The sequence below is a fragment of the Amphiura filiformis genome, chromosome 8 (genome assembly GCF_039555335.1).
Source record: "Amphiura filiformis chromosome 8, Afil_fr2py, whole genome shotgun sequence".
In the NCBI taxonomy this organism is placed as follows: domain Eukaryota; kingdom Metazoa; phylum Echinodermata; class Ophiuroidea; order Amphilepidida; family Amphiuridae; genus Amphiura; species Amphiura filiformis.
In genome coordinates this window covers 10139958-10428315 of record NC_092635.1, presented here as the reverse complement: position 1 = coordinate 10428315, position 288358 = coordinate 10139958, and the positions used below count along the sequence as shown (strand labels likewise).

The following is a 288358-nucleotide window of genomic DNA, read 5'->3' as shown; positions in this document are numbered from 1 at the left end:
CACATCCAAACTACACGGCTTTCAAGCTTTTAGTCACATCTATGGTTTTTTTTTACTCCTAGTAAACTGGGTTATACCTATTTTATTTAGGTATATTTAATTCATTGTATTATAAACTCTTTTTGTTGTATAATTAAGGTAATTTTTTTTCATACTGATTTGTATTGTATATTTTCATGTCCGACCCTACTTCTTTTAACTCTGAACTAATTTCTGATCTTATTTTCCATCCCTTTTCCTTTAATAGCTCTCTACACCCTTCTGATGGTTCGTCTGATGATACTGATGTTACTAATGTTAATAATGAAGCCCGCTGTACCTACTATGACTCAAGTACCATCCAGAATCACCAACCTAGCCTAAATGACTGTAATTTCTCTCTTTTCATTTAAATTCCAGCAGCCTTGCTAAACATTCTAATGATGTCATTGACTATCTCTCTGTTTTAAATCAGCATTTTGACATTTACGGGTTCTCAGAAACCTGGTTTACTTCTGATGACAACTCCTTGCTTTGTGATTTTGGTGATTTTACCGTTGAAAATTGTGTTAGAAAAGGTCGTCATGCGGTGGCGGTTGTTCGTTATTCATCAAGTCATGCGTCAATTATTCTATCAGAACTGATCTAAACATCACTGCCGAACATTGCGACTCTATCTTTATTGAAACAACCCATAACTCCCAAAAGGTCATCATTGGCATTGTCTACAAACCAGAGTATGTCATCTTTGCGGATTTTATATCATCTCTAACAAATACGCTCGATCTTGTTTCTAGAGAGAAAAAGACTTGTTTTATTATGGGTGACTTCAATATTGATCTTCTTGTTCACGAGAGCAACTCCAAGGTTTCTGAATTCCTAAATTTATATTACTCGCATGATTACATCCCAACTATCACTCGACCCACCCGCATTAAAACCAACAAAAATGGACACACCTCTGCAACATTAATCGACAACATATTTACAAACGACATCACTAGTATCATCAACTCTGGCATTGTTGTCACGGATTTGTCCGATCACTTCCCTGTCTTCATCACTAAACTAACTGACAACAACAAGCCAATTAAAACTACACAAACCCACCAACAGCGTCAATTCCACCGAACAATATTAATGGTTTAAAAATGCGCTTTTCTAGTTGATTGGCATGTTGTTGAAAGTTCTTCTAACCCCAATGATGCGTATAATTTATTCATTCATAAATTCAATGACCTTCTAAATATTCATTGCCCACTAAAAAATAAAAAAATATCTAAACGTAAAAAAACAAAAAAAACCGTGGGTAACTAAAGCACTCATTAAATCTATTAAAACCAAGGATAAACTTTACAAAACTTATATTTCAAAACCAAATTCGGAAAATAAAAATAAATATACTAATTATAGGAACTATTTAAACCAACTTCTTAGAACTAGCAAAAGAAATTATATTACAACCAAAATAGAAGATAATAAAAATAATACAAAAAAAATGTGGCAAACACTAAATAATTTATTAGGCGAAATAAAAAATCTAAACTACCTGAGTTTTTCGTTGATAAAGATGGTTCTAAATTAACCGACAATAAACAAATTGCTGATCAATTTAATTCATTCTTTGCTAATATAGGTATAACACTGGCTAAGAAGATTCCTGATCCACCGCCTGAGTTTAATCATACATTTTCTTCAAACAATAGCCCTGATAGTTTGTTTTTATCTCCAACATGCTCAGAGGAGATCATTAAATTAACTTCTAAACTTAAAAACAGTCACAGTAGTAGTAATGACTGCATCAGCAACAACCTTCTAAAACAAATCATTCCTTCCATCAGCACCATACTTGCACATATCTTTAATCTATCCCTCTCCACAGGCATCATACCATCAACACTGAAGCAAGCCAACGTTACTCCCCATCTTCAAGTCTGGTAACAAACATGACTTTACCAACTACAGGCCCATTTCCATTCTTCCAACTATCTCCAAACTTCTTGAAAGAATTGTATATATTAGGATCGAAGATTTTATCACCCGCAACAATATACTAACTAAACATCAGTTTGGTTTTAGACCAGGAAGGTCCACCAACATGGCAGTGAATGATCTTTATTGTAGGATTGCTGATAATCTAGATCAGAGACTCCACACAATTGGTATCTTTTTGGATCTTAGCAAGGCCTTCGATACCATAAACCACACAATCCTTCTTGACAAACTGTATCATTATGGTATTCGAGGTCTTGCTAATGATTGGGTCAAAAACTACCTTTTTGGAAGAAGCCAAAAAGTCATGATTAATGGCTCTTGTTCTCATTCTTCTGATGTAACTCATGCGGTGTCCCCAAGGATCTATCTTGGGTCCTCTTCTTTTCTACTCTACATCAATGATCTTCCCTGCACAACATCTACTCCACATTTCATATTGTTTGCTGATGATACCAATATACTTTTTTTCACACCGTGACCCTAAATTACTTGAATTAACTGTAAATAGAGAACTTAAAATAATATCTAACTGGTTTAAATTAAATAAATTGTCACTAAATATAAAGAAAACGAACTATATTGTATTCAAAAATAAACATAACAATAAACCTGATATTTCTTATGATATTAAAATAGATAGCACACCTATTGAAAAAGTAAACACTACCAAATTCTTAGGCCTGCTTATAGATCACAACCTTTCCTGGAACTCCCACACACAGCACATTTCAAAAATAGTTTCCAAATACAACGGCATCATCCGTAAGGTCAGGCAATTCATCCCTTCATCTTCTATTCTTACTCTCTATAACTCCCTTGTCCTCCCATATCTTTCCTATGGTGCCCTGGTATGGGCTGACCCCAACAACTCTAACCTACATTCACTGTTCCTTCTTCAAAAGAGAGTTATTAGAACTTGTACCTACTCCCTATGGCTTGCTCACACTGATCCTCTATTTTCCTCCCTTCAAACTCTAAAACTCTATGATATCTATAAGCTTCAACTTGGTTCTTTTATGTTTCAGTTTTATAATGGTCTACTCCTCCTGATCTTCTTCATGACAATTTTTTCAACATTTATGTATTTGCTCACCCCTATAACACCAGACATGCTAATGAGCCATTCATCATTCCTACTAAATCTGTTCTTGCTGGTAACACCTCTAAAACCAGAGGACCACTTCTCTGGAACTCTCTCCCTCTTAACATCAAACACTCTGTATCACATGTTGCCTTTAAAAGCAGGCTGAAAAAATGTTTCATCGGTGAATATGATTTGGCATAACACTACATGTTTACCCTCGAAGCTTTTACGGTAGTTGTGCTTGATTTTTTAATTCTACTTAGCTGCTATCCAATCTTTGTATTGTGTTCCCCCTGTGTTCCCTTTGTGTGCTTTAATCATCTTCTACTGCTTGCATTCCTACAATAGTAGCCACGAACTTCACATTAATACTGCATCATCAGAATCATCATCAGAAACCGTGGCGTTTGTTTCCATTATGCTCTTGACGTAATTAGTAGCTATGACCTTCACTATTCTTCTCTTTCTCTTTTCTTTTTCTTCCCTTTCATATCCTTTTCTCTTCTTTTCTTTCTGTCGGATATGTGTATGTGTATGTTTGTGTGTCAATGAGGTCTCTGCACCTCACGCCCGCGTTTAGCAGAGTCCTCGTCAATCATCTCTTTTCCCTCTCAATTTCCTTTGCTCAACAACCTAGTTTAGAATTGTATTACTATACTTTGTATTTATTGCATCAATGACCATTTAAAATGTATTCTGATAAGCATGCATTATTATGTTGTTGTATTTATTTATATTATACTGATATAATTGTTACTAATTGATTGTATCGATATATAATTATACCATTAATTCTTGCCTCATATTTCGGATTAATTTTGACTATTCATTATATCAATGATCATTCATATATTTTGTATAATCTAATGCTTGCTTAATCTTGCTTAATAATTAATCATGCAGTACTATATTGTATTATCATTATTATTATTATTTGTGTTATTATTATTATTATCATCATTATTATTATTATTATTATCATTACTGTCATTTAAAATGTAGTCTGCTTAAGCATGCATTATTATATTACTGTATTGACTTACATTATATTGATTTAATCGTAAGCTTGATTATACTATTGATTCCTGATTGTATTTAATATTCTAGCTTTATATATTTTGTATTACTTTGTTGGCTTTTATGTATTACATGCATTTTGATGATTGATGAAAATAAAATATGAATGAATGAATGAATGAATGAAACATCAACATTCCTTCAAAAGCGTAACCAACAATATTTGTTTGTTCTTATTATACAAGTTGTATGGTGCTGATTCTGCCCACCCATGGCAGGGGACCCAACAGTTGCCTTTGTGTTTTCATGCTTTTGCTGGACTACCACTTCTTATTCTGTTTGCCTTTTTCATCACTCTTGGTAGTGCGCAGCATTTGCTCTTTTTTATTTTTTAACAGAGGTATTGGTTGGGTCCTGTTGTCGTGGTGGGGCAGTATTATTTAAATCTCATTGTCATAATCTGATTGTATCTTTGTTTCTATCTTGATTACCGTAATTAAGATGGGGTCTGGTGGACCATGTCTGTATGTTCTTTTTTCCCTTCCACCAGGCCCAAGTACAGGTGAATAAAAATGGAAAAACAAAAACAAAAACATACCTTCAAAAGCCAACTTTGCAACTGGCACTTCAAGTTCAAAATCTCTATCATCCTCAAATTCTGTGCACTTTGGGTGTGGTCCGTGTTGTTTATTCTCCTCACGTATCTTAAGGTACTGCTCTTGACTTGCAAATTCTGATGCAAAAACCTGGCATGCCCAATGTCGACTCCCTTCTAGTTGGCGTAAGAATTGGTTCTTAACAACACGGGAAGAATGTTTGCGATAATTAGACCTCAGTTTGGAGCTGAAGCTAAGAATTTGATATTTTAATCTTGGTGTAAGAATCAAATCCACAGACTTCTGTTCATGAATTACCTTCAGAATAAGTAATTCATATTGCCTTGGTGACAAGTTCCAACCATTTCTTTTAATGATTGCTAGCAAAGAGGACCAATCTATATATAGGTAGCAAGAGGAAGAGCTATCATCATCAAACACAGCATTGTCATCCTTATCATCCATTTCTGAAATGATATTAAAGAAAAAAATATGTACTGTACCATATACAATGTATTTGTTCACTAAAACTACTATTTCTTACTAGAGATGAGCCAAATAGTACCACTTACACAGTAATGCTTTACAGTGTGTCTAGATTTTCATGAGAAGTTTTAATTTTTTTCCTCTTCGCAGATAACACAGCTTCCTAGCACCAGCGGTGGAACATTTTTGATATTGATGAAGACTTTGACCAGAAACAACTACCTGCCCTTTGTATTAACATGGCCACATGTTTAACAAGTACACAATGTCATTTTCAAAACAATGTGCTAAATGGGCAGTACCTTCTTTCAACATTCTAGATGTTCAACCAACAATCCCAGTGGCCTTGTAGTAAAGGGTATTGTTGTGCCTGGACCAAAGATGTTTTACTTTAGTAAGGGAACAAACCAAAAGATGTGACGTGGTATAAACTTAACTAGTTTCGTTTCTCAGTCGACCTCCCCCCTCCCTGCCAGAAACGTAATAATAAAATGTTGAAAATATCGACATAATAATAATAACGACATTTCTTCATGTAATTTTATAGTTTATAGGACGTCATCAATCTTTTGGTTTGTTCCCTAAAACTAGATATGTTCATCCGTATACCGATGCGTGGCCACAAACGTAACCGTCCCGGCTGACACATGCATGTAAATTAACCAAAAAACATACGGCAAGAATTTTTCACAAGTTTTCAATATGCAAACTGTAGTTAGGATAACGGAAAGTGCACAATATGATGCCATTTCTATTAACAATTGAACAATACCTTTTACTCCCAACTCCATTGTAGCTTCATCTTCATTTTCATATCCACCTTTATAACACTGACATTGCCCTTTGATCTTTATGTTCCATGAGCTGCGATCTTGTTGTGTTGTCCGATACTTGTTCTCTTCACATATTTGATAAAACTGCTCCTGACTGACAAATTCTGAATCAAGTACTCGACATGGATGATACATCGCTATACCATTTTTGATAAAGTTTCCTTTTAGACTGTAAATATAAACCATGATTTGCGCCTCTATTCTTTTGGAGTATTTCAAATCTACTGATTTCTCTCGACATATTGCTTGAATTACTTGAACAGCAATGTTTGGACCTGTCAGATCTAGATTTTGCCTGACTGCATCAAGCACAGTTGTGAAGGGTATATTCAGGGTAGTTTTATCACATGCAGACAGGTCTCTCATATCTGAAATGAAATTAAGAGGATGAATAAACAAAGAAACAAGCATTATTATAAATAATGGGCTGCTTCACAGTTTTGACCTAGCCACAGCTCTGTTTTGTAGGAGTTGCTGAACTTTGACCTAGCCACAGCTCTGTTTAGTAGAGGAGTTGCTGAACTTTGACCTAGCCACAGCTGATTAGTAGGAGTTGATGAACTTTGACCTAGCCACAGCTCTGTTTAGTAGGAGTTGCTGAACTTTGACCTAGCCACAGCTCTGTTTAGTAGGAGTTGCTGAACTTTGACCTAGCCACAGCTCTGATTAGTAGGAGTTGCTGAACTTTGACCTAGCCACAGCTCTGTTTAGTAGAGGAGTTGCTGAACTTTGACCTAGCCACAGCTCTGTTTAGTAGGAGTTGCTGAACTTTGACCTAGCCACAGCTCTGTTTAGTAGGAGTTGCTGAACTTTGACCTAGCCACAGCTCTGTTTAGTAGGAGTTGCTGAACTTTGACCTAGCCACAGCTCTGTTTAGTAGGAGTTGCTGAACTTTGACCTAGCCACAGCTCTGTTTAGTAGGAGTTGCTGAACTTTGACCTAGCCACAGCTCTGTTTAGTAGGAGTTGCTGAACTTTGACCTAGCCACAGCTGTTTAGTAGAGGAGTTGCTGAACTTTGACCTAGCCACAGCTCTGTTTAGTAGAGGAGTTGCTGAACTTTGACCTAGCCACAGCTCTGTTTAGTAGGAGTTGCTGAACTTCTCTCAGACATGATGGAAATATTTAAAGCCATGATTTCTTTGTGTTACCAAATTTAAAATCCCTGTAACAAATGGTACGATTTCTGTGATTTTCCGTTTTCCACTATAAAGCACTGAAAAGCAAAAACAAACATGTTTTAAAAGTGTATTATTTGTACTTTTTACTGTAGTCTCCCCTCAATATCACCATTAAAATTGAGCATCATCATTGGTTAATTACTGCTAAATAATTACTCTCCTTGTTTTATTTTGCAACTCAACACAAAAGTTAGACATTTTACACAGTTTTTCACTATTTTGTGGCATTTTAAAATTTCTGTGAGCAAACCCTGAATTCCGTGAATTTTTTTGTGTTTGCGTATCACAGAGAAATCGTGGCTTTAGAAATATCTGTTTCCTTTATAAGCATTGGCTTAAAATCAGCATGACAGTTGGTCAGTTAATTTCAAAGTGCTGGGTATGAGCACATAATTTTGAAGTATGCCAGCCTTATCAGGGTATAACCTCTCTGATGTTGGGGGGGTGGATGCTATATTTCCAGACGAGTTTCAGTCCCAAATGGCGGTGAGGTCAGATGGCTTTAAAAATATTGATTGGGGATGCACACAGAGCAAAATGTATATGGTCATTTTCACAGTAAAGGGTGTAACTTTTGATTTTTAGGGTCAAAATTTCAAACCACTTAAATATGTTTCTGTTTACTGTAATCATGCATAGAAGCAACTTAAATTCCAGTAAAATAGTGTTTCAAGGCTTAAACCTTTTGATTTCTGATAAAAAATTTGACATTTCCATAACATTTTGGTTAAAATCTAAGAAAAAATGTATTTTACATAAGCTCAGAAAACTATGACATGAAAGCTGGAATACATGTGAAATCCCATTCCAAAGTAAGTCAACAGATATAAGTTAAATTTTATACCATGTTTTGCTATGTTTGTAATTGCAATTTTGAAAATTTTTAACATCAAGGGTCATTTGCAATGGAAATTTCCCAACCTTAAACATATTTTTTAAGTTTTAATTGGGTTCCTAAAATAATTTGAATGTCTAACTTCATGTACAAATACTACTTGATGAAAGGAACCTCCCAGCCAAGTTTCACAGAAATTGGAGTTATTTTCTAGAATTGGCAATTCAAGCGATCTGTGTTTCGGAGGCTTCAGTTAACAACACAGGTGATCATAAAAGTAAAATATTTGGCTAACTACTACAAGTTGACATGAAAAAATAGGTAAAAAATATCACAATTACCAATTTTCATGCATTGCTTCAAAGTATTGAATTTCAGTTGTGACAAAACTTAAATTATCACAGCAAGTCATTTTTTTGTTTCGGAGGCTTCATGTTTACAATGGTTAAACATTGCAGAAGTAGTTTTTTTGAAAACAACACTGTTGGGATCATCTAAGCTGTTATTTTCTTGTGTGTATTGAATCAATGATTCTATGCGGCAGATATTGTAAATTTATAACATGATAATTTTTTCACCCATTTGTTAAGTATGGTGTTATTTGCATGTGAAGCCTCCGAAACGGACTTTCTTGGGTATCAGTATATTTTTCAAACATTAACCATAATATCAATTTTTTTTTAAATTTATGACATTCTGCACATATCATGTAACAATTACAATGCAGATATCAATATGGAACACACCAATTTAGATATGCATAGATGATAATTAACCTAATTGTTGTTTCGGAGGCTTCATTTGTTTCGGAGGCTTCAATTGTTAACGGAAAGTTTGTATTGGGTCCCATTTTCAAACGGTGATATATATCTCCACGATTTAAAAACAAGTGACTTGAGGATCTACTTTACTACATTTTGATAAATAGATTGGATGAGCTCTTTTATTTATATTTGCCCAATCTTGCTGAACAGTTTGTTTCGGAGGCTTCAAAAAAGTTAACGGAAAAATGGCTCTTTGAAGTCAAGATTTTATAAAAATTTTAAATGCTTGCAAATCGACTAATTTTTGTTACCCATTTCAAGTTAAGATATCAACTGTTATGAATCAAGAAGAAGTGAAGAAATAACCAAGAATTATGAACCAAAGCTATACCCACAAAGTTTGTTAACAATTGTTAACGGAAAATGAAGCCTCAAACGACAAATCTCAAGTCCGGTTCTCAAAAATACAGGGCTGTTCACAATTAAATCTAATGTGGCAGTGTTTACTGAACATATAACCATACTTTCAGGATAAGAAAAATTATCCATGAACTAACTGAAGAAAACACAGGGTTTTACAAAAATGTTACTGTTTTTTATAGTTTTTCAAAATGGCAATATTAGGTACATTTAAGGGGGTACTACACCCCTCGATAAATTTGTGTCTATTTTAGCATTTTTCTCAAAAACTAATAACACACTGGTAACAAAAGTTATGTATATTATAGGGGCAAAGAATCCAATTACTACATTGGAATTTCAGTGACCCAAGACAAGCGGTTTGGTATTTATGATAAGAAATAAGGTAGGGGAGATTGGGGTTAGTTGAAACATTTTTCACAAAATCGTCTTTTTAACGCAAACCGATTACTTTCAAGAAACACTAACCATATCAGTATAAACATATACATACATGCTACAAATACAGCCTTAAACTTTATTGGACCTGCTTATGATTATTCATATAATCCAATTTGAAAACTTGAAAAAAGTGTTTCAACTAACCCCACCCCTATGGGTAAGTTACCCCATAGGGTGGGCGTTAGTTGAAACACGGCTTGTAAAAATTTCAAAATAATTATTATTGTGTTGTTAGGGTTATACTTCCCTTGAAGGCACCCTTTAACATACAATCAGTGTGAAAAAATGAATAAATAAATATGTGGGAGTGCGGGTCAATACTTTGGACACAAGGTGACGAGTGTCACCATGGACCAAAATATGAGAAGCCTAAAATATTATAAAATGTACTTTCTGTGTGCACTTTTTGCTTGTATTATTGCTTTTTAACCATATTAAAGCAATATTGAAGAAATGGTAAACATGTTACAAATTTTAAAAAAGTCAAATTTTTAACCATATTTTTCTATGCGATTTTCACGTGTCAACTAACCCCACCTCAAAAGTTTCAACTAACCCCGATGCCTATTTTTCCATTTCAAAGTTCATTACACAAAATAAGAAATACAATAAAACTTTTATTTAACATTATTCTGGGACTTACTACTATTGCTTATGATACTCAAAAAATAATCCCCTGAATCTTCAAACAACATGGAGATAACGCATCTTTTCCGAGGGGTATAAAAATTAGTCAGCAAGTCAAAAAACAGATATTCCTTTCCCAAGCCAACACTGGTGGGGCATCAGTGCTGTTGCTAATTTGGTGGATGACCCTTACTAATACCTATTACTAGGTGCCAGTATTTTACCAAATTAATTTTTGTGTCAGAAAAAAATACAATGTTTCAACTTACCCCACGTTCCAACTAACCCCAATCTCCCCTACCGCTAGGATGTACCTTATTTCCTATCATATTATACTGAACCGCTTGTCTTGAGTCACTGAAATTTCAGTGTAGTAATTGGATTCCTTGCCCCAATAATATACATAACTTTTGTTACCAGTGTGTTATTATTTTTTGAGAAAAATGCAAAAATAGTCACAAATATACCACAGGGGTGTAGTACATGTACCCCCTTAAGCCTGCTAAAACTGAACGCAGTAACTCCTGAAGATGATTATGCTTCCCATGGTAGCTGCTAACTAGATGACTTATGTGGCCAAAAATCATGGAATTCTGTGGCTTTATTAGAACACTACGGATCAAAATGTTAAAAATCCAAAGTTACACCCTTTACCGTGAAAATGACCATATATGAAGAATTTTTTTTAGTATGAAGTATGGAACATATAACATTGTGAAGTGATTTTAGGGCTTATTAAAGATGTACCAAACATATTGAACTTTTTCACAATTTTACAGTGACAAATCAGAGATAGGGGACATGTTTGAGACTCATGGGAATCTGTCCAAGGTAGAAGAGTAGCCCCTGAGAAAACCATCAACCTGACAACATTTATCTACAGAAACTTAAAATAATATTCATACACATACCTTTCTCATCCTCATCAGATTCATCCAAGCTTCTTTGTTCAAATTCTGCCTCTTCTCTACAAATTTGCTGAAACTGATCCTGACTGCCAAATTCTGATGCCAACACTTTGCATGGCCAACTACATTTATGAGTAAGTCTGAACTCTGACCTGAATGTACAAACACATCTGTTAAGTTGCTTCTCCAGTCTGTTGGTGTATTTCAATTCTATTGATTTCTCTTGGCATATTGCTTGGAAAACAAGTAGGCAGACCTCTTTGAGAGGTAAATCCAGATTCTCCCTCACAACATCTAGTATTGTGGTACGTTTCACAAACAAATTTGTTTCCGTCATCTTTCTGTATTCCAGCATCCTGCAAGAAAATCACATTCAGTTTTCTAATTAGGGGGTGATTTAGGGAGTGTTGCTTTTCAGGGGTTTCTGAAGCTCGCACTTAAAGTGTGTTCTCTTTGTATCAATTGATGTCGACTGCTCAGTACCAGAAGTTGGTTAAGTGCAATAGCTGCCCTGCAAACATTTGCCAATATACATGCAGTATATTGTACTCATTTACACATGGTAGCTACACATGCCAGCTATTGAACTTACCCCATTCTGGCACTGAGCAGTCGATGTTGCCATGATTGTTGCTTTTTAGTGGTTTCAGAAGCTCGTGCATTGGTAGCAAGTATCATCAGATGATGAAGCTGTGACTGTCGTTCTTCTGTGGTTTCACTATGTCTAGATAGAGCCATCCGATATATATGCACCTGTGGTTTTCCTTGAAAGAGTACTTTTTCTCTTCTTAATTTTAGGCATTATGTCACACCTAAGTGCGATAAGCAAACATAATAACTGCAATATAAACACATCAAAAACTAGATGGTTGGTGGACGGTGGTTCTCGGATGTTGTGGTTTTCGACGCACAGCATCGACCGTGCTGCCTCCACCAAAGGGAGTGATGTGGCACACAAAGTTTCAAACCTCAAGGACAGACTGAATTTGACCTCAGATGACCTCTTGATGACCCCTAAACAACCTTCCAATGACTCCTGGATGACTCCAGATGACCCACAAATGACCTTTAAAGAATTTGGCTCTAAATGGTGACGACAATACCCACCCAGTTTCAGGCCCATAGGACAAATTTGACCCCTGGATCATCATGACCCTGGATGACCCAAGAATGACCTTTAAAGTATTTGGCGCTATATGGTGACAATACCCACCAAGTTTCATGCCCACAGAACAAATATGAATTTGACTTCAGATGACCCCTGGATGGCCTCAAAATGACCTTCAAAAATTGTGGCTGTGAAGGGCGACAAAACCCACCAAGATTCATGCCCATAGGACAAATATTAGGATTTTGACCTCAGATGATCCCTGGATGACCTTTCAAAAAGCATAAAATTTCCTGGCCCCAATACACCTTTTCTTCACCAAGTCCCATCACTATACACCTTACCACTGCCAAGAAATGGCCAAATTATGCAAATTAACACATTAATCAAATTAACTACGGTATTTCATTTGCATTATATTATTCCACAAATGCACATATTCACCAAGGTACATCACAATACATGTATGCCATACCACTTCCGAAAAATAGCCTTGAGGGTTCCTATAGTGCAGAGCTTAGGATTTAAACTGTTCATATGAGACTGTTGGTGCCAATGATCATCGCTTTAGGCCTGTTCCCTTCTGGCAGTGTGTGTCTGGCGCCCTCAGGCAGTTTAAAGTTTCTAGTTCAGGACAGGACATGGCAGATCTGACCGACGAAGCCAAACAATGTACCGGTATTTAACATTTTCCGATGATGCTTATTAGAAGTTTTAAAGACAGATTTAATGGATCAACGTAAGATAGTAAAAGAAATGTTACTGTATCTACAGAGTCAACGGTTGTCTTGTGTTGGTAAGGAGTGTCGTCGAAATTAATGCGTAAAGATTATGTTCCGTCAGCAGGTCATTTCCGTAGAACCTTCAAGTTCAAATTGGGCCCGTTCCTGTCCTCAAGGATCCTCAAGTTTGGATCAAAATTACCCTACAGAGACCAAATTTTAACCAAAAGTCTCAAAATAATGGTATTTTACAAGTTGACCACCAATAGATGAGGGTTCACATAGTGTAGAGCTACGACCCAAGTTTGGTTGCAATTGTTCATATGAGACCAAATTTTACAAATTGATCTCATATGAACTTTGACCTCAGTATATGACCTTGAACCCCACCCAAAACAAAAGTAGCCAGAGTTTCTGACCATGACCATTAAGGTGCCCCCACCAAAAGGTGTGTAAACAACAAAGATTTGTAAATAATATGCAATTTATTTAAATAAGCTCATTAATATTCTGATATGCAAATAACACAACACAAAACTATATAGCAGTTCAGGCCACCATATCCATGTACCGGGTACTAGCACAACAATGAAGTTGATTGGTTATTGCGTTTAATAAATTCTGCTTCTAACGCATTTTATAGGTATCCCAGGCAAACCTTAGTTTTAAACACATTTGCTAGTCAGCGAAATTCGCCGAGACCGGGGCCCAAACACAATGCATATTACATAGAAATTTGAATTTTTTTGGAGAACAGGTCGGTGAATGAAACCTACAAAATATGTTTTCTATACTTCACTTGACCCAAATATATGATTTTTTATGGTGATGTCGAGCCAGTCGCACATGGAATTTTAGAGGGATTTTGATAGCAGTTCCATTAACAAAAGCTGCTATCGCCATGAGACCTAGATAGATCTAGAAACACCCCTAAATGCCGTTTTGGGGAATTTTGCTAGCAGAATCTTTTTGATGAAAGTCAATCTTTAACAAGATGCAACTTTGTTACGGAAAGTGCTATGACAAAAATGTTTTCAGTTTTGGCTTTCTTTACTCTTCGGCTTTAATTTGATATGTAAAATGATGCAGTTTGATGGCAAATTTGAATTCACCTAGCATACCTATATTTTACAGATTTGTAATACAATAGCCCCTTTTTTTAATTATGGCCATTTAAGGGGGGGGGGTTAATTTCTTTTTTTGAGATGTTTATTACGCTGTGACGCTGTCTTTCCTATTCGGCGAGGATGACAATTTTGACCTCCTCGTCTGTTTACAAACAGAGGTAGACAAAATACCGTTCCACTTGTCCAAACACTCAAGTATCAAAACAAAAGGATGGTCCACAAATCAATAGCGTGATTCACGTAACATGAATCATGTGCATAGGGATTAAAAACCCGACTCAAGTAGAACCATGTCACATCGTCATCGACACATGTGCTTCTTTTGTCCAATTTGCCATCAAGTCAAGATTTCATATGGAATTTGGAAACAGTTCAACTTCAGACCCAGAACACGATCATTCTCTTGGTCTGGCTGACGTCAGAAAGGGGAAATAGCCTTGTAAAACCAGTGTGCGCATGTGCAGCGCATGTGCAGTTCCCCTTTCTCAAGCTGGTTGCTATGGGCGTGCTTGTGCAAAGGGGACGAAGGGGACAATCTTCCCGGATGTCCGACCGAGTGAATGTCAGAAATTAATATTTTGTTCTGGGACTGATTATTCGGACTTGTGTTTCTCGAGCACAGTAAACATGGTAAAGGTTTATCAGATTTCCTTTTTACAAATTAAGCGTATTGCTAGCCGTCCAGCGCGTATTATTTGCACAAGGTGCAATGAGCACATTGATTTATTATTGACATGTTGAAGTTTAAGCTTACTTAAATTTTAGTGTCGCGTGTGATGTACCATAATTGGGTTTATTCAAAATTACATTGTGCGATTACGTAATTATAAGTTGAGATAACCTTACTGAAGAATCCAATGTTGAAACTTACCAGAAAGAAGGAAAGAAATTACACACTTTCTCTTGTCTAAAGTTTGTTTTCGAGTCCCGGGAAAGTGATCATCATGACTCCCATTACTTCCGGGTCAAGAGCAGCTGCTTTGTACGGTGTACCATATGGGCCATGAATACACAAGGGCAGTGTCACACAGTGTCATCGCCCTGATATCTTCACGGGGGAGGGCACTTCCATGACAGACATGCATCATGTGCCTCAGGATAGACCCCCTTTTTCAAACCGGCTTGTACCCAATGACCCCCTTTTTGTGTTATGGTCCTACCTCAATGACCTCCTTTAAAGGGGCATTTCGTGATCCACAGCCTCATCCCCCCACTTCTGGCTACATAATGTTTATGTACCAAATATTTCTTGCAGATTAATTCGTTTAGCAAAAATATCGTTAAATTTGAATTTCGTTCTGGTGCACCAGAACGAAATTACAACACATTGTCTATGGAGCAGTGTAATACACATAGGCCTAATCATGCATAGGCTCGCAAACGCAAAATCGGAATCAACTGAAATTTTGGAAATAAGCTTTTTTCGTGGATATCTACTGAAAAATGTCATAAAAGGAGGATGGGAGGATCACGAAATCCTCCTTTAAAAAAAATTCATGTAGTCAATGACCCCATTTTTCTATTTCCTGCTATACCCAATGACCCCCCTTTTAATACCCAAATTTAGGTGGTATTTGTGTTCTCCTCCAGAAATAATGCGATTTTTCACATTTCCAAGTTGGCCAAGTTGTTTTTACGCAGTTTGGCACTTAATTAGTACTTTAAAATGATACTTTTTTGGCAATCCTGTACTCAATGACTCCCATTTTACTTTTTGTTACCCCAATGACCATCCTTTTTTCAAAGTTTCATACCGAATGACCCCATTTTTATTCAGGTTATGTACTGAATGACCCCATATTTTTGTAATTGTACATTTGACCTGAGTGCCCCCTACTTTTAACATGGCCGAGGCACGGCATCCCTGCCATTTCAGATAGTGAGTGACTCCCCCGGGTATCTTCATGGCAGAAATCGCCATGGTAGGTTGAATCCACCGCCACGCATGGCCATTTTTGTATTGACCTGTTTAATAGTTTTTGAGTCGTATAATGGGCCCGATAATGGGCCGAAGGACATCTGACTAAGGCTACTGACAATAGCCACGATTAGCTCGGTGACTGACCTCGCTGCTATTTTTCTTGTTTTTGACACCTAAACATTGTGCGCGCGCGGCGTACATCCCTGGCCCATGAAAAACCTTTCACTTGTGTTTTTTTTAAATTATTGTTTTTTGTTGTTGTTTTTTGCAAGATCTGATATCCACTCAAAATACAAGCAGCCCCGCCCGGAGCAGAAGTGATATGATGGGAATGATTTAGAGCACCTTTTGAATACCTTTTCCATGATCCAGTACGATCTAGGATATGTTGCTCCACTAAGCTTCGGCCGCCCATACTTTTTTCATCCAAGTTATTTTTTCAATTATCATAACATTGTCCTACCTGTTTTTCATCAGGATGTGTCACCAGAAGTGGACCAATTTAACATTATGTGTTGTCACAATCTGAGCCCTACAGTAAGCCAAAAAATTAAGGTACCAGTTATGTTCACCTCCTGTATATCCTAAACAAAGACAGATATGTCATAATTGGAATCTGATGCCATTAGCTGCATCTTTTAGCTCGAATTTAAGACCTCATTCATTGAAATTGCTCAAGAAATAAAGACACGGCGATCCCAAAACCCAAGGAAGATATCAAGTTTAAGTTGTAGTTTCTTTCATTGCATGCCCTATCGATTTGTACACAGAGCGTTAGTGAACAAGAGAATTAACGCCGTGCTTCCATTGATTAGCATGTTAAAACTAGCGCCATGCTTTCACTGATTAGAACACAAAACTTTTAATTTCCTTTCTTCATTATGTTTTAGATCACCGTTTCTTTAATTCTCAACCAATTTCAGCAAATAAGGTCTTAAATCCGAGCTAAAGAGTACAGATATTGACTGCTTGTTTTAATTTTGACTTTATTTGTCTTTATTAGGGATATACAGGGGTGAACACAACTGGTACCTTAATTCTTTGGCTTACGTATAGATAATGGCCAAGGATTAGAACGTGAGTGGGTAAGAATGGCTGAGCCGCGGAGCGGCGAAGCCATTCTTACCCACTCACGTTCTAATCCGCGGCCATTAACCGACTTAATACACACTTATGACGTCGCGCTATTGTTTTACCGCTCCATTATTTTCCACGAATGGAGTGTTATTGAAATTTGATGCTCTTTACAAATTGATCAATTGCTCACACTGAATACACTATCAAATACACTAATAGAATGATCGTACTAGGTGCGGGTGAAAAATACACGGACTCAGCTTTATGTAAAATTTCTATAGAATTACCCATCATATCACGATCCAGGTGTTTAGTTTAAATCATCCGTAACCACGTTCTTGAATTATAAAGATCTAAAATGTTTGTTACCCAAATTGAATAAACGTAGATTCGTAAAATCATTAAAGTGATTAGAAGTACAATCAATAGTTCTTTATGCCCACTTCTAATGTGTTAACTATTGACATGATTGAAGTAGTTGCGTTTAGGTCTGTATTTTGCATAATAAAGAAAATTGGCAAACTGGTCATAGGTTAATATGAAATAGTTAAATGCAGATCATTGCAGTTTTGTACCTCAAGAAAGGTAGACCTGCCGCTATCATGAGCAATGATATTCTTCTCTATGAATCGAGTGTTCGATTTTGGACAACCTTGCAATTATGGACACTATTTATTTATCTTGGATACTAGTAATTATAATTATGTGATGGAATCATTCCGAGGATATATATCGTTGATTCGCAGCAAGGACCTAAATCAGGTATGATTCTACTTTAAGCCGAAGTAAGGTACGAAAATTTTAAAGGTGAAAACTTAGTTTTATTTGGTTGGCCTTATTGCAACCCATTTTACCTAGGCCTATTATGTCCCTGAACTTCGGCGGCAAAAAAAACAACAAACAAACTTCGCCGCTTCCTACGCGAAATAAAAGCTCAACTTCCAGTCCCCCTCCCGAAATCAACTGGAGCGTCCCTAAACATTATAATATTTAATTATCGGATAGGCCTACTGATCGATGTAAGTAAATATTCAAACATGCCAAAATACTATCAGATGAAACATCAGATGTACTAAAGTGAAATAAAAATTATACCGAAAATAGACCTACTGTGGCTTTTATCATTATTAAACATGCCCAAAGCAAACGATTTAAAAATAAACAGATACATAGGCCTAAATACATGATACATAATGTGTATTATGTAGCAATGTTGCCCAAAATGTAACAAATTAAACGTTGGTCCCAAGCCACTGAAAACGTATAAAAATATAAAAAGAACAAAAAAAATGATATAAAAAACACTAAGCGTAGAAAGAAAGGTCCAAATAATTTAAAGTTACGGGCTTACTAAGTTAAGCCTAAATAAGCATTTTCCACCAAAGTGAGGGTAAAAACACATCTTGCATAATAAGTATATACAACTTTTAACCTGCCCGTTTTGATCTTGCCTTACTTTTCACAGATTGCATTGTAAATTTATGTTTAAGGGCTCGGATAGCGACGTTTTCACGTGTAGGCCTATATAATATATTTGAGGGACCTGAGAGCAAATCAGACACATCGAATTGGATTTTGAACACGAGGAATGTCCTTCTGATATCAAATAATTCTGATTTTTATTAAATTCGCGATATATACATTACACATTTTATGGCAAATTATTAAAATTGTAAATTGTAAAAAAGTAAATTGTATAAATCTAACGATATGCACCTAAAGATTATGAAGTTGGGATGAACAGCTGTCCATCATATGAAAATTTTGACCTTCATTATTACAGATTTTTTTCCTCAAAACACTAAAATTGTAGGTCTTTTTGGAAAAAATGTTTATGTTCAATATGAAAGGTCAAAATTTTCAATTCGGCTTTTCATCCCAGCTAGGCCTACATAGGCCTACAGTTTCATTACATATCATTTATTAGATTTATAAAGTTTACTTCGAGGACTGTTAAATTAAAAATATGACATTTTAATAATTTGCCATAAAATTTGTATTATATCACGAATTTCACAAAATCAAAATTTTTTTTTTTTTTTATATCAGAAGGACAATCCTCGTATTCAGCATGTAATTCGATATGTCTGATGTGCTCTCATGTCCCATAACAATAATGTGCAAATGTTGCTATCCGCTTCCTTAATTTATTGTATTAATGAAAATCATAGTTTTGTTGTTTTTCGTATCATTGTTTTGCATGAATGAAGTGATGATAACAATACTGCACTTTACGCAAATACATGCTTTTCGAAAGTGCAATTGTTATTAACACTACATTCGTAAATGCCAGTACTTTTTCCCTGAAAAGTATTTGCTTTTCAGAAAAAAGAAAGGCATTTACGAATGGCGTGTTATTGTAATCATCGCTCCATTCGTGGAAAATAATGGAGCGGTAAAACAATAGCGCGACGTCATAGGTGTGTATTACTGTATAATAATAGTTTGAATTTCAGAACACAGTAAATAATAAGCACCTCTTCCAAAGCACCTGGGTCCTAATGATCAAATATGAGAGTCATTCAAAAAGTTCTACATGTACCTATCATCACATCTCTGTTATCTTACATGGCAGGATATTGAAATTACCCATGGTTATACTCTTAAATCTTGGCTACAAAATACATTGTATTTGATTAAAGTGTGATTGTTGGTTGTTAAGATGTGTTAGTTAAAGTGAAAACAGATTTGGTAGGTCTGAAACGGTCTGAAAAGAAAGGTGAATTTTGATTAAAAAGGTGGCCAAAATCTATGTGGAAATCATTACAGATTTATTTCTGAAAGTGATTAAATTGCTTTTTTTTTTGTTCAAATAATTTAATTGATATCTTATGCTTGCAGATAGTAACTGGGTATCATTTCTTTTGCACAACAAGACCGATACATGTTCAGAATAGCCTTTTCCATAGATTGTTGACTTCGATTGGGTGAGCACTTGAGCACTCAAGTTCATAAGTTGAAATTAAATAAGTCATATACAGTTTTTTTTAATCATTCAAATTTTATTTTCCATCTTTTTTCAACATTTGCACATACAATACATAATATTACTGAACATGTTCTTCAGGACTGTTATTGAAAATAAAGACGAATTTCATAGTTCTAGTCCAATAATACTGCACTTACTGTGGACGTTTCGGAATCTGTCAGATTCCTTTATCAACACTGATGTTGTTGTGACGACCTTCTGTGTACAACTCGTTGTTGCTTAGCAACTTGGTTGCCAGTTGGTTTCTTCAGGAGATCGTCAAATACGTGAGTTATGTTGTATTGCCCCTCGCCTCTGTTCATGGTGGTGCCCTGCTGTCTGATTTTCACTGCCTCTTTAATCCATCGTTTGTATCTGTCTGCCTCTTTGCCTAAAATCTTAGCCTCCTCCCAGTCAATGATGTGGTCTTTTTCTAGAACATGATCTGTGATGGCTGATTTATTGGTAGCTGATTGAGATGCTTTTCTGTTTGCTCTGGTACGAACGTTAACACACGCCTTATCTGCCTCTGCCCTATGTTCTTCCAGACGCTTACCAAATTGATGTACAAATACATAATACTTGTACATCAGAATGTCTTGACAACATACAGGGTGAGTAAAAGAAAGTGCAATAGAGCAAATAATTGATATTTATGTAAGAACCAAGTTGAACTTTCCCATTATTAAAAGTTTTTATAAATGCCACACTCAATAGTCACCTTCTGTGAAAAAATGAAGTGACTCGCTACTACCGTTTAATTTTATGAGTCCTTTTGCTGCGATACCCAATTTCATTATTTGTCCACGAGGTACCATGTATTTTGAATTTTGAACTTTTTGCGTTATTTTAATTTCTTTCTTTTTTTCTGTTCAAACTTTCTAACATTACTTTAAGTCCTTCATACCTCACTGGACTCCAACTCCAGTTTTTTAATCCCAATTTTGTCTAACTTTCTGGATATTTTGTAATTCACTCCACTTCAATTTGCCTCATTTCATTTCAATATTTGAAAAACCCACTTACATATTTTTATGTTTTTGATAGCGAATAAACATCTTTAAAGTAAAGGGAAAATGAAAATAACAACAAATAATGTTTCTTCTCCTTAAACAAGATCAAGGGCAATGACACTTTGGGTGCTTCATTTTATTTCAATGCCAATGAGGTTAAGAAAATGGCAGTGGTTACAAATCTACCTTACACAGAGTAGGCTGACATTCAAATTTTAGATGTCCCTTGGACAAACTTTAAAATTGGGTATTGCTATAAAATGTGTCATAAAAACAAAACTTTAAATGCTAATTCCATGATTTTTTCACACAAGATCACTAATGGATATGTTATTTATAAAATGTTTTAAATCCTAAAAGGTTCAACTCGGTTTTTAAAATAGCACTTATTTTGACTCACCCTGTACAATATCATAATAAATTGTGAATGGTCTTACAGATATTATGAAGCAAGATACAATCATGTACAATTAGTCAACCGATTCCAGTAAAATTGGCGTATAACATGCAGAATCAGATGGGCTACACGCTGATGTTTAGCATTTTGCATTCTGATGTCTATTTCTCGACTTACGTCCAAATTCATTCGCCCGTTAATTTTTTTGGGACACCCTGTACTTTCTTCAACCTCACTACAAAAAGTACATAGTGTGTGAGCTCGGGGGGTTGGACGGTACCACTTGGGGGGGACAAAGCTGCACTTTTACTATAGGTAGTTGACTTCATTTTTCATGGGCTACACAAAATGCCTGATAGTAATTAAACCAGAGTAGCTTTTGACGGGAAAAGGTCATCAGACTTTACACAAAGTAAAATTTCAAAGTTGCTCAAATTGTGTTTAAAACCATTCCAATGTATTCCTCTAGTGACAAGGATTCAGAAAATGTATAGTTTGACCTATCTAAAATTGCTTTATCAAAACAAACAATTTGACAACTCTTTTGGCAAAATCTGAGCAAATTGATGTTTCTGACCCCCACAGAGACAAAAATGTGACCTTTGACCTTTTTGGTCATGCATTTTTGTGTAGCCCATGATGTCAACTATCCCTGGTAGCAGTGCAGCTTTGTTTCCCCCAACTGGTACCAAACACCCCATCTGAGGGCATCAGACTCATATGCTATTATCACATCTACCAATTTTACCAGAAGAGTATTTGTACATAGTATTCTGTTCAGAAGATGGAATTGAAACCAACAAAGTTTAACTTCTTGAGTGCATTTCCAGCTAAATAGTAACTGATTTTAAACCAATTTTTAACTAACATGATAAATGAATATCAATGCACTTGAATTCCACCTGTAAAACACTCAGAAAAACATTGTACTGTAGAGTTTTTTACATCCCTTTTCCTCCTTAACACGGCTGTGTACTCTAGACATTGTTTCTTTCGCGAAATTGAGTTTTTTTATATGTTTGTACTTTGTTATGTTTTTTATAAATACAAGGAATGAAAATCCAGATTTATAAACTCCAACTGCAATATTTTAAGGATTTTATTTCACTATTCCATTCGTGTTTGAAATTGAAAAGGAAAGAAAATCTTTGTTGTACCAGCAGGGTACACGAGCGCAACAACGCATAACGATGCGTATTACTCAATTTGGTAACGCACAGATACACTACACACACGTGACGCTTATCTGCATGCGTGGCGCATCTTATGGAAACACCACGGAAGCACTGATTTCACAAAAACCTATTTTTTCAAGTTCTTTCCCCCGATTTAAACATCAAGATATGAATAGATCTCACCCAAACTTCTCAAGGGGCTGTGGATTTACCCAATGTTCACATAATGTAAGGTAGAAAAACGAGAACTGCCGCATTCTCCTGTAAGCTTCGATCAAAGTGCAAAATGTGACGACTTTAAACTTTCAACGGCCTTTATTTCAATGTTCATTTTCTCTGTAAAATGACGATTTAGGTACACGATAACTCAATAAATACAGCATCTATATGTAAGCAATTATGCTCATCATAAAAAGCATGATTGACTCAAGAAACGGCTTTCCAATTTATTTCCGATCAGATGAGCAATGTCGTCACTAGTGTGTGAATGCTGCACCGGCATCAGCTGAATTCAAGTATGTTTAGAAGGCACAGGCATGGAACATTCAAATCTATGTATTATTTTATGGATGTTTGATTCTGAACTACTGGTGAAGGAAGAAATTACCTGCTAACCCCAACCTTCCTTAATTCTAGTGGTATCATTAAGTTCAGTAGGTTGGTTTACATTCCCTATTAGTTCTTGTTCTCATAATTTGAGTTCTTTTCATATTCTCAGATAATCTCCTTCCTTAAAGGGGCATTTTGTGATTTTAGCTTCCTGGTTTTAGAGCATGGCTCAAAAGATATCCACAAAAAAAGCTTATTTCCAAAATTTTAGTTGATTTGCATATTGAATTTGCGAGTTACGCATAATTACATGTATTACAGCACCCCATGCTATTGTGTTGTAATTTTGGGCTGTTGACAGCCCGAAAATACAAATTTGACGTAATCTTTGAAAAACTACCAAATATGCAAGAATACTTATATGCACACAATCATGATGTGCTCCTAGGTTTCTGATGGCATAAAAATCTCAACATTTTTTGAGTAAGTTCGGGCGATGAGGCTGTGGATCACAAAATACCCCTTTAACTAATAACATATTTCATTGCATTAATAACCGCCCATGCATCTATAAGCGCCCACCCAAACTGCCCATGCAAATCTGGATCATGACCTGAAACACAAGACATACTGATGATGATGGATGAATAATTTGGGCCATTTTTTATGCATTCAATTATGTTTAACAATGTAAAAATAAGTGCCCATCCAAAATGACTTTGTTAAGCACCCTGGGTTGTTAATGGAACGAATACGGTACTTCAAGAAATAGAAATCAAACTCAGATTTAAAGAGCATTTCGTGATCCACAGCATAATCCCCCACTTTTCTTAAAACAAACCTCTGGCTACATAATGGTTTTATGTACAAAAAATTTCTTGCAGATTAATTCGCTTAGCAAAGATATCGCGAAATTTAAATTTCGTTCTGGTATACCAGAACTGGTTCTGGTATACCAGAACGAAATTACAACACATTGTCCATGGAGCAGTGTAATACACATAATCATGCATAACTTGCAAATGCAAAATTGGAATCAACTTAAATCTTGGGAATAAGTGGATATCTACTGAAATATGTCATTAAATGAGGATGCTAAGATCAGGAAATACTCACTTTTAAGTTCTAATTTAATTTTTCTATCAATGGGTAAAAGTTTTGCAGTTGAAACAGTTGAAACCTTATGGAATATGTGCCCATCCACCACAAACTGGTCGTAAAGTCGGCATTTTCCATTTTGAGATGCAATCAAAAACAGTAATTGGATCAATGTTGAATATACTAGGAATTTGACCTTTGATGAACTACAACTTCACTTCCAGATGTCAGATGAAGCTGGTTGAGGTGTCATTTTGAAGCTGAAAGTGAACTCTTTCAAAATCTGCAATAAATAGAAAATGATCTAGAGCCGACTTTACTACCACTTCGTGGTGGATGGTCATATGTGTATTCCCACCTGTAAATCCTCAATGTTTCCTGGGGTATTTTGATTTTTCCATACCCTGATTAGTGGTACATTTGCAATAACACATACCCCTTGAATGGGTGACTTGTGTGAATATCAAATCTTACTGGAATTACATTGTTATTGCTAACTAATCCTGCTGTCATCCAAAATCTCTTGTATTTCTTTTCATGTCTATGAACATGCCTCTTCATCCTCCTGAAGTCATTTATGTAACGTTGGCAGTATTTGCACTTGAAGCAGGAAATAAACTTTGGATGGGAGACTTTCTTGTGCCAAGTAAGCATGGAATGAGATGTAAATCCTTTGTAACACAAACAACAGTATATCCTGTTGATTGTTAAGTATGTTGCACATGTATAATGATGCTTGATGTCCTCCATTCCACCATAATGCTTATTGCACCAAGGACATATGTGTAGCTTCATTTTTGCAAGCTTCAATTTCATCCATTTACCCTGGTTTGCCTGGCACTTGCACTGTTTTGCAGCATTGTGATGTGTCTTCAGATGTAATTTCACACTAGTCTGACTTAGAAATGCAATACCACAGTAACAACAGAAATACTGGTGCCACTTGGAATGAAGCAGTAACTGGACTGGATTCTTGAAATTGCACTCGCAGACATCGCAATGTAACCATTCCATTCTCGTCTTTATCTCCTCCTCCTCATCATCACTGTCAGCATCTGACGATGTTTCGAGATTAGCAAGTGATGTTTCCGATACTTCTGAAGCTGTTTCTGTTTCTTCTGAGTCACTGGAGAGACCATCTACAGCTAGGGAATAAAGGAGAATGAAATTCAGATTTGAACACTACGCAATAAAAATTCCTTTAAAAAGGAATAGGGCGAGCCACTGAGGAAGTGCCAAGATAAAGGTGTAGTTATTTTATTCGAACTGAAATGGGATTGTTCATAATAAGCACGTTTGTACGTTTGTCAAATGACAAGTAGGGCATGTAGTAAAAACACACTGCATAATTCTTGATAGGCAATTGTTGTCAAAAGGGTGGTTCAAAAGAAACACAAATAATTACTACAGACACATGCAATGTAGTTTTGTAATTTTAATAATACTGGAAAAAGAATCTTATAAAGATCGAGATAACATAAAAGCACCATCATAACACAGTAGTTATTACGTTGACATTATTATGTAAATAAGTTTATGTGCATCAGTCATATCCATAACAAAATATGAATGTCATTAGATTAGTGGTGGTTGGCATATGAATTGTTTACATGTGTTTGTTAAGTCAATTATAATGAAGATGAAAGACTTAAAAGTGAAAGTTTGGCATTATTTTGAGTTTTGTTCGTGCAAAAATATATAGTAATTTTAATTAAAATACATAAAACAGCGTAATTATGTTATAACAGCATGATTTATTACTCGGAGTTTCACGCCTAAAACGGCGATCATCAGATAAATAGCTGAACACTGAACTGTAACTCCAAAACAAAACAAATAAATTCACAGCGTTGAAAGCGTACGCGTCTTCACTAGAAAAGTTGAGTTTGTGTCCACGCGGGAAGTGCTTGGCCAGAAGCTTGATGAACGTATTCCCTACATTTGATTTCACGGCTTTGTTGTGCGGAGGGTTAAACCAGATGACTTTTCTGGTGCGGCGTCGTTTCTTCTTTGCTGATGGTCTTGTATCATTCTCCTTGGTGGTGTATTGAATGGATTCAGCGTGATCACTTGATTTCAGAGCTTCATCGTATCCGGGCGGCTTTCTTGAAGACGCCGTGGTTGGACGAAAGTGTGGAGATTCTTTTCCCAATGGCGATAGGGATGTGGTTGATGACGTGAGGTGGATGGTTGGATTGGGTATTGATGTAGACTGGATGGTCGTTGGGTTTTCTGTAGGCTTGATGTATACCGGTGTTGAGGTTAAGGTTAACATCCCGCGTGGACACAAACTCAACAAAATATTTAACAGGAACACTGTGAAAATCAGCTACAGTTGTATGAAAAATATGAAATCAATCATCAAATCCCACAACTCACAAATCACCAAAAAGCCAACCAAGTGCCATCAACAAAAAGTTGCAACTGTAGAGTCAAAGAAACCTGTCCCCTCCGTGGAAAGTGCATGACAAGTGCCTTAGTATATAAAGCCAGTGTAACTTCGAATACAGAATCTAAATCTTATATAGGACTTTCAGGTGGAACCTTTAAACAGAGGTTCAACAACCACACCAAATCATTCAAACATGACAAATATGAGAAGGAAACAGAACTCTCAAAATATGTATGGCAACTTAAAAGAAAAGGAAGTAACTACTCTATCCACTGGGAAATCTTGAAAGAATCAAACACACACAGGCGTGACTCAGGACAATGCAACCTATGCATTGAAGAGAAATTAGAAATACTGCGTGCGAAAGGGCCTAACACCCTCAATAATAAAACCGAACTCATCTCAAAATGCCGACACGGTCGGAAACCACCAAGCCGCGCAAAGAAAAAATAAATTGCGCACCTCATTACTTGCGTAGTTGCTACGCCTACCGCGCCTTCCGCATTTTAAAGAAACTTTTAAACATGCGCGCTGTCATACTTTTCTAGTGAAGACGCCAGACGCTTTCAACGCTGTGAATTTATTTGTTTTGTTTTGGAGTTACAGTTCAGTGTTCAGCTATTTATCTGATGATCGCCGCTTTTAGGCGTGAAACTCCGAGTAATAAATCATGCTGTTATAACATAATTACGCTGTTTTATGTATTTTATTACAAGCTCTACTATCTAATAGTATCGAGCACTATCTTCAGCTGTTTTGATTAACTATATATTATAGTAATTTTAATTATGTACATATTTACATTTGTAACTGGCAGGCTTAAAGCCATATTATAACATTTGCTGAGGAAGACGCCCTCACTGAATTTTTAAAATTCCTTTTTTTACACGATTAAATTGTACTTTATTAAACCAATATACCCTGCAAAAATCAAGACTCTGAGTTCTGTAGTTTCGTCAAAATCCGTGATTTTGAATTAAAGGCTGATTCAGCGCTTTATTATTACGATGGAATTATTAGTCGAACGCATAGACGATGTTCATAACTCAAAGTACGTCACGGCGTGCGGGACGGTGATATACACAACAAAGGGTCGTACCACAACATGACCAAAAGAGTGGTACGTATTAGCGACATATGCGCTGGTAGTAAATTCCAATTTTCTTTGCTTTGCCGTAGTTGTTCGGCTCAAAAATAAAAGGGATATATCTGACAGTAAAAGGTAACATTTTATGGCAAAGAAATGCTAATCTATTTTGTTTGAAAATGTTATAGCGTGATCAAATCGTGTAATTTACCTGATATCATGATGACAATGATAATGACTTGCGTGTGTTGTGAGAAGTGCATAAATCTTCTAACAATTCAATGCTATTTTATTACAACAAGTAAATGGACATCCTTCAATGCATGACACATCATGACATGGCCAATAACATGCCGTATTTTCATGCATAGCTTGGTATGGGCTAAATGCATGTACCCCATTTTTGAGAATCTCCTGTTCCCAACAGAAACAAATTTTTGATAAAGTAACCGTTTCTTATGTAAATTCAATATTTCCTCTAACCATCAATACCAAACATGTAGGCCTATTCTTTTGTGAAAAAAATATGCATGTACCCATTGCTTCGAAACCTATAAGTTTTACAACTCGCCACCCTCTGTTCCGGTCAAGTTCCATTGAAAACACATGCTCTGGGAATTACCCACCGATGAAGCGAAACCTCAACGGCCGGAGTCGATTTATGTGTCACTCATCCACTCCATAGCAATAGTAACACGCCCAATAGTTTCTGTCGACCCTAAAGCACATTCGAGCCAAATATCAAGGCATTCGACATATCATGTCCAATATTCATATATAGGCATCTTTCGATCTCAAACATTACATCAAATTACTAGTACATGCTAATGATCCACCGGGCAGCGCGTGATCGACTCATTTTATGAATGGCATGACGTCATTATACACACATAGCGGTAATGACGATCTGGGAGCACGCACTTTCAATGTTTTTAATGGTACTATAATATTCATTGATAGTTTAAAGCAATTTGTTCCTGGTTTTTATTACCTTTTTCCGTGCATCGTGACTTAATAATGAATTATTATCAGTATTCAAAAATTAAGTTTTAGAATTTGGGAAACATTACGTTGAAATAAAATCTGTGAATATAAACTAAATAAAATATTCATTTACTCTGCAATGTTCATGGCCGGGCTTGATGGGTAGGCCTAGTTTTTGTATTTTGGAAATTCTGTTTATTGGTTTTTCTTTTCCGTAGGCCTTTACAATTTATGAACAGATATTAAAGAAGAAAAATATTCCATTTATTTGCGTTTTTGCAATAAAATACATGCCTCCGTCCGGGCCTGGACGAGGGCATCACGAATCACGTCACCCCTCCCCGAATAAAGATTGCAGTTTCTCCTCGGTCCGTAACTCATTTGTTTGTCCATGTTGATGATGTGCATGCGCTGTGCGATCCTCTCTATCTCATTTACAAACAAAATTGATTGCTTTCATGGGGTCACATCAGGTCAATGCGTGATATAGCTCAACGACCAACTGTTGTTTATTCATTACTTCTGAAACAGCAGCGCGTTATGATTGGACCCTTTGGCTGTATGTAAATTAAGCAAGGCTAATTGTAGTTTGTCATCATGCCTGTGTTACAATAAATTTCATCAGAATAACATTTTCACATGTCATTTTTGTCTTTAGCTTTAAATGTGTCATAATATAAATGACGTTCTTTATAAGTTAACTTCCACGTTTACCCAAATATTATTAGCAGTATCAGGTCTCTCAATCTAGTATATACACAGATTTACAGCTCATCTTACCCCCCTTCAGAAAGTCCAATTGGCACGGTACATGTATAATAATTTACTTCGAATGGTACCTTGCGCCTTTTAGCTCCACTTATTCATTTACACCGATTAAAGGATTCTCGTTAAACCAGCAAGCCTGAGTGAGGGCGTTACTGATGTTACATCAGCAGAGCCAAGTGAAGGCCAAGTATCAGTAACATATTCTATACGCTATAGTAAAACAACAAGCACATGCAAGCAAGTATTTTGCCAGTATCAATAAAACTATAATGAGGCTATTAATGTAGCCCAACTGTACGTACAATCTGGCAATACCGCTCAGTCTGAGAGAAATGAAAAATATCTGTTGCAATTTTCTGATTTGCATAAAAGTAATGCTAGTTCATGGAAGTTGTAAAACAATTATTTCTTTTAATACAAACATATTCCTTGGTAAGACAACTTTATAGCACTGTTTGAATATCAACATGAAGAAGTAATCACAAATTTAAATGGACACTATCGCCTCTGTAGTTTCCTGATTACATAGACAGCACGAATATTTCATTTTTATTCTGAAACGCCGTGAAGAAGTAAGTAGTACAAAACCCAGCGCAATATGGGTCGAAAAAAGTCTCAGTCTCAGAGCTCCCGCACGCAATTGGTACACTTCCGGTTTAGTATATGTGAGCCCAGCACTACTTTTGTTTACCCAGTCAATTTTGATAAATACTTTTAGTACCGGTACGAGACAGAAGTTGTGACAGCATTTTTTTCATCTCTGTTTCAAGTCAGTTTTGCCTTTCGAAACTCGGGATCGCAAAATTTAAGTAAATTAACTGCCGATTTCTAATGCATCAAATCATATAAACAGGGTTTTTCAGCAATCTGGCAATTTTTTAGTGTAAAGTTGAGTTCTATTTTTGGTGCCGAATTCAGCTAACACGCGACAGCACTGCCAAGATCATATTACACGATTGATCGATATGCATCGGTCAAATTCATAATTCAATGATATTATTTATTTTTGTGGTTATGGAGGTTCCATGGGGCAATAATTTGAGCCAGGTGCCATTGGGCCCCCAATATTTAAAATCTTCAGGAGCATCTGGTATATACTTAAAAATAAAGAGAAAATTAACAAAATGTTGCTTTCCCGTGCAGTATGTTTGATGTAAAATTATACGGTAAAAAAACACACTTGTATCCAAATGAATAATGTCTTTGCTTGAATTGTATAATATATATTTGTCATTTTCTCTTATTGTCGTTTTTCACTGGTTCATACTGTGCTTTGATCTTGATGTAACAGCGCTACATTAAATGTACTTTTGTATGTATGTATGTATGTATGTACGGTACATACTCATGGTAGGGTTAATCTACTCTATACTTAACAAGTAGGCATAAACAGGTAAGCAAATCACTAAATAACAGTAATATTATATAATAGGTACAGTGTAACAGTGTCAAAATACAACATGTAACTTCACTTGTAAACATGCGTAGCATAATGTTCTTTCTAAATCGACAATTTTAAAGTTGACCCCATAATTTTGGATTTGACCTCATAATTTTGTAAAATCACAAATTATGGGGTCATGTTGACCCCATAATTTTGGATTTGACCTCATAATTTTGTAAAATCACAAATTATGGGGTCATGTTGACCCCATAGTTTTACTTAAGCCCTAACCCTGGTTGTGGAGGAAATAGGGGGTGATTTCTCAAACCACTGGGCCTCCTGCCATGGTGTTAACAAGATTTATAGCAATTTAACCCCATTTGACCTTTGGTTTGGGGGCGCAAAATACAGATTTTTTGTCTTCTGAGTATGGAAATCTGGATTTCAAAGTTGGCACGTCTGCTACATGGTTAGAGGGCGGAAGCGTGTAAAGTTTTATGACTCGGTACTGGCTACGGGCCTATCACCCGAACCCTTAGGATGACGGGTGAAAGGCCCATAGCCAGTACCAACGGGAAAAGAGCTATTTCCTCGACATATACCATGTAGTATTTGTTTTATTACACTGAACTTTGACTATACGGATGATGTCATGTAGATAAGGTTGTGTTGTTTGTCAGTGACCACTAATATGGCATGATTTGCCCATGAAAATTTATGAGGTGTAATATGCTGGCAAAGTTACGTAATAAATCGGATTAACTACCATAGCAATAGGTGAAAACAATTTTGAATATATCGCACTGCACTACAAGCCGGTTGAACCCATCACCTGTGGATGTCTGCAATTGTAGATTGAATACAATACCGGTCTTTTCAAAGATACTAATCTTACATGTGCGAGTTTCAGTATGACATGGTTCAATGCAGAGGTAACACGTGAACGCACCAGTGCAGCGGTATTCAAAAATTGTTTTCACCTATTGCTATGGTAGTTAATCCGATTATTACATAACTTCGCCAGCGACTAATACATCCTTGCAAATTTTAAATATGCATGTCCAATACAAACAGTTTTTACCGTTTTTAGCTTCTTTCATGTTGAACTTGATAGGTTTTCGAAGGCGGTGGTAGAACAGTGCTGGATCGGGTGTTTTTTCTACCCTGGTCTTGTCTTGGGTCTTGTCCATGCTTCAAAGAAAACAATGAAATAGGCACATTTTACTAAAATGATATTGACTTGTTTATTTATTCATTATTTATTCAGGAAATTCCATAAATACAAATGTACTGGTCTCCCTGGAAGACCTGATTATAATTATATATACATGAACATGATAATAACAAAATAAGAAATATATATCATACAAAATGAAAGAACCAAACATGATACAAAACAAAATGCAGCAATGTTGAGCTCAAATTATTACAAAAAACTTACAGACCAAAAAACTTTGAATCCATACAAACTCATTGAATTAAAATTGATACGAAGATTGGGAGGAAGCTTGTTCCAAGCAACTGAAGATGATGATCTGTAAAGGAAAGTTTTCTTTCCAGAAGAGGTTTTCCATATTGGAACAACCAAGCTGTTTTGAGATTGACCCCTTGTACATTTAGAATGTGTAGAATGAGTGAAGGTAAAATTATAAGATATTCAGGAGCAATTTGTGTGAGAAGTTAAAATAAGTAATTGATGCTCCCATCTACAATTGATGCTCTCAGCTACTTATGATCAACATATTTTTTATATGTTTTATGATCAACATCATTTTTAAAAGCACTTTTTAGGCACAAATTTTGCAAATTGAATATCTGAAGTGTTGAATACATTTATGTACTTCATAAATATGCAAAAATGTAAAACATGGACAAGTTGGATGGAATTCAAGACTATGTATCCTTAAATCTGTGTGTAGCACATACTGGCTATGCATGTATGCATGTACAGCTATACACTATACAGCATGTAAGCTCAGCATGAGGATCACAGTCAAGTTTGACAATTTCAATAAGCTTAACCATGTTAATCATGCATATGCATGCTCACTCTGTAAAATTACTGGTATTTAAATCTGTGTGTAGCACGTACTGGCTATGCAAACTTTGTCTAAATCTATGTTGTTTTACATTTAAATCTCACACAATCGGCACACAGAACAGGGCTCGCCTGACTGGGCTCATTTACTCCGCATACATGTGTAGGCTTCACATCCTTCAGGTATCACAAATTATTTCCCTATACTTTGTGTACTTCCCTATACTTTGTGTACAAAATGGGCTCTATTCAAATGGTTCTACCTACCTTACGTAGCGACTCATATTTTCAAAGAAACATTTTTCTGAAAGACAAAACAAATAAGCAAGTAAACAAACAAAAGAAATATATTGGTGACCATTGAATTTTCGAACTACTGGACCGCGAAGACTATCAAGTTTGTTCAGTCAATTTTTAGAATAGCGCCACTTGTAATAATATCACCTAAAAACAGGCTGTCTTGAGAAATGCATTTCAAAAATCCGAATAAGAACACAGAGTCTTTTTAAATCTTGGCAGATGATAGGAATCAAGCCTACATTCATTACCTGGCACAAATTTTTGATAAAATCTGCCAATTTTTTTTGATATTTGATATTCGTTTATTTTTGGTTAACTTTTAACCAAATTTAAATGGAAGGCCTTTAGAGACATTATTTGGTGATGTGAAATCTTCAACTGATAACATCAATGTGTAACCAATTACAATATACATACCTCTAAGGGGCAACGTTTCAAATGCTGCTTCAAAATCCCTCTTAATCCTGACTTCTGTCAAATTTGGTAGTGGTCCATGTTGTTTGTTTTCCTGGAAAACATGATGAAACTGCTCTTGAGTGGAAAATTCAGAAGCCAAAACTTTGCATGCCCAGAGTGGACTCTCAACTTCATGTAGCAGCAGCGATAGAAGTTACTCTTGGTAGAACCAATAAGCATCTTGCTGAACTTTGATTGAAGTTCGGAAGTGAAGATACATATTTGATCCTTTAGCCTTGGCGTATGTATCAAAGCCACTGAGTTGTCTTTACAGATTGCCCTAAAAAAGTACTCTTCCAGGCGAGGTATAGACATTTTGCGATTTCCTTTCATGATACTCAGCAAGGCGGACCACTTGACATAGAGGTAGCAAGAACTTTCTGAATCATCAGTCTTCACTTTCTCACTAGCAGATTCTGAAATTATATTTTAAAAAATAACAAAGGGGTGGGGTATGAACGTTTGGACAGTATTTATTGTGGGACATTAGAGCACATCAGACATATCGAATTGCATTCTGAATACGAAGAATGTCCTTCTGATATCAAATAATTTTCATTTTTGAAATTCGCAATGTAATACACATTTTATGGCAAATATTGATATTTAAAAGTATTCGAAGTAAACTTTATAAATCTGATGATTTATACTTAAATTGTATGCAGGTGGGATGAAAAGCCGACGATCAATTGAAAATGTTGACCTTTCAGTATTGAAAATATGGATTTTTTCCCAAAACACCAAAAAAATTAGGTCTTTTGGGGAAAAAAATCCATATCTTCAATATGAAAGATCAAAATTTTCAATTGATCATCAGCTTTTCCTCCCAGCTACATACACTTTAAGAATATGTCATTAGATTAAAGCCAAGAATTTTCTGCTTTACAACTGCTAAATTCCGCTTTGTAATTTTAGCACATTTCTGACATAATAAAATTTCACAAGAATCATTGCGATGTTGCAAAGTTGGGATGGGTGATTGGGTATCATGGCTGCAATGGGAGGTCGGACAGGCGTTATACGGTAAATCTATGACGGATTTTACTTTATTTTGATGAATTTTGAAGACCCATTTCATTTAGTATTTTATTTATTTCTTTTCAATTACATTTTATTTTTTTCTAGGTCATTTTTGCTTATTTTAAAAAAAAATTTTCTCAGAAAGCGTTTTCCGCTTTACTTCCGAATTCCGCGATTTTCGCGGAATTTCCGCAACGCGGAAAATTCTTGGCTTTACATTAGATTGATAAAATTTACTTCGAGGACTGTTAAATATCAAAAATGTGAAAAATATCAAATTTTAATAATTTGTTATAAAATTTGTATTATATCGTGAATTTCATATTGAAAATTATTTGATAGCAGAAAGACATTCTTCGTATTCAGAATGCAATTCGATATGTCTGAGGTGCTCTCATGTCCCACAAATAATACTGTCGAAACGCTCAAAACGCGCATTCCAGATCCCTTAATGGTGCATATATTGTGTTTACATTGAACAGCCAGAAATATTCTGTGGAATTTTTAGCTGGCATACAAGTCGTGGATTTGAAATTTCTATTGAGATAAGCTCAGGGTTGTTGATTTGTTTGATTTTTTTTTTTAATATAAAAATTGGAATTATTTGTATTTAAATCGGACTTTAAAAAAAAAAATTTTATTCCAAGAACTGCTTTACCCCACATTAATGTCAAAAGAGTATCAGTGGAATGCTAGTTATATGCACAATCCTACCAGGTATTTACAACTTAAAAGTTGATTTAAATCAGTAATTAAAAAAAAATCAAGTGATTTAACAACGCAGGATAAGCTTGCTGAAATATACTAAATGATGTTCAATTGTTGACCTCAAGTCATGCCATAATGACTGGCTTCTCATGCTAAAGGTCACATGCACAGATGCATGCATGGGCCGTTAATAGCAATTTTCAATAACCATATCTGTGGAACCGTAAGTCCAATTGTGATGGAGTTTTCTTCAAAAAAAAAAGCTCTGCAAATGGCACATGAAACGAAAAATGAAAGTTTATGTTGCTTGACATTAGACTCATTTTGCTTGATCACATCACATATTTTATCAGAAGATTTGATGAAAAATAACTTTTTGTTTCTGCATGCTGACGTTGGACGCTGCAGAGAGTTTGGATTATCCTTACCCTGTGGCAAACACAAAGTGGCAACTTGATGAACTTGCAAATGAACAAGGTGGTTTGCGAACCACTACATCACGCCCACCGCGGTAATTAAGATGAAAAATGAACTTAACATTAAGATCACAGGGATGTTGTGATGCAAATGGACTGTATAGTTTTCTAGCCACTGAGGCTCCTGCCAGTATTCATGAAAAGGTTGTTAGTAATTTAACCCTATATGACCTTTGACCTCGACACATGAGCTACCTTGAATTCAACCATCACCTACTTGCTGCGAAGATGGTAACTCATACTCACTAGATCGAGGTTTATATAGTTTGATCAGCACCTAATAGGCGGGAAATGTTAGGCTTTTACCACTGCGCTGAAAAGTAGACCCACGTTAGGTATGCTAAAGTCAGACATTTTGACTTTTAAGCCTTCCGAATTCGGCACATTTGCAGTATGCAATCATAAGAAAATGGTCAACTTTGGGCTTGTCATTTTATATGAAGTCAACCTATAAAATTACTGGGATTGAGCAAAGTTGTAATTTAAGACTAGTAGTCATATAAAAGTGATGTTTTGAAGGTTGACCACATCGACTTTGGGCCCCCTAAAAATGTTGAATTTGCAATCAATTTCATCTTTGCGAGGGAGCTGTTTGAAATGTAAATAAATTATCACCTCAATGTCTTAGATATGCATTGTATTTGTCCTATATATAGCATCAGTGACAACAAAAACAATTAATCTGACGAAAAATGTAAATTTAGGGGGGCTTAACTTGCCAGTATACAAAACATTACATTTTTTTTGCATCTCTAATGACCCTGTGACACAACGCGCAATATTACAAATATTTTTTTATTTTTAGAAAGGCCTGCAACTGTGCGAATTTGGAAGGCTTATAAGTCAAATTGGCCCCAATATTGAAAATATAATGAAATAAAAGTAAATAGGGTCAATAACTACACATCTAGTCATTTATTTTCAATATTGTAGCCATTTTGACTTTTAAGCCTTCCAAATTCAGCACATTTGCAATCATAAGAAAATGGTCAACTTTGGGCTTGTCGTTTTATATGAAGTCAACCTAGACAATTACTGGGATTGAGCAAAGTTGTAATTTATGAGTAGTAGTCGTATAAAAGCGATGTTTTATAAATTTTGAAGGTGGACCACATCAAATTTGGGCCCCCTGAAAATGTTGAATTTGCAATAAATTTCATCTTCGTGAGGGCGCTGTTCGAAATGTAAATGAATTGTGAGCTCAATTTTTTGGATATGCATTGTATTTATCCTATTTATAGCATCAGTGACAACAAAAAACAATTAATCTGACAAAAAATGTGCATTTAGGTGGGCTAAACTTTCCAGTATACAAAACATTACTTTTTTTTTTTGCATATTTAATGACCCCGTGAAACAACACGCAATTACAGACATTAATTTATTTTTACTTTTTGACAAATTGAGCATGCAATTAGTGTGTATACAAGGTTTCAGACCTCTCTTTTTATCAGGAAGGTACAGGGTTCCAAAGATGAAATTCATTCAAAAGGGCAACTTTTGGGTCCAAATTTAGATCCTCCTACTCCAACTTTAAATGGCTGCCATAGAAAATCTGTATATTAAAAATAAAATGGAAATAAAGGTAAATAGGGCCAATAACTACGTATCTAGTCATTTATTTTCAATATTGTGGCCAGTTTGACTTTTAAGCCTTCTGAATTCGGCACATTTGCAGTACATGCAATCATAAGAAAATGGTCAACTTAGGGCTTGTCGTTTTATATGAAGTCAACCTATACAATTACTGGGACTTAGCAAAGTTGTAATTTAAGACCATTAGTCATATAAAAATGATATTTTATAAATTTTTAAGGTGGACCACATCGACTTTGGCCCTTCTGAAAATGTTGAATTTGCAATAAATTTCATCTTCGTGAGGGCGCTGTTCGAAATGCAAATGAGTTGTGACCTCAATTTTTTGGATATGCGTTGCATTTATCCTATATATAGAACCAGTGACAACAAAAAAATAATTAAACTGACAAAAAATGTGAATTTAGGGGGGCTAAACTTGCCAGTTTACAAAACATTACATTTTTTCTTGCATATTTAATGACCCCGTGACACAACGCGCAATTACAGATTTTTTTATTTTACTTTTTGACAAATTGGGCATACAGTTAGTGTGTATACAATGTTTCAGACCTTTCTCTCCTTTTATAAAGAAGGCACAGAGCCCCAAAGATGAAATTTATTTTAAGGGCAACTTTGGGGTCTAAATTTAGGCCCCCCTACACAAATTTGCAGGTTTTTAATATTTTTACAGGTACAACATATGACTAAAATATAAAGCAAATCTGAGGGGGTCAGGTGGGGGACCTCCTTGATTTCATATAGAGTGACCCTAATTCAAGAGATATCACATTGACAAGGTAAGGATGCACCCTCCCCCACGCCAAGCATTTCTATAGCCCCTACCCTGACCGGCCCAGATTTTGCACTTTGGGTGAATTGGGTTTTTTTAAATTTTTTTACTCAAATCACGTAAAATCAGCAGTTTGGGGTCAAAATGTATTGATTTTGACTGAATTTTTTTTAAAATTCAAAACATTTTCAAAATATGTTTGCAAAAAATCATCAAATTTTTGCCAAATTTTCAAGCTTTCAGTGATATTTTTAGCCTCCAGGAAAAAAACCCTGAACGACCAACCCTACTTGAAAAGTCCAACCGCCGATAAAACAGGATTTTTTTGTGGCCTACAGGACTAAAACCCCAGAATATACATTTAGGCCTACCTTTAGGTCTCTCTGGTTGCGGCTGTTGGTCCTTATTTTCTCCATTTAGCTCAAACCATTCCTGATTAACAAACTCAGAGCCCAGCACTTTGCATGAATAACACACCATTGTACCATCTTCATTGATGAGGTTTCGCTTCAAGGTAGAAGTACACTTCATAATTTGTCTCTCTAGCCTTTCAGTATATTTCAATTCTATAGATTTCTCTTGGCATATTGCATGGAATACAAGGGATGCCACATCTTCTGATGGTAGGTGAAGATTTTGCCTCACTACATCAAGCACAGTTATGGAGCTCACATTCAAGTCCACTTCATTCTTGTCTTCCCCACTCCCGCTGGCTTCGTTCTGATAATTAGAACCTAAGATAAATTGAAAGTAAAATAAATGAATACACAATTCCAACCACACTGTAATATAGAAAGTTTTGGTATTGTGACTTGGATAACAATAGGCCATTCTTCAGAAATTGAAACTATTTTGATTTTATAAAACAATAATAACATTTCTTCTGTTACATCGTCAACATGATTTCTGTTCACTGAAATGATCCAAGAAGTAAAGAAATAATTTCCCACACTAACTAAATGATTTGGTCTTTACATGCATAAATTAGCATTTAACATAATACTCAGTTTCACACATGTTTTCGTATATTAAAGAAAACTTGGGCAGGAGGTCCAATACACCTTTTTCATAATTGACCACTTTGTTGCCGTTGGCGGCGTTTGGCTCTGCAAACTCCAATTAGGCCGAGCAGAAAACTGAAAGCGAGGCCAAAGACGTAAATTACAAACTCCTAATTATGTAAAGTCAATTTGCCATAACTATAAGGACTATCTAGCTGAGACTTGGTACTTGTAATACAAGGAAAATATGACATTCTTAAAATTATGTTTAGCATTTTGCTAATTGTAATTAATTAGAGGCTATTCGAGTTCATTTTATTTTTTCAAGAAATTAACCCTAATTAATTATGCAGCAAGTGGCAACAAAGTGGTCAATTACGAAAAAGGTCTAGAGTTAATTTGGGTGGGCAAGTTTTTGTTGTTGAGAAAAGAGCAATTTTATGGCATGATAACATGTTTTGTCTGATGTCACACACTTTGATGACCCCTCCTAAAATATGGATACAATTTTTGAAACTGGAGATGGTACTTTGTAATATAGGCTATTAAAAAATACAATTCACTAGTTGTAGCTAAGGATGAGTAAAGCCTCACAAATTAGTCTGGCTCAGATGACAAAAACAAATTAAAAGGCATGGGTAGATTCAATATAAATAACATACATGACAGAACCAAAAGTATTACTGTGAATGAACAGATTCATTGAGTAGGATTGTTGGAAATTTAAAGTTATATTTTTGTTAGCTAAATCCAAGCAATCATTATTAACAAATCTGAGCTTTCGCCACCTTGGCTGACGGCTTGATCACAAATGACCTGGTCCACTGCTTGTCCCACTTGCTAATGATGTATCCTCAAGCAGTGGACCAGATCATCTAAGCCATCAGCCAATGTGGTGAACGCTCAGATTCCTAAGTAAAAATATATTGGATTTAGCTAACAAAAACCTAAATTTTGATTATTACTGAGCATGGAAAAAAGAACATATACAGGGTGTCCCAGAAAAAATTACCGGGTGAATAAAATTGAACGTAAGTCGAGAAGTAGACACCAGAATCACAAAATTGAAAATTTAACGCATAGCCTATTTTATTGTGTATCACATACGAAAATTTTATTTGAATCGGTTGACTGGTTGCGAAGAATTTAATGATTACATAATGCGCGCATCAAAGCAAATCATTCCAAGTTTGATCACAGGCGCTTTTTTCATACTCGCTCACCCTTTCCAAATTCAGTCCACATTACCTATTTTATAATCTGATGGTGTTATGTTATTCATGCTTTCACTGAAGATGAATAACAGTTTGTCCAAGAAAACTTTGATTTCTGTAATTGGAAGCTTTCCATCTTTAATTCTTTAGGTTGTACAAATATGTTATATTTTAACTTTCCAAAGAACCTTTGAGCCAAGAATAACAATTTGCGTGTGATTTTTGATACCATGCAACATTAATGAAGTTTTAAATTTTAAAAGATTTAAACTTTGCATCACAATTTCTACGAAATATTCCAAAAACTTTAATGTGTGTAAGAAATCTTTTAAGCCACCTGGAATTCTTTTATGCAATAATTCTTTATGCAACATTTATATCAACATTAACAAAAAAGATATTTACTAGTACTTATCAAGCACCATCTTATATGCAAGGTTTCATTTTCAATATCGTGCAGGTTTTCAAATTTGAACAAAACCTAATTAAATGTTTTGCAAGAAACAGATTGTTTGGAAAGACCGAAAAGGATTTCACAAAACAAAACATGAAGCCCATTGACAGTTAACAACTATAGTGTGCATTGTGTTGAATAATTTTTCTTTCAAACTTGGAATGAACTGAATTGATGCATGCGTTATGTAATCGCTCATTTCTTCGCAATCAGTCAACCAATTCCAGTAAAATTGACGTATAGGATGCAGAATAAGATGGCCTACACGCTGATGTTTAGATTTTTGGATTATGGTGTCTATTTCTCGACTTACACCCAAATTCATTCGCCCGGTAAATTTTTTCTGGGACACCCTGTATGTGGTGTGATGAAGCAAAATCAGCCTGAAGTCTGGCATATTCAATTTTAATTTTTCTACTTTGATGTATAACAATTTTAATTTTTCTACTTTGATGTATAAAGCATTTGATTTGCCAAGCTACATTTTGCAGAAAACCCCATTGAAATTAGACAAAGTGTTCCAAAGATATGAGCAGTTGAATGGTTTCCAAAACAATAGGAAAGACAAGAAATAATTTCCTTTGTTTGACAATACATTTATATCAAAATCAATATTTCTGACTTCCAACTGATTTTGCTTGATCACATGCATTATGTGCTATACGGCGCCAGTTTTGAACTCTTCAAACTTCTAAAAAGAGTAAAGTGTTATACCAGTGTTATATGCTTTACATTTTTCTCTTTGCTGAATCAAATTCTCCCTGATCTAGTACAAATACCCCTTGGTGGCACCAGAATTATGTATGTTTGAGGGGAAGGGGAATGAACTCATCTTGTTGAAACCAATACACCCTCTATTGAAGATATGACCTCAATCTCCCACTCAGGGGATTTCATATGGTATCAACCATTCAGGTAACCCCATTTGAAATTCAAACACCCTGCGGGGAAGAGCAAGGTTATGTCCTCAATAGGCAGTGTATGGATTTTAACTGAAATAGCCCAATGGGAGATAATGGCACGAAAAAACAACCCTGTTTTACGGACCCAAAAGTTGCGTTTTCCAAATTTAAATAAATAAATAAATAAATAAATAAATAAATAAATAAATAAATAAATAAATAAATAAATAAATAAATAAATAAATAAATAAATAAATAAATAAATAAATAAATAAATAAATAAATAAATAAATAAATAAATAAATAAATAAATAAATAAATAAATAAATAAATAAATAAATAAAATAAATAAATAAATAAATAAATAAATAAATAAATAAATAAATAAATAAATAAATAAATAAATAAATAAATAAAGGCCAATGCATGTATATATAAGTTATTTAGTGGTTTTTATGGTTATCTTGTTATGCAAAGATTTGCTTGAAAGATTTGTTTGAAAATTATACAGAATGTGTGGATGGGTGAAAAAAACTCTGTCAATTTTTAATTTTTTTTCCAAAAGAACGTTTTTGACTTACATAATTTTATTGTAATTGAAAAATGCAATAGACTTTGTACACAGAGTGCTTTTGGCATGCTGCCAAGTTCATCAAATCAGCTTAATTTATGAAAACAGATAATTTGTTAAATGTGCCTGTCCACCACAAACTGGTCGTAAAGTCAGCATTTTCCATTTTGAGATACAATCAAAAACAGTTTATATATGGATTTCTATGTAAAATATATTAGGAATTTGACCTTTGATGAACCATAACTTCACTTCCAGATGTCCGCTGAAGCTGGTTGAGGTGTCATTTTGAAGCTGAAAGCGCATTCTTTCAAAATCTGCACTAAACAGAAAATGGTCTAGGCCGACTTTACTACCACTTTGTGGTGGATGGTCACAAATGTGATTTTCTCTCCTTTATACATGTTAGGGTGCATCAAAAGCCCCTCATGTCAACCATATTTTTTCTACCTAGTGTCAAACTGTGCCATTTAACTAGAAAATCATCCCCTCCAAATTTAAATTCAATCGGAGGTCGGGAAGGGGTCCACCGTGAGCTTAAAGTTCGGACAGGGGCAATCAATAAAAGTCGGCCGGCAGCTATTGTATTATATATACTGTTATACACACACATTAATGGCTGCCTTTAGTGAAAGTTTTTAAAGTACTTCATATCTCAGCCAATACTCAATCAAATGCAAATCCATTTGAACTAAGCAAAAAGGCAGCTATTTTCAGACATATTTGAGGTCATAATAATAGCTGCCATGTGCATGTTTCTCTATTTACAGCTGTTTCTGCATGGAAAATGGATCTGTCACACGCTACAAGCTTAAAGTTTGTGTATGATAGGTGTCTTTAACTAAATGACAAACCAATCAGGCAGCTATTTAGTTTTCATTACTTTATATACTACACATCACTGTGGCTGCCATATGAATAACAATGTAATAAATTGCTTAATATTTATCAGTCCATATGATATGCTTTCTCAGATTAGGTGTCTGTTTTCTATCTTGCTCCACCACTTGCAAGACATTGATTATGTTCCTCACTCTGGGCAGTAGCTAGGAAATCTGTATGACGGTTTCACAACACTTTCTGCTGCATCATTTACCACATTGACGGCTCTAACATTGCTAAGCGATAGCAGTAAAGCTAAGGACTCGGGCCAATCAATTACATTCAAGCAGTCGTGTATGTCCAAACTGCTGAATAGTATCAAAATCTCTCTAATGCAGAATCACATTGAACAGCTTCCGCAAGGCACTGTGACAACAAAGCACTACCAAAGATATGTGAATTTGTTGTATTTGCAACAATAATCTAAAGTTCCTGCTGGATAACATGCAGTGTTGCTTCTGACCCGCCATGGAACGATCTTCAGTTGTACAAGCGCCTCCTGCAGTATGCCAATATCAATTTCGGTGTTGCAACAAGTGCATGCAAACCCACAAAGCCCTGAGCAGACATCTGTGGTACGGTACATGTATCTCACCGAAGAGATGGCACTGCTTGCTCTCTTCAGTGGAAAGGTACCAGTACAATAGAGACAAGCTTTAGCGAGAAGGCTACTTGAACTTAAACCTGATGCAGCAGCACTAAAGCCATATATTCGCTTGGCGCAGGCTTTGGAAGCCAAAGTTCCCTGACCCTGAGTGAGAATATCACTTAGTCAACAGTCGTCCTACCTGATTTTGCAGGCAAGGTTCACTATGAACATCCTGAAGATCAATGACAAATTCCAAACAGACAATGTTGACACTTGGCCCGAATCCTCAGTTTATCTGCAATCGCTTAGCAATGTTACAGCCATCAATGTAGCTCAATGTGGTAAATGATGCAGCAGAACGTGGCGTGAAACTCAGTGCAGATTTCCTAGCTGCTGCCCAGAGTTAGGAACATTATCAAAATGTCTTGCAAGTGGTGGAGCAAGATAGAAAATGGACACCTAATCTGAGAGAGCGTAAACTGAATGATGTTACCTAATTTACCAATATCATATGGACTGATAAGCAACATAGATACGTACATTTATTACATTGTTATTCATTAATGTTCAGTATAAAGTAATGAAAACTAAATAGCTGCCTGATTGATTTGTCATTAAGTAAAAGGCACCTATCATGCAAACTTTAAGCTCGCAGCATGCGATGGACCCATTTTCCATGCAGAAATGGCTGTAAATAGAGAAAGCGCGTGCACATGGCAGCTATTATTATGACTTCAAATATGTCTGAAAATAGCTGCCTTTTTGCTTAGTTCAAATGGATTTGCATTTTATTGAGTATTGTCTGAGATATGAGGTACTTTAAAAACATTCACTAAAGGCAACTATTAATATGTATGTATAACTGTATATATAATTCAATAGCTGCCAGCCGGACTTTTACTGGTTGCCTCTGTCCGAACTTTAAGCTCACGGTGGACCCCCTTCCCGACCTCCGATTGAATTTAAATTTGGAGGGGATGATTTCTAGTTAAATGGAACAGTTTGACACTAGGTACAAAAAATATGGATGACATGAGGGGCTTTTGATGCACCCTAATACATGTACACACTGCATAAGTCTGGTTTTTGATTTATTTCATTGCAAAAATGCTACTTAATAAGGACAGTGATTTTTTTCCAAGATATTGGTGATTGGTCTTAACAAATGAGATATTTAATGGTAAACTTTTTTTTTAATTTTCTTGACTTTTTGTAGAAACACTAAATTATCTAAATTCTATAATTTTTTTGGAGCTAACAAATGTATAGGTCCAATTTCAACAAACAAGGTGTCATATGAAAGGTAATCAAAATTAGACAATTTTCTTGCCAGCAAGAGTTTTGGGACATTATTAAATACCTGTACCATGCCCCTTTCTGCTGCTGCCACACTACTAACCTTTAATTTCCATCTTATTCATGAAGGTTGCATCCAAGCTCCTACTTAGTGTTCCACTTTTTTTTTTTTCTTTTTTCTGCCCTACGAAGATGCTCATACTGTTCTTGACTTTCAAATTCTGATGCCAACACTTTCCATAACCAACTTTTACGATGTGTAAGTTTGAAATTTGACCTTAGCTTTTTAACATATCGATTAAGCTGCGATTCAAATCGGCTGCTGTATATTAAATCCACAGAGTTCTCTTGGCATATTGCATCGAAAACAAGCCAACTGATATCTTTCTTTTGTAAATTCAGATTCTCTCTCACAACATCTAGTATTGTGGTATGCTTCACAAGTAAATATACTTCAGCCATCTTTTGGGACTTTCCCGCTTTCTGAGTCACATCTGAAATCAAATGTTTATGCAGATAACTTTAGTACCAAATATTAACTGAGAAGAAAGAGTAAAGTATGCCAACTTGATGTGGGAAACAAGTAAACCGGGGGAAGCAGCAAGCAGGGAGAACATGAACCACATCATGCTAAGAAATAGGTGAAGTTTGATGGCTAAAAATGACCAATTCCAAAGCCCACAGAAGTGTAAAACATGCAAAAGCAAACGGACAGATTGTTTTGGTTTAGGAACATGTTTGGATAAGGGAGGGCATAACAGACATACAAAAGTCCATGCAGCATACAGGGTGTCCCTGAAAGAACTGTACCATCAAACTTTCATTTTAGGTATCTTAATGCCTGAAACAAACAGAACTAAAATAAGTTCATGTTGTTGAGGCATAAAACAGCTACTTTTTGACATTAATTTTGGCAACTTACAGCTCCATTTTTGAATTATATGACAATTTGAAAATCACACCTCATTTTGAATCCATTTCACATAGTCAAACATAATCTATTAGGCCAAAAAAAAAGTTGTTTGTTTGTCCTCCACCGCCCGCTCCTCAGTTTAAGGCCTGATCAATTTTTTTTTTTTCCATTTTTTTTTAAATAAATAAAAAATTCAATTTTCTTTTTCAGATTTGGAGTATCTCTGGACCTAGCTAGAGCTAAATGGTAGGATCATTCATGGTTGAAAATAAAAGTCCCCCCTATGCAAAGTTTTAATTTGTGTTCATGTCATAATCTATAATTATTAATGACTTCAAAATACATTGGATTTATATCCATTTTTAAATCATTAAAAGACTATGACATGAACACAAATTATAACTTTGCATATTAAAGAAACAAAATGTTGTTTTTTAAGTCACCATGAATGAGTGTAGCTTTTAGCTCTAGCAAGGTCCAGGAATACGCTAAATCAACAAAAAAAAACAATTTTTAAAAATTAAAAAAAAAAAAATCCGCCCACCCGCACCTCCTCTTTCAAAGCTGTGGAGGACAAACAAACAATTATTTTTTTGGCCTTATGAATAATCATGACAAAAAATGCCTTGTGCTCAGTGCTTGGTATACCCCAGATGCAGATCATTGATTGATATCTGAATATGCTGAATGGATTGAAAATTAGGTATTTTTGTAAAATTCTTATATTCCTGAACGAAACTGTCGATTTTCATAATTCAGCATCTTCCTTGGGATTTTGGATCACCATGGCTTTATTTCTTGAAAGATTTCAATGAACGAGGTCTTAAATATGAGCTAAAAGATGCATCTATTGGCTGCTGGTTCTAATTATAACAGTCTTTGTTTAGGATATACAGAGTGACAATAACTAGTACCTTAATTAGTTTGCAGTCTCTATGGCAACCTTTTGAACAGAAAACATGTGTAAATTTATCATTTTGTACCATTACATTAGGGAGTCCAGATTTGCCTTAAAAGTTGCCTATTTCTGTGGTTAACACAAAGTACACAACTCTAATGAATTAGCAAACAAATTACAAGCAATAAAAACAGAAATACCTTTACCTTTCAATTCAATATTTGCTTTCCTTTCCTTTCGTAACTCACCTTGTGCTCTTTTCTGTTGATTTTCTCTTGTCTCTGATTGTTTTCCAAGCATGTTGTCATCCTTTCCATTTCCAAATTCACCACAAGCTCTCTTCCGTTTATGTGCTCTTGTCTCGGCACGTTGAGCTACATGTACATTTTGTACACTTGTTGGGCCAAAAGGATTGTGCCATGATAAGAGGTTTGTTGGTTTCTGTTGGTGCTTATTTTCTTCACATATTTGATGAAATTGCTCCTCACTAACAAATTCAGACCCCAGTACTTTAATCCACAAATACACCACTGTACCATCTTCATTAATGAGGTTTTGCTTCAAGGCAGAAGTACACTTCATAATTTGTCTCTCTAGCCTTTCAGTATATTTCAGCTCTAAAGATTTCTCTTGGCATATTGCATGGAATGCAAGGGATGCCACATCTTCTGATGGTAGGTGAAGATTTTGCCTTACTACATCAAGCACAGTTATGGAGCTCACATTTAAGTCCACTTCATTCTTGTCTTCCCCACTGCTGCTGGCTTTGTTCTGATATTTAGAATCTGATAATTAAAGAGAAATACATATACTTACACCAACCAAAGTGCAACAATCTTTTTGGTATTGAAATTAACAAATTGAAATGCTTCTGAAATTCAGGACTTCAAGGAAAACCTTTTTTAATGAGCAGTAAGAAACGAATACTGGAATACAAAACCCACCAAAGCCCATGGAAAGTGATTTTGAGAAAAGTAAAAAACAAATGTGCATCATAATCATATGTGTACATGCTGGATTTCATATGCTCAATAAGGGTGGATTTGGGTTCAACATTTATAAATATGATAGGCCTTTGTATAAGCAACAATTTCCCATGCTTAACTTAATTTGGCTAAAGTATGGACTTGGGTAGGCTTTGTATTCATGTATTCAAATACTTGAAAACCCCTGAATTGGAGACGGAAACATGAAATGGTAACAAATTGTAACTGAATGACCTCGAATGACCTTGTCAATTTTGTTCACATAATAATGTTGATCTTTTCCACCAAGTTTCAAGAAATTGTTGCTGGTCAGGAAAAACCTCTTATGTGGCAGTAACTGAAGTTGAAACAGTCATTCAACACAAACAAATAAATTGAGATTCACCTGTGTTGCCTGGGGTTTATCATACCAAGCAACAAATTCCAATAATCTCAGCTTAAGTTTTTTAACCTCATATAACCATATGACCCATACAGTAATCCCAGGGCAAGTGTAAAAAAATCAAAATTGTTTATAAATTCCTTCCAAAATTGAAGGATAGGATAAGTCATTCAAATTGTCATTTGGTTTTTTAGAAATGACAAATTTGGCAAAAAACAAAGAAAACAGCAGTATTGACGAAGTTGAAGCCCCATTCAAGTACATGTAGCTAATTTATAATACTGTCAGTAGTATATAAATTACACATTCATGTAAAATGTCTGGTTTCGTCAAAATACATGGCTTTCGGCTGAACCAGCATAGTTAGCACATCTATGACAATGACAAAGGTACTAAAATATGAATTTTGATGATTTTTACGATCGTCCAGATGAGCAAATCACTGAATGGGCCTTTAAATAATCTTATAAAATTGTGGCTTATAATTTTCATGAAAATCCACCAATCTTTAGTTTTTGACCACTTGACCCCTAAATTTTGGGAACATACCGGTACATAATATTGATTATTTTTTATGAAATCCAACATGACAATCTTCATTTATTTATTTATTTATTTGAACTCATATGACCTTTGGTGATTTTGAAATGACCATGTAAAACTTTGGCACCCAATGCTCATTAATTTGGCCAAGTCTTTCAAAATATCCTGGGGTGCTATAGTCCGGTGGCAGACCAAGGTAGGTTGGTTTTGCAGTTAAGTGTTTTTGTTTGTTGATTATTGTTTTATAGGTGGTACAAAATCAGATTCCGAGGGATGTAAAATTGTCACCCCTGGGCAATTTGAGATATCCAAGGTCAAAGTTTATACACAGGGGTCAAAATTTAAAACTTGTCCGATTTTGTCCCATCCTATGTCAAATTATTCCTCTTGTTATAGGGATTCAGAAAATATATAGTTTCAATCTACGGCTTATCGTTGTGGAGTTCTGAGCAAAAAGGTTGAAGGTTAAATAGAAAACACCAGGGGTTAAAATAGAAAAATGTCCCAATTTTGATGAAAATGGTCACAAATGGTTCTTTCTGTGACAACAACTCTAATAAAAATTAGTTTGAACCACCTAAAATGACTTGTTGCCTAGGTAACACAGCAAAATAGGTCATTGCCAATAAGTTCTATTGATGTTGACCTATGGTACTTCCCTGAATGGTTACCTAGGGAACGAGTCTTTACAGTTGGTTATAACTATTCTTTATTAGATTGAGATTGCCAACAATTTGAGACCATTTTCATCAAAATTGGAGCATCTTATCTCTTTTAGTCCCTGTGGCTCAAAATTACTATTTGACCTTTTAGCGTATAACGATAAGTCAGAGGTAGGTCAAACTATACATTTTCTGAATCCTTATGATCACAGGCACATTATGGTATGGGTTTTAAAAATAATTGCACATTTTGAATTTGACCCCTGTTTAAACTTTGACCATGGAAATCATGAATTGCCCAGGGGTGACAATTCTAAATCCCCCACAATCTCATTTTGTACCACCTATAGAATAATAATCACTTAGACTGCTCACTCACCGATTGATTGCGGGTTTAACGAGTGCAGTTCATTTTGGTCTTCGACACCCTGGCAGTTTCTTTTTGGTGTCCACTAAGTCTTGCTCCAAATTTGTGGCCCATTTCACCGACATAGGAATGTTTGCGCATGGTATCTCGTATACATAATCAGTGGTGCTGAGAGATTTTATCGTTCGGTTTCATAGCTGTGGCTATTCCGTCTTTCTAATTTTTACTGTCTTTCTTGGTGTTAGTCTTGCTCTGTTTTTTCACCATGTTTTCTTTAACTTGTGTTTTTGTCGCATACTAATTATATTTTTTAATAATCCAGGGGCATCCATCCATACAAAACAATCAAATACACATACCTTCAAAACACATTTTAATGTCCTTATTCATTAAAGCTGCATCCAGGCTTGTTTCTATACCACTTCCATCAGTTGCTCTACAAAAATTCTCATACTGTTCTCCACTTTCAAATTCCGATGCCAGCACTTTGCATATCCAACTATAGGGTGGTTTCCCGGGTGGTTTAAGGCCAAAAATTGACATAAACCTATTTATCTTGCTTCGCAAATGGACATCCAATCTTTTGGTGTAGTTTAAGTCTACAGATTTCTCTTGGCAAATTGCTTGGAAAACAAGTGGACCAAGATCTTCAACAGATAAATCCTTATTTTGCCTCAGAAGATCTAGTATTGAAGTACGCTTCACAGATATATATGCTTCAGACATCTTTTGGGACTCCTTGCTGAGTGACATCTGAAATCAAATTTTAATGAAGATAAATTTATAACCTTGTTACTTTAAATTCAAACAACAATTACTGTGATGCTGTGGGAATTTTTCAGGAAAGCAAGACTTTTAGGTCCCACAGTCTCGATTCCATCTCTGGGGGATTTGTCACCAAATGGATTATGTCGGATATTGAACACAATCTTGACCCAAATCAATTTGGTAACCGCAAGGGTGTTTCAACTTCACATTATCTAGTCAAACTGGTTAACAATTTGTGTTTTCTTACAGACCAATTGAAATCAAAGTGTTCGGTTGTTATAACCGACTTCAGTAAGGCTTTTGACCTTATCAATCATAATATCATCATCAAGGACCTTCTTAACTTGGGAACTCGTCCATCAGTGATCTCTTGGGTGTGTAGTTTCTTAGAAGAACGAATGCAGTGTGTTCGTTATCAAAATCACATACTTGATATTATATTTTTGTATTGTTGTATTGAAAGTACGGGGGTGGGAGGGAGGATAGGCTAGCATATGTGAGTTTTGTTGCTGTGAGGACTCTGATTGTGGTATAATTCGGGATGTGTCTAGTGTCATGCGGAGTGGTGTGGGTGTGCAACTGTTGTGAGTGGTTATGTGCCCTTTCAGTGTGCTGTTGTGGTTTGTGCTGTGCAAATGTTGTGTGCTTGTGAGTAGTCTGGGTTTGATTTCTTGGGTGGATTATTAACTTGTTTTACTTTCATATAGTTTGTGCTATAGGGTTTGCTGCAATATTTTGTTTATTTATTTTGTTGTTCACTTGCATTTTATCATATTCTTTATTGTGTATATATGTCTTTTAATGTAAACTTGGCTGTAATTTAGCCTGCGGGCTACAATGCTCAATAAACCACTAATGAATGAAACCACAAATGAATGAAATCTGGAGATGCGTATGGGGTAGTAGCGGGGCCAGAAGTTTTCGACCTGATTAGATTTTTGGCGCAAAATATGGTAATAAGTATCTAATTTGTATAATTTATGTGTATCAAGCGAAATTACCTTGTGAACAGATTATCTGGAGATCCTAATGGGGTACATGCATTGACGTAACTTGGTTAGGAGTATTGGGGCCAGAAGTTCTCGACCTGATTAGGTTTTCAGTGTCATTTTGGGGTCATCCAGGTCAAATCGCCAGGTCATTTCAGAGTCACCACAGGTCATCTGAGGTCAAATTGTCAAATGGGCATGAAACTTGGTAGGTACAGTCAAAATTTAGAGCCAAATTTTTGGAAGGTCATTTCAGGGTCACCAGGGGTCATCTGAGGTCAAATTAATAAAAACTGTTGGATGGGCATGAAACTTGGTGGATAGTTACCAGGATTACCTTCAGAAGTTCGTCAAAGGGCTTCTGCCTACCTTCAACTTCCCTTCTTTGTCTATGGGTATGAGTCTGTAAAGAAATAAAAGTTGTAAAAAATCTGTAAAAAATTCCATCAACGTTCCTTCTTCTGGAGACTTTGTAACAAATCACATTTGTCGTTGGGCATGAAAAACCTCACATGTACTTGTGGCCCTTGAACATGTTTAAAACAAAACTGCCAAGAGGAAGTTTTGCTTTAAACATGCTCAGGGGCCAATGACACATTACATCTGGGAGTTTTTCCTGCCCAGCAACGATGTTAAAAACAACTGACAAATCATCTTTGGAAAACATTGCAACAACAAATAATGACTGGTTTGATGAAATGGCAGATGGTATATAGTCCGACATCTTGCTGATGTTTTCTGCTGCGATAGACGCAGTGCCATATTTTCTGCGACACTCTCCGCTATGGAATTGTTGCAACATCTTCACTCCAGGACAATACAGACAAGGAAAAAACAAAATCATTTGGATTGAAAACTACAGCCGAGAAACTTGGTTGCAGCCGTGAACTAAAATAACGCATTTTCGTTTTGGATGATTCTGTTACATTAAATTAACACCTCGAGTCGTGTGCATGTGTCAACTTTGCAATTCCGTCATCCCCAAATTAAAGGACATTACTTGAGACAAATCTGCATTGTTGTTGTGAAAACACCAACTTTTCAAAGATGGTTGTGCCAATGTGGTAATTTCACCATCGCAGAACCCACTGTCCTAAAAAACCAAACTTACTGATCACTGAAAAATTCTAGGAAAGACGTCAGACAATAAAATGACCTTTATAGAGTGACTTACTCTGCAAGTGAGTGACTTCATGCATTGTCTCTTGGTATCTTCTATCCACACACCACAATGTTTATTGGCATCAAATTCACGATCTGAAATGAAAATCAAAACACAGCAAATGACATTCACATCACTACTTTCTGGGAAACTTTCTAATCCACATATTTTGATGAGTTCACATAACAGTGGTCTGATTGGGCCATTTTAGGTGAAATCCATACACCCGCTATGGAAGACATGGCTTTAATCTCTACACAGGGAGTATGAATTTCAAATGGGGTTATCTGAATGGGTGACTCCATTTAAAATAAACACCCCTTGTGTGAGAGATTATAAGGCCATGTCTTACATATGGGGGAACCCAGTAAAGCTTAACACTAGAGATACATGTACATGTATGTTTCGTTTCGCTGGTGTGAATAAAACCGAGGTGAATTGTTGAAACCACAACCGGAAGTTTGTACTATCCTATGGGGCATTGTTATACACATTTTAATACTCATATCAAACCGCTGGAGCAATACTCAACTCAAAATTGGGAAACATATTGATTTAATGGTATAGCTTCAATGTAAGATGAAAAACAGAACATGCACAAAATGGACCACGCCCACTTGAATGAAATAGCAGTTCACACAATTTTAAAAAGGATAAATCAATGTAACAGCAAAGATTTTTTACAGGAACTCATTTACATTTAGTCTTCCAGCCTTATGTTTCAAAATTTGTTAAAATACGTAATGAGTCCCCCAGGAGGGAAATGGCAAATCAATCAGATGCTGTGCAAGGACTTTCCTTCATTACTGGTCTACTTCGCTTACCATTAAGCCATACGATTAAACATATGAAAATCAGCCTACTGCAGGTACATTGAAGCTACTTATACTCTCAGGTGGGCTCCCTCGCCCCAGGGTTGATGGTTTTTGGGTATGCCCCTGTTAATTTTACACACTAATTCTGCCTAAACTGACTTTTACTAGCACACACCTCCCAAAACCTGATCACCCACAGTACAGGAGTGTACCCAGAAACCTTGCGACACTGCAGTGTGCAGCTGCAAAAATAGCCCCAAAATATGCTGATTTTGTTAGTCGTAGAACCAGGGGTGCGCATACACACACTGCACCCCTTGAATAGGATCTTGGTTATTGATTTGGAAAAGACCCAAGAAAGGTGATTTTAACTATGTTAACATCCAAAATTGACTTTATTATTCGGATCTTAAAACATTTCTTGCATAGGCTCTATTTCTATTTACCTAGATTTAATTTTTGGAAATTTTAAAAAATCTGATTGTTCTGATTTTTGGGAGTTTCAAAACTCTAAAATCTGAACAAATTGGATTAAAATTCAACAGTTGGCCGGTATACTAGTGGTAATATCAAAATAATGACAACTATCACCTCATAAACTCACCTTTACAAGGTATATCATCTACCAATCTTATTTTGATGGGTGACGGTAGGCTCTTTTTGGCAGGCGCCTTACGCTCTGCCACCAGGATTTCTTTGGCGGCTCTGTGTTCCTTCAAAAGGTCGTCTAAGGGCTTCCGTCTACCTTCAACTTTCCTTCTTAGTCCAAGCCAATGAATCTGTAAACAAATACAAGTTGTAAAAAATCTGTACAAAATTCCCTCCACGTTCCTTCTTCTGGAGATTTTGTAACAAATCACATTGGTCGTTGGGAATGAAAAACCTCACATGTACTTGTGGTCCATGAACATGTTTAAAACAAAACTGCCAAGAGGTTACATAGGAAGTTTTGCTTTAAACATGCTCAGGGGCCAATGACACATCTGGAAGTTTTTCCTGCCCAACAACAATGTTAAAAACAACTGACAAATCATCTTTGGAAAACATGGCAACAACAAATAACGACTGGTTTGATGAAGAAATGGCAGATGGTATATAGTCCAAAGTCTTGCTGATATTTTCTGCTGCGATAGACGCAGCGCCATATTTTCTGCAGTACTATCCGATATGGAGTTGTTGCAACATCTTTCACTCCATGACAACACAGCCAAGAAAAAAAACCAAAATCATCCAGGTCAAATCGCCAGGTCATTTCAGAGTCACCAGGGGTCATCTGAGGTCAAATTGTCAAATGGGCATGAAACTTGGTAGGTACAGTCAAAATTTAGAACCAATTTTTTGGAAGGTCATTTCAGGGTCACCAGGGGTCATCTGAGGTCAAATTAATAAAAACTGTTGGATGGGCATGAAACTTGGTGGATAGTTACCAGGATTTCTTTGGCGGCTTTGTCTTCCTTCAGAAGTTCGTCAAAGGGCTTCTGCCTACCTTCAACTTTTCAAGAAAAAAAACCAAAATCATTTGGATTGAAAACTACAGCCGAGAAACGTGGTTGCAGCGGTGAACTAAAGTAACACATTTTCATTTTGGAAGACGGATGATTCCGCTATGATAAATTAACACCTCGAGTCGTGTGCATGTGTCAACTTTGCAATTCCATCATCCCCAAATTAAAGGATACTACTTGAGACAAATCTGCATTGTTGTGAAAACGCCAACTTTTCAACGACGGTTGTGGTAATTAATTTTACCGTCGCAGAACCCACCATCCTCGAAAACAAAAACTTACTGATCACTGAAAGATTTCAGGAAAGAAGTCAAACAATAAAATTACCTCTTTTTTTACGACATGGCATAACTGGGCATTAACAGCAGAGACAAAAATAATTTAGAAGCTGCTGACAAGGAAGCACCCAGAAAGCGATTAACCTCCCTGCTGAAGCTGACCTTCGATCTAATGACTGGAATTTGGGCTGGAAGAGAATTCCATAATTGGGCTGTAGATGGTAGAAATGATCTTTCATGCCTGACAAGGTTTGATGTTGGGACTTCCACTGCTAGGTCATGGGATCTCACAGACCATCGCAACCTGGGGTCATGGACATGGATGTCTGGCATCAGCTGGCATAATAACTCAGGGGCCTTCTTGTAGAACATACAAGATGGAAGAGGGTGGCTGCTCCAACTGCCCTGCGGTGGCTCAATGGCTGAATACGATGATCTTCATACTCATTCGTTGGCAGACCAATGACAAGCTTAGCTCTATTTTGGATGGAGTCAAGCTGAGTTAGTGAGGTGGGAGTTGCACCAGTCCAAGCACTGCTAGCATATTCCATTTTTGATAGTATCACAACCTTGTAGATGATGGCTCTCTGTGCAGGTAGAATATAGGGCAAAGCTCTTTTAAGGAGTTCCAGTCGCTGACCGGCTGTCTTAGACATTTTGTAGACTACTTGGTTCCAGGGACAAGTTGTTATTCAAAATAAGACCTAAAAGGTCCACGCTGTCAGCTTCTTCAAGAGTTACATCGAAAAAGTGAAATGGTGGATGGTTGCCATCAGCATCTCTCCGGTTTGAGATGGTAGTGGTTTTACATTTGGCAGCACCAAACAGGACATTCCATGTCTTAGCCCATGTCTCTATCTTGCCCAAATCCTGGTTGACTTATATAGAGTGACTTACTTTGCAAGTGATTGACCTCGTGCATTGTCTCTTGGTATCTTCTATCCACACACCACAATGTTTATTGGCATCAAATTCACGATCTGAAATGAAAATCAAAACACCGCAAATGACTTCACATCACTACTTTCTGGGAAACTTTCTAATCTACATATTTTGATGAGTTCACATAACAGTGGTCTGATTGGGCCTTTTGAAGTGAAATCCATACACCCCTATGGCAGACATGGCTTTAATCTCTACACAGGGAGTATGAATTTCAAATGGGGTTATCTGAATGGGTGACTCCATTTAAAATATACAGCCCTTGTGTGGGAGATTATAAGGTCATGTCTTTCATAGGGGGAACCCAGTAAAGCTTAACACTAGATATACATGTATGTTTCGTTTCGATTTTGTGTAAACAACAAGGTGGTTCTCGAACCACGAGTCTTGCCTGCTTTCGCGACCCCCTGCTTTCACGATTACTTTTGGTAGAAGTAAATGAACCTGCAACAACCCATGGTGATTTGCCTGTTCAATTTGAGCTTGATTGGACCAATATTGAAATTTGACCTTTGACCCCTAAATTTTGGTGGTTCTCGGCTGGGCACAATTGCCTGGCTGATGGTGACTGTACCCACCAAGTCTCATGCCCATCCGACAGGTTTTTTTTTCTAATTTGACCTCAGATGATCTTGGATGCAGTGTTCGAAATACCACATGCATATATATGCAGATGCATGTAACTTTGACTCTGTCTGTGCATGTAGAATTTTGCCTTTGCAGGAAAAAATCAGAGTTGTGCATGTAAGTTTCATTTTGTATTTCAACCCCTGCTCAGATGACCCCTGAGAGACCTCAGATGACCTTGCAATGACCATCCAAAAATTTGGCTCTAAATGATGACTGTACCCACCAAGTTTCATGCCCATGTGAGTTTTTAGTAATTTGACCTCAGATGACCCATGGGTGACCTCAAATGACCCTGAAATGACCGTCCAAAAATTTGACTCTAAATGTTGACTGTACCCACCAAGTTTCATGCCCATACAATTTTTAATAATTTAACCTCGGATGACCCCTGGGATGACCCTGAAATGACCTTCTAAAAATTTGGCTCCAAATGTTGACTGTGCCCACCAAGTTTCATGCCCATTCAACAGTTTTTAGTAATTTGACCTTAGATGACCCCTGGGTGACCTTGGATGACCCAAAAATGACCTTCCAAAAATTTGGCTCTAAATGTTGACTGTACCACCAAGTTTCATGCCCATACGACAGTTTTTATTAATTTGACCTCAGATGACCCATGGTTGACCTCGAATGACCCCAAATGACCTTCCAAAGATTTTACTCTAAATGTTGACTGTACCCACCAAGTTTCATGCCCATACAACAGTTTTTAGTAATTTGACCTCAGATGACCCCTTGGTGACCTTATATGACCCTGAAATGACCTTCTGAAATTTGACGCTCATCATCGTAAACATCACTCAAATTTTCGCGTTTTCTGTTCAAATTACAGTCCAACCTCTTTTACCAAGCATTGTCCAGATAAGTGAAAAATCCGGATAAGTGAATTACATGTAAGTCTGTATTTAAAGTTCCAAGGACTGAAATTGTGACAACAAAAGATTGTGCTAATATGTGATAATAGCACTAAAAGATGGCTTTAGAGTGCTTTGTGCAATATAGATGTCATTCTAAGCATTCAGAGCATGGAATTAAGGTGTTAAATCATCAAAAACATGTTTTCCTCTGAAAATTTCACAGCCGGATAACAGAGAGATCCATATAAAAGAGGTCCAGATAAGAGAGGTTGGACTGTAGTAGAGATCACATTCACAAGTTGTAGCAAAACACGATTTTCAACACTAAAATTGTTAATATTGTACCGATTTTGCACAATTTTTATTGGTTAATAACGCCAGCGTCCGAGTACGGTATTTTGACTACTTCCCCGCGCCTGTGCAATTACGTGCACGCGGGGAAGTAGTAAAAACTTCCGCACCCTACTACCACATGGTGTCTCGACCCAGCAGCGTCGCCGTTCCTTCAGGCGTAGCATTATGCTGCTAGCGGCAATTCTGCAGGCGCGTTTATCGTGAAAATGGCGTCTGCTGCAGTTATTTTGCTGATATTACCGATGGATAATTACACGTGAATTTGACATTTTATGAAACAAAATGCTATTTATGGAATGTTAAAAAGAAAATTAGAATAATATAAGTCAAAATGTAAATTGATTGAACAGAAATCCTCCAATAAAATCAGGTAAGCAAAATATTAAGCTTATTTACCATGCTGGCCGGCACGTTGACTGGTGTATGTTGACTTTTGTTTACGATTTTACCGTGATAGTGAAAATATTTATGAGGTATAGTAAAACAAACACAACATGTTTTATTTGGAAAGTAGTCAAACTACTGGTCCTCGGTGTTGGATGATTTGACTACTTCCCTCCGCTGGCGCGTCGGGAAGTAGTCAAATCATCCGACACCTCGGGACCAGTAGTTTTGACTACTTCCCCTCAAAACATGTTGTATTTGTATACTATCCTATGGGGCATTGTTATACACATTTTACTTCTCATATCAAACCGCTGGAGGTAGAAGGTAGGCTTCAATGTAAGATGGAAAACAGAACATGCACAATATTGGACCACGCCCATTTCAGATGGATATTTGAAAGACTTAAAATGAAATAGCAGTTCACACAATTTTAAAAAGGATTAATTACAGTAATCAATGTAACAGCAAATTTTTTTTAAGGAACTCATTTACAGTTAATCTACCAGCCGTATGTTTCCAAATTTGTGAAAATACGTAGTGGGTCCCCTAGGAGGGAAAGGGCAAATCAATCAGGCCCTGTGCAAGGATTTTCCTTCATTACAGGTCTAATTCGCACACCATCAAGCCATAGGGTTAATAAACACATGAAAATCAGCCTACTGCAGGCACATTAAAGCTCCCCCACCCCAAGGTTGATGGTTTTTGGGTATGCCCTGTTAATTTTACACACTAATTCTGCCTAAACTGACTTTTACTAACTAGTACATACCTCCCAAAACCTGATCACCCACAGTACAGGAGTGTACCCAGAAACCTTACGACCCTGCGGTGAGCAACGGCAAAATTAGCCCCAAAATATGCCGATTTTTAATGTTTTAGCCGAAGAACCAGGGGTGCGCATACACTCACTGCACCCACTTGGAAAGGATCTTGGATATTGATTTGGAAAAGACCCAAGAAAGGTGATTTTAACTATGTTAAACATTAAAAATTGACTTTACTATTTGGATATTAAAACATTTCTTGCATAGGCTATATTTCTATTTACCTGGATTTAATCTTTGGAAATTTTGAAAAATCTGATTGTTCTGATTTTTGGGAGTTTCAAAACTCTAAAATCTGAACAAGTCGGATTAAATTTGAACAGTTGGCCGGTATGCTAGTAGTAATATCAAAATAGTGACAACTACCACCTCATAAACTCACCTTTACAAGGTATATTGGCAGGCTTCTTGTTGGTCTCTTCCTTGCCGCCATTCTTCACTTCAAGACACGCCAATGCTGGCGCCTTTTTCTGTTCCTTTGATCCTGACGTTGTCATTTTAGGATTACTTGGCACATTGAGTTGATTGCATGTCTGTAAAATAATTAAAGAGACGTTAATCGCAAATTGTTGGAGTGGTTGACTAAATTTATCTCAAGAGAACCATGATTTGACTTAACACAAGTTAACGGTTTTAAAACAAAATATCATAAAGTAGGCACCGGAGTTTCGCGCGGCCGGTTTTTTATAAAGCGCGAAAATGCGCGAATATTCAAGTCAAAAAGCGCGAAAATGCGTTTTCCAGTATTTAAATTCACGATTATGACGATACACACGTACCCCGGGTCTACACCTCATCAAATGTTGATTGTTAAAAAAAATAAAAGTGCATTTCGTGATATTCCATCTCCGTTAAGCTACATGATAATTTTTCTCATTTCTGTGTCAGTTTTGGTCCGAAACGTGGTCAAAAACAGGTGCAAAAACATGAGCAAAGTCTGTCAATCTTGAGCAATTTTCATTCGTACTTTCACTTCCGTGTTTCTTTTTTTAAATTAATGTGTAGTTGATGCTACAAAAACTAAAACACACGCTACCACAAATAATATGAAAAAGGAGTTATCATTTGGATTTTGTCTTTAAAATTGCTTTTATTCATCGTAACAATAATACTAATAAAGGAAACCTAGATTATTTATGAGAAAATAAACTTAAAATATTAAAAATTGAATATTGTCAGGTTGTGATAAATAATTAAATAAACATTAACCGTACGTGCTTGGTTGTAAACAAATCAATCGGGACTTCCCCACCATCAGGCCAGCGATCGTTCGCAAAGCATGCAAAAAGTGCACGATTTCCTGACGTTGCATTTACAAATATTGCAGAATTTACTTCAATTCTCAGCAGGTGGGTCAAAATTTTGGGGCTTTTATTATCTGGACGCAATGACGCACACTAACGGGAAGCCTGTTATGTTGTAAAAAGGTTATTATTGGTGAATTTACATTGAATTTGGCAAAATTCTCAACATTCACGATGGACCACCAAAATCGCGATGGACCCCCAAAATCGTGATTTTTTGCGCTTTTTTCGCGAAACTCCGGTGCCTATCATAAAGCATTACAGAACAAAACCTGCAAATACTACGACTGTGTCACATATAATGTAAAGACATTTTATATACAGGCGGTTAAGGATACATGCTTAAACTGCTTATAAATTTGGGGAAGGTAAAACGTACTCATGAAACCCTTTCACTTCTTTATTCTACAGAAACGGGCATGATAATGGAAAACAAACTATCACTATTTGGTAGCAAAAACAACATTTCAAGTTTGTAGGTACGGTACACAGTCTACAAAATTTGGAAAAGTAATGGAAATATACTGAAATCTGCCAGTTTTTTTGAGAATGGCAGGCTCTTAATAACACTTAGAGAATAAACTATAGGAATTTTTGTTTTTACTATCCTCTACCGTGTAAGGATATCCACTACGATAAATATTATTTTCATAACTAAACACTGTTTTATTTAGCAAAAATTAAGTTACCGTCATGAAAACTCCCCTTCTGAAATGAACGAAACTTGTTTACTGTTTTAGTTGCGCTTACTGCCAACTCTTTCCTGTATTACGCTCTAGAGCACGCTACATACGAGTTAGCGCTTTGACAAGCATCTTCCGCAATGACCATGTACAACAATGTAATAGACGGCATGCAGAAACCAATGAAATTCAGCGTTTACAAGCTAAATCACAGCCACTGACTAAGAATGTTTTATGATCCACATGGGTGGAAAATGCCTTTAAAGTTGTTAGAAATGTTGAATTTTGTCCAAAAAAAATTTCATTAAAGTACTTACTTTTGGTACATATTTTACATTTATAAATAGAGTTCAATAATGTAATTTGTACACAATATCCAAAGCCTGAAGCTAATGAAAGAAGCACAATTTTCCAAGAAAGCTGTAATCCTCTGCATCCAAGATTTTTTTCTTTTCTAAACATGTGCATGTGATAAGCCATGTGGAATGAAATATTCCCTATTACGTGCACTGTACACCAGGTGCTCATATTAAATGAATTGCATCTGCTTCTTCCAAATGCAACATTGGATCCTCTTGAAATGATCTGAATTTTTAGTTTTATGATCTTGTGAACATGAGGCAGTCTTGTGCATAATGACTGGGAAACTGTGTGTGTCACAATCATTCTGATACAGCCTGTATGATTATGAGCAACTTACTTTGACTGCAGGTGGTGATATTGTGCTAGGCTTCACCAGTAATTGAGATGGTATTGCAATTGTAGGGTCCATTAGTGACTTCATCGGTGAGGGCACCCTGTGTTGCACCGACGTCGTCGTCACCATATTGGTCGGTGACACTGGAGCCAGTACTGGTCTCACACAATCATCGTTATGATGTGGCATGGGAAGCTCGTTTTGTAATGTTGGGGGCACATTGTGTTGTTCCTGTGGCAGCAAACTTCGCTGAACCTCCGTCCCCTGCACATTTTGTAGTGTCAGCGCCTGAGCCTCCTCTAGAGGCGACCCCGGCCGCATAATTATCACTTGAGCCTGTTCAATTTGCGAAGGACCTTGAGCCGCCTCTTTAATGGATTCCATCGCATTTAAAAGTTCTTGCTCTTCTTGCAGACTTGGTAATTTTTTGATTGCGACGACAATGCATTTAATGCTTCAGAGTGCATTTCAACATCAGTTTCTATTATTTTGAGTTCCTTTAAAAAGGATGTTTTTAGCCATTTCAAAATTTTAAAAAGGAGATATCTCAGGCTGAGACTGCATTTTAAACCGTTTCAGCACTGGCGGATCTGGTGATTTCCCCAGCAGTCTGCCATGTCTTTCTTCTATTACATACAAAGAAAAGAAGAAAAAAATTATCAAAATCAGTTTAATGAGTACTAATTATCATGAACATTTATGTAATAATATCTGGTGTAAGACAGCAGCAAACTACCAAAGTCACTGCAATAAAGATGCAAGGAGAAAAACATTCAACTGTTAGTATTTTGCGCTGAAATACATGTAGGCAAGATGAAAAACATCGCTAAATTTTGAGAGATTTCAGAAAGAATAAAATTGCTCTGAAATAGTCTGCTTGACCTTGTACAGTGAATTTGCCAGTGATAAATCCATTTAGGCTATTCCTGTTGAAATCCATACACCCCCATGGAAGACATGATCAGGAGGTGTAGATTTCAAATGGAGTCACCCATTCAGGAAAACCCATTTGAAAGACACACTCCATATATAATGCGTAAGATTTAAGGTCATTGCATATGGGGGTATAGGACTTTCAACTGGATTAGCCCACTGCTGATTAACAAGAGTATGCAACAGGCTTGTTGAGCCTAGAGGCCAGTTTATACCTGGACATCTTGAGAGAACTTGTTCATTGTGACTAATTAGACAGCAGCTAATTTTCCATCTGTTGTAGCAACAAAACATTGCCGTGCAGCATAACAGCAGGAAGAAGCACAAAAACTTCAAACTATGCTAAAACATCCCTGCTCACCAAAGCCGGTAGCGAACCAAAAATTGCTAAAACAATTGAATACCTGAGTGGAAGAAGGGCCCATTTGGCCAACTCCATTTGGCAAAAATGAGTTTATCATATTTTAAAAGACTTGTACCGTTGCCATTGCAACATATATCATTTCACATGTATGTTATGTATGTTCAGTACCAGTACTAAAGGTCCCCTGAAGATGAAAACATATATCTGGTTCCATTCTCTTGGTCGGGCTGATGTCACAAAGGGGAAATAGCCTTGTAAAACTAGTGTGCATGTGCAATTCCCTTTCTCGAGCTGGTTGCTGCGCGCGCACTTGTGCAAAGGGGACGAAGGGACAATGTTCCCGGATGTCCGACCGAGTGAATACAGCAATACGCAGTATTGCTGTCTGGTTAGCAGGTACGAATAATTCCGGGTGAATTGAGACGTCGGAGCAGGACAAACGCAGAGGACTAGCCTACATCCCGTATCCTACTATCCCTCAAACAAGCAAATCTCTTCACAAATTCACTCACCTCATCAGTTGAAACAAACATCTAAGTTCGGAACCCGGGGCACGGAAGTTTACCCGCGTGACACTTTTTCTTTCATCAGCTTTTATAACACAACTGATGAAACACACAATTTTATTGGTTGATATATGATTTCCCGAGACTAAATCTCAAAATAGTCCAATCACATCGTGGGAGAGAGCACTCCTTGTCCTTGACAAGCGAAATTCCATTCATAAATGGTCGGGTTCATGAATATTTAATGAGCAGCGATATAATGAGGTCATCGTGCTCGTAAAAGATGACAGGGATCATCAAAATTCGGATGCAGTGATAAGTGATGCTTGGTGGTGCCTGTCGGCTATCAAGACTCCTTTATTTCTAAATTTCTACAGCGTGTTCGTTTGTGATATCGCCGGCGGGTGAATACGTTTTTAAACACATTATTCGAAGTGGATATCGCAGCCGGCATGTAAACACGTCACACATGGAGCAGATCTTGTACATACAATGTACTGCTGTTGTCCCGGGATGCAGAGGCCACCGGAGGATTCACTGTGACTTTTGATGACTGCAAAAATGCGTTTGTAGGCCATTTCTTGCTGCAATCAAATTAATTTTTTATATTTTTATGTTTTTACACAAATAATGAAATTTTACTGAAATAATGAGTTTTTCATGCGGGAGGTTTTGGAGCATGCGGGCGGTGGACGCAAATCTACTACTTAAATTCCCATGGCCTAATAGAAACACAGCTTGTTTAAAAAGGAGTATTTCGTGATCCTAGCATCCTCTATTTATGTCATTTTTCATTTGGTCGCATGTCACAAGTTGGTACCCCAAAAAAGGTGGAGGTGTTACAATTTTTCGAATGTAGGCGAATGAAAAATGTCATATTGAACCAACCCCTTGTCCTATTGAGCTACTTTGGGTTTCATTTTAAAGCTAAAGCACAGGGCTAAAACTGTGTAAAGTAGTGCTGAAAAGTGAGTCAAACTAAATAAATGGCATCAGCTAGAATTGAAAATTGATGGGGTGGAGGAGCACGTGGATCAGGAGCACGTGGATCAGGAGTAGGTAAAAGCATAGGAAAATGTAAGATTTCCATAGTGTTGGTTTGAATAAATTATTGTATCTTCATAACCCCTTGTCTTATTGAGCTTTTCAATGTCTCATTCTAGAGCCAATTACTCAAAGAAACAAGATTGACTTCAAATTGATCAATTTCATATTCCATATTAGTTTCTCATTACATTTTGTACCACGGGTTGCCTCTAAATGCACAGAAGTCAATGCAATCACGTGCAAAAACTGCAAAGGTCCATATCTCCTTTAATATTCACTGTATCATGATAAATGTATGTAATTTCTGAAAGGAAATTGCACAAGGAAACTAATTTTTGCATTATGAAAATGGTAGGAAGTAGTGTTGGGAAAATATGAATGATTAATTAAATTTTAATTAAAAATATCAACTTTTTTTGGTGCACCCTGTATATCGTGAATGCGATTACATAAAATTTTTTGAAGGGTGAGACTGATGCATCACTATGTTGTGCACATATCCTAGCACATTGGACAAAATCCAACTTCAGGCATTTGTTGTGGGGTATTTTATGTGAATAAGGTCCAATTTGAGAAAAACGCATTTGAAAATTTTGATTTACATTGCTGCCTATGGGCTAATTCGTTATTAATAAACATTTTTGAGGTAAAAATGGTATGAGATGTTGTAGTTTTACAATATCTATAACATATTAAAAAATAATTTTTTTGACCATTTTGACCATGTAACACAAAATGGACCACCTCATGACACGCGACCATTTATAGATATCCACGAAAAAAACCTATTCCCAAAATTTCAGTTGATTCTGATTTTGCGTTCGCGAGTTATGCATGATTATGTGTATTAATACATATTTTATTACATTTAACAGTGGATAGGAAGTACAAAAACGAGGTCACCGACATCGCTGTTTTCCAGTCACGCCATGATCGCTCCGTAGCGTGTGGTCTTGCGTAATATCTAGGTAACCCAGGCAAACCTTAGTTAACACATTTGCTGGTCAGCCAAATTCGCCGACAATGTCAATGCATTTTTACATAGAAATTTAAAACTTGTGCCCGAAGAAAGAAACCTACATAAATATGTTTTCTATACTTCACTTGACCCAAATATATAATTTTTTATGGTGATAAGTCACCCGCACATGGAATTTCAGAGGGATTTTGATAGCAGTTCCATTAAAAAAAGCTGCTATCGCCATGAGACTAAGATCTAGAAACACCCCCGAAATGCCGTTTTGGGGAATTTTGCTAGATGAATCTTTTTGATGAAAGTCAGGCTTTGACAAGATGTAACTTTGCTAGGGAAAGTGCTATGAAAAAAAGGTTTGCAGGTTTGGCTTTGTTTACTCAAGGGCTTTAATTTGGTATATAAAATGATGCAGTTTGTTAGCAAATTTGAATTCACCTAGGATAGTCAGGCTCACATCACACACTATAGGTGGCGCTATTTGTCCATAGGGAAGTGGAATGTGCCTGTACGGTCCAAAAATGGCTTTACTGTGGGGCTCAATGGAATAAATTACTAAAAATTAATTTTGACAACCAAAACCTAAGTGATGTTGACTTATGTTGGTACTGGCATAATAATGGATTTATAAGCTATCACATAGTGCAATCTATGTTCCACCAAGTGGACGCTCGTTAAAGCGCAAAAGCAATTTGTGTGCAAATCAATACCATCCAAAACAGCTTTCTTACAGTAAAGAATAGGAGGTCATCTGGGGTCACATACAGTAGTGTACATTGTACATGTGCCTGCTGTCACAATTTCACACACAAAATTTTGGACAATTTGGTGACACTATTTTTGTCTGTAACTTTAAAAGTATATGCACTAGAAACATGATTGACCCCTTATTGTTTAGGTAATTTGATTCTCTTTCAAATGAAAGAACTTTCAGCTAAAAATATTGAACTTCAAAATTTTATGAACATACCTACCTAGGATACCTAAAATATCAGTGCGTGCCCAGTTGGCTCTCATGATCGAGAATTGATTATTTTAGCTATAATAGCTTGCTGTACATTTTCACATGTGAATCTTTGTACTTCACAAGGATATTTCTAATGAGCTTTACTCAGTGTAAACTTCGGCATACATGCATAAGTATTTTAAGTAAGCTTAAAATTTCACGTGATGTCCTATACTACTGTTACAAACTTACATGCATAGGAATTATTGCATGGGTTGGGTTTATTCAAAATTACCTTGTACGACTACGTAATAATCAATTGATAAGAATCCTTTGAAACTTACCCATGCGCCAGAAAAAAGAAATAAAATTACCGAATGAACCTTTCACGCACTTCAACTTTCGAAAGTTTGCTTTCGGAAAATGACCGTGATTCTCATTACTTCCGGGTCAAGAGCAGGCTGCTTTAAATTGTACGGTGTACCATAAGGGTCATGAACACTATGGGCTTATTTTATGACTGCAGTATTTTTATGTGGACATTGAGCACATCATATCAGACCCCGGGCATCAGACCCGGACATCAGACCCCGGGCATCAGACATATCGAATTGCATTCTAAATACGAATTCTAAATTCTTAAATGACATCAAATAATTTTGATATTTTTGGTCTTGTGGTCTTAAGGGCTGGGGTATGAACGTTTGGACAGTATTTATTGTGGGACATTAGAGCACATCAGACATATCGAATTGCATTCTGAATACGAAGAATGTCATTCTGATATCAAATAATTTTGATTTTTGAAATTCGTAAATTTAATACACATTTTATGGCAAATCATTAAAAATTGATATTTTTGATATTTAACAGTACTTGAAGTAAACTTTATAAATCTGATGATTTATACTTAAGAGGCAGTCTCCCTTATTATATGCGGATTTTGCGATACAAAAAAAAATAGAATTGTCTCTAAAAATAATTTTGGTACATATTAGCACCAACAACTCACATGTAAAATATGAGCGTGCACAGCGCCCTCGTTCAGCTTGAAAAAATTCTTGAAATTTCAGCCTCTCTGAGCCTTACTTGTAAATGGTAAACTTTGGAGGTGCATAACATCGTGCGCCATCATCATCCCAACCTGCATTTTGCATTTTTTTAAAGTACCAAATGGTTACATTACAAAAACCAAGAAAAAAAATTGGGATCTTGATGGCGCACGAAATCAGCAAATCCAATGATTTGATGAAAAGCGCCCTCGTGCAAACTTCAAAGCATCATAACGGGCTGCGCCATTAAGATCCCAAGTCCGAACAAGTTTGAAATTAAAGACCTCCATGGCAAGTTTCATTTTTCAGCAAAAATTTTTTGGGATTTCATTGGCGCACCGAGTTAACAGAGGTCAAAGGTCAAAATTTCCTATTTTCGCACATATTTGCACGCCTGTATTATTGCGCGCCAACGTCACCTGACTCTCCGAATAGCATTTCATCAAAGGAGAGTTAATTCTCTGCAAGAACTGAAAAAAATTAGCTTGGGATCTCTTGATCTTCATATTTTTCTGATTTTTTGAAAATGGACTTAGCCTCATTTTGGAGGTCAATTTGACCTCTTTTTCCCACTCGCTGCACAATGTGGGCTTTTTACTGCATAACAAAAAGATGCGCCAACAAGATCCCAATTTTATTTGTCATCGTCTAGCTTCTTTGGCGACCAGTAGATAAAACACAAGCAACAGCTAATTGGGATCACGTAGGCGCACTAATATAAAAGAGGTCAAAGGTCAAGCTTTGTGCCAAAGTGATGCATATTTGCCTATGTGCAGCACGAAAGTGGAACTTTGACCCGCAATAAAAATGTGCGCCAACAAGATCCCATCTTACTTTTTGGATGATTGGATAAAGGGGCTTAGGGAGCGATCGTTATTTATGGCGGGGGAATGGGTAAATTTAGGGGGGAACACGAAATATTTTTGTGGTCTTGAGGGGGGACCTGAAATTTTTAGCTGAACCAGGAGGGGATTGTTAAATTTTAAATGGAGAAAATTGGGAAAACAAGGGGAACGCGAAAATTTTGAGCGGACGCAAGGGGGGAACGTGAAATTTTTTGTCGATATTTTTGCCAAAACACCCATTCCCCCCCCTGCCGTAAATAACGATCGGTCCCTTATGTATAACTGATAACAAGTAAAAAAAAAAAGTGGGATCATGTGGGCGCACTAATTCAATAGAGGTCAAAGTTCATACTTTGTGCCGAATTGGCATTACTTTGCCTATTATGTGCAGCACAAAAGTAGAACTTTGACCCGCAATAAAAATGTGCGCCAACAAGATCCCATCTTATTTTTTGGATGATTGGATAAAGGGGCTTATGTATAACTGATAACAAGTAAAAAAAAAGTGGGATCATGTGGGCGCACTAATTCAATAGAGGTCAAAGTTCATACTTCATACAAAATTAACCGATTTTTAGCCTAAAGTTGCCGAATTCAGCAACCTTTCACTCAAGTATTTTGACAAAAATTTTTTTTTACTTTTACCAACTACCATGATGGAATCAGCACCATTTGAAATGCACTCACACAAGTTTCTATGAGACATGTCTGGTGATCCCCATTGAAAAAAAAATTCGGCACAAAGTATGAACTTTGACCTCTATTGAATTAGTGCGCCCACATGATCCCACTTTTTTTTACTTGTTATTAGTTATACATAAGCCCCTTTATCCAATCATCCAAAAAGTAAGATGGGATCTTGTTGGCGCAAATTTTATTGCGGGTCAAAGTTCCACTTTTGTGCTGCACATAGGCAAAATAATGCCAATTCGGCACAAAGTATGAACTTTGACCTCTATTGAATTAGTGCGCCCACATGATCCCACTTTTTTTTTACTTGTTATCAATATACATAAGCCCCTTTATCCGATCATCCAAAAAGTAAGATGGGATCTTGTTGGCGCACATTTTTATTGCGGGTCAAAGTTCCACTTTCGTGCTGCACATAGGCAAATATGCATCACTTTGGCACAAAGCTTGACCTTTGACCTCTTTTATATTAGTGCGCCCACGTGATCCCAATTAGCTGTTGCTTGTGTTTTATCTACTGGTCGCCAAAGAAGCTAGACGATGACAAATAAAATTGGGATCTTGTTGGCGCATCTTTTTGTGATGCAGTAAAAAGCTCACATTGTGCTGCGCGTCATTGTTCGAGTGGGAAAGAGGTCAAATTGACCTCCAAAATGAGGCTAAGTCCATTTTCAAAAAATCAGAAAAATATGAAGATCAAGAGATCCCAAGCTAATTTTTTCAGTTCTTGCAGAGAATTACCTCTTCTTTGATGAATTGCTATTCGGAGAGTCAGGTGACGTTGGCGCGCGATAATACAGGCATGCAAATATGTGCGAAAATAGGACATTTTGACCTTTGACCTCTGTTAACTCGGTGCGCCAACGAAATCCCAAAAAATTTTTGCTGAAAAATGAAACTTGCCATGGAGGTCTTTAATTTCAAACTTGTTCGGACTTGGGATCTTGATGGCGCAGCCCGTTATGATGCTTTAAAGTTTGCACGAGGGCGCTTTTCATCAAATCATTGATTTGCTGATTTTGTGCGCCATCAAGATCCCAATTTTTTTCTTGGTTTTGTAATGTAACCATTTGGTACTTTAAAAAATGCAAAATGCAGGTTGGGATGATGATGGCGCACGATGTTATGCACCTCCAAAGTTTACCATTTGCAAGTAAGGCTCTGAGAGGCTGAAATTTCAAGAATTTTTTCAAGCTGAACGAGGGCGCTGTGCACGCTTATATTTTACATGTGAGTTGTTGGTGCTAGTAGGCCCTAATATGTACCAAAATTATTTTTTAGAGACAATTCTATTTTTTTTTGTATCACAACCCCCCTTATTCATGTACATAATAAGGGAGATTGGCTCCTAAAGTGTATGTAGGTGGGATGAAAAGCCGACGATCAATTGAAAATTTTGAAGAATTGAAGATATGGATTTTTTTCCCAAAACACCAAAAAAATTAGGTCTTTTGGGAAAAAAATCCATATCTTCAATATGAAAGGTCAAAATTTTCAATTGACCGTCGGCTTTTTCCTCCCTGCTACATACACTTTAAGAATATGTCATTAGATTTATATAATTTACTTCGAGGACTGTTATATATCAAAAATTTGAAAAATATCAAATTTTTATAATTTGTCATAAAATTTGTATTATATTGTGATTTTCAAAAAATGAAAATTATTTGATATCAGAAAGACATGCTTCGTATTCAGAATGCAATTCGATAGGTCTGAGGTGCTCTCATGTCCCACAAAAAATACTGTCGAAACGCAATAAACGCTCATTTTAGATCCCTTAAGGCCGTGTAAAATTAATATTTTGGTTCTCGTCCCTCCTCCTCAATTTCTGGGATTTGTCAGATTTTTTTTTTTTTTTTAGATTTTTCCATTTTTTTGACTTTGGAATGATTTATGAAATCTTCATACATATAAATAAGTTTATTAGAGAACAAGCATCACTTCCAAGTCTTTTTGTGGAACTCTAGAGGGTTTATCCCTCAGAATCTCACATTTGAAAAAAAAAAAAGGGCCTCATCGTTTCCTCGAGCACTGTTGGAGAAGACCGAAAACTACTGACAATGCTAATTTTACATTGAAAAAAAAAAAAATACCTCCCTCCCTCATCAATTCATGAAAATCCTCTGGACGAGAACCAAAACATTAATTTTATACGGCCTAACCCAGGATGGAAACTTTCGGGCCCGATAACTGCTAAATTGTCTAAGGCAACTTGATGAATTCATTTGTGAGGCCAAAATGCTCATTTTTTGCCCAAAATTCCAAAAAACGGCTTTTTGGCCCACTTCTTTTTCATTAAACGTAACCCAGAAAACTTCACCCAAAATATTTGAAATTTGGGCGAAAATCAGGCTTTTGTTTCAAATTAAGCATATTTTGACCATTTTTGGTTCAAATTTCTCAAAGTTGGTCAAAATTCCAAAAAAAAACCAAACGGCTCCTAGATAGGCCTATTTTTATCTAGTCTTTTCAAATTATCATTTTTTTTAAATTGGCCAAAGAATTTTTGGATTACGTTTAACGAAAATGCCAAGTGGGCCAAAAAGCCGTTTTTTGAATTTTGGAATTAGGCCCGAAAGTTTCCATAGTTCCTTAGTCTGAAGCCTGGAATTATATGGAAACTTTCGGGCCTCATAACTGCTAAATTGTTGGTATAAAGTATGGGATAAAAGTATACATATTTAGAATGTCAAAGATTTGATCAATTCATCTGTGAGGTCAAATTTAAATCCCAAAAATACCGGTTTTTGGCCCACTTCTTTTTCGTGAAACGTACCGGTAACCAAAAAAATTCTTGGGCTAAAATTATTTTTAATTAATTTTTAAAAACTAGATAAAAATATCTAGGAGCCGTTTTTTAAATTTTTTAAAATTTTGAACAACTTCACCAAAAATAGGCCTATTTCTGAATTAGAAAGCAGAACATTTAGGGTCTAAAAAACATTGATTTTCAAGAATAAGGGTAGTTTTCTGGAACTGAACAACTTGTTTAGGGTACCTTTTCAAATTTTGGTAAATTATGAGTCCAAAAGGGTACATTTTTACTCGTTTGGGGGTGAATATTGTTTTAATGATAAGCCTCAATCTAAATTAGAAAGCAGAACATGCAAAATAGGACCGTGTCGACAAATTGCTCAAATCTCAGAATGTTTAGCATGCAAATGAAAAGCATTAATTTGTTGTTTCTATATTTTTTCCTTCTATTTAACGAATAACAAGCCTATTTGGTAATGAGCTATTAAAAACAGAGAATCAGATCTAGATAGCTGAGCCTACTCCAGGGTACCAGCGTAGGCCTATACATGGTATTTAATTGAAGTACCATTGTCAAGTAGTATCGATTTACATACAACACAATATCAATTGTCAAACTAACATATTTTCGCGCAGTTTTTCAAAGACATGTAATTAGACACTGGTCGTCATGATATGCTGAATTCGATGATAACTACCAAGCAGGTTATCTCGTTGAGCCGCAGTAGCCTATATGACATCCCATCTAGCTACAAAATAATGACGGTGAGTCAAATTAGGCCCTATGTTATTGTTGACAAAAAGAATATATAAATGAAGGGATTTGTAGGCTTGTTTGTTTTCATAAAAATTGCATGGGCAACAACTAGCCCGAGATAGGCCTACTCTGTCTAAAATTACAGGTTTACGTTTTGACAAAATGACATTTTCATCATATTGGAGGACTGCACGTCTTTGACCCCTTCACATAATTATATGACCCGGGGCTGCAAAAATTCAGGAGGGCAAAATTGCAGCAAAAATTGGGTATTTTCGTAATTTTGGGTTTTTAGTGAGGAGGGACGGGGGAAAAATATTTGGTGGACCCCTTGCCCCCCTCCTACCTCTTAATGCCGCCACTGCACTGCACTTTTATGTTTGATGGAAATAATTCTTTCTTTCTTTCTTTATTCCTTCCTTTCTTTATCCCTTCCTTCCTTTCTTTCTTTCTTTCTTTCTTTCTTTCTTTCTTTCTTTCTTTTTCTTTCTTTCTTTCTTTCTTTCTTTCTTTCTTTCTTTCTTTCTTTCTTTCTTTCTTTCTTTCTTTCTTTCTTTCTTTCTTTCTTTCTTTCTTTCTTTCTTTCTTTCTTATTTGCTTGCTTACTTGCTTTCTTGTTTGTTTACTTACTTGCTTGCTTGCTTGCTTACTTTAATTTAACCTCTTTTATGATATGCTTAATATTTTTCCCAATATTTCATTTCCGCGTTTTTACACAGCTGCACAGGTTGCGATATGGCCTGGAAGAAGATGATAATAAGGACTCGAGATAGGAAGGACTGTGACTTGCTAAGTACAAAAGGTTTTCAACATTATTCGCAAACAGTTAGAAAAGGTTGCATGAAAACGTTTGAATGTAGAGTTTTATCAAGGGCGGGTCTATATAAAGGGTATAAATCATTTTTTTAAACTTACTGCAAAAGAATTCAATTATAATGTTGTCGAAATATTTGATAAAAAATATTTGAAAACTTACTGCAAAAGAATTTAATTATAGGCCTAATGTTGTCGAAATATTTGGTAAAAATTTTTTTTTATTTTTTATTATTATTATTATTATTATTATTATTATTATTGTTATTGTTATTGTTATTATTATTATTATTATTATTATTATTGTTGTTATTTTTGTTGTTGTTATTTTTGTTGTTGTTGTTGTTGTTAATAATAGTAATAATTACTACTTTGGTTGCTGTATGTATCATGTTAAAAAATACCATACATTCTGTAAACTATGTCATAGTCACTTTTTGATAAATAAAAAAAATAAATGTTATTAATTATGATGAACGCATTCAAATTGAACTAGAATTTATACAGATGTTTATCACAAAATAACAGAGTATTCAATAAATGGTATTTAAAAGAGTTTATAGTAAAGTATACGTTATCGAATGCAACATATTTTTATCTTGTCATAAATTCTGATTTTGGGATCTATCGGTTTATTGGTCACAAAACGCACACTCAATCATACTTGGTATCTGTAGACCTATTTGTTATTAATCCAATCATTACTTCCATGATCCAATCAAAGTACGACCAAGCGAGATATTAACTTTCGTGCCAAACACAAAGCAAACACAAATCGCCGCAAACTATACAGATAGTTGTGTTGTGTATACTTATACTTCTCTGGTATACGGCAGTTAATGGTAATATTTCCTTTTTGACATGAAAGAGCACTGACTCGTGTTGTATTCGAATTCTCCTTCGCTATATTAATAGCACAGGCATGGCTATGCAAATTGACTGGCTTGCTGGTACATTTCTTTGAAGGCGTTAATAGACTACCCACATTAGAACACTACAACAACTTGCTTGATAAAATCTACCATCTCTTGCTCTTTTGTACCAAACTAGTCCAACTTTCTCTTTCAATTAAAAGATCATTTTGTCACCACGGTCATATTCACCTTGTTTTAGCATCAGTCTTGTAAAGCTTCTATGGTATTGTCCCGGGGTATTGTGTAATATGTACCTGCTGCCTTGTTTTTACTAAAAACTTTTTAGGACTGGATTTGATGACTCTTCATTTTCCAGAATGCGTGTAGCACTTGCCTAGACAGTAGACACCTTAATGCCTCTTCCTTTTGCAACTGCTGACTCTGGTTAGGAGATAGCAGGTCCTCAAAATACTCTCTTCACCGGTGAGTGATTTCAACATCTCCATCGGGGCATTACCAGCTTTGTCATTAATGATGTTTGGTCAAATGGCTCGTCCCCCTGCATGAAGATCTTCACTGCTTTGAACTTAATTATTCCCTAAAAGAGCCAGCGGATTTTGTGGTCATGTCTTCCTCGTATTCTTTTACGGGTTGTTCTGCTTAATATTATTTTTGTAGTTATGTCTGGCTTTCTTGTACTAGATCATGTAATCATATGGTATAATCCTGGTCCAATTACTTTCGTAGCCGTACATAACAATCTTATGCACAATATTTGGATCTTTCAAAAGAACCCTATATCTTGCCCGGGATAGCTTGGGAGCGCGTCATCAATGGGAACATCAATGAAATGTAAAACAACACAAGCTGGAACAAATTCCTGGTGCCGCCAAAATTGAGAGGTTTTTCCAGCCGCCCGTTCAAAAATTGACCTGGCACGCTCAAAATCACAGACTCCTTTAAAAAGAGTAGGGGATCTTCCCGTGACTACTCATATGTTTACAAGGGACTTCCAGCATAGCCTCAGAATAGGCTGCAATAGGAAGTATACCAAGACTATCTGCTGGATGTTTAGCAAGATTTTAACATGGTAAATTGAGGAACTCACATAAGCCCTTAGTGACGTATTTTATCTGTTCACGTAGACGGGTGTTTGTGTAAAACAAAATGCCTGCTCTTTGAGCATATCTTTATCTACGTGGTCTACCAATCATTTATTCACTGGGCTTAATTGAAGGACAGGAGAAAGTATTATCCACTAAAGAGAAAAAGACGAAATAAAACAAACAAACAAGATGAGTTATATAGTTTCATTTTTAATTTGAACAATGAATGATTTGGATAAAACATCTTTCTCTTCACAAGAAATGTTGCACTTTTTATTCACATACTATTGGAGACTGACGGTAGTAAAAGTTTGCAAGTTACCAGCAACGGCCGGTGCCATTATTTGGATCGTAGATCGTTGTTGGTGTGACATAAGTGTAACATCCCATGCTCTGCGCCGGTCAATAGCGTCTGTTGAGGATGTATTGGCGACTGATTGCAGAAGCGATTCTGGTGACCAAGAGGGGTCGATAGTGACCACTGGTACCAATGAGCTACTCATTTCTTAGCCGATCCATTTCATGGATCGGTGACTGCAGGCATGGAAGTAAGAGACATGGAAGCTGGTCGATCCAACACCTATTGAATTATTTACGTAACATTCTATAGAGGGTACGTATCAAGCTATTGTGATAACAATGTAGTCATCGTGTCTTTGATGTGGATCAGACTTGCCGCCTTTATTGCCAGTTCGTTTATTTACAGGTTTATTATTTTGAGCAAAAATCGTGTTTTTCTTGATTATGTTTCAAGTATGTTGTTTTTATTCGGAAAAAAGTGACAGGGATGTTAGATTTGTAATCCATAATTACAGAAATCCATTCAAAATATCGATTTCTACCCTGTACTTACAGATTTTCTTAAACTTCAAAATATTGGAAATCATGCATTTACGTCTAAACCGCTAATTAGCGGTAATAATTGATAAACGCACTAGGCACATGATTTACATTATAAAATGAATCCCGCATCTATTTGTGTGCCCGGGGCTGCCCGATATTGCTGTTGACCAGAATGTTCCAGAGTCGGGTATTATCTTTACATTTTGGGTAAAATAAATTGTATTTCATTTCATTTTCTGTTTTAAAACTGCTATCTGAAAGTCTAGCATATATATACATTTAATCGGTAGGTTTTCACATAATTAGGCCTACATACTTTTAATAAAATTGTATAAATTAAACTGATAGCATTCTGACCATTACGTAGGGATTTTATAAAATCTGTTTGTGTTCATAAAACTAGTCATGCACTGCGGTAATATAACACAGCCCATTGTCAGGACTTAGTACACGACCTCGTACTGCTATTGATTTTTAAGCGGGAACTTTGATTTTAGACATGGTACACGTTGACCATGTGATGACTCAATTGTTCCACTTTCAACTGTACTGCTTTTGTTCAGTATCGCGGCAAGTATGATACTCACTTTGATGTAGTATTTGACCAGCTTCCATGTGTATTACTTCCATGCTGCAGGTAAGTATCTGTTATCTCACACCACCAGAGTAGCTAAATATTGATCAAGAACAAACTAAACTATTGTTGTGACTTACAGAAGTTACAGTGCTTACAGAAGCAAACCACCTAAGTCGAACATTTCTTGTGGAGAGATAGAAGATTTATCCAAGGTTATTTTACATTCAGCATGAACTGAAAAAATGAAGTGAAACATTTTTGAAAGTCATTGGAAGAATTAGTGAAATGAGCAGCCAGATATTGTTATGGACATTTACCGATCTATATTTACCGATCAGCTCATCAAGCCACATATTACACATGACAATGAGTATTAAACACAAAATATTGCGAGTTCCTTCGCTTTTCTGAGTTAACAATCTAATAACGAACATCTGACAGATACATGTCTTGTTTCCGTTCTCAGGGAAGCGGTTGATGGTTGTCTTCTAAAAAATCCTTCACGTTTGATTTGGTCATTCGGGTTTATCAACTCTGGATAACCAAAGAAAGCCTCGTGTGAAGCTTATTTCCTTTATTTCAACACTGGGAAGGGTTGGAGCAGTCAGGGGTTAACGCCTTACTCTTCTCTTACTGTGAGCTCCATATACAGATATGAATCTTCAGTACAAGGGGCAGTCGTTCTAACGTCACTTCTGAAGGACTGAACTCTCATTGTTTATATTCCCAACTCTAAATGCATCATGGGAAAAGCGGAAATCTGATAAAAATCTACAGACGTTGCCAATGAAAATAGGTCAATACCCCAGCAAATTTTCCACCGCCCAGAACCTCATGCACCAGAATCGTGAATTCTAACCACTAGGCCACGTGCATGAAGAATTCTGAGCAATTTATTGAACAGGTTGAACCTGTTCAAGCAGGTAATTTCTTGTAATCTTTGCTGTTGTTTTACTCTTTAAGATGGTTTCATTAATGACGTATGCAAATCCCAGCTCACGACCAATGAAGATCTTTTGAAAGACCGAAGTCTTGACCAAGATTGTCATGGCAATAAGTTTAATTACTTGCTTGCTTCTTGAAATATCTAGACCTTTTCATAATCATGGATCTGGTTTTCAGCCATTACAGTGTCTTTTCATTCGCATTTTCATATTATCGCATTGCCAAAGAAACTTGTTTGGGGAGTCGTGTCAGCTGTTTCACAATTTTTGTAAATGGTCACTAAACATTTTCTTGAGAAGTTGATGTTAATATTAATTTTACTTTACTTTTTCTTTCCGTTTGTACGATGAAGTGTCGTGGGGAGATGTATCTTCCTTTCAAGGGCTAGGTGGGAGGCCTCAGACATGTGATTCCCAGTTGTTTTACAGCTCTTCTGAACACCATTCTCTCATCTTCTTCTGGTTCTCCCTCTTAGTTTCGTGGCTGATACCCGGCTGTGATATGCTGTGCGACTGGCTAAATTTGATCCATTCTCACGATGTGTCCAACCTTTGGTCTTTAATAAACTCCAGAGTGGGCCCTGTGCCTACAATGTCTCTTATTACTTCATTCCTGATCTTATCTCTTCTTGTATTAGCTGCTGGCTTCCCTTAATTGCACGGTGGGAAAGCAGGGTGGACAGAAGTTGGCCTTTTGGCATCTGGTATCTAGCTCCCTGTCGGACCAATTTGCCATCTGCGAATATACTCCCAAGGTATTTGAATTCCTTGCATCTGCATACCCTCCGTTATCCCTAAAACAGAACTGTCTGGCTCAATTGGAAATCTACTTTTAGTCTTAATCTTCTCTCTAGAATCTTGTCAAACATCTTTCCTGCATGGCTCAAGAGGGATATTCCCCCTGTACTTTCCACAGCCTCGTTTGCTTCATTTCCTTTTCTATACTAAGACTACACTAGCTTTTTGCAAATCTTCAGTTCAGATTCTCTTCTTTCGTCCCAGGCTTTGAAATACTTGTGTGAGGAGACACCTGTCTCTCCATATGCTCTTATTGTATCTGCTGTGATTCCATCTGTCCTAGCTGCCTACGCCTTTGCCAATGTGGTTAGTTTTAACTGCATTTGCCACCTTTGATGGAAGGATATTTTGCTTCCGCCTGGTCTGGGAACCTTGGTTAGAAAATTTCTTGATGGGTCTAATCGCTGGTTAGATTCAGCAATCCATCTTGCATTAATCTCGTCATCTCCATCACCGCCTTGAAGAATTTCTTGGCTGGATGTTCACACTTTTCTGCTAGATCTTCTCCAAAAATAGTCTTCGTCTGATATAAATCTCATCCATTCTTTGTAACATATTATCTTAATCTTTGCAGCTTCCTTCACCTCCTCGTTCCACCATGCTGTCCCCTTTACTTGTCCTGGTTCTCTGCGTTTACATCCACATTAAGGGCATAGTTAAAGCTGATTTGACCACTCCCATTCTTCCTCGATGTTTCCCTCTTTATTTTGTATTTTTTGATACTTGTCTTTCATACCCTGATCAATGACAAGTGTGATGTGCCCTGAGTAATTTAATTTAATTTAATTATTTAACTTTGTTTACAAGCTGAAAGTATTTCATGAGATGGGAAACCCCTTTGTATTTTGGAATTCCCCAAATTATTGTAAACAAAGTCAGATCTATGTTTAGAACTTGGAAATCCCCAGTTCATTATTGCACCATCAGAAACCCCCAGGAAGTGATGTAATGTGAATGTGTATAATTAATCTTGGGAAATCCCAAGATTGCAGCAATGTTGTGAAAATGTGATTGAAGTGATGGTTTATTAATAGATGATGGGTTTTTTGCATGAGTACTAATATAAAAAGCTGGAGGCTTTATTTGGGACTTGACAGAATGCCGTGGGAGATTGAGAAACTCCACATGTGTGTGATGGTCTTCGTGCTTCAAAAAAGAAGTACATTTTAACCAGTTTATATAGCCAATAATTGAGCTAAATTTAATACAGCAACGAAGAAGACAGCGAGCACACAAAAGTGCTCTTCCTCATCAAAGGATTAAAAGTTCTTCTGTCAAATTGCTGGAGTTTGCTGGGTTTGTGAAGGCCACGCATCTGTCAAGAAACAGCGGAGCTGTGTTAAAGAAACCTGTTCCCTGGAAAAAGAGTGATTGGTGAAAGAAACACCATTTTTGGAGAAAGCAGCGCAAGGAGATATATTTGTGGAGAAAGCAGCGCAAGGAGATATATTTGTGGAGATAGCGGCGCAAAGGAGATTGGAGGAAGCATCATCATTTTCGTATGAGGATTTTATACCCAAGGATTTATACATGCAAGTGTACTATGGACGCTGATTTTCGCAGGACAAGTGAATAAGGATATATTACATCAGTCGTCCAGAACATTGCAAGAACTCTAGAATCACCAACAAGAAGACCGCTGGTTAAGTACCGATAGAGTAAAACTGATTGTGTGATTTTAGTGTATATTGTTGTTATATGTACCAAGCATACTTTGTTTTCAATTAAAGACTTAGATTATGTTAGTTTAATCAAACAGTGTATTTGTGACCGTACAGCACGAATGAGCCGTAAATGTCCTCAATTGTATTCTGAGTTACAGTGTAAAATGGGCATGAAGGTCGTATTCATAGGTACCTCAATTTGGTGCTACGTGTACCTCATTTAATGAGATACACGTAGCACCAAATTGAAATACCTATGAATATGACCTTCATGCCCATTTTACACTGTAACTCAGAATACAATTGAGGACATTTACGGCTCATTCGTGCTGTACGGTCACATTTGTGTTGTGCATTCGTGTGAGTTCGGGAAAAAGGTGATTTTGGCCTTGAGTCAAGTACGACTCGTAACACAAGTTGGACTTTGCTGTCCGTCAGCTTTTACAGGTTGATGTCCTGCATGTTATGCCTTTTTTCTTCACGGCCCTTCATCTTGTTGATGAGTTGTGGTCTTTGTCCATTGGGAAATTTGGCATAGCTTTTGAGTCAACCATGTTATGTCTGTTTGATATTCTAGTATATCTGTGAGGCTGTATTGGTTGTTCTATCTGTACCATGTATAAACTTGGCTTTGACCATTGCTGATACACATGATATACAGAAAGTATACACATGATACAGAAAGTATTGGTTACAAACAGTCCATGTTGGGCACACAGCTCTAAAACTAGCTGGCCATTGTAGCTCCTCGCAGAGTGGTGATCATTCTATCTATCTAGGCTATGTCAACCCACTGTTGGATGTAGCCCTCCTCGTGATCACTCCAGACCTTTCTATCTACTGCTACTCTCGTCCATGTTGTGCCAATATACAGGGTGTATCAAAATTAAGTATACAGTTTGAAAAATGCCGCTAGATTAAAAAGTATGAGGTCTGTGGTCAAAATTCTCTAGTTGATAACTTAATCAACATCTTGTCCTCCTATAGCTGAAAAATCACTGGCGTGTGACCAATAATAAGAATTTGGTGGCTACTTCTGTGAACCGAGTACAAAAAGCAGTTGCGCGAAGTCAATCAAAATCAAAACAACATACAAATCACAAAAAAGTCTCACCACTTTCTTTACTGTTTACAGTTATTGACAGTTTTAGTCTTAGCCTTCCACATGCCCACAATTCTTCTGTATGCAGATTTCGGCTCTTCTCAGCATGGCGTTCACAACACGTCTAATGAGATGCCTGCCCTGCCTGAGAATGTCAACTTATGCAATTATGCGTCTCTGAAGTGCAAGGTCTACAGGAGGACTTGTGAAAACATTTAATGCAAACTCTGCTTCATCACCAATGATGAAATCTTCCAGGAAACGTAGAGGACGGGCAAGAAGCCACTGACAGAACACAGTGCGACGTTGGTGATCTGCTTGCTGAAGTTGATGTCTCCTTATCGTCTGATAGGGATGAGATCGCAAGTCATAAACGAGTTATTCTGTCAAAGGTTGCAGATGGTATTCCAAGTCCATTTCGATGGCATCTAATTTGACCTTCTGCTTGCACCGCCTGCAGAGCGTTATGGACTGATAGGATATTAGTAGCAGATCTTCCAGTTGGGGGGTGACCATAATTTTCTCTGTTCAGATTACGACTCGTTCCAGTTATCTGATACTTCGCAACATTTTTGTAAATAGCGCCATGTGAAGGGGGACGTGCATTTGGGTACTGCTGACGGAATCTCCGAAGCACTTCTGCTAGACTCTGGGTGCGATGGTACATTGCAACAAGGAAGGCCCTTTGCTCTGGCGTGTACTGTGGAGTATCCATTTTAATGTTGGTATTCTCCTTGTCAAGTTAAACCTAGCATATGTAAGGAGATAGTTGCCCAGATTTACCAAAAGTCACATGTTATGTAACTCACACATGCACAGGATTGGAACCCTAACAATGAGGACAAATTATTTGTACACCTGCATGTTTCTCTTAACTGCACAACAATAACAAGCACCGGGTATTTAAACCCAAATGACTTCGCGCAACTGCTTTTTGTACTCGGCTCACAAAAGTAGCCACCAAATCCTTATTAATGGTCACACGCCAGTGATTTTTCAGTTGTAGGAGGACAAGATGTTGATTTAGTTATCAACTAGAGAATTTTGACCAAAGACTTCACACTTTTTAATCTAGTGGCATTTTTCAAACTGTATACTTAATTTTGATACACCCTGTATGATGTTATATCATCTCTCCGCCTCCTCTTCTGTCTCCCATTCTTGGTTGCCATTTTAACAATCTCTTTGTCCATCTGTTATCATTTCTTCTGGCAACATGTCCAGCCCATCTCCATTTTGATTGTTTGGTTTTTCTCAAAATGTTTGCAACACCGGTCAGCTGTCTGATGGTTGAGCACCTTACCTCGCAGTGAGATGTTTACCATTTGCCGATCCAGTGCTCTTTGGGCGGATTGTAGCTTATTTTCTAAATATGTAGTTAATGACCATGTTTCAGAGCCATACATCATTGCTGGAAGGACACATTGATTATATACTTTCCTTCTGAGTGAAATGGGTATATTTTTGTTGCATAAGATTTCTTTATGCATGTTATGTCTTCCATCACAGCTCCATCCTGCTTTTATTCTTCTCATTATGAGTGGGCAAAAACGTTCAATTCAATTCAATTCAATTCAAGAAACATTTATTTCACAACTTCAAAAATACATAGTATAAATGACAAATGCCATAATTTTCAAACCAATTACATACAAAGCAAAGTAGTGAATCCGATCACAAGCCCACTGATGACAGTCAAATGCGATCACGTAGTTCCAGTGAGTTCTCTGGCCACCTATGTCCATTGATGTCACCCATGATCATCACACGGTTGTCCTTATCTTGACTGATCTGATACTATAGTCCTCAAAAAAGATGTCTTTATCTTTATCTGTCATGTCTGTGCAGGAGTCATTACAAGGAGCATATTATTTGAAAATAATTATTTAGTATGCTGCTGATCCTGTCTTATTTGCACGTTGACTATTCTTGGCAATGTCTGAATGGATCATAAATCCTACTCAATGAGTAGCTCTCTATCCACTCCTGACGAAACAAATACATAGTTGTTATGAGTTTCAACCATCACATTTCCTTTCCGCCTTGTGTCTACCAGTCCCATTATTAAAAAAGAATTGTGATACCGCTCCATTTTCTCAACAATTGTTGGTATCTTATTGTCAAGTCCCCAGACATTCCAGGTTATCACCCTATTTGTACTTGGTGTCCGTTTCCGTGATCTATATCCGTTTCCATGTCATTTTCCGTTAAGGTCAGTCCTGTTACATTTCCTTTTATTTCTTTGAGCAATTGTTTTCCACTGCACTTACTAGGCCATATGCAATTTCACCAGAGCTTGGTAGCGCTCGCTGGCATGACGTTTTGGCTGGTTTTATTTTTGTTTCAACCGACTGCCTAGATATTGTTATGGGAATTACTGCTCTATCTCATGGATCAATCATGAGACACTTGTCAGAACATAACTATAATAAATAAATAAATTTCGGAATTTATATAGCGCTTTTTCCAGAGGATTCAAAGCGCTGTAATTTCGCTGCGTGGTGAATCATCACAATCAGATCGCATCAACTAGGCTAGTTGCAGCCGAACCCGGCGCAAACCTATCCGCACTTAGATTGTAACATCCACCCATTTTCTGCAGCTCCCCAAATTCTATTGGGTGAAGGAAGTTTTTGATAACGAAACAACTAATCACCGATTTTGAAAGCAGGAGGAAACCGGAGATCCCGGAGAAAACCTGCGAGAGCGAGCATGGATCGGGATAAACCAAATGCACATGAGTCCTTGGGCCGCGCCGGGGCTTGAACCGGGACCTCAGTGGTGCAAAGCGAGGGAATTACCGCTGCGCTAACTCGCCCTAGCCGCGTAGCTGCCTCGTTGTCCGAGAAAATGAGCCAGTTCTAGGTAAAGCCACACTGCGAGTGTTAAATACGAAATATTGCGAATTATTTCACTTTTTAATAGTTAACAATTTAATACTGAACATCTAACAGATACACGTCTTGTCTCCGTTCACAGGGAAGCGGTTGTCTTCTAGAAACCTTGATGTTTGATTTGGTTATTCGGGTTTGTCAACTCTGAATAACCCAAGAAAGCCTCTTGTGAAGCTCATTTCCCTTGGGGTTCATTTCAACACTGGGAAGGGTTGGAGACGTCAGGGGTTAACGCCTTAAGCTGAATTTATACTCGATCGCCGAGCGATGCGATTAATCGCTTTTGAAAAAGCGATTTGCAATCGCCGAATTTTGCGATGCATCGCCCGTCGCTTGCACGGCGATAGCGATTGCAGACGACAATTAAAATATTCTAAATGCCACAAAATACATTTTTAAAACATCAGTTGCTGTCAATAATTATTGTTTTTGAATTAATTCATCACCAAAAGTTAAAAATCGAGAAAGGTAAATTAATTAGCAAAATAATAGATCCAGTTGGTTGTATATGATTGGTTGACGCATTCACGTGTCAAGCGTTATCGCTGGGAAGTTGAGGTTTTTGCCTCCGCGATTTGAATCGATTGATCGGCTTGACGCTCTGGAAATGTAAGTAAACATTGAGCATGCGTGAAAATCCCTTTTCTGCAAAAGCGATTGAGTATAAATTCAGCTTTAAGCTGATTTTATACTCGATCGCCGAGCGATTGCGATAAAACGCTTTTGAAAAGCGATTTGCAATCGCCGAATTTTGCGATGCATCGCTCGTCGCTGTTGCATTTATACTTATCACGGCGATAGCGATTGCAGACGACAATTAAAATATTCTAAATGCCACAAAATACATTTTAAAACATCAGTTGCTGTCAATAATTATTGCTTTGAATTAATTCATCACCAAAATTAATAATCGAGAAAGGTAAATTTATTAGCAAAATAATAGATCCAGATGGTTGTTTATGATTGGTTAACGCATTCACGTGTCAAGCGATATCGCTGGGAAGTTGAGATTTCTTCAACTTGCAAAAGCGACGTCGTTTTTGCCTCAGCGATTTGAATCGATTGATCGGCTTGACGCTCTGGAAATGTAAGTAAACATTGAGCATGCGTGAAAATCCCTTTTCTGCAAAAGCGATTGAGTATAAATTCAGCTTTAAGTTGATTTTATACTCGATCGCCGAGCGATTGCGATAAAACGCTTTTGAAAAGCGATTTGCAATCGCCGAATTTTGCGATGCATCGCTCGTCCGACGCTGTTGCATTATTGCAGACGACAATTAAAATATTCTAAATGCCACAAAATACATTTTTAAAACATCAGTTGCTGTCAATAATTATTGCTTTGAATTAATTCATCACCAAAAATTAATAATCGAGAAAGGTAAATTTATTAGCAAAATAATAGATCCAGATGGTTGTTTATGATTGGTTAACGCATTCACGTGTCAAGCGATATCGCTGGGAAGTTGAGATTTCTTCAACTTGCAAAAGCGACGTCGTTTTTGCCTCGGCGATTTGAATCGATTGATTGGCTTGACGCTCTGGAAATGTAAGTAAACATTGAGCATGCGTGAAAATCGCTTTTCTGCAAAAGCGATCGAGTATAAATTCAGCTTTACTCTTCTCGCCGAAACTGACCGTGAGCTCCATATACACTAATGACTCTTCAGTACACGGGACAGACATCCTAACGTCCCCTCTGAAGGACGGAACTCTCATGGTTTATATATCCAACTCTAAATGCATGCACCATGGGGAGGACGAAAGTCTGAATTTTTAAAATCTATGGATGTTGCCAATTTAACATGATTAATATCCCAACCAATTTTCCACCGCCCAGAACCTCCCCAGGAGAACCTCTTGCACCAGAATCGAGAATTCTAACCACTGAGCCACATTCATGAAGAATGCTCAACAATTTGTTGAACTGGTTAAACCCACCTGAACCTGTTCAAAAAGGTAATTTCTTGTAATCTTTGCTGTTGTTTTACTCTTTAAGATGGTTTCATTAACGATGTAGCAATTTCACATCCAATGAGAATCAGTGGCGTAGCCAGTGGGGGGGGGGCAGTGACCCCCCCCCCCCCCGCTCGTCATGGGCGTCGGTTCATGTAAGGCCGTCGGTAGGCGGAAGGCGTTGTTGAAAAAAAAATTGGGTTAACAATATACTATTATCCATCCAGGGGGACAGAAAAATTAGGAGAATTGTAACGAAAATGATGAAAAATTGACAATTGCACATAAAAAGTATGTGTTTTTATGTTAGTAGCGCCTATTATCTTTTTTTTTTTTTTTTTTTTTTTGCTCTTCACTTTTTCAAACCATGCTAAAAAATTTTGGGTCAACAAATCACAACTTCCGTCGGTAAAAAATATTTCCGTCGGTACATTTACAAGTTGTGCCCCCTCGGTTCCACTGATGAGAATCTCTTGAAAGACCAAAGTCTTGACCAAAGAACAAGATCAGTGGCGTAGATTTCTTTTTAGAACTTATGCGGTAGGGTAAGATGGGGTGAGCGGGACACTTAAGGATATTATTGGATATAAAACTCATGTAAGTGAATAAAGATTTGACTTATGTTTTATAGACTTCTCCGTAGTCCACGTGTCCATTTTGTATACTTTGGCTGTTACATCTAAGCATAAAACTCTGATTTGTATTAATTGTGTGCAATTGATAGAATTTCACATCTGATCTTTTCAGTCACCGTACTCCCTCTGTTTACTAGCTTCCCAAGTGGACTACTTACTTTGTGTTGCGGTTAAGATTCTTAACACGGGTACTCTATGCAGAGTTTAGGTCAATTTCTGGCCTAACTAAAATTGGCCATGATGTAATGCATCTTTTAATGGATCTGGCTTGTGATTGGTCGCCCAGATCTCGTTATGATTTAAATCCTCCTCCGAGCACGTGCCATTACCATTGATAACTACATCGTACACAACTATGCGTCGCTTTGTGTACTAGGTGCATGAGCGAGTCTTGTACGTCCTGGCTAGGGTCTATGCTTTGTGCCTGTGGTTAAATTGGATTGATAAACAAGTATGATTGACAGTGTGTGTTAGGGTCAAAGTCCTCGGTCAAAGTCCTGTTAAAAGGCAATGTACATACGGTAGTCGATTTTTAACTCGGGCTTTCGCGATTAATAACCTGGTAGATTCATCTAACTTGAACCAGAATTGTTCAGTATTGAAGTGCCATTATGCCATTATAATATGTTGCATTCAATAATATAAGCCTACGTATAGTTTACTCTTACTGTCTCTATATATATAATTATAATAAACTTTTTCATAACCATTTATTAGTATTTTGATGTCATAGATATATATTTAAGTGAATACAACTGAATGCGTTCATCATGATTAATAAAATATGTTTATTTATCAAAAATCGAAAGGCAGGGCATTTATGTAATGATTCAACTATCCCACTTACCCCAACACATCGTGGTAAGTGGGACACATAAGGGGTAGGGGTAAATTTGACACATACATTTATGATATTATTACATTAAAAGAACATATTTTACAGCAATACATCATATTAATATTGGAGCATTTTGGCACTATTAACATAATTATACCAAAAAATAGTAATACTATCATTATGTTTATTAATTTCATCTGAATACATGAGGCAGATTTTTTTTCTTGGTTTTGCATGGTGGTGACAACCCCCACAAAAACCCATGATTTGCGATTTTCAGCCACAAAATCAATAATCAAGTCATTCAATCGGCGTTTTCAGTATTAATTTAATTTTTGAGCTTGTTGACGGCATTATATGTAAATTTGTTATTTTTGTATCAAAATTAATTTCAAGAACCACTGTCCCACCTATCCCAAGTGGATGCGGTAAGTGGGACACCATACTAAATTACATGATTTCACCATGATTTTCTGCTATCAAGCATGTAAAATGCGTTCTTTTTTTTATGGTAAATGAAATATATTATCTCTCAATTTCTCCTAATTCTCAGTATTTGGTAATAAATAAGTATAATTCCTCAAAGTTGGCCTCCACATCAAGGTAGTGTTGGTCTCAAGCATCTCCCGCAGCTCAAATACCACCAATATTGAGCAGTGAAATTATAACATACATATTTGCAATGGGGTAAGTCACCATTCGGTAATCGGTATCGTATTGGTGGATTTATACGGCTTCAATGAAGATCTAGTATAGTAAGTGTCCCACTTACCCCACTGTCACACTTACCCCATCTTACCCAAATTTCTTTTGGAAATCAATCCGTTAGGCGACGAAAAAAAGAAACCCTGTTCTACGGGCGGACGGACCATTCAAGTAGGGTCGGTCAGTCGGCTTTTTACAAGCCGACGACGGATGTCGGCTTGTTCTGTCTCTTCTCAATTCTTACAAGCCGACGACGGATGTCGGCTTGTTCTGTCTCTTCTCAATTCTTACCTAGCCGGGACACCGGCTAGGTCTTGTGATGCTATTTACCTAGCCGGGACACCGGCTAGGTCTTGTGATGCTATCGGATCTTTCTTTCTTCTGGCAACACGTGACATTTTGCGTGACTTGCCACGTTTCGTCCTAGCTCTGTTATGCTTTGACTGATTTTGACCATACTTGGTCACAAACACCACTGACCAAGTCCCCACATGTGACATGAAATTGAACTCCATTTGACCTTTGACCTGCTCACAATGGCAAAAATGCGATTTTACTCTAAAATGCTTCTTCTTCCACAAATAACATGTGATGGTGACATGCTTAGGTCATGTGACTTGACTTTGGTCGGTGCCTATAGGGTGTTCACAGATAAGGGGTCAAAGGTCATTAAGGGGTCATTTCCGGTCTGAAAGCTAAAAATATTCAAAAAATCACTGTTTTTACAAATTACATAGCAGAGTGTTGTCATTAGCACACATGTATTGCTACTAACCAGGGTCTTTGGGGTGTCTATAGTTTTGGGGTCAAAGGTCATTAAGGGGTCGCTTCCGGTCAAAAACCAAAAATCATCAAATATGTTCATTTTTTTTTATCTCAAAACGTAACCAGACCAGAGTGACATAAACTTCATATATGCATTAGTGTTACCCGATGTATGCACGGTATTTTTATTTTTTTGTTCAAAGGTCATTTCGACGTCATTTCCGGTTTTAAGCTAAATAACTTAAGAATTTTTATCTCCATAACTAAGCATAGTAGAATTTTTTAATTTAAACTGTAACAATGCATTTTCCCGGTGTATATGAGGGTTTTTTTTGTATTGGGGTCAAAGGTCATTAAGGAGGTCAAAACGTCACAGTTGCAAAAAATGTTTAAAATTACGGAAAAGTAGCTGTATCTCAGCCTATGGAAGACGGATAAAGCCCCTACATGCTACAGTGATACACCATTAATGGTGTGAGATACCCATAATAGCCGGTCAAAGGTCAAACTTTAAGACTGGCATTTCCGGCCCCGGCTAGGTCCAGATCTGTAGCCAGATCTAGTTCTTCTTTCTTCTTTCTTCTTTCTTCTTCTGGCAACCGCAATCAACTGCATGTAGCTCCGCAAGGGATTGACAGATTTCAACCAAAGTTGACCCAAATGACCATTGAGCTAGGCTAAACCTTCCATTTGACTTTGACCTCGCTGTGACCTTTGACCTAGCTATAATGGTCAAAATGTGATTTCACAAAAATGCTACTCCTTCCACAAATTTCATGCAATGATCATGTGACTCATGCATATGAATCAACATGTGGCAGTGCTTAAAACTTCCTAAAAAGAATTGAGGTCAAAGGGCATTAAGGGGGTCATTTCCGGTCTGAAAGCTAAAAATATTCAAAAAATCACTGTCTTTACAAATTATATAGCAGAGAGTCGCCATTAGCACACATGCATTGCTACTAGCCAGGGTCTTTAGGATGCCTACAGTTTTGGGGTCAAAGGTCATTAAGGGGTTACTTCCGGTCAAAAACCAAAAAAGTTCAAAAATTTTTTTATCTCAAAATGTAAACAGACCAGAGTAATATAACCATCATACATGAATCAGTGTTACCTGATGTATGCATATTATTTTTATTTTGGGGGTCAAAGGTCATTAAGGGGTCACTTCCTGTTTTTAACTAAATAACTTCAAGAATTTTTATCTCGACAACTAAACATAGTAGAATTTTTTAATTAAAACTGGAACAATGCATTTTGTCGGTGTACATAGGGTTTTTTTTTCCATTGAGGTCAAAGGTCATTAAGGGGTCAACAAATCAAAATCCATGTATAAGTTCCGATTAAGCTGAAATTCACCAGAAATATTTCTTATGACATCCTAAGCACAATGCTAGACTAAATCCTCCAGTCTCGAATATACGCACGGCCGTTGCACTGTGCTGTATACGAGGACTGAACACCAAACGTGTTCTGAGCGTGGAGGACTTTTGAGCTCATTAATAAAACGCGTGCGACTTCGCGCGCTTCGCGTCGCATGGCGCATTGCCATTTAAGGAAATTTCCGCGGGTAAATTATCTTCCGACTCGCCCGTGAATAAAACAACTGTTAAAGGAATTTTAATGAATTTTAAACTTGTTCTTTTTGTATGATAATTGCTTTCTTTCCTGCGATTTATATTCCCTATCAGTATTATATAATAGTATAAATACTGTTTAGTTTTAAATAAGCCTATTGCTTCAGTTATTGTTATATTTTCCTTTCACCATTCTGATTCTGTTTAATACTCTGACTTCTTCAATTTTCACTCGGCCATTATGTCGGTCCGGTTTTAATTGGGCATATTTTTGCTTTGTTTTCTTTAAACTTAGGCCCACGTTCAATTTTGTGGTTCATCATCGTGTGTAACAAATTTCATGCTAAATAAACAGCCCAAACTAGGCTTGCCGAAGCCGTCGAACATGAAAACAAATAAAGTGCTTGTGTGTCGCCCGAAGGCTCCATTGATTTTTGTGTTTTTGTTGTTGTTGTGAACTTGTTGTGTTTTAATTACTTCAAAATGGAAGGTAGGCTTGTTTCTTATATTTGCAGTTACAGTGAACAATATTTATAACACAGTCCACGCTTATGCCGCGCCGTAGAGAATGTACAGCCGAGTTTTACGGTGCACCCACAGTAAAATAGAAAGTCAAATGAAATGTTTTAAATTCCGGTCGCATAATTTTTGTTGCGTGATGATGCGACTTGATCTAATATTTTATTGTATTTCATTCATACATACAAATTTAATACCGGTACCTGTCAAGACCATGTCAAAATCAGAAAAATGCTTAGCCTTCTTTAACAGTAGATTTTAGAGTTTAAAAAAAAATCATTTGAGTTTGTTTTGATTAAAATGAAAAGAAATTAGAAATATTTGTATTCCCAGGTACATGTAGGCCTACATCATTTGTACATGGTCGTAATTCGGGTTATTTAGGGGGCTGTCATTTTCTTTGAAAGGGGTGGGTCATGAATATACTGGAGGGTGTCATAGCATTTTTTGACCAAAATTAGGGGGTTATAATTTTTACACCAAAATTAGGGGGGTAATCGGGTTATAGAATTATTAAGGGCTGGTGACCCAAAATTTTCGCGCGTCGCGCGGGCAATCTTTTAACTTACGATCAAAATGTATGCACAATCTATAGTTATATGATTCAAAATTTTGGCGCGCTCCCCGCACCTTTTACACTTACAGTCAAAATTTTAACACGCTCCACACACTTTCTTCGCATTTAAGTTTTTGCGCGCTTTGTGCCTTGTGGGGGGATGTCATTTTCTTCGGCAGGGGGTGGGGTCATGAATATGTCGGTGACCGGAGTCAATTTTTTTACGACCCCCCCTATCGCGAGCTAAATTTTTTACAACCCCCTATCGCGGGTCAAAAATTTTTATGACCCCCTTCCGCCTATACAGACTGAAGACAAATTATTCATGGCCGGAAGTAAGGCGCGGAGCGTACCCAAATTTTAGAGCGGAGTGCGCGAAACGCGTTAAAAATTTTGATCGTAAGTGTAAAGAAGGAACGCGGAGCGCGCAAAAATCTTGCATTGTATAGACCTTTTTCTCAGACGTCACCAATCAATCGATATTGGGGTCCAGCATTCGAGTCATCAGCACCCAAACGCAAATACCGCGCCGGCGCGCGCGATCACCTTTGCGCCACGCTAGGCGTCCTGCGCGGAATTGCCAGCTCGCAGTACGCGTTTAGTTCTTCACGGTGTAAAAAGTAAACAAAATTGTGAAACAAAACAAAGATTGAATTTTAAATAGCATCGCTGTTTTTCCGTATCTTTTGTATTTTATGGCATCAAAACAAACTGGAACAAAGGTAGCTAGTATACAGTTCCCATTTAAACAATTATTTTATGGAAGCTAAAGTGAAATATGACAATACAGAGGAGAAAATACGCAGTATTTGGTGTTTTCACCGTCGACACGTGAGAAACGCACGTGTTGTTTGTTTACATCTCAGACCCCAATATCGATTAGGTGACGTCATCAGAAAAAGGTCTATAACAAAAGATTGCGCACACATTTTGGTTTTGAAGCTAAGGAATGTGCGCGCAGCGCGCATAAATGTTGAGTCACCAGCCCTTAATAATTCTATAACCCCCCTATTTTGGTTGTTAAAAAATGTTTGGTCTCAAAATTCTATGACCCCCCAGTATATTCATGACCCCTTTTGAAGAAAATGACAGCCCCCTTTAGTTCCAGTGATGAATAATTTGTAGAAGGGGGGGGACATAAAATTTTGTGAACTCAGATAGGGGGTCATGAAAAAATTTACTCCGGTCACCGACATAATTCATGAGTCATGACCCACCCCCCCCCTTCCGTAGAAAATGACAGCCCCTAAGGGGGTCATGAATATACTGGAAGGGGGTCATACAATTTTAGACCAAATATAGGGGTTATAATTTGTTAACACCCAAAATAGGGCTTTATAGAATTATTGAAGGTTGGTGACTAAAAATGTTCGCGCGCTCCGCATGCATTCTTTTAGGGGGTCATAAAAAAATTTGCCCGCAATAGGGGGGTCATAAAAATTTTTACATATTCATGAATCATGACCCCCTCTGCCGAAGAAAATGACATCCCCCTTATTACGTTTAGCTATCAGGGCGTGTCTGGCATTTTGATAGGTTAAATTTAAATTTTGATATTAAATTTCCATAAATAGTTGACTTTCTTTCCATGAAAATAATGGAAAAAATGTCATGGATGCAGCTCATGCCAGCATACTAACGCTCGGGGGGTGAATATGCTAGGACTTTTAGTATACTACAGTCATGACTTGCTAGTAGTATATTTTAAGCCAACAGGGCTAGGGCCTAATTATAGTCCAAACCTCATACGGGAGAGGAGAGGACATCATGTTCAACTATAGGCTACAATTGAATTGTTGTCATGTTTTTGCTTACCGTTTTTCTTTCGTAGGCCTGCAGCTACTAACATGATGACACATTGTATACGCATGCGGTACATGCCATTGGCGGCATTGGTGTTTGTTCAGTCAGATCTCGGCAAATAGTACTCATGTCCATGTCCATGTCACAGTCAGTACACAGTCAATAATAATGATGACATCACATGGCCATGGTAACACTGTCAACATCAGCGTAAAACTCCAGTCAGTGCCAGTACCATGTCCACCATGAGTATACCTCATGACCCTAGACATGTTGGAAGTTGTAGGCATGCAACAATCCTGGGCAATAATCATGACATCAGGCACAGTAAATAGCAAATCAACTGATTTATCCAGGGTACAACATTCATGACATAATGACATTGACATGCATGCATGGCATAATGATGGAGAATCTTGCATGGAAGTCTCAGGGTTTTGATCATTGCATGATTTGCAGTGACACTGTCGGTTGGTGCGACGATATTGTCAAGTAGCAGTATTCTCTTGCCAAGTCAGATGCTAGGCCTGTCTACAAGTACAATCAATGTGATGCCGTGTATGCCACTGAGGCCTAGCATGCTAGTCAGAAGTAACAGGCTACATTTACGCACGGTCATGACTCATGACGGTTTGCATGCATGATGCATTGAATTGGAGATGTCCATTTTTGCACGGCAACTTGAGATGCAGACAGACCATAAGAAAGCACACTGCCGTAAGAATGAACTTGTTTTATACTAGAATAGAGCTGATTAAATATGTCGTCACTCAACTGGGCTCAGACCATGCAGACAGTACGTAAAAACAACCATCATCACCATCATGACATGTAAAAGTCCGGGGTAAAAGTATAGCATGCATGTGTACACATAATACTGCACACACTGTCACAGCGGCACTCCCGGTAACTATCCACATACATTCTTCCAAATCGGATTATGTTCAACTCTTTCTTCACTTCCAGTTTGGTCCAAGCGATGTTTGAACACTTGCCGTTCATTATACCTTGTTTATTATTCCACAAATCGGTATATCCTGTTTAATTCCTGTACAAAATTTGTCTTCCACACGGCGCCGTGATTGAATTTCGACATCGGTGTTCAAAATTCCGACGAAATGGCGCTACGTTGTTTGATCTCCATATATAGACTATAGAAGTCCATATATGGACTATGTATTCCATATATGGACTATATAAGTCCATATATGGATATTTATCGCGCCGTCAAAAAAACGTCGGCGCGCATGAAAAAGTCCTCCATGAAAAATGCACGGATCGTTCTCAGGCCTCGAACGAGCCGCCGCCATGTTTGTCCGCCATTTTGCGAGTGAGAGGCCAGGGACTCAGGCTAGCACAATGCAAGAGCAGTTGACCCCATCCGTGACCCAGGGGTCAAGTTATAGGGGTCAAATCGCGGCTTGTATTCAGCGTCTGTTGACTCTAGTTACAAGCCGACGACAAACGTCGGCTTGTTCTGTCTTCTTCCAATTCTTTCTTTACCTAGCCGGGACACCGGCTAGGTCTTGTGATGCTATCGGATCTTTCTTACCTAGCCGGGACACCGGCTAGGTCTTGTGATGCTATCGGATCTTTACCTAGCCGGGACACCGGCTAGGTCTTGTGATGCTATCGGATCTTTACCTAGCCGGGACACCGGCTAGGTCTTGTGATGCTATCGGATCTTTCTTCTTTCTTCTTTCTTCTGGCAACAAATTTCAAAATGCTTCTTCTCCTACATGTTACATCCTACAATGACGTCACTTGCACATATGCATCGGCTATATCCAGTGTCTATAGGATATTCACAAATTTGGGGTCAAAGGTCATTAAGGGGTCATTTCCGGTATAAAACCAAATATCTTCAAAATGCTTCTTCTGCCACAAATTACATAGTACGTTGATGTCACTTACACATATGCATCGGCTATATCTAGTGCCTATAAATTATTCACAGAATTTGGGTCAAAGGTCATTAAGGGGGTCATTTCTGGTCTAAAAGCTAAAAATATTCAAAAAATCACTGTTTTTACAAATTACATAGCAGAGTGTTGTCATTAGCACACATGCATTGCTACCAACCAGGGTCTTTGGGGTGTGTACAGTTTCGGGGTCAAAGGTCATTAAGGGGTCGCTTCCGGTCAAAAACCAAAAATCATCAAATATGTTCATTTTTTTTTTTTTTTATCTCAAAACATAACCAGACCAGAGTGATATAAACTTCATATATGCATTAGTGTTACCCGATGTATGCACGGTATTTTTATTTTTTTGGTCCAAGGTCATTTAGACGTCATTACCGGTTTTAAGCTAAATAACTTCAAGAATTTTTATCTCCATAACTAAGCATAGTAGATTTTTTAATTTAAACTGTAACAATGCATTTTCGTGGTGTATATGAGGTTTTTTTTATATTTGGGTCAAAGGTCATTAAGGAGGTCAAAACGTCAAATTTGCAAAAAAATGTTTAAAATTACGGAAAAGTAGCTGTATCTCAGCCTATGGAAGACGGATAAAGCCCCTACATGCTACAGCGATGCACCATTAATGGTGTGAGATGTCCATAAACTTTAAGACTGGCATTTCCGGCCCCGGCTAGGTCCAGATCTGTAACCAGATCTAGTTCTTCTTCTTCTTCTTCTTTCTTCTGGCAACACATTTCAAAATGCTTCTTCTCCTCTTACATCCTACAATGACGTCACTTGCACATATGCATCGGCTATATCCAGTGTCTATAGGATATTCACAAATTTGGGGTCAAAGGTCATTAAGGGGTCATTTCCGGTATAAAACCAAATATCTTCAAAATGCTTCTTCTCCTACATGTTACATCCTACAATGACGTCACTTACACATATGCATCGGCTATATCCAGTGCCAATAAACTATTCACAGAATTTGGGTCAAAGGTCATTAAGGGGTCATTTCCGGTCTGAAAGCTAAAAATATTCAAAAATCACTGTTTTTACAAATTACATAGCAGAGTGCTGTCATTAGCACACATGCATTGTTACCAACCAGGGTCTTTGGGGTGTCTACAGTTTTGGGGTCAAAGGTCATTAAGGGGTCGCTTCCGGTCAAAACCAAAAATCATCAAATATGTTCTTTTTTTTAAATCTCAAAACGTAACCAGACCAGAGTTGCATAAACTTCATATATGCATTAGTGTTACCCGATGTGTGCATGGTATTTTTATTTTTTTGGTCAAAGGTCATTTAGACGTCATTTCCGGTTTTAAGCTAAATAACTTCAAGAATTTTTATCTCCATAATTAAGCATAGCAGATTTTTTAATTTTAAACTGTAACAATGCATTTTCGTGGTGTATGTGAGGTTTTTTTTTTGTATTGGGGTCAAACGTCAAATTTGCAAAAAAATGTTTAAAATTACGAAAAAGTAGCTATATCTCAGCCTATGGAAGACGGATAAAGCCCCTACATGCTACAGTGATGCACCATTATTGGTATGAGATGTCCATCAACTTTACGACTGGCATTTCCGGCTCCGGCTAGGTCCAGATCTGTAACCAGATCTAGTTCTTTCTGCTTCTTTCTTCTGGCAACAAATTTCAAAATGCTTCTTCTCCTACATGTTACATCCTACAATGACGTCACTTGCACATATGCATCGGCTATATCCAGTGTCTATAGGATATTAACAAATTTGGGGTCAAGGGTCATTAAGGGTCATTTCCGGTATAAAACCAAATATCTTCAAAATGCTTCTTCTCCTACATGTTACATCCTACAATGACGTCACTTGCACATATGCATCGGCTATATCTAGTGCCTATTAATTATTCACAGAATTTGGGTCAAAGGTCATTAAGGGGGTCATTTCCGGTCTGAAAGCTAAAAATATTCAAAAAATCACTGTTTTTACAAATTACATAGCAGAGTGTTGTCATTAGCACACATGCATTGCTACTAACCAGGGTCTTTGGGGTGTCTACAGTTTTGGGGTCAAAGCTCATTAAGGGGTCGCTTCCGGTCAAAAACCAAAAATCATCAAATATTTTCATTTTTTTATATCTCAAAACGAAACTAGACCAGAGTGACATAAACTTCATATATGCATTAGGGTTACCCGATGTACGTACGGTATTTTTATTTTTTTGGTCAAAGGTCATTTAGACGTCATTTCCGGTTTTAAGCTAAATAACTTCAAGAATTTTTATCTCCATAACTAAGCACAGTAGATTTTTTAAATTTAAACTGTAACAATGCATTTTTGCGGTGTGTATGAGGGTTTTTTTATATTGGGGCTAAAGGTCATTAAGGAGGTCAAAACGTCAAATTTGCAAAAAAAGTTTAAAATTACGGAAAAGTAGCTGTATCTCAGCCTTTGGAAGACGGATAAAGCCCCTACATGCTACAGTGATGCACCATTAATGGTGTGAGATGTCCATAATAGCCGGTCAAAGGTCAAACTTTAAGTTAAGACTGGCATTTCCGGCCCTGGTTAGGTCCAGATCTGTAACCAGATCTAGTTCGTCTTCTTTCTTCTGGCAACAAATTTCAAAATGCTTCTTCTCCTACATGTTACATCCTACAATGACGTCACTTGCACATATGCATCCGCTATGTCCAGTGTCTATAGGATATTCACAAATTTGGGGTCAAAGGTTATTAAGGGTTCATTTCCGGTATAAAACCAAATATCTTCAAAATGCTTCTTCTGCCACAAATTACATAGTACGATGATGTCACTTACACATATGCATCGGCTATTACAGGTACACAAAAGTTATTCTCCGATTTTGGGTCAAAGGTCATTAAGGGGGGTCATTTCCGGTCTGAAAGCTAAAAATATTCAAAAAATCACTGTTGTTACAAATTACACAGCAGAGTGTTGTCATTAGCACACATGCATTGTTACTAACCAGGGTCTTTGGGGTGTCTACAGTTTTGGGGTCAAAGGTCATTAAAGGGTCGCTTCCGGTCAAAAACCAAAAATCATCAAATATTTTTATTTTTTTAAATCTCAAAACGTAACCAGACCAGAGTGACATAAACTTCATATTTGCATTAGTGTTACCCGATGTATGTACGGTATTTTTATTTTTTTGGTCAAAGGTCATTTAGACGTCATTTCCGGTTTTAAGCTAAATAACTTTAAGAATTTTTATCTCCATAACTAAGCATAGTAGATTTTTTAATTTAAACTGTAACAATGCATTTTCTTGGTGTATATGAGGGTTTTTTTATATTGGGGTCAAAGGTCATTAAGGAGGTCAAAACGTCAAATTTGCATTTATTTCTTTTTTAATTACGGAAAAGTAGCTGTATCTCAGCCTATATGGAACACAGATAAAGCCCTACATGCTACAGTGATGCACCATTGGTGTGAGATGTCCATAATAGCCGGTCAAAGGTCAAACTTTAAGTTAAGACTGGCATTTCCGGCCCGGCTAGGTCCAGATCTGTAACCAGATCTAGTTCTTCTTCTTCTTCTGGCAACCAATTTCAAATTTTGCGTGACTTGCCACGTTTCGACCTAGCTCTCTTATGCTTCGACAGATTTCAACCATACTTGAGCCAAATGACCACTGGACTAGGCCAAACCTTACATTTGACTTTGACCTGACTGTGACCTTTGACCTTGACCTTATGGCCAAAAATGTTGATTTCACAAAAATGCTACTCCTTCCACAAATTACATGCAATGATCATGTGACTCATGCATATGAATCAACATGTGGCAGTGCTTAAAACTTGCTAAAAAGAATTGAGGTCAAAGGTCATTAAGGGGGTCATTTCCGGTCTGAAAGCTAAAAATATTCAAAAAATCACTGTCTTTACAAATTATATAGCAGAGAGTCGCCTTTAGCACACATGCATCGCTACTAGCCAGGGTCTTTAGGATGCCTACAGTTTTGGGGTCAAAGGTCATTAAGGGGTTACTTCCGGTCAAAAACCGAAATATTCAAAAAATTTTATCTCAAAATGTAAACAGACCAGAGTCATATAACCATCATACATGAATCAGTGTTACCTGATGTATGCATGGTATTTTTATTTTGGGGGTCAAAGGTCATTAAGGGGTCACTTCCTGTTTTTAGCTGAATAACTTTAAGAATTTTTAACTCAAGAACTAAACATGTTAGAATTTTTTAATTAAAATTGTAACAATGCATTTTGTCGGTGTACATAAGGTTTTTTTTTCATTGAGGTCAAAGGTCATTAAGGGGGTCAAAAGGTCAATCAAAAATTTAAAAAATCAAAATCCATGTATAAAGTTCCGATTAAGCTGAAATTCACCAGGAATCTTTCTTATGACATCCTAAGCACAATGTCTGCACAATGCAAGAGCAGTTGACCCCATCCGTGACCCAAGGGTCAAGTTATAGGGGTCAAAGGTCAAATTTCGAAATTGGTCCAATCGAGCTCAAATTCAACAGGAACTAGAGTCAACAGACGCTGAATACAAGCCGCAATTTGACCCTATAACTTGACCCCTGGGTTACGGATGGGGTCAACTGCTCTTGCATTGTGCTTAGGATGTCATAAGAAATATTCCTGGTGAATTTCAGCTTAATCGGAACTTAAACATGGATTTTGATTTTTTTAAATTTTTGATTGACCTTTTGACCCCTTAATGACTTTTGAAAAAAATGAAAAAAAAAACTTATGTACACCGACAAAATGCATTGTTCCAATTTTAATTAAAAAATTCTAACATGTTCAGTTCTTGAGATAAAAATTTTGAAGTTATTCAGCTAAAAACAGGAAGTGACCCTTAATGACCTTTTGACCCCCAAAATAAAAAAAATACCATGCATACATCAGGGAACACTAATTCATGTATGTTGGTTATATTATTCTGGTCTGTTTACATTTTGAAATAAAAATGTTTTGAACATTTTTGATAATTTTGGTTTTTGACCGGAAGTAACCCCTTAATGACATTTGACCCCGAAACTGTAGGCATCCTAAAGACCCTGGCTAATAGCAATGCATGTGTTTAAGGGTACATGCCACAAAATAGCTTTCCATAGACTTTACGTGCAAAATAGGGGTCACGTTTTAGGCTATAAGTCGAGTTACGTCTTACTTTGAAATATATATTTGATATCATCTTAATCAGAACAAAATTCTGCATAACATATCTGAAAATGACACCATATTTTAGGTCTACTTTTTGAGAAAAATAGCGCTATATAAAAAGACCTGATTTTCCCGTGTTTACGTCCGACTGCTAACCGCGTTTTGACCTCGTGTGTTCATGCGCTCATCATCGTAAACATCACTCAAATTTTCGCGTTTTCTGTTCAAATTAGTAGAGATCACATTCACAAGTTCTAGCAAAACACGATTTGCAACACTAAAATTGTTAATATTGTACCGATTTTGCACATTTTTATGCAAAGTTGGGACTATAGTCGTGATAAACTTTTACCGGAAACCGCTTCACACGCGGATTTAGTGGCATGCACCCTTGAGGCTAAAACATCGTTTTTAGGCCTTGAAAATGATTTTGTTATCTTTTTCACTACATTTTGAATTAATTGTAAGAAATTTTGGGTTATTTTCTTTCATACTTTAGACAGGATGTCGATTTCAAGCACAAGCATGATAGCCGACAATTGCCATTTTTCGTCATTTTGATGCACATGAATGCACAATGGTTGCTGATTTGCTATTTTCATGAAGATATTAATTGATGTTAAGAGTAAACGTTCTTTAAACATCTTTTACAAGTGCATAACTTCAAAATTAAAACATTCTCAGTACCTGCAGAATATTTAAAAAGACAAGAAATGTCAATCAAGTAGGCCTACCCCCCCTTCAGCGTCACTTTTAACCCGTTTTGTCCAAAAAGCAAATGTAATGAATGGCTATTTGAAATTAAATATTAATATAAATTAAACTTTGAATGTTATAACAATTTAAAATACTGGACAGTGGTATAAATAAAGCAAACTAGAAACTTAAATATCTTAAATCTAATATTTTATGTAATTTTATTAAAATTGAAGGCCAAAACTTGAGTTTAAATGACAAAAAATTGGTTAAAAATAACAATGAAATTGAAAAACTTCTTTGTAATTTAAACACCAATAAAAAATGTTTTCAATATTTTGAAACTCTTCTTTATTCATATCAAAAGGTTTCAAACTTCTACCAAAATCGGAACTTTTATTAAATTGGAAATAAAAGCAGGCCTATTCGCGGCAAACGCACATACAGCGAAAAACCTGGCGGCGTCCATGAACGCGCTTGTTGATGTCCCTCCTCTTTTCTTCGCGTGCATTTTAAATAGATAAAGACGCGCGGAAAACGCATGGAATTGCTCCTTAAAGAGGCTAAAACATCGTTTTTAGGCCTTGAAAATGATTTTGTTATCTTTTTCACTACATTTTGAATTAATTGTAAGAAATTTTGGGTTATTTTCTTTCATACTTTAGACAGGATGTCGATTTCAAGCACAAGCATGATAGCCGACAATTGCCATTTTTCGTCATTTTGATGCACATGAATGCACAATGGTTGCTGATTTGCTATTTTCATGAAGATATTAATTGATGTTAAGAGTAAACGTTCTTTAAACATCTTTTACAAGTGCATAACTTCAAAATTAAAACATTCTCAGTACCTGCAGAATATTTAAAAAGACAAGAAATGTCAATCAAGTAGGCCTACCCCCCCCTTCAGCGTCACTTTTAACCCGTTTTGTCCAAAAAGCAAATGTAATGAATGGCTATTTGAAATTAAATATTAATATAAATTAAACTTTGAATGTTATAACAATTTAAAATACTGGACAGTGGTATAAATAAAGCAAACTAGAAACTTAAATATCTTAAATCTAATATTTTATGTAATTTTATTAAAATTGAAGGCCAAAACTTGAGTTTAAATGACAAAAAAAATTGGTTAAAAAATAACAATGAAATTGAAAAACTTCTTTGTAATTTAAACACCAATAAAAAATGTTTTCAATATTTTGAAACTCTTCTTTATTCATATCAAAAGGTTTCAAACTTCTACCAAAATCGGAACTTTTATTAAATTGGAAATAAAAGCAGGCCTATTCGCGGCAAACGCACATACAGCGAAAAACCTGGCGGCGTCCATGAACGCGCTTGTTGATGTCCCTCCTCTTTTCTTCGCGTGCATTTTAAATAGATAAAGACGCGCGGAAAACGCATGGAATTGCTCCTTAAAGAGGCTAAAACATCGTTTTTAGGCCTTGAAAATGATTTTGTTATCTTTTTCACTACATTTTGAATTAATTGTAAGAAATTTTGGGTTATTTTCTTTCATACTTTAGACAGGATGTCGATTTCAAGCACAAGCATGATAGCCGACAATTGCCATTTTTCGTCATTTTGATGCACATGAATGCACAATGGTTGCTGATTTGCTATTTTCATGAAGATATTAATTGATGTTAAGAGTAAACGTTCTTTAAACATCTTTTACAAGTGCATAACTTCAAAATTAAAACATTCTCAGTACCTGCAGAATATTTAAAAAGACAAGAAATGTCAATCAAGTAGGCCTACCCCCCTTCAGCGTCACTTTTAACCCGTTTTGTCCAAAAAGCAAATGTAATGAATGGCTATTTGAAATTAAATATTAATATAAATTAAACTTTGAATGTTATAACAATTTAAAATACTGGACAGTGGTATAAATAAAGCAAACTAGAAACTTAAATATCTGAAATATAATTTTTGATGTAATTTTATTAAAATTGAAGGCCAAAACTTGAGTTTAAATGACAAAAAATTGGTTAAAAATAACAATGAAATTGAAAAACTTCTTTGTAATTTAAACACCAATAAAAATGTTTTCAATATTTTGAAACTCTTCTTTATTCATATCAAAAGGTTTCAAACTTCTACCAAAATCGGAACTTTTATTAAATTGGAAATAAAAGCAGGCCTATTCGCGGCAAACGCACATACAGCGAAAAACCTGGCGGCGTCCATGAACGCGCTTGTTGATGTCCCTCCTCTTTTCTTCGCGTGCATTTTAAATAGATAAAGACGCGCGGAAAACGCATGGAATTGCTCCTTAAAGGGTACATGCCACAAAATAGCTTTCCATAGACTTTACGTGCAAAATAGGGGTCACGTTTTAGGCTATAAGTCGAGTTACGTCTTACTTTGAAATATATATTTGATATCATCTTAATCAGAACAAAATTCTGCATAACATATCTGAAAATGACACCATATTTTAGGTCTACTTTTTTGAGAAAAATAGCGCTATATAAAAAGACCCGATTTTCCCGTGTTTACGTCCGACTGCTAACCGCGTTTTGACCTCGTGTGTTCATGCGCTCATCATCGTAAACATCACTCAAATTTTCGCGTTTTCTGTTCAAATTAGTAGAGATCACATTCACAAGTTCTAGCAAAACACGATTTGCAACACTAAAATTGTTAATATTGTACCGATTTTGCACATTTTTTATGCAAAGTTGGGACTATAGTCGTGATAAACTTTTACCGGAAACCGCTTCACACGCGGATTTAGTGGCATGCACCCTTAATGGCGACTCTCTGCTATGTAATTTGTACAGACAGTGATTTTTTGAATATTTTTTACAAATTTTTCAGATTTTGACCGTAAATGACCCCTTAATGACCTTTGACCTCAATTCTTTTAGGAAGTTTTAAGCACTTCTACATTTTGATTCATATGCATGAGTCACATGATCATTGCATGTAATTTGTGGAAGGAGTAGCATTTTTTTTGAAATCAACATTTTTGACCATAAGGTCAAGGTCAAAGGTCACAGTCAGGTCAAAGTCAAATGTAAGGTTTGGCCTACTCCAGTGGTCATTTGGCTCAAGTATGGTTGAAATCTGTCGAAGCATAAGAGAGCTAGGGCGAAACGTGGCAAGTCACGCAAAATGTCACGAGTTGCCAGAAGAAGAAGAAACTAGAGTCGACAGACTCTGAGTACAAGCCGCCGCTGTTGACCTTTGACCCCTAAAGGTTGACCTTTGGGGTCATAAATATTATTATATTTTTAACATGTTTAGAATGTCGTAAGAATAATTCCTGTTGAATTTGAGCTCGATTGGACCAATTTCGAAATATGACCTTTGACCCCTATAACTTGACCCTTGGGTCACGGATGGGAATCAACTGCTCTTGCATTGTGCTTAGGATGTCATAAGAAAGATTCCTGGTGAATTTCAGCTTAATCGGAACTTATACATGGATTTTTTTTAAAAAAAAATTTTGATTGACCTTTTGACCCCCTTAATGACCTTTGACTTCAATGAAAAAAAAACCTTACGTACACTGTAAAAATGCATTGTTCCAATTTTAATTAAAAAATTCTAACATGTTTAGTTCTTGAGATAAAAATTCTTAAAGTTATTTAGCTAAAAACAGGAAGTGACCCCTTAATGACCTTTGACCCCCAAAATAAAATACCATGCATACATCAGGTAGCACTGATTCATGTATGATGGTTATATTACTCTGGTCTGTTTACATTAAGAGATAATTTTTTTTTGAACATTTTTGATAATTTTAGTTTTTGACCGGAAGTAACCCCTTAATGACCTTTGACCCCAAAACTGTAGGTATCCTAAAGACCCTGGCTAGTAGCGATGCATGTGTGTTAATGGCGACTCTCTGCTATATAATTTGCAAAGACAGTGATTTTTGAATATTTTTTACAAATTTTTCAGACTTTTACCGGAAATGACCCCTTAATGACCTTTGACCTCAATTCTTTTTGATAGGTTTTAAGCACTGCTACATGTTGATTCATATGCATGAGTCACATGATCATTGCATGTAATTTGTGGAAGGAGCAACATGTTTTGTGAAATTAACATTTTTGGTCATAAGGTCAAGGTCAAAGGTCACAGTCAGGTCAAAGTCAAACGGAAGGTTTTGCCTAACCCAGTGGACATTTGGGTCAAATATGGTTGAAATCTGTCAATGCCTGGCGGAGCTAGAGCATTTTGATTGGTTGCCAGAAGAAAGAAGAAAGAATTAGAAGAAGACAGAACAAGCCGACATCCGTCGTCGGCTTGTAATTATTCTTACGACATTCTAAACATGTTAAAAATATAATAATATTTATGACCCCAAAGGTCAAAGTTTAGGGGTCAAAGGTCAACTGCGGCGGCTTGTACTCAGAGTCTGTTGACTCTAGTTTCTTCTTCTTCTTTCTTCTGGCAACTCGTGACATTTTTGCGTGACTTGCCACGTTTCGCCCTAGCTCTCTTATGCTTCGACAGATTTCAACCATACTTGAACCAAATGACCACTGGACTAGGCCAAACCTTCCATTTGACTTTGACCTTGCTGTGACCTTTGACCTAGCTATAATGGTCAAAATGTGATTTCACAAAAATACTACTCCTTCCACAAATTTCATGCAATGATCATGTGACTCATGCATATGAATCAACATGTGGCAGTGCTTAAAACTTCCTAAAAAGAATTGAGGTCAAAGGTCATTAAGGGGGTCATTTCCGGTCTGAAAGCTAAAAATATTCAAAAAATCACTGTCTTTACCAAATATATAGCAGAGAGTCGCCATTAGCACACATGCATTGCTACTAGCCAGGGTCTTTAGGATGCCTACAGGTTTGGGGTCAAAGGTCATTAAGGGGTTACTTCCGGTCAAAAACCAAAAAAAAAAAAAAAAATTTTATCTCAAAATGTAAACAGACCAGAATAATATAACCAACATACATGAATTAGTGTTCCCTGATGTATGCATGGTATTTTTATTTTGGGGGTCAAAGGTCATTAAGGGGTCACTTTCTGTTTTTAGCTGAATAAGTTCAAGAATTTTTATCTCAAGAACTGAACATGTTAGAATTTTTAAATTAAAATTGGAACAATGCATTTTGTCGGTGTACATAAGGTTTTTTTACATTGAGGTCAAAGGTCATTAAAGGGGTCAAAAGGTCAATCAAAATTTTCAAAAATCAAAATCCATGTATAAGTTCGATTAAGCTGAAATTCACCAGGAATATTTCTTATGACATCCTAAGCACAGTGCAAGAGCAGTTGACCCCATCCGTAACCCAGGGGTCAAGTTATAGGGTCAAATTGCGGCTTGTATTCAGCGTCTGTTGACTCTAGTTTTGTTTGTTTTTGAAAAAAACCCAAAAAATCACCAAAATCTGTAAATAATTTGCAATTTGAGAAAATACAAAAAACAATTTGTTCCTGAAATTTCCTAAATTTGGGTCGGCATTCATTTGTACAGGAATTTCCCTATTTGTTCAAAATCTGGGTTGGTCGGGCCCGTAGAACAGGGTTTTCTTTTTTCGTCGCCTTTAATACCGGGGTATATACTACTAGCCTACATCATCCAACCGCTTCAATGTTAACAATAATGATCTGTTTTTGGATACAGAATATTTAACTTTTATTTTGCAAGCAAAAACTGCTTGACCAAAATCACCAAATCATAAAACACCTCGGAGTTTTGTTGTTGTTGTTCATTTGTGCTACATGTACTCAATTCATTATTTTTGTGGGCATATCCTTTTTTAAAGGAATTCTTGTGATTACTCTTTTTGTCAGTTATAGTAATGTCAACCTTGTACAAAAGAAGTGATATACTTTCTCACAGTCTTTGCTGTAGCTTGGTTGTTTTGCCAGTCAACTGCAAGCAGAATACGAGACTAGTCAAGGTCATCGGAATCATCCGACGAGATTTTCCTACGAAAAGTGCGTCAAAATCTTATGAAAACAACATGAAAGGAAGCCCAAACATCGACAGAATTTATTCTCCAGTTTAAATAATTATCAGGTTTGTATCAGACCGTAATGTTTGTATTTTATCAGTGTGTAAACTTTGTAACACACGTAAACCCCGGGCGTAAACCACTTCACTCAGTGAGCATACACACTGATTGGTGAACTTGAGTTTTATATTACTGGCTCCACCGGTATCTCAATATTCCATGGACATGATTGACTAAAGAGATACAGACAAAGTCTAAGCAGTCAAAGTCTAAGCATGATTTCCCGATAATAAGGGCCGATTGTTCCATGGAATGCGACAGGCGAAACTGCTATCATGATTCATGCATTCATGGCTATGCGCGTACCATATTATTTTTGGTCTTCTTTCGCGTAATTAACTCGAAGACGAAGACACGCAATGCTCATCATCAATCATGTCATGCGCTGGCGTAATTGTTAGACATGGCATAATCGAACGATCGTCCCTCGTTAATATATGCGAGAATCGGGCCTTCATGTTTAGAATTTGGTGTAGCTCCATCAATTACACATGATGTAGTACTGGTTTTGTAGAAGTCGATTGAGCTCCTCAAAGTCAAAATCATTCATAATGATAATGAGCGTAATTTGTTTTTTATGCCCAGTAAATCAATTATCTTTTCAAACAAATTCCAAATTATAAGGAGTGCTGTTAGTGTTATTAACGCTCCCGACTATACATGTATATGCTTTGAGGTGCACGGTAGGAGCGTCTGCGCGATCGCGCTCCTCAAAAATGTTAAGTTTAAGGACTCATGGACTGGAGAATTCACAGCATACAATGACAATAATTAGTACAAGGAACTTGTACAAAATGTATGTTGTCCTCATTCACAAACTGATACTATCTGTCCAACGTATATAGGCTAAGACCGTACTGCAGAGTGCTGAAGGAATATTACACAGTCAAGAATAGGCTCCATCACCCGTTGTTTAACTAGGTATCCCAGGCAAACCTTATACTAAAATGCAGCAAACCTTTTACGAGCGCGACTACCGTGATGTTGCAAATTCGGCGCTAACAACGCGTACGGCGCTCAGTTCATTCATAAATTTCCACTCAGCAACAACAGATCGCCTCAGCAGCCAATCAGAGACAAGTGCGTGCAACGCAGTAAATATGCGATGTATCCTTACACTACGCGCTCGTCTAAGGTTTACTGCATTTCAGTATAGTTAACACATTTGCTAGTCAGCGAAATTCGCCGAGACCGGGCCCAAACACAATGCATATTTACATGGAAATTTTTTCGAGAACAGGTCGGTGAAGGAAACCTACATAAATATGTTTTCTATACTTCACTTGACCCAAATATATGATTTTTTATGGTGATAATCAAGTCGCACATGGAATTGTAGAGGGATTTTGATAGCAGTTCCATTAAAAAAAGCTGCTATCGCCATGAGAATAAGATCTAGAAACACCCCTAAATGCCGTTTTGGGGAATTTTGCTAGCAGAATCTTTTTGAATCTTTGACAAGATGTAAGCTACAGAATTCCATGATTTTTGGCCACATAAGTCGTCTAGTTAGCAGCTACCTTTGGTAGCATAATCATCTTTGGAAGTTACTGCGTTCAGTTTTGGCAGGCTATAATGTCCATAAATTATGGCCTTTTTGATGTACTAAAAAACAGTACCGGTAACATTTTTTGTAAAGCCTTGTTTTCTTCAGTTAGTTCACACACACAAAAATAATATATCAAGTTCTCACTTCCAAGTTCCTACCTTTGCATTGTGGGTGCTGACCAGTGCACTGACAGGTGACGATAAGACTGGAATCATTGCAGTGGCACAGTGCTAATCTTGAGCACATTTGAAGACTGTGCAAAATGACCAGAATTGTGATTGAAACTATTGCCATCTTGTTTATCACTGCATCATATTCATGCAATCATTAAACTGTAGTCGTGTTCCCAGACTGCCTTGACTGCACATGCTGCATGTGGCTTAATCACGAACATCAAGTACTGTTATTCGGGAAGGGCGGGCCCCTGGTGGGAAAGAGACTGTTTTGCGTACCAGTAAGTACTATATTGTAAAAATGATGCGCCGGTGCCCTGTTTTTTTTTACTACCCCGTTCGTGGCCTGTGTGAGGATCTAAGAGAAGGCCATGAAGTTTCAGGCTATCTCATCAGCACTAAGTCTACTTGTACACAGCTCATTTCATATGAGCTCTGTACTGTGGCGAAACTTTGTTATTACTGCGAATATGGTCACTTTTCACTCAATATTCAAAATGTGAAAATCTGATGCCGGGAAACTTTGCATTTTTTTCCAGCCCTGGTAGACATCCACAAAACATTACAATATTATTGGTCTTACAATTTAATACATGTTTGTCAGCTGTATCAGTAATATAGTTGCTCAAATTCCAAATAATGTTTTGTGGAGGTTGTTTGCCTTTCGTCTCCTTTGTCAAAAAAAAATCAACTCATTCAGAGTCAATATGCTTGTAGATGGAAACCTATGATATGTTGCCAGTTAAAGACTCAATCCACAAACTTGATGATGCTAGATGCAGAAACCAATTCTTTGGATGAAAAAATATAATATCATTTGTATAGTACTGTGAAGTTTATTTACTTTATATTTATATCTAGATGCAGATTTCTCAGCATGAGTATTGCCGATTATACCCAGAGGGCTGAGGACCATCAGACCCTGCTTGTCCTCCTCAAACCCCTCATCCAACTCAAGACCAAATCCTACAGCAGGATATTGGACCGTGTTACCAGTGTGAGTTATGTACAGATTCCAGATTCCAAACGAAGCATCTGGCTTCGCTACAAGAGACTGGTACATCTAGAGAACAATGACTGGGGTGATTTCCAAGCACATCGTAAAGTGGCGGGCTGATATGTATGGGGAAAGCTACCACCGAAATAGAACTCTCTACTGTGTACTCTAACTTTGACACGATGAAACAGATGTACAGATACACCCTGTTTGACTCTCGATGCTTTGTGTTTGGAATGAGCCAGAAAGTCGTGGAAGAGACTGCAGCTGGAGTACGACCAGATGTGATATACTATCCTAGTTTTGATGATTGTGATCAACTGGAAGATCATGTCAAAGATTTTGCTTCCTCATTATTTTGGGTGTTAGAATCCAAGAGGCTGGATCGAATGAGTGATAAGAATGACAGATTACCTCTGCTCATGGCACCATTTGAAAGGAAGGACATGGTGGGCATTGACACTGAAACAAGGTAAAGGAAAAAACAAGGAGTAAATTCTTGATAAAAATGTCTGTAAATTGAAGATAGCCACCAACTGAAGGTTTCATCCAAGAACCCAACAGAAATACACCCAAATGCATTAGAAATACACCCAAATGTCTCGGAAATATGCCAAAATGTATCAGAAATACACCCAAATGTCTCATCAGAAATACACTGGATGTACATGTATTAGGAATACACCCACATGACTCAGAAATGCACCCATTATTCATTAAATTCAACAAAGCTTTTTTCCCGATAGGCCTACAGCTTTCATTTTACTATACCGCATCATTGATAAGAACTTAACATACATGTATAAGGCATAAAAGGTGAAAATATCAAAACCTCAAGACTTCTAACTAGTCGGGATTATGATAATTTGACAGAACAAATCTTTTCACATGTATTCCAGTAATGGTTTTGTGAAGAAATTTGAGCTAACTGCTGATTCTCTGCTTTTTGTGATGAAATGTTAATTGTCAATTTTGTGTTGCAATTTGAATTTTTATTTGAAGTAAAGTATCAGTGTTATGTTTTAAAGACAACAAACGTTCAACTTGAGAAAAGTAGACCTAATCCTATACTTTGTTTGGCTTATAATTGGTTGAAAAATATTTTGTGTGCATCAGTGAAGTCCCAACTAACGCTTGCGTAAATTCACATAAGCGCATGCCACTCACACAACACGTAACTAGTGTAGGTGCACCACCTAACTATGTGCGCACCATTCTACATCAATACATGATGTTTTTGAGTCTCATTATTTGCCAATTATAAACAGAACAAAGTACAAAATATAACCTGAGTTGTCTTGCAGAGCTATTGTAATTCTTCAACACTATTAATGAAAGTTTTCTTTCCCCAGAACTTTCAAGCGTAAAGTCCAAGGCCGTATGAGGAAGCATGTAGCTGATCTGAATCTGATTGCTGGTATGACAAATGAGTCATATGCACAATATCAGTCAGCCTTGGAAATCCTCAAGGGGGCGAATGATTGGCTCTGGATTGGTGGTAAGAATGCTAAATTATATTATACAAATGGTAGAACAGAGGCATAATGGTTAAGGTACAGTCTGACCTTTGATACACAAGGTCACAGGTTCAGTTCTCAGCAGTCGTAACTTGCTGGGGAATTGATTTGGAAAAAAATGTGAATTTAATCAGCAATATCTATACAGGGAGATTTAAATTCTGACTTCCAATCTCCTTATATTGTGCATGTAGAATTGATGAACTTTGAGAATACATTTTGTACTCCATTTTTCAGAGGGATGCTAAGCCAATGGTCCCTGTTGGTCCCATGTGCATGGGGGTATAATGTCGCAATCAGTTTCTAAAAGAGTATTGGGTTTACCTGTGGCTGTCCCAATGCATATCCTGGTTTGTTTATGGGGAGCCCTAAAGCTCTGTTTAGGATAGAATCAAGCTGACTTACATAGGGAGGTGTTTTGCTAAATTATGCAGTGCTGGCAATACTTAAGATCATCAGAGCAGAGTTAATTGATGTAAGGGGCAGCTTCCTGAAGAAGTCCGAGTGTAACACATGATCATTGTATTATGAGCATGCAGGTGGTATGAGGGACTTGGGCTATGCTACAATCTCTTAATTTTACTGTATTGTGACAATGAATAATGTTTTGTGATAGAGCCTAAAGGTAATGAGGTTGGTTTAATCATTTCATAAATATCAAAACTTGGAAACCAATTCTAGTTTATTAGCACCTTTTTAAAGTTATACAGGAGTTTATTATTAAGCATTTCAGGAAAAAGTATGTCAGTGTGTCAGAAAAAGTGGGTCACCTTACGAAAACACCCAAAACTACCATGCAGAGCCTTCATTTAAAAACTAATTAATTTCAAGCCAATATTGTAAATGTTATTGGTAGAGTTTAAACCGTTACACATAACTAAATTTGTTCACTTACGTGAGCTTTGGACACAACGACTCTGTGTCTTTATCAAACTGATGGTGACTGGTTTATTGATCTGGGATGTCACATGACGAGCTGGCGATGTCATGTGACAGAACAGGTTCATAGACCGGTGGTAGCTGTAAATGTTGTTTTAAAGCAAATTGTAAGCCACATACATGTAGAGCAGCTGTGGTAACAATGAATTTGGTCAAATATTTAAAAGCATACATGTAAGCCCTGGTCTGTTCCCAGAACAGCTTAGTTAAATACTGCTTAGGAATATGGATACTGTTTTTGTGTATGAGTGTATTACTTATAAACAGCCACAAATCCCTTGTTAATGATGGTTTCCCTTGATTTTCAGCATGTCTTGAAGGAATGTGTGCAGCCTCTGTGATTCAAATCTACCCACCCAAGCCAACCAAGTCAAGTATCCCTAGAAACGCTTCCTTTAACACCAACCCTGTTATTGAGACAGAGAAGAGAAATAAAACAGGTAAGATACAGCAAGTTTGTGTAGTAATAAAGAGCTGTGAAATGTAATACTTTAAAAATTAATGAGATACATGTAGTTAATTATCTGAATTAGTGTTGCTGTTATTGTTAATTATCTGAATTAGTGTTGTCGACATGCATTACATGTATCTCAACATAATAATTATTCTGACATGTCGACATTTGGAGATGTCAGAAAAAGAAACTGGTTATATAACTTATGCTTAGTATTTGTAATTCATAAAGGTAGGCCTGCATTTAGCAGTTAATAACTTTGGAACCAAGGAATATCCTGATATTCCGGGTCCAAAGCAAAATGTTTAGATTTTTCACAATGCCCAACATATTACCAATGCAAAGTTATTAACCTCATTCATAACTGTCACTTTGATCTCTTCGCTTTACAAAATAACACAAACTTTTTGCTCAAAAGTTTCAGGCTAAAACAGGACGACCAATAACAAAAGTGCGTATCACAATCTGTGCAAATATGGTAGCGTGCAATCCAAATACGGCAGCCAGCACGCTCGCAGTTTGTTCGACGCACAATACGGCACTCGCAGAGGTTACTATAAGGTTAAAATAAAATAATTTGACCTTCGTTGACCTCTGATGACCTTGAAATGACCTCCAATTTGTTTTAAATCATATCAATATTACATATTCTAGATTTAAATTGGTCGAATTTTGGAATTTAACCCCTTTTGACCTTTGGTGACCTTAAAATGACCTCCATCGTAATCACATCTATACTAATTTTCATTCGAATTGGACAAATTTTAGAATTTGACACCTTTTGATCCAAAAATGGACCTCTCCCCATGTTCAAGCCAAATCTGATTTTAGTGCACTCAAAGATATAGTCATGTTGGCATCATTCTGATGATCACAGCACTTAATATGCAGCAAATAGTGAATTTTAAGGTGATTTTCAGTAATCAACCCTATTTGACCCCTGCATGACCTTGAACTCAAAATATGTGTTTACCCTATAGGCTATAGACATCAGCTAATGTCAGTGCATGTGTCAATCTCATCAGTACTATGTAATCTGTAGGAAAAGAAGCATTTTGAAGGTATTTGGTTATGTGCCAAAAAATCCCTTTAATGACCTTTGACCCCAAATCTGTGTTTACCCCATAGACCCAAACTACAGTTGATGCTGATGACCAAGCCTCGTTATGCTACCATGTAATATGTAGAAGCATTGTGGGTAAAAATCACATCACAAGTGTTCTTCCTAATTACATTTTCTATTTTAAACCCAAATCTTTTTGATTATTTGAAACGGGTCTATTGTGACCTTTTTTTTATCAATCGGAGTAACTGATTTTCTAATCATGTTTGAGGCTGCTAATTTGCACTAGATTAGTCATGAAAGTTATTTTGTTTATCAGAGCCAAACATATGTTACAATAATTCAGTGTACAAAGTCACATACTGCCATGAAAATACCCCAGGTGCTGTGCATGCCATTATATGTGAGTATGTCTAGTTGACGAATGATCAGGTTTAATATCCATCCATATATCCATATCCATACATGTATACATGTTGCACACATTGGCTAATCGCATACTCATCATCCAAATATCTGATACTAGTGATAGAAATTGTGTCACCCAGGTGGGTAATTGTAAGGGGACAAAAGCCTGGTTGTTTCAATAAAGTCTAGTTGGAGGTGAAATGGGTCCAAACAAGGCAGATTTATTTTTCCTTTTTTCTATCTGCCTTATTATGCATCCCTCTGGTTTACCTTCTCTGATGTCACATGGTTGATGAATTGGGTGTAAAATAACCGATTTCAACAAGCCTAATTTATTTGTTTACTATTGATTTTCTTCAGTATTGGATTTTTCTATTTAATCATGTGTGTAAATTGGCATATTTCTCAATTTCAGATCAATTTTCTAGCATGTGCCTGTACTTAAAATGGCAAATTCAGACTGTTCATAAGCAAAAGCTAACTCAGTTAATATATGCAGGATGTTAAAATGTTATTGCCAAAACTGGTTGGAGAATTTACTTCCAATTTTGATTTTATAGTTTGTGTTGATCACACAATGTGTAAGTAATATCCTCATTGTTTCTGTTTAAGGGGTACTACACCCCTGCCCAATTTTGTGCCAATTTTTGCATTTTTCTCAAAAATGATAGCGCATTAGGGACAAGTTAGATATGTATATTATAGGGGCAAGGACTACAACTACTGCACTGGAAATTCTATTTCAGCACAGACAGCACTTGTGGAGTTACAGTCAAAAATGAGGGAAAACCAATATTTGATCAATAACTACTTGCTTTGAGTTGCTGAATTTTCAGTGCAGTAGTTGTAGTCCTTGCCCCTATAATATCTTACCTGTCACCAATGTGCTATAACTTTTGAGAAAAATGCAAAAAATGGCACAAAATTGGCCAGGGGTGTAGTACCCCCTTAACAATATACCAGTACAGTTAATTACAATGCTTGAAACTGAAGTAATATTGCAGTGAGTCCAATTTGTAATCCAATGATGAGTCACACCAAAGGAAACTGCATCCCACCCTTGATTTATCATATTTCATAATTGATAAACAATCTGCAGACATTAAATAAAATATGATTCCTGAACCAGTAATTTGTGGCAAGCAAACTCATCCAACTAAGTCAATGAACATTTCTGTGTAGATAGATTTTGCTTAGAATTGAAATATGTATGTTTATTTTGTTCATATAAACAAAAATTAAACTCCAGCTTATCAAATAAACCAGAAAAGGTTAATATTTTTTAGATTGGAAGAAGCTGAGTAAAATGAACAGTGAAGTTTAACTGAGCAAGTAAGATCTGGCTAAATAATAAAGATCAGTATTTGATTAACATTTGATGTTACCATTTCATGATAAATTGTTAATCAACTATTGTATATGAACCACAGTAGGATATTTAGAGTTTTGTGTTTTCATAAATTAGGGCTGGATCTGGATCATGGCCAAGCTGCCACCTTGTTTTTGGATTAAAAAATATTATCCTGTTTTGCAGAATGAAACATAGCTGAAGTTTAATCCTTTACTTAGTTGTAACTGGCAAATGGCAATAAGAATCAAATTTTGCAATTTTAAGGACAATGGTTTTGATGATTTCTTAGTACAATATTGGAGTCACAAAATTCAAAGACTTGGCACAAAAGTCTAAGTCAAAAGTCAAAATTAAGGGTGTGTGCTATGCGTTTTGCTCATAAATTTAGTATTTTATATTAATTTTGATAATTTGTTATATAAAAGGTATTAGAAAATGTAGAAAAATTAGAAAGGCGTAAATTATTTTACAGTACAAGTTTTTGGGCTTGATTGTCACAGTATACGAAAAAAAACCACATGTTTTTGGCCCTTATTTCCAAAATTGGTCAAATTAAAATTTATCTTTTGTTGCCAGTTAGAACTAGGATGAGAATTTACATTTAGCTCTAGGCCTGCTTTGCCTCTCTTGCCTCTCTACTCAGGGTTTCATTTGGCCAACGGGATAATATTTTGTATCCAAAAAAAAATTAGCCCTGTATTTTTCTGGAATTGGGAGTAATTTGATAAAAATAAATTTCACAAGCTTACAGGTCCATCTTACATGTATTTCAAGTACTGTTTAAAATATTCACAGGCCTTCTCACAAGTGGCTAGGCTTTGCACATGGCGTTTATAGGCACTGACCTACTGAATTACAGACTATTTAATTTTTTCTTGTCTGTTTTTCTCATCTCATTTTCTCCCATTTTCATCTTTTTTTTTGAGGGGGTGGGAGGAATGCCTGAATGAACTCTTCATTTGTTGTTGAATTGTGAAAAAAAATTGTATGGACTATATACCCTTACAGTTTACAACTGCATTTGTGCATGCAGTAAATGGCGGTTTATTTTATTGTTTGTCAATGTCAGTTACATGTTGCACTGTAAAAGAGTAACATACTATATATGGTAATTAATATTTTGCTTTCTCTATTCAGGAAATTACGAGACCGCAAACGGCATCCCAGATAAATCGCCTGAGGAGCGGCCACGGACAAATTGCATGGCACCAGAGGATATCGTAGAAAAGTACAAGGAGGCAATTGTACAATACGGGAAGGTGAGGGTAGAGTTTAGGATGGGTGATAGGGGTAGCTTAAGGGGTATAATCCACGCGTCTAGTACGCACTCGTTTCTAACTGAAATTTCTGTGAAATCTTGTCCGCGCAGTTCTTGCCGCCATGCGCGCGTCAAACTAAAAACTGCGTGGAGTGTGCGCCAAACGCTGGTAAGAAGTTCAGCTACGCGAGAGTTCCGTGTTTTCATCGCCATTTACCAATGATTTTTGTAAAAGAAAGAAAGATAAACAAAGAATAAAAGAAGGAAAGAAATAAATAAAGAAAAAAAAAGTTCAGGAGTGAAAGAAAGAAAGAAAGAAAGAAAGAAAGAAAGAAGGAAAGAAAGAAAGAAAGAAAGAAAGAAAACTTATAAAAGAAAGAAAGAAAGAAAGAAAGAAAAAAAGAAAGAAAAGAGAAGGAATAAAAGGAAGATAAACAAAGAAAGACAGAGTGAAATAAAAGAAAATTTAAGAATAAAGGAAACTGAAAAAATTCATGTAATCAATCAAATAAATAACAAAAGAAGTGAGAAAGAATAAAAAGAAGTGACGAAACGAAAACAAAACAAAGACAGAAGAAGGAAAGGTAAGAAAGATGAGAAGGAAGACAGAATTAAATAATGAGGGGAAAATATATAGACTAGACCTAGGCCTAAGTAGACTAAGGCGAGCCCATTTCAGAAATCCAAAAAATGTATTATTTCATGGAAAAGAAAATTATGATGTAATTAAATGGTATTAGCGTTACACATCTTATAAAGTGTATTACTTCGTAATGTAATGTAACACAATTAAACTCAATTTTGGTAAAAGGTTGGGCAAGAGGAAATCAATAATACGTAAAAATAATATAGGCTATAGGTTTATATATTATATAAATAAAACTAGGTCTATATTTTCTTTCTTAGGGATACTGTCCATTTAAACAGGCACAGTAGGCCTCTGAAAAAAATATATAAAAGGGGTGGTATCAAACGGCCTTTTTTATTTGTCTTATTAATTATATAACTTATTTATTTTAAAGTAGTTTCTTATTTTACTGATTATTAATATAATGAAATTATTTCAATAGCATTTTAAGGTAAAATTCTGTAATTTGAAATATATATCACATGAAGTCAATTTTATTTTTTTAATAAAATGTCTATTTTCACATCTGACTAACTTCTCGTGCAACTGACTTTATAACGTAATGATAAAACGAGAATGATAAGTAGATCGAACCAAGTTGTCCCAGCAAACACAAAAAGCGTTAAAAGCGTTTTAAACATTTTGGGTTTGATTTAAGTAAATTAAATGTCGTGTTATATAAAGGTTATGAAAAGCGTTTTAATCGTTTTGTATGAAAACACATTACAAAAATATTTCTAAAGTGTTTTCAAAGTGTTATTGTAAATTGTTATTATGTTTTGCAAATAGTTTTTGCCAAATATTTTGTCAACACTGAAATAACATTATGTTCGAATGTTTGCAGTATAACGTTTTTGAGTGTTTTGAAAACGTTTTATATCCTTTATAACCCTTTAAATAACCCGACATTTAAACGTTTGCAACTTTTTCTAATCTTTGCGAATGATGTTGAAAATGTTTTGTGTTTGCTGGGTACATGCCTAAAATGAGATGATATTTGAGTAATATCAGAGAAGATGTAATAATTCTAAACATGGTAAATAACGGGCCTATTCAGTGATAGCCTGCAAAAAATTAACATTGTTTATAAATTGCATAGCTAGGAGTGAAGGATAAGTCATTAAAGTTGTCATAGGTAGGCCTACAAGTATTTTTGCTATATGCAGAACAACGAGAAAAAACGGCAGTATTGACAAAGTTCAAATTCAATTCAATTTGAAATGACAGATTCATGAAAAATATCTCATTTTGTTTGTTGGCTTAACCACTTTTGGTTTTCGATTTTTGAAGAACTTCATATTGAGTGAAACTATATAACTTACCGTGATGGATACTTTGGAATCAAGAGGGTTAATAAAACCAAAAAAAAGCACCCCACTGTCATGTTGCAGGTGTTTGCGATATCACCTGCATACATGCGGACAATTTAAGCTGCGTATGAGCTGCGACAAGTTTTTAGTGGCGCTATGATATCGCACTGGTATTTTGAACCAAAAATATGCCATTTCTGCTCAAATTGTGAAAAAAGTAACTCGGTGACCCCCATTTTTTATTAGCTTTAATGAAACATCCTATCAGTGCGCATATTATATCAAAAAATCAGCAAAATTGTTGGAGTAGTTTTTTGGTTATAATCGAAAATATGTCTAAATTTTTAATTTTTCCATAGACGCCTGTACTAATTTTCCCCAAAAACAGCCTTTTTAAAATGGTTATTTCTAAAAAACGAGCTCGGTGACCCCTCTTTTTTATTTTAGATATTCAAGTATATCGATGAAAGTTAATTAGTACGAAGTTTAAGAAAAATTGTTGGACGGGATCTTGTATGGACTATACCCCTTAAGGTGGTATTTGAATATTTAATTAGCATTTATGTAAATTAGCTCATTAATTATGCAATTGTGCAAATTAGATGGCGACTAGACAATATATGTAATGTAATGTCAGACACACTTTGACCAAGTTTCAATCAAAGCAAAAATTTGCAAAATAAAAGTACCCTGAACATTTACATTAAGCATGGGTTTTTAGCAAAGTATTGGCAACAATTACATATTAATGAGCCTTTTCAGTAATTTTAGCTGATAAAAACAATAAGATACAAAGAAAATATAAACTGACGTATTATGAAAACCATATGTCCGATTTGCTCAAACAAAAGGCATATTGATCAGCATACTTCGCCCTACTCTCTTTATCTTCTGAAAGCAAGCTCAGAGCATTTCCTGATTTCCAGAAATATCCTCATACCACCTTAATTATGATAGTCACTGGCACACAGGACCTGGGTGAATTTTAGGAATGGGCGACAGGGGTAACTTCGATAGTCATTGGCACAGAGGACCTGGGGTAGAGTTCTCTGTATATTTTGTTGCATCATAAGTCTAAATTTGTCATTGCATCTAATGGATTCCTTGGAAATCTGTGAAGATTTTGAAGTTTAAATTTAAATTTTCCCCTGCAAATTTGTTGAGAGTATTTTCATTGTAAGCAATATCTACACATTCTAACCATCATGTACATGTAAGATCTGTGCTCCTTTAGAAATGTGTATCACAATTTACAACTACTATTTGAAATTGTCAAAATAGCCCTTACATAAGTGGTAGTCTGCTGCGTAAGGATTAGTGTTTACAAAATCAGTCAACAGAAGTCAATTGAGAGTCATAAAAATACATCTGATATTCCTTGGGACTTGTTTAGAATTAGGCTATTCCAGTTGAAATCCATACCCCCCTCCCATATGGAAGACATGACCTTAATCTCATACAGGGGTGTAGATTTCAAATAGAATCTCCCATTCAGGTAACTCCATTTGTAATTCTCACTCTGTGTGGGAGTTTGGGGCCATGTCTTCCATAGGGGATATGGATTTCAACTGGAATAGCCAATTACTAAAAGGTATACAACAAAATAGTATGACCAGGTATGTGTGGAAAATTCTCTGATGTTTTCTAATAATATTGAAAACTGAATACCGTATGTAATTTTGCTTGTGCAATGTTTCAGGCAAGGCATTGCATGTATTTAGACATTACTGTGAATTTGACTGCCTTCATCCCCAAATCCTGCCCCACATGGGAACATGCAATTTATCTTTTCTAGACTGGTGATGACAAAGATTTCATGTAAGGGATGTCCATCATATTTGTTTGTATGGCAAAATAATATGAGGGTAGAAAATGTGGGTCATATGTAGGACTTACCTCATTTGCAATTGGTATGATTTTGCATCTCGTTTATGGGAAGATAAAACAAGGAAGACTGATTGATCACAAATGACAACCAGTGCGGGATATATATGCAAGCTTTAAATCATTATGACTAGTAACCTGCTTTGCTTGTGCCTATTCCTAGAGGCATCTAATTAAAACGGGCAGTATCTGGTGGCTATAAATTGGCATGTTGATGCCTTCAATATTTTGATGATGTATAAATTTAAAAAAAAATAAAAATAAATATAGGATGGAGTATGTTTTGCAAACAGGTTATAATCTAAATCAGTTTGTTTTCTCCTTGTCAATTCAAATACTTATTTTGTCAAATAAGATGGTAAAATTTTCACTTGATAAAGACTGGTTACTTTCAAGGTTACAACTGTTTCCAGAGCTGGCAATTTTGCAGATATGGGATGCACAGTCCATGTAATATGCCTTATCATGGATGTAATAATAATAATCTTATTTGGTACAGATGGCCTAATCAAGTCTTTAATAAAGGATGAGATGATAGACTTTGATCACTTTTGATGATGTACACTATAGTTTGTGTCAGGTTATTTGCATATTTATAAATATTTAATGAACTTATTTGCATATTTACAAATATTTGTTTTGAAGCGACCTTAATTATGAACGGGTGGCACATAATTCTAGTTTAAATTTGAAAAGTGTACAATTCAGCATTTCAGAACAGAGAGGGCAGTATTGTGCTTTCTTCAGTTCACTGCACTTCAATTGAAAATGAAAGTTTCCCACATAATACTATAGAATAAATTTCACAATTTTCCATTTATTTTTCATGTAGATTCAATTCATAATTATTTGGTGAAATAAGTACAATACAAATGAATTAAAAACATAATTTGTAGGTGATAAAACTTCCTTCTTTAACTTAAATTGTTTTGTACCTTAATGTATTTGTGAATAAAAGTATTGCCTCAAAAATAAAAGATATGCAACAGTAGTAAACAGTTCCACCCCCATTCTAGTTCCAGGTCATATCCCAATTCATAAAGGTTATATTCTATAGTACACAATGGTTTACCAGGTACACATTTGTTACTGCCAACTTGACTAGTAGTAACCCTGGTTGACTCTACAGTAGTTCCTTTTTTGGTTGTTTGGTTGTATATCTGATAGAGCTGCCAGGACAATTAACACCAAAATTCCATGTAGGTATACAAACAGACTATTCTTACACTAACTAATCTTGAACTAACTCTTAAAAAATTAAATAGGGCCTGTATAACTAATGTTGAAAAGAATACTCCTGCAACCAAACAAGGCATCTGTACAGCCTAGTAATTTTATGTGAACAACATGAGAATGGTACAAGTTGTGAATAGTGACATTTGTATTTTGATGCCATTTTTATGTTGAATCTGTGCAACCATATTTACACTGTCATGTTGTTTACCTTTTATTTGTCATATTTCAGTATACAAGTGCAGCAATAGTTGAGATGGAAGCCAGTATTAAAGCCACTGAGGTACTCATTCAGCAGAAAGTAAGTTGTAGCATCTTCATTTAAGTCTCAAATTATTAGGTGTTTGTGTGTGTGTTTTTCCTCAAAAGAAACAAATGAAAATTATTTTGACAGTAAAGCCTGCAGTTTGATCAACCAATGCTTCAACTGTTAGGTTAAATTGTGTACTCTTATACAATACAGAAACATATTGCAAATATATTTCAAAAATAACTCTTGAAATAACAAGTGGAAAGTGTCCTCTTAACACCGTCAGTGTTGGCTTCATGATGCTGTACAAAGCACGGCTTAGCCATCTGCAATTTATTTTGAACAGGGTAGATAGTTAAATAAATAAGTTCTGGTACAGATCCAATAGTACTCACTAGATATATTTCAGTTCCTATCAGGAACCTTGTTCACTCTGCAATGACTGTGGTGTTTCTAGATGTCGGTAGTCCTTGGTGGCTGTGATGGTGTTGCCACATTTGTAGGTTGCCGTTTTTGAGATCCTGATGAATCTCATCAATAATAGGGTAGATAGTTCCAGTATGTGTCTTAACAAACCCTCCATAAATCAATTCTAATATATTGTGTATGAAAGGATTATGATATTTGATGCTACCAATTATGTACAGTCTTTTGAAGAATGAAAGTGAAACATGATGTTGCTAACTTTCCTCAATATATTCCTGTCCTGAATATACCAGGCACTGGCCGTAATTAATTTCGGCACATTAACTCACAGAAATGCACTGTGGTCAATTCGTTTAAAAAAATTAAAGAATCAATTATGCAAGCAAGCACTATGTTGAACATTGTTGTGTTCTGTGTGTCTTCATTCTCATCTCCACAGGTCTGTTTTCAGAATCACAAGGTATATGAAATCAATCCATTTTAACAGTCATTTGTGTACATGCATGCCATCAATGTCCTTCTACATGTAATTTTTTTGTGTAACATATAATTACAAATTACAACAATATTGTTTTCTTTCTTCATTGTGTCCTAAGGAAAATACATTGTGGTCCTCCAAAAATGGTGTAGCCAAAAATGGCTGATTTATACTCAAAGTCATAGTTTGGCACAATTATTTAATACCAAGCTATCAGGGCTTGAATTTCAGGGAGGCCACCAAGGCCATTGCCTGCCCTTTTTAGGTGCCCAGATCTTTGTCTACTGATCAAGGCATCACTTGTTGGCCTTTGTGCCTTCTTTGTCTTTGCCCAGTGGCCTTGAAAATGGGTGCCTAACAATTTAAAACTCGAGGCCTGCAAGCTATAGCTAAAATATTCAGCCATCCAGTTTTGGAATTGTCCTTGGTGAGATATATGCGATTTATATTTAATCATTCGAATTCCATGCACCATTTTTGGAGGACAGTCTGTAAGTGTCGTCTTGCAACTAAGTGTAATATCTATAGGAGACAAATGTGGTGTTTAATTGTAATTTGTTACATGTTTCTGATACATGCAGAATATTTTAACAAAATATTGATCAAATTACTGTTAACCATATTAACTTTGGCTTATAGACAAAATGTAGGGCTGTATTTTGGTCTAATGTTACAATGTATGTTCAAAAGTTCTTCAACATTTTTACTGGTACTAACTTACATGACTTATCACTTTTATACTTTTATACTTTTATACTTATACGAAAGACTTCATTTGTAATTAACCATTAATGTTTAATCTAGTACTCACACTTATACCAACTCACTTTTTGTGACAAATAAAGAAACATTTGGGAGACCACCCAGAATAAATAAAGAATAAATAAATACATTAGCAGCTTTTTAAACTGTTAATGCCAATTGTATTGTGTCTGATTAGAAACCTCTGCAACTCAACTGTTTAAAAAAAAAAGCCAATCACATCAGAGTATTACTGACATTTTCATTGTTGGTTATAAGGAAACATACAGATGCCATCAAACAATATCATTTATTTAAATATATATGTCTGTTTATCATTACTGTGGTGAAGAAAGTGACTGGTTTGGAAATAATCATTAAACACCACATAATTTGTGGACCACATAGAAGGCATCCGATTATCAAAGTCCATAAACTTCAAATTCAGACATTTGGAAAAAAGAGGGAATTTAAAGCCTTAATGTACGATCTTTTTAAATTTTTAGATTTTTCTTTTTTTCTTCCAAGATGATAAAATAGTTAATATGCAATCATTATGAAAGTTCCCAATACATTTAGGGCGAATTTGACAGTTTGCTCATAGATTTAAGTTGGAACATGTGTAAGTATTACAAATATGCCAAAAAATCGGTTTGGAAAAAAATAAAGGTATATTCTGAAAAAAGATTGTACCATAAGGCTTTAAGACATAATTGTAAAATTTAACATAAACTTTGAAATATTGTGCATTGTGTTATGTTCCATAGTTTTCTCCTTAAGGTAGTAGGCTTTATTATGTACGTATGTGTCAGTGTTAGGCTGGTCAGTGTTTTTCCAACACTGCATGTCATCCTACAATGTATGTAACTTGAAACAAATTCTCTTCACCTATTATAGCTTGTTACCATAGTCTGATGTGTTAGAGTATGTATGTCATCTTGGAACTATGTTTGCTTCATCAAGATGATTAGCACATGTTTATGTCAGTGAATTTTGTCTGTAGGTCCTAGCACACTCCTTTCATACTTCCCGATACATATACCTTGATTATTGAAAAATAAAAAAAATAAAAATTGGTCACGACCCACCTTTGCATGTTCAGGCATTGAGATGCTGATATATACTTCCATGTTTGCACACTCACACACTGCCAAGTGCAAATTTTTGTACAAGACCTGTTGTATAAAGACATTTAGAAATCAATTATACCATTTCATATTTTTTTAATTCATACTTATCTTTGTTTTTATTAATGAGAGCATGCATATTTAACAATTGTTTACTTAAATGAAGAAAGAAGAAAAAAATGTATAGCTGAAGATAATGTAAACTTTGAGCAGCGAAAATTGATTATAGGTTTAAACCGTGTATTGTTAAGAGAGAAATTCGGCAAAGCAATATATGTGAGCTGAGATGATAATACATCTATAGTTGTTGGCAGAGGTAAACACTAAATGTTACATCTGACCTTGAGGGATGTGGCAAGTTTCAACAATCAAAGGATTCTGTGCATACAGTGACCTAGATCCAACAATATATTAGGTCAATCAGCAAGACAGCTAAGAAATCGCAGAAATCGAAAATTTTAGAAATATTGAACATAATGCATGCTCCTTTTATTACAAAATATCAACTGCTAGGTGTACCAAATCAGCATAACACCCAAGTAATTCATATAGTGTAGTAAGTAATGGTATCGTTGAACATTGTTGCCATTTTCATTTTTGGACAAAACTTATATATTAAATTTTAATCCCCTCTGAAAATGGTGACAATGGTGAATGATCCCTTTACTTACTAGACTATAGCAACTTACTCAGGAGTTACGCTGATTTGGTTCACATAGCAGATAGAGTATAAACTGCCCTTCGGTCTAACCTCCGTAAGTACAGAAGTAAAGTAGCATTCTATTCGTACTTTTCACATTGATAAACCATGTACATGCTTTCACATTGTTGGTATGATTCCATTCCATAGAAAACTCTAGAGGCAGCAGATTTTCTGCAGAACATCATCTACATCAATGTGAATCTTTCAGACAGTGAGAAGGTGCAGAGATACAGCGCACTCTCTAGGCTATTTGGTGAAATTGGGTTTCATCGTAAGGCAGCATTCTTCAAACGGGTAGCAGCTATGCAGTGTGTCACACCTCATAATCCTAATCCAGCATGGAATGTGGTAAGTAGTCAGTAGGATCTCTCTCAAGCATTACATCTGCAGGCTCAAAAATCGGATGCAAATCTGCAAATCGATTTGTACAAAGTTTCTCACAAAACATCAACATGGCAAATTCATGTGGATTCATGTAAATATCAACAGTTTACAGAAAGAAAAAAGATGTACTCATGAATCACAGAGTTTGACTCTCTGTTTGACTACTTTGAAGCATCTGAATCCCCCAAAACTTCAATCATTAACATATTGATTTAATAATATGATTTATTGGGGCATTTTAACCGCAAATATGGTGGCTCGGTTGTGTGGAAAAGATATGAATCTTCTGATCCCCATATTGATTGGGTGACTGATAGTTATAGAGGGCAGCATTTTTTTAATCATTTTATTTATTTTTTATTTATATTTATCCATGGGGCCAAAGGTGGCAAACTTGAAGCTGAGATAAAGGAAAAAAATTGGAGTAAAAAACAATAAAATACATAGGAAAATAGACATCAAAAAACTTCATAACTTTAGTACCAAGCATGCTAGACCTTTGGTGTTTTCAGTAAATGATAGCCTGTTGTATGTATAATGTAATGATTACAGTAATTTAATTTTCAAAAATGCCTCCTTTGGCCCCCATGGACCAGATCGTGTCACATTTGCTCATCGTGTTAACTTTGCTAATTTTTGTCCTACAGACTTGACCTCTCATTCTTTTAGTTAAAATCAATTTTAATAAAAATATCCTACTCAAAATTTGCATGATCGTGCATAGCATAGCAATAGTTAATCAAATTTACTAAGTTCACATGTTCATTTTTCATTTGCAGTGTCATCAGTTATTACTAGAAACAATGCCGGGTTACAAACTCAGCTTAGATCCACATGAGTTTCCAGCAGGTAAGTGAGCTACAATATCAGTCTGTCAAATTTCCTTCAATGCATGGGTTTGGACATCCAGAAGCAGGTTGTATTTCACTAACCCTTCGTAACTCAAGTAACCATTCATAAGTTATGAATACCCTTTTACTAGGTGTAGCTTTATGAAGGGTCCCTGTAATAAATCCCTATTACTTACTGATCATAAGTCATGTTAGTGAAATGGAACTTCGATATGTTGTAAGTTTGATTGATTTTGAAACTTACGAAGCTTTGTGAAGCTTAGTGAAATATTTCCACTATTTTTTTTAAGTGGATAAAGTGCTGTGTAAGCAAGAGTTGCTATCAAAATTAATTGCATTTCTTCCATATATTTACTTCCAAGTCTGCCGAAAGCCGAATGGCGGCCTACATCATTTCAATGCGGCAACAGCCAATATCATAATCAAAACAGACATGAGACAGCAACATGGCCTGAACGTTAAATGTGATATTTTTTCCCCGAGATGCAATTTTGGCTCTTATTTGCGCCAATGCAGTACTGTTCCAAAATATATTTCCTAGTGCAATAATGTACACATTCAAATGAGAATAAACAATTTGTGTTCAAAAATGGATGACAAAAAAAATGAACACTACCACCGGGGTTCAACCCCTGGGATGCTAGATTATGAATGAAGTTGCCCGACCACTACACCAGCAGGGAAGTTGTTACATATCATTAAAATTTTTGAATATTTATACCAAAATATCGTAGCTATGTGTAAAAAAAATTATGAAAAGTAGACTTCACAATGTGATGCACTGTCACACTGCAATGGATTTAGATGAATGAAATATTGATAAAATAAATATACTTTTGGAATCATTAGTTGCAGTTTTGTGTTTACGTGCTAAATCAATGGCGACTCAATCTTGGCCGGCCCACCTGGTTGAATGATATACTTAAAAAAATACATGAGGTAATGAAATGTTTTGTTTTTCACTAGGTCGTCCCAATGGCTGGCCAATATTACAGGTACGACTAGTCAATGAGTTAATCTTCACAGCAAGAAGAATGGGGGATCAAAGATTTGCTGTAAGGTAAGAAGATATTTATAATAGCAATGAGTGTTTTAGAGATTAAAAAAGCAATCCGCTTTTTCACTCCATATTTTTGGTAGGTCCTTTTTTCAGTAAATGTGTGTAACGGTTTCAAGTTAATCATCAATGTACATTTAAATTTAGCTATTCAGTACAAAATAAAAGGAGTATAACCAAAGGTCGGGAAAGAACTCGTAGACAAGTCAATTTACATTTAAAGTATAGAGAAATCTTAACAAGTAGACGAGTTAACTTATGTTTGCGGTAGACAAAATTGGAACATTGATGTTTTTTGTTCTAAGTACATTGTATCTCTATAAAAAGACAGACATTAGTGGCCACTTTTGTTTTATGCCAATTAACATTATTCCCCTACTTCCTTTTTTGATTTGTTGTTCAGGATGGTGCGTAGAGATACTAGCAAGCAAAAACATTATTTTGCCTAAATTGACTAGTCTATGAGAAATCATATTTTTTCTATCAGATGTACGGTACTTACGAATGCTATATTTTATCTCATATTTACCGATAAATCATGACAACACAATATGATATAGGTTCATTTTAAGAAATTGAACTGGAAGTAGATCAAACCTTGTAAATTAACTGGAAGTATTAGATGAAGATCACAAATTTGGGGCTATTTGTAAGCTAAGCTTATCGCGTGTTTGTGCTATCATAAATCGTGTACAAATCAGATCCTTGCCTATAATCCTAGTAATCCTAGTAACTCAATACATTAAGGTAGGAGAATTCCCAGCTGATCAGCATTTTCGTGCACTTTGTAACCCAATATATGACCTCTTTGATATTTATACACTAATATGTTGAATTTCAACACAAAAAAATTCTTGCAAGCAGATTGAATTACTTTACTCTTGGAAAGTACAGAATTGTTATTTTACATAAATTTTATAATTGAATATGGAGTGATTTACTCATAATTTGTACTTTTGTAATTAAATATTGTATTCATTGATAATAATATGTTTGCATCATTTTTTCATCGTGACAGATATTTGTCATTCCTTTTACATACTATGCATGAACAACTCCCTCTGAGTGAGATGAAGGACATAGCTAGCACGTTAGAAATGCTAACAAGGCAATCTCCAGGCACACCACATGCACTGGTGCTAGATAACGGTGCAATTCTACCAGCAGTTCCTTTCATTAAATTCCCTGCTATCAGGTAGGTAGTATATATAATGAATTTGCATTACTATATTCAAGTCCAACTTGATTAATACTTGGGCACTTATTTTTGTCAAAGAAGAACGGCATTTGTTTACATTTTGAGAGCGTGCAGAGCGTAAACACGGAGGTGGGGTTCTGATTGGCTGAATCAATCATCTGACTATCATAGCAACAGACTGGTAATCTGATTGGTTGATTGTGCGTCAAATCATTGGTTGGTGCAGATCGGCGCCCTTGAAGTGAACACAAAGCTCCGTGTAGGTCGCTCATTAACAGGGCGCTTGCGTCAATCTGAGCAAAGGACTGTCATTCTTCTCTGAAACCCAGTGTAAGTAAGTTACTTTTCTTTGGAAGGATGCTTAATAAAACAATGAAATAAAAGTCAAACTTGGTAATCAACACACATAAACAGTAAAAATACATTGTATCTTGGTTGAGGTGTGACACAGAATGTAGTTGCACAGGAGACATTTGCCACTTGAAATATTTTGTTAGATGCACTCATTAGGGGGAGGGAAGAGCTAGGGGCACTAGTTAGGTCAAATACGGTATTTTATTTTGAGACAAAGTAGAACCAAGTTATGTCTATATTATATCCAACCACACACCAAACTTATTTGCTGGAATGGATGATGCCATTCTGTTATGGAAACTATTTGTTCATGTCTGGTCTCAATGGTCAACCAAGCACCGTCCATTTTCTAAGCCTTGTCTGAGATGTTAGAATTGTTAAATAATATCATCGGATCCTTCTCTTTGGCCTGAATAAATGTGTACATAATATGAATCAGGCCTTGCCGTCGAGATTTTAATGACAAGTGGTTAATCACTCGCTAGCATGATGCTAGGCGAGTGGTCGCATCTCTCTCCAGTATGAATGAAGCTAGGCGAGCATTGCCATCTTTCCGCTCGGTATTGTATCCAGTGGCTGCGGAAGCTGTAATAGGGAGGGGCGAGCAAATTTGTTAGAAGCGCATAAAAGTTTGCATTTTTTCCTATTTTGGCCCAAAACACTGTTTTTCTGACTAAAAAGGAAAATGTAGAGGTCAATTAATATTGTTTTATTTTTTCTTCTTAGAATTTTTGTCCAAGGTCCAAAACACTGTGTTTTTCCTGCTAAAAAGGAAAATGCAGAGGTCAATTATTGCCTTATTTTTTCTTCTTAGAATTTTTTTCAAAGCGCGCAAAAGTTTACAATTTTTTCAAGTTCTATTTTGGCCCAGAACACTGTGTTTTTTTCCCGACTAAAAAGGAAGATGCAGAGGTCAATTAATGCTTTATTTTTTCTTCTTAGTTTTTTTTTTAATATTTTTTTTTATTTGAGACATCGCCTATGATTGTATCCAATCCAGGTTTCTACTTTCCAGCGTTTGAAATATTTTGATTAGTACTCGCCATATGATCAAAATAGCATTTGATCAACTTTAAATATATATTTTCGTTTTATCAAACAGGGCCGGGGTGTGAGAGTTCCTCATTTCAGGTGATTTCCTCGATTTTTGTTGCCAAAATTGACGTCTTTTCTTTTATTATCAGCCCATATTTGGCATTTTCTCCGCAATTTTACGCTGTTTTTAAGCGTTTTGGTTAATTTTCCTAGTTTTTGGTTTGTAGCCTCTCACACCCTGATCAAAGTCTTTAACAGCCGATTGAAAAAAACCAACCGCAAAACGACAAAAACAACCAACTAACACATTCATACATTATTCGTTTACTAGTGTACTAATGTTTTTAACATAGAATGGTTTTGAATTGCATTGTTCTCATATTTGATCAGATTAAGTCTAGAACTGTTCAAATATACAATCAAGGTTTTTGAAAATGGCATCTAAACTGATTTTAATTGACACACAGTTCGTAAATTTAGCCTCTTACCAATTATACCAGCAGTTGGCTAACCAACACAGGCATTGCATTATGACACTAACTGCCAATGTGAAACATAATATGTACTGTTGACATCCTCTCTTTCGTTTTCATGGATTAAGGCTATTTTTTTCACGATAAACCGAATAAATTGAAAAGTGCTAAAACTAAAAATGATTCACAGCGAGCAATGTTTAGTGTCTATGGTGAGTGGAAAATTGCTCACTAGAAATCGAGTTTGAGCGAGCGATGGCCGATCACTCGCCTTAAATGGCCTGATGAATATTGTAGTATTGGACAGTAATTTATCCTGAAGAAGCAAAAGGGCATATCACAAAGGATGAAAAATATAAGGCTACCAAACAAGTATCTCCTGTAACTGTTGAACCGCATTTGAAGCATATCAAGTCACTTTATACCAACATGAAGGTAAAACACTTGCATTTTTTCTTTTTGACAGGTCTTTCAAACTTATTCCATTATCACCACAACTCACACCGCTGAAGAGGAAATGCCACTTACCCAAGAGTCCATCGTCAGACTCTATAGGTCCCTTTATTTATTCCCCAATCCAGTCAAGAGAGCCCAAAGATTCAAAACCCAAACCTAGAGTGGGTAAGTATGCGGTATGCTCAAGGTCATCAAAGTAGAGAGTATGTAGAGAAATTTAACTCATGTTTTATTGTATAGGTAGTGGTGGAATTAAGCCATTGGCAGTTTTGTTTGTGTGAAATTACAAGATTTTTATAAGAAATTGTTTTTTGAGCATTTGAAGAAATTTTCACCACAAATGGTCAGTATTCACAATCGAGGACTAACCACATGTATCTTTGTTGGCGATACTTAACAGAAAAATTGAGTTAAATATTTCCTGTACATCAAGGATTTGTACTTAATGTGGGATCAATGGAAAGAAGTAAAGTTCCATAAAGATGCGGAACACTTGCTATACATAACCCATAAATAGGAATATTCCATTTACTTGGCATCAAAGCGTTGTGAGCGACCATCTTGGATGTGCAATAAATTCCAAAACTGCTTATGAGAAATGAGAAATAATCATTTGAAATGTTCATGAAGTAATATACATGTATCATGAGCGAAGGAAGTAAGTGTTAATCAGTAATATAATTGTTCAGACTGTAGACCGGTACACAGGGGTGATCATGACTGACTGTGTGTCCCAGTGTGATATATAACCAACATGGCTGTGACACGCTGTGGTACACCACCATACATGGCACACTGGAAAACCTGCTGACATACATACAACAGGTCAGCCGATTGAATATGACGATGAACGCACAAGCCATGCTGGAACAACTGTATGAATGTAAATATACATGCCATGCTGGAAGAATTGTGAAAACATCTTTAGAATGGAAAATTCACAAGGAGATTGCTCTTCATGTTATATAAAAAATACCTCAGTAATACTAGGATTACCAGCTATATACTGGACATGCTTTAATTGATTTTGTTTATTTTTCAGATTTCAATTGGGTGGCTGGAGATGTGTGTGAAGTATGTCTCAAGTTTTACAACCCACTGCCATTTGAGCTAAGAGTAGCTAACTTGGTAAGTGGCATTATATTCAACATGATTATTTCTAGTCTCTTGTGACCTTTGAATGCCTTGACCTGATCAATGAAAGTAACCAGATTCATTAATATGGAGTCAGTTGGTACTTATTTTGGCATCAAAGGATAAAAGGACCCCATTGTCATTATGTTGGTACCAATTACATCAACATGGGATGCTTGATATGGAAATCCAATGGGTTATACCATACACCCCCTATGGAAGACATGACCTTAACCTCCCACACAATTGCAAGACATACATGAAATTACTAGAGTAGCGGTTTCACTGGTTTAAATAAAGGGTAATACGGAATCCATTACACCCAAATAAGGTATCTGAGCAGTGAAAATGTAAATAATGGGCGAGGTACAGCCAAACCCATTATCAAATCATTTTTTTTTACTGCCAAGGACATATTATTTGGCTGTAAAGGATAAGGCAGCAACCTATCCTTTTATCACAAAAATAGTGCAATTTAAAAAGAATATATCACCTTCCCCCAAAATATTTGTTTACATCAAGTGGATATAGCGGAAATATTGTACGCGTAACCAAGTTTAATGCTATGCGTAGAATGTGTTATGGCGCTTGACCCATTATTGCAGAATAAAAGTCTCTCACATGATGTTTTTCAACAAATCAGAGAACACAATTCTGAATAATGGGCAGCCGAGGTAATATAATTTTGGATGTCGGGGTTCCTTTTGCCTACCAACAATCCAACATATTGCAAACTATGTAAAAATGCATATAAGGCACTGTCTTGTTTAAAAAGTAAAACTTCAAATCCTAGGTCCCTGTATGCATATCTTTACAAGTATGTGTGTATTTGAACTTGATGAGCAAGTGCCTAAAGTTTATTAGTTTATATAAGGCTTACGCTAGTTGTGCGTTGCGTAATGCGTGACTGGCGCACATTTACGTGAGTTGGGACCTTATTGACGTGCGCAGTAACAAAAGTCGAATAGGTTCCGCCTTATATAAGCTGAACAAACTTTAGAATAGCATTTTGTTAGGATCAAAAGCTAAGGACACTATTGCTAAGAACTTTGAACTGAAAATATTTTTTTGGCTGTTACGTTATACTGGAGAAATGTCACTGATGCATATTTTATATAGTTATTTTTATATGTTTATATGTATTTCTATTTTACAGGGCTTCCTAACAGAAGGGCTGAACTTTGACCCTATCCCAGCAACTATTACTCTTCCGGCTGAGTCAGGGCCACATGCTGTATCAATACTTGGGACACCCAAGACGGCTGGAACATTACAAATTGCAGGTACAGTTTAACCCTCCTTACTTGCTTAACCCTAATGCCCCAGGGGCTTTTTGGCGACGGGAAAGGAAAGAAGGAAGGAAGAAAGAGAGAAAACAAAGAAAGTTGTTTGCACTGGATGGGATTCTAATCCGAGACCCCTCGGATTAAAAGCACTAGGTCGGTGACACTTTGCCACAGGTATTGGGCTTCGCTGGCCAATGGAACTGCCTATATAGCACTTAGGGTGATTGTGTCATCACACCATGTGGGATGCATGCACTAACAGCGCATATATCAAGTAGTATTTTGTAGTACCTGGGCGTGTTAGGGTTAACCTAACATAACATGCTTCATAAAACGGTACACATGTTTCTGTAAGTCATGAAATACTCCCAACTAGTTGACTAACATATAACAATTTTCTTTTGTGTGTAGGTTATACAACCACTGTACTAGGAGTAGAAAGCCACTGTAGATTACGCAATATTAGCAGCATTCCCGAGCCACATTACGAAGTGGTGGTAGTGCCGGCATTACCGCTATTACGGGTTACTACATCCCTACCCAAGGCTGTCAATACACTTGGTGTGGATCCATCGGAGGCCAAGATGAGTACTAGTGCTGCAGTCACATTGCTAGCAGGAGAAAGGTAACAATGATACCTTCAAATCAGGCTATCTCAGTTGAAATCCATATACCCCCTATGGAAGATGTGAGCTTAATCATCCACACAGGGAGTGTGAATGAGTCTCCATTTGAAATCTACTCCCCCCCCCCCCTCCCCCCCATGTTTTGGGATGTATGGATTTTAACTCGAATAGCCCATTTCAAGCGCAATTGTATGTTTTAGTGTACGTTTTTTGGAATGAGCATGACTGTTTTAATACCGCATTCACCCTGTGCCCCTCTACAATAAGCCATCACAAAGTTATCTCATTACATAAAATAAAATGGCGAAATACAAAGACAGCCTTTGGATATTATCTTGTTTTGGATCTGACATCTTCAATACTGGGTACCTTATAATTTTAGAATTCTAGGGAAATTGAAGACTGATTCAATTAGTCATATAAATGGTTTGATTCATTTTATTTAGGATTTCCAACCACATGCAAATTAATTGTTCTAAAAGATACAGTTTATAAAATACAACATGATTAGATATTTATGCAATTCATAAAAATTCAAGACAAATTATATAGACACTAAGTAGAATAAATAAATCTTGTTATATGGTTACCCAAAAAAGAAAGGAAGAAAAGCAAACACTAAATGCAGTCAAAGAAATTTTGTTTATTTAGACCCTTGAAAAAGCTTTGGGCTAATTGAGAATTTGTTCAGATTAATTTGTGTGTGAAGGTAATTCTGTCTTTAACATTATCAGCAGACATGTTTTGAACAATATGAGTATGATAATCAGGAATATCAACAAAACTATTATAGCCAAAATAACAATTTCTCGATCATGAAAGGATGTACCTTCTGCGTCAGCATACTTTTCATAAAATAACATGATCGCGCGACCTGCATGACCGAACCTTGACCTTGCCTAGCAACGACCGTGTGATTGGTCAATTCTCAAAAGCTCTGTTTTGCGCCGGTATTTGCGTAGTACGCTCGGCGCAAATAACTGTGCGTACCCAAGTTGGCTCTCATGATCGAGAATTTAATATTTTGGCTATAATCACCGACTTTTTGTACACATATCTATAAATTATTGAATACATTGATATTTTCTTACCCCAATGACAGTTTTATGCTAAAATTGAGCACTTTCTCAAATTGAAATATATATGTGAATATATGAATAGCATAAGAGTACATTTTATTGTTGTCTGGAGTAACAGGTGCTACATTTATTCATTAATTTTTCACACAGTAAAAGCAATTGTGATGCAACAAGTTGTTCATTGCTCATTCCATTCCATTTGTTGTTTCCTTTAGCTGCGAGTGTGAAGTTAAATTACTAAATGGTGGCAAAGTTGCAGTAGAATCACTTGATCTTCATGTTAGTCCTACATCAGGTGAGTGCATGAATAGCAATAACGTTTCCACATACGGATGAACCCAGATAACTAGAAACTGATCCTTTAATGTATTATACTGACTATAGACGAATCCAACAAGCCAAGTGATGGTCAGAATTCAGTCGGCCATTACTGGGTCCCGTCTGTACCAAACTGGTGTTGTTACTGCCCAATTGGGTGGATTAAATCCGCTTAAAAATCGGTGTTGAATTGTATTGTGTTGAAAACTTTCATCATTCCTTTGTCTACGTGTAACACGGGTGATGGAATGCAGTTTAATATCCCTGCCAAGGCCACATCATTTCACATTTTAGGTGGGATAGAGCTAACGGGGGACCCAGCTATGGCTGCCAGTGAGGTGTAGGACTGTGTGAAATTGGATTCGTCTATAGAAAGCAACATTATCAACATATTTGAAGTACTAAGCCAAGTTTACCATGTTTGCTCCCTTGAAGAAATCCATCAATCTCAATCGTAACCAAAATCAGGCTTTTCATCACCAACTGTGTAACAGTGCTTTTATATGGCTGTGAATCCTGGGGAATATTTGGTGACATGGAAAATAAGATATTTGCATTTGACACATCTTGCTCAAGTGTCTTGACTGTGTGAGCAATGCTATGATACACAAACACCCAGCCTCTCATCAACCTAGTACACCAGTACGACAAAGGACAAGCTATCTGACTTATAATCTGTTACAAGGTTCCTTTTATGCTGTAAACCATCGCGTATATGTCCACAACATCAAGTATGTGCATAGGACCTTATGGAAAATAGTACGGACTGGATGGTTAGCAGTACGCTTAATTTGTAAAAAGGAGTTCTGCAAAAAATTATATATGCATAAGCTGTTGTGGGATACCAGCAAGGATTACCTCCAGATGCTATTGTGTCACTAGTTATGGATCATGGTGCTTGCAAAAACTGTAATCACTTTCCTCCCAAATTACGTCATGCGTGGCTCGTTACCACCAGCTCTTGCACAAGATACTCTTACTCTGTCCTCAGTTTTGCCTCTCATAATTAGGTACTTTTTTTTTTATCTTTTCTTTACCCTGAGTATATATTCCAAGGCAAATTTAAGTATCCCTCTGTCCTTTCATATGGCTCAGCAACAATGCCAACATAGGGACAGTTTGTAGAAATCTCTTCTTTTTCTGTATGCGGAAATTATAATGATAAGTACCAGGTAATCAAAAACATCTGTTGTTTTGTTAAGAAATTGTATAATTTATTAACTTGATCATGGTTGAATTCGGGAAAATTATAGGTCTTCCAGCTATGCAAGAATGTAATTCATTGGACATTTGCTTCAGCATAGAGCTGCATCAGTGAAAGAGTATCATTAGGCCTAGGCAAAAAACACAATTTTTTGAAGCATAAAACAAGATCCAAAATATCAAAAATCAAGAAAAGCATGATTTCCCTGAAAAATGGCACAAATAGCTTTAAACCGCTCGAAAATATTTTTCTAGTAAGTACACTGCTTGGGAACTTTCTTAAAAAGTAAGATAGTTGGTTAATAGCAAGAATCGTGGCATGAAAAGCGAGATCTCGTTTTTTGCTGGGCTTTAAGTATCATTGAGTGCCTGTTTTCTGAAGGTTTATGATCAGTTATATGTTTGATTAAAGTGGGAAAATAAATTTCTTGGTTGGATATTCCAACTAAGAGGGTGTTTGAGTTATTTTTTATTAATAACTGTTTGTTATTTCCAACTTTTTCTTTCCAGATTCCAAACTACAAGAAATTTTTAGTTGGAGCATAGAGAATATAGAAACTCAGTTACCTCTGCAACCAGGCAACCAGATCTTATTCACCTTGTATATCAAGTCTATAGGTGACTTTATAGCTAGAAATGCACATAGTGTTGATGGTAAGTCCAATGTGTTAACCGACAAAGTTGGATTCAAGTGAGGTAAAAGATTGATGATCAGAGTGAAGTATCTACACTCTTTGTCAGAGAGCTTTGGCACTTTTTTACTGGTGTAGAGCATGTACTGCATATGGAAGTGGGGGTCCAGATTGGATAGTTGAATCATGTCATGACATACTGGCATTCATTTACTGAACAAGGCCTGTTGCATACTGTGATCCAGATGTGATCTGGTTCTTTTCCTGTGATAAGCAAATTGGGTGATGTTCAGGTCTGTTTTGAAGTATGTGTGGCCTGCCAAGCAGTATTGGGCCATTCTTATTGAAATCCATACAAACCCTAGACTAACTCCATCAGCCGTCTACACTGTGCATGTACTGTGTTATGCTTCGTAATGAATAACTTACAGTTTATATCATGTCAGACTTCTGAAAATATTCGATGTGACTTCAGTTGTGCACTGCACTGAAGTTCTATAAACAACAAACTCTGCCATAATGTCAATTTGGACATTACTGCGCATGCCCTTTGCCACAATAATCCTGTTGTAAAGTCAATCACATTTTTTCCACATTGTTTTCTCAGTCGTCAACCTAGAGAGTTGACACATGAGGGCAGCAGTCTAATACAAACCCTATAGAAGACATGACCTTAATCTTCCACACTGGGTGTGTGAATTTCAGATGGGATTACCTGAATGGGTGACTCCATTTGAAATCTACACCTCCTGTGTAGGAGATTAAGGACTTGTCTACCATAGGGGGTGAATTGATTTCAAGTGGAATAGTCTGTTGAAAGACTTTTTTTTCAAAACTTTACTTTGTTGATTGAGAGACGGGCAAAATTAGCAGGCAAAAACAATAAAATTGATAAGAAATTGGGCTATAAATAAAGTTGACAACTTTTTGCAACGAAGAATGCTATGGTTAAAAGGATGTTAGCAAGTACTTGGTTACTTGGCATGTTGATGACAATTGAACCCAATCATCGAACTTCCTCCTTTGAATAACATTTAAGATAATTTCTCATGTGAAGTGACTTATTAACATTATATACCATATTCGGTCCATTAACCATAGGTATCCCTGGATTTTTGTTTATTTGTTGTCTTGTTTAATTGTAACACTTTAGGTTGGTAAACTGTTCTTTTCTTATTAATTACATTCAAATTCCTCTTGTAACGAGCAATCGTTCCCCATTATGTTTATTTGTTCTTGTGCAGGATGCGTAGCCCCATTTTCTACTTTACTTGGAATACAATTTATATTAAATGAGATTGATGACTACTAGTGTTCAGAATATCTTATAATAGTGCCTTTAGTCTTGATCAAAATTAATAGTTTTCAGAGAGGTCAATATGAATTAGGTGGCCATGGGTTTCCTCTGGCAGCGAACAAACATTCCCCCATGATGTTGATTTGTTCTTGTGTAGGATGCGTAGCCCCATTACTTGGAATACATACAGGGTATCCCTGAAAGAACTGTATTGTCGGAAACGTAATTGTTTGGCCATTTTAACGCAACAACTAAAAATAAATAAATACTAGGTGTGGTTGAGGAATTAATCAGCTATCAGATACTTTTTTAATTTTAACAATTGACATTAACATTCTTGAAATATAAGAATTTTATGAAACTCCCTCATTTTCAAGCCTTTCCACAGATTCAAATATCAATCAAAGATATAGTCAGAGTGCTAAGGCCATCTTGATTCAATAATTCGTCTCAAAGCCCCCGCGTGCATTAGTGAAATAGCCTGTGTTTTCGCATTATTCCCGCTGGATTGAGTAAATTTCCCTTCTTTTTCTGCTGCTTTATGTTTTTCCCGGTCCACCACACAAAAATCTTACGTCTGACATCATCAGACGTCAATGCGTAGGCCTAAACCTCAATAACATTTTTCTTCATCTCGACCACAGTGCAACCATACTGAGAGATGAAAAGGTGGTCTATTTTTGCCGCATACACAAAGTAAAAATTTTTTTTAAAAAAACTGCACTTCGTATTAGGTTTTTAACTTGGGACGAACTATTAAGATTAAAAATTAAGATGGCCAAATCACATGATGCACCTGTTGTCATTGATAGATATTGACTCTGTGGAAAGGCTTGAAAATGAAGGAGTTTCATAAAATTCTTATATTTCAAGAACAGAGCGGTCAATTGTCGAAATTCAAAAAGTATGTGATAGCTGATATATTCCTCAACATTGCCAGTTATTTATTTACATTGGATTCATGCGTTAAAATGCCCCAAAAAAAATCAATTTCTGACGATACAGTTCTTTCAGGGACACCCTGTATTATATTAAATGAGATTGATGACTACTAGTATTCAAAATATTATAAATATAGTACCTTGTGACTTAATCAAAATTAATAGTTTGCAGTGAGTGTAATATGAACTAAGTGACTATGGTCACACAAACAGGTTTTTTTATTTGTTCTTGTGCAGGAAGTTTAGCTCAACTTTACTTGGAATACATATTATTAAATGAGATTGATCACTACTAGTGTTCAAAATATTATAAATATAGTACATTTTGACTTAATCAAAATTACAAGTTTGCAGTGAGTGTAATATGAACTAAGTGACTATGGTCACACATACAGGTTTTTTATTTGTTCTTGTGCAGGAAGTTTAGCTCAACTTTACTTGGAATACATATTATTAAATGAGATTGATCACTACTAGTGTTCAAAATATTATAAATATAGTACATTTTGACTTAATCAAAATTAATAGTTTGCAGTGAGTGTAACATGAACTAAGTGACTATGGTCACACAAACAGGTTTTTTTATTTGTTCTTGTGCAGGAAGTTTAGCCCAACTTTACTTGGAATACATATTATTAAATGAGATTGAGCGCTACTAGTATTCAGAATATCTTAATATAGTACCTTTTGTCTCAAGCAAAATGAATAGTTTCCAGTGAGTGTAACATGAACTAAGTGACTATGGTCACACAAACAGTTTAAAAATATCTAAAAAAGAGAAAGTAGGTTATAAATTATAAAAGGTTTCCTTTAAACAATGCTGTTTTACTTGTAATACATACTATACTAAACAAGATTAATCACTACTTGTATTCAGAATATCTTAATATAGTACCATTTGTTTTGACAAAAATTAATAGTTCGCAAAAACAGACGAAGGTCTCAAAAACAGGATGCATGGTTACAAAATCAAAATGTGTCCTTTATATGAAATATAATACATATAGTACTTTGATTCATCAAGTTAACATAATTATACAAGAGGGTTTAAGTGCATTTTACATTTAAGTTATTGGTTACATAAAACATAGATCACACCAAAAAAGTTTTTTGAGATGTGCAAAAATAATATAACATTTGGCAATGACCTGAATGATACCTGATATATACTTTTTTTAAATACTTATACTCAAATGGCTCCTTTGAATAATAGGCTACATGAATATGTATGACCTGCTGGCTCTGCAAAAATAAAAAGTTCTTTTGGTCCGAAAGAAGTACCTGGCAATAATGAATGTGAAATTATTATTGAGTTATTTGGGAGGTTTGTGGTTCGCTATGCATTTACATAGCTGTTAAATATGTCAACAATCACAAAATATTATAACTAATGAAAGATTAGAACCAAAAATGACTTTGTGAAGCACCCATGTAATGAATATGGTACTTAAAATTTGCTTTAATTTTCTTAATTTCTAAGTCTAATTTTGGGGAAAGCAAGCTTCATATTTCGTTGAAGCATTTTATGTGAGATCCTTGGTATAAAAATTTAACAGTTAATTTATAGGGATTTAGATATTGTGCATTGCCATGCTATTACTATTGTCAGGCTTATGTGTGATGAGTTATTTTTTTCTTTGTAACCTCAGACATTCCAGCAACTCCTACTCCATCTAGTTCAAATACTAAGCCTCATCTGGGTACTCCAAAGAGATCAGCATCTACATCCCATCTAGAGATGAGTAAACAAGAAGGCAACCCAGATATTATAGATCCAGATAGTCTACAGAGGGTAGGTACACTAATTATACTGTAGCTACAAGACCAAGATAAGGTCATTTTAATTTAATAGTAAGTCTCAAAGCCCCTGTGTGTATTAGGAAAATCGCCCGCTTTTTGCGTGTTAAACTTGCCAGATTGAGTGAATTTAATTTTTTTTGCCGCGGTTTTATTTTTTTCAAAATCCGCCACAACAAATCTCACGTCTGACATTGTGATACATCAAAATAGCCTAAATCGTAAATCTCAATAACATTCTTCATTTTGACCACAGTGAAACCTCCTTGAGAGATGAAAAGGTGGTCTATTCTTGTCAAAAAGCTCGTTCCACAGATAAAAAAAATGTATGTAAAAAAAAAACGTTAAAAAAAAGCCGCATTAAGCATTGGGTTGGGAAGGGCTTTGAAACAAACTATTAAATTAAGATGGCCTAAGAAGCAGAAAAAAGATCTCATCAAGAATCAGCTTTTGCTTAAAATTCAAAATATCACCTGTTTCTCAAGTCAATAAATATCTGATTAAAGAGTTCAATGCTACACTAGCTTTCGCTCACATTTAATGTTTTCACTAGATTGACAAGCGTCTTCAGTAGATAGTGATGCTGTGATGATATCTCGTCTACAATCGGGATAGTCCTTTTTGATGATGTCATGTGATTGACAGTATGGCATCATAGGATGTTACGATGTAGTGTCACTCCCTGGGCATCAGCAGGTTATCACATATAGGATCTTTTTAGAACTTGATCAGGCAACTGAGTAGTACTACCAAGAAGGACAATCCCAATTGTAGACAAGATATTAAACATCACAGCATCACCATCTGCTGAAGATGCTAGTACATCTGGTGAAAACATTCCAGGTGAGCGAAAAATAGTTTAGTGTTGAAGTTAAACTCTTAAAATCATTTTATCTACCACTACGTATGAATATCCACTTGTATAATAAATATCTGATTTATCAGTAATATCAGTCTCTGGTGTTGTTTTACACAGGTAATTGAAGGCACGTTAAGAATACAGTATTCAGGTGGACCAGGGAAGGAGGATGGTTATCACAGAGAAGCCAGTGTATTATTAAGAGTTCATATCAAACCATCATTAGTTTTCACACAATGGACTGCTATACCTGCAACTGAGTAAGTACCACCAACAAGCAATATTTGGCTATTCAAGGTGAAATCAATACACCTCCTATGGAAGGCATGACCTTAATCTGCCACACGGGGGTGTAGATTTTGAATGGAGTCACCTATTTGGGTAACCCCATTTGAGATTCACACTTCCTGTGTGGCAGATTAAGGTCATGTCTTCCACAGGGGGTGTATGGATTTCAACTGGAATAGTCCATTGCAAGTTGTAACATTGAAGTATGTTTACAGGCCACACTGCTAAGTGTATGATAACCGTTGGATGCTTACAGTATAAACCCTTTACCAATTATAATCACACATGCTCAGGACTTCAACATTCGGTATATAGTCTCCTGAGACACCAATGGCTCTTCACACAAACCATCTGCCAATTGTAACATAATGCTGTAGTCATCAAAACCAATTACCTCTGATCTCAGCCAAAACACCTATCAAAGTATACAGTAAGCCAAAAAATTAAGGTACCAGTTATGTTCATCCCCTGTATATCCTAAACAAAGACAAATGTGTAAGATTAAAACAAGCAGCCAGTACTGTACTCTTTAGCTCTGATTTAAGACCTTATTTGTTGAAATTGGTTGAGAATAAAAGGAATAGTGATCTAAAAACTAATGAAGAAACGAAATCAAAAGTTGCACTTTTGGGTTCTAATCAATGAAAGCACAATGCTAGTTTTAACGTGCTAATCAATGGAAGCATGGCGCTAATTCTCTTGTTCACGAACGCTTTGTGTACAAATCAATAGGGCATGCAGTGGGGCAAACTGCAACTTTTAAATTGGCATCTTCCTTGGGTTTTTGGATCGTCATGTCTTTATTTCTTGAAAATTCGAGCTAAAAGATGCAGCTATTGGCTGCTGGTTCCAATTATGACATATCTGTCTTTGTTTAGGATATACAGGGGATGACCATAACTGGTACCTTAATTCTTTGGCTTACTATATAATGCTGTAGTTATCAAAACCAATTACCTCTGATCTCAGCCAAAACACATATCAAAGTATATTCTCATAGAGAAACCATAATTGAAAACATTTGAAATACAACAGTTACCATCGGATTGCACTTCACAACAGTATACGACCATAGTAAAGTGTTTCCATTTGAACTGTTGAATGCGATGTCAACAATTGGGTCCACTGATACAGCCACGCTGACTGTAGGAGTTAACTTTTTCAAAACTTTTTCCAGGGTAGACATACCCCCTAGAACTTGGAATTCCAGAGTGTAAGACTCTGAAACCATTGATTAACATATAATATCATGACTGAGACCCACAAAAGGTATATAAACTACTGGCGCATACAAATTTTCCAGATGCTAACTTGTTTGATCGACAATCAACAATGACAAATCAAAACACAATCGTGCCCCAAAGTCCTCATGAGTTGGCAACTCCCATTGGTTCACAGGCCATGCCAACAACAACAACTGCCCAGCATTTACCTAACCCGGAACAAAATGGAACAAAGGAATCATCCATTTTCTCAGCATGGGTAAAGTTTACAGGGTCTTTAATATTGATCAATGAAATTGAATCTGTATAGGCCGCAGTAGAAAGTAGGCTGGCTTTTGCTTAAAAAATATAGTAATAATAATGTACAAGTTTTTTTTGCGTCAGATGGACCAGTAAGTTTATATATGATGCAGAATATATTATATTTTTGTTTCATACAGTCCCCATCAACTCTCCCTGATAAATAGGGCTGAAACTGAGGCTACTACATTATATAGGACAAATAATGTCCTAGTTGACAGCATCTTACTAATGGTATCGATTTCCTTAACTTTTCAGCCCTAGACAGTTTCATCTAGTATTGGACACATTAAATGCCAGTGGCAATGATATGGAGGTGCAATATGGTGACCAGTGCACATTAGCACTACAAAGTCACCAAAGTAAAAGGTATGTGAATCAGACTTACTACAGTATTTTGCAAAGATCTTTCGCTCTGCCCGATTTGGCGCTGTTTATAGTAATTATAAACAGGAAGTGAGGTTCTGATTGGCTAATTGAATCACATCGGCACCTCATTCGCTGAACAAGCTGTGGACGCAGGCATGACCTAGTGGTGATCAGGACAAGCAATTGGCTAGTGCAAAAGGTCTTTGCAAGATACTGTAGTACACTTAAGGTCCTGGCTAATTCATTATGGTAGGACTTAATGCGGCTGTGTACTCTAGACATTGTTTCTTTCGCGAAATTGAGTTTTTTTGATATGTTTGTACTTTGTTATGTTTTTTATAAATACAAGGAATGAAAATCCAGATTTGTAAACTCCAACTGCAATATTTTAAGGATTTTATTTCACTATTCCACTCGTGTTTGAAATTGAAAAGGAAAGAAAATCTTTGTTGTACCAGCAGGGTACATTTTGCATAACAACGCATCGCGTTGCGCATTGCGCAATGTGTTAACGCACAAATACGCTACGCATACGCGACGCTTATCTGCATGCGCGGCGCATCTTATGGAAAAGCACTGATTTCACAAAAATCTAGTGGTCAAATGGCTCCGTTTTAGCTGATAAAAATGTGGGTTTTTTCAAGTTTCTTTCCCCCGATTTAAATATCAAGTTTTGAATGGATTTCGCTCAAACTTCTCAAGGGGCCGTGGATTTACCCGATGTTCATGTAATGTAAGGTAGAAAAACGAAAACTGCCGCATTCTCCTGTGAGATTCGATGAAAGTGCAAAATGTGACCACTTTAAACTTCAACGGCCATTATTTCAATGTTCATTTTCTCGGTAAAATGACGATTTAGGTACGATAACTCAATAAATACAGCATCTATATGTAAGCAAATATGATCATCGAAGAAGCATGATCGATTTCGAGAAACGGTTGTCCCATTTTTTATATTTTGGTCTATTTCGATTTTAGGCATCATTTTGTGCAAATAGGCGTTTGTGAATTTTAAAAAGTTCATTTTGATGCCTTATATGGTCAATATCTCAAAAAATAAGGCCAATATCAAAAAACTAAAAAAAAAACGTTTTTGGAATGGAGTCTCAAGATTAAGATAAAAACAAAATAAAATATTTTGGAAAGAGTGTTTTTTTGTTATGATGTACCAAACAAATATTGCCAAAAACTCACTTTTTTGTGATTTTCTTCATAACTGTTGTTTTTACACCAAATCTATATTTATATTAAGATTCATTGATGTCTTGCCTTTATAAAAATGTATGCTTTTATATGTCTTGCGCGAATAATTACAAAGTTATTGCACTTTTACTACATGCATGTCTGAGAGTACACAGCTGCCTTAATTGTTGCATATTGAATGGGACACAACGAATATAATGTGTAACAAAAGAAAACATTCATTCTACAGTAAATATAACATGAGACGTAAGCAATATATGATTAGATACGTGAATAACAGATATAATATTGTTTTAGTACCTACTTTTGTGTCATAGATAGCAGGTCCAATATTTTGAGTAGTGGATACTGAGTGAAGCATACTTATCTTATCATTCCTCCAATTGTAGGTCCTTTCTGTCATTTTGTTATATTCAACAATGCCAAAAAAATTCTAGCTGCAGAAAGAAATGATAAGATTTTGATATTTTCAGTGAAATGAAATACTTATAAAGTGTATAATTTAAAATGAATTGAATTTAAAAAATTGTTTTCTTTTTCTTTTTCACAATTGTTATTACCGTAACCACTCGGGTATAAGCCCACCTTCGGCTATAAGCCCACCCCCTATTTTTCAAAACATTCTGGGAACAAGGGTGCACTCGGGTATAGGCCCAGTTGTAAAGTTCACAACACTTTTAAAAGCATGTATAAAAAATATCAGTTGATCATTAACATTCCATACTTATAATTTTTTTTAAATTGACACAGATGATAGAAAATATTGGTACATTAACACCAGGCATATGCAAATGGGGATGATTGTTCTTATTTTTAAATTCAAGTACTAGCCCCTCCCCGGTTATAAGCCCACCCCCATTTTTGAAGTGAAATCAGCTATCTAGGGGGGTGGGCTTATACCCGAGTGGTTACGGTACTTGGGTAACATAATGATAAGAATACTTTCAGGCTGAACAATAAACTTCTCATTTGTTACTAAAATTAAAATTTCTTGAATCTGGAATTTGCACCAAACCAGAAAATTGATAATTAAATTTGTCAAAATAAGGAAAAGAGCAGATATTTAGTTTTTTACCCGTGTGACTTTAATTTGAGACTCAAGTGACCCTAATAGGTATTAATAACGGGCCACCTGAGGATTAATTATATATGTCTGTGACCCACTTATCACAGAAATCTGTTATTTGTCTTCAACAGATATCTGGAGGCTCATTGAGCAAATATTTCAATGAAGAAAACCCTAATTTCCCACAAGACTATTAACAGTTTTGATTGCTTAAGTATCAGTGAATCATGAAAAATACCAATCTATACATTTCAATTCAGACTTATGAAAATGAATATTTTGAGATTTAATGTGGTAGGCATCGAGTTTCCCAAATTTCCAAGAGGTTTCAATTTGGGAAATTTAATTATGACTAATATTTGTACACATCTTTCATGAAAAAGAAAAAACGATACCATAAGATAATTGCCACAAAAAAGTGAGCCTTTGCTTATCTTTGAAACAAACAATTAACAAAAAGCAAAATACACAAACCAAATCTTTTAGTTAAAGGAAGGTGACCTGATATATTTGGAAAATCAAATTCTTTAAAACTTACCTATAACATAAAATGTCGTCCCTTTCAAACATTCATGCATAAAGAACATGTAAATGTTCCTTGTAAATATGACTAATTCCTTATTGACTAATTCCTTATGGAATTACTGACATTTTATTCAGCATGATTTTGGTAGTCTACAGTGTTTTTATTAATGATAATCATCATGATCATGTAATAAATTGATATCAAATGAGAGATCCTATTTTTCTCATTAACATATTGAAATTAGGAGTTCCAAATCGGTATATTTCCAAAGATATGATCAAAAAACTGTTGAATTAGTCTAAAATATGGTATACTACATTTGAGACTAATTGGACAGTTTTTTGATGATTTCTCCGGAAATATACCAATTTGGAATGCCTAATTTCAGCATGTTGATGAGAAAAATATGAGCTTTCACCTGATACCAAAATCAGCATTTTGATGAGGTAAAGGGAGGGGATGAGGTTGTCAATCAGGTTACCCACCTTTAAAAAACTGTATTAAATACCTGAAATTTATAACGAAACATGCCTTGAAAAGAAATCTTTACCAATCTGTGCTACATAGGGTCATTCCAGTTGAAATCCATACACCCCCTAATGCCCTATGCAAGACATGACCTTTATCTTCAAATCTTCAAATAGGGTTACCTGAATGTGTGACTCCATTTGAAATACACACTCCATGTGTAGAAGAGTAAGGTCATGTCTTCCATAAGGGGTGTATGGATTTCAACTGGAATAGCCCACAAGGCAACAGGTGTGTCCTGATTTATATCAATCCATAGATAGTGTAACAAATAAGTACTATATATATCTGTGCTCACAACTATACAGCAGCATAATATTGATAAAGCTAATGGAATTCATGGGCAACAATACGATGTGTAGCACTTGATTAGAGCTTGAAATAATATTTGACACTGTGCAAATGAACAACTGGTTTATTTTCACAGAAAGGTAAAGATTGCCCTACATTAGCAAGTGTAAGAGATAGATGGGATAAAAATAGATGAGAGTTTTACTCAAGGATATGTGCAATATGAAGAGATGAGATGAGAAATACAATATATGAAAAGGCTGCCCTGTTTATACTTTGTATGGCAGGCATTTGTGCAATGCCACTAGGGTGCAGTGACAAAACCTTGTATCTCACTTTTCATTGAAAATTAGATTTTTACTGTTTTTTTAATTGATTTTGTAGCTGGCAAAACCTTGTATGACTATCTGTAAAAATAAACCTACAGTGACCTTATTTTCACAATTGTACTGACAAAAACATCTGTCTTGTAGTTATACATAGTTGCAAGGTTTGATCAGTACACGTGTCAGCCAATAGTGTAAGGAATGTGCAAAAACCTTGTATCTCCTTGTTCTTACAATGACTAGCAAAGCGAATACCAAACACGTTTCTTGACAAAGGAAGGCAGTTATTTGTACTAAAATTTCAAGACAGTGGATTTTGCCATCCTGAAATTTTCATTTTTTGGATGTCACCCCAAAACTATTTATATGAGATACCATTGTTAATTACTAATGGGCTTTAATTAAAATGAGTATAGTATTAAAAATAACTACTATTAATTCAAGAAAAAAAACCCAGGTACTTCAGATTTAAAATACCATTATCAATAACAACATTGACAAAAACAGCATAGGACAGCACATGATGAATATCATGTGCTATATACCCGGGCTCTTGATGAGATGAAAAAACTGTCATTGTAAGATGACCAGTGTAAATATTATGTTGTCAAGATAGAGACAGAAGATGACATAGACAGCAAATAGTCAACAGTGTCTTGAGGGAAATGTTGTCTACAATCTATACCTGTGTCAGAATTGAGATCAAAAGATTATTTTTTTTACACATGTATAGTAGGAAACCGATATATAGATCAGGAGGTTGTATCTAAGAGGATTTTATTTCTTTGTTTTGGCAAAATTTTAGTAATGTTTAATACACTGTTCTCCCAGCTGTTTCATGAGGTCAGTTGGTAAAGCATTGTGCCAGTAACTGAAGGTCCTGGGGTCAAATCCTTAAAGGATGTCTCTGGCAGTCACAACATTATACCTTATATGTTATAAAAATAATAACACAAATCACAAAGTTTTATTTAAAACAAACTCATGTCATATTGATCATCAAAACGAATAAAAACAGCCGGCTCTGAACACGCGATATTCAAAATTCCCACCGCCGAAATTGTCTAGTGCAATGACGTCATGGTTATTTCTGCTCAATTGTTGTCACCCTTCATTGTATTTACTGGTATGTCATTGCACTGAACAATTTCGGCGCCCGGGGTGCTTGATAATTAGAGAATAAAGGTATTGGTTTTAGCCACTGGAGTGCATCTATCGTCTCATATAATACGGGCAACATCATTATTGACGTCGCCAGTGTTATGACGTCGCCCGTGTTATATAAGATGATAGATGCACGACATCGGCTAAAAACAATACCTTTATTCTCATTCTTAAACACTTCAATTCAAATAGAAATATCATAAGTATTACAAATTTTAATCAAATTAAATCCCACATTTTACAAGGAACTACCTAGGGCTTAAATGGATCAGTCCTGTTGTTGCTATGCGCCTCCGATTGGTTCAAATAGCGAGCACGCGTATCACGTTGATGCACACGCGCTGACCTGTGTGATATCGTGTTTTATCATTCAGTAGACATGAATAACGACATTTCATTGGTTAATAGCCAAATAATATAATTAGTACAATATATAGCCCTATTCAGCTCTTAATCAGTACCGGCAATTAACGGGCCTGCATACTCGCGTTGTATTGTACACTGTGCTGATCGCGTGATGCGGTAGAGATGGCAATTCTGGCGCTACCTCGCGTCGCGTGCTAAGTGCGTCACGTGTTGGCAATGGCGCGCTGTATTACATGGCTTGGCGGTAGTTGCAGAAAACTGTAAAGCATACTTGGAAGAGTTTGGAGTGGGCCTATAACTTGATCATTTTATGATTGTGGTATTATTTAATTATTATTTATTTATTTATTTATTTATTTGTTTATTTGTTTGTTTGTTTGTTTGTTTGTGTTAAATTCATGTCTACTGAATGCGGCCTCGTGTGATACGACCTCAAAACAAGTGATATTTTTCGTATTGCATGAACAAACAGGGGATAACTAATAATATCACCTATGAGATTACAGGAACGTTCTCAAGTGTTTAAAAATTAATTTTCTAATATTAATATTAACATATGAAGGCATAATGTAGTGATTGCTGGAGACATCCTAAAACATGTTTTGTGTGAAGTATTGTTATTTAATTGTGTGTGGTAAGAAGTTAAAATCCATTCATTTAATCTTTACTTCCACCATAATCATATTGAAAAAGATAAGTTTCATGGTGAAGGTGAACAAATATTGGACTCACAGACATACACCACCCCATACATTCATGTCACTGCCTTTTATAGGATGCAAAAGTTGAAACTTATACAACATGACAATGTGTTGTCCCAAATGGAAAAGTCCTCAGAAGGCAGGTACAGGTCCTCAGATAGCAGGTACAGGTCCTTGTAAAACTGATGTGCTTTCAATAAAAGGCTAGGTCATTTGACATAGTAAAACCACACTCAAGTATGAAATAAGAATGTATGAATATGAAAGTTTTGTTAACTATGTCAACTTATCTACTATTATATGTTACAGGATGGCAGTAAGAGTTGACAGATTCCAACCATCAAGAACCAAGCTAGAGGATATAGATCTTGATATTGACGATGTATACAAGGACCAACAGTTACGGCAACGAGTACCTGCAAAGAATACGGAGGGGGGAAATAGTATAACTATGGGTCAACTTTACTCACAACAACTGGCTACCATGGTGGACATCAGATGGAAATGCATATCCTTTGCTATTGCTTTTTTGAAAGGAAAAAAGTTTTTCATTTTGTTTCTGTGGTTGCTGCTATCAGATTGTTTTGTTTTGTTTACGTCAGTGATGCAACTTGTCCTTTGTTTTCCAAAGTATTCCAGATTTATTTTTTAGTAATATGTCAGTAGAAATATTCAAGAACATAAAATCTGTAAAATACATCTTTCACTACCTGGGTCAGTTATTGTCAACAGCCCCCTCTGTATTATCAATCCTAAACCATGAACTTCCAAGCTTGTGCATATATAATCTGAGTATCTGTCATGTCACAAACATGGTAAATGAAAGTTTTAACCTTTGTTTTTGAGTAATAAGATTGAACTGAAGTGTATCAAACTGCAAATAAGCCACAGTTTGTTGTTTTCAAAGCAGTGTATAGCATCAGCAGTAGCTTTTTTTTTGTACTACTGATATGGTGAACTTTTGTTGTATTGTAAGCCTACCAAATTTTGCACTTTCAGACGTTCCTTTTTTTGGCCTCTGGGTCCACTTTAATAATCCATGTTATTTGTTTTCTTAGATTAATTACCATATTGGAACTAATAATTAGAATCCTGTGTCCATATGGACTTTATTAACTTTCATTATGTGTTTATAAAGACCTTGTTAATGCAGCTGTAGTATTATACCGGTTTAATGATCAAATAAACTAGCAGGAAAATGGTGTAGATTTCGAGTTTCAAAGAGTTTGGCTTCCATTTAACTAGGTTAATTATCCTGTATGGCATCTTACTTTTCATCCTATGTACAATCTCCACTCCTCTCAATATTCATTACACAATTTCATATTTACCATTTCATTTAGGGTACTAATTAGGTTGAATATCTGCTTGATTTCTTTGGATTGTTTTGCTTGTGGTATAGTATTTGAAGCTAGTCAAAAGTGCTTTGACACAATTAACAGTGCAACATTGCCCCATGTTGTTTCCATCTGCTATTATTATGATACCAACAACAGGTGTGATGAGTTTATATGACAGCAGCTGACTAAGATAATAAGAAGTTAAACAACACAGAATCACCTTGAAATATATTGGATCATACTCCACAACTTGAGTTCAACTTCTCAGCCATGATTTTCAATGTAGAAAAACAAAAATTTTTTTACTTGAGGCCAAATTGTAAAATTCAACTAGATTTTATAAATTCCAATATTTCAACTGGAATTTATAATAAAACTGGCAAAAATGTCCAGCCGCCGACATCAAATCCTTAGTGTTTCAGCTGCTTCTGTTGTGTTTTGTTGATTTTTATTTCAGTGTTGTTCAGGTATATTTGCACAGAAATCTCAGAAAAATGTTTTCAAATTGATTTTTATGTATTTTCAGTATTATTTGCTATGATAATTTTTTTCATATCTGTAAGTGGATTGAACAACTGAGATGGCAGTGTAATATTGCAGAGAGTGTGTGTGGATTTGTAACGGAGAGATCTATCTCGGTATCTCATCTCCCTGGGCTAGGCTGTGAGGCCATTGCACAGGCCTGCCATTCCATAGACACACTTATTTGAAAGTAGGTCCTTAATTGGGTCAAGCGGTCACACCTTTGGCACCCCTCTGAATCAGTTTTCTTGAACTTTGATATTGCATTATATTACAAAATCAGAAGCATTGATTTTTATATTGGTTGTGACATTTTAGCTGCAACAGGTTTTAGCTTTCAACATTGGAAGGAGGTCTGTTCATATCAAAGTTGAGGCATAATGGTAATCCGACAGTGTGTGTGCCCTAGATCCAGTACCAATCTTTCTTTGGTCCTAGGTATACCAAGGTTTCAGATGGACATTTTATTTTTGAAAAGACCATACATGCCAGTGACGTACAAGACATAAAAAATAATTTGCATAGCCCCTTTTCGAAAACTAGTGCATTGCACATATGTACTTGCTCAATTCGCATTTTGTGCAAATTTTATTACAAATTTGAATGGGGTTCTTTTTTGTGGACCTCTTCAATTTACATGTAAAGTCTATGGAGATGAAGATTAGATAAGGCTGGAAAGGGCGATATAGCCTCATTTAGAACAAAAGAACCATATACAATTGTGTCACAAAATTTACATCAAGTGCTACTTGAACAAGTACATAATGTAATTAAATACTTCTGGAGAAGAGACTATAGCTAAAACAAAAAAAAATGTCCTATACCTTTGTGGTTATGAAACAAAGGTGGTATCTCACAGTGCAAGACACATATTTTGTGTGTTACCTACCAGATTGCCCCCCCCCCACCCTCCATGACCAAACACAGCTAGTAGTGGTTAATGCGAGTGGGAAGATTATTGGGAAACAGAGATTGGTGTCATTGCATGAAATTTGAATTTGCTATGTTGCAAGTAGCATGGCCCCATATAGCGCAATTAGAAAGCTAGCTTCAGACCTGCTAACTGCCCCTCATTTTGAGGGACTATCCCTCATTTGGGGTTTTCCAAAGTGAAAAAGAGGGACAGTCCTGTTTTCTGAAAATTTCAGTGATGGGAAATTTAAATGTAATAAGAACAGCAGAAAATGATGCAAATTTCACTTTAAAATTTTGCTCTAGCATTCTCTTTTGTCTATTGTGATAAATTTAGACCTGCAAAACCTTCCATGAATTCTGAAAGTATTACACACCTCAAGTCTTTGAATTTGTCAGTACCTGGATTGTGTACATGTACAAGGTTTTGGCCTCAATGTCCCTCTTTCTAAGTACAAGTACATGTAGCATATATGCAAAGGAGTCTAATAGCCAACTTCAGCCAATACTAGAGTCTGTCATGTGCAGCCAAATAGGTTGTTTTTATGAGTATACACCAGGTTGCTGGTCAAATTTTATGGTGTAGATTAAGGGTTAAATTTGACTTACGTTATAGGGTTTGATCTGTGATCGTGGTCAGCGTGATAGCTAAAGCTAAGGGTAAGACTTTACAATAACTGACGTTACCTCATAAGATCAGGATAATGGGAAGATTTAGGGTCAGGATTTTAGGTTAGTTTTAGTGTTAGGATAGTATTAGTTTTAGTGTTAGGATAGTATTAGTTTTAGTGTTAGGATAGTATTAGTTTTAGTGTTAGGATTATATGTTAAAGTGAGAATTAGGGTCAGGGTTCAGTGGTGGGACCACTGGAACTTTTTTCTGTAACAATAATTTCTAAAGATACTAGTTTTTTGCAAACCTTTTTTCTTCAAGATGCTAAATGACCCTAAAAATTCACTGGAAGCTCGAACAAATATGCCAATATATGTCAAACTCGTCCACTTCGGCAAAAAAACAATTGCATATGAGTGAAAGATGACCCCAGGTCAGGGAATCCCCATCTATATTATAGCCAATATCAGTGAATCTCAGAAATCATCTTGGCTAGCAGCTATTACTCCAGGGAACAGTGCATAGTGATCCCCAATGAAGCAAAGAGACAGGAAATTTGCATAGTATTACCATATGTTCAATTATATAATAGCCTCTATTTATTAAAATTTTTTAAATAAGTAAAGAATAGAATAGTGCAAAAAAGACACAAATCTGGCTCCACATCTATGATAAGCACCCTTGTAGTGTGCAATAATAACCAATTCTTTTTGTCACACTTTCATATTGTCTAAGTGTGTATATTGACTCGCCATAATGTGCTCTCAAGCAGCTGTTCTCATACTAAGGCTAGTATTTTTTTCTAGTTTTGGCATTTGTTTTTGGTACCAGTAAAATAACAATTTTATAATGAAAAATATGATGGATTCTGCAAACTGTCAATCCCCTTTAGCACCAATTTAATTAAAAAAATTAGCACAAATTTAATTAAATTTTTTTGAATAATATTACTGTATGCATATGAGTAATTGCAATTTGTAAAATGTGTACATCATTTTGTGTACGTAATCCGTCCCGCATGCCTGCCTGACTGACTAATAACAATATATCAATTTGTGATTTATATTTGAAGGTAATTTTATCTCTTGTTTGTTTATCTATCAAAGATAAAATATCTTTCCCCAAATTGTTACATCATTTAACCACTACATTTTCAAAGTAATTTGTATTAGCATTTTAATTACTCAAAAGTAGATCCAAGTGATTTGAGCCTGAAATATAAACCATATTTACTTTGCTGATATTTATATGCTTGTTCACAAGGAAACTAAGACTGATCATATTTGCTAGTCATTTTGCCTGATGATAACCATGTTGGTATATGAAGTAATTGAAAGACATTCTTTGTTTCTGGTTGAGTTGTTCAGTTTGCTATAATAAGAGCAAACACACTCTAGGTATGAAAGTGACGCATGCCGCCTTTCGGTGGTAAGAAATCAAATTCAGCATAGATTTTAAAGGTAGTTGTATTTTAAAAGTACAAACTTAAATTTCTACTGAAGGAGTTTGAATGTTTTGCTATACATTTGAGCATTGTTCATCACTTTAATAAATAAAGATTTTCATTTGCAGCACAGATTATGTTCAATGCAATATGTATTTCGTCAATCGTTGTCAATGAAAAAGTTTGTTGAACTTGTTATCTGTGATTTTGCATCCCCATACTGGATGAATAATTAAGACATCAATCAAGGTTGTACTGAGAAATTGTTTTCAATGTAGGCATGTAGGATCCAATTAAAGTTAACCTTTCATGGCGTTTTAGTTTTCTCATTAAATTATTGCAATGTCAATCACATTGTGGCATTGATTTTTGTCTTTTTTATTCCTGTTTTTCAATTAAGATTTTAAGTGTTGGCATTCACTAATAAATGGACCACTTTTCAAGTTCAATCGATTTGACAAGTGCTGAAATTAAATTGAGAACACCCACAGGTAGTAAATGGTTAAAATTTACTTGAGATGCATCAGATGCGATGTCGAAAAAATAAGCGGAATTCTTAAGGGTGTGCCTCTAAATTTGTTTCTTGTACTACATGTATTTTAAATATTAATATTGAGTTTTTTTCTAAAGATCAATAATTGACAAAAATAAATTGATGACAAGATGCAGATGTATTAATTTACAAGTGTGATATAATGAGTTTCTTGCCAAGTCAATGGAAATTGAATTTGGAAATAAGATACATGTGTGGTTGGGAAGTTCATCTTTTTAGGTATTTGAATAGGCTGAAAGTTGGGTTGTAGGTATTGTTCAAAGGAAAAAGGGTCTCATTATTGGTAAATGGAGATTTCATATAAAAGCACAGATTTTTACATGTAATGGAAAGTTGAGACCTTTCTATTTGCACCTAACTAATGTATTTCAGGTAAAATTATTTTTCTCATTAAAATTTAAATTTTTGTAATCATACACCAACTGGAATTTTAGAAGTTAGTCGTTATGATCCACTCAATGTCTTTCGAAGTCCTATGTTATGTTAGAGTGTCTATTATTATAAATGGTGTATGCATGATTTAGCATGCAACCGCTTAATTTGATTGATTCTTGGAACTTGCCTGTTTCTAATATAGCGTATATATAATAGATACATGCGCCCATAGTGGATAGTTAGTCTCATTGTCACGCAACATGGCAATTGGCAACACTCTTGTTTAGAAAGTTGGGGCACATGACTTTTTGAATATGTTTCAATGCTATTGTGATGGCAAAATTTTTCAGCATTGTTATTTTTTCTGTAGGCATCAAATTTGATATAAAATTATATAAATTTTTATATTGAAGAGTATCTTTATTTTTTGGCATGCAACATATTATGCTCATTTGAAGTGATAGCACAGGTTTGGGATACCCTTGACTTGATAGGGTGTTTGGGTTTTTATGTTATTTACCCAAAATAAACATGAACAAATTACCAAAACAAAATAATTTTTGTAGTCATGAATATTCAATAAAATATTAATATCATTTTATTGATATGAGCAGTTGTTTGGCAGCTGCATGAACAAGTAATGGCTACATGCCAGGTATTATGTCTAATTGTAATGAAACAAGAAAATGTATGACCATCCTGTCAATCAAACTCCTCGTGGCCTGTGATTGGTAGGTATCACGTAACTAGGGAAGGCACCCCCTTAGTTACAATGATACTAACCAATAACCGGGTGTGCTGGAGTTTGATTGACAGGATGGTCAGACACAGAATTGTTTTTCATTTCCACCTTTTATTATAACACCTTTTCGGAATAGAATTTTCAACTTAGCAACACCAAGGTGTCCCTTTTCAATGCACATATATAACTAAATACTGTCAAACTAATTTAAAATTATCATCAAAACCTTCTGGCTAAGATTATGATGATTATGACTAAATATATAATATATTTTACATGTTTACTGTCAGTAAATATTTAATTTTTTTGGCTTTTATTTGATCGTTTTAAATAAGCACCCCCAGAAAATGAGTGACTTGAATGCCTGAGGTGCTGACTACATGTAGATCAAATACATTAGGCATCTAGACAGGCAGATGTTGCATGTAAATTTGAGTAGTCCAGTAGTCTGGCACACAAAATCAGTGCTAAAGATTTCACACCACCAAATAGAATTATATGGTTGTGCACCCTTAATTTCAATTCTCAGAAAAACCCATGGACAGCTAAATTAAGCATTAAAATGAGCAGAAATTTGCATAATTTTTGCACAATTGGATTGTTCATGATTAGTAATGTTAAATACTGCAAGTGTACCACAGATGGGAGAGCTTGAATCATTTTTAATGATTTTTAGCAGCCTTTTCATTACAGAAACACTGGCATGATTTTGCATGTAAATTAGGTGATTCCCAGACATTGTAGACTTGGAGGGCCAGTCGCAAAAAATAATGACGGTCAACCTATATTTTTCCCAGCCAGAGGGATCAGGCAATGGCTGATTTCAACCATCATAGCTGTCACTTAAAATTGAGTCGCTCTTGTGAAGAAAAAAATAAATTTTCTTAAGGCAAATTTAGCACATATCTCTATGAGACTCTGATTTGGTGGTGTGATCCTGAAGGACAGTCTCTATATCTGTATTGAGGATGAGTTTATGAGACTGCTAAGAGATTGTTTTGCCAAAAATATCTTTATTGCTATTTTTGTTATTTTTTATTTATAACAAGCAATAGGTCACCGATTTTCAAGGAACAAGTTGTCAATGTGACTGTTAGTGTTATCTCCTTAATTTGCACATAGACCAGAATGATAGAATGATTATTTTAATTAAAACCTATAGCAGGATGAATAGTAGCTTTGGCAGTTTGTTGCTAGATTCTAAAGAAATAATTAACCAGGAAAACTGATAAAACAACTCATTGCATTCAAGTTAAACATTATTATATTTTGGTCAAAAATATCAGCTCATGCAGTGATGAAGCAGGCTCTAAAATATATATTTTCTGTAGCAAGCTCTTAAATATGATCTAAAATTCTAACACAAGATGTGAAAGAAAAGTGTCCCTTTTCATGGGATGCAACTTGATGTACACCAGGCACAAAAAGAAACTCGTCAGTTATATTCATCCTTGCTGTTCAATAACTTGATTATTTTGGATTATTCTGAAATATACATTTTGTTAATTGGACTTTTCTTTCTCATTTGACACCCTGTTCGTGTACATTGGGCAAGAATTGACCAAGATATGCGCCTCCAAACTCTCAAACCCCAAAATGAAAAGTTGCAATTTTAACGATTCAATTGTGCCTGTTACACTGTGTACTTTATTGATTGGCCCGTGGTGCTTGTGTGCAATACAACGATGCGTTCCCATTGAAAATCGTTGAAAATGCAACTTTTGATTTTGGGGTTTGAGACTTTGAGGCGCATATCTTGGTCAATTCTTGTTCGCTTTTTCACGAACAGGGTGTCAAATAAGAAAGCAAAGTCTAATTAACAAAATGTGTATTTCAGAATAATCCAAACTTATCAAGTTTTTGAACAGCAAGGATGAATATAACTGACAAGTTTCTTTTTGTGCCTGGTGTATATTAATATTAAGCTAGTTACCACTTGACATTTCTTAATGTTGCCTGATTTGTGTATTTAGAAGTTTAAAACTCAACATTGATTATGTACTTTGTTGTCATTCTAGACTGCTAGACTAATACTTCTTTTGAATACACATAATGCCAGTAAATATTGGTATTCATAAAGTGCATCAAAATAAGTGTGCTAATGTACGAAATGCAGTGTTTTTATGAGCATGATTTCTGTCGTTATGTACATACTTGAAATATGCATATAGGTTATGATTTATGCTTTTCTCTTACATAAAGGATATTGAATACCGTCACACTCACAAACTGACGTCATTTAAATTCCCAGGGTGAAAGCAAGCAAATACTTCCAAGGAGAGAGAACAGGAAAATGGCATTTGAACAAAATCAATGAATTATAAATTGATATAATTTTGTCAAATTACTTGTTCCATAACAAGCACACATGCAACGTTTCCCACACCATTGTTACGTATGTGGCTGGCTCATCTTGTACACACAATGCCAAATTTGTAGTGATGTAAACCAGTGGAACTCTTCTATAATTGATATATATAACAAGATGCAGTGTTCAAATGAGATATTCCAATTAATAGTCATACGCCCTTGTGGAAGACATGATCTTAATCTCTTATACCAGGAGTGTAGATTTCAAGTGGAGGCAGCCACTTGGGTGCCTCCATTTGAAATCTGCCCCCCCCGGTATGAGAGATTAAGGTCATATCTTCCATAGGGGGTGTATGGATTTCAACTGGAATAGCCCAGATTTCACCTACTTTTCTGTTGTTCATTGCCATCATAATTGTGCAGTTTATTGATTTATCATTCTGTTGTTGAGTTATAGATTCCTGTACTTGCTTGTATGCCCTTTGTTTATTAATTTTGCATTCAAGGTTATATGTCTTTAATACAGGTCACCTGTTTTTGATTAGAATTTACTTGAATTGGAGAAGAACAGGGGCTGCCTTTTGAGGGGAGCTAGAGCAATTGCTCTCTACTGCTCTCCTTAAATCTGATATAGGAGAGTGATTTAGCTCTAGTTGATAATTCTCTCCTTACATTCTATTGTAAATGCTCTAAACAGCTCTCCTTGAAGGCTCCAGAAGAGCTATTTAATGCTCTCCTGCAAATTCCAAAAGATGTTTAGGTATTAGAAGCAAACTGGTCATGTCTATATACTACATACTATATACTATATGAAGTAATTCCATCGTACTTCTGTAGTAAATTATTTATAAAACACCTTTTCTGATTAATTTTCAAAGATACTACTACTTATTCTAGTCATAACTTGATTTTTACAACTTTAATCTGTACAATTTTTTTCTCTCTTTTAAAATCCAGGTGCATTTTGTGTAAACAATAAAATTTGCAGCAGCAAGTATATAGCTCAGTGTGATCCAAATAGTCTTACGTCAGACATTTGAAATTTTTATGATCATAAAGTTGCTGTAACATAAAGATGTTGATTAGTGTTGTGGTGTAAACTAGTATGTGGCGTTGCAAAGTTAGGCAAAACATGCATTGTTTGCTTGTCCTAAATTTATTCTTTTACAAATTTGCCATTGTGAATTATAACAAAGACTATTTTTAAATAATTTCTTCACACCTTTATGCTGGTATAAAATACATGTATGATAAATTTAAGTGATCCTAATTCCCACATTAGTTTTTTTAGTTAATTTATATAGCTTTTTATCAACTGACCCTATACCCAAAAAAGGTGGAGGATGAATAATCAATTTGTTTTTCATGTCATTATATATGGCTTTTTTAAAAATCAAATCTTATGTTTTCAGGTGTTTTAGTAAAATAATATGAGAAACATTAGGTAATTGCATGATTGGCAATTACCAGTGAATGAATACTGTCCAGTTCAAATGTCACAGCATTAATCATTGGGCCATATCTTCACATAAATTATTGCGACCTTAATTTATGGAGGCAAATTATTTTATGATCACAATGCCCTTTGTATATCTGACCTATATATAATTTTATTTTCAATTAACTTTGTTTATAATCTGAGAAGTTCATAAATTTTGCCAGTGTTGAAAATTGTTTGGATAGATCCGATGTGCTGTAAAGATGGTGATGACGTAAGAGGTTTGAGGCTGTGATAGGGATAGGCAGGATATATATGGTTGCTATTTTTGCAGCAGTTTTACAGACCTATCCTCAAAATGTTACTACATTGTATATATTTCAACCAATTTCATTATTTTATGTTGTGCGCTTAGTATATCAGAACTTTGTGTCATGCGTGTTTTATCAATTTCACCTTTATTTTATCCATGATGGATATTCGTGATTGGCATACCGAGGTGATGACTGCCACTTAGGTTGTAAAAATTGTTGTATGTGTTTGTACTTTCAAAGGTGATCAATATGCCAGTGAGATTGTAAAAATCATTATATGTGTGTGTACTTTTATAAAAGGGTGATTGACCATGTAAAACAGGTGTGTACAAGTTTTATTCTCAATTACTGCATAGATATTAGATGAGAAGCTGTCATAAAATGAAAAAAAAAAACGCTTTTAACAATTTCAGAATCTGGAAAATGGCAAGGCCGGCTACACTAAATTACACAACAAAATGAAAGAAATTTTTTTAAATAGCAATAACATTGTAAATTAGATGAGTGTCAAGTTATATTTCAAGTTGCTAGAACTTACATTAATCACACCTAAACAGAAACATTGCAATTTGCAGGCAGCAGCTTAATCAGCGCCAATATTGCAATATTGAAACAAACAACTATACAAACATCCAATCCAACCACACCCTACGAAGGCAATGAGGATAAAGTACCTTGCCCAAGGACACAAAAGTGGGGTTCGAACTCGCAACCTATGGATTATGAGTCGGGCGCCTTATCCACTAGGCCACACATGCTCCCTGTAATTTATTCAGAATGGTGAGGCAACAGGACACTAACACTACCAAGTACTGAAGGAAAGAATGCAAATTTGGATTGCCAGTGACTGATCCTTTAATTTGGTTGTTGTGTATTTTGTCGTTTTCTTACAAAGTTGTGCAATCTAGTGGTCCCTAGGTTGTGATTTACAGCGGTGGATATTCTTGATAGATTGACACACATAAATCAAGCCTGTGGGAGTGACAGTTTTATTGGCTAATCCTCTGATTGAGCTAGTACTAAAATTATATGCGTTAATTCAAGGTTCAAAAAATTCAGTTTGTGGGGTCAAGAAAGTTGAAATGATATGCCTTATACTTTAATTAAACATTCTGAAAAGTTCAAAATATTCATGTTTCAAAATATTCTCATATTTCAAATTAGTTTTGATGAATTGCCACAAATTAAAGCAGGCTGTGCCAAAACAAAATTGCGGACCAAAAAGGTAATAAAACAAATATCGTGTGTAGAGCACAGGGTTTTTCTAAAAAATCCAACACATGCAACAGCAAATGAAGAAATCACAGATTTCTGATTGATCGTTTCTAAGAGAAACTTGTCGATATATATATATATATGCAGGAATATGTTTCATAATCTATTCATTTGTAAAACCTAATTACTGTGTGGGTATTATGAGAAAGGCAAGAAGTACAGTATTGGAATCCTTATAGAAATACTTCAAAGTGTAGAGTGTTAAAATAGAGTAATGATGAATTGCCATAGTTGTCTTTCTAGAGATCTGGGCGTGGGCCAAGTTTTGTCATGTAATCAGGTCTTTGTACTATGCCATGATAGGTGATTGACATTAGATGTTTAAATAGACATGATACTTAAAGGTTAGTGACTAGATTAACAGCCTCATCCTCACTTATTTGAAATTTTGGCATCAGAAAATTAACATTTTCCCCATAACTCCAGTACATTTCTTTCAAAAAGTAGTAGCCTCAACCCCATAGTATACCATCCCATACTGTTTCATGAACCTTTGTGATGTACTTTTTCCCCAAAACTGTGGGTCACGACCCTTTTGGGGGTTGTGGCCTCTTCCAAAAGTGGTAGCGGGACATGGCGTAAAAAAAATACATTTCTGTGCATTAAGATGCAGGGTACCAATCTATTGGTCAAGTAACCCCATTTTGACCAATTTTAGCATTAAAAGACCCAATTTAGCATTTTCTGGATTTTCTTGGGATGATGTTAATTTGTCCACTCCCAGTAAAAGTCATTCTTGGAACTGATCAGCGGGATGACTTGGAAATTTTGCCTGGTATGCTGCTGATAAGTTTTGCTAAGTAACATCATTAATTTTGTATTATGCTGTGGGTTACAATATTTTTCTTACGAAATTTGGGTCACGGAAACGAAAATTTGGGAAGCCTTGCTTTAATATCATGATTGTGTTATCGTGTGCTACATCCTAGTTCCACCTGCTGACACACACTGTCAGCTATAATGGCCTCATTCGTGAGTGGCATTTATATCTGCCATTCAACAATTATATCTTAAAATGTTTCTTTAGTTTGTAGAGTATGAGGATTTGTATTAACACATTCAAATGTCATTCAATGAATAGACAAACACAAGAGGATTAAAGAACGGAGTCATTAGAGATGAGCATATTGGGCTGTTCCAGTTGAATTCCATACACCCTCTATTTGAGACATGACCTTAATCTTTTACATAGGGAGTGTGATTTTCAAATGAGGTTACCTGAATGGTGACTCCATTTGGAATCTACACCCCCTTTGTGGGAGATTAAGGTCATGTGTTCCATAGGCAGGTGTAAGGGTTTTAATCGGAATAGCCTATTTGAGCTGCATATTTACAATGAGTTGAAATGTATCCCGTTGTCACACACAGTTGTGTTGTGGCTGGATGGATTCAATTCAAAGGTGTGTATCATTCAATAGAAGTATAATAGCTCTAGGACAACCAATCTTACCTGGTATGGTGTACAATACACCCATGGTGTACACCAACACAGGTCAGGTTACCAATTGCATTGGGTATTATTTAATTACATGATGCACTCCCACGAAATGGTGCCAAATCACAGTTGGAAGACTCGCCATCTAATTGTTGATAAAATTGTCAGCTCATAGTATTCAATCAGTGGGATAATGTAAAGTAAATGATTTATAGCGATGAAATAGGAGTAAGGTAAAGGCATATCATTGGGGAAATGAGAGAAAATGATTGATAAAGGCAAATTATATTATCAGAGCTAGGGATGGTTAGGATTGGAGTGGATTCTGTTAGATGAAGTGATATTTTTAATGTCTCTATTTCAAATTGAGTTATTCAATGCAATATTATCTTGAATCGGGTAGTGGGTGATGGTAGTTGGTATTTTTTTTATTGCTTTTATTTTGTGTAAGATAGTAAAGGTTAACGTTACAGAACAAGTTGCTTGGATTATTTACATCTGTACTGCATGCTTTATAAACTGTTATGGTTTTCTGTTAGTGTGGGTGACGTTATTGTAGTTGAGTTGTGCCTTCAATTGTGTAAGATTGACTTTACAAGTATGGTAGTGAGTTAACCCACAGATGCTGTGTGGTATGACAGATGTGAACTGCAAAGAATTTTTTAAAGTTAGACTGAATCATGCACTCCCACAGTTGGTGTATTTACTATTTAGATTTGATATCAAAAGTTTTGATTCATTTTATAAGAGCAAATCTGTTTGCTTTCTTAAGGCAAAAGTATGAAGTGGGCAATTTAGCAAGTAGAAGCCTGGACTAATACATAGTTCTGAAGACATTTACACACATTTATTTACATAATGAAAGGGAAAATTTCAGTAGCAAGTAGAACAGGAGATTTCATTTACTTTATGTTGCCAGTATAATAACTGTAGTTACAAAGCAATGTTTTCATGATCTTATTTAAACTTGTAAAATCGAGGATTAAGAACCAGAAAGCCGTAACTCACAAAGGAAGGCTTTCTGGCCCTCAACCTTCAAAATCATTTCTTTTGTGATTAAAGAGTTTAACTTCAACATTACACTATTTTTCGCTCACCTGGAACGTTTTCACTAGTTCGACTAGTGTCTTCAACAGATGGTATTGCTGTGATGATATCTTGTCTACCACTTGTGAATATCCACTCCTACATTTCTTTTGTGTTTCAAACTTTTGTGAAACTCTGTAACTTTGTAACCGTAAAAGATTATTCTTTAAAAAAAAAGTAATTTTCCTTAACTACCATGCACTTGGTAACAGGTACATCAGGAACAGCCTCCGTGGAAGCACTCTCCCTTACACCTTGTATGCTGGATCATATTCAAATTTGTCCTATCCAATGGGAGGTCAGCTTGAATGGCAGTCTGACCAATCAGGATGAAGCTATGTCTCTTGCCTTAAACCAACCACTGCAGCTGTCGGTATCCATCATTAATAAAATGGGTAAGAATGAATGAAATAAATATAATGTGACATGATCTAACTTGGAGTCCAAAGAAGCCATTAAATTATTATCAGCGATGTTTTGTGAAAAATTCATGCTTGATTTGTACCTGGAACAAGTGACTGCAATGTTCTGCAGTTTTATGCTTTTGAAGGTCATTTAATGGCTTTTGTGAAATTATGTGTATTCTTATTTCATAAATGTCATCTTTGAGCTTCTAGATTAGATTTTGTCACATATGTGACCCATCACATCGAAACACGGCAGTTGTCGTCAAAAATGAACTTGTAGGTTATTTTACCAAGCTAGAGGATTGCTTATAAGCTTTAAAAAAACACCTCTTCCATCAATGTCGCATGTAGATGGGTCACATATGGTATGCACAATAAATAACGTAACAGTTTTTTTTAATATAAACTTACTGCCAAAGTGAGGTAGAGGTAATTGCACAAGCGATATGTAATGAAAGTAACTTCAGAAAGTAGGTTAAAATTGCTGTCAAAAGTGGGTTTTCTTTCTTTAAACCACCCTGTATGTGTATGTAAGTGTTTTCAGAGAGTGTGCAGTTATTATTGTAGTTGTGATAGTGTATTCTTTTGGATGTATGTTTGGATGTATGTATGTGGATATTATGTCTGTACAATTTTGGTTAGGTTTTCCAGCTCTTAAGGTGGTACTACACCCCTGATAAATTTTATGACTAATTTTGCATTTTTCTCAAAAAATAACTCCACACTGGTAACAAAAGTTATTTATATTAAAGGGGCAAGGAATCATATTATTTCACTGAAATTTCAGTGGTTCAAGAGGAAGTGGTTCATTATATATTTTAATAAATAAGTAACATTCTAGTGGTACTTTTTTTTTTATCATAAATAATATACCGCTTGTCTGGATTCACTGCAATTCCAGTGTAGTAACTAGATTCCTTGCTCCTATAATATACATAACTTTTGGTACCAGTGTGTTATTATTTTTTGAGAAAAATGCAAAAATAGTCACAAATTTATCAAGGGGTGTAGTAGCACCTTAATCTCGCCAATGTTGACTTTCTCTTAATAACATGTCTGGTGACTGCTAGAAATACACTTAAGTCACTGCCTGGAGGAAACAAAACATAACAGGTGTATTATTCTATTCTTAAGAATAACCTTGAATAATGCAAAATGTTGTAATCAAGCAAGATGGATTGCATGTCAAACTTTTAATTTCAAATAACAGTCAAACAACTGTACAGTTTATTTTGTTCTCTATTGTTTACAGAGGACTATAGGTATTTCATACCTCAGAAACAAACTAATTAAATTGTGAGAGTGTAGAGATTTATATGAGTTGGTAGTAGACATCAAAGAAACATTTAAAACTAGTCAACAACACTCACGTTATTGTCCGAATAATATCAGAGTAACCCTACTCCGTCATCAGCGGTGTGATACTGGTGAATGACTGATGTGTGCCCTTTACTTCATATGGACAATGTCCTTTTTTGTCCTTTGGGAAGTGTTTCTATAAGTAAAGTGCCATAGATTAAATGTTGATGTTGTTTTCAGCAAAATGATATGTTATTACAATGTAGAAAAAGCCAAAATTTGATATAACTCCTCCAATTCATTTGTGTGATTGTATCCCACTTGTTGCCCCAAAGTTATTAAGAAAAGGGAAATTTAATCTTGTACCAAGGTTACTGAGATTGAACGTTTTCATTACTGAAAGGAAAAGGTGTTTTTTTCTCTTTTGTGATGAAAAAAGTTCAATGCAGATGTATCTAAAATGTCTTGTGTATGTAACAAATGAGGAACAAATGAAATATCTCACGAGTTGGCAAATTGAGATATTGATAACAACAATCTCTTCTATTCATCCACACTATATCAATGCCAAAGACACAGTTCTCTAATTGCAATGTGTTTGTACAGTCATAGAATGACATTTGCATGTAGTGGGTACTCTGCAACTTGATGTCATATTTTGAGCTATTGGAGGTTATTGAATAATGCTGAACACCTTTTCTATATTTGGTAAATCCCGAAAGCCTTTGGAAATTGAACCGTACATATATACGTCATGTTGATGCCCACATGTTTACTGCACAGTAACAATGCTCTCTAATGATGTCCACATTGGCATGATGTATTTAAAGAATAAAGGTATTGTTGTTGTTTTTTGCGCAGAATCAATCGGTCCCATTATTGCTGCAATAGCACGTATGTGTATAGTGCTGATGCACACACACAGAACTGTGTTATATCATTTTATATAACATAGCTAAGAAGGATAAATTACAAAGGCTTTTGGGATTACGGTTTCCAAAAAGATGACTTGTATATGAGACCATTTTGGCTCATTATGAATATTGCATGATGTGTGTAGTATGTTATTCATCAGCTGCCTTCCTTGAAACAGTGACAGTTTGTAGAACCAGTCTTGTATTGATTATTCATTGAATGTGAAGTTCTGTTGGGTGGTTACAGAAATTCTTTGCACCTATCCTAAAGACGACATGGGAATCATTATAGAAATGGGAATCCCATGTCCTCTGTAATTTCCTCAATAGCCCATTAATATTCAACAACCTGCAGATCTCTGTTAGATAGCAATGACAAAAGGAGAAAAAGACAGATTCATATCTGATTGCATTTTGAAATATACACTTGGGTGTGTGTCAAAAGAATGAAACAAATGTAAACTTTCTGTATGATTAAATTGAGATGGAACAAAATATTATTAGAGTAAATGATTGAACATTCCCAGTTGTGAAATAGTTGAAAACCATGGATTTCATCTGATTCTATCAGTTTGAGTATTATCAGTTCCAGTATTCGATTTGAAAATGATGTGTGAAATGACAGTGCAGTAAGCATATTTTGTGTATCACATTGTTGCATAATATAAACCAGGAGTATCTCACAAAATGTACTTGGAAAAGTAGACCTTCCCACGCATAAAGTTACAAGTGTGGAATAATTTTACTTGAGCTTATGCAGCCTGTAAAAAATGGGATTCAGACAAAATCCAATTTCATGAACAGCAAACCTGTTTCCAGCCTGTCAGCTTTCTTCTTCGTTAGACTTCATAACCAAGTATGCATGGGTTTTAAGGATTTTAGAGAGTGTAGATGGTTACTAAATAAGTTAATATAATCATAATAACTCAATTTTTCAAAATTGTCTCTGTTTTTAGCTTGATTGGATCATATCATGTCACATATGAAAAGTTAAGTACAAGGACTTGTAACACTTGACATACATAAAATGTATCAGATTAATCATACATATTAAACTGTGTGAATCTTTAGCAAAGATCCAAATGAGACAGTATCCAATGTTGAGCTCCTTTCCGGCACCCTGGTGTGTTAATCGCATTTGATCCTGCTCAAGGGCCCTCTCAACTCTTCTTCTTTTATCCATTGAATTATTGATTGAGCGGAACTGAGATGGGGTTTAGGAAGTTACCCTGCCTGAACCCAATTGGGATTTCACCATGCAAGAGTTTTATATCTTTTTGACAGTGAGGATTATTTTGACAATGCTGAATTGTCTTCATGGAAAGTAGCACATTTCTACCATGGCAATTATGAAATACAAATGTCTCATCAAAAGGTATTTTTGAAGTGGAAACTGCTATTGTATGCTAACGATGTTCTCCGCCAACTACATATTAATGTTTTTAATGTAATGAGTAGGGTCCTAGAAATTTTATGCAGATTTTTTTTGTCTCAAAAACTTTGAATTTTGAAACATCTAGTAAATGAAAGGATGTTCTTTAAAGAACATTCAGCGATTGTCTAGTTCTATTTCTGAGCAGAGTGTGCCTTTGGCATCTTTTAACATTTTACTCTTTTTCTATATTGACAAAATCCTTGAAAATATCAAGGGTCTTTTAACTGACATGCATCATTGTTACATGGTTCAATATCTTCTCAGCATACTATAAACTTGCATATCTAATGTGTGTTTCTATGGGAGATAGCAAATTTCCAGTACCCAGTAATTCATCTTTGATGACAATGAACAGTAGAGAGCTATTGAAGAGAGTAGTATATCATTGGATACATAATGTGTTAAACTGATGTTAATGCTGTCTACTGAAGATAGCAAAACATCATTGGATACAGAATAATATGATTAGTTGATGTAATGCTATCTACTGAAGATAGCAATATATCATTGAATACAGAATGTTGTCAACTGATGTAATGCTATCTACTGAAGATAACAATATATCTTTGGATACATACTGTATTAAATTGATATAATGCTACCTATTGAAGACAGCAATTTATCATTGAATACAGATTGTTGTCAACAGATGTAATGCTATCTACTGAAGATAGCAATATATCATTGAATACATACTGTGGTCAACTGATGTAATGCTATCTACTGAAGATAGCAATATATCACTGGATACATACTGTGGTCAACTAATGTAATGCTATCTAATGAAGATAGCAATATATTATTGGATACATACTGTGGTCAACTGATGTAATGCTATCTACTGAAGATAGCAATATATCATTGGATACATACTGTGCTCAACTGATGTAATGCTATCTACTGAAGATAGCAATATATCACTGGGTACATAATGTGGTCAACTAATGTAATGCTATCTAATGAAGATAGCAATATATTATTGGATACATACAGTGGTCAACTGATGTAATGCTATCTATTGAAGATATCAATGTATCATTGGATACATACTGTGCTCAACTGATGTAATGCTATCTAATGAAGATAGCAATGTATCATTGGATGCATACTGTGGTCAACTGATGTAATGCTATCCACTGAAGATAGCAATATATCATTGGATACATACTGTGCTCAACTGATGTAATGCTATCTATTGAAGATAGCAATATATCACTGGATACATAATGTGGTCAACTAATGTAATGCTATCTAATGAAGATAGCAATATATTATTGGATACATACAGTGGTCAACTGATGTAATGCTATCTATTGAAGATAGCAATGTATCATTGGATACATACTGTGCTCAACTGATGTAATGCTATCTACTGAAGATAGCAATGTATCATTGGATACATGCTGTGCTCAACTGATGTAATGCTATCTAATGAAGATAGCAATGTATCATTGGATGCATACTGTGGTCATCTGATGTAATGCTATCTACTGAAGATAGCAATATATCATTGGATACATACTGTGCCCAGCGTCCGCGTAAATTGTTCGAACACGTAACACGTCACATAACACGGTCATTGTAGAGCGTACTTTTAGCTATGTCATGAGACGCGGTCATTATACTTTTTCAATGACCTGCATTTGCGTTCGCGTATTTAAAAGTTATTATCTGTGATTGGATCGCACTTGCTGCGTATATTAATGAGGTTATGAATAGCAAGATATCTCATTTAGTATATACTGTATGTATTCCAAGTAAAACAGCATCATTTAAAGGAAACCTTGATTTTCCTAGAAATATTGTACTCATTAATTTTGATCAAAACAAAAAGCAATTAATCTAATTTAGTATATACCGTATGAATTCCAAGTAAAACAGCATCATCTAAAGGAAACCTTATGATTCTCCTAGAAATATTGTACTCATTAAATTTGATCAAGACAAAAGGTACTAATAGTAAAATATTCTGAATACTAGTGATTGTCAATCTCATTTAATATATATGTATTCAAGTAAAACAGCATTGTCTGAAGGAAACCTTTGTTTTATGATTAAGCGCTTTTCCAAAGGTATGAACAATGACATCAATTAGAAAATTTACTGAGAAATTCGCAACCTTGGATGTGACAGCATTTCAAGGTTATGGCCAAATTGATCAAAATAGGGATTTTTTTTCAATTGCACAATAAGGGAATCAAATCAACTCTAAGAGCAACTGATGTTATTTCACTCCAGAAAATTGATTTCAATTCTATTCAAATTCAATTCCTTCTACACCTGGGGCCTTCCTATCCAATTCCAATTCAATCCACCTCAATTCAGTTTGATTCCAATTCAATTTTAACAATTTCGAAACCATTTCATTAAGAAATGAAAATAGCAATACATCATTGGATACATAATCTTGTCAACTGATGTAATGCTATCTAATGAAGATAGCAATATATCATTGGATACATACTGTGCTCAACTAATGTAATGCTATCTAATGAAGATAGCAATATATCATTGGATACATACTGTGGTCAACTGATGTAATGCTATCTACTGAAGATAGCAATATATCATTGAATACATACTGTGGTCAACTGATGTAATGCTATCTACTGAAGATAGCAATGTATCATTGATGCATACTGTGGTCAACTGATGTAATGCTATCTATTGAAGATAGCAATATATCATTGAATACATACTGTGGTCAAATGATGTAATGCTATCTACTGAAGATGGCAATATATCCTTGGATGCATACTGTGGTCAACTGATGTAATGCTATCTACTGAAGATGGCAATATATCCTTGGATGCATACTGTGGTCAACTGATGTAATGCTATCTACTGAAGATGGCAATATATCCTTGGATGCATACTGTGGTCAACTGATGTAATGCTATCTACTGAAGATAGCAATGTATCATTGGATACATACTATGGTCAACTGATAATATATCATTGGATACATACTGTGGTCAACTGAAGATAGCAATCTATCATTGGATGCATACTGTGCTCAACTGATGTAATGCTATCTACTGAAGATAGCAATATATTATTGGATACATACTATGGTCAACTGATGTAATGCTATCTACTGAAGATAGCAATATATCATTGGATACATACTGTGGTCAACTGATGTAATGCTATCTACTGAAGATAGCAACATACTGTGCTCAACTGAAGATAGCAATATATCATTGGATGCATACTGTGCTCAACTGATGTAATGCTATCTACTGAAGATATCATTAAACAATATATATCATTGAATGCACTATATTGAAGATGATTCTAAGGTGTCCCCTATTTATGCATGTATTACCGGGAAAAAAATCACTGATTTCAAGTCTTATCACATGAGGTGGAGTGTGATATGACCTCAAACCAGAAACCAGTGATATTGCATTAACAAATTAGAGGGTAATAAATTTATTATTCAGTAGACATGAAGTAAAAATAAGCAAATAAATAAAAAAGTCCAATGACATGCACAAAAACACATTAGTCTCTGTGTTAATACACAACTTAAATTGATATGAATCAGCTGATGATGAAATAACCTTTAGATGGATGTAAAAATGTTATCACATACATGGATTGCTGAGTTAAATTGTTTGGAACAGAGGTGAACCAGTAGTTATCTTTGCATTATAGTTGTCAAAGATAATTCATTTTCAAATGAAATAAATCTGACACAAGTTGGTCATCATCATAGCCTGTGTAAATTGTAAGCGACCACAGCTGTGTGTAATGGCTCGGCTTTTGTGACTATGTGTTGCTGTCGGTTCTTTTTATCGTCTCGGACTGTGGAGTAACAGCTGGAGTACTCAGAACAATTACACACATGTATATATTGTTGCTGCTATCCTTCAGATTGTCATAGGGATGGACATTAATTAATCAATACCAATGTGGAATTGATGCACTATGATTGTAGAGTTACTTTACCGTATGTGCCCTCACAATAGTGCACTTTGATACTACAAGTATTAATAGGCTGCTGGGATATGCTTGTAGCATAATTATTGTGTAAATGTCGCATACAGTAATCAAATAATTGTGTGTACAAATTGTTGTGTGAGTTAAAAGCATGGCCTCTTTGCTCTAGTCTATGTCTGATGTGGTTTTTCAAAGAATTTTCCATAATGCGGTGTTAATCATTAAGTTGGTATTGTTGTTTTTCCTCATTTGCATTAGACTGGTTCCATTTTTGTTTTTTGGATAATGTCCACCTTTTTTCTTGAATTGAACATGTGAAACTTTTGGTTTCAAAAGCTCTAAGGTTTTGGTCTCATTAAGGATTTCAAAATTTAAGTCCAATTTCCTGGTAAAATGACTGCATACATCCCTTTAAAAGTCTACAGCTTTTATGACCATGTCACTATGACAATAAAATCTGTGACACAACCAGCTTGCATTGAACCTGTACAGATCACAAGCTGATTAGCGTGTGACAATAGAAAAGGACTTGTTGAATTGTCACCCCTAAATTGTGGGATAGGCTTTACGATGGGAATTCATAACAATTAGTGGGTTTTAGCGGGTTCGCTGTAAACTTGTCACCCCTACTTGTATACATTTCAGACATTTAGATAAAATGTGCCTTCATCTTTCATTTCACAAAGCACATGTAAGAAAAATACTACTGCCAGCTCACAAAATGCATCCTCAACAACAATCTAATCATAATATGGACCCTAGAAATTATGTTGTCATTGATAACACAGTAGGGAATGTCATGGTATAACTTATGGAAAGGACTATGTATTAGATAAAGGCTAGGTAACATTGCCTGTGGCTCAATGTGAATCCTGTAACCTGTTGGTAAATGGTGTGCACATATTTCATGTTGCATTATGAATGATTTCATTAACATTTCAGTATTCCATGTTCATGTTGTTGAACTTGCTGTTGCCATGTTGTTGTCCTGATGAGTAGAACATGAGTGGTTTGTTTTTAAATATCAAGGGTTTAGGACATGAAGGGCACAATCTGCAATTGGTGCCATATGTCATATTTTTATATTGTGTATTAGAATGCAGACATTTTCAAATGTCTAGGGCAACTATTGCAGAAAGGTTCTTCTGGCACTAATACTTGGATATGTATTGGTAGGAATCTGTGGACATACATAATTATTTCTTTGAATATGTTCACTTCTGGGTCAAGTGGTACTGAAGATCTCAACATTCCTGAATTTCATGAATGTATGCCTTCAGCAGCTTAATTGCACTAGTTTAAGCAACTGTGTTAATTCATTGGTACATTTTTACAGGAGAGTAAAGTGTTTGTGTTTGATTTTGCTTCGGTGTTTGCCGAAACTGCGGACTTATCTGCAACCGAGGACAGTCCTCGGTCTCAAACTGTTGCAATAGACCTCAAATGCATGCTAAATGTATTTGAGCGATACTTGCTCAAAAAGCAGTCAGCAGTTGATCGCTAAAATTCCGTTTCGTATCAAACACAAAAACAATCTGCCATTGTAGTCCACGGTTAGGCGATGAAAACACCATGCGCACGTCCATGGTTAGATACCAATACGCAATTTCTGCAGTTGGCGGCAGATACACACGGGGGGTGGGGGTGTGTGTGTGTTTTATTCATAACAAAATTTGTTAATATACACCCAAACAGTTTATTTCAGCACACATTGCACTTTCTTGTGTCAAAGTTAGGAGAAGAAGACTTTGAATTTTGTCAGAAAAAATGTTCCTTTCTTATGTTAAAGTGAAGTGTTCAGAAGACCCTATAAATATGTTATGGGTGTAAATCAGTCATGTTCAGGACCATACATACAAACATACAAATGAGATTTATAAGGTGCCTATTCAATTGTAAAAGAAAAGTTGCAATGTGAATTTACAAGCATAAATATTCAAAATCATGATCTTAAAAGAGAAGATGGTAATTCAGACATTTGATTCAATTAAGTTGTACAGGTGCATTGAAAAGAGGGTTACTCAGATAGTTTGTCACTCAAAATATTATGTAAGGGTGCTTATTAGGGCAGGGGTGCTAATTGGGTCTGATATGCTAAAACAAGCAACAGGACTTGTAACACAATTCTCACTTAATATTTAACAACATTATCTGCCACATGGTGGTTTTTTGTTGTTGTCTGTGAACAAGCATTTAAAAAACCTTTAAGAACTCTATTGGGTGTAAGGTAAAGCACATTTGATACAAACTTTGAACCCAGACTTTTATGATGTGCAATATACATGAACCATCGCCAGTACTGTCTTTTTTTTATGCATGTATTTATGCATACACTCCATATAAAGCAAAATCATGCATTACACATTCCTTCCAAGAAAAACCCTCGGAAGATATTATATTGCACCACACACTTGAAATCTCAATCTCACGACAGGAAAAGACACAGAAAATACATAAAATTGTTAATGTGGATTATAAGATCAGGATCAGATGCAGTGAAAAGGGGAAGACAGTATTATAGCGCTATTCCAGTTGAATTCCTAATACCCTATGGAAAACATGACCTTAATCTCCCAAATAAGGGGTGTAGATTTCAAATGGAGTCACCCATTCAGGTAATGCTATTTGAAATTCACACTCCCCATGTAGAAGATTAAGGTCTGTATGGATAACAACTGGAATAGCCAATTCTGTTATCCACAGGATATTGTGGAATTTAAAGGCTTTGATGAGGAGGTGCAATTAGAGATGGGTGGAATTTATCACTTTATATTGAGTATGGTGGGGCAAGGACAGGTGCTAACTTTATTTCCTCTGGAAAGGTCACCAGAAAATTAAAGGATAGTGGCTTTTGATCTGTATAATAGCTAAATTGAATGAGAATTGAGTATTATAGCAATTTTGGTATGAAGGTCATCCTTCTATCATTGGCTATGTAAGCTTTTGTCAGCTAATATCTGCCTAACAAAGATGCCCCTCCTCATGGCACATACCTGCTCAAGGTTGAAAATAAAACCATGCTATCACCTCACAATCAATCAACAGGATTCTTCTGAACAAAGGTTTGGTGGATGATGCGAGGTAATATGCGGTAATGGTCTCAGTAGAAACAGATCTGGTAACCTCACCATCAACCATCAAGGTGGTTTTTAGTGGGTGAATTTACAGTGAAATAGTACGGGAGATGATTTAGTGGGGGACACCGGAAGTCACGTAAACTGTCACAAGCTATACTACAGTACTTGTGATCCAAATCTGATCTTAAGCAGCTTGGAGAATGCACAGGGAAGGAATGGTTAACTAGCTTTTGCAGAGAAACAACCCAGTTGATGGTGAAACACATTTATAATAGTAGAAGAAAAGCACAACGGTGTGCAGTGCTCAGTATAAACACATTGAACTTGTGTCAATATATCCCACTCTAAGATTTCCAGCTACCAAACCATGTCATTTTCTACCACCATTGTAGTTGCCATCAAAGTGTTGTATCCTTTGCATCATTAGGTCCATATCATTGCAAAAGCCAGTTAAGTTAGGTTGCTTAACATACTAATTAAGCAGCCCAATTAATACTTCAAGCATTAAGTTTGTATGACAAAATTCCCTACAAATTGGGTTGACTACATTGGACTCTCAAAAGGGTGCCAAATTTACCATGTGTCACTGAAAGGCACATGTAGGGTATAAATAGTGGAATGCAGTAACTAAGAATGTCACACCTTTGCCTTTGAAAAATCTGGGCGAAAACAGGCATCAAATCAAAATGTGATTGCTGGAGTCAAACAGCAGATAGCAGAGTCAAACAGCAGATGGGCAATAAGGGCAATTTTAACCATCCAAAAGGGGCAATTTTCATGGTCTCTCAAAAAGTTGGTTTGTGATTCTTGTATATGAATGTGATATCCAGCAGAATAAAGGTACCCCTGCCCCCATGGCGAGTTGACACAGTGATGGGAATTTACTATTCCAAGATTGTTTGCACATTATAATGTAGACAATTTTGAGACTTGAGTGGTTGGTCCCATGTACAGAGTGATGCACCTGTTTATGTGCATCACAGTCAGTTTAGGATGGAGATCCCTGCCTGATTATTCCAATCCATCCTGGGGTGCATTTCACTCATCTTTATAATGCATTGCATTAGCCCATCTCATGTACAAACCTGTTATAGTTCTATGAATATCTCATAAAGGAGTAATGAAAGGTTTGAGACTTACAGTGGGTTTAGGACTTCCAACGTATTTATTGTTCAGGGTTCGCAGGTTTTTGCCGCAGGTGGAAAAAGCTATGGTTTTAACCACGTTTTTTCCGCTTGGCAAAAAAGTGATAAATATTTCACTTTTTTCATCTCAAAATTAATTATTAAGTAGCAATAATAATTTCCTGGGTGTAATAAGGCCAGATTTTTTAAAATTATAAGTAACATAATAAGAAATTAAAGGCATGGGTTTTCATTAACTGAAATGTGTCATATCAAAATCAAATTCAAAACATTTTCCATTTAAGGACTTAATGCCGAATAAAAAATGAATGATTCATTTAAAGTTGTGTGTTACTGTTCATGAGCTGCCTGTGTTACTTTTTAAAATTTGAATGACTATATATATGAGTTTTTGCCAGTTTAAACCAGGCAAATACGGGCAAAAACAGGTTTTTGTCACTTTGCTGGCAAAAACCGAACCCTGTTATATATGTTAGTGGAATACATTCCAGGTTGCAGTGAGGGCCCATATGGAATGTAATGTTTCAACATTAATTAGAAGGCTTTAACTCTCTGTACAAAGATCTAAAAACAGAATTATTTAAAAATATAGGTAAACATAAAGAATCTGAGGTGTGTGGGTTAGCACTTGAGTGGCAAGTCTTGAGCAAAAATAGTCACGCATTTTCTACTTCATTAATCCATAGCAGAAGATACCTTTAATGGCAAATGAGGTTAATTAAATTAAAAGGGGAACTTTATTTCAGACTTCTTTTCTTGCTAGGCAATTCAGCTCTCCCTTGTGGATAGTGCATAGATCGGCCGCTTGTTATTTTCATTATTGTTTTTGTGTGTTCTAGCATTAAGGCAAAGTGTATCATTAGCAGGGTATATTACAATTAAGGTGGTAATTTGTGATATAATTACTTTTTGCAGGTTGTATTATATTCAATCATATGGCAGTAGTGCTTGGTTAGTGATTTTAAGCTTCCAACATAACATTTGACAATTAAAGATTTGAAATGAAGTGTGTGTAAAAGGAGCTTTTCCGCATGAACATTTCCTCCGATAGATATTGAAAAAAAAAAAAAAAAGAATACTTGGATAATTTTACGGTAAAACCAAGTAAAAATTTCCTTATATATCAAATTGAAATGTTGAACTTATTCGTTTCTGTTCAAATCTAGCAATATTTCCAATTAAAACTGGTTTTGAGAGTAGTAGTAACCCTAACTTTCCACAATCCAACAGGACAAAGCGACTGCTAGGCCCAGCATCCCACATGATCTGATTGGGCAATGATCTCAAAGTACATACACACAAAATTGCTGCCTGGGCAGGGTTAACACTAATGGCTGGCCATCACGTGGCTTGTGCTCGGCGACCGAAGGGTTGGTGGTTCAAAATCGCACCGGTGAAAACAACTTTCTCTTCAACTTCTTTCTTCCTTCTTTCCTTCCACTTAGACAAAAAACAGGAAGGAGTTAGGGTTAACCAATCATTCCTTTTGTTTAATCGTCAAGAAGTACTGTAAGCAGCCATGTATCACCAAGAGCAAAATTGACAGTCTCATTCCTAGTCACAAAGTTCAATCAGCTTTATTTAACAATTATATCTCAAAAGTGAACTTGATATTGCAGAGTATGAGTGTTTTGTACCCAATACATTCAAAGGTCATGCAATGAGTGTATTAGAGTATTGGGGTTAAGGAACCGTGTGATGATAGATGGGTTTGTATGAGATTGTAGTGTATGTGTATAATTGATTATAAGAATCACTTGAAGGCAGGTGGTCTGATTACAGGTGTTTACACATTCATACCGCCGGCAAAATTGTCTCTTAACATTGTTATATTTTGACAACACAAGAAGCAGCAACATCTCAATTTTTAATCAGTTCAGGGCAAGGACTGGGGTGTATGGAGAAAAACATTTATGGAACTCAATCATGGAGGCCAACAGTGGTGGATAATCAGCGCTGGAATACAGTTTGGTGTTGCATTTGAATGAGATAAAAGAAGATGATAATGAAACAAGAAGGATTTGAGTGTTATCAATTATGGACGTAACCTAATCTCATCCTTGTTTGTATTAGATTGTGAATTCTTCAGTGCAAGGATTATGGGGGGATTATAGAATGTGAAAAGACACCTTCCCAGGCATCTATTGGGCTATTCTAATAGAAATCCATACACCCAATGGAAGACATTAGGGTTGCATGAATAAGTCACAAATAGTTGTTGTTGCGATTATTGGTGGTAACTTGTGACTTTCGACTAGGACTAATGATGACTATCCATTGTTTCCTCAAAATACATTAAATAAGACAACTATTTAAAGTTTGGCAAACTGATCACTTGACATCCATGCAAATGTTGCTGAAATTGTTTTTGATGTAAGTTTAACAGTAGGCAGGCCTGTTGTATTTGCAATGATTGGTTGCAATGCCATATTTGCCGGCTGTTAGATTAATCCCTCCATTATGATCCATATGTTGATTTGTGTATTTTGGGCATGAAAGTTGCATTTTTACTTAAATTATGAGCTCCACATAGTCCTAACTAGTATAGTAGACCTATCGTGATTATTTTGTGCTGGCTAATTGACTACTAAAAAAGCTGAAATTAGTGCAGTCCTAAAACATGCCTTTAATCTCCCACTCAAGGGGTGTACATTCCAAATGGAGTCACCCATTCAGCTAACCCCATTTGAAATTCACACTCCCTGTACAGAAGATGAAGGTCATGTCTTCCATAGGGGGTGTATGGATTTCAACTGGAATAGCTAATATTCCTTGTCACCATGATGGATAGTGTAGTTTTTGCAACTATATATAGTATGTGTTAGAATGACCTACTTTTACTTAAGAGGGTAATCCTGTTGAAGGTTGTTTTACCAGTTTCTTTTTGTGTAAGTATGTATGCGTGGTGTATGTGTGTGCCTGTTTTAATAAGTAGAGGGATAAGGTGTCATAGTTTTCTTATTACAGCACATGTTAAATGATAAAACTCAGAGAACTATGTTTGATGTCATGTTTATAAGAAAAGTTATCAATAACAAATTGATCTTGAATTTTCCAAAGATGTGAGTCTATTATTCAAGTCTGCTTGTAACTTTTTTTACCTTCAAATAGCACATTTTCGCAGCATACTTACTTTCGACCCCAGCTGCCACCCACTCGGAAAAGAGTGCCAAGCTGGTGCTTAGAGCCATGGTACTGAGTTCCTGTCCTAACTTTGGTTTGCTTTTGAGTTGTAAGAAAAAACTAGAAAGAAACACTAGTTGCTAACCAAAAGAACTAAATTATACAAGAGCTGTTCTACTAAACTACAATAGGCTATGGTGCGATTACAGGGAAGACAATGTGGTAAAACAACAGATGATGTACAACAGTTTTTAAATAATCATTTATTTTTATTATAATTAATTTTTCCTTTTCTATTTTCTTTGTAGATGAAGATATTGGACCATTATTATTAGATGTGCAACCATATTTGGATCATCAGAATGGCACCAGGGAAACAAATCTTTGGAATAAAGTAGTGTGTGCAGGTTGCTCTCATCGGACGATATCACAGGTAAGAATTAGAATAGATCTGCAACTAGTTCAAGGTGGATAGGAGTTGTTGTGTCATTCAGGTTTTCAAAGTCTGGTCTTCTGAACCGATTGTTGTCTAAAAATTATGGTCATGGGAACTAAAATACTTGATTCTCGGCTATTGAGAACCAACATGTAGCTAGAATTATACATGAATTCAGCATGAAAATCTACTGAGATAGCAACCTTAAAGCAATGCTATCTACTGAAGATAGCAACCTTTCAAGCAATGCTTTCCATTGAAGATAGCAACCTTTAAAGCATTACTATCTACTGAAGATAGCAACCATGAAAGCATCCTTTAAAGCAATGCTGTCTACTGAAGATAGCAACCTTTAAAGCAATGCTATCTATTGAAGATAGCAACCTTTCAAGCATTGCTATCTATACACCTATCTACTGCTAAAGCATAAAGCAATGCTATCTACTGAAGAAAGCAACCTTTAAAGCATGCATTGCTATCTACTGAAGAAAGCAACCTTTAAAGCATTGCTATCTACTGAAGATAGCAACCTTAAAAGCAATGGTACCGGTATCTACTGAAGATAGCAACCTTTAAATCATTGCGATCTACTGAAGATAATAACCTTTGAAGCATACAACAATGCTATCCACTGAAGATAGCAACCTTTAAAGCATAAGCAGTGCCATCTACTGAAGATAACAACCTTTAATACAATGCTGTTTAATACTAAAGATAGAAACTCTTAAAGCAGTGCTTAAAATAACTGAAGATAACTGATAGCACTTTTAAAAGTGGTGCTATCTACTGAAGATAGCAACTTTCAAACCAATGACTAAGATAGAAACTGACATAGTTCTGCATCAGTGTAAAATGCCTTTGAGCACATGTCAACCTCCTGATGTTTTTCCAACTAAACATTTGTAACTTGGTAAGGAGATGTTCAATTCCAACAGCTTTTCAGTTACAGCATATTTTTATAATAGAAATAGATGATTCTGATTAGTACTAAATGAATGTCACCAACATGTGGCATTGTGGCTTATTCTTTGTCTTTTCACATCAAATGTAAACTGTATCTTAAATAAAGGTATACCAGGAGTGAGAGGGTTTTATTCAAAAGTTGGTAAAAGGGAAAATGATACCAAAATGATGCAGACATATTGTGACATGCTAGTAAGTAATAAGCACATTGAAAATGCACTGACATGGATACAGTCTTGAAACGATTGGCTAGAGTCATCAACTAAGAAGATCAATTTGAAATGTGTAGGAATATGCCTTTAGGGGTTACTGTGTCCTGGAAATGGTCCTGGAATGGCTAAAGCTGACCTTGTTATTGGATGATTGGCTATTGAAGTTGTGCCCTGAATTAATGACTTGAAGTGTCAGTATTCACTGGAACAAGTGTGACTAATTGGAGAGGAGGGGGCTTCATTGTCATTACAGAGGAATTTCCTGCAGTAACATTGCCAGATCTCTCCAGTCAAAATCTTCTGTTAAATTACTCATTTGTCATAAGCATATGAAGAATGGTGCACATTCTTAGAGAATTTTCTCTGTAAAAAAAATCTGTATAAATGCTTAATTTGGTATTTGTACAAATTGTTTACTTCCTTTTTACAGAACAATATTGGTAACTTTGCTGCTGGAAATTTCTGTAAAATTAGGGCACAGCTTTAATTTTCTTTCAGTGATTGATAATGTGGTGAGTGATGTACAGAGCAGAGAAAAATTTGTGAATTTCACATTTTTAAATATTACATGGATTGTTTCTCATGTTTAAAAACCTAGAAATATTGTTGATTGCATATTGAGAATATGACTTGGAGTGCACCGTCATCTAAGGTGATGCAATCAATCCCATATTGCATTGCAATTGGGATAATAGTTTTTTTACTGGGAATTGGACAAGTTGGTGGGCAGAATTATATAAGCCTGCTTCAGCAGATGTATATGATTTTTACAGTTTTTAAAGGAAATGAAAGTTCTCTGTCTTGCAAAAATATATCCTGTTTTGTGAGTTGGTCTTTTCTCATGGGTGAAACTGTCTATGCATTAAGCATTTCTGCCAGCTTTCCTCATTTAGTAGATTCTGTCCATTTAAGAAAATCATTTCCGAAGTATAATTTAAGTATTGAAGAGGCAGTGAGTCTTTTTCTTGTAATTCTTTGCAATATTAAAATTAAATAGCTCAGTAGCATACTTGTATCTGCATTAGTTGCAGTGTGTATGGTCACTTGTGAGGTGCATGATTTCACAAGATGGAAAAGTGTATGCCCTATGCATATGCATGAGTGCGCCATGTGTATCCATGCATATCACAAACAATCATACATACATTATCTAATTAATCTTTATGCTAATCTTATGTAATTTGCATTTCCAAACATATGGCTCATAAAAAATGCGCACACCTGTTGGAATATGTGATCTGTTCCAGGAAAACAAAGCCATAATGTATGATTGCAGTTTTTATTACATAATATTAGTAACAAATGTCAAGGAGGTTTTCTGATCTTTTTAAGCCTATATAATGAGGTAAAATGAAAGAAAAGCACTTAGCCGCTTAACTGTGGAGCTCTGTTGTTAAATTGGCGGAAATAAAACCAGGGATTCCCAGTTTTAATCAAAAATGTTTACATTTGACTGTAATTAAAGTACTTCAGGCTTTGATTGAGAAATACACAGAAAAAATATTACTTGGATCTCCCGCCCTATAGTCAAGCAGCAAACTAAATTCCGTGGCCTTTTTTTGAAGACAATGTGCCACCTATCCTATCATGTTGTTTGGGACCCAAGTAACATATTTATACATGTTTACAAAAATCCAGATGCAGCAGATGGCGGCCATCTTGTTTTTTCAAAATGGCGTCATTTTTTCAATAATTTTCCAATATATTTAAAACTGACCCTTCCCATTGTGAATTTATTGATACAATAGCAATTGTTTTAGGCATAGGATATTATTTATGACATGTATGCACTAATATTGACGATTTTGATATTCAACATGGCCGCCAAAATTCAAAATGGCCGCCAAATTCAACTTATTTCCTCTATACATACAATGTGCATTATAAAATATAAGTTTAAGCAAGTAACATGTTAATTAATATACCAACAGATACACAAACTCCATACTACACTGCAAATACACACCACACCACCCCACACACCCACCCCATATTCCAATGCTTACCTATAATTCACTCTCTATGATAACATTTTATTTTAAAATAGTTCCTGAATTTAAAATCTGTAACTTCCACCTTAAATGTCTTCATGCCTCCTCATCTGGATATGATAATAATAAATATGTTCCCGCTTAAGTTTGATGTACCGGGCCAACCCATACTCATACCGAACCCGTAATCCTAATCTTTACCCCGATCACCCCTAACTTGGTACCTAACTCATAACCCTGTAGGCCTACCCTGTTAAACGTTACATCGTACTCTGATATCTATACCCAATAACATGTATCCCGTACTAGTACCCGAGTGTCCTACCCTTATACCCTCCTCGGTTCACATAACCCTGTATTCTTGGTACCCCTAACCCCATCCCTGGCCAGTAGCACTACCCATCCCTGGGGCCCCTAGACCCATCCAAGGGACCCCTTAACACAACATCCGAACCCATAAGCCACTGCCCAGTGGCCCATAACCTGATATGTTCCGGCAAAATTTGATGTACTCTGACCAGCCCATTACCACACCCTTGGCACCCTAACCATATCCTTAGTACCCTAAGTCTCGTACTCCAGTACCCTTACACAGTCCTCGGTACCCCTATCGCCATCCCTGGGACTCATAACGCCAAACCTGGAAACCCGGAACTCAATCCCCAGTATACCCCTAACCCTATTCCTGGGACACCTAACATCAACTATGGGACCTTTAACTCCATTCCTAGAACCTCTAGTCTAATCCCATCTTTGGTACCGGTAACCCCACATCCGGTACTCCTTACCTAATGCCCGGTACCCTTAACCCCTTTCCTGGTACCCATACCGCAATGCGGGGACCCCTAACTCCATCTCCATTACCCCTTACCTTATTCCCTAGGACCTCTAACACCAACTCCGGGACTTTTAAACTCCGTTCCTGGAACCTGGAACTCTCGCAAGACCATACAGACCTGCCAACTGTCCCTCATTCTGAGAGACTCTCCCTCATTTGGGGTTTTCCAAAGAGGAAAAGAGGGACAGTCCTGCTTTCTGAATATTTCAGTGATGGCAAATTTAAATGTAAGAACAGCAGAAAATGATGCAAATTTCACTTTAAAATTTAGCTATAGCATTCACTTTGGTCTATTCTGATAAATTTAGACCTGCAAAACCTTCCCTTAATTCTGTAAGTATTGCACACCTCAAGTCTTTGAATTTGTCGGTACCTGGTTTGTGTACATGTACAAAGTTTTGGCCTCAATGGCTCTCTTTCTTACTGCGCTAGGTTGGCAGGTCTGCCCATAACCCGTCCCTGAGATCCTAATCCCACCTTTGGTACATGCAACCCCACAACCTGTTTACCCTTAACCAATGTCCGGCACCCCTTACTCTGTTCTTGGTACCCATTTAATGGGCTACCCCATCCCTGGGACCCCTAATTCTATCACCATTACCCCTTACCCTATTCCCTGGAACCTCTAACTCCAACTATGGGACTTTTAACTCTATTCCTGGAACCCGTAATTCCGTCCCCGAGACCCATGACTTACACCCCCAATACCCTGTTCCTGGTACTCATATCCCTAACCCTTGGCCTCCATCCCCATTACCCTATTCCCGGGGACCTCTAACACAAACTATGTGACCTTTAACAGTTCAGTTCAGTTCAGTTCAGTTCAGTTTTATTCAGTTTTAACTCAATTCATGGAACACCAAACTCCGTCCCTAAGCCCCGGCCGGCCATGAAACATCCCTGGGACCCTAGTACCATCTTCGGAACCTGTTAGCCCACATCTGGTTCACCATACCCAATGCCCAGTACCCCTTACTCAGTTCCTGGTACCCATTTCAATCCCCGGTCACCCATATCCTATCCCTTGGACCTCAAACACGCATCACGATCATGCGACCTCTAACCCCATTCCTGGTCCGGGACCCATAACCCGTTACACTGTCCTCAGTACCCCTAGCCCTTCCTCAGTGCACCTAACGCTGTCCCCGGTACCCATTATCCAAACCCTGGGACCCTTTACTCCATCCCATTACCCCTCACCCTATCCAATATTTTTCAAATTGACCCTTCCCATTGTGAATTTATTGGTACAGTAGGCATTGTTTTAGGTGCCCTAACACCGACCATGGGACTCTCCCCATTCCTGGAACCCCTAAGCTCATCCCTCGAACCTCTAACCCTGTCCTTGGTACCCCAAACCCCATTGCTGACACCCCTAATGTCACCCCTGGAACCTAGCACCTTCACCTGGATCCATAAACTGTTGTCCCTGGGACCTTCGGTACCCTTTACTAGTACTCTTTTATACCCCATCCTTGGTATCCCTAACTCCATCCCTAGAAACCATTAAAAATTCCATCCCCCGGGACCCATAAACCATTTCAGGGACCACTCAGTACCTTTTACCATGTTCTCAATACCCCCTCAATACCTCTCAATGTCTGGCCAATGCCATGTCCGGGGGGGTCTTCCTGTTTGAAGGTGTACAGGAAGGTGCCACGGTTTGGAGGTACCTTTTTCAGCGATTTTGGTATATCGATGTGTGGGTTTTCAGTGGAGACCAGTGCAACCAACTGGGCACATATGGGCAAAAGTGTCCTTAAATGGTTCAAATTTTTTTGGAGAACCATGTACCCCCTGCTGCCATGTGCTTATGGATGTAGTAATACAGCCTGTAGCCCAAACTAACACCACCAACTGTTCTTGTATAATGGATACCCATATGAGCCAAGAAAACGTTTTTGATACATTTTCTGTGGCACTTTAAAATAATATCGAAATATACGGGGGGCGGGGGGGGGGGGGGGAAGGGTGTGGGGGTGTGGGGTGTGCATTAAGTATGGGATTTGTGTGTGTTGTTATTTTAACATTCATGTCACGTGTCCAATCTCATATGTTACCAGATTGATGTAGGCTTTAATATTGTATGTTTGAAGGAAATAAATTGATTTCGGTGGCCATTTTGAATTTTTGGCGGCCATTTTGAATTTGTAAATCATTAATATTGGTGCTACTGCATGCCAACATGACAAAACTACTATAACAAGCCTAAAACAATCACTACTGTGCCAATAAAATCACATTGGGAAGGGGCAGTTTGACAAATATTGGAAATATTTTGCCAAAATGGGCGCCATTTTGAAAAACAAGATGGCCGCCTTCTGCTGCATCTGGATTTTTGTAAACATGTATAAATATGTTACTTGGGACCCAAACAACATGCTAGGATAGGTGGGACATTGTCTTCATCAAAAGGCCACGGGCCTTAAAAACTGGGTAGTTTGCTGCCCGACTACTACCCGAACCCCCCAAAAGAGAGAAGTTATTGATAGCTTAGTTTAAAGGGAGTTATATTTGTAAAGAAAATTGTTGACACCTTAAAATTTAAAAGTGAATTATATTTCAAAATAATGTAGCAATGATTTGCAAACATTGTTTTGCTAAGAAAACGATGTGAGTTGTGTATTTGTTTTATGAATTGGGAGTAGTAATCAGTAGAGTCAGCTTGTTTTAGAAATGTCAAGTGGAAATTTGGATTCTGTATTTCATTGCCGTGTGTCTGTCTCTCAATGATTCTAAAGGTCAATTTTGTTTGTCATTTTATTTGGTTTTCTTCCATCATTAATGCATGGGTAGTTTGTGCTCTTAAAAGGAACTACATTTTATATGTAATTGCCTTGAATGCACATTGTACATATAAACATTGTTTGTGGTGATCATTTTCAGAACTATGATTCAAATTTAGGTTCTTTATATTAGTGGAAGATGATAAATAACTAAGTATCATTATTTCTATTATTTTGGTGGACCATTTTTAGAATAAGTAAGCTACATATAAGTTCTATTCAATTCTAGGAAAAAATTACAGGAGTGAAAATAGCTATAGTTAAAATGGTAATTGTGTCTTGAAGAGAAAAAGTTAACACACAGAGAGTAAATGCATTTATGAATGGCATGTAATAATTCACGGCAATATCAGTGCGTTGTATATGAATTGGTCACTTAACCATGAAATTGCAAAACATGCTGTGTAAAGTCACGATGTATTCTCTTAAGATATACATTTGCGACCGAATGCAAGTAAACGAGGCATTATAGTTTGTTTGTTTTTGGAAATGAATGTGACATCACATCATTATTTGGTCATATAGAACTTCTAATGCTGTAAAATGATATTTATTCATTCGGACCAGTAACTTTGTTTCCTGAAGAGTAATAGAGAAGATTTGAGCAATAACCTGTGAGATATTAACTATATTATGATATAGTAGCTTTCACTAATTTTATTAAGGTGGTAGGATTTAAAATATTAATTATGTTTTTGCATACTCCCAAGATAATACATACAGACCACAAAGGAATTTAGGTGCCAGTTATGTTCACCCCCTACAAACCCAACAGCCAATACAGGTATGCTTTAGCTCTGATGTAAGACCTCATTTCTTGAAATCAGTTGAGATTTAAAGAAATGGTGATCTAAAACCCAAGGAAGGAACAAAATAAAAAGTTGCACTTTAATGTTCTAATCAGTGGAAAGCATGCACTATTTCTCTTGTTCAAGCACACTTTTGAAGAAATCAAGCGAGTATACAATCAGAGCAAACAGCAACTTTTGAATTTGCATCTTCCTTGGGATATTGGATCATTGTGTCTTTATTTCTTGGCTGATTTCAACTAATGAGGTCATAAATTTGAACTAAAATATGCAGCTATTGGCTGCTGGTTCTAATTATGACATACCGTATTTCCTATATTAAATGCCGGGGGGTGCATTTTTCAAAAGGGGGCATTTAGTAGAGGTCAGTTTTAGAATAATAATTCCTGTTAGAGCCATTAGGTAAGCTGAAATGACGAACCATGAACTATGAAACCAACTACCAACATCATTACCAGTCGTGTGTGAACAGTGGTAAGCTTACTACACAAGATAGCATGGAAATTCAGCATTTTTTAAACATCTTGGTTGAAGAAAAATGGTGAGGCATCATATAATAGAAGGGGCTACTAGTAGAGGAAATACGGTATCTGTCTTTCTTTATGATATATAGTGGTGGAAATAACTGGTACTTTTGCAGATTGTATGCTTTGTTACAGATGAGGAAGGAGGTAATTAGTGCATTGTTTTGTAACAAAACTAGTTACATATCTAGGGCTGTATAGATCTTTGTTTGGTTCCGAAAGATAATGAGAATTGGAATTATCCTGGATTATATGAATATCAAACAACACTCTTAGCGAGAACCAATCAGAGGTTAGAAAAATGCAAACCATGCATTGAATGTGTATAATGTATGGGCGCGACCGTGTACTATGCATAGTGCTTTCAGGCAAAAATGCAATTTTTTTCTCGTGTATGAAATAGGTTAATAAATGCATATCCCTTGTTGCTCAAGAAATTGTACAAAATAGTACACTTGTACTGAGATATTGATGTGTCTAATTTATGTATTAGGTTCACAGGAATTTGAATTATTCAAAACCAGGGACGGGGAAGTAATTTGTTTTTTGATTTTGGTATAAAACTGCTTCATGATTAATGAAGAACAGAGAAATATTTCTATTTTAATTATGCCACTGCCATTAAGAACCTTGTTTATTCATGTTACATTTGTGGAACTCATTTCATAAAAAGAATTCAATGTGCACTTATTTGTGCTGTATCGAGATATAATTGTAAGCCCTTAAATAGGTCTTCAAATGTCAATGGTGCAATTATCAGCAATTAACTTAATTTCTATTGCAAATTGTATCTTTCTACTATATGAGGAGATATTGTAATTGGCAATCAATTTGATTGTTGTGGGTATGGCAATTACTGGAGTAATTAAGTCCTCCATTGTCTCGAATGTCAGTGTTCAACTGGATTGAACATGTATCAAATGTGCTATTCCAGTGGAAATTCGGTGGAAATCTATGGAAGACATGACCTGGCTGACTATTCCACACAAGGGGTGTTGATTTCAAATGGAATCACCCATACAAGTACTAGTAACCCCATTTGAAATTCACACTCCCTGTCTTGAAGATTAAAGGCACATCTTCCACAATGGGAGTATAGATTTCAACTGGAATAACAGCATAAATAGGGCAGCCTAACTTTCTAGAAAAACAAACAAGTGAAAGACAACCCAAAGAATCTGACAGAAACACAATTATTTTCACACTATCACATGTCTATCATAAGGTAGCTTTTCATTTAAATTAAAAGCAACAATATCTTAAAACTATGAAATGTTGAAATACTTGGATGAATACATCTGATATTTTGAAACATTTTTTTTACTGTGTGCATCATTTCCTGTGCGACTGGAGGGATCTTCACAGGAGAGCACATCAGACACGCCAATTTGAATTCTGAATACGAGGAATTTACTTTTGATATCAAATAATTAGATTTTTTGAAATTTATGATATAATATAAATTTTATGGCAAATTATTAAAAAGTGATATTTTTGACATTATCCTCAAGTAAACTTGATAAATCTAGTGATATGTACTTAAAGTGTATGTAACTGGGAGGAAAAGCTGTCCATCATTTAGAAAATTTTTAACCTTTCACATTGAAGATACCGTATTGTTTGTAATAAACGCTCCCCCTCTAATAAACGCCCCCCTCAAATTTTTCTGTGAAAAATTGACAAATATGCAAACATTTCCATGCCATATCGTGTAGGTATAAGCTTAAAACTTGAATCAGTCATGTCAGTCACGATCACTAAATTGCATGGACAAAACCTATTATGACTGAACTCCCATCCATTTCATTGCCTAATTATGGTAGAATTTCACTAATTCCATGCACTTAAAGGTGTAATTTTGTTTTATTTCCCATGAAAGTATTATTTTCCGTGGGCGCCGCCATCATGTATAGTCGTAAATCCCTTCTTTTAACAGGAGCACCATCGGGAAATTGAACCTAATTTTTAAGCATTTTTCACTGACAATTCACTTCCAATAAACGCCCCCCTTTTGGAAAAATGCAACGCCCCCAGGGCGTTTATTACAAACAATACGGTATACATTTTTGGAGAAAAAAGAAGACTGTTAAATATAAAAAATATTTGTAAAAAAAAATTAAAAAAAACAATAATTTACCATAAAAAAATTCAAATTATTTCATATCAGAAGGACATTCCTTGTATCCATAATGCAATTTGATGTGTCTGATGTGCTCTTAGGTCCCACAAAAAATACTGTGCAAATGTTGCTATCCGATTTCTTGAAACCATGTTGTATGTGGAAATAGCAGGAAACAGCATTTTAATTAAACTTAGAAGCTATACTGTAAGTAGTGTTTCATCTTTTTCAAAAACACAAACATACTTCTGCCAGAAAAAATTTCAGACCATAATTAGACCAAAATATTTTTAACCTGGGTATTTGTCAAAGTTCACACGCTCTTTTGAATGCCGTAAATGTCCTAGGATGTGAAATACTGATAGCATGGTTCATAAGATTTCTTAATAATTTATTGGTGACTGATGAAGTATAAAACTACAAATTAGCCTTGACTGCACAGTGCTAGGCAACTATGTATTATTAATTTGAGACAGACAATGAGTGGAATACAATTAGTGAGTACTTATTAGACCTAATTGGGGGCATATTATGATTGAAATAAAGTAATGAGTTGAGCTGACATTTAGAGTACTGATATTTTATGCGCCATTCATGTTCAATGATTCATTGCTCTTGAACTAATGAGTGAGCCAAGTATTAACCAAATGTCCATTTGTGGACAATACGGCCCTGATTTGGTAAAACGATCTAACTTGAAATTTGGACATTTTGAGATAAATCCATATCATGGTTACTCGAGGGCGCTCTTTCCATTGGTGACATCCTAAAATCACCACCATGCCACCAAAAAATGAGATTTTTATATTTTCTAAGACATTAGATCTGTTTAATAATTTATTTTATTCAAAAAGAAAAACTTTAAAATTCTTTTTCTCGAAACAGCGATTTTAATTTCAAGTTAGATCATTTTACCAAATCAGGGCCGAATAGTGGAACCATAATATTTTGTTCAGACTTGTTTCACATTATTTCTTTCTCTGTGTTTTTTCTTTTGCACTTTCATTCACTTTGCTGGAAAAGTATGAAATAGCAATAACAGCAAGCATTATAAAATGAACAGAAGCAACAAAACCGAGTCTTACAGTGGAGGAAAGTGTGTAATTATTATGCTTAGAGAAGAAAGTATATTTTTCCATTGAAAAAATAACGAAAAAAACAAAAGTTTCCTACTTTATATTTTATACTTTCAAATGATTTCAGTTTTGTTTCCACAAGAAATAAAAATTGAATTTCACTCCTTGTTTTATTGTACACAGAAGTACCATCCCGATATAGCTAATAGGGGATCTTGTATCTCTAATGTGTATACATTTAAAAGCAGCTTAAGACATTGTACATGCTGGTGCACATCGGCAAGTTTACCTACCCATTTTGTCCCTCGCATGCATTAAATGGAGTAATACTAATAAAAATGGAAATTTAAATCATGCGGTTGTTTAAGTAATCCTTGTTTTGCTACAATTATGCAAAGTAGCTGCACTTTGAGAGAGCTTAGAGAATAACTTGCTAATCATGATTCTGAAATGCCTACTATGGCAGCTCTTAACCTTGACAATATCATGAACATCTAAAGTATAAATGAATACCTAAGCTTGTTGTAGTCAAACAGCTTTAACTGGCTTTAAATAATTTGCTTCAAGGGAGTGGCTCATTGGATGTAGAACCTGCAGTAAATCTGCAAAATCATTCAATATTAGCATATTTTGGGACACTAAGAGCCAATCTTAGCCTCCTAGCTCCATTTATTTGACACTTATCAAATCCTACATCAGTGTGTGTAATTTGATATTTATTTTCTACTTTGCACCTGTCCTGATATAATAACTAGTAAAAGACAAGAATTTTTTTTTCAAATTCAAAATATGTTGGTTCGAAGATTTGTTACTTGTAAAGTCATAAAGAACGATCTTTTTAAATGTATTTGGTTAAATTTTCAAGCTTTTTTTTTAGCACATATGTAATATACACATGTGCCAACTTAAGAATCAGCTAAATTTGTTGTGTTTGTAGGACATAGAGCAATAATTTTGAATTCTAATAAGACATTATATCCCTTACAGAACATGGCTGTTAAGCAGTCAAGATAATAAAATGACCAAAAATTGTACTAATATTATTTCAGAATTTTTGGCAAAGAAGAACTTGTAAATTTATATTATCATGGATGGATTGGAGAATCTGTAAAGGAAAAAAATGGTTTATGGTTTTGATTTATGTTCAGTTTAGGTAACAGGCGTTATTACTAGGCAAGGTGCTATTTGTTTTTTCTGAAGGGTGTGAGATGTTTAAACAAAAAGTTTCGATATCAAATAAAACTGCTCGTTGTGCAGTTTGTTTTCTACGTCAGCCAACATCTGTACCTTAATGTGAAGTACAAGACCATCAGTCTCTTTATTGCCCATTTCCTTTACATTTCTCACAAGCAAATGACAGCATGCAAACTGGATACAAAGCCTTGAAAACTCAATTCTTGATATTTCATCATAAATATGAGCTATACTAGTGGCAAGTGATGGATGTACTCGCTTTGCAAGGGTGATTTTTTGACATTGTAATTTCATGCATGGTCTCGCATATGCACATCTCATATTATTTACGAGGTGTTTAACTAAATTTAAGTTCCATAGAAGGTATTTATATGCAAGTGTGTACAGATTTATCTGGCGTTTATGTGTAGACTTCAATAATGAGTACATTGCATAATGAATCAACAAAGCAGAAAGTACAGCGTAATACTTTCTGCCGTTTGTAGTCAGGGTCTTAGCTAGAAATTGAGCGTTGCCCGTCATTTGAAAAAAATTGCCTGTCCTTATTTGACCTTTAAATCATTTACCAGACTTCTATAGCCCATTGGGGGTTCAGAGAGTTCAAATATCTGCTGATATGGCCTTGTTCTACAAATCTGGTCTACTAAAAAGACCAATTAGCTTCTCAAAACATACAATTTATAATATAGCATCTGTCAAAGGCATTAATTTTGCCCGTCCCAGGAGCAAACTCCCCATCTAAAATGACGGCCAGACGGGTAGCTAGCTAAGACCCTGTTTGTAGTGCTCATACAAGACCAGAAGTACAAATGTACACATTTTTTCATATGGTTTCTCTGTATACCAGCACATGAATCTTAAGATACTGACCTTATTGGTGTAACCCATAATCCTTAGTAATTGATGCAAACCATCATCACTGTGCAGTAAAAAATAAAATAATATGCACATCGGCATGGCAGATTTAGGGTTCAATGGCAATTTTGCTCCAAGAATTTACCCAAATGTTCTTGATCAAGAATATAGATGAATTAAGAAACAGGAAATTGAAGTCTTTGGACAAGTTTATTTAGAATGTTAGTTTCAACTGAGAGATTTTGTTCTTTGTGAACAATTCCAAGTAAAATGAAGATGTTAAACTTACATTTTTAGTGATGATTCACCATTTACACTTGTGGTTGCTTCAGACTGGCAACCCATTACATCTCACTGCGTCCTTTTATAGGCAACAGGAACTGCCATAGAGGGCGTGATGAGTTGGTCAAAGATCACAAGACCAATAGGTGGCTGAAAGAAGGAATTTGCCAAAAAGGCAAAGACACTCGAAACAATGGCGATGGGCATATTTTATTTCATAACATCTGTAAAAGGAAACAGTCAAATGTGATGGGTTGCCAGTCTGATGAAACTACTTGAGTAGTGGTGAAACATCACTATAAATGCGAGTTTAACACCTTCATTTCACTTGGAATTGTTTGCAAAGAACAAAATTTCTCCGAGTAAATGGGAGTATTTTCTCTGGTAATGCTTCTATTGGAAATCCTGCCATTTCAGCAATATTTTAGTACTTAATTATGATTACATTCTGCAACTCTGTCTGCTGAAATAGAAGTTAACAGGATTTTCTAGCTTGGTGTCAAATAAATTAGAACACATCTCAGACAACAAAAACAAACATATTTTTTCATCAAATGGATATTGATTTTGTCACTCTCCTGAGGTGATTAAATATGAAATGCCCCTGGAAGATGTGTTACTTTATGAAAAATACAATTACTTGTCCACTTACAGAAGTGAAAAGCATGTTTTAAGCTTATTGAATGGATGTGAAATTGCATGCTCAAATCATGTTATATGCATTTCTGTCAAGCAAATGAAAAGCAGTTATGCAGAAGGCCAATTCTTCCTTGGCAAGGTATTGATTATTTTCATGTGTAAAATAGTAAATTAAAATAATATTTTTTTTTTTTTTTTCTTTCTTTTAGGTCCTTCATGGGAAAAATGATTTCAAACAGAATAAGTTGCTTGTCAACTACTCTTTTTTTATTTGCTCAATGCTTATGTCTATGTCTGCTTACTAAAACACATTAAATGTGTACATTTATAGTGTCCCCTAAACAATATGTACACGCTTGCATTACCTAAATATGTTGTTTGCAAACAATTGTATGCTGGATAGAGCAGTTTGGAGAGCCATTAAGGGAGTCCAAATACAAGAGTCGACCTAAGCAAAGCAAGCAATTGAAACAACTATTAAAAAAAGTTGTTTGAGCTGTTTCTCAAAATCTATTTTTACAACATCCAACTCATTTTGCTTGGCTCCATCCCAAATGAAAGAGAATATAATTTTTGGTGTCACAGAAACAATGATTTTCAGTGGGTTATTGGTTATGATAAGAAGACAGAATATATTATCTATTCATTTGACCTTAGCTGAACAGGAAAATGTTGGGACATTCCAGTGAATCCAGTAGAGCCTATCTTATGCTAAATTGAATACAATATTGTGATTGATTTTCTGACAGGGAAAATATGGCCAATTTAGGAGGCAAATTGTGTTCATTATATTGGATTTCCATGAAAATGGCAAACCTTTTGCAAGGTTATCAGAGTGAAGGGTCATCTGAGGTCAAATGCATATTGTTGGATTTTCATAAAACTTGGTTTGTGGTCAAAATGAGTAGCTCTGAAAGACACAATTTGACAAGACCATGTCAAGGTCATCTGGTCAAATTATTAAAGATTGTTGGCTTCTCATGAATTTTTGTCAAAATGAATAGAGGTTGAAAGATAAAAAAATTTGCTAGGTCATTCCAAGGTCAACAGGGATCATCTGAGGTAAAAAAGAAACCCTACAATACAAGGGGTGGTCAATATGTAATGAAAAAAGAAACCCTACAAATTCTTTAATTTTTATGACACATGGTCAAAATGAAAACCGTTGAGATACAAAATTTGATGTAAAACAAGTCATCAGGGGTCTTCTGAGGCAAAGTTATAGTTCACAGTTGTGGCAATAATCACCGATCAGATAAGTTTGACATTGACTATAATACAGGAATTGTTGGTTTTTGTAATTTTCCTGTGCTTTTGTACAGAGAAATACTAAAATCAACAATTTATCTGTGGTTTTGTACATCTCAACATTCAGGAGGATTTGCATTTACAAACTGCAGTATTTTTAAAACAAACTTGAAGTCGTCACTTGGTTATCGTAGGATGTGGATAACCATGGTCAATGGTCATCATTCCTGCATGAATTGAGAATGTTGCTCTCTTATGTTCTAAGGATGTTATTCAAGTAAACTTGATTACTTTTAAGTGGAGGTCTTCAAAGATTGTATGCTAATGATGTCCATCCTCATCCTGCCCCTGGAGGGAGAACTGTCCTATTCATGAACTAATAATTACTTTAGTAGTACATTGTGCACAGGGCTTTATTAGTGCATTTAATTGTTTTCAGTTGGCATGTGGAGTATACCTTTTGTCCTTACTAATTGCCCGAGGAACTATTCATTTTAAAAGGGATGGTTTTATATTAGTTAAAATCACCTGGAGACACTTATTGTCTATTAAGATCATAATTTTGTGAGAATATATTCCTTTCATATTTGCAGACACTATGATACTGATGAGGGTTTACTGGGAATTGATTTGTAGTATTTTTCTTGTTTTAACCATCTTTTGAAAGGAAAAACAGTGCTTGGAGGGATTATCTGTTAGATAATTATGATCAGTCTATTGTGTGACATCTTGTGTACTTGCAACTAAAAAGTATATTAAACTTGAAATGCACACATGGCTTGTGTGAGACAATGAAGTTACAATCTATATGAGAAAAGGGGTAGACTATTATGAACTGCTTTAAAATACCACTTTCAAGTTGTAATGTGGAGGAGTGGAAAACACCCCTGGCATTCCATGCAAATAAAATGAGCCGTAATTGCACTGTCAATTTCAAAGTCATCAAACGGGGAACCACTTGGCTGGGGACATAATATCTGTGCTAATAGCATGATGTGAAATAATGATTGTTGAAGGAAAATGACAGGGTATCATTCATGGCACATTCCTGGCTGCATAGTTTCCGTCGCATCTGCAAAACACAACATTCTTTACCCCTGTCCCAAATAGCATTAAGCAAACTAACATGGTAAACATACTCATAAATTTAACTTGGGGGAAAACATTGAGCGAACATGACTGAATGTTCTGTGATTGCAGTGTATTGAGAACACTCTGCAGATTGATAAACATACACCCAGGAAATGTGAAGCGAGTATTGACTAGGTAGAATGTATTGATTGAAATTTGGTTGGGGAAATGTGCATGAAACAATGTTACATTACATGTAGAAGTCAGGTGATTAGATCAGATAATTTTCTTCAGTATTTTTTTTGTTTGAATAATTGGGGTGAATACAGGAATTGGTTCTCAGAAAAAGATTTCATGGTTTGAAAAACAAATGATTAGAAAAGTTGATTCTCATGAATTTACAAAGTGTACAGGTAGCAGATAATTTGCGGCAATCATCTTGATTCCTGCAATATTCTTTTGCAAGAATCCAGATGGATGGTACTTTAGAGCGAGATAATGAATTATGACCAGAAGAAGTCAAGTACTTTCCCTTGTCTTTGTAGGTTTGATGCACATTTATCCATGAGATCACTTATTAAACATGTTCAAGGTCCTTGTTAATAAATCTGTCCAGTCTAAAGAATGATTATGTCATAATTTTGTTAAAAGCCATGATGTGATTTGCTCACAGAGATGCCCCAATGTTTCTTGAACTCCTACTTTCTGCATGTTTGTAATCCCCTATGAGGTACTTAAATACCCTATATTGAAATACTAAGCCTGAAATGCTTTAATGACAGTGTTTTATTCACCAAAGCATTGATAGGTGCTGGAATGAAGTAGCAATTTTCTGTTTTACCACATTTTTCGGCCCATAATTAAAAGATGACATCTGATAGTGAAAACCAACAATATTTGGGAGAAAAAATATAAATAGATCTTTTTTTAATGCAAATGGCACATAATTGCTTTATATTTGCACTTTAGTCAACCTTGGTGAAATAATGCAATGTGGGTTATTCTTCAGTAGAGAACTATCCAGTTTATTTTTCCACATACTTGGCAGTATTCACATTTTGAATCTCGGAAGCAAATCTAAACAGGGTGGAACAGATGTGGTTACTGAAAACGTGACTCAGTTTCCATATAACGACATCCCTCTGAGACATTGTGATACTTGATAACTGCTTGATGCTTACTGGAGTGTGTATTTAGAAATGTTGGGATAAGGGGAACAGGAAGAGATGAAGCTTTGAAACACTCCCTTAAAATGTCATTCTTCCTGCATGAGGTGTGTTTTTGGATGGGTAGGGGCACTAGCTGGCATAATATGAAAAAGTCACTTTTAAAAATGTACTTTTTCTTAGGTTTGTGTGCAACTGTGCATATGTGGAAGGGTGGGGGCACCGGCACTAGCATATGTGATGTATAATACATCTTAGTGCCTCCTGCATTTGTTCAGTCAGGTTAGAATAAAGGGGTTATAAGAGTAGAAAGGCAAGGGTAAAATGTGGATGATAAAATATGTAAAATTAATATGTCTTTCTTTTGTTGTCAAAATGTAGACAATTAAAAATTATTTTTTTAGACAAATCTTCCAAGTATCAGGTCATTGGATAAAACTAGTCTTTGAGAGCCTCCTTTTTGTGATGTTGTTGGTTATATATAATTCAGCATATGTTACCACATGTTAGAGGTACTTCTGTACCTCTATTGCCATTGCTTGAAAATGTTTATATTGTAATAGTACTGGAAGGCTCATATGTTGAAATAATATGCTGTGCTGACCAGGCATAACCTAATTGTGATCAATGTAGGTCAGCCTGCCACAGGTGCCAGGAGGTGGAGGAAACAGACATATTCACATGGTGACCGCAATATTAGAGACATACCTGAAAATACTATCAGATAGGTAAAACCTTAGTTTTGTCCCAGATATGGTGTTGCGACCATGTGTTTTGTGACAGACTTACCCAAGCTGACTAGAACAGAAATAATTAGACTACTCTGTCATGTCAACAGGATTTACATGCTATTAGGCTAAGGAAAGTCGATTTTGAGTTTCCCGTCACCCGCCCTCACTTCATTTTCTGACCCTCACTTGAATTCATTATTGTGATTTTCCAAAAATACCAATGAAAACTGGTTATATTTGCAAAAAATTATGAATATCCCTTTATTTTTTGTGGAAAAATCAAAATCAAAACATACATTTTGCTGTCAACCTTGCAGACTCTTTGTAATATACTTTTGAATCTCATTTGGGCTAAACATCCATCTTCAAGTGAGTGAGCGGCAAATAACAACACATTTTACATGTGTGTTGGTCATATAATGAAAGGCAGACAAATAATGAATAATGAATAATGAAAAAGTTACCTCACTTGTTTTCAGAAATTATGTGACGGGAAACTCAAAATTGACTGTTAGGGGCCTTAAGCTGCAGCAATTAAGTACTAGTGCAAATGTTGGGAAGCTTGTCAGATTCCCTGTGCAGGAAGTGCTGCAATACCACCCCCTCTCAGTATAATAACCCTGCTGTCCTTCAGATGGTTTGACTGAAGGCAAGGTGATTATGTTGCCTGCCCCTGCCCCATTGAAGGGAGGCATTCAGGCTGTAGTATAGTATATGGTTATGTTAGGGTTAACTTAAAACACCATTTAAAATGAGGAGACCCAAGGTTTTATCAACTTTGGTGGATGAATCTCAAACAGCATTTCTGGCCTAAATGCCTGGTCACTTCAGCTGTAGCTGAGGAATACTGTGTGAATGAGACTTGCAATCAATAATATTGGCTGTGTGTGTTTTCATATGGCCAGCAGCCTCACCCGTACCTTAGAGGGTTAGTTTTTTTGTACATCGCTTTGTATTTCATCAAAAGATGGTTATTTGTATAGAGTTAAGCCCAAGTGAGATAAGGGAAACTGAATAGGAACTTAGGGTTAGGATTAGTCATTATTGTTTAACATAGTAACTATTAGGTTCACTAAGGATTAAGTATATAAATGACCTACAACCAGTGAGGGGGGTAAGTTTGGCAAAATGCAGGTAATGGTGAGGGTTAGAGGTTGTATTCTTCAAGTTCACAAAGTACAAATAGTTATTCCAATTTGATGCAATGGTATGGCTGGTATTGATGAACAGAGGAGAATGATAAATAAAGTAAGCTCAATTAATCTTGAAATTGACTTGGAAATTGGGTCCCTCTTTTGACACTATAGTATTACCAATTTCAACCGAAGGCTGGAGTAGGTTTGTAAAATTAGCACAGGTTCAGGTTACTTTGTATTAAAAATTGATTAGACATCTGACACAATTTACTGTATAAAGAGACATGTGTCATTGTAAATTGGACGTCACACATTTCTGGGTTGATATACAGCACAATATTTGTGGTTCAGTGTGTGGATTGATAAGCACTATTTGATTATCTGATGCTTTCAAGCAATAGGAGTCATTTTTGAAGCAAAATTAATTTTTCATTTAAAAAAACTTGTTCTTGACCGTGTAACAGGCTACAATGCTTATTCTTGAGAGATATAATAATGCAGAAGGAATCAAGAACATTCATTTCATGAAAAAGATGCTTTTTGTTATTGTAGATTCTACAAGGGCGAGTTAGCGCAGCGGTAGTTCCCTCGCTTTGCACCACTGAGGTCCTGGGTTCAAGCCCGGCGCGGCCCAAGGACTCATGTGCACTTGGTTTATCCCGATTCCATGCTCGCTCTCGCAGGTTTTCTCCGGGATCTCCGGTTTCCTCCGGGATCTCCGGTTTCCTCCTGTATCGCAAAAATCTGTGATTAGTTGTTTGGTTATCAAAAACTTCCTTCACCCAATGGAATTTGGGAAGCTACACAGATAATTGGTGGATGTTACAATCTAAATGCGGATAGGTGTGCGCCGTTCGGCAGCAACCTAGTTGATGCGATCTCATTGTGATGATTCACCATTGCAGCGAAATTACAGCGCTTTGAGTCCTCTAAGAGCTGGAGAAAGGCGCTTTATAAATCCAAAATTTATTTTATTATTTATAATATCAGAGATTTTGGATGAAAAATCCTGCTATGTCAATAAGGTGCTGTGCTATTGGCCAGGAGATTACAATCTGTGACAAGCCTTGAGCTTGGCTTTTTTTTGTTGAACATTTTCTTCCACTTCCATGTTCCTCTAGATGAAGTTGGGAATCCTGCAGTTGCAGTGTATGTTCAGTTACTTGTGAAGTTAGTTGATCTGTGTTTATTTCTCAGATTGTGAAGCAGTGCAGAATATAAATGCAGAATTTCTCCTTCCTCTCATACTTAGTTTAGCACGTGTAAGTAGTGTAATGAAGTGATGTCCTGTGCTTCAGAAGTTACAGGGTAAAGTGTTAGTCCTCCGTTTAGAAATTAAAAGAGCAAACCCTGTGCATGTTAAATTGGTGGAGCTATACGAAAACAGAAGGGTGATCATCCCTGGTACCGATACCTGCACCACACCATCTAAGTACCAAAGACAAGCCTAAATTTGGTGATTTGGCGCATGTGAACTGCCAGATATTTAAACTTTTGCCATAGTGAATTTTAGTATGACGATTGGGAATTTCTGTTGATGTTCCCATTCTTAGGTTAGCATTTCTCATAAGAAAATAAATAGATATTTGGACTTTGAAAATAAGATTTATAGTGGCACAGGCATAAATGCAATAAACCCACAAACCTCAACACACTTTACAAAAATTTACTGACTACTGTGGTCCAAGATGCGCCATATAAACCATTTAGCAACAAACTGGGACTTGCAGCTAAGAGGAGCATACTCTATATGTACCACGATAAACCATCATTGCCAGGATCAGCTTCCTTAGTTCTTGTATGCAAGACAACACGCAGTTATCAATTATTTCATGAGAACAAATACAAACTATGCCAGGGCACCTGAGCCAGATGCCTTACCAATTGAGCTAACTTGACTGACATTATACCACATCATTCAAACCCATTTCAAGGGGCTGCACTGTGCATGGAGTCCAATTTAATTACAACAGTTTAGAAAATAAGACAAATAAGGTAAGCTGTCATACATGTAAATGTAAACATGCTCATGTTGTTGCAATTTGATACATATGTTTGCAGAATCTTTTTAGCTCCAATTTGATACTACATTAGCTACCAAAAGCTCTATTGACAAAGATTGATGCCAGTACAATTTGGTGCATTTTTAGAAGTTGCAAATCATACCAATCACATAGTCAGAATTTGCTAGGCATTGCCAAGCTGGCTTGCCGGCCCCAATGAGCCCCTGCCAACTATCCGAAGTGCCTGTACAGAGGGTGGTTTATTCAATTATTAATTTGAAATGCATGGGTGAGTGATGAAAATGAATGTTTTTAGCCTGGGTTTCCAGAACATTGAAAGGACAGGCATGATGCGATCGATAGTACTTAGCGATCATTTCATGCTATGTTATGGTCACACTCTGCATTCACCTGCGTGTTACATTTAATCAACTTTTGTAAATGCACCAGATTTCATTTACTGGTATTAATGTCAATTTAGTGCTTTTGGTAGCAAATGTGATATAAAATTGGAGCTAACAAGATTCTGCAAATGTCCGTATCAATCAAATTGCCAGGTTCTGAATATGATGGGTTACATAAGTAAGGACTTTCTTCTTGTGTTGTATTTGGATTAATATGTTTAAAGAATGTTTAGAAATACCCTTCTTGATACTTTCTTGAAGTATCATCCTCCATTACCTCTTAATGTAAATTAAGTAGTGTACTATGTATGAACTGTCTCTAGATCGGGTTGTGTGAGCTAGAAGGATCACTCTTGGCACACGCAATAACCTCTGGAATGGAAACACTGAGACAGTTTGTAAATAATACATCAATTGCATGACACTATACCTGGTAAAACATGCATTGATAAAGGGATGGTGGAACAGGGTTTGTCAGTAATACATAATAACATATTCCATTATTAGGAAATCACATTCAAACATACATACTCAAGTGAGGTGAAATGACACTTTAGTTTTGCACTAGGTCCTCAAAAACTAAACATCTCAAAAAAAGTAACTAACCCCCCTTAAATAATGACCATTATTCAAAAACGGGTGATTGTATTACAAATCTGTAAAATGCGTTGGAAGGAGAATTTATTTCTGCACATTTTGACACCTCATTTGCAGCAATTGACTATATATTGACGTCACAGCGTACATTTAAATCAATGTAACCCAAGATTTGAAAGTTGCAGTAAATTGTATTGATTTTGTATTCAGTGTAATGGAAGGAAATCTGTGTAATGATATCTGAGTGTTTTTGTATTGTAAAAATTTGTATGTAACTAAGTGCAACTTTCAAATCTGGACCTCACTACATTAAATTGACCGGTGTTTTATTGTTTTCTGGCCTATTGTATCAAATGAGGTGTCAAAATGCGCAGAAATAAATTCTGCTTCCAACGCATTTGACAGATTTGTAATACAATAGCCCCTTTTTGAATAATGGCTTTATTTAAGGGGGGTTAGTTACTTTTTTTGAGATGTTTAGTTAGACAGCTACTGAAATAGTCATGTAAGACTAGAATGTCATCATGATATAGATATGTGTGCCCCGGATGTATGCATGCATTGTATTACCCAAATCCTCCAATTTGATGTAAATTTGGGATACATGATGATCCTAACAATCTTTAATTAGTTACCTAAGCAGGATTCTGAGACAATCGTGAAATACTTGTTGAATATTTTCATCAACCAGAAATGTTTTTATGCATGAAATATGCACTGTGTAAGTGACATTTATCATGCATTTGTGCAATTGTTCTTGCTTTCTTCCTGCACATTGGATTATTACATTTAAAATCCATACACCCCCTATGGAAGACATGACAATAATCTCCCTGCAGGGAGTGTGAATTTCAGATGAAGTCACACATTCACACCCTGTGGAAGATATGACCTTAATCTCTCACACAGGGTATGAATTTCAAATGGAGTGACACATTCAGGTAACCCCATTTGAAATTCACACTCCCTGTGTGGAAGATTAGGGTCATGTCTTCCATAGGGGTGTATGGATTCCAACTAGAATAGTCCATTGTGAAGAATTTGTGAATATCTTATTGGAGGTTACTTTGAACAAATTTTCATTAAAAGTGGTCCCTTTATTAATTTTTTTTTTTTCTTTTTAATTTGGTCCTTCTTTGCTACTGTGCTCTGAAAAGTGGATTTTTTTGTCATGGGGTGGATTTGGGCCTGCCCCACCCCAGTTACACAACTGCCTTTATCTGGCATGTTCCCAGCTTGTCATATTTGTTAAAGATTGCTACATAATTGCTGTGAAAAAGAAAATGTTATGGAACAAAAAAAATCATTAAGCTGAGGAACTGGAGCCTAATGAAGCATGATGTGAAAACTAGCAATGGAAACTAATCAAGTATTATTTGTAAAGTTCAATGAAGCTATTAATCTAATATATTTCTATATTAAGAAGACTCATTGTAAAACTAATTACCAGCTGATTATTATCAATGTGCCTTATTGCCTAATGGCACACACTGACCTGTGATGTTAGATATTCCCTTTGTCTGTGTAAATATAGGAAAGCTCATCTGTATTATGGCCAATGCATAACATTGGGTCAGACTTTCGCTTGAGCGTGTTTTTTGATGTCTATTGCGTTTTTCAACGGAGCTTTTAAAATCATGCAAAATACAATATATTGTACTTTAAGGTTCAATATTATAATTGTTATTGAAAGAACCAAGATGCACTGTTGTCTCATATCTATTGACAACACAATATTTCATTGTTGCAGCCATTGGTAATAGTTTAAGCATAAATCTCTCCTTTCTACACGAGCACCATCCAGATCTGGGGTAAAATGGATGTCAGTTGAATATCACCTTCTTTTAAGCTCATCACTTTTTTGTGTGTGTCTTTGAAGAAAACACTTGTGCAGTTTTTGCTGTCATAAATATAAACGGCGCTAAAACTCCTAAATATCATTTGCAACTGAATCCATATTTACAATTTTATTGCAAATTTGCCAAATTTCACTTTTCCCCAGAAAACTATAGATGGTTTAACCCCCATTTTGTGTTTGTTGAGACTTTCATAATACAAGCAAGACAAAGTTGCTTTAAAAATGGCAAATATTTCTAGATTTAGAAATGTATGATGCTCTCCAATATATTTGAGATATTTGTAAAGCTTTAACTCTATAATGGCATATTGCATAATTTTGCTGGTTTTGTTGCAGCCTACATATGTTGAAAACCTATGGTTGCAGCTGCTCACACCTAAATCCAAGTGTTTTTCTCCAGTTATGCCTAATTGACCAAGGCAATGTGATTGCAGATACATCAAGGATGAAAAATATATAACTATGCCATAAAAACCAATAATATTCCCCCACAAAGTGCAGCCATTCTGTTGGCAGTTTTTTGTACTTCAGAAAGTGCAAGGTATATTAGTTATTAAAGTCAAGAGTCCAATTGTTGATTTATTTATTAACTCTTATGTTTAAATTTTCAGTGTTTATTTCATCAGATTCTGTAATTTTAAACATACAAAATAACTAAATATATTTATTTATTCAATTCCTTATTCAAGAGCTTTATTATATAAATGGCTGTTTTCAATTGCTGTATACATTGAATGCAAGTATGGAATCATGCTATATTTATTGTCTGTCTGTGTACTGCAACATTTTTAGTTAATTCTCCATCATTGGCTCTCTTAAATCTAAATTGAAAGTGTATCTTTTTGACTAGATTGTTTTACTTTTGAAGTTTACATTGATATTATTAGATATTTGTGTTCTCTCTTAATTGTCTGTTTAAATGCACTGAAATTGCCTGACCTTTGTTTTATTTGGCTATATACATTTTATCTTTGGTCATACTCCTGTAACTGTACTTAATTTATTATTTTGTCAAATGTCACCATACATGTAGAGCTATTGATAAAGTTACTGGTCTGTATCCCCTTAATGTCCGGTCTTATTAATGAGCTGAATATTATGTACATAGACAATCTCTGCTGCCTCAAGGGAATCCTCTCTCCTTTATCCCGCTATATGGTCAAAAGTGCTCATAACCATCAATTATTATATTTAGGTCTCTGAAAAAGCTCTCCAGTGTCACCCAGTACAGTCGCAGTCTTGGCCCCCCCAACCCAAGACTATGGAAGAGCCTTGTGTCTGGATGTGTGAACGCCTCATACTTGACCTAAGTGAAATAACACCCATGTACAATTATCCATGTTTGTGTATATATATATATATCTTTGAATGAAACCTTAATAAAGATGTAAAAGAAATAGGAAAAAGTGACAAAACATTTTTTAATGAGCTACCTTTAATAAGCCCATTTTATTTTATTTATTTATTTTTTCCAGACAGCAGACTATTATATGCAGATATAAAGATAAACATAGTACTGACACATACTAAGTTACCTTGCATTTATACACTAAATTATTACACAAGTCAAAATTAAAAGTGACAAAACATGCTAAATAGTTTTATCCCAGGTCAGAATGTGTATACCAATCCTATCACTCACAGCACACGGACACTATAATTTTTTGCAGAATTCCTTTTACAAATTAGCGTACTGCTAACCATCCAGCGCGTATTATTTTCCATAAGGTCCTATGCACACGCTTGACATCGGGTGTGTACACACGATGGTTAACGCATAAAAGGAACCTTGCAACAAACTATAGCATGAATATGGCTAAGGTGCTCTCCATAGTTTCTGCGAGTATATGCTGTATGCAGGATCGATCAAGACATGAAGTGTGCACTGTTGGGCTATTCCATTTAAAATCCATACACTCCGCATAGATGTTATATGACCTTAATCTCCTATACAGGTTACCCATTCAGGTATCCCCATTTGAAGTTCACGCTCCCTGTGTGGAAGATTAAGGTCATGTCTCCCATAGGTGGTGTATGGATATCAACTGTAAGAGCCAAGGTACTGGCCGCAGTATTACTGATAACCTAGGTATAACGGATGGCCTAGAAACCTTGCAGCAAGACTTGTCTCCCTCGCAAGTAATATCGAACTTTGTTTCCAGGAATTGGTTGAAATCAATCATAATTACATTATTTTTCAGACAAGTTGGTGTCTGTACATAAGGTGTCCTGCTACTTCAAATACAAATGTGATAGTATACATACATTGAATCGAACTTGCAATTTGGTAATTTTTTGCTACAGTTTGATAACAAAAGCAAACAAAGATGGAGGCATATACATGGATCCTCATTGCTGGGTAAATGCTGGATCAATATACAATTGCAATTTGTTTTCCTCTTCTAGCAGTAAGTGTCTCAAATTGATTGGTTGCAAAAGGAATCTTGTATTTTTCTTAGTTCTAGTTTAAAGCCATGGCTAAAGCATCACTAATCCAGACAGTCAAAGTGACTAGACTAGCCAAAGCTCGGATCTCGTCTTGTTTTCATGCTCACAATTTGTGTAACATCGTAATCTGAGGGAACTGGACAAATTATATGTGTTTCTTTCTGTTGCCCCAGATGTCCACCTCGTCAAATAACTAATCACAACAAAGCTGATGTTAGTGAGAAAACAAACAAAACAAAATGGGATAATTTCCAATGTCAGGTTGTTAAATAACTTCAGCAATCATAGATTCAAATATGACCTCAAATTAGAGAGTCAAAGGTTTTGTACCATACAAATTCAAAGGTCATGATGTGACTGTACAAACATATTTGAGATTAAAGAACCTCTTGGTAGATTATCGTGTTTGATATCTTTGTTGGACTCAAGTGAGATTCAAGTTTTATATCACTTTTACCACCATACTGCTTACTAGCCATGTCTGTCGGTGAGAAAAACTAAACCTGTAGGCGCCCCAACCCTGACAAGGTCAGTCAGCCAGCAGGTCGTGCAGCGAGCGTCTAGTTTCTAACTTCCACGACCCGTGCACACAGCGTGACCTCGGTAGCTCAATGCAGTTGCGTGGTGAAACCCCAAATTGGAGTTCAAATTTCTCCTAAAACATCATAAAATAATTTGCTTTTCTGCAATATATTATATCTATATACTATATATTAGTGTTTGATGATAAAATTATGACTTAAAACATATTTTGGAAGGTCAAACTTACCTCGAAAAAAAATCATATGATTAGCCTCAAATTTCAATCAAGAAATGTGGTTATTTTTCACATAATATCGGATCATGATCCAGAAAAAACACAATATTTCCAAAGTTTGATCTGTTTTCCACGTAATACAAGTATTCAATTTACATGATATATTTCCGCCGGATAATAACACGAAAAATATCTCAACTATCGACATCAAAATTATTTTCGTCCATGACAGAATCTAACACGAGGAGAATTGTTTATCAGGTCACGACAGAGGTCAAATTTTGCGTTTACGTCATGCAAATAACCGATTGTGATTGGTCGATTGACATACAAGATCATGAATATTCAAAATTACGATAGGTAAATAAACCGGAAATAAACAATGAAGTAAACAAGCTATGTTTACCATTTTACGCGCAGCTGAAGTAATTAAAAGGAAATGTTGAAGTGTATGCATGAAAAAAATGTGGAAGTGGGGAACATTACGCTAGTTCTCCTTTATTTTACTTTGAAGCATGAAGCTTTGGCTTTGCTTTGCACTGCAGAACTACGGCGATCGCGTCTGGCCCTGGGTTAAAACAGTAACTTGTTGGTTGGGGGGGGGGGGGCAGGGATGCAAACAAATTTCATCACGAAAATTTTTCGGGGCCCCCTTTTCAGATCTCAAAAATTTCAGGCCCTCCCCCATTTTTAAAATGAAAATTATAGGTCAACCCCATACATAAATAAACTCAATTTTCCTGGGAAAATTTATGGTCATATAAATGTTCAGCCACCCAGGAGGGTCAAAACTTTTAAGCCCCCCCCCCCCATTTTGTATGAGCACCCCCAGGCCTAACAAGTGTTTGTGAACGGTCCCTAAGCTTAAATTGATTGAATGGATGTCACACTGCCAGGCAAGATACCACACTATTTTCTAGAAAAATCTGGGGAAATGGAATATGTTATGTAGGCTCTATTTCTTGCACTCTTGCATCTTCAGTGCTTCAGTCCAAACTAACTTGACTTTGTTCTTGTTTAAGCAGGCTTCAATGGTTTTATCAAATATTCTGGGGTAAATCAGGGATGGGTAAATCAATGATGCAACATCACACTATCATACATAAAAGTTGCGGAATAAAGCAAGATATTATTGGTCCAGCTTCGGTAAACACACTCAGGCTCCCGGGCTCAGGCTAAGCTGCATACTTACCTGTGGGGTAAATAGCCATATAACGGCTACAAAACACTCCATTTTGAAAATTATTTTTATTAAAAAGAAAGCATTTCACTTTTTTTAATTTCTGAAACAGTTGTTTTATTTCTTTTTAACTTCTAGCGGTACAAACTGAATAATCAAATTACTATGGTATTTACATTTTGGAAGAGATTTATACAAATGCAATGCATTGGCAGATCATAGTCCTTCGAGAATGACCTCAGCTAGGGGGGGCTCGGCGAAGCAGCATGTTCGGCAAAGCCGAACAACGAGGCCAAGGCCAAGTCGCCTCGCTATTAATAGATTTTAACCTAAGCCGATAGTCATTCTTGAAGGACTAGCAGATCAATGAATTCAGGAAAAAACATCTGGGGATTACTGGGCTTGATAAAACAATATTTTTCATTATTATGTTTTGATGGATCCAAGTTGTGATAATATTGGATCCAACACATAATAATGATAAAATTGATGCTTACGCAATATTTATTGGTCTCGCTATGAGTTTTAAAATATTGGACTCGACTCACGCCTCGTCCAATATTTTAAAACTCATAGCTTCGATTCAATAAATATGGGCTCAATCGATCAATTTTATATCAAAAGCTGATCCTGGATAGGAAAATTGCTAATTTCATGTTCATTGTGGACATTTTCGTACCGGTACCCAACACAAGGGCATACAGCACAGCTGCAACATTTTCAGAACCGACTAATCGTGTTTGTGCAATAACAATTTTTTGCGTCTGCGTTCTACGCTGTATACCCCATGTGGGAAAGTTCTACGATGAACAGGAATTAACTAATTTTCATATAGATAGTTTATACATGAAGGTGAAGCGAGTCGAATGAACAATCCAAATCTGATGTAAATTTATGCAGGCAATTGTTCAATTATACAATGCAACAATATTTTCTTGCCGTTTTAAATATAACTGTGAGGCAACCAAAAAAAGGTTGTTTTACGAGTGCATAGACTTTTAAATTAGTGTCGGTCGGTCAGGACAATTTTTTGCAAACATATTTTGAAAATTTCAGTCAAAATCAATAAATTTAGGCAAAAATAAATAAGGCTGATTTTACACAATAATTTAGCACAATTAAAAAAAGAAAATGATTTGTGATTTCAAGCTCAGTACCTGATATTTTTAATTCGTTGACGATGAAGTATTTCCATTGTATTCCATATTCATAATTAATAAATCAAGATCATTGTATAAACTAAGTATTTATTGTTCGGATTTGTTCCATTCTACGTTCCAAGCCTCTGATTTCTTTCTGCAGTACGGAGCAGGTCCAGGAATAAAATTCACAATTCCAACCACAAGGCGACGCACGCGTCTTTGACGTCATTTCTCATCAAATACCGTCTCGGTCTCAGTCAGAGATTTGCTTCCATAATTTACAATTCAACAGTCCCTTAAAAATAATGACAGTCTACAGTCATGACAGTGTTTTAGAGATATATGAATTGTAGTTCCTCATCAACCACTGAAGTTCCATGTTTGTCTCTGTCGTTTTCCTCTTTGTTGTGCGGTTTTTCGTGCCTCCCGTCACAGATCCTGGAATCGTAAATAATATAAAAAATAGAACAAATAAATTAATAATTAATTAATTATTTAACAAGATAAAATAATTATAAACTTCAAACAATAACGATTTAAATTAAATTTGCAAGCCATATTATTAATGTAAAATGCAAGCTAGCTCCACAATATTATAATCATTGATTGATTTGAGTCCATTTCAAAATCGACCCCAATTGCAAATCGTGTTTTTGCAAACTGAACCAAACCACGATGTAATGAATGTGGTATCACACGCACGCTTACCCCCTTCGCTACGTGACTAACTCACCCGTTTTTTCACATCGAATTCCGCCCGGATAATAACACGGTTTGAAGATTCCAAATTTCAACACCCCAAATTTTCATCGGAACAACTTTTCATCATCAAACAAGGACAAAAACATGTCGAATTTGGTATCATTCTACGGCAAATTTTGTAAACAAAACTACTCACCGTCCATGTTGACTCTGCTTTTGCACTAGGGGTCACAAATCGCCCTCAAAAGTTCAGACATAGTCTTTTGGTCCAGTCGCAAAGCGACTGATTATAGCGAACTCGCTGTTAGAAAATCGGTGACCTCGACTGTGTGTGTGTGACCTGCTGGCTGGCTGAGGTTGCCTCTTTCAGGGCACTTGTAGCATGGAATTGGATCAGAACTCTTAAAATTAAATAACAGAAAGAGATTCTTGACATTGAGTTGCAATGTCACAAATGTAAGTTATATGGGAGGAAAGCAATCTGGTTTTGAGTTGCAATGGCTGTAACATCAACTTTTTGACAGAATTAGTCCCACTAGAAATGCCTTGCCTTTTAAGTACATGGGGCACTTATCAGGTGGAATATATTACTGCTATTTGAAGTGAAATTGGGATATTCCAGTTGAAATCCATACAGGTAACCCCATGTGGAATTAACATTCCCTTTATGAAAGGATAAGGTCATGTCTTCCATGGGGTGTATGGATTTCAACTGGAATAGCTCAGTACATCAATGTTTACTTGCGTGAGATTGACGATGGGGCCATTCATACTGTCGATTGGGGTTTCAGCTCAATGTATCAAAGTTTACTTGTTTGGGTTTGAGGATGGGGCCATTCATACTGCAGATTGGGGGTTCAGCTCAATGCATCAAAGTTTACTTGTTGGGTTTGAGGATGGGGCCATTCATACTGCAGATTGGGGTTTCAGCTGAATGTATCAAAGTTTGCTTGCTTGGGTTTGAGGATGGGGCCATTCATACTGCCGATTGGGGTTTCAGCTCAATGTATCAAAGTTTACTTGCTTGGGATTGAGGATGGGGCCATTCATACTGCAGATTGGGGTTTCAGCTCAATGTATCAAAGTTTGCTTGCTTGGGTTTGAGGATGGGGCCATTCATACTGTAGATTGATGTATCAAAGTTTGCTTGCTTGGGTTTGAGGATGGGGCCATTCATACTGTTGATTGGAGTTTCATCTCAATGTATCAAAGTTTACTTGCTTGGGTATGAGGATGGGGCCATTCATACTGCAGATTGGGGTTTCAGCTCAATGTATCAAAGTTTGCTTGCTTGGGTTTGAGGATGGATCATTCATACTGCAGATTGGAGTTTCAGCTCAATGTATCAAAGTTTGCTTGCTTGGGTTTGAGGATGGGGCCATTCATACTGCAGATTGGGGTTTCAGCTCAATGTATCAAAGTTTGCTTGCTTGGGTTTGAGGATGGATCATTCATACTGTAGATTGGAGTTTCATCTCAATGTATCAAAGTTTACTTGCTTGGGTATGAGGATGGGCCATTCATACTGCAGATTGGGGTTTCATCTCAATGTATCAAAGTTTACTTGCTTGGGTTTGAGGATGGGGCCATTCATACTGCAGATTGGGGTTTCAGCTCAATGTATCAAAGTTTACTTGTATGGGTTTGAGGATGGGGCCATTCTTACTGCAGATTGGCATTTCAGCTCAATGTATCAAAGTTTGCTTGCTTGGGTTTGAGAATAGGGCCATTCATACTGCAGATTGGGGTTTCAGCTCAATGTTTCAAAGTTTACTTGCTTGGGTTTGAGGATGGGCCATTCATACTGCAGATTGGGGTTTCAGCTCAATGTTTCAAAGTTTACTTGCTTGGGTTTGAGAATAGGGCCATTCATACTGCAGATTGGGGTTTCAGCTCAATGTTTCAAAGTTTGCTTGCTTGGGTTTGAGGATGGGGCCATTCATACTGCAGATTGGCATTTCAACTGAATGTATCAAAGTTTACTTGCTTGGATTTGAGGATGGGGCCATTCATACTGCAGATTGGGGTTTCAGCTCAATGTATCAAAGGTTACTTGCTTGGGTTTGAGGATGGGCCATTCATACTGCAGATTGGGGTTTCAGCTCAATGCATCAATGTTTGCTTGCTTGGGTTTGAGGATGGGGCCATTCATACTGCACATTGGGGTTTCAGCTCAATGTATCAAAGTTTGCTTGCTTGGGTTTGAGGATGGGCCATTCATACTGCACATTGGGGTTTCAGCTCAATGCATCAAAGTTTACTTGTATGGGTTTGAGGATGGGGCCATTCATAGTTCATACTGTAGATTGGGGTTTCAGTTCAATGTATCAAAGTTTACTTGCTTGGATTTGAGGATGGGGCCATTCATACTGCAGATTGGGGTTTCAGCTCAATGTATCAAAGTTTGCTTGCTTGGGTTTGAGGATGGGGCCATTCATACTGGAGACTGGAATTTCAGCTCAATGTATCAATGTTTACTTGCTTGAGATTGACGATGGGGCCATTCATACTGCAGATTGGCGTTTCATCTCAATGTATCAAAGTTTACTTGCTTGGGTTTGAGGATGGGGCCATTCATACTGCAGATTAGGGTTTCAGCTCAATGTATCAAAGTTTGCTTGCTTGGGTTTGAGGATGGGGCCATTCATACTGGAGACTGGAATTTCATCTCAATGTATCAAAGTTTGCTTGCTTGGGTTTGAGGATGGGGCCATTCATACTGCAGATTGGGGTTTCAGCTCAATGTATCAAAGTTTGCTTGCTTGGGTTTGAGGATGGGGCCATTCATACTGCATATTGGGGTTTCAGCTCAATGTATCAAAGTTTGCTGAATTGCTTGGGTTTGAGGATGGGCCATTCATACTGCAGATTGGGGTTTTCAGCTCAATGTATCAAAGTTTGCTTGCTTGGGTTTGAGGATGGGTCATTCATACTGCAGATTGGGGTATCAGCTCAATGTATCAAAGTTTATTGCTTGGGTTTGAGGATGGGGCCATTCAAACTGCAGATTGGGGTTTTCAGCTCAATGTATCAAAGTTTACTTGCTTGGGTTTGAGGATGGGTCATTCATACTGCAGATTGGGGTATCAGCTCAATGTATCAAAGTTTACTGCTTGGGTTTGAGGATGGGGCCATTCATACTGCAGATTGGGGTTTCAGCTCAATGTGTCAAAGTTTACTTGCTTTGGTTTGAGGATGGGGCCATTCATACTGCAGATTGGGGTTTCAGTTCAATGTATCAAAGTTAACTGCTTGGGTTTGAGGATGGGCCATTCATACTGCAGATTGGGGTATCCGCTTAATGTATCAAAGTTTACAGCTTGGATTTGAGGATGGGGCCATTCATACTGCAGATTGGGGTTTCAGCTCAATGCATCAAAGTTTACTTACTTGGGGTTGAGGAAGGGCCCATTCATACTGCAGATTAGGGTTTCATCAATTGTAAACAAACTCTCAACAAAAAACGTTTTGGATTTTTTTAATGCATTTTTATGAAAACAAAACAATTCTGCATTTCTAAAATTAGAAAAGAATGAGAAATGTGACTAAAGTTATCCCCAAAACAAAATGTGTGCCCCTTACAGGAACTTGATTCTTTTTCTTTTTTAGTCTCTGCTAAATCACATTTCATGTAGAATGCACTAAAGCTCTATGTGATTGAGACTAACACACATTAGAAGCAAAATTTACCAGTCACCTGGCAAACACTCCATCAGTACACTTTTCTCGTCTTCATGTGCTATGTGCAAACATGGCACAGTGTGTATGTTCCTAACTCCGTCATTTTACTAACCCCATTCCTACTTTTGAAACATCTAGCGCACCCAAATAAACTTTGTTATGTTGAGGCTTACATGCAAGTCATCGTGCAAGGTTTCCAGTTGCAATGATTAAAACAAGGCAGTAATATTTATTGTCTAGACTCCCATGTAAAATGATTCTATATACATACGATGAATTCACATGCAAAATGCCTAATCCAAAGGCTGCCTTGTTTATTATCAATCTAGTTAGTTGTGAATATTGTTCATTTTGAACAAGTCCTACTAAAAACAAAGGTGATTTACTCACGTTTTAGTGACATTTCACCACTACACTAGTGGCTTCGCCAGACTGGCAACTCATCACATCAGACTGTTTCCTTTTATGGGTAACAGGAAGCACTGTAGAGGGCATGATGAGTTGGTCAAAGATGTTGTTGAGTGCATAGGTCCCCTCGTCCTTCTTTAGAGTGTCATGTCCTTTTCTGCTGATCCAAATGGCATCTTTGAGCCACTTGGTGTTCTTATCAGCTTCATGATGGAGTGATTTGTAGAGGCCACATGATCAGTGACACTCTAAACACCCTCTACGGTGCTTCCCATAAAAGGAAACAATCTGATGTAATGAGTTGCCAGTATGATGAAGCCGCTAGTGTAGTGCTGAAACGTCACTAAAACATGAGTAAATCACCTTCATTTTAGTAGAAATTGTTAAAAATGAACAAAATTCACAGTCAAAATCAACATTCCTAATGAACTTATTCAAAGAATCTAGTTTGCTTCTGTAAAGAATACTTTTTTTATTGGCTAATTAGGGAGGGCTAGGGCACTGAATACATTTAATACAGTATTGAAAATTGACATCATTCAGTTAGGTAATATGTCAGGTACATAAGGCAGCATATATAGTATATCACTATTTGTACCTGAACTCTTTACATGAGTTCTGTCCCAGAAACACAAAGATAAAGTACGCTGGATGAATAGCAATCTGTAGCAGTGTCATAGAGCAATGTTCTGTTCTTTCATCTATGTATCTAGGTTTTAATCAGATTTGATTTGAGATGGAAAATGAGGCTTCCAAATCATTGCACAACATTGCTTTTCATTCCGAGAAGTATTTGCATTCAGGAATTAAATGTTGTCATGCGTGTGTGGGTGTTTGGTGTGCACAGGTGTGCAGGAATGTGGCTGATAATAGTGTAAGTGTGGAAATGGCAAATTATTTCCACCTATCAGTATCATTGTGAAACTATAATTTAAGGCCAACCTAAGCATTTGCTTGTAGCAGCTCATTTTCTATTAAGTACCAAAACAGAGGTTATATTTGGACAGGGTTTTCCATTTATAAGTTTAATTTCAAAGTTCTTATGTTATTATTGCTTTAGGATGCAACTCATCTCTTGGTACATAAATCCAACAATGTTGCCGATGATCAAAGATTTTGCATTGCTTGTGTAAACGACAGGAACTCAAGAGCTACATCTGTCTCCTTAATCAAGACAAATCTCAAGACTTATTTGTGCTGGCTGTACAGCCTGTCTCAAAAAAAATTGTGCAAGTGAAAAGCGCCCTCTTTGGCAATTAGAAAATACTGTTGTGACATAATGCTTACATCAATGTCACGGGCGCAGTCTTAGCTCTCAAATGCCGTTTGTTCTGTTCAATTTGCTTGTTCCAATTTCGAGATATGTTTATTTAACAACGAAAGGGTAAAATCACAATTGTGCCACTTTTACTAGGAAGAGAGCTGTACATGTAAATCAATGATAGCTGATGTTGATGCACTCCCCCTTTCGGGGCGCACGCATTAGACGCATCAACATCAGCACGCATGCATTATTTTGTCTAATATCTCTCCAAACAAGTAATATGCGTTCATTAACCTATAACATGTATGTGCGCAATATTTGCTTGTCTTTTAACATGTCTTTAGTGACTAAGAGAACAGTATTTACCATGATAAAATCATTGACATGCACATGCAAAACAGCAGAATGTGAAATCCATTTTTACAACAGAATGTGAAATATTTATTTATCTTTTAATCTCTTTTAAGGTAGGAGCCTCGGATAATAGGCCCATGCAGAAAAATAGCCACTATATTAAATCAGAATTATGTATCCACATCAAATGTATAACCAATTGAAGATAAGTCTTTACTCCACTTATTTTTAATGTTTCATGAAAATTGAAACATTTCTTATGTTTTTCTTTATTTTATGAAAATTCCCTAATTTTTTCTACAAATAATTATTGCTAGCCCAGAGGGAATGTGATATGGTGTCCATAGTTTGAGGGGTGGTTAATAAGCCTAATATCTAAATTCTCTCGCCAGATTTTTTTTTGATAAAGTGTTCATTTTTGAGAAAATGATTTTTTCCATTTTTAAATTAGGGAAATCTAGAAACACCCATAACTTAAAATAGAAATACTTTATTAAAAAAAGCTGGCGAGAAAAGTTTCTAAATTTAATAACCTTTCATATGACACCTTGTTTGTTAAAATTGGCCCTATGGTTAGCTCAGACAATAATTATGAAATTGGGTCATTCAGTGTTTCTAGATCAAATCAAGAAAATTTGAGCAAGTACTAACATTACCTTCAAATATCCCCTTTATTACTGGCCAATATATTGGAAAAAAGTCACTAAAATTATTTGGTAACATTTTTGTAATAAAAAGATCCAAAAAGCAGTTCTATAAAGGGGATATAAAGCACAAAAAATAATATTTAAACATAGTATCCATTTTCAAATATTTACCAATTTTAGTGAACGAGGCTTAGTGTCAAAACCACTTTATGTACAAATTCAATGGGGTTTCTTAATGATAAAAAATGGCATAACTCAAAAACGCTTTGTTGGCAAAAATTAAAATTTGGCATGCAAGTTTTTCTCACCTAGCTACACATCCTGTATAATTTTCAACCAAATCTGTGCATGACACCGTAGCCGATAATACTACCTTAAGTGGAAAAAGAGAATCATCATTCCTGCATCATGATAAAACAGTAAAAACGGTCAAAAACTTTTTGTATTGTGTATTCTTTTGATTTCATGAAGGAACTCTTGATAAACTTGATGCTGTCACTGTTACATGTAAAGCCCTCTTCCATAGTAAAAGTGGCACAATTGTGATTTTACCCTTTCGTCTTTAACTAAACATATCTCGAGATTAAAACAAGCAAATTGAACAGAACAAATGGCATGTGAGAGCTAAGACTACACCCCTGACGTTGATGTAAGCATTATTTCACAAAGGTATATTCTAATTGCCAGAGAGGCGCTTTTCACTTGCACAATTTTTTTTGAGACAGGCTGTATATTTGTACTAGTTCTCATAAAATTATGTTTCTTTATACTTGGTAAGTCCAATGGTATATCATTTGTGAATTGTGTATTTTAAATACCGGTTAGTAGAAGTTAACACAGCTTAACCCATACTTTCATAAAGGGTTAATTCTTCAAATCATGAAAACAGCCCTTCAGAGATAAGATCTTTCGGAACTAAAGATATATCAAAAACCTGTTGCAATGTAGATGTTCACCCTTGAAGCATTTTGTGTATTAAGTGCTAGTCACTGACTTGGCACCTGCCTTAAACTCACAGCAAGTTGAAAACATTAAAAATATAACCTCCATGTACTTATTAATGATGTATGTCAAATCCTTGACAAAATTTCAATCAGAGCAGAGATTTACTTATCAGCAATCATGATCCCCTTCTCTCTGTATCTAGGGACATGGTGAATGTGGGAGTAGAATTGTTCCTGCCAAGAAATGGCACTCTTTATGATCGCAATGTATTCTTTTTTACTCTATATAAAAATGGTGTATAGCAGGGAGCAGAGATAGGAAACGATTACAGTTGTCAGTCGTTGTTATGGCATGCTGGTTGTGATGAAATGATGAAATTTATTTTCCTCATAATGTGATGGTATAGAGCATTAAATATGTTCCATAACAGTGTAACTGATGGTGAGATATGATTCAAAAGAGAAGTTTAGATTCATTTGTAATGTACTGCTTCTCAGCAACATTAAAGTGTTCATTTCTCTCTGGGATGCAAATGTTAATTATTTTTATTGGAATTTTCATATATTGTAACTCGTAAAGTTGGCAATAAAATATGCACTATTTTAGTTAATGGGGATTGGTAGAGCTCATTTCCTCAATTAATACTGACAAACAAAGCAAAATTCCAAAGTTCAAATTCATATTCAATTAAAGATCTCTTGTATTAAATGTAGGTATTCTTTTTCATTTTACTTCTTGAATATTTAACTATATATCTGTTCTTACCAAATCCAAGTTGTGGCAGGTTCTTAATGCAGAAGCAGTAATAAAGATGAGATGAATATAGCCTACATTATAAAAAAATGTGAAGAAAATTGCAGTAGAATAAAGTCAAGCAACAGAAACAGTGCACCAAAGCAATTTTGCTCATCAGTTTTGCTGTCCCTCTTTGCCTGTTTTGTCTTATCTAAGTCAATTAAATTTCCAGAATTTGCATTAATTTCACCCTTTTTGTAGTATTATTATTCTTCTAATCCTGCACAACATTCAAATTCTGTGATTAGGTTTATTGATTGCATTGGTTTTTATAGAAAACTGGAAATGATTGAAATTAAAATTGTAGTAAATTTTAAGTTGTTTTAGCATAAAAAATTGCACAGAAAGTTGCACAGAAATAATGTGTTTTTACATCTACCTGAACAGAGAATGAACCTATGGCCTAAGGTTGAACTTATGAAGTGATAGAGGTGGTGCAAAGTTGTGACAGGCTCATTGAGACACAAATCTCTCAAGTTTAATAAGAGATAATAAAGTAATAACTATTGATGAGCTGTTTAGGTAGGTAGGGTAATAATATTGACTATACGTTCCTGCATAATGTACTTCCTGTAAAAGTTACTGTTTTCGCACTATATATATTGGGACGTTTTTGCACTCCAAACAGCTGCAAAAATGATGTTTGTATTTATTCTTTTTGTGTATAGGTGTTTAATTTTAAAGTTTTTTCACTGGACTCTAAAATGATTAAATTGACCTTGATTTCCAAAAGAATTTTTATATATACATTTTCTGTGATTTTCATTAGGATTTTCATTAAAAGAACAACAAAAAAGAACACTTTTGATATGGTCTGTGGGATATCTTGAAGGAATAAAGCAAATCACACTGAAGATGTGACTTGGTTTAGGTGATTTCCCAGCAGTTCTGTTGTTGATACTCTCATTTCCTGTTCACATCTAGGATCAAATCATGCGTCTGAGATATCAAATGGCGCCGGCCCACAGGAATCGATCGGTAATGCCTGCCAGTGCTTTATCCATAACCGGGCTACTTATGTAGGACAGGAAACAAACCCACTATATAGATATACATTGTAGTATTATTATGTAGACTGAACTGTATTTCTCCATGAAGTCGGTGTTGTCACATTATCTCATTTAATTTATTCTCATTGAGAGGGTAATATGCTGTGTCTTTAAGGTGATGCTAGCTGCTAATCGTAGGATCCTTTTCCCAAAAAAATTCACACTAGTAAATTGTAGTAAATTTGTTAAGTTGTTTTAAATAGCGTAAAAATAGAAGTCACACAGAAATAATGTGTTTTTACAACTACCTGAACAGAGAATGAACCTATGGCCTAAGGTTGAACTTATAAAGTGATGGAGGTGGTGCAAAGTTGTGACAGGCTCATTGAGACACAAAGCTCTCAAGTTTAATAAGAGATAATAAAGTAATAACTATTGATGAGCTGTGTGTAGGTAGGGTAATATTGACTATACCTTCTTGCATAATGAATTTCCTGTAAAAGTTACCGTTTTCTCACTATTATATATTGGGATGTTTTTGCACTCTAAACAGCTGCTGCAAAAATGATGTTTGTTTGCATTCTTTTTGTGTATGGGTCTTTAATTTTTAAGCTTTTTCACCGGACCCTAAAATGATCAAATTGACCTTGATTTCAAAAAGAAATTAGAATTTTTATACATTATCTGTGATTTTTATCAGGATTTTCATTAGAAGAAAAACTAAAAAGAACACATTTGATATGGTCTGTGGAATATCTTGAAAGAATAAAGCAAATCACACTGCTCCCAGAACATGTGATTTACATACTCATCCATTTGTTTGTGACTTGGTTTAGGTGATTTCCCAGCAGTTATGTTGTTGATACTCTAATTTCCTGTTCACATCTAGGATCAAATCATGCGTCTGAGATATCAAATGGCGCCGGCCCACAGGAATCGATGGGTATTGCCTGCCAGTGCTTTATCCATAACCGGGCTACTTATGTAGGACAGGCAACATACCCGATATATAGATATACATTGCAGTATATGTAGACTGCAGAGCTGTATTTCTCCATGAATTTGGTTTTGTCACCTTATCTCATTTAATTTATTCTCATTGAGAGGACAATATGCTTTGCCTTAAGGGTGCACAATAGTAATAAATTTCCCTATACTTTGTGTACAAAATGGCCTCTATTCAAATGGCTCTACCTACCTTACGAAGCAACTCAATTTTTCAAAGTGATGTTTTCCTGACTGACAAACATACAAGCAAGTAAACAAACTAAATTAAATATATTGGTGACCATTGAATTTTCGAGCTACCGGACCACGAATGCAATACACTTTTTTCACCCAATTTTCAAAATAGAAGCACTTGTGATTTTACCTAGAAGCAGCCGGTTTAAGAAATACATGAAAAATCTGAATAAAAGCCCAGAATCTTTTCCAATCTTGGTAGATGCTTAGATTCAAGCCTACATTTATTACCTGGCACAAATTTTTCCCAAAATCTGCACAATTTTTTTGGTTTTTATATTGATTTATAGTTGGTTAACTTTTACCGAAATGTAAAAACACCGCAGATCAGGACGGAATCCCACAAGAGACATTATTTGGTGATGTGAAATCTTCACGGACCTCAAGATGTTTGATTTTATAATTTCCTAAGAGTTTTAATACTAATTAACATTATATAACTTCACTTTGAGTGACCGATCACAAGTTGACATTTTTGGGGCCAAATTCAACTTGGCGCCAAATTCAAATAATGTGCTATCTACTGTAGATAGCACATGTAATGGAACAAATTAAAATCAATTTATTTTGACAATGTTGATCCCAATCTGTAGGCCTATAATGTCTGAGACATGAAGTTAATTTGGTAATGCATGCAAACAAACAAACATAAAGGCTGCTGGAGCTCATGACACGGTCCTTGGGTCAGGGAATCTTCCCTTATGTGTGTGTAGAAGGGGTGGGGGGTAGGCAGGCTAAACTTATGACAGACAGCAAGACAGACACACAGATATGACAGAAGCAGCAGGGAAAAACATGACCACAAAGGCAAATGCATGAATTATACAAGTGTTGAATTACATGGGTCTTTGATCATGTTGGTGAAATCATAAGCTTAACCTAGCCACCCCCCAATCCAGGCAGTTACATAACAGTGCCACCATACCGATGTTTTCTCCATCTCCAATTTGGCTGCCTGTCATAATTAAGCTTAGCCTACCCTACACACACACACCCACAAAAGGTAAGCTTACCTGTTCATGCATTGACCTAACAGTGCCTCTATACTGATATTTCTCCAAGTCTCCAATTTGGGGCCATAACTCCCCTTAGCACTGATAGCCTAGTAGGCCTAAATGTTGCTTTTTTCTGCAATTTTAGCTATAAATTATATGAATTACAATCAAAAACACCTCATCAGTCAATATGCAAATGCTAATCAAAACTTGTTTGGCACAGGTCTAACTTGCTGAATCAAAACGTCTACAGTATAGGCTCACACCCGTACTCTCGCTTGAGGGTGCACAATAGTAATAAATTTCCCTATACTTTGTGTACAAAATGGCCTCTATTCAAATGGCTCTACCTACCTTGAAGCAACTCAATTTTTCAAAGTGATGTTTTCCTGACTGACAAACATACAAGCAAGTAAACAAACTAAATTAAATATATTGGTGACCATTGAATTTTCGAGCTACCGGACCACGAATGCAATACACTTTTTTCACCCAATTTTCAAAATAGAAGCACTTGTGATTTTACCTAGAAGCAGCCGGTTTAAGAAATACATGAAAAATCTGAATAAAAGCCCAGAATCTTTTCCAATCTTGGTAGATGCTTAGATTCAAGCCTACATTTATTACCTGGCACAAATTTTTCCCAAAATCTGCACAATTTTTTTGGTTTTTAATATTGATTTATAGTTGGTTAACTTTTACCGAATGTAAAAACACCGCAGATCAGGACGGAATCCCACAAGAGACATTATTTGGTGATGTGAAATCTTCACGGACCTCAAGATGTTTGATTTTATAATTTCCTAAGAGTTTTAATACTAATTAACATTATATAACTTCACTTTGAGTGACCGATCACAAGTTGACATTTTTGGGGCCAAATTCAACTTGGCGCCAATTCAAATAATGTGCTATCTACTGTAGATAGCACATGTAATGGAACAAATTAAAATCAATTTATTTTGACAATGTTGATCCCAATCTGTAGGCCTATAATGTCTGAGACATGAAGTTAATTTGGTAATGCACGCAAACAAACAAACATAAAGGCTGCTGGAGCTCATGACACGGGCCTTGGATCAGGTAAACTTACCTTATGTGTGTGTAGAAGGGGGTGGGGGGGTAGGCAGGCTAAACTTATGACAGACAGCAAGACAGACACACAGATATGACAGAAGCAGCAGGGAAAACATGACCACAAAGGCAAATGCATGAATTATACAAGTGTTGAATTACATGGGTCTTTGATCATGTTGGTGAAATCATAAGCTTAACCTAGCCACCCCCCCCCCCAATCCAGGCAGTTACATAACAGTGCCACCATACCGATGTTTTCTCCATCTCCAATTTGGCTGCCTGTCATAATTAAGCTTAGCCTACCCTACACACACACACCCACAAAAGGTAAGCTTACCTGTTCATGCATTGACCTAACAGTGCCTCTATACTGATATTTCTCCAAGTCTCCAATTTCGGGCCATAACTCACCTTAGCACTGATAGCCTAGTAGGCCTAAATGTTGCTTTTTTCTGCAATTTTAGCTATAAATTATATGAATTACAATCAAAAACACCTCATCAGTCAATATGCAAATGCTAATCAAAACTTGTTTGGCACAGGTCTAACTTGCTGAATCAAAACGTCTTCCGTATAGGCTCACACACGTACTCTCGCTTGAGGGTGCACAATAGTAATAAATTTCCCTATACTTTGTGTACAAAATGGCCTCTATTCAAATGGCTCTACCTACCTTACGAAGCAACTCAATTTTTCAAAGTGATGTTTTCCTGACTGACAAACATACAAGCAAGTAAACAAACTAAATTAAATATATTGGTGACCATTGAATTTTCGAGCTACCGGACCACGAATGCAATACACTTTTTTCACCCAATTTTCAAAATAGAAGCACTTGTGATTTTACCTAGAAGCAGCCGGTTTAAGAAATACATGAAAAATCTGAATAAAAGCCCAGAATCTTTTCCAATCTTGGTAGATGCTTAGATTCAAGCCTACATTTATTACCTGGCACAAATTTTTCCCAAAATCTGCACAATTTTTTGGTTTTTAATATTGATTTATAGTTGGTTAACTTTTACCGAAATGTAAAAACACCGCAGATCAGGACGGAATCCCACAAGAGACATTATTTGGTGATGTGAAATCTTAAGGTGATTGCTAACTGATGAACCTTAAGTAAGGATCTTTTCCAGCAAAATTCACACTAAAAATGTGTACATATGTTTGTTACTGAAGCTGCTGTAACAAAGTCATATCAACAGGTCTTGTGGTTCTTGAGATATGTGTCAATATATGGAAGAAGTTCATTGACATTAATACAGGAACTACAAGACATAAAAGATGGGAGTGCATATCTATGACAGATTCCCTTTAACATGCACATGTGTGACCTTCCACCACAAATTGGCCCTAATGTCAGCTGAACTAGTCTTGAGATATGATACATTTAACCTTTCAATGAACAATAGGAAAGAATAGGGGAGGAATAGATCATTGGTAGAACACCAGCATTGGCACATTCAGAGCATGTTTTTATCGGTTTTAAGATGAGCACTGCTGGTACATGACTTTGTGAAGGTCACTTAGTAGGTGGGAATTCACAGTATATCTCTGTCTAGATTTAGTGTGCTTTGCTTCTTTTAGTTTTCAAGGTGGTCTTCCATAGTACTTAGTAGGCATTTACAATAGAAAATTGAATGGAAACCTGACACTCTTTACTTTATACTAACAAAAATCAGAGCTTATGAACGATGAGGCATCAGCTACACTAGCAAGGGCCGCAGTCGTTGCAACCATCAACATTGTGAAGGAATGTGGCTGATAATGGTGTAAGTGTGGAGATTGCAATTTTCACCTATCAGTATCATTGTGAAACTAGAATTTATAATTTATAAGGCCAACCTATACATTTTAAGAATTTGCTTGTAGCAGCTAATTAAGTACCAAAGCAGAGGTTATATTTAGACAGGGTTTTCCATTTTCCATTTATAAGTTTAATTTCAAAGTTCTTATGTTATGATTGCTTGAGGATGCAACTTGTCTCTTGGTACATAAATCCAACAATGTTGCAGATGGTCAACGATTTTGCATTGCTTGTGTAAACGACAGGAACTTGGAGCTACATCTGTTTCCTCATTCAAGACAAATCTCAAGACTTATTTAATCTGACTGTATATTTTTACTAGTTATCATAAAATATATATGTGTATATCATTGTGAATTGTGTATTTATATACCGTTTAGTAGAAGTTAACACTGCCTAACCCATACTTTATAAAGGGTTAATTCTTCAAATCATGAAAACAGCCCTTCAGAGATAAGATCTGTTGGAACTAAAGATATATCAAAAACCTGTTGCAATGTAGATGTAATGTTCACCCTTGTAGCATTTTGTATATTAAGTGCTAGTCACTGACTTGGCACCTGCCTTAAACTCACAGCAAGTTGAAAACATTAAAAATATAACCTCCATGTACTTATTAATGATGTATGTCAAATCCTTGACAAAATTTCAATCAGAGCAGAGATTTACTTATCAGCAATCATGATCCCCTTCTCTCTGTATCTAGGGACATAGAGAATGTGGGAGTAGAATTGTTCCTGCCAAGAAATGGCACTCTTTATGATCGCAATGTATTCTTTCTTACTCTATATAAAAACGGTGTATAACAGGGAGCAGAGATAGGAAACGATTACAGTTGTCAGTCGTTGTTATGGCATGCTGGTTGGGATGAAATGATGAAATTTATTTTCCTCATAATGTGATGGTATAGAGCATTAAATATGTTCCATAACAGTGTAACTGATGGTGAGATATGATTCAAAAAAAGAGGTTTAGATTCATTTGTTATGTACTGCTTCTCAGCGACATTAAAGTGTTCATTTCTCTCTGGGATGCAAATGTTAATTATTTTTATTGGATTTTTCGTATATTGTAACTCGTAAAGTTGGCAATAAAATATGCACTATTTTAGTTAATGGAGATTGGTAGAGCTCATTTCCTCAAGTAATACTGACAAACAAAGCAAAATTCCAAAGTTCAAATTCATATTCAATTAAAGAGCTCCTTTAGGTATTCGTTTTTATTTTACTTCTTGAACATTTAACTATATCTGTTTTTATGCATGTTCTTATCAAATCCAAGTTGTGCCAGGTTCTTAATGCAGAAGCAGTAATAAAGATGAGATGAATATAGCCTACATTGTAAAAAAGTCAAGCAACAGAAACAGTGCACCAAAGCAATTTTGCTTATCAGTTTTGCTGTCCCTCTTTGCCTGTTTTGTCTTATCTAAGTCAATTAAATTTCCAGAATTTGCATTAATTTCACCCTTTTTTGCAGTATTATTATTCTTCTAATCCTGCACAACATTCAAATTCTGTAATTAGGTTTATTGATTTTGTTGGTCTTTATAGAAAACTGGAAATGATTGAAATTAAAATTGTAGTAATTTTCTCAAGTTGTTTTAGCGTAAAAATTGAAGTCACACAGAAATAACGTGTTTTTACAACTACCTGAACAGAGAATGAACCTATGGCCTAAGGTTGAACTTATAGATGTTGGAGTGATAGAGGGGGTGCAAAGTTGTGACAGGCTCATTGAGACATAAAGCTCTCAAGTTTAATAAGAGATAATAAAGTAATAACTATTGATGAGCTGTGTGTAGGTAGGGTAATATTGACTATACCTTCTTGCATTATGTACTTCCTGTAAAAGTTACCATTTCTCACTGTATATGCACTCCAAACAGCTGCAAAAATGATGTTTGTATTTATTCTTTTTGTGTATAGGTCTATAATTTTAAAGCTTTTTCGCTTGACTCTAAAATGATCAAATTGACCTTGATTTCCAAAAGAAATTCTAATTTTTATATATTATCTGTGATTTTCATTAGAAGAAAATAAAAAAAGAACACTTTTGATATGGTCTGTGGGATATCTTGAAAGAATAAAGCAAATCACACTGAAGATGTGATTTGCATACTCATCCATTTGTTTGTGACTTGGTTTAGGTGATTTCCCAGCAGTTCTGTTGTTGATACTCTCATTTCCTGTTCACATCTAGGATCAAATCATGCGTCTGAGATATCAAATGGCGCCGGCCCACAGGAATCGATGGGTATTGCCTGCCAGTGCTTTATCCATAACCAGGCTACTTATGTAGGACAGGAAACAAACCCGATATATAGATATACATTGCAGTATATGTAGACTGAGCTGTATTTCTCCATGTAGTCGGTTTTGTCACATTATCTCATTTAATTTATTTTCATTGAGAGGGCAATATGCTGTGCCTTTAAGGGTGATGCTAGCTGCTAATCGTCGGATCCTTTTCCCAAAAAAATTGTACTTTCAGTTCAGCATGTCTTGCAGTTCTTGAGATATGTGTCAATATATAGAAGAATTTATTGGCATTAAGGGATCTAGAATGAGGCGTTTATGGCGTTTCGACAGTATTTTTTGTGGGACATGAGAGCACCTCAGGCGTGTCGAATTGCATTCTGAATCTGAAGCATGTCTTTCTGATATCAAATAATTTTCATTTTTGAAATTGACGATATAATACAAATTTTATGACAAATTATTCAAATTTGATATTTTTCAAATTTTTGATATATAACAGTCCTCGAAGTAAATTTTATAAATCTAATGATATATTCTTAAAGTGTATGTAGCTGGGAGGAAAAGCCGACGATCAATTGAAAATTTTGACCTTTTATATTGAAGATATGGATTTTTTCCCAAAAGACCTATTTTTTTTTTGTGTTTTGGGGAAAAATCCATATCTTCAATGTGAAAGGTCAAAATTTTCAATTGATCGTCGGCTTTTCATCCCACCTACACACACTTTAAGTATAAATCATCAAATTTATAAACTTTACTTCAAGTACTGTTAAATATCAAAAATATCAATTTTTAATGATTTGCCATAAAATGTGTATTACATTGCGAAATTCAAAAATCAAAATTATTTGATATCAGAAGGACATTCTTCGTATTCAGAATGCAATTCGATATGTCTGATGTGCTCTAATGTCCCACAATAAATACTGTCCAAACGCTCATGACCCCTTCCTTAATACTGGAACTAGGAACTGCGAAAATTTGGACAAATAATTAATTTTGGTTCTAGAAGTTGAATATCGGTCTTAAAATATTCTTTCAATTGATTTTGTGCTGAAATGCGTATGCTGAATTGGTCAATTTGGCGCCCCTAAGGGTGGCGCCACGGGCACGTTGCCCCCTGCCCCCTAGTTACGCCACTGTCTATTGCAGATTCCCTTTAACATGCACATGTGTGACCTTCCACCACAAATTGGCCCTAATGTCAGCTGAACTAGTCTTGAGATATGATCCATTTAACCATTCAATGAACAATAGGAAAGAATAGGGGAGGAATAGATCATTGGTAGAACACCAGCATTGGCACATTCAGAGCATGTTTTTATCGGTTTTAAGATGAGCACTGCTGGTACATGACTCTGTGAAGGTGACTTATTAGGTGGGAATTCACCTAAATGCAATATATCTCTGTCTAGATTAGTGTGCTGTGCTTCATTTAGTTGATCCTTCCACAGTAGTTAGTAGGCATTACACAATCGAAAAGCTGAATGAAAACTTGACACTATTCACTTACTAACAAAAATCAGAGCTTATACTTAAGCCTATGAATGACAAGGCTTAAGCTTCACTAGCAAGGACCACAGTTGTTGCAACAGTCAACATGTGGTGATAAGGCAACAGGCTGGACTAGTACAAAGCTACACAGATTTATTTACTACCTTCTTAACAAGCAATATATAATTTTAAAGCTTAGGAGAATTTGCCTGTCTGATATCTCAAAAAGTGAAAATACCGACTTTATACAGCCAATATTTGGTAGTTGGTCATAATTATATAGTTATGTTATAAAAGCTTTTGTTTCTGAAAGGTCATAATAATGCCATTCATTACCAATATGGTGTGGTAGAACCAACATTTGGGCTACACATTATCCTGGTTACCATTTACCTCTACTGGTGTGTCAATGCTTAACAGTTAGTGTTATAATTAAAATGCAGTAAGAAATTGTGTCCCCATATTCAATGAGGCTAACGTTTTATTGTTCTGTTTTGTTCTAATTACAGCTCAAAAGTGATGGAAAGTTCCAATTTCAACTCAGTGTTCTCTTCCTCTTCCCGGGTTTGTACAAGTTCAACATCACATGTAGAGAAAGCAGCAGTAGCACCCATCCGGACAGTGAAGAAATCAGTCGGTATGTGTCCCCACAGTCTCCCAGATTCAATAGAACATCACTTCCTATCATCATCCATGAAGATACTGTTGTAGAGAAGAGGGAAGTCAAAGTATGGAAATACAGACCTGCTGTGGAGGTGCTGGTTAAAGAATAAACTTACACATCTAAGGTGCTTTCAGTCTAATACATTATTTTTTATCGCTGATAGAAAAATGGTTTTATATGAATATAATGTGCATAGCATATGCAATACTCTCGATTCCAAAATGATACAGCTCTGAGGTTTCAAGATTAAAACAAAAACATAAGAAAGGAAATATTAAATATTAAAAATAATTGTAAGGAACTCTGTAGTTCAGCATAACTGGGAATGAAAGTGTCATTTGTTTGTGAGAAGGAGGTACAGCCCTTATTTTACATATTTTAAAGCAATAAGGTCCTTCACTCTTGATTCTGATTGAGGTTCCTGTCACATATTTTCATTTTTCATGAATTTCTCGATTATCAGTCAAAATGTGAAATTAAATGCAATATTCATATATTGAAGGGTGTGTGATATTGGATATGTGAAGCGTAAAGTGTTGAGTAAAGGCTTAAAATTCTTAATTTTTGTATGATTTTCATATTCAAGAGAGGAGGAATCATGTTTACCAAAAAAGCAGCATAAATATATAGAAATTAACCTTGATCTTAATCATTCCAGTTCATAAAACACTAAAAACATTTGTGTTTTTTACCCTATTTTCTAAAAGATGAAAAATATGGAATTTTACCTTTTATTCTCAGTTAGGTCAAACTATAGGATAAGTTAAATAAAAACAGATTGATGTGATGTAAGGTTTTGAAATTTTCTTTTAAAACTTGAAGCTGTGTTTTGACATCAGGAGTATTGTTGTATGTTCATGTTTGAGCTATTACTGTATAAGTGGACATTTTGTGTGTTTAATGTTTTGAACGTTGGCAATTCTGAATTATTTCACTTGTTTTAAAATTGCAACTCTTGTCTCCTTACATTTACCTATACACAAAAGGAATAGTTATATTCACACATCGAGATTTTTTCACAGTAGCTACTTGGAACATGAAAACAGTGAAAATAAATGTGCCACAAATGTGCACTTAAACAGTATTTTCTAATGTACCCCTGAAGAGGATGCTGTCCTTATTCTGACATAGTTCCATTACTTTATGTTCAATTTTGGAAAACATGTTGTTGAGTTGCTATGCTTCTAGCTGCCCTGTGGCATTACTAGGAAACATCAGGTGAATACAAGAAGGTCATAAGTGCATTGCAAGTATAAAAGCACTTAACCACCATATGGCATTCAAACCACAGTGTATGTTTGTCCCAATTCACATCCAATATGAAATATTGAACGTTTTAATACATCGATCACCACACATCTATGATGACACAGTTCGCATCAAAACCTTAAGAGTAAATGCCTGCTGTTTGTTTTTGTTTTTTGCTAACAAACAATATCAGATATATATATATTTATGCGTTTCTTGATCTCAGCACATTTTCCCTGAAATGTGCTGTTACAGTTGAAATGCATACACCCCTTGTGGAAGACCCTGGTTGAAGACATGACCTTAATGTTCCACACAATTTCAAATGGTATTACTTGAATGGTGATTCCATTTGAACTCTACACCTCATGTGCAGGATATTGAATCATGTCTTCCATAGGGGGTGTATGGACTTTAACTGGAATTGCCCAATATGCTGATAGAAAAGAGAAGAAAAACTTATGTTATTAAGATAAACAGTTGCTCTTTTCAGTATTTTCCTCTGAATATATTCCTGGCAATGTTTACCTCTTCAAGTCGGCAAATTTGCTACTCTTGACTGAGTAAACAAGCGAGATCCATTGGAATTGCTTATTAGGTAAGATGCAAACAAAAATAAGACTCTCATTCATTTGACATCGGCATCAATATTCCAGTAGATATGTTAAGCTATAGAATTCTATCTAACGCAAGATCCGCTGGGATGTTTTTCACAGATTATATTGTCATTGGGACGTGACTTTATTGACACAAATGCTGCATATTTTCAAGAAGGCATGCATGAAATATTGTAGGAAGATGTAGCTTGTATTTTGAGTTATGAACAAATTTGATTTGATCACATTCCCGTAAATGTGTAGTTATTACATGTGGAACTGAATCTTTCAAATATATATACAAATATCCTGTAACGTATGTTGACCTTACACAAGTACCTCTCTATTCCCACCTGTGTTTACCAGAAACCCAGGGTTGAGGGTACTGAGTTTTTCAGGTAGGGAGGTGCCACTGAGATATGTAAGTGGACTCATCACTCTACAAAATTGTCTTGAGTTTTTTTTATAAATTTCCTAAAATTGTTGGTAAATTTTGCACATTTTGGCTCCATTTTGCACAATTTGGCTACAGCTGTTTTCCACAGCTGTTTTCTACTAAAAAAAGGACTCATCCATATACCAATTGGTCTTGAAAAAGGAGTCATTGATATACCAATAGGCTGAAAATGTGACCCATGTTGCAAACCCATAGTCATTTGTATCGAGTACACCTCTCCTTATAATGGCCTTAACTGGTGCCCACTTTTGTTTTTCCCAAACAGGCTTCACACTATCGTTATTTCCACTAGTTGCCGTAGTAGGTGCAAGAATTTAATCTGAAAATAGTAGCTATTTTTTTTGCTATCGGAAGGGAAAGAAGAAACGAAAAAGGAGAGAAGATGAAGAAAAAAGTCACTTGGCACCCCCGGGATTCGAACCTCGGACCCCTCGCATGCCACGCAGAAGATCCCCAGCATGTAGCCACACAGGTGACGTTGGCCCAGCCAACGATTCCCTGGGTATATATGACTTGGGCTGATTGCGTCATCAAGCCCCGTGGAATGCATGCACGCAGAGTGGTTTTAATAGTGAGCTTTAGTGAGACCTAGTTGGGTTAGGGTTAATGTATAGAACTCCATGGTTACGGAGCAAGAAAACCAATCATTTAATACATTCTACATTAGAAATTTGATGATATAATTTTAAACAGTTATCAAGAGGCATTTCGTGATTTTAGCATCCTCCTTTTAGCATCTTTAGGTTAGGGCTCAATATCCACGAAAAAAGCTTATTTCCAAAATTTCTGTTGAATTGAATTTGCGAGTTACGCTAATTGCATATATATATACAATTTCTCATTAAGGCCGCTGTGTTGTAATGTCTGTCTGTCAACAGACACTATACAAATTGGACAATGTATTTGTCAAACAAGTGAATCTGCAAGAAAGGTTATGCACACAAACATTATGTCGTCCTAAGTTTCCCTTGCTATTAAAATCTCAATTTTTGAAGTAATTTCAGGAATGAGACTGTGAATCATAAACTGCCTTGAAGTCACTCACAAGTTTTAATGCTCCAGGTATTTCGAATGCTCTCGAAATGTTCCTGTCTTAAGCAATAAAAACATCAGCTGTGTAATTAGAGTGCTACAAGTTTAACACTACAAATATATTACTACTCAAAGTGCTATAGTTTGAGTGCTAACAGGTGTCTCTACTTGACCCTAGCCGCCAATACATGTCATGCAGCCACGCAGAAGTATAGATCCAATTTGTAGTAACAATGTGCAATATTATAGATGTTGTATCACCTGCTAAGTATATGAGCCTGTAGGTTTGCCTTTCATTCACTTACTACCCCCTCATACTCCCCGCTCATTGGGTTTTTTAAAATATGATTGTTGTCTGCACAACATCAATGCTCACGTACGTGTGGCAAGCAAGGGTCCCTCCAGACACCGTCGTCAAATGCCACAAGCAGAGGATAGAAAAATCTGGGGCTGAACACTAACAAGTAATTCAATTCATGAGCTGCTTTATTTCATCTACATTTCAAGCATTCAGGAATCTGTTATGACAGAGCTGTTATTCAATGACTCTTGATATTCTGGCATTTGGAGAAGAGTTGTGTTTGGTAATAGAGTACTCACTAGGTTGCAATAACCCAGATCCTTCACATTTTATCAGAAGTACAAAAGGGTGCAATTGAAAGGATTAATTTTGATCAAATCCAAAAGATTTCCTGTATTGTATTATTCTGAATCCCATAAATGATATTTTCTGCTGCAATTTCAAAAAATGTATTGGATAAAAGCATTGTTCAACAATTTTGTTATAGTACAATTGCTTTGTCATGAAGATATCCACCCCACCCTCAAGGGTAAATAGTAATCATTCCCAATGCGTTGTATAGGACACACAATGTCTAATGGGAGCTAGGAGACACTATGGTTTATTTTGGTGTAGCAGACACACACAGTGTAATGAGAAGGTGGTGATATCCAATACAGATCTTGTTTCTTTAGTCAAATTGAAATTGCTGTGTGGTGTTGTTAACAATGTGAGGGTTGCGTTCATGTGACACTGCATGGCTCTTTATCTTGGCCGTACACTGTGATCAAATACCATGATGAAACAAGTCTTTGGGTTGGATGTGTTAGGAATCATTACAGATGATACTTGGTGATATCAGGCTTGGCTTGTCACTTACTTAAATAGGGGAAAATGATGCAGGGACTTTCTTTTGAAATGAGGTTAAGAGCTGGAAAATGCTCCTCAAGAAGAGCTTTAGAAGAGCTGTTTGTAACCAATTAGTAAGTCATCAAGAGGAGCTATAAATCTCTCTTTCAAATGCAAAATGCCCCAAGTTCTGTTTGGCAACTGGAAGGGAAAGAAGGAAGAAATAAAGAGGAAAACAAAAAAAAGAAGTTGTTTTAATCGGGATTCAAACCTGAGACCCCTCGCATGCCAAGCACTAGGTCGGCGACCTGTAACCATGGGAAACCATGAATATATATCACTTAGGATGATTGCGTCATCACATCATGTGGGATGCATGAACGTGCAGTGCATATATCATATAGTATTTTGTAGTGCCTGGGAGTGTTTGGGTTAAGAGGAGCTGTAGAGAAGCATCGCTCTCATTCCTCTCAAAACATTGTCCCTGATGGTGTACCATAACATTGTTTAATGTTAAGTTCAGGTTTGTTAGATGTAGATTCATTTGATTCGAGATATTATGAAATGTCCTCACAATCAAATAAATCTGTACATTTTAAGAGGGATTTAATATAAATATCACCAGATCATTTGCTTTTTCTTATGGAAAGCCAAATATTAATGAACGCTATTAATATTAAAGGAATTGCAGTGTAAAAGCGAATAACGGAATGCTGCCGATTCTTCATATCATGTTCAGCATGTTCAATAAATCATAATCATATTCTGCCAACCATGATGTTTCATTTTCTGGATTATGAACCATAATTGCAACTTAATACAAATGAAATGAAGTTGATGTCGCAAATTGTAATTTTGATCCATGAAAACGAGTGAGATTCAAGGTCATAATTGCTCAATTTGCAAGTAATCCTGCTTGATGAACTCGAATACCAAAGAAAGAGGTCAATATTTGAATGGGTTTATAAATTATTTGTTCCCGCTGATATGTCGATTGTTTTGTTCATTGGTAATAACAACAAATAATATAATGCCCTGACAAATCATTAACTGCTGTTTACCACTATAAAGCCAATTGTTGCTTGTAAAATTAGTAACAAAGTGCAATAGCAGGTAGCATAAACTCTGTGCACAATATTATTACCTTCAATTGATTTTTTTGCCACTGAACCAATGTGTTTGCTTGTTTCTCTTTTAATTAAACCTGATCAATAAGAAAATATGACAATAACTAAAAAAATCTAAAGTGCACGACTCCAGTGCTTTATGTCTTTTATACATATGTGATGATGCCACAGTATGTATGGAAAATATGAATTTCTTGTGGGAAAAAACTAGTGCTGATTATGCACATTTGGGGTACTTGTCCTGGCTGCAGGGGTTACTCTAAGAGGCAGGCTGCTTAGGGTCCTGTACAGAGCTGCATCACTGAATGATAACTTCCATATTTCCTTAATGGCGTCGGTAGTTGGCGAAAGTCTGATCGTAAACCCGGAAGTGAACCTTAGGTCATTGATCCTAAGTTCATAGTTCGTCATGTCAGTGTAAGTTTTAAGCTTACCTAATGATTTTAACAGAAATTATCATTCTAATAATGACCTCTAATAAACAACCCACTTTTGGAAAATGCAATGCCTCCGGTGCTTTTAATTGAAGAAATCTGTAAATGGTTTGCAGGTGTCTTTTGACACCGTCGTTAAGTGCAAAGGGATTTTTATCTGGATACCGAATGTGTCATGATGAAGGGGAATGAGTCACATGTCAACACTGGTCGAAAATGAGTTTTACATGTTTTAAAAAAGAATATTTAGAGCTTTCAGAATCTGAAAACCCCATGTTGATACGACTTTTCTTTCCAAAGTTTTTATCAATTGCTGAAAACCAATATTAGCGACATCGAATCATTACCTTTGATCCTCTCATATATGTTTTTTTTTTACTTTTACTTTTTTTAGAATTTGGATGAGGCTATTTCATCAGAGCAATAACAAACAAATTCATGATCCTAGGTTATCTCAACAAAAAAAAGAAGAAAAACAATTGTCAACAACAACTTGCATCCCTGATGCATAAATCCACATTTTACTGTAGGAAAGCACCCCTTTAAAGCAGCGGCTGCCAACAAGATGTCAAGCGTCATGTTACTGCCCATATATATTTGACCATAATTACATTGTAATAGAGTAATATTTGGTAGCAGGGCTACAACTATTGAAAGCCTCACAAATGTCAGTTAGAGATATATATGATCATTTAATGTAAATGGACTTCACTCTGACGTATTGTTTCTGTGTAAGTGAATATCATTTCAGGGAAATACTGTCTTCGCTTACAGTCTGAGTGGCTTCATATAGGCTACATGTAATAGCCAATGACCTTCACTGGGTTTCAGATGTTTCTGATTACATATATTCTATGTTTAAGAAATTAATACTTTTTAAAATGACCTTTCATTTTAATAATAAAAAGAACCTCCAAAGTAATGGAGGGTTAATCAGTATTAAGATTTTTTTGGCAGGTGGGTGGTGCGGGGATATTTTTCTACAGCTTTTTAAAGTAATAAAGTAAGGTTACAACAGTATCGCTGTTGTAAGCTGTTACGTCTTCATCGGTGAAACTATGTGAAATATATTGCTGCATCACCATGCGTGCTGGATGGGGTTGCTCATTATTTATCACCAAAACTTTAAAAATGAATGCAACTGCACACAGGGAGTAAGTAAGCCATTCTTTCAAACCACTCCTACTGCACCTGTATGTGAAATGTTGATGCTTTCATAATATTCAACATTTACATCAATCCTATAAGTACTGTCATTTGTATGGACATTTGATGTAGTTAGAGATTGGAGAGTAAAGCACTCAGAAAAAGATGCACATTTTATTCTATTCATTATTCAATATCTTTAAGAGACAAAATTGCTCTCAATCCCAGTAGCAGAGTTCAATAACCTACATTAACAATCCCATCTCAAAATTTGACCTCAAGTTGTTGTGTATGAGTTGTTATACCCAATGCAGTCAAAGTTCTTTCAATGACTGTATAAACACATTGAGGTTTAAGACCTGTGTCGTGATAGATGAGGATGTTTGAGATGGATGATAGTAGTCATTGAAATGCATCTCACTAGTACTTCCTTTGATAACATCTCCATTTCTCCACTATACTCCCAAAGAACGACACCAATGCCCCCCAATAAAACACTTTTTAATACATAAGCTTGCGTTGTGTTGGTATTTATTTGCACCGCTACAGCTTATCGTTTGCTCAATGAGAGCAGGCACAATTATTATAATAATTGTGAATCTTTTTTCTTACTCTACTTGTACAAACAATGCAGTGGGATCCTAGACTAATACAATGGGGAAGCCTAAAGCCTAAAAGAAAACAATCGCGGTAGGAGCGGGCTACGAAAACTCTTGAAAAAACTCCTGATTACTATTTTTGGAGAAAAATTGAGAACGTCACGATGACCCTGGCTTTCTACCTCATGTCAACCTGGTGATTGAATTCTTTCCTCCCCGAACAATCAGTCAAATACCCACCCTGGATAACCGACAGAGGCAAAACCTTTTGAAAATACACATTAAAAATTTTTTTATTTAACAAAAATTTTAAAAAAGCGTGTGTGCTACTTGCTTCTACCAACCTGATGTGAGTACCTTTCACTATCACGCTCCGTCGCACACCCAAGTCATTCATTATGACGTAACGTGAAGAAAATAAATATATGCTAATTAGCCGAGGGCTCAAACGCACATATTTTCATTTCTCCACTATACTCCCAAAGAACGACACCAATGCCCCCAATAAAACACTTTTTAATACATAAGCGTGCGTTGTGTTGCTATTTATTTGCACCGGCCACTACGACTCGTGAGCGCAATGAAGTAAAAGTCAGGGAAATTTACAATCCCAACGATTGGGAAACTGAAAGCAATTTTGGTAAACTTTCCTTGACATAGCCATCTTTGGCTGAATCAGACCTCCATCTGCCGTGCCTCTTAAATAATCTTTCAGGCACCCCGCATTAGCTGCCTCTGTGGCACCCCCTGAACGCAGGCTATGAACACCAAATTTTGATGTGTCGCCAACTATTGGCTTGAGCGCATCCAAAATGACGCGCGAACTCTAGTATATGACATTGGTCGGTTATCCTTGCGCAATTTGTAACCCATTTTTGTGGCAGACAAACTCCTGAAAATGAATGAACATGAATCTTGGACCTGAGCTAACTCTAAATACTTCTGTAACATACGAACAGGACAAACTCTTGATGTCAGACGTGCTATAATAACTGATTTACCTTGCCTATAAATGTCCGTCTTGCTAGAAGGAATCAGAATTGACATATGTGATAACTCAAATGTTAAATGCTCTCTTTTTATCTCAGAAAGTTCATCAAAACGGAGAAACCCTGCATAAGCTATCAAGCACATTGTTACAGTTCTAATAGTAACCAAATTCCTGATGGACAAATCTGCACAATAGTGATCATATACTTTAACCAGAATTTCTGCTGTTATAGGCTCCTTTTTAACGGTAGGAGATGCTAATTTACGCTTCAAACCCTCAGCAGCATTCTTAACAATTGGAGAAAGACAAGGATCTGAACTCCCTGCCAATTTATGAGCCCATGAAATAGCAGCAGTGGCTTTCAAAATAGGTGCTGGTGTGTTGGCTGAATGACTGACATGAATGAGATATAATGAAACATAATAGGGATCCGCTGGAATTTTTGACTTTCCAAATCTGTCAGCCCATGTGCACCAACTGCAAAATGCTCCCCCATATTGTTTTATAGTTGAATCGGCTCTAGAGTTCAATGTCACACCAGGCAATTCTGATGCTAATTTTTTCAGTTCATCATGCTCTTCGTATCCCGCATCTGACCATATACCACTCTGGAAGATTACCTGCAAATGAAATGAAAACAATTTTTAAGAATTCCATGAGTCAAATGCATTTAGGCCTACTAATATTTATAACATTGTCTGATTACTCTACCTACTTACTAATTTTCACTTCTTGTCAATGCTGTCCTTCACGATCGAGTACCAAATCAATCTTCATAAATTCCTGCTATATTAGCATGTAACTATCTTCGTTGCAAGCTTTGATATTTGTTGCATTTCATTAATATAAAGTTCTTTGTATTTCCTCGAAAATTCATTACCAATATCATGGCATACTCAATTTACAGAATATGTTTCTCTTAAAATATCAAAAGTATTAGGATTTCAAATCCAACCGATTTTGCTCAACGCATTCGATTAAAACTGGACTCTTACCGCCAGAATAGCACTTCTGGCTATTTGTTTAACGAACTGCTCGTTATTGTATCTGCCATTTACAAACATACCAGGAAAATACTGCAATTCCTGTATATCCACCACTCCAACTATAGGAGTCTGTCCATCTGGGAACAATATCGGCCAAAAAGGGCCGAATACCACTGAGGGCAAATAAGAGTTCCTGCTGCCCCGAACGCATCATGTGAAATAGGACTCTTGGAATGAGGTGGATAGGTGGCACTAACCAGTTATTTTCATTAGACCAATCCACAGTAAATGCGTCTATATTCTCACAACCTGGGTTCCAAAACCTCGAATCGAATCTTGGCAACTTTGCATTGTAAAAACTGGCAAATCTATCTATTGTATGAGGACCCCATCTTTTGTCCAATTTCTCAAATATATAATCTGAGATAGCCCAATCATCAGCATCAATAATGCGACTGATATAATCAGCTCTTTCATTGTCTGATCTAGGGACCCATTCCACTTCTAAAGATATATTATCTTGGACACAAATTCTGAAAATGTTCAAAGCAATTTCTTGTAATTCAGTTTTCATACTGCCTTTTGTTGCTATCGCTGCAACACTTTGGTTATCCGTAAACCATTTCACAACATGATTCCCAAGCTTCTTGACAAATGAAGCCATGACCATTTTCTACGGCCTTAAGCTCTCTCCATGCCGAGCTTCGTCTTGCATCAACTTGATTCCATTGCCCATGAGCAATATCATCTGACATATCTACTACATACCCACCGTAGCCAGTGCTACTTGCATCTGAATATACTATTTTAGATGCTGCTGTTTTCAGTTCTACTTTTGCACAATTGAGAGTACGAATATTTTCCCGCCAAAACTCTAATTCACTAATGGCTTCTTCCGACACACAAACAAAGGATTCCCAGTTTTCTTTACCTTCTACACAGACATGTAAAGATTTCGTCATTAATCTTGCTATATTTCCAACTGCCAGGCTAGTGGAAGCAATTTTTCCCGCCACACTGGCCAGAAGTCTAGCCTTCACATTTAAATTCCCACTATTGTCTTTGTAGTTAAGAATAGTGGTAGTACTTTGATGGATGTCTTGAACTCTTCTTCCGGTGACCCCAAATGCACCCGATTCTAGATCAATATCATATCCCAACCACTCTAATGTTATTGTTGGGCTCCAAATCGACTTCTGGATATTCGCACAAATCCAGATTTAATCAGATCGGCTTTAATACTATCACTAGCCTCTTTTGCTTTATCTACAGACCCACCAAAACCTAGACCATCATCTAGAAATACTACAATTGCCTTGCCTTCGCTTCTCCACTTCTTTACCAACGGTCGAACTATTTTAGTAAAAATAAATGGAGCCGAACTCAAACCAAATGCCAGGCAAGAAAATCTAAAATAACGATTTTACCATTGAGATTCCATGAGAATCCCAAGAATTTTCTATGCATAGGGTGAATCTCTATATGATGATACCCGGACTTTAAGTCAAATTTGAACATGGAACCACCTTTCCTAAGAAACAGCAGTGCTGTTCTCATATCCTCAAACTTAACAGATTGCTTGCGAATGAACTTGTTTACCATCCTCAGGTCAAGAATTAGCCTCTTTTTTCCGCTTGGCTGAATAGAAACAGTGAGTGGGTTAATAACGTGTGGGGAGATTGACAAATTTCTACAGACCCCAATTTTACCAGCTCAGATATGGCCTCAGACACAAATTCGTGATTATTATACGCAGACCTGTTATTCTTGGATGATTGCATCGGAGGCTCGTCATAAAAAAGGAATTACGTATCCGTTTTCAATAGTTTCCATTATAAACTGTGGTGCCCCTATTTCCGCCAAAACGGGCGTGGCTTTTTAGCCTACCTGAAACCTTGATCGCAATATTACCTTCGCTTCTCTCATAATCTGCATAATCAAATACTATATCATCTGAAATACAGACACATTCATCTACACTACATGAATTATCATACTTAACTTTAGCTCTATTTACTTTAGATGCCTCCTGCATTTTGCGGCTGGTTTGTACTAAACTGCTGCCGCCTGGCTGGACAACTTTCTCTCCAGTGGCGAACTTCCCACAGAAGTAGCAACTGCCTTTGCCTTGCCTGCTGATGGGCCCAGTGAAGGACCCTCCTGCACGAAAAAGCTGACTAGAAGAACCAGGCATACCAAAACCACCACCCACGGAAGCGCCGCCATCTTTTTTGAACTTTTTTGCCGCTTGCTTGCTAGCTTGCTTCTGCTTGATCTTTTTTCCTGCTCGATATTCGGCCCGTTGAATTCTTTTGTGATCATCCTCATCAGCTGCCAACTCATTGGTTTCATACTCTGACACGGTCGCCCACCCATGCTCGCTGATGTCAGCCAGTCTTATAAACTTCTGTCTTGTACCGATGGTATCCTCTCGCTTTAAGTAGGTGCACCTTACCATCAACTGGGTCATCAATGGCCTTGGTTATTAGGTCGTCAACAGATTTATGTTACAAGTAAATAACACGTAACACATATTAGAGACAATTCATATCAGATCATATACGCGCCAAATCGCACATTTCGCGCCAATCAACCAATTGAGATAATTCAATACATTTCCACGCTGGATGATTTTCTTTTTACTCAGACACATTAGCTCATACCAATTGAACAAATTTCTATAAAAGGTGAGCCACGCGTATCACTGCCCTTTTGCTATTGTTAACCTTGCACACAGAACAGACCTATTGATATTACACGGTCCACTGTGACACGGTCCATTGGACCCATTACAACTGACCAGAAAAGCTGCTGCCAATTAAGCATTTCTTATTAAACATAATAGCAACTGAATTATCCTCTAATAAATTTAATCATTTTAAGTACTACAGAAACGGAACGAAAACTTAACTGGTTAAACTCGTACTGCCGTTTATTTCCTTCTCTTTTCCACTTTGTCTCAGAGGCCGTCGGCGCCAACTTCTTTTCAAAACACTCCGCTGTTTTCTTATTTTCTTGCCAAAATTCCTCCTTTGCTGACTGTAGTGACTCTGTAAAGCGAACTTTTAGCTCTGCTTGGCTACTTTTGAACTGATTCAGTAACTCTTGAATGTCTTCTTTTCGCTATGGCCGTCATATTCATATAGGCCTAACACCAATGCCACGTCACTGAAGTTGAGACGGAACCGGGAAATTGAAAAAGCGTGTGTGCTGCGTGGTGCTACCAACCTGAAGTGACTACCAAACACTAACACGCCCCGGCGCACACCCAAGTCATTCATTATGACGTAACGTGAAGAAAATAAATATATGCTAATTCGCCGAGGGCGCTCAAACGCACATATTTTCATGTACCATGCATCCATCTAGACCTGCCTGTCTCAGACCAGTAACTAAGATATGAAATCATCATCCCAAGAGTGGTACAGATTGCCTAATAATAGTGGCTATGACGTTAGTTTGCACGTCTCACGGGTACCTTTAAAACACAAAGAAAAGAAGATGAAATGTACCAATCTCCGGATTGATGCTATGTTTTTGCCATTTAAAATGAGAAAAAGGTAAATTGATGTTGCTAAAAATATCTTTTCAAACAAAAGCTATCAAAGAAATTAGTTGTTTACCACATTTATCACAAAAAGTTGATGGTACTCACAGGTCACAAATGCATCTGTTGTATTAATTACCCAAGTGCTGGGCGAGATTGAAAGTGCATTTCTCAAACTCCTCCTGATCGTTGTGACGTATTCTAAAAATTGTCATTTATATTTCACGTATATACCTTGGCTCAAGGCATTTATGCATAACCTTGCATGCAATTTTGATCTTGCACCTGAAAAAAAAAATGTTTTTTATGGACGGGGTGGCCATGTTATTATAAACATAAAATTCAAATCAATCAACTGGACACACAATTCTTTGTAATCAGTCAGTCATTATTTAATTATTTAATTATAATTATTAGAAATAAAAATATAAATTTATCAATCATCGATCCATGATGTGGTTTGATGTGTATTCATGGAATCAGTTAAGGCATTACAGTAAAAGTTTGAAATCGGTGGGTAGAATTTAGAGATGGTTGAATCCTACAGTATGTGTAACTATGCAACAAACAAAACAAACTAAACATAGAGAAATTAAAAATGTGCAAATGTTTGCCATTAATAAGCACAATATTGAATTTCTTCTGAAAAAATGTTGTTTGAAAACATGTTGTTGTTTTTTCAGTATAGTTTCATGACAATTTTTCCTTTAACATATATATTTGATGTACATCAAAGCTGTGAAATGGGTGCTTCAGGGTGTTCTGCTAAAAATAAGTATTTAATAATTGTGAACAACTTGATAGACTAACTTTAATATTTGTAACTATAATTGGAAATACACTCTGTAAAAGTTCAAACTTGACATGTTTATAAATATCAAGTTTCTTTAATTATGCTTGCATAACATTTTCTTTCCTTACATCTGACTTTTGATTATGTGGTGCCTGAAGGTTTTTTTGCTAAAAATAAATAGAGCAGGAAGTTATGAGCTTCACATATTTTGTTCCTCCCTTTTTGATAGTTTGTGATACTATTTTAAAATGTTATCAGTTTTACTGTTGTAGAGATTTTGAAGTTCAAAACCCAACACCTGAATGAGCATTGATTTCCAGGAGTGATGGCCCTGGAAATGATATCAGCATCTTGTATCTTTAATTTGCTTAGCACCTTTAAGGGGGTTCACATCTGAAAGTGTTGCTTCCCTATCAGAATCAGTTGATACTCTCTGTGATGAGTGCTGCATGTCACACAACACATGTATTAATACTGTGTATCCAGTAACACCTGTATGGATTGGGTTACACCCCACTCTTTTAGAAACTGACTGTGAGGCCCATGTATGACTCTGTATGCAAGATTGATGGCTTAATGTCACCTCACAAGTGATGGAGGGTTCAGAATGGTCAACCTGATCAGTAAGTTTGTGAAATCCCCAGCTCAATTAACAGATACTTTGCCAATTCACAAATGGTGAGGTATGGTCGGAAGCGATAGAATCACATTATGACATTTTGGCATCTTTTTGGCGGAAGTGCTCAAAGACATGAGTACCTCCTTGCTTTTCATGCTAATGGCATCACACTTGCAAGTGTAAGTGATATTTGACAACTATTTCAGGGTGTTACTCTGGCATGTGTCAGGTTTTCTGTATAAATGGGTACATTGGGCTTCCTTTAATGTAGTATTTGACACTTTTGTTGTTGGTCTCTGTGAAGTTGTACCATAAGATAACATTAAATATGTATTGTATAGTCCAAACTGCTGCATCTTAATGCATGTGATGCTGCTCATGACCAAACCATGCTCTTTTTGTTATTAATGCTTTATACAATGCAATAATATTTAACATAACTAGCTATTTTTCACATGTGTATCATGTTTGTGTACATTATCATCTTGATTTATTTGATACATTTGCATTATTTTATTTTGATTTTGTTTGTTAATATTTTCATGTGATTGAAGGAATGATGCTAGTTGAGTGCGGGTCTTTCAGAAGTGTTAAAAATAATTAAAATATTCCCTTTTGCTATATCATTAATAGTTAAGATGTTGAAAGTAGGGTTGCATGAATTTTTTTAGTAGTTGACTAGTCAGCACCAACAATTTGTGACTCGATGAATATTTGGAGTTCAAAATCTAAATATCTAAATGAAAGTTCAAAATAACTTAATAGTTAGACATAAATAAATGCCTACATCTCAGCTCTCAGACCATCATTGTGTAAAATAAGGTTTTGTTTAAAAGTTTAATATTTTTTTCTTTCAAGAGATATTATCTTTTCAACTCAAGCCCAAATTAAAATGGTTATTCTGCTCAATGATATCATACATTTCACAGGGATGCTAGATTTCCTACAATTGTAGGATTTCCTACTTTTTGTTAATTCAAATTTCAGCATTTTTATTCATTTTTATCCTGTTTTGAGACTTTATAGCCCAAATTTGTGCACTTTTTCAGACTTTTCCTGCAAAGTCACTTCAGGCCGCTATCATCCTTGATTTCAACATTTATCCAGAAAAAACAATTTGTGAAATGTAGCAAAATTTCAAGTCAATATTTATTTTTAAACATTATGTATAGAGCATGTACAATTATAGTCAACATCCTTCAGCTTATGACAGTCGTCAAGACTACACTAACATTTGCAACGTATGTAGATAAGGACATGTGATCACATGTTCTTTTAGAGGTTCAATATTCTGCAGGTCACATAATGTCTGATGAGAAGAACCTGATTGTTTTCCTAATGTCCTACATATAAATACCAAGAGACCAAATGAAACATGGACTGTAAAGACAGAAAATATTATTCCGTCTGTCTCGATTGGACCTCATGTCATATTGATTCCACTTAAACACACCAGCAATGAAGAAATAAGTAAATTAATGCATTGTCCACTCCATATAAAGATTGTAGTGGTTTTCTAGTGTGATTCTAGATATATCACCGACTACTTACCCATCTGACCACAAAATATAGGTATGAAAATGTTGCCCACAAAGTGTAAAGTCAGTGGGTTAAGGCCAAGCCAGTCACCCAGTTTTTCTGATTTAATTTGACACTGTATTTGACACTGTATTTTCAGTATATCACTTTATCTGTTGGAAAAAATGTAGAAAATCAGCCTCATTTGGCATCCTGTAAAGGCGACTATGGAATCACAGCCCATGAGATAATTGGATGAACACAAAACAATGTTCAAGTTCAAGTCCCTGCACAGGCAGGTATGTCCGGAGTTTTTACTCTGGTATATCCGTCTATGCATGTCGTGTTTCCATCTGCAAATTCATGCTAGTGTGCGATGTGTAATTCTAATTCTTTCCCCTCTACAAAAACAATATTTATTCAATAAATGCCATAACAAATCATTGTTCGACAGAGTTGAGCACACCACCTCAGAATTACACATCAAAATACACACCATATTGTGGCCTGTCATAACTTAGAATGGGGAAATGTTTTGTAAATGGAGCGTCACTTTGCAGTTCAAAAATAGGATTTCAAAAGGTGCAACTTACCAAGCCCGGAATTTTGTTGGCAGAGTTTCAGGCAAAATATTTTTGTTTTGCCAAATTTGCCGGTGTAAATAACAAATCATAAATAGCTTAGACTCTTAATTTCTTATTTGAGTAATATTTGTATCTGATCTCATTTCTTGAATTAGGAGAAAGTAAAAGTTTGCAACAAATCAGTTTAGATCTTTGCATGTTTACTTTCTCCAAACACTACTGACTTTTTATCTAGAATTTCCTGTACTGGCCATGTGCAGTTGACGTATATTAGCAGTGGAGCAAATAATGGTGAAGTCCGCCCTCGCCAGTATTTTTCTGTGAACATTATACACATCTACACGTTGCATTAAACATTCTCAAAGTTGTAATAAAGATGTATCTGTCTTAAGTACTCATTTCAGGAACAAAAAATTAGAGCAGAGTTGGTCCTCAGCCCAAGGGCTGCATACAAACTGTCAATAATGTGCCTGCTGTCTCAAATGCATAATGGTTAATGACAGCCTGTAGGCAGGCTGGAGTGTTAATTTTTCCCAGTGAAGAAATAAGAATGCTGCATATGATTTACCAGAGGCATGTCTAGTTGTAGATTGATCTAAGGTCAGAAGACAACCCATTAGAGATACATTGTGCAAGACTTGGAAATTCACAATTCCAAAGAGAAAAAAATACATCAAGTAAGTGCAACTTAAAGCAGAAATCACAATTATGGATAGAATTAAAATGTAAATGCAGTGGAATGATCCTGAAGCTGTTCATGGTGGTTTGTTTTGAATCATTTATGCACAAAAATAGGCATTGTACAGTCAATGCCCTGATATAATCCGTGAGTACATTGACTTGCGAAAATATCTGGCATATTGCATTCGTTGTTTCCCTTTAAAAGACAAACAAGAAAAACTGTATAAAGAAAATCCCAATTTTGGTACTATACACATGAAACCAGGTACTGAATTAGTCCGTAAAATAATTGGTTATGGTGGCTATTAAACTTTCTGCAATGCTTTGTTTTCTTTAGACATAACACTAGTTACAGTGAAACATGCAAGGCAATAGAAACAAATTAGTTCGATCTTTCGAGCAACCATTGATGCTTGTTCGATCCTTACGATTTATGAAATCAATCAATTTACTAATTTTTAATTGTGATAAAATAGTAATAATATGTGCCTGTAGTGACATTTGTACAGTATAAATTTAGCATTATTTTTGATTAATTAGTTGATAGTTCATTAATAACAAGCATCGAAGCAGCACCGACAGTCGATCCAAAGTCAAGATCAAACAAATGTGCCTAACCAATTGGGTACTCAACTTCTCTTCTAAAGCAGCAAATGGAATAATCCTTGTTTTGTTTAAATGTTAATGTACATGTAGATACTGAGAGGGGCTGATATAAGGAAGCACCCGCATAGCAATTGATAAGGAGCACCCAATGGGAAATACAATACCAGAAACAGCATGTTCAGTAAACACTGAATCTTTGCAAACAGGGTTCAATGTAGTGTCAAAAGGGTCTTTTTCCTCCTTGTCACTGCTCAGTAGTGCCCTTTTGACAAAGGACAACAGTAGAATTTTATTGTAATTTTATTAAACAAAATATAATCACATGTACATAAAATTGTTCTCTGATTGCAAATGTTTGAAGGGAAATTAGAATATGTGATAATATGGCAATAGTTGGTTCTTGGAGCCAAGTATTTAACGCAAAAGTTAACAGCCAGTGGGTTGCTATGATGAGACCTTCCAGGAAGAAGTTGAGTGTCCGGGGGGGTACTCAAGTTTGGTTTTGGTAGGGACATGCCGCTGAGAATTTGAAAGTGGACCCACAAATATACCAATTTTTCAAGAAATTTGGACCCATTGATATACCAAAAGTCAAAATTTTCGGCCGAATTTAACCCAAATTGTCTTAGTTTTTACAAATTTCCCAAAATTTTGGGAAAATTTTGGCTAGATTAAGGAAAAATTGGGCTATTTTCCGAAAAAATTGAGAACATTTTGAAAAAAGGACCCATTCATATACTAAAATAGGCTTTGAAAAAGGGGTCATTGATATACCAAAAGGCTGAAAATGCTACCCATATTTGCATGCACGTCCCGTATGGTCATTTGTACTGAGTACCCCGGGTTGCTATGATGATACTTTGTAGGAAAAAGTTGAGTGACTGGCTTACTTCACTTTCCACAGGCCGGACAATGGCACTTTGACCTCAAACAAGTCCACCTCCTCCACTGTTGTCTTCCTTGAGCCTTGATGTTCAGCTTCCTTCCTGTATGTTATGTTGTATGTGGCCTTTCTGTTAGATGGGTGACCTGGTAGCCTAGGGACACTGAAGTCATTCTAGTTACAGCTTGGAGAGGGAGACAGTTGAGAACATGGCCAAATCATGTGGATTCTTCTTTAAGTATGATCTGAGAAGAAGTTGACTTAAAAAGTTGAGTAAAAAACATACTTTGAAATAGGGTCACAAGTGGTTTGCCTTTCAAGAAGAGAGGGTCAGTGGTCCCAATCCCATGGTCTAAAAATAAGATTGTAATGGTAAACGTGACTAGATGCATTCAACATCTACACATGACTCTTATACCAGACTGTTGATTGTAAATGTACAAAACATGTTAGATTGCACCAGCTCAGTTCCTTGTCAAACTAGAAAAGACAGCTGACAGCCCCAGGCTGAAATCGCTAGATTGTCACAGTTGAATTTGCTACTCCTGGTCTTATATTGGTTGGTGGGACACACAGCTCTGGGATTAACCATGTAAGGGATAACAAGTCAATTGTAAGGATGGATTATTGCAAGTAATTACATGGGAGGGATATCTTGGCAACATGGATAAATATTGGGCATGTTTGTACTCACTTGAATACATTTATCAAATGGATTTCTGTTTATATGGTTACAGGTGTAAACAATAATTTTGAATTTCAAACTGTTGGAATTATGATGACATCAACTGCAAGATGGTTAAATTGCTTATTGTTTGTTCAAAGTGTAGTTTAACCTACAAATGTCAGCAATATTAAATGTGATGCGATCAAGCTAAATGAGTCTGATGTCGGTCAAATTTAGCTTTCAATTTCATTACATGAGCCATTCTCAGAGCTTTATTTTGCAGAAAACCCATCATAATTAGACTTACTGTTTCAGAGATAATGCCATTTTAGTGTTGCTATTAACAGTAAAATACAAAGGAAGTTGAATACTATTATTGGCTATATCTCAAAATCAGTATTCCCGATATCCAGCTCATTTTGCTTGATCACATCACAAAGGTCTTATCTTAAACGTATCAAAGGCTTGAAGGAAATGATACTGAGTGCATTAGAGCTTTAATGACTGTGACACTGCATGCTGTTATATTGATACCAGCAACAAAAATGGTGACAAATACCAGCAACAAATTATTCAATTTCAATTGTAAATTGTATTTTCAATGAACATGATAAATGCATGTACCTCAAATGTGTGTAAGATGAAACTATTTGTTGTAAAGTGTTTATTTTAGTTAAACCAAGATGTGTACTTCCAAAATACCCATCTGTAGTTCATATGGCCATCTTAATTTAAAAGTGTTTGTCTCAAAGCCCCCGCATGCATTTGTAAAATTGCCTGCTTTTTGCATGTTATTCCAGATGGATTGAGTAAATTTCATTTTTTTCCACTGGTTTTTTTTTTTTTCCAAAGTCCTCCACAAACATCTCAGTTCTGACATCGTCAGGCATAAAAAATAGCAGTAGTCATAAATCTCAATGCAATTCTTCATCTTGAACACAGTGAAACTATACATGCGTATTACCCGGCAAATTTTTGTCAAAAAGCCCCTCCCACATTTTGATAAAAAGAATTTTAAGTAAAAAAAATGCATTTTGCATTAGGGTTTGAGACAAACTGTTAAATTAAAATGGGCTAAGTTCCGAGTGACCAATTCATTTTTAGTAATGGACCATTTCTGATGCAATCCCATCCAACCGGGCCAATGGAGGCAACTATGAAGTTGAGATACAAGGTAAAATACGGACCAATAAGCAATACAATACATCAGAAAATACAATTGTGAAAGCTGATATGATAACTTTGCAACAAATTTAAGTATGCTTCAGATGCAATGATTACAGCAGTAGAGCATTTGGACTGCTCAGTGCCAGAAGTGGGTAAGTGCAATAGATTCCATGTGTAGCTGCCATGTGTAGATGAGTACAATATACTGTGTGTAAATTGCTAAATGTTCACAGGGCGGCAATTACACTTACCCACTTCTGGCACTGAGCAGTCGACTTGGTTGGTTACTGGGTAAGTTGTATGGGGGTGATAACAATTCAATTTTCAAAATTGCCTTCTTTCGCCTAGTTGAATGATGTCACATTTATTTAATTTCATAGTAAACTTTAGTGGCAAACCATTTCAATTCTTTGTATTTCCAGTCTAGGGTACAACTACCCTGAAGCGTTTTTTAGGATCCAATGATGATTGTTGCAGGTTTGCTTGATAGCATGTATGTTAATATGTTTTCACATCATGAACACTACCTCAAGAGGTACATATTGTTCAACTGTATAAAAACCACATAATGCAGTAGTGCCACTTTTGATGTTCAAACCTGGGTCAATGGTATGAATTTATTTTAGTACTCAAGTTTTGCAAATCATATTATTTGCTTGTGGGAAATTGTTTAAAATATATGGATAATTTGCACTGTAAAGCTATTTGAATGAGATGAAAAGTAGATAACATGGAAACATGTGTTCATTTACCACTAGTAAAATAATGTTAGTCAGAACCATACTGAGCTATTTCTCAAAATCTATTTTTACAACATCCAACTCAATTTGCTTGGCTCCATCACAAATGAAAGAGAAAATAATTTTTTGGTGTCACAAAAAATGATTATTGGAAATATCTCCCACAGGAAGGGGGGTATGAGTTCCAAATGGAATTAATTAATTAGCACATTAACCAACTCTATTTGAAAGTCACCCTCCCTCAGGTAGAATCTTACTCAGAGGGTTTATGACATTTAAATGGAGCTACTGTGTTCATTCCATTTGGAATTCATACATAATATTTCTAAAAGCTTACACAGGGGTAGTGTGGATGTTCAATGTAAAACTTGTGTCACTTTGATGGGAATCAGTGTCCAAATAGTGAAAATAGACATTGATTAAATATGTTATAATTAGTGTCTGAAATGTTTATGTCAATTAAATCAAAAGTATAGATTTTTTATATGTTTATGAAATGCAGAAAATGAATGGGTGTTGATACATTCATAACATGATCAATTTTACGGAATGTTATAGATTTATTATTTTGATAATTCAACATCATCATGTAGTGTTATTATCACTTATTTCAATAAGTACCATTGTATAATTGTGTGATTTCTACTGGAGATTATATCAATAATATTTCTGTATATAATTGTGTAACATATTAGAAACAAAACAACAGCAATGTCTATTATTATTATTACAATGTACTTATTCATGCCTTGTGCAATCATTAAACATAATATGTAAATTTTCCAGAGTTGTACAGATATTACTGATAATAATATTAATAATTCCTTGTGAACTTATAATAAACTCTGCATGTATACAATTGAATAACTTTACACCTATGTGTCTGTTGTTTTTATATTTAAACACTGGTTGAAATGAGGGACCCTTTGTGAAATTTTCATTCTCAAGTTTAGAATTGGCCATTTCCAAGGACAAGCGATTTGCGCAGAACTTTTTTTCCACGTAATTGGCTATTTTTTTTCCTATGGGCAGGGATACATGATTTGCACTGAAAAAAAAAATTCCGCGCAATTTGCTATTTTTTTCCGCGCAAATCGCTTGTCCCTGGCCATTTCCCCTTTAAACAGAATGTATCCCCCACTTATTTTGTTTCCTGAAAAAAAAAGCCCTGGTCTATTGAACCCATAGGTCCCTATACACAAAACAAGTGATCCATAGGGTGTATGGATTTCAACTGGATTAACCCAAAAGAGTAAATTCTTTGTTCAAATGAATTTCAAGTTCCTAAGTTCCAAATTATACACCAATCCGACTAGGCCATTACTGCAGTGTCCCTGGTATAAAACTGCAGTGTCCCAAGGTCGGGGGTTCCACCAATTACTTGTTAGTGTGCACAACAGTGATTTTCAATACATGATCATGAATTGATTGAACAAATTAAATCTCCCGCACTGGTACATCTGTGGTTCCGTCAATAGAGGGCCAAATACAGTAAACGCTTCTCAGATTGGTGTATATCTGAAATTCTAGCCAATTTTAACAAATAAACATGAAGAACAACACCTTATAGGCCTATATATTGACTAAAAAAGGTCAAACAACTCACACAACAATGTTCAAAATATATTCAATATTCAAAAACTGTAAAATTCAGATGGCATATACAATTTGGGGTTAGTTTTCTGATGTTTGAAATATTTTCAAAAGAAGGGAAAATCAATCACACAATCCACCCCCATACACGTATGTGATTTTATCGCTAATGCACTGTGGAGCCAATTATGGGTTTTGAAACAACCTTATGGAGATTTTACCTTGTGGAGACACAAACAATGCTCCATACGTAGGACATTAGAAATTGCTGTACATTGATTGCAACAATAAAGTTTTACGTCTCCAAGTGGTCTACACTGTGGAGTTTTTGGTCTTTTTATGGTGTGTTGTTCCATTAGGTATGCCCTGTAGAGCAAATTACATACCATAAAAGGTAGTTAATTTACCCTACCTATAGAGATCACACATGTGTGATATTGTGTTAAAATTGTTCCCATTTTTTTCCTTCTGGAGCATACCCAATTGGAACACACCATAAAAACACACACAACTCCACAGGGTAGACCCCCTGGAAACTATTGGGGCAGTCAATTTACAGCAATATCTAAGGCCCTTATGGAACATTGTTCTCCATAAGGTTCAATCTCAGAAAAAAAATCTAAAATCTGTCCGCTATGTGGGACAACACACCATAAAAAGCAGGTGGTGGGCGCCGTGCATTCTCTAAATTCAGTATATTTCCATCGTCAACCGTGTAATTGAATGGGATTAGTTTGACATTTTAAAACGCTTGAAATGTCACAAACAAATAGGCATATGTTAATAAATAATATTAATACAAGCTAAAACTGTTGGGGTTCGATAATGAACCCCACAAAACTAACCTAGTATATGGAAAATGCCATACGGCCGAGTGGTTTTGCCAGCTCTCTCCGACCATCATGCCACTCGCCGCCTGATAAAAAAGACCAAAAACTCCACATGGTAGATCACTTGGGGACCTTAACTTTATTGTTCTAAAATCTGTTCGCTTATTATGGAATCCTCAATGGTTCTGCAATTGGTTGAATGGGGATTTGCCATTTGGTCTAATACCATTTCGTCTAATATCCATTTCGTTTACATCTATTTCCTCTAAACCCATTATTAGGGCAAATGGTAATAGACCGGTTAAAGAATCCTTTGAAGAACATAAAAGGTTTAAAGAACAATTTTTCTTGAGGGTTCCATATAGATGACTAAAAAGACCAAAAGACTCCTTTATTTCTAAGTGTTATTCCTAAACCTTTAATTGGCTCCATAAGGCATTCCCACCCAAACTAACCTCACCCCCACACCCACAAGATTCTACAAGAAACAAAAAAAAAAAAGCTAAAAAAGTTGCATGCATATATCTATCTATTGAATTACAATTTCAGCTGTTGTATTCTCTGCATGGACATTCAAAGACCATGTCATAGATTGCATGCTCACATATACCTGGTGATATTTGCAGACACTTAATTTAATTCTAGCTTGTTTTTGTATGCACATTGTTGAAGGATGGCAGGCATACACTAGGGGCATCTGCTGTGTGTCTCAAAATCAACATCAATTATTTTATTAGTGATTGGTTAAGTATTCTATTAGTGTGTTCCCCATGTGAAATGATTTGTAAAGTACATTAAAGGCACATTGACTTTCTGCAAAAGGACTATTTAAACATGATCAGTGTGGTCTTTGCGGGGTGGTGGGTTAGGGGGTTCACCCTCAATGAGTGTAACTCAACCCCAAAGGAAAATTTCAACCATCCCTAGGCCCTTAAAACCAACCCCCAAAAGAAATCTTCAACCCCTTAACCCCAACTAATGTAATATTGGCCCGGTAAACCCAAAATTTCATCTTAATTTTGGGAAAAGTTAGTTTAAATTTGTAAATTGGCCTTGCTAACACAGAATTTCACCTTTAACGTGGCATTAAATATGGCACAATTAATAAAGTTTTTGCGCTTATTATTATCAATTATCAATAACACACAGCCAAAATAATGTCCACCACCAATATTTTCATCTTTGCTCCTCAAGATCTAATCCTGATACTCCACTGAACATGTAAAATACTTTGATCCCCCTCCCCCCTCCCCAAAAAAACAAAAAAAAGGATTACAAAGACCACACTGAACATGAGCTGCACAACATAATATGAAAAAGTATGCTTTTTTATGCAATCAATGTGGTGGTTTTTATTTTAATATCATTTTGTTCCTTTTTTCCAACATTATTTTGTGATTGTTTTGTATAAAGGTTCGTTTCTTGCGCAAGTAAATGGGCCCGAATAGAAACAACTCCAACAAATTGTGTAAGTATAGGATTTATAGAGCCTGTATAAACATGCAAGTCTACATGTGGAGAGAAGAAAGAAAGAAAACTGTAGGTAGGTTAAAAGAAAAGCACCATTTCCTCCAAATCCATGCATAATTATTCTCTCCAACCTGCAGGGCATGCCAAGATAAAGGAAATTCTTGATTAAAGCTCAACTGCCGCAGGGACTTTGTATAATGATCTATTTTTGAAATTAAAATGCTATCATATAACAATTCGAAAATATTTTTTCCATTGAGACGCGGGGCTAGGAAAGTGCACGTTGGTATTAAGTTTGCAGTTTCTTACATTTTGTACGAGTATGTGGCGTGTAGGTGTTTGTGGGCGCGTATGGATGCGAGTTTGTGTTTGTGAGGAACATTGCTTCAGGTGCGCATGGGGCTTTTATGTTGGTTTGACTGGTTACTTTGAGTTGATGTTATTTGTTAAGCCATCATTTTCAGTACAGATCTGATCTCACCAATAAACAAAAAGGAAATGTACCTCACGCTCGTCAGAGTTACTTAATCGTAGAATTGCATGTGCACGCTTCCGTGTGTGGTTATGGGATTTGTGTGGATAATTTAATTGTGTTTGCTTTTACTTAAAGCACATCTTGTAACAAACAACGTAATTTTGCCACATCCAACGTTCCCCTTGAGATTACATTACACAAGTCAGGCTGGATTGCTGAACCTTTAACTTTAACCATGAATACAAGGTTGTGAGTTGCTGTGAAAAAGAGGGAGGGAGTCGGTGATATGTTGACAGCTGGCACCTGCTCTGTTGAATATGTGTCAGACTGGGTACAATAGGGTAATCTTACCACATCCAGCGACTTCGTAGAGATTACACTCGAAACTACATGTGCGCTTCATGTTTGATTTTGTTGTCTCTTTCTCCCCTCTCCTTTCTCTCTTCTCTCTCTCTTTTTCTCTCCCTCCCCTCTCCCTCTCTCTCGCCAAACCGTAGAAGTGGGGACATGGCCAAAATCGGGTCCCTAGAACGCGCTAACCATGCGTATCAGTGACACAATAATATCACTGCCATTTAGCCCAATAAAAGCAAGCAAAATAATAATAATCTCTAAATTCGTAAGATTAAAAGTTAATCTATTCGATTGCGATGATGGACAAATTCAAGCTTAGATTAAAACTTCTTAATCTAGTGGACGCAAAGGTTTTGTAAGAAACCAAAAAAGGCCAAAATGATTCTGCAAGGGTTTAAAGAATCCTTCGAAAAACCTAAAAGGTTAAGCCTTTTTTAGGGTACCATAATGTAGAGGACTAAAAAAGGCTTTTAGAACGTTAATTTCTGATTGCTGTTCCGAAACTCATAATTATGATAATTGGCTTCACAGGTCATTCCCACCCACCTCTACCCTCTCTACACCAACACCCCCCTCTCCCCCACAAGATTCTACAGCAACCCAAATGTTGCATGCATATATCTATCTACTGAATTACAATTTCAGCTGTTGTATTCTCTGCATGGACATTCAAAGACCATGTCATAGATTGCATGCTCACATATACCTGGTGATATTTGCAGACACTTAATTTAATTCTAGCTTGTTTTTGTATGCACATTGTTGAAGGATGGCAGGCATACACTAGGGGCATCTGCTGTGTGTCCCAAAATCAACATCAATTATTTTATTAGTGATTGGTTAAGTATTCTATTAGTGTGTTCCCCATGTGAAATGATTTGTAAAGTACATTAAAGGCACATTGACTTTCTGCAAAAGGACTTTTTAAACATGATCAGTGTGGTCTTTAACGGGTGGGGTGGGTTAGGGGGTTCACCCTCAATGAATGTAACTCAATCCCAAAGGAAAATTTCAACCACCCCTTAAAACCAACCCCAAAAGAAAATTTCAACTCCTTAACACCCAACTGGTGTAATATTGAAAATTGGCCCAGTAAACTGGTTTTAATTTGAAAATTGGCTTGGCTAACATAAAAACTTTCACCTTAAACTTGGCATTAAATATGGCATAATTAATAAAGTTTTCGCGCTTATTATTATCATTTATCAGTAACACACAGCCAAAGTGATGTCCACCACCAATATTTTCATGCTCCTCAAGATCTAATCCTGATACTCCACTGAACATGTAAAATACTTGGAGCCCCTCACCCCCCCCCCCCCCAAAGAAAAAACCTTTTACAAAGACCACACTGAACATGAGCTGCACAACTTAATATGAAAAAGTATGCTTTTTTATGCAATCTTAGTGGTTTTTATTTTAGTAACATTTTGTTTCTTTTTTCCCCACGTTATTTTGTGATTGTTTTGTATAAAGGATCGTTTCTTGCGCAAGTAAATGGGCCCGAATAGAAACAACTCGAACAAATTGTGTAAGTATAGGATTTATAGAGCCTGTATAAACATGCAAGTCTACATGTGGAGAGAAGAAAGAAAGAAAACTGTAGGTAGGTTAAAAGAAAAGCACCATTTCCTCCAAATCCATGCATAATTATTCTCTCCATCCTGCAGGGCATGCCAAGATAAAGGAAATTCTTGATTAAAGCTCAACTGCCGCAGGGACTTTGTATAATGATCTATTTTTAAAATTAAAATGCTATCGTATAACAATTCGAAAATATTTTTCCATTGAGACGCGGGACTAGGAAAGTGCACATTGGTATTAAGTTTGCAGTTTCTTACATTTTGTACGAGTATGTGGTATGTAGGTGTTTGTGGGCGCGTATGGATGCGAGTTTGTGAGGAACATTGCTTCAGGTGCGCATGGGGCTTTTATGTTGGTTTGACTGGTTACTTTGAGTTGATGTTATTTGTTAAGCCATCATTTTCAGTACATATCTGATCTCACCAATAAACAAAAAGGAAATGTACCTCGCGCTCGTCAGAGTTACTTAATCGTAGAATTGCATGTGCACGCTTCCGTGTGTGGTTATGGGATTTGTGTGGATAATTTAATTGTGTTTGCTTTTACTTAAAGCACATCTTGTAACAAACAACGTAATTTTGCCACATCCAACGTTCCCCTTGAGATTACACAAGTCAGACTGAATTGCTGAACCTTTAACTTTAACCGTGAATACAATGTTGTGAGTTGCTGTGAAAAAGAGGGAGGGAGTCGGTGATATGTTGACAGCTGGCACCTGCTCTGTTGAATATGTGTCAGACTGGGTACAATAGGGTAATCTTACCGCATCCAGTGACTTCGTAGAGATTACACTCGAAACTGCATGTGCGCTTCATGTTTGATTTTGTTGTCTCTTTCTCCCCTCTCCTTTCCCTCCTCTCTCTCTCTCTTTCTCTCTCCCTCTCTCCGATTTCTGCCTCCCTCCTCTCTCTCCCTCCCCTCTCTTTCCCCTCTCTCCCCCTCTATCCTTTTCTAGCTACTCTCTTCCTCTCCTTCCCTCCTGCCTTGCACACATGTGAGGTAAAGTCATTAAGCAGAAACAAGAATACGGTATAAGACTTTTAAGTCTTACGGAGAATTTCCGTAAGCATGGCACGCCGCGTATTGCAGGACGCGAAAGCTTTCGAATGTACAGGATGCGATCTTCACGCTTGTGTCAATAACATGATTAAGAATCGAAGCATAAAATAGCGTATCCTAACTCTGTACCTTCATAATTATTTTGATTTTCAATACTAAATCAGAATACAACTTACAAGCATGTTGCGAAGATTTCACTGCTTTTTGAGTGGAACATAGTGTCGTATTGACAACTTGTTGAATGCTGTCAAGTATATAGTCGTATTTTGAGTTCATCATTAATGATCATATTTGAAAAGCCATGAAAACAAATTTCAACCCATGGATCATTATTCATCATAATATGCTATGCATATATATGATATAAGTTAATTCTTTGTTTTCGTGGCTGTCGTATGTGTCCTCAGTGGCATACCGGGCCAAATTTCCAAGATGGAAATCACAAAGTCTTCCCGATAACCTGCTCCCATAACGACGTTACTCGGACAAATCCGCGCGAAGCGCATTAAAACTAATGTTAAAATGGGCGTAAATAAAAACAGAGCTAAAAGAATGGCCAAATATTAAAGAAAGCCAATTTTAGTTTTTTTTAGATTTTAATTATTTAACCATCATAAATGTTAATACATGACGAACTATGGTGGTTTGCAATGAAACATGCTGTTTGTCTGAGACGTGACTTCATCAAGTTGTATAAATAGTCACGTACGTCTCGTAAACATTTATCCATAAAAAGCCGTTGCAAACGAAAAGAAAGTAGCAAGTTTCAAAAAGCCCCACCTCTACTCTCTTTTTGAAACTTGGTCCCATTTTGAACATCAACAGCAAAATAATAAGAGTCTTGATTTGTACACCATTTTTTAACAATAACATCACTGCCATTTAGCCCTATACTTGTTATTCGTCCTGTAAACAAAATAATAATATTATCTAAATTCGTAAGATTAAAAGTTAATCTATTCGATTGCGATAAGGACAAATCCAAGCTTAGATTAAAAATTCTTAATCTAGTGGACGCAAAGGTTTTGTAAGAAACCAAAAGAGGCCAAAAATGATTCTGCAAGGGTTTAAAGAATCCTTACAAGAACCTAAAAGGGTTCCATATAGAGGACTAAAAAGACCAAATGGTCTTTTAATTTCTGATTGCTATTCCGAAACCTATCATCATGATAATTGGCTTCACAGGACATTCTCATCACCCCTATGCTCTCTACACCAACACCCCCTCCCCCCACAAGATTCTAAAGCAACCCAAATGTTGCATGCGTCTATCTATTGAATTACAATTTCAGCTGTTGTATTCTCTGCATGGACATTCAAAGACCATGTCATAGATTGCATGCTCACATATACCTGGTGATATTTGCAGACACTTAATTTAATTCTAGCTTGTTTTTGTATGCACATTGTTGAAGGATGGCAGGCATACACTAGGGGCATCTGCTGTGTGTCCCAAAATCAACATCAATTATTTTATTAGTGATTGGTTAAGTATTCTATTAGTGTGTTCCCCATGTGAAAAGATTTGTACTTGTAAATTAAAGGCACATCGACTTTCTTCAAAAAGACTTTCTAAACATGAGCTGTGAAAAGTTTTATAATAGAGTCGGATAAGTTTAGAACTGTTAAGCTTTCGTCAGGAGTAGCTCTGACTTCTTCAGGACAAAGTACCTAAGAATGAGACATGTATACCGCCCTTGCCTACTGATGGCTCTGAAAAGAGCCGTTCACTGAAGACTGCTCTTTGTCAACAGAGAACAAGCAGATCTCACCTCTTTGCTAATTTTAAAGGTTTTGGTGGCTCTGAAAAGAGACGTTCACTGAAGACTGCCCCTTGTCTGCAGAAACAAGCAGACATCGCCTATCTGCTAAATTTAAAGGTTTGGTGGCCCTAAAAGAGCCGTTTATTGAAGACTGCCTCTTGTCAACAGAAAACAAGCAGACCTCGCCTATCTGCTAAATTTAAAGGTTTGGTGGCCCTAAAAGAGCCGTTTATTGAAGACTGCCTCTTGTCAACAGAAAACAAGCAGACCTCGCCTATCTGCTAAATTTAAAGGTTTGATGGCCCTAAAAGAGCCGTTTACTGAAGACTGCCCCTTGTCAACAGAAAACATGCAGACCTCGCCTATCTGCTAAATTTAAAGGTTTGGTGGCTCTGAAAAGAGTCTCCTCTCCTCTCCTCTCCTCTCCTCTCCTCTCCTCTCCTCTCCTCTCCTCTCCTCTCCTCTCTTCTCATACATAGCCTATTTTAAATATCCATGAATGCGTGCTTAAAATATTTCTATAATATTCAAAGAAATTAAAGAAGTTCCTCCACAAAGTAAAACTGATCGAGTCGAAAAAATACTATATAAAAACGTTTCATTTTAATCAAATAAACATTCAATTTTGAAAAAAAAAATGTAAGCAAATATTGCCTTACAACGCCTCTGTCAACGCCCTTTCTCCCCAATTTTTCAATGTTCAACTTTGCAGAGTTTGTATGCGCATTTGCATTTTTATTAACATTTATAAAACATAATACCATTTAACTTAATATCAATAAACCAGCTGTGTACTTTCATCAAACTCCATCTAGGTACAACAATTACAACTCAATTAAATGGTTTGAACTTTGAAATGAAAATATATCCTTCTAAATTATTTACTCTTCTGATTAATATCTTACAGAGATTGTAATTTCAAAAAATTGTACACCTGTGTACACTTTATGCAACTTTGCATTTTAATTAACATTATTTAAAGAAAGCAAAAACGTTAAGTTGGCCTAAGTGAACCAGGTGTGTACTTTCTGCTAAGTAAAAATAATGGCTAATCAATTATAGGGATTTACATTTTAAATGGAAACCTACCCTTCTAAATAACTCTCTTAAATAAACATTTTCTTTTCTGATTAACATTTGACAAAGATTGTAATTTTATGAAATTGTAGGCACCTGTTTGCGGGTTTTAAACTAATTAACATTTTTTAAACATAATAATATTAACTTGACATTAGTGAACCACCTGTGCACTTTCATCGAGCTGTAACTATAGACGAATCCAACGAGCCAAGTGATGGTCAGAATTCAGTCGGCCATTACTGGGTCCCGTCTGCACCAAATATTGGGTGTTGTTAGTGCCCAAATGGGTGCGTTAAATCCGCTTAAAAATCGATGTTGAATTGTATTGTGTTGTAAACTTTCATCATTCCTTTGTCTACGTGTAACACGGGTGATGGAATGCAGTTTAATATCCCCCACATCATTTTACATTTTAGGTGTGATAGACCTAAGGGGGTACCCAGCTATGGCTGCCATTGAGGTGTAGGAATGCGTGAAATTAGATTCGTCTATAGTAGGTTCAAAAATATGACAAGAAGAATCAAGCTATAAGTATGCACTTTCAAAGTTTAATATCCCCGCTAAGGCCCCATCATTTCACATTTTAGGTGGGATAGACCTAAGGGGGTACCCAGCTATGGCTGCCATTGAGGTGTAGGAATGCGTGAAATTAGATTCGTCTATAGTAGGTTCAAACATATGACAAGAAGAATCAAGCTATAAGTATGCACTTTCAAAGTCTATACATTTTATGTAGCTATTTAGTTATGGCAGAAAAAAGGAGCAAATAAATCACATCACAAAATAATGAGAATATTGGTCTAACGAGCCGTTTGGTTAACATTTATTGAAATATTCTTAATCGTGTCACCAATCGTAAACCACCTTCTCCCCGGCACAGCCTGCTTGGGTATTGAGGCAAAAGAAAATAAAACATTCTTTTTTGCCAACTTGGAGTGTCTTTTCGCCGCTAAAATTGCCCCTGCTCTATTATCTCCTATACCCGCTCGACGCATCCTTTCATACTCCTACACTCTCCCTATCTCCTCCTTCGCAATGTGCAATATTTATCAGCCTAGTCATTGACTGAAAAATCATATACATTTAAAATAGATGGGCAATCTTGCCTAAAGCAATTATCAGATTACCAACTCCAATTGTTACGGCAATGAATGTAGTCAATTAGCTTCCCTTGAACACAATTCTTTTGTTTTGCACTATTACCACACACGCGAGTTTCAAGATGCCCCGTTTCATCTCCGTAGAATAATCATATGGCCGATTTTTGTGCGATTGCACTAACAAATATACCTAATACTTCTTGGCAACACTGATTAGTATATTTCGATGCTAGACTATTTTTACGAGTAAGTCTCGCCTAGGTGGGAGTACACACAAATAAATGAAGCCGTACAATGTCTCGCAAAATTTTGAGCCGTGACAATAAGGTACTTCTTTAGTCTTAATGAGCACGTACCATCTGAAATTTAGAAAGTCAGAAATTTACGCAACTCACGAAATCGAAAACGAATATTCACTTCCTTCAACTTATTAGTGAAGGACAAAAGGCTAGAATAAAAAGATTGGTCACACCTAGGAGGCTAACACTTCAAAATAACAATGTCATCCGAAAACGTTCACGAAAACGAAAACAGAAACCGAAAAGATCAAAAGACCATGTTTAGCCAACAGAGGAACACTTTATTGACCCATCCAATATCCATCCATTTTTTTACATCCAAACCTGGGTCACAGAGGTCGAAGGTTTTATATGAATAGACTTGGTGTCTTCAAACAGACGTGCCCCGCACAAACAAACAAACCCGAAACAATAATAGATGAAACAGGTAGATAATTTGGCATCAGACTGTCTGAACATAAAATGAATGTGGCCCAGCTGGTTCCGAAAAATATAAGAGATCAGAATGAAAAGTTTCTGAGATCAAACAACATAAATGTTAAGCAATTAATTAACTTTAAGGAGTCGAAGGTTATCATGTAAAGAAGGAGGTACGTATCAAGCGATGGATAAAGGAATCAGTATGAATTAGGAAGAGGGAATCTACAATCTTAGTAATCTTTACAATCCTCTGCTACAAAGAGACAAAAGACTATCAACGCTAATTCCCGCCGTACAACTCTGAAGAATTAGGACTGATCATAGACGGATGAAACATCAGTTGGTGAGTTTTGTAAAAACATATTAAAATAGGCAAACGGCGAACAAACATCGGAAAATAAACTGCATTGTGGAGCAGAGGCGGATCCAGGGTACTGGCCATTATGGGACAACCGCCACCGGGTGGGACCGTTTCCACTCGAAATCGGAAAACGTTTGAAAAAAAAAATATGGGTCAATCTTCTGTGGTTTAATCTTCAAGCTGGGTATATTTTTTCAATCACTGCTTATGAAGGATTTGTGAATTTAGCAGCTTTTACTTCTCAGTGCCAGGAAAAGAACGTCAAGTCAATCCCTCATTGCTAGCGGGACACTATACTATTAATTCCCGGCTGTACTATGGGAGTTTGAGTACCTGGTTGCGACAGCTCTCAGAAAACAAAGATATTCCACGACGACCTCTTTCCATCCTCTTTGTGCACACAGCCGGCTGAACCCATTAATAAAATGTTTCTTAAAGAACATTCGAGCAATTGCATTTTATATTCGATTTGGGGTTAAAACCCCATCAGAGGACGGAGATGCCGCTAATGACTCTTGCTTAATCACAGACGTGTTGGAATTGTCTGAGATGAGGAACTACTTCTGCGACTTGATCCAGTAAGCCAGGAGCGGTATTTAATAGGTTATCATGTTGTGAATATAGGTCTCATTGAGTAATGTGTCTGAATGTTCTGATTGAAACACACAAAGACAAGGAAATAAAACACTCAAATTTAAACTAAGATAAACCCTTTGCACGTTCTCTTTTACTTCGATAGTTCATTATGTCGAACAACCCCTTTTATTGATTCTTTCATTATTACTTACACCACCATATCCGAAATGATCATAATATATATGTTAGAAACAAACTAAAGTGATTGATTGTGGGAAAAGTCTAGTTTTCCAAGTCTGGCTTGCACCCAAATCACACGTGGTAAAGATTTCACAAAAAGTAACGCAGCCGTTACAATAATTAAGCCTATTATAGCTGCATAATTATTAACTTTTGATGGCATGTAAAACTGAGTCATTTTAAAGAAAAGTTGAACAATGATGGCGTTATTTATCTAAATTCTTGTTTGCATTTTACAAGGGGTAGATACTTGTAAAATGGTTTCAGAACAACATCAAACAGACTAACAAATAACAAGGGGCTTTTCAAAGAACTTTTTAAATATATGTAAATAGCGCCCTCAATTTGCATACAAATGTACAGTTTAATAAAATTACCACAAAAAAGCAGAAAAAGATGAATAATTTGATATAGAAACGAAAATCTATGTTAAAAATTGCTGCAAAACATCTGTGTATACAGTTTATTAGTGTTGGTGTTACTCAGGTCTAGAATTGAACATAAAAATAATGTTTTGTTTTGCCACAAACTGCTCAGCTACTGCTTACACTTTGATTTGAAATTAATGGGAGTTTAAAAGGGAGAAACACGTCCCGTCAAAATCACATAAGACAAAATTTGTCTGATTTTATCCATATGTGCAAAAACCATTAAATGTGTAATACTTGATTCAGAGTTTTTTCTGATGCAAACAACACAATACGTTCTGTGCACTGACAGTGTCAGCAACCATTCTCTCCCAACGCTGGCCGTGTTCATATCATGACATCACTGTAGTTTCAAGGACAAATCGGTTACAGTGGGTCTCGTTCGAAGAAACTCATTCGGTTACAGTTGGGTTTTGCGGAATATCAATTTTAAAAGACTTATTTTCTGAAAAAGACCGTCCGAGCAGCGTCGCTGTCACCCAAATACCCTACATTTATTTACGAACACCATGAACACGTGCTCTGTCACCCGAAGACCCCTTATTTTTCAATTTAATCTGTCACCCACATAATTATCTTGTGCGCATATGTAAAGTAAATGACTTTTTTCCGTCGGTGCTAAAAGAGCTGATAATTATTCTCGCTAGACACGATGATTCTATAAATATAGAGCAGTCAAAGCGTTTATATGCACCTGCAAGACCTACAAATAACTCAATGCATTATAGCAATTGAGTTATAATATCACAAAACCAGGCTACTGCAAATTGTATCAAATATAAACTAGGTCGCCTTAAACCGTTTCCGTGGGAGTATACAAGATGAGGTTCATATAATTATATTTAATCCACAACATTTTACATTTGTATGGCATCTTGGTAAAAATGTATCCAAATAAGTGTATACAGTCTGCCTAGAATTGGTTATGTGGTTCTTGGGATAGTCATAAACATCTCCAGAAAAGTAGCTAACCCCCTTAAATAATGGCCATTATTCAAAAAGGGCTATTGTATTATAAATCTGTAAAATGCGTTGGAAATCAAAATTTATTTCTGCGCATTTTGACACCTCATTTGATACGATAGCCCAGAAAACAATAAAATACCGGTCAATTTAATGTAGTGAAGTCCAGATTCGAAAGTTGCACTTACATACAAATTTTTACAATACAAACACACACAGATATCATTACATAGATTTTCTTCATACAAAATCAATACAATTTACTGCAACTTTCAAATCTTGGGTTACATTGATTTAAATGTACGCTGTGACGTCAATATTTAGTCAATTGCTACAAATGAGGTACAGAAATAAATTCTGCTTCCAACGCATTTTACAGATTTGTAACACAATAATGAATAATGAATAATGAATAATGATCATTATTTAAGGGGAGTTAGTCACTTTTGTTAGATGTTTAGAATAAGTACATTGTAAAATGTAATGGCGTAGTTCAAGTACCTAACACTTTGTTCGCACCAGCTAGATATCACTTGCTACCTCATCTCGCATCCTGGAATACCAACCATTAATTGAGCAGGAAAATTGTTTGCAAATACAAGTATTGATGGAGAGGTTTGCATTACTGAGCAATGTAGCTATGATTCCTTGAAAGAATATTGAATACCAATTGCTGAATGCAATATTTCTAACTGCTCTGGAGCGTCAATAATGACAGTAAGTTGCTGTCAGCGCCAGTTCTATTTTCTATCATAAAAATGCTTGAATCTTGTTTACATGAGGAACCCATTCGGCCGTACAAAATGATTATTGATCATTTTCCAGTGTTGCATAGTGTGTTACAATTCAGAATTGAGATCAATTCTGTTGGATTTATGGCGCGATAGAATTTTGAAATGTTGTAGAAAAATCGAACATTTTCATGGAAAAACATAAATCAATTGTATTTTCATCATTCTATTCTGTATTATCATGAACAGAATTGAATTTAAACGTTTGGTGAAATATAATGTGTGTGTTGCATCAATGTGGTTAACAGGTGTATAGACAAGTTTACTAAGCTTTGTTTTAGGTGACATAGACATCCATACAGGCAAGCGATGAACAGCAAAACTAAATTTGCTTCTATATCTTAACCGCTGGAACGATTGTACTGAAAGAGTAAATGTGAAGCAAATCGACTGGAACAAAGACTAAACTAGCATAGCATCCGGGAAGTATAAATATGAGTGTTTTGAATTGTCCGACCCATTTACAAAACACTCAATTAAAGTTGTGCCATTTGGCAGGCATTCGAAAATTACAATTTTGCCTTTTGGTGCAGACAAAGATAATACATTTGCATTGAAAACTTAACCAATCAATCAAACTCCAGCAATTTGATGATGTCATGGCTTCAATGAATTCTACGGGCCCCCAAACACCTAATATAACATTCTTTTCATGTTTGTCTGATGATTATGTTCCGTTCCTACGTTTGGCACACTTTGAGGCGATTCTGGACCACTGTGTCCCGGGGTCAAACCTAACCTATAGCAACACTACATTGGCCCAACGTTTGCCCAACGTGGGCGAAATGACCTTTGTACGTTGGGCCAACGTTGTTTTCTTACGTTGGTCCAACCTGATTGTGGCCATGCGCTCAACGCTCCTAACGTTAGGCCAGCGTCGATCCAACATTTACACCACTATAATACAGATGTCATTCGCGACGTTGTGCCAACATTGAATCTTTGATGTTGAGCCAACGTTATTAATCCATCCGTTGACCAACGTTGATCCAATCATTGGCCAACGTTGATCCAACCATTGGCAAATAAGCCCAAAGAGACAAAACCATGAATAATAAAAAACAATTTAATTGATCATTATTTTTTTGTAACTTTGCTTACAATTATAAGAATTCCCTTTTATGTCTAAAGACATAAATGGGGGAATCCCGTTTTGATCAGAAAACCAAATTCAATCTATTTTTGGATTTAAGAAAATCCCACATGGCTCAATGTGACCATTGTATTGCATGATGTAGGAAAATCTCCGTGGATGTTATCATAATAAGGTATGTGGAATTTCCAGTTTTACTACGTTGGTATAAAAGGTGAAAGCAATATATTTCTCGTGGCAGATTTTATGAAGAGAGTTGTTGGAGGCTCTCTAATGTGTTGGTAGTCTATATGCCTAAGGGAGGCACATGTGAACCAGTCATTTTGCATAGCCAATAATGTGCTATTAATACAACAATAACAAAGGATATTTTGAGTACACGAAAGTGCTCCTCGTCACCGGGAGATTAATATTCTTCTTTCGACTTGCTGAAGCCTGGTTTATGAAACAATACATCTGCCAATAAAGTGGATCAGTGCAGAGAAAAACATGTTTCCTGGAGTAAATAAGTGATTGGTGAAAGCCGAACTACTTTGGAAATTGTCATCTGAGCAAGGATTTTATACGCAAAGGGTATATAAAGTTTTCAGTGGACTTCGCTGAATAGTGATCTTCGCTTGACAAGTTTGGATCAGGAATACATCACATCAGTCATTACTTTGTAATACAACTGCCGGATAAGTAGTAGTTATTAGAGTGATATTAAAAGTGTATGCTTTTATGATATGTGCAGAATCATTGTCAATCATATTATTCTTTTCATTAAAGATTCATATATTGTTAACTTAATCAAACAGTGTGATATTGATGTGAGAACTGGGGAAAGGTGATTTTAGAGTTACAGCTAGTAACAATTATTACTATTTCACTGTGTAATATGCTCATACGTGTTGGTAGATAATCAAGCAAAGTAGATTTAAACTGATTCAACACCAACATATATTGAGATAGTTACCATAGATGAACTCCTGGATGGGGCAGCTTTAATTAGCATGAGGCCGCATTGATATGTAAATAGCGTATTGTTATTTAAATTTGTGCCCAGACGTATTGAGGGCGACAGTCATGTTATCCAGACGGAGAATGGCTGCATATGCCGGGCATGTCAATTTGCTGAGTGAAGGCTGATAAATTGATAATCACCTTTCTGTATAGGTAATAAGCTAGTATATTTCGTGTACCAGTGGGGATAACAAAAAATTATTATCATATTAAGGGCTGTGCAATAATTATGAGCCCCCGGGGTAAAATTTCAAACGGCTCGCCAAAAATCGCCCCCCCCCTCTCGGCCTGCCAAAATAGCTTGCCCCCCTCTTGGCCCGCCAAAAATTCTTTGCCCCCACCTTGCGCATGCCAAATTTTTGGGATCCCAATTTACAAACCTTAAATGGTCTATATACCTGTTGCGAACGCAGCGAGCAGGAAAATTTGCATATTTAAAGGGCATTTCGTGATCCACAGCCTCATCCCCCCACTGTTCCCCAAAAAAGTTGAGATTTTTACACCACTGGATACCTCTGGCTACATAAAGTTTATGTACCAAATATTTCTTGCAGATTAATTCGTTTAGCAAAAATATCGCCAAATTTGAATTTCGTTCTGGTGCACCAGAACGAAATTACAACACATGTCTATGGAGCAGTGTAATACACATAATCATGCATAACTCGCAAACGCAAAATCGGAATCAACTGAAATTTTGGAAATAAGCTTTTTTCGTGGATATCTACTGAAAAATGTCATAAAAAAGAGGATGCTCGAAATCCTCCTTTAAGCGTTTCCGTACTGTTTTCCTAAGCCTTGAGCGTTTTATTAAAAAGGCGCCCCATGAATGTGTGCCAAAAATCGCTTGCCCCCCTCTCAGCTTGCCAAAAATTGCTTGCCCCCCCCCCTTTTGGCTCGCCAAAAATTTCTTGCCCCCCCAATTTTACCCTCCCCAGGGCTCATAATTATTGCACAGCCCTAAATATATTAAATGTATAAACTTGAAATTTACATGAATTTGAAGAGCAGAGCTTCGAAATCTAGCTAAGTCAGGTGATGTGAAATTCTGCTGCGTAACCCCTCTGCGTGGTAGAATTATATTCATAAAACATTGAATTTAACAGATATCATGGGCAGCCAACCACGATTTATCAGCATTTAAAATATATGTTAATTAACAAAGATAAATAATAAAGAGTACAAATGGCAATTAACTAGTAAACAAGCCTGAAATCTTAAAATATTGCCACGTGATTTCCCGAACACATGATATGCTTGCACATCATGCACATACACTGTGCATTTCTTTACCTCCGTATAAAATCAATAATTCATGCTGGGAGCCAAGTAACATTGTCTGCTCAGTGCTTAGGTTGGTATTTTATTTTACTTGAGAGCATAATAGAAATACATAAAGACGAATAAGGCGCCATGATGGAAGGTCAGGTCGGGTATCAAAGGTTATTATAACTTAAATACTACTTGTATTTCACACCTTGCCTCTGTCACATATTTCCTTCATATTATTGACAGCAAGTCCTAATTTTGACTTTGCTATTGCAAAATGTCATTTCATATCAAATTAGTAGACTTTCTTTGAAAAAACATATCACTGGTGCCTGATGGGAATACCCGTCCGCCATTTCATTAAACTGGATCGTTTTCGCCTGGTTTGTGCCCAGATGTATTGGGGGCGCGCTATACTCTCATTGAACAGGCAAAGTTCGCAAAACTAACAACATTGTTATTTGCCAAACTCAATTAACAAGATCCAAGGGGTCGAACATGAATTATTCATAACGAGCTATAACGGATCGATAACTGGCCTCACTTTCTAGCTAGTAAACCAGCTGAATTTTTCATAGATTTTGCGTGGCTAATAGAACAACCGTGAATTTAGTGTCACCCCCTTGTAGTTACCTCAATATTTCGATGTGTACAATAGAAAGGACATCAAAGGTCGAAAGCAGGACATTCAACTCCATCAGTTCATCATTGGAGCCCTCCTGATGAGGATGTGTGTTGTACACATCGAAATAATGAGGTAACTATCTCAATATATATATATATGTTTGTGTTGAATGACAGTTTAAATCTACTTTGCTTAATTATTACTATTACTATTATTATTATTATTATTATTATTATTATTATTATTATTATTATTATTATTATTATTATTATTATTATTATTATTATTATTATTATTGTTATTATTATCATTATTCTTATTATTCTTATTATTGTGTGTTATATATAAAAACAATTCTCATTTTGTTTTTGTTTTGAGACAAAAATATTAAAAGTGATTAAATTTGATAAAATTGTTTGACATTGGTATCACTGTGAGACGTTTTCGTTTGTCAAGTATAAAAATTATATAGGGGTGTGTTTTACTTTTGTTGTTGTAATCGTTTTTGTTTAATTAAAAATAATGCAATATAAAATTAAAAACACCTTATTTACACAGGCAGGTAGGCAAAGTCACAGGCATGTGACTCGTAAATATTGAACTCCTATTCGACCAAGCAAATAAGAGCAACAAATTAACGAAGTAAGAGTATTGACCCATTAACTTTCCCTAATAAACAAACATAGGATTTCCTATTGTACTGTGTGAGATGCCATAAACATGATTTACATGAACTTAGTGAATTTGGCTTGTATATAGGCTTGTATAAACTTGTGATTGGATAAAAATATGGTAAAAACTAGTAACACTTCATGGATGAAATCACTCAACGATCAGGCCTGGTTCAAAGCATATCACGATCTGGGAAATTAATATAGCTATCTTGAGTAAAAGGTGGAAATTAATCAATTCTGTACTGGCCTTACAGATAATCATCCATACAAAAGTAGAAGAAAGAAGATGTAATGACATATCTTCTCTGAGTAGCAGTATCATTCCAGAAACAACAAATTTGCAAGTTATTTCAGATAATGTATGTGAAGCTGAAACTATGAATTTTAATATAACCATGGTTCATGAAAAAATCGGGAGATGAGAAAACCCGAATCTTAATGCTGAATATTGTCCCGGGATGTTGTCAATACCATATGTCTTCTTTACCCTTGGTTGCAAGAGCAGCCGGGATGTGTGTACAGTCACGTGTGAATGGAAGATGTTCTGGTTATTAATAGATCCTGTATTGGCTGTAGTAGATCAACATCCATACAAAAGTAAAAGAGAGAAGATGTTATGACTATAATATCTTCCCTGAGTAGGCCTATCATCCCAGAAACAACAATTTTGGATATTATTCTTACCCGAAAAGGAAGATAATGTCTGTGAAGCTGAAACTATGCATTTTAATATAACCATATGGTTCGTGAGAAAATGGAAGATGTCCTAGTTTTCATATAAATATGTTTTGGGAGTACAAGGGTGTCCCGCCAAGGGTATGAGGGTAGGAATAAGAAACATTACAGTCAGGTTGCATCTTGGTGAGGTTAGGGGTGCCCCTAATAATTAATAGACATTATTATTATTATATAAAGGTTTGTGCGACGACACACGATTATATTGTACTTTATTAAACCAATATACCTTGCAAAAATCAAGACTCTAGGTGGTGTAGTTTTGTCAAAATCCGAGATTTTGAATAAAACGCCTGTATCAGCGTTTTATTATTACGATGGAATTATTACTCGAACGCATACACGATGTTCATAACACACAGTATGTACACGGCGTGCCGGACGGTGATATACACAACAAAGGGTCGTACCATAACATGACCGAAGGAGAGGTACGTATTGGCGACATGTGCGCTGGTAGTAAATTCCAATTTTCTTTGCTTTGCCGTAGTTGTTCGGCTCAAAAATAAAAGGGGATATATCTGACAGTAAAAGCTAACATTTTGTGGCAAAGAAATGCTAATCTATTTTGTTTGAAAATGTTATAATATGGCTTTAAGGTTGGCATAACAACGTTGGTCAAACCTCGGCATACCGACCGTCATTTTAAGGTTCATGAGCTACCTTGCCTTCATTTAAAGTTTTCCCAAAGTTGGCACCCCGAAAGTCATATTAAGGTTGGCTGGCTACGTTGGCTTGACGTTGACATACCGACCATAATATAAGGTTGGCATAACAACGTTGGCCCAACGTTGGCCTGATGTTCCCATGCCAATCATAATTTAAAGATGGCACAACAACATTGGTCCAACGTTGGCTTGGCGTCGGCTTACCCACCGCGACCATACCGACCTATGTCAACATTGGGCTAGCGTTGTCATGCTACTCCGTTTCGTTCATTTTAGAATTACATTATAAATTATCATTGACGAATAGCCGAAAGGATCTATTCCCAAGATCTTTACACAGCCGTGACGTTAGTCACGGCTGTGTCTTTTTTCTTACAGGTTCTTTCTTTACACAGCCGAGAGCTGTGTTTTGTTTCTTACGAGATCGTCTACCTTTCTTCTGTCAACCTTTACATTTGCTCTAGCACTGACATGCTTGTACCGATTTTGACCTAACTTGGTCACAACCATCATTGACCATGCCCCTACATGTCACATGAAAATTGTGGGGTCAAAGGTCACGCAGGGGTCATAGGGGTCAAAAAGTGATTTCAGCTAAAAATGCATCTTCTCCCACAAATTACGTAGGACAGTGACGCCACTTGCACACATTCATTGTTATTACCCAGTGTCTATGGGGTGTACACAGATTTGGGGTCAAAGGTCATTAAGGGGTCACTTCCGGTATAAATCGAAATATCTTCAACAAATTTTATTAGCTAAGAAAAACATAGGAGAGTGATGGTATGTTCACACATGAATTGTGTTTACCCAATGTATATGTGGTATTTTTTTATTTGGGGTCAAAGGTTATTAAAGGGTCACTTCCTGTATAAAACAAAATATCTTCAAAAAATTTTATCGGCCAAGTAAAACATAGCACACTGACGGTATATTCACACATGAATTGATGTCACCTAGTGTACACGTGGTATTTTTTTCGGCGGGGTCAAAGGTCATTAAGGGTCACTTTCGATGTCTGACCGAATACTTTCAAAATACTTCTTCAAAGGTTCTTTCGATAGTATTGATCAATTTTCTATAATAGATTATTGTCCTTTCCTTTTGATGCTAAAACGCTCGTTTATGTTGCATCAAGTAAATAATTAACTCAGATCCGTATAAATTGTAACAATTTAGCTCAGTGTCTTCTTTTAAAAAGAACTATGTTACGGGTTACACATTTTGGACTCGGAAGGTTACGGTGATTAACTACTTTTTTTTGTTTTAATGATCCGGCGCCTCTTCACTGGGCTCTTCATCGTAAAGGGTACATACCACAAAATAGCTTTCCATAGACTTTACGTGCAAAATAGGGGTCACGTTGTAGGCTTTAAGTCGAGTTACGTCTTACTTTGAAATATATATTTGATATCATCTTAATCAGAAAAAAATTCTGCATAACATATCTGAAAATGACACCATATTTTAGGTCTACTTTTTGAGAAAAATAGCGCTATATAAAAAGGCCCGATTTTCCCGTGTTTACGTCCGACTGCTAACCGCGTTTTGACCTCGTGTGTTCATGCGCTCATCATCGTAAACATCACTCAAATTTTCGCGTTTTCTGTTCAAATTAGTAGAGATCACATTCACAAGTTCTAGCAAAACACGATTTGCAACACTAAAAGTGGTAATATTGTACCGATTTTGCATAATTTTTATGTGATAAACTTTTGCCGGAAACCGCTTCACAGGCGGATTTACTGTAGTATAAACCCTAAAACATCTTCATACCATTAATTAAAGAGGGCCATCCTCAAGCGTTTACCACTGAAGCAAAATGTAAAAGGTCATTTTGAGGCGATGTCCAATTTACACCGTGCATTACAATTATTTGAAGATTCTAATTACTTTTGTTGTGATGAGTATTGTATAATAATAATATTAAACACGTACTAAATGCAGAGCGATACGAATTCTATTTTCGGTATGGGAAGCTTGCCCAAGTACAAAGAATACAAAGCATACGATCAGATACATGGTCAAAATAAGCAAAAATACGACTATTAGTAGGCCTATATTCTGGATTCACCAAAATATACCCTGTTTTTTGATATCGAGCACACCATCGTCAAAAACAACCCTATAGGCCTACATCACGAACATAAAATGTTTGCAAACATAGTTTACAAATAACCCCTTTTTAGCGAAATTGGGAACAACCATGCGTTGTGTTTACCCAATGTATATGTGGTATTTTTATTTGGGTCACAGGTCATTAAGGGGTCACTACCGGTTTAAAACGAAATACCAACAAATTTTATCAGCCAAGAAAAACAGCACAGTGATAGTATGTTCACAAATGAATTGTGTTTATATATAAGTGGTATTTTTATTTGGGGTCAAAGGTCATTAAGGGGTCACTGCCGGTCCGAGACGAGAAACCTTCAAAATACCTCTTCTGCCACAAATAACATAGCAGAGTAATGCTACATGCACACACGCGTTGACATTAGCCAATGTCTATGGAGGGTTAATAATTTTTGGGGTCAAAGGTCATTAAGGGGTCACCCCTCGGCTGTGTTTGTGGTCTTAGACCACAGCTATGTCTAGTTACACAGCCGTGACGATAGTCACGGCTGTGTCTTTTTTCTTACAGGTTCTTCTTCTTCTTTCTTTCTTCTTTCTGTCAACCATTACATTTGCTCTAGCACTCACATGCTTACATCGATTTTGACCTAACTTGGTCACAATGATCATTGACCATGCCCCTACATGTCACATGAAACTCATGGGGTCAAAGGTCACGCAGGGGTCACAGGGGTCAAAATGTGATTTCAACTAAAATGCATCTTCTCCTACAACTTACGTAGGACAGCAACCCCACTTGCACACATGCATTGTTATTACCAAGTGTCTATGTGGTGTACACAGATTTGTGGTCAAAGGTCATTAAGGGGTCACTTCCGGTATAAAACGAAAACCTTCAAACATTTTTATTAGCTAAGTAAAACATAGCACAGTAACGGTATGTTCACATATGATCTGCAGTCACCCAATGTATATGTGGTATTTTTTTTTACTTGGGGTCAAAGCTCATTAAGGGGTCACTTCCGGTATAAAAAAGAAATACCTTTAAAATGCATCTTCTTCCACAAATTATGTGGAACAGAGACGCCACTTGCACACATGTATTGTTATTACCCAGTGTCTATGGGGTGTACACAGACGCGCTTTGATCTCAAAGATCATGAAGGGGTCACTTCCGGTAAAAAACGAAATATCCTAAAATTTTTTATAAGCTAAGCAAAACATGGGACAGTAACGGTATGTTCACACGTGATCTGCAGTCACCCAATGTATATGTGGTATTTTTTTATTTGGGGTCAAATCTCATTAAGAGGTCACTTCCGGTATAAAACGAAATACCTTTAAAATGCATCTTCTTCCACAGATTCTGTAGGACAGTGACGCCACTTGCACACATGCATTGTTATTACCCAGTGTCTATGGGGTGTACACAGATTTTGGGTCAAAGGTCATTAAGGGGTCACTTCCGGTATTAAACGAAAAACCTTCGAAATTTTGTATTTGCTAAGATAAACATAGGACAGTAACGGTATGTTCACACATGAATTGTGGTTACCCAATTCATATGTGGTATTTTTTTATTTGGGGTCAAATGTCATTAAGGGGTCACTTCCGGTCTGAGACGAAAAACCTTCAAAATGCCCCTTCTGCCACAAATAACATGGCAAAGTGATGCCACGTGCACATACATTGACATTAGCCAATGTCTATGGGGTTTTCATATATTTTGGGGTCAAAGGTCATTAAGGGGTAACAACACGGCTGTGTTCGTGGTCTTAGACCACAGCTAAGTCTAGTTACACAGCCGTGACGTTAGTCACGGCTGTGTCTTTCTTCCTACAGCTTCTTTCTTTCTTCTTTCTTCTTTCTTCTTCTGTCAACCATTACATTTGCTCTAGCACTCACATGCTTACATCGATTTTGACCTAACTTCGTCACAATGATCATTGACCTTGCCCCTACATGTCACATGACACTGGTGGGGTCAAAGGTCATGCTGGGGTCACAGGGTTTAAAAACGTGATTTCAACTCAAAATGCACCTTCTCCTACAAATTACGTAGGACAGTGACGCAATTTGCACACATGCATTGTAATAACCCAGTGTCTATAAGGTGTACACATATTTGGGGTCAAAGGTCATTAAGGGGTCACTTCCGGCATAAAACGGAATACCTTCAAATTTTTTATTAGCTCAGAAAAACATAGGACAGTAACGGTATGTTCACATTTGAATTGCAGTTACCCAATGTACATGTGGTATTTTTTTATTTGGGGTCAAAAGGTCATTAAGGGGTCACTTCCGGTTTAAAACAAAATACCTTTAAAATGCATCTTCTCTCACAAATTACGTAGGACAATGACACCACTTGCACACATGCATTGTTATTAATCAGTGTCAATGTGGTGTACACAGATTTTGGGTCAAAGGTCATTAAGGGGTCACTTCCGGTATAAATCGAAATATCTTCAAAAATTGTATAAACTAAGAAAAACATAGGAGAGTGATGATATGTTCACACATGAATTGTGTTTACCCAATGTATATATGGTATTTTTTATTTGGGGTCAAAGGTCATTAAGGGGTCATTTCCGGTATAAAACGAAATACCTTTAAAATGCATCTTCTCCCACAAATTACGTAGGACAGTGATGCCACTTACACACATGCATTGTTATTACCCAGTGTCTATGGGGTGTACACAGATTTGAGGTCAAAGGTCATTAAGGTGTCACTTCCGGTATAAAACGAAATAACTTCAAAAAACTTTATCAGCCAAGAAAAATATAGCACAGAGACGGTACATTCACTCATGAATTGATGTTACTCAGTGTATACGTGGTATTTTTTATTTGGAGTAAAAGGTCATTAAGGGTCACTTCGGTCTGAGACAAAAAGCCTTCAAAATGCCCTTCTGCCATAAATAACATGGCAAAGTGATGCCACTTGCACACATACATTGACATTAGCCAATGTCTATTGGGGTTTTCATATATTTTGGGGTCAAAGGTCATTAAGGGGTAACAACACGGCTGTGTTCGTGGTCTTAGACCACAGCTAAGTCTAGTTCTTTCTTTCTTCTTCTTTCTTCTTCTTCTGTCAACCATTACATTTGCTCTAGCACTCACATGCTTACATCGATTTTGACCTAATTTGGTCACAATGATCATTGACTATGCCCCTACATGTCATATGAAATTCGTGGGGTCAAAGGTCACGCAGAGGTCATAGGGGTCAAAAACGTGATTTCAACTAAAAATGCATCTTCTCCCACATCTTACGTAGGACAGCGGCCTCACTTGCACACATGCATTGTTATTACCCAGTGTCTATGTGGTGTACACATATTTGGGGTCAAAAGGTCATTAAGGGGTCACTTCCGGTATAAAACGAAAAACCTTCACAAATTTTTATTAGCTAAGTAAAACATAGCACAGTAACGGTATGTTCACATATGATCTGCAGTCACGCAATGTACATGTGGTATTTTTTTATTTGGGGTCAAAGCTCATTAAGGCGTCACTTCCGGTATAAAAAGAAATACCTTTAAAATGCATCTTCTTCCACAGATTCTGTAGGACAGTGACGCCACTTGCACACATGTATTGTTATTACCCAGTGTCTATGGGGTGTACACAGATTTGGGGTCAAAGATCATTAAGGGGTCACATCCGGTATAAAACGAAAAACCTTCAAAATTTTTATTTGCTAAGAAAAACATAGGACAGTAACGGTATGTTCTCACATGAATTGTGGTTACCCAATTCATATGTGGTATTTTTTTATTTGGGGTCAAATGTCATTAAGGGGTTACTTCCGGTCTGAGACGAAAAACCTTCAAAATGCCCCTTCTGCCACAAGTAACATGGCAAAGTGATGCCACGTGCACACATGCGTTGACATTAGCCAATGTCTATGGGCGTTTTCATATATTTTGGGGTCAAAGGTCATTAAGGGGTCACAACACGGCTGTGTTCGTAGTCTTAGACCACAGCTAAGTCTAGTTAATATTGTAATCAAAGGATCACACTAACTACTTGATTTTGTTGTGCACCCCATTTCTATTTAACTATTAACCTTTTAGCTAGAGAACACGTCTGGGCATCCTAATAGCAATTTACGATAGTGACCATATACGATCACTCCGATATTGAGTGCTGTCTTGCTTCCTATATAATATCGTGGGCGGATGTCCGTCTGTCGGTGTTTTACTACTTCATATGTTCAAAATGACCTTGCTATGCAAGGCCTGATTTGTCATGATTTAATTGTAAATTCAATGTCACAGAGTGTCTTCATGACAATGGTTATTGCTTAATGGTACTGAAAATGGTGTTCGTGTAGTGTTCTATCGTTAGCTTGACATAATTGTAGTACGCAGTTGTGATACACGGGCCCTATGCAAACATTGAGAAGAGATTAAAAGATCCCCTCTAAGTCAAGTGAGGAAGTCATTTGATGTTATGTCTTTATGGGGCTCCGATTTATACCATTAATTCAACCTTGGCACTATAATCTAGACTACTAGACTGAAAGTCCGTTCAAAATAGATGGTTATCGATTACAAAATTAAACTAGATCTGGCTACAGATCTGGACCTAGCCGGGGCCGGAAATGCCAGTCTTAAAGTTTGACCCTTGACCGCTAAACTTTAACCTTTGGGGTCATAAATATTTTCAACATGTTAAAAATGTCGTAAGAATCATTCCTGTTGAATTTGAACTTGATTGGACCAATTTTAAAATTTGACCTTTGACCCTTAAACTTTGACCTTTGGGGCCATAAATATTTTTAACATGTTTAGAATGTCGTAAGAATCATTCCTGATGAATTTGAGCTCAATTGGTCCAATTTTAAGATTTGACCTTTGCTCCCTAAACTTTGACCTTTGGGGTCAGAAATATTTTTAGTATATGTAGGATGTCATAAGGATGGAGCAGTGGATCTGTTGCCAGAAAGAAAGAAAGAAAGAAAGAAAGAAAGAAAGAAAGAAAGAAAGAAAGAAAGAAAGAATGAAAGAAAGAAAGAAAGAAAGAAAGAAAGAAAGAAAGAAAGAAAGAAAGAAAGAAAGAAAGAAAGAAAGAAAGAAAGAAAGAAAGAAAGAAAGAAAGAAAGAAAAAGAAAGAAAGAAAGAAAGAAAGAAAGAAGAAAGAAAGAATCAGTTAGATTTCAAGACCTAGCCGGTGTCCCGGCTAGGTATCATACTTACATCGGAGTTCGTTGTCGATCTCCAACGGTTTTAGATTTAACATGATTTTGATTTGACAACACACGAGACATTTAGAATTGTTTGTGAATATATCACATCCGGCCCCTGCCGGTCTCAGATAATGTAAGCCTATAAATTTTGATGCATTACAAAAAAAGGAAATAACAAAAACATCCAAGTACAGGAAAATGTGATTTTGCAGAGGAACACTGATGTTCTGGTACGTCACCACCTATTATCATATTAAAATGTATAACTTTGTAAATAAGGCAACAAATATGTGTTGACTAACTACAAGTTTGCTACTACTTCTACTATACCAACTTCAACTACTTTAATTTCCTTTACGACTGTTAGAGTAGACTATAGTATCAGGATACCAAGCTTCATCTTTTTAAAAGAAACTCCCTGGAAAGTATATATATACGAGGGTCATTCAGAAAGTTCTCCCCGCTCTTATAACTTTGGTTCTGTAAATGGTAGCTTCTTTAAAGCATGATTATCAATTGGAATGTTACCTATAAGTATAAAAGGAGGCAAATGTACATTGATACCTTTTTCAGATTTTGTACGTGACCTCAGAACCTAAAAAAGATTTGATACTCAGGAAACGGCAAAAAAAAGCGTAAAATATTTACATGAAAATATTTGAATATCCCTCCCATGATATTAGCTCGATATACACGTGTTATCATAGTTATGATTATGCTAACATATTGTAACTAAAACAACATCACATTAGTAACCAAACATCAAGATATCAGCAATACAAGTGCATTTTAACTTTATCAAATTATACAAGCATCCAATTTGTATGGTGGTCCGTCAGAAGATGGGAATCTAATTGGCAACCATCGTGTATAAAATGACTATTAAGTTCTGCCTCGGAGCTAAAAATAAAAAATAAAGGCACCCAGCCACTTTTTGTCACTTGCTGTTTTCAAGTGTTTTTTTATCCCCTTTTCCTAATGCACACAATTTCTGCACAGATGTCTTTTTGGCATTTTGAAGAAAAACATTAAATATGATTACAGTTCATATCTGCTCTTATCTTTTCTATGCTAAAAACCAGCAATTGTTGTTGAAGTGTCAGCTTCAATTTAAGCCAACTAAAGTGACCAAATGGTATTTTATGGTCATTTCAATTTGCGACACCGAATTCTGATTTCAATTTTTACTCCGCCAACAAAAATTAGAAAATGTTATCACAACAAAAGTTTCTCACAAGCTAGATAAGACCTTAGGTTATAATCATGGAAATTATGAAAGGGCTACTATGTGCAGAGGTTGAGATATGAGGGTGGAGGCAAAACATTTTGAATGACCCATGTATGTTTATTGGTTAAACAAATTCTCACATCGTTCATGTAATGTAATTTGCAGGGTGGAACAACCTCAAAAATATGATGTCTCAAATGGAAACACACGTTCATATTTTATAGTATTTTTGATCAGTTGATAACATCGAAGGCACGGTGAAAACCTTTGCAAAAAACCAAAGAATTGTTGAATCGTAAATTACATTTCATCGATGCGAAATATGATCTGAATCGTGATTCAACATGTTCGACGTAACTTACATTTTCTCTTTACTCTTGTGTACTGTATTATGTGTGCTCAATGTAAAATAAGCAGAAAGTATGTCACGTAACTCCGATGATAAAACGCGTATAGGTTTTTTAGATAACTGTAATTTCTTATTTAATTAAGCCAAGTCAAATAACATACATCATAGCGCATTGAGCACTCAACAGCACTGAAACCTTGAGAATGCGATACAAATTTACTGATTGTTAATCAAATTACAAGCAAGGGTTGTTACAATAAGTCCCGAATTTAACCAGATTTAAATCACGTAAAAGTGATTTCACACTGCACATTTTGCGCAACCCTTTTAAAAGAAGTTCAATAATTGTTGTCGCACTTCTACTTGAAAGCACGCGATGGGATATTGCCACAATATGCGTATAAACTCTTCAAGGTCTTTACAGCGGTTATAAATGAATATACACACACTGGCCAGAAAGATATCGCAACATCGTTAAAAAAAACAAGAATTCGGCAAACGGAAAGTTGAACACTCAACCAATATCCTGCCGATTTCACATTACGTATTAGGCTGATTAGGCTAATCAATGGGATAAAAGGTGTCACCTCTGATGACATCATACGCGTATTCCAGTTCTTTCAGTGTCGGAAAGACGGAAATCCGTATGGATGCAGAGCCGAAGAAACTTTAGTAGTCCACAAAATGTCCAGCTGCATTTGCAATGGTCACCAAAGGTTTTAATCGTTGTTGTTTTTCTATAGGGTGTCAGGAAATGGCTCCGAGTGGAAGAAATTAGCAGCCTAGAAGACAAATGTCCTTTAAGGACTATATTTCTGATATGACAAATGGATTAAACCACTTTTTGCGACCATTCTGGACATTTTGTGAACTAAAGGTTCTTCGTCTGTGCATTCAAACGGATTTCAATTATCCGCTATTGTGGACACTGGACCATCTCATGGATTAGCTTGCTCCGACTTATTTAATGCAAATATAATTGCTATATGTTAAATTGACGGGATGATGAATGTGTGTGTTATTTCAATTTATACAATCGTGATCATCTATGCATTTAAAACATTTACACCAATGGCTCAGTCCTGTTTTAAAGTAAAATATATCGATAAAGAATGTGAAATTACATAATAAGCACTATTATTCGTTTTAGACGAACTGTTATTGCGACTCTACTCAGATTAATGGCAGAGGCGGATTAAATGGAAAGGCCACTGGGAACTTAACACCCAGTTGAAAATAGCAAATGCTAAAGAAAAGTGATAGAAATATAGTGAATTGGGAAATCTAGTAATCATTCTGATCCCTGAGACTGTAATCTAAGGCTTTAAAAAAACCCAGATTATGACATTCTTGTTTAGCTATGCGCATAATGTAAATGTCGAAACTTATCTCATGCATCAGCCATTGACATTGACTTGTTCTGGGAATCCGAGCAAAATATCTTCATGTGTTAATAACTTCCTAATATCATGGCAATCAATCTGCACACTCGCATTAAAGAAGAGTGCAGTTGTTGTAAACTTTTCGATGAGATATGTTGATTTTTTCGCTTAGATGAATTTACAATCAGATTGGGTTTCCCTAAAATGTTTTTCAAAGCAAAAATCTCTTAAAATCACTCTTAATCAGTCACGTAGTAATACTGAGAAGCGTAAAATATTTGAAACATCGAGCAACAAGTAAAATGAAAGATAACGCAAAATATTACCATATATTAAGCTGATTATCCCTTCATTTACTTGAAAAAACAAGCCAGACCTTAACGTGCATGGTTATCCAACAGGTCGCTGTTTTGCTTACTTGGTTACTATCATTTGCCGGACAATACCCTGGTAACCCAAGAAAGCCTCCAAAGGGCGGCTTGCATGTATTCAAACAGCACAATAACAATATATGGTTTTGTCATGTGGTTAAATATATTTATTTGTATGAAGTAGGGGCCCGAAGGCTAATTTAGCAAGGGGGCCCTGTCAGCAACTGTTGACTTGCTGATAGCTTAAATCAGCAACTATTAATAGGATCTCAATCATCAGAGCTTATTTAACTCAGAAGAAAATAAATGCACATACTAAAATTTAGTTCAGCGTGGGATTTTACCCATGTACAATTGCGCATAATTATTTGTTGATAGGTTACGATTTTGTGCGGGATATTCTAAGAACCAAGTTATTTTATAAAATTTGTATAATTTTCCCCAGTCAACGCAGTTTTGTATCAATCATCGCCAGATTTCCCCAGTGTTCCGTAACCCGTCTCTTCTTACTCATCTAGTGTTATTACATGATAACTTCAAACAGGTTTACCAAATCATTTTAGGTTGTCTTATATTGGTCCGTCCCGTCCGAACACGTTGTCTTGCTTGGTATTACACCTGAAGGTATACCAGGATATCTCCCTATCAGGTTGTATTTTATAAGCACGAGTAGAGGTCCTTATAAACCCCTTAACCGGTGTTGACATGTGTTTGTACAGTAATCTGGCATGATTGGTTCAAGGGGGTACTCTGGGTCTTTGGCCATGCGATATGGATAAAATAAACATGTTATGACCATTTGCTGTGAGGTACTGTTTTATCATATATTTCTTATGTGTTAAACCGGCATGAGCCAGTCACGTTAGGCATGTGTTAACGTCCGAGGAATACAATGCATATCGGTTATTACACTCGGAGACTTTGTTGATTTCTTCAACATGCCGAAAGGCAACATGATCTACAAATATTATCATTCGATCACCAAATTTGATTTAACACAAGAGTTATGAAATATAGAGATGGCATCACAAGAGAAGGGTTGAAATAAATCTATGTGTTTCTATGCGTTTGTGGCATGAATACGTGGGGGTGTAGGTGTGGGCTGTAGGTGTGTGGGGGTATTTTGTGGTGTGGGGGTTGGATTGTTGATTGTGCACAAGTTGCTTTGTGTGACTAGGTATGTACCTTGTGTTGGTGGTAAGGTGAGTGTTAAATCATGGGTTATTTCAGCATAACTTTTAAATACAACGTTGATGTCAATTTAACTCGTTTTTTCATTATTTTTCATTATCTGAATCAATATATTATTGAACAATAACCGACTTTGGTGTTTTGCAAAAGTTCATTCTACAAATCATATACTTTGAAAACTTGCTTAATTTATTGTTGTTAATGAGTTATGTACGTTTTACAAAAGTGTTGTTGTTTCAGCCCTCTTTACAACATAACTCAAGAATCACATGACCTACAAAAGTATATCTGTGATATTTGAATTCTTCTACACGCTCGCTACGAATTGAGCAATGCAATTTTTGCTAAAGCTCACTACTATTTGCAAGATGCTGCGAACTACTTTTTTTTTACTTCGACCAACAATACATCGTATACCATTAGAGGTAATCTTGAGAGTGATAGACACATTATACTTTCAAATTTACACAGGACGACTGCAAGTCAATATTTACCAATATAAAAATCCACGTGCCCCAGTGGTCTCCATTATTCGTATTAATTGATTTCCAATTTATCTTAACTTAACATAAGACATCTATAAGGAACAAATGCAATCGAAATGTACCCTTCCCCATCACTGCTACGTCAATTCCACATTAATTAATTCAGATAGACAAATGTCTCCTCACAAGAACAATTCTAAACTGACTCTGAACCTTTTTCACTGAATAGGGAAGAAAGTTGATCATGTCATTGATGTGGAATGGGTACTAACTTATGGATTTCTTTAATTTTCAAAACCTTCCGAGGTGGGTGGATTTCAAATTTAATATTTCATTTTCACCGATTGACTATAGGCTACGTTTCGGCACTTTAAGGGCTGGGGTATGAACGTTTGGACAGTATTTATTTTGGGACATTAGAGCACATCAGACATATCGAATTGCATTCTGAATACGAAGAATGTCATTCTGATATCAAATAATTTTGATTTTTGAAATTCGCAATTTAATACACATTTTATGGCAAATCATTAAAATTGATATTTTGATATTTAACAGTACTTGAAGTAAACTTTATAAATCTGATGATTTATACTTAAAGTGTATGTAGGTGGGATGAAAAGCCGACGATCAATTGAAAATTTTGACCTTTCGTGTTGAAGATATGGATTTTTTTTCCCAAAACACCAAAAACAATTAGGTCTTTTTGGAAAAAAAATCCATATCTTCAATATGAAAGGTCAAAATTTTCAATTGACCGTCGGCTTTTCCTCCCTGCTACATACACTTTAAGAATATATCATTAGATTTATATAGTTTACTTCGAGGACTGTTATATGTCAAAATTTTGAAAAATATCAAATTTTTATAATTTGTCATAAAATTTGTATTATATTGTGATTTTCAAAAAATGAAAATTATTTGATATCAGAAAGACATGCTTCGTATTCAGAATGCAATTCGATAGGTCTGAGGTGCTCTCATGTCCCACAAAAAATACTGTCGAAACGCAATAAACGCTCATTTTAGATCCCTTAAGCGTTTAAAATGCAGAATACGTTTGTTATTTAAGAAATAAAGGGTAATGCAGGATCCTTTACACGAAAATAATGTGTCCGAGGCAGTAAAAACGTAAATAATGGGTGAGGCGCAGCCGAACCCATTATTTCAACGATTTTACTGCCGAGGACACATTATTTGCGTGTAAAGGATAATGCTGCACCCTTTATTTCTATTCTATTACCACAAAATAGTGCGATTTAAAGAGAAAATATCACATTTTTTGCCCAAATATTTCAAGTTGTTTAAACCTCAAGGTGTAGCGCCTACACGTAGTCAAAGCGTATGCACATTCCAATAACACAACCTAACATTCCATTCTCCCCTATAAGCAGGTATGCACATACAATAACACACACCTGGCATGCCTGGCATTCCATTCTCCCCTACATAAGCAGGTGTGCTGTGCGCTTTGCTGTGCGCTGTGATGATATAAGAACATAAAGTTCGTTGCTCTTGACACTTTATCGCTAATTAATGGTCTGTCACGTGACGCGTTCCAACAAATCACAGTGCGCGATTTTGAATAATGGGTCGTGGGGGTAATAGAATATATTATAATAGTTATGAAGTAAATCAACGCTGGCGGATATACTTGACCACGTCGCGTCGTCATAAGAAATCAATATACAAGGCAAACATTCCTGAAATGATCAGCTATTTTGGTATATAGTACACATTTTAAACCGTCTCTCCGCGAACCTGGTTTGCATTCGCTTATAGTACAAAATTTCAATAAAAAAGATGCGTATCATTTGTTCGTGAAATACATGCACAAAATCGTAACATTGGACTATTTCTGTACACCAAGTGCAAAGTGTTAATGACATTATTTTCAGAAGGAACTGACACAATCAATAGCATCTTGTTAACCCAATTTTTCTTGCATATAGCTTGAGCCCCAAGAGAAACTTTACGTTGATTTAAGAGTTATATTAGCATTAAATGGCTCGGTATAGTCCAGAATAACTGGGCTTATTTATCTAACCTC

At 36.1% G+C, this 288358-nt stretch overlaps 2 protein-coding genes across 2 annotated transcripts; one reads left to right on the top strand and one right to left on the bottom strand.

Moving 5' to 3' along the window:
- Positions 1-22733: 22733 nt before the first annotated feature.
- On the bottom strand, positions 22734-67331 carry LOC140158592 (uncharacterized). The gene is made up of 15 exons (XM_072181743.1): positions 67269-67331; positions 62159-62781; positions 59854-60004; positions 56375-56457; positions 54299-54473; positions 52892-52974; positions 52055-52120; positions 50320-50713; positions 47269-47805; positions 45313-45703; positions 38672-39034; positions 33690-34144; positions 33240-33276; positions 32016-32125; positions 22734-25464 (listed from the first exon to the last, which is right to left on the bottom strand). The coding sequence occupies exons 2-10, from the start codon at positions 62537-62539 to the stop codon at positions 45354-45356; spliced, it is 2220 nt and encodes a 739-aa protein (XP_072037844.1). The 5' UTR covers positions 62540-62781; positions 67269-67331; the 3' UTR covers positions 22734-25464; positions 32016-32125; positions 33240-33276; positions 33690-34144; positions 38672-39034; positions 45313-45353.
- A 40229-nt stretch (positions 67332-107560) lies between these two features.
- Positions 107561-231607, top strand: LOC140158591 (trafficking protein particle complex subunit 9-like). The gene is given in 25 exon segments (XM_072181742.1): positions 107561-107722; positions 110301-110545; positions 110548-110908; positions 111789-111934; positions 113201-113332; positions 117306-117427; positions 122714-122782; positions 123597-123617; positions 126354-126554; positions 127370-127439; positions 128408-128501; positions 129517-129693; positions 132025-132179; positions 133057-133142; positions 134305-134431; positions 134846-135059; positions 136355-136434; positions 138171-138314; positions 142180-142322; positions 143304-143446; positions 145256-145366; positions 151847-152045; positions 166099-166291; positions 181550-181674; positions 230874-231607. Coding segments are annotated over 24 exon segments (3606 nt in total). The 5' UTR covers positions 107561-107722; positions 110301-110316; the 3' UTR covers positions 231138-231607.
- The last annotated feature ends 56751 nt before the right edge of the window (positions 231608-288358 follow it).

Coding starts and splice junctions, on each gene's coding strand:
- LOC140158592 (XM_072181743.1), bottom strand. CDS start 62,539: ATGGAATCCATTAAAGAGGCGGCTCAAGGTCCTTCGCAAATTGAACAG. Junction 56,458..59,853: donor TGCCAATATACCTTGTAAAG/GTGAGTTTATGA, acceptor TTTTCATTTCAG/ATCGTGAATTTGATGCCAAT. Junction 47,806..50,319: donor CATTAAAATGTGTTTTGAAG/GTATGTGTATTT, acceptor TTTAATTATCAG/ATTCTAAATATCAGAACAAA.